The sequence below is a fragment of the Cryptomeria japonica genome, chromosome 8, assembly GCF_030272615.1.
Source record: "Cryptomeria japonica chromosome 8, Sugi_1.0, whole genome shotgun sequence".
Lineage (NCBI taxonomy): Eukaryota > Viridiplantae > Streptophyta > Pinopsida > Cupressales > Cupressaceae > Cryptomeria > Cryptomeria japonica.
In genome coordinates this window covers 540,450,254-540,738,611 of record NC_081412.1, presented here as the reverse complement: position 1 = coordinate 540,738,611, position 288,358 = coordinate 540,450,254, and the positions used below count along the sequence as shown (strand labels likewise).

The 288,358-nt window shown below is 37.1% G+C and overlaps 1 protein-coding gene across 3 annotated transcripts; it reads left to right on the top strand.

Moving 5' to 3' along the window:
* Positions 1–50,977: 50,977 nt before the first annotated feature.
* LOC131051920 (vacuolar protein-sorting-associated protein 33 homolog) lies at positions 50,978–259,600 on the top strand. Of its 3 annotated transcripts, none has more exons than XM_057986519.2 (22): positions 50,978–51,408; positions 51,499–51,538; positions 51,924–52,004; positions 66,973–67,170; positions 80,408–80,518; positions 80,650–80,715; positions 122,572–122,679; positions 122,808–122,852; positions 147,365–147,421; positions 160,569–160,663; positions 165,367–165,418; positions 165,548–165,604; positions 179,629–179,691; positions 179,808–179,914; positions 180,754–180,876; positions 185,630–185,711; positions 185,972–186,042; positions 213,302–213,382; positions 235,447–235,504; positions 235,684–235,715; positions 252,753–252,849; positions 259,153–259,600. In XM_057986519.2, the coding sequence occupies exons 1-22, from the start codon at positions 51,356–51,358 to the stop codon at positions 259,240–259,242; spliced, it is 1,767 nt and encodes a 588-aa protein (XP_057842502.1). In that variant the 5' UTR covers positions 50,978–51,355; the 3' UTR covers positions 259,243–259,600. The 3 variants fall into 3 exon arrangements, with proteins under 3 accessions (XP_057842502.1, XP_057842503.1, XP_057842501.1); XM_057986518.2 differs by having other exon boundaries at positions 50,980–51,408; positions 235,675–235,715; XM_057986520.2 differs by lacking the exons at positions 80,408–80,518; positions 80,650–80,715 and having other exon boundaries at positions 235,675–235,715.
* The last annotated feature ends 28,758 nt before the right edge of the window (positions 259,601–288,358 follow it).

Sequence of the window (288,358 nt, the reverse complement as noted above, 5' to 3'; positions counted from 1 at the left end):
ATTGGATCTCCTCAAGCTGTTAAACTTCTGCAAAAGAGGACTAGGCTTTGATACCAATTGTTAGGTCCCAAAGACAACTGAAAAGGGGGGGTGAATCAGTTGTCTAATAAATTCAAACCAAAAACAACTTAACCAACTTAATTCTTAATATCGGTAAACCAGTTAAGTATGTCGGTAGACAGTTTTAATAGTTAATTTCTATACCGGTAAAGATTAATGCATGAAACATAAACACAAAGTCATCCACAACACATAACACCAATATTTGTACGTGGAAACCCTGTAAGGGGAAAAACCACGGTGGGAAACATTACCCACAATAAGATGATACTACTGTAGATAGTAAGTGTACATAAATGGGGTCTGCACATGTAGAAAGGCCACCAGCCTACAGCTCATTGCTCAATCACAAAATAGGAGTCACACTGACTACAGTTGGATGGTTAAATCCAATAAGAATGTACTGCACAAAATAACATCTTCATATGCTAGATTCAGTACCGGTGTAATGCTGATATGCTTTCACAAAAACCTAACTTCACCTTCAAATGATGTTTGCATGTATTGCACTGCTTAATCTTGCATATACCGTCACACAATTCTTTTTCGCATTCCACACTTGATCTTACAAATAAGATCTTACATTTATACCATAACCTAAGACCAATTTAAGTAGGTCGGCTCTACAAGATATCACAATCAAAAACATTTTACAAACAATATAATATCCAATGCAATAACCAATTGAACACGTCAGCTTAATGCATTTACAACAATAATTAATCATCTCCATATTGTGCCATGCTGATCTGGAAAAGATAAACCTGCCGGTGTAACCCTAGATAACCCTGGACCTATTTGCCGGTAAAAGCAAATATGCAAATATGAATATACCAATGATTAATTCATTAAGATAAGATTTCCACATGATGTCTTCGATATTACCAAGTGTCTTCCATATCATTCCAAGTGCCAATGATCATTATATCCTGCCGGTGAACCATATACCAGTAACTGTGCAATAGTTACTTGCTTGTCGGTGAATGTTGTTGGATCTCCAAAGTGCTAGTGTTTTAGTAGGTGTTGACATCAATGACAAAACCATACCAAAATACCAACAATCTACTCTTACAAGATTTTGTGATTATTTATTTGTGTCTTTCATATCCCCCATAATCATCTTCTTCGATATTTTGATTTTCTTGCTAACACGATATAGCTCTTACACAAGATCCATCTTATCATCTTCATTTCTAGAATTAATGGTTTTTGCATTACTTTTTGAAGTCTCCAATGCCATTAATAGGGATCTTTTCTTTTCACACTCACTTTTGGAGGGGCACTGATCATGCCCATCCAATGAGTCATTGCCTTCTTCAAAATAAAAAATTTCCATGTTTTTTTTTTAATTCCTTTTTCCTTGGGAGTTTAATTCTTATAACTTTTTATATTCATTTTCTTCATTATTTCTTGCTCTATTTGAACACTTAGCCATAAATTGACAAACTTCCCACAATTAAAACACTTGAAGGGGAACTTACCTTTATACTTCACAGAATCTCTCTACAATTTTCTTTTGAAGTTAGATTCTTTAGGATATGATTCATCACTGCAATCAGAATTTTCAACCTTCTTAGATGCCTTGAACACTACCTCTTTCCTAAAATATTTATCATTTATAATCCTCATCTCATATGCAATTAGATTTTCATATAATTCATCCATAATCAAAGTATTCAAGTCTTTAGCTTCTTCAACTACATAAAATTTTCAATCAATCCTTGGGGAAAAGGATATGAGTACCTTTTTCACAATCATAACTTATTTTATCTCTTTACCAAGTCCTCTAATGGTGTTAATAATTCATCAACCTAGAGTAGGAATACAATAACATTTTCTTCTTCCTCCACTTTTAAACTCTCAAATTGATCTCGATAGGTTTGAAGCTTTTCATTCTTGACTTTGTCATCTCCTTCATAGATGTTGTGAAACTTATCTCATATCTCCTTTGCTATCTTGCAATGCATTATCTTCACAAGCTCAAAGTTTGATAAACCACACAAAATAAAATTTATTGCCCTAGCAATATTTTCACAAGCTTCCATGCCAACCTAGTCTCTTGGAAGATTCTTTGGAATCTCATAGCCATCTACAAGTTCTTGTCAAACATCAAAATCTTTTTTTTTTTTAAATAAGCTTCCATTGTTACACTCCAAAATGCATAAATTGTTTCATCAAATAGTGGCTCCATGTTTGAATAAAGTCCTTCCTAAGCAATTGTGTGTGTCATCCTAGATCAACCTCATGTTGTTAAACTTCTTCCAAGGATTTCTCTGCTTTGATACTAATTGTTAAGCACACAAATATATGGGAGGGGGGTTGGTGAATAAATATATACCAAATTTAACTTTAAATCAAATCCAACATTAAAATCATTATTAGATCTTATCTCAATTTTTGGTGTCCTCGACAAAAAATACTCAAAACTTTAACTACTCAAATTTTGATGAAATAACAGTCAATCTATAGGTTTTGGGATATTGCAAACATGATCTCACACACTCTATTTGAGCCTAAAGTGAAAAAAAAATGATCGCAAGGTTGGATCCCTCAATAATTTGGACAAAAATGAGCAAATATAGTGCTATGATACCATGTTGAAGTTGACGGTTCAACCCCACAAGCCCATGAACATCTGTAGGCACGACACCTATCACAAATGAATATCAAACAAGAATAATTTGATCAACAACTTAAGAATTATATATTGATGCACAAAATAATATCTTACAATGAATGAATGAATCATTATAAAAAGGACATGAATGAAACCCTATATGCAAACCCTAAAGAAAGATTAAATCGCCTAGTGCCAAGTGTCACAATCATAATGAATGAGTCAACTTAATCTATTATTATCCTAATATAATAAATGAAAAAGGCACCTAATTTTATCTTACATGAATAAAGTAATAAAGTACCTAATTTAGTAAATAATTAGATAATGTCCTAATTAATCCAACAGTTTATATCCATAAAATTTACTATTATATATATTATAGCATGAGTACATAATGATGTGATGAATATATGAATTTCCACTTACCTTAAGGATATTGCCTTTACCTTAATTATGCTTGGTCAACAACCTCTACACCAATAACTTTAAAAACATAAAAATGTCTATTTGATGACTATTATTTTTGAATGCACTTGATATATTAAATGTATTTTTTCAATTTACAAACCTCATCAAAACTAACCCCACTTCTAGCTTCCCAGTCTCTTACATCCATAATGTAATGGATCACCTCACTAGGATCTTGATATGGTTAGGATGACACAATAAGATTGATATCCTCTTTGTTAAATTGTCTCGGATTTAAAGGTAAATGGAAACATATTTAAACCACCTTAAATCAATTTCATGTTAGGTAAATTAAATATTTAACTAGTCTCCATAATCTCTTTAGTTTCAGCTACATAGAGAGCAAGATTTGACTATCAAGTGCTTACTTGAAAGCAATTTCTATTATACTCATAGATTATCCCATATCAACAATCTTTAGTAAATATTGATATGTTCCTCCTCGCTAATACTTTATGTAGTCACATAAATCTGTCCACTTAATTAAATAAATACTTAGTATTTATTTGATTATTTAACCATCAATTAATAATTAATTAAATTAATATTTAATTAATTCATCTTAAGCCTCTTCTCCTATTAATTAAATAAATTATTCAATTTATTTGATTTAATTCACTTAATCAAATTCATACCATTAATTAAATAAATAAATCATATTTGTTTAATTAAATTTTCTCTCACATTTAAATAAATTAATATTTATTTAAATCCCCCAAAATCCCACTTCTCACATTTAAATAAATTAATATTTATTTAAATCCCCAAAAATCCCACCTCTCACATTTAAATAAATAAATCATTTATTTAAATCACCCTTATCCTCCACCCACTTGTATTTTCCTACAAAAGCAAGTTGCACAATTATTTTAAATAAATAATTTATTTAAATCACCTTTATCCTCCACCCACTTGTATTTTCCTACAAAAGCAAGTTGCACAACTATTTTAAATAAATTATTTATTTAAAATCCTATTTATCCTCACCCACTTGAAACCTTTAATGGTTTCCCTTAAAGTATTCAAACTTGATGGCTTTAAAGTCTTCAAACTTGATGGCTTCTTTCTATAGTCTTCTTAAGACTTTAATGGTTTTCCTTAAAGTCTTCAAGCCTTTAATGGTTCCCCTCAAAGTCTTCAAGCATTTTAATGCTTTATCTTCCTTTTTTTCATTTAAATAAATTAATATTTATTTGAATATTTATCCAAATACAACTTGCACATATTTATTGAAATAAATGAATTTTTATTTTTAAAAAATCCTATTTTCCCTCACCCACCAAATCCACTTGCAAAATCTAATCCCCTTCTAGATTCTTCTAACCCCTTCCTAATTAACCTAATCCATCCCCTAATTATTGTCACATTCCTAAGCAAAATGGAGTCACTTCTCAAAGCCTAAAAGTCTTTGATAACCATTAAAAGCTTTCAACCTTCAACCACTAAATGTCTCAAAGTCTTGGATAACCTTTGAAAGCTTCCAACCTTCAACCACTTAATCCACAAAGTCTTCAAAAACCATTAATGGTTAACCCAAACCCTCCTACATGGTTAAAACATTTGTTTTGACTCAACCTCTACCCAACCCAAGGGTCTCATCAAGCCTTTAATGCTTTGACCATGATTATCTCTTAATCATTTGCACAAAGGTTTATCCTTGCATTAACTCCTAATCCAGTGGGTAATCCTAATTTAGGCTTCACCTTTACCTTCTAGATAACCATGAGGTCTTCTCAGGCCTTTAATGCCTCCAACCTCTTCTCTCAACCCAATCTTATGTTGACACTTGTCACCATTTCATTGGTGCAAATTGTGCACATGGATCCCCAACTTTCAAGCTTGACCCTTGATTAAACCTTTCAATCCTGGCCATCCATTGCTCCATTTTTCCTATAAATAGAGCCCATTCCTTCATAATCCAAATCCTGAAAACTTGTATGCATTTAGGCTATAGACATTTTTAGAGAGCATTTAGCATAGCATAACTAAAATCTTGTCTTTTTGGTAAAATCAATCATTTTAGCATCAATAGAATAGTATTTAGCTTTTCATTTCATATTTGAAGCTTAATATTAAATCTCCATCCTCCATAAGCATCCATAGTGCAAAAAGCTGCTGAGAGCTACACTCATTTGGGACTTGGAGAGGAGAGGAACAAGGGAGGAGCAACTATGAGCATCTTGATTAGCTATTTTATTCTATGTTTATATGCTTTCTATTTCATGCTTAATATCTCTCTTGATATGCCTGTTTAGGATAATCTTTTGTTGCTAACACTAACATTTGTTTCTTGTGCTCTTGTGTGTGTTGCCATCAAACAGATTTTCTAATCCTTTTTGCAGAGCATCATTTGGTGAACCCGACGTGAATCCAACACCAAAAAGATCAACTTTTTTCTTTTTAAACCAATAACATGTTTGAATGTTGAAAATGTCACACAGGTTGCGCTTTTGACACTGTTTTGGTGCATTTGACATTATTTTGGCGCTATTCACCCTGTTTCAGTGTTTTTTCCTTCTCTGTCTTTCCCTTTCTTTTAGTGTGTTTGTGTTAAATAGTGCCTCTGTTCAAACGCAGACTAGCGCTATTGTAACAAAACGTTGTACAAATCACCTTGTAACCAAAAAAAATAAAAATTAGGATTGTAGAAGCCCACCAAATAGGCCGATTTTACTAACTATTTTTCTCTTTTGTGCAGATTTAAATTAGATTAAAAAGTAGATTTATATTTTTTTACTAACTTGTTTTTTGAAGTTGGTTTTAAAAATGAATTCACTTTTTATTTTGGTTTAAAATTAACTTCACATTTCAACTTTGGGCTTTTAAAAAAGAATCACACATTTGTTTGGGGCTCTTAAAAAGAATTTCATTGTTCTAAGGTAAAAAAAACCACAAACTTATACAAAAACAACTTTATTTTTTTTGCAAGTTAGGAAACAAACTTCGTTTTGGTGCTTAAAATAAACAAGGCAAAATTTATTTCTTGCATCAAGATAAAACTCACAATCCACACTTCCATTTTTGGTGCAAATAAAATTCACAATCAACTTGTCTCATTTTTAAAGCAATTTTACTTCATGCAAACGTGTTCTTCATTAAGTTGACCAGGATTTTCAAATTCTAGTTTACTCAAACAATTGCCTTTGAAAATTAAAAAGAACACCATGATTGTTGGAGCAACATCTCCAAATAGTTAGATCACATTGCAATGATAGATTAAAAAGAACAAGTGTTTTTCATGCTTGGCACACTTGTGCAAAGAGTTGGTCGAGTGGTCCTACTTCTAACACACACTATCCTCTCCCTTGGCTTTCGTGGTCCTAGGTGCAAGAGAAAAGTGTTAGTAACACTCACATTTTATCTTTTTAAGAGAGGCCTGCTAAGGGATCGATACTCTTGGGAACGACCTCGAGCGGTAAATCCTTTGAGCCGCTATAGAAATCAGGTGAGAGCGAAAGTTGTAGCCTTGGGTATAGCTGTTCCTACAGTGTAACTGGCCGAAAGGACAAATGGGCCCCACCACCAGTTACAAGGCTCTTAAGTGAGTCACTGCAGAATGAACTTATGTCCAAAAACATCGAACATGACTAAACACTTTTAAGTAGTAGCCCACCCGTTCTATTGATTGAGGATATTTGAGATATAATTTAGTGCAAGAGCATAGATGGTTTTGCTCCCAAGATACTCACCATACATATTTCCTTGAGTAGAAACATAGCTTTTTGAAAAGTCACTTGTGGCTTGATAAAAGTGGTGACTCCCCCATCATAGGGATCATCTATTTGTTATGCTCGTGCAAGACTTAGTATATCACATCCTTACCTGCCAAGGTGGGATTCATAAGGTATGTAGTACCAAAGTCGAAGAAATATCAAGATGTGGGCTAAATTTATCACAATTGGCCATTTGACCTTAGGGATAAAAAGTGTTTGAAGTGTGTTCGTTTTAAAGACCAAGTGCAAATTGAGCCGACTTCAGGCTTTGGAAATACACCTTAAAATACATCTAAAGGAAGGGTCAAAAACAAGTCCAAGGATTGGGTTGATCTAGACCCATACTCATTTGTGCCTTTGAGGCAACATTCTTGTGTTTGTGTGCTTGCTTTGTTTTCTTGTCAAAGAAAAATCAGAAAAATCCCAAAAACATAGTATTCATCCAACATTTCTCAAAAACAAACAAAAATACCAAAAACAAAGTGCAAACAACAAAGAGACAAATTTTATGACCATTCTGCACATCTTGCGAAAGAAGAAGTGTCATCAGAATATCAACTTGAAAAGGAGACCATTAAGCTCAAAGGCTTTGATCAAAAGGAGGAACTTCTTCTATCTCGATAGACAAATGTTTGTCTCACATAGAGTCTTTCTACATCGCATGCGTCTATACCTTCAAGGTAAAACAAACGAGTTTGATTCAGAATCATTGAATCGTAGAGCTTTTATGCAATATAGAGCTCTGAGTTATCACAAAAATCAAGGAGGAAAGATTAATCCCAACTTCTTCCCAAACATCTGTATCACCTACAACACAGCTCGAGAAGTGCCACCAACGCCTGAAAGGGAAGAGGTAGAGTTTGTTCGATTTGTAACACAAAGTTTTTATTGAAAACAAAACATCCATCATCTCATTCATACATCATTATTCCATCATCAAAATTCGTCCCAACTCTCAAAACATTACGAGGTTCTTGTCCCAAGATTCTTTTTTTTTTAGATATTGCTTGAATCAAACACATCACATCACTCTTTAGATTGTTTCTACATCTAGGATAAGCTCATCCTAAGAGACACATCTATGCAGGTTAAAACTAGTTCATGAGTGAATCCTCTCATTACTAGGTAGTGACATCTGTAACACATCTCAGATTTCTCTACACCTTATCACATCCAAACTCCTCAAACAAACAAGCAATTCAAAGAAGGAATTTCGGTAACATCTACCTTAAAAGTGCTAGAGATCCACATACAACACAAATCACCAACCATCAATCTTTCATTTCATCGACAACTCATCATCATCTTCAATCAACTTCAAACAAAACTCATAAACAAAATGGCTCAAACCCGATCACGATCAAGGCAACGAGAAATAGAAATTGAGGAAGAAGAGGACAACCTCAATGAATTTCAAGAAGCACTTGGAGGAAATGTGAATGACGAAAACCCAAGTACTCCCACTCCTTCAACAATCAAAAGGGTTCAGTATAACCCTCATTTTAACAGATTAATTGATGAAATGCTAAGGAGCAATGCGGATGCTCACTTCTTAAAACTCGCTCAAGAAGGAGCCAAACTCCCCTCGGACTTTGATCTTACCCAATTAAGACAAGCATCAGAAAGACAAAGTCGCCATGAGGAGGAAAGGCATAGAGATCCCATCAGATATAACATCCCTCGAGGTAACCCACCACCTCCTCCTCCAAATGAAATGGAGATGTTGCGGCAACAAGTCGAGAATCTCACCCAACAACTTCATAGTGGTGTCAAGATTAACCAATTCTCACTCAATGACATCTGTCCCTATCCTTTTGATAGGAATCTTTACATGCCACCATTTCCACGAGGATTCGAAACACCCAAATTTGAAAAATATAGAGGAAAGGGGGATCCCCACGATCATGTCCGAGAATTTCATTCCGCTTGTCTCGAAGTAGCATATGAAGACACATACCTAATGAGCCTTTTTCCCCAAAGCTTGGGAGGAACAACCACATCATGGTTTTCCTGACTACCGGGTGGCATTAGAACATTTGAGGAACTCATCCAGAAGTTCCTATCTCATTACTCTCATAACATTGAACGCGACATCACCATGGCTGATCTGTGCAACACCAAACAAAAACCAGGTGAACTATTCTCAGTATTCCTGCAACGATGGCGCCAAATGTCTAGCAGACGTTCTCTTCAGTTACCTGAATGAGAACTAGTGGAAATTTTCATTTCCAACTTAAACGAAGAAATGGAATTTCACCTGGATGTCAAAGACACAGACTCTTTTAACGATATGATCACCAAGGGTTTAAAATGTGAAAGGGCACTCATCAAGAAAGGACTCATCAAAATCTTTAATGAACCAAAAGATGGTCCTCGCCCACGCTTCAATAGCGATAAACCAAACTTCTGGAATAAAAACAAGAATATCGTCAATGATGGGGTTGTGGATGCTCGAACTATCCAAAATGCACAACCTGTGGTTCGATTTGCAGGACAAAATCCTCCACCACAGAATAACACAAATGTTCCTTCCAATCAAGGTCGCATCACATCTCATGATGAACCAAGGCCTCGTCCACAAAAACAAAAACGCACATACACTCCCTTAGGGGAACCCATTGAAACAGTGTTGCGACAACTCATTTCTCAAAATTTGATCACTCTACCTAAGCTATCAAACTATGAGCCTCAGGTCAAACCGGCATGGTGGAGAGATACTGAACACTATGAGTTCCATCAAGGAAGAGGACACAAGACAAGTAATTGTCACCGATTGAAAGATCTCATTCAGGATCTTATTGATCGAGGAGAAATTGAAGTTGAAGGACATGACCCAAAAACAACCAATAATGATCATCAGATGTTCAAGAATCCACTTCCATCACAAGATCAAAGGGGTCCTTCCACTTCTAGGCGAGGCACTGATACCACTGATTATACGCAGGCTGCGTATAATTATACTGTAAATCACCTGTATGATGCCAGTGAACAAATTGCAACCATAACCTTCAAAAATCCCACCTCAAATTGCAATGTTGTTACACGTCGTGGCAAGGTCACCATCAAGGCAGCTCCACAAGGCACCACCTCCATCCCAAAGCAATACAATCTTGTGGAACAATTAGACATAACGCCTGTGCTTGTATCCATTTTAGAGCTATTGCGCCTATCGCCATCTCATAAAACAATCTTGGATCAAGCACTCCAAGAGGCGTCAGTCCCTGCAAACCTGAATACGGACCAGTTTCAAGCCATGGTTGGAAATCTAAAGTCATCACCTTGTCTCACTTTTTCTGAAAGTGACAACTCTTCTTTCCAACAACCTCATAATGCTTCGCTACACATTGAAGGCTTTATCAACCAACACAGGATCAAGCGAGTCTTGATAGATAATGGAGCAGGCCTAAACATTTGTACACTACAGTTGGTCACAGCATTGGGATATGCAATAGAATCAGTGGATCCTCGCAAGAAGATCACCGTCAAGGCCTATGATGATGCAGAGCGTTCATCCAAAGGAGCTGTGGTACTACCAATCCGAGTGGGCCCTGTGGTAAAGCACATCATCTGTCAGGTTCTGGACCTTCCTCTGCCATATAATCTATTATTAGGGAGACCTTGGATACATGCCATGCAAGCTGTTCCATCTACCTACCATCAATGTATCAAGTTCCCACATAACGGTGTAGAGATCACAATCCTGGGCGATGCAAATCCCTTTGCATTTTGCCATAATATCAGCCATCAACCAGAAATTACTGTTCCTAATAATAGGGAAGCCATTTCCTCCACATCATATGTAAGTCCCGCCTCTCTTGCCAGTTCGAACACCCCTATACCCAAGCAAGAAAAGCTTAAGATGAAAGTAGCAGAGGAAGGTCCTGGAGAATACAACTTGAGTCAGCTCTTTTGTGTGGGACAAATGCCCACTTCTCCTAGAACACATGGTAAGCCACAGCAGTTACTCCAGCAACCACTAATCATACCAGCATGTGCCTTGACGCCATTCGTCCTTGGAAAGAGTCAAGAGGAAGAGACACAAGATGAGGACCTAGCGGACTGGATCTATAAAGATCCCATCACCACTGATAAACCACGAGTTACACTTCCTACAGAACAGTATGGCAAAGGCCTCCTCATTATGCAAAGAATGGGATATGATGGTCAGAGTGCTTTGGGATACTGCAAACAAGGACGACATGAACCTCTGCTACCAGAATTCAAGCCCAAAGGTAATACAGGCCTAGGCTTTGAAAAAGAGATCCTTCCTAAACTCAAATTCAAAGGAAAACCCAGCAAACCATTTTGCCCACCTACTGCAAAGAGGACACCTTTCATAATCAAAGCACCATCAAGCACTATCCCCACTGCCCCATCAACGCTCACAACCCCACCGCAACCGTCATCAATATCATTCATCCCACCAAACGAACCAGTAATCCCATCAGCAACACCATTTGTAGCAACAACTGTATGGAAACCTACAACAACATCTATGGCACCAGCCATTCCAACAGAAGCCACTAAATCAACACTGCCGATACTTCCAGTAACAAATCCTTTAATCCCCATCACAGTTCCTGCAGCACCGATCACTACAAAGATACATAAACCAATCACACCTGCCGTGTTTAACTCCAAAGACATCCCAGTATGGTATAGCAATCGGATGCTGGAGAGTGATTCAGAGACCGACTCACATGAGTGGGAATTTGATTCTATACAACTTAACACTTCAGATGAGGAAGACACATCACCACCTCTGCCACGCAAAGACATCCCTGTTTACGGAGAAGCACAGATAAAGACCACTTGGGTACCTGAGCTGGAAACATCTTCCACAGACCCTATGTCTCATCCTACGCCTGATTCTGACAAGGAGAGTACCATTAACGACCTTCACCATAACGTCTTAACCCTCACTGATACATCTCCCGCACTTAACCTAATCGATGAAGTAATGCCCATTATCTACCCTGAACTCATCGAATGGAACCAATCAAATCCTCCATGTCTTGACCTCTTCCAAAACGATGAGGCTATCATTGACTTTTTAGAATTACGGGATAATCTACCAAGCGAGGAACACAAAGCTGGATTCGCCATTGAACTTAATAGCGCAGCATACTTCGGGGCGGATGCCAAACCTTTCAGCTGCAAAAATATAACAATGAAACATGGATCTTCCAGTGAAAACCACACTGTGGCACTGTTTGATCCCACAAAAGTAAAAAGAAAGAGCGTATCCAACGGTGAGAACCTCTTTGAAGCACCTGAGGATGAAGGGTTTGACATTCTCCCTGCTAATGCACAACAGGAACAATCAACGACTCTCATCGAGGAAACCAAAGAATACAATGTGGGGACTCCTGAAAATCCTCATATCATACATCTGGCATCTCTTCTCACTCCAGAGGAACAACCTAAATTTATAGAGTTCTTCCAGAAGCGTCAGATCCACTTTGCATGGTCATATGCAGACATGCCTAGGCTTGATCCTGATTTAGTCATGCATCACCTCACCGTAGCAGAAGGAGCCAAACCTGTCAAGCAGAAGCTTCGTAAGATGCATCCCCAGATTGCAGTGCTAGTCAAAACAGAACTCAAGAAACTCCTAGATGTTGGTTTCATTAGGCCAATTGATTATGCAAAATGGATCTCCAACATTGTGCCTGTCGGCAAACCAAAAGGGGGCATCCGCATTTGTACTGACTTCAGATATTTGAATAAGGCATGTCCTAAGGATGACTTTCCCCTACCAAATATCGACATCATAGTGGATCTAACAACAGGACATGCGATGCTTTCACTCACGGATGGCTTTTCAGGATACAATCAGATAAAGATCGCACCAGAAGATCAGCATAAGACAGCCTTCACTTGTCCATTGGGCACATATTGTTGGAATGTAATGCCTTTCGGTCTCAAAAATGCAGGAGCAACCTATCAGAGAGCAATGACCACCATCTTCCATGACATGATGCATACCATGATGGAAGATTATGTGGATGACTTACTAGCAAAATCACTTACTAGAGAAGGACATCTCCACATCTTAGATCAAATCTTTGATAGACTGGAACAATATCATGTTCGACTCAACCCAAAGAAATGTGTCTTTGGAGTGACCTCCGAGAAGCTTCTAGGATACATTGTCTCAAGCAAAGGCATTGAGGTCGATCCAGCAAAGGTTAAGGCAATAATGGACATGCCACCTCCAAAGAATATCAGTCAACTAAGGACATTACAAGGGCGACTTCAATCCATCCAAAGATTCATTGCACAATTGGCTGATAAGTGTCACCCATTCACACACTTGCTACACAAGAACATCCAGTTTCAGTGGGATGCCAGATGCCAACAAGCATTTCAGACGCTTAAAGACTATCTCATGAATCCACCATTATTGATGCCACCAGATCCAAGTAGACCGTTGTTACTTTATATCTCAGCGACAAGTACAACATTAGGTGTATTATTGGCACAACATAATGCAGAAGGCAAAGAATGTGTTGTTTACTACATCTCTCGCACACTGGTTGGCTATGAACTCAATTACACACCTATTAAGCGAGCTTGCCTAGCAGTAATCTTAGCAGCCACTAAACTGAGGCACTATCTGTTAACACACAAAGTACAACTCATTGCAAAGATTGATCCACTCAAGTATTTACTCAACAAAGCAGCATTGACAGGCAGCTTGGCCAAATGGGTGATGATTCTAAGTGAATTTGACATTGAGTATGTAGACCGTAAAGCTATCAAAGGTCAGGTTATTGCAGATCAGTTGGCCGATGCACCACTCACAGGCGATCATCCTCTTATTTCCAATTTTCCAGATGAGGAGATATTCATGATCACAACAACACAACCATGGAAACTCTACTTTGATGGCTCATACACTAGGCATGGCTCGAGGGCAGGCATTGTATTTATCACACCCCAAGGTGATAGCATCCCGAAGTCTTACAGGCTCACATTTCCATGCACAAACAACATAGCAGAGTATGAGGCCTTGATCACAGGACTCAGGTTAGCCGTACAATGGAAATTACAAGAACTGCAAGTATATGGCGATTCCCAACTAGTCATTCGACAAGCAACAGATGAATATCAGACCAAAGATGATAAACTCATGCCATATAAGCAAATGGTGGACACTCTAAAGACATCATTTACTACTATCACTTTTGAGCAGATACCAAGAGATCAGAATCGAGCTGCTGACGCCATGGCTACCATCGCATCTCTACTAGATCTTCCACAGAATTCAACACGCTACGAGTTCTTGGTAGAATAGCTTTGGATCCCCGCTTATGATATCCCCGAATCTGAAATGATGTTTCACCTTGTTGGTTCCGAATCCCCATGGTATGGTGAGTTCTACACCTATCTCCGCGATCATACCCTTCCTCCCAACCAATCAAATAACCAACGAAAAACCTTCATTCGCCAAACTGCTCCATATACCATTATTGCCGAAACCCTATACCGACGTAGTCTTGATGGTACTCTCCTTCGATGTCTGGAACAGGATGAGATAACAAAGGTTTTGGAAGAGGTACATGAAGGAATTTGCGGGACTCACTCAAGTGGTCCATCACTAGCCAAGAAGATCATGCGAGCTGGATACTATTGACCATCTATGGAAAAGGATTCCTACTACTTTGTCAGGAAATGCAAGAAATGTCAAGTTCACGGTGACCTGATACATGCACCAGCACAGGAACTGCAACCAATCACAACACCATGGCCTTTTTGTCAATGGGGCCTTGACCTTGTGGGTAAGATTCATCCATCTTCATCCAATGGCCATAAATTCATTATTACCGCCACTGAATATTTCATAAAGTGGATCGAAGCTATTCCACTTACTCAAGTCACCGGCAAGCAGATCGCCTCATTCATCCTCAAGTACATCATCTGCCGGTATGGTGTGCCCATGTCCATCATCACAGATAACGGTCTTCCTTTCAAAAATCAGGATGTCCGTGAGCTTTGTGAGAAATTTCATATCCAACATCGCTTTTCCACCCCCTATTACCCACAAGGCAATGGTCAGGCTGAAGCATCCAATAAAAACATATTGAGAATCCTAAAGAAGACAGTCAATGATGTCGGTCGTGATTGGCATGTTCAATTGAATCCAACATTATGGGCATATCGAACTAGCATTTTAACCCCTACAGGTGCAACTCCTTATTCATTGGTCTATGGTGCAGAAGCTATCTTACCTATTGAGGTTGAGATACCATCATTACGAGTTTCCTTGCATAATCTCATCGATGATGAAGCATACAGAGTCTCACGTCTTCAGGACTTAGAGTTACTTGATGAGAAGCGACAAGCTGCATACAATCACCTCAAAGCCTATCAGCAGCGCATGAGTAGAAGCTACAATCACCGAGTTAGATCTCGTACATTTGAGGTAGGTGATCTTGTTCTTTGGGAGAATCCTCGCAAACAACCAAACAGAGAACATCAAGGCAAGTTTGAATCAAATTGGCTCGGCCCATATGTTGTCACTGCTGTATTCGGGTCCGGGGCATATCAGTTGGCTACATCAGACGGAGAACCGCTCGCAGATCCAATCAATAGCATGCACCTCAAACGGTTTTATACCTAAGGTGTACAAGGCATCAGGCTCCCCTGCATATCAGAAAATACCAAAAACATTCAGAAAAATGTCCTAAAGAAAATACCAAAAACATTCAGAAAAATGTCCTAAAGAAAATACAAAAACATTCAAAAAAGTAAAGAAAAATCATGCATCCAAACGGTGAACAACCACTCCAGTGGCACCTTGGGTAAGTACGATGGCGAAAACCTGGCAAACAGGCGCCACTCGTAAAGGCAATGGCTCCAGTATCTTTCAGGCTCGTTGCGATCACATTCATACATAAACACATCCATCCATCTAACCATGGCTTGTTATTTGATCTGTAATCCAAGAAAGTACTTCATGCGTCTGGCATCCCGCTTTTTCATAAATCATGTCCAACTTCGGGGCAATGCCCTTACAATCTAGATGATGGAAGTGGATTCTACATGACTGGTGATTCATTGGCAAAAACATTCAAAAATGTCTCGCAAAATACAAAAACATTCAAAAATGTCTCGCAAAATACAAAAACATTCAAAAATGTCTTACAAAATCCAAAAACATTCAAAAATTACTCACAAAATCCAAAAACATTCAAAAACTATTACACAAAATCCAAAAACATCGAAAAACCCATCGAAAATCACACAAAAACATGGCAACACCTTGTACATATTCATTCAAGCAGATGCAAAACCAACATTAACACAGTACTCACACAATGACCACTTATCAATCGACCACAGAACCAACATCAACACTCAAAACTGTCTTCAACAAGGATGCATCCTTCCTTACCAAAACAAAGACAATATGACATTTTCTTTGACAAGAAAATTCTGTTTACGCTATCAAATACTTGGTTGATTTATGGTCTAGTAATTTATATCAGGTTCCTACGGCATTGTTTGTGTATCTTCGACACATTATTCCGATGAAGTTCTGGGGCATGTACTAATGGTGTCTACGTGGGAAGTTCACTAAGTTACGTGATCATAGGCAAAAATACAGTCATAGATCACTACTGCTTGCTGAGTACAGTGTATACCTCGACCATTTGAGCATGAACCATTACCAAGGATCCATATTCTTTATTCTTTATGTATATACTGTTTGTTTGCAGGTACAATGCTCTTTCTTTGGTTCCTCCTACCTCATCCAAACTGGATAAAGATTTTATCTCTTATTACGGTATGCACTTGTCTTAGGATATGATCAACCTAAGATCAAGGAGGATGATCCAAGTCATGCATGAAAGGAGATAATCCTTGTCTGTTCCGCAAGCAATACTCAGGTCAACTTGATCCATTATATCAAGTTGCTTGTATTAACTTGCTATATCAAATCCATGTAAGAAATACTCTAGTCATCTTGAATCATTATGTCAAGATGCTTGTATTCTCTTCCAACATTTTAAAGCTCAATGATGAAAATAGAGCACTATAGATCGTCATTCCATCTCATCTATATATACTGCATTTCGTTGCATTCCAACCATCCATACATTCATAATAGCTGCATATCATGCATACATAGTCATAATAATGCATACTCTATTTTCCTCTTCTTCCATAGGAATGAGTCATAAGTCCTCCATATCTTCTATCTAACATCAAATCCCCCCTCACCCTCCCTATCTTGATCATCAACATCATCCTAATCCCTTCATCGCTTCCCATCTTCACTCATCCACAAAATTAAGCCAGTTACTCTGTCTACACAGATACATCGACTCCCACACACCTAGACTATCAAAAGATACTCTGATCACGTATCTTCGTGTCTCAACAGGTAATCGATTATGGTAATCCTAGACTACATCAGACATTTATCATAATGACCTAGTCTCAACGGGGCTGCCATGATTCCCCACAACCATCCATCACACGCACATACTATCAATTGATCAACCAATCAAACACAATCCAACGGACAATTACATCAATTGTCTACGTCTCAACGAGTATTTTGCTTCATATACCTTGACTTCATCAGGCAATTACATCAATTGTCTAAGTCACATCAGGTCACTTTGATTCACTTACTCAGACTTTATCATGTCCAAGCGACCAACTGACATCAACTGTCACGCTTTGACTTGATCGGGGCAATTAAACCGATTGCACCAGATTGTCTAACCAATTTTGATCAATTGTATAGCATCAATCCAAACCCCACACTACATCTGCTATGTATCTCTTGCATGACCTCAGGGTACTCGTTGGCTTGTTGTTTCTTCATATTCACTCCATTTTCTCCCATTCTTTCATCATTAGTTCTAATTTCTTCTATTCTACCTCCCCCCCGCTTTTCATTCTTTTTCGAGAGATCGCCCGATTTTTCAAAAAAAATCGGCCCATCCCTCGAGGGGGCATACCACCCATTAAATTTACATTTTATGGGGCATTTTTTCACACCTATTTTTCTTTCTTTGAAACGACGCGATAAACTGCACCGTCTCAAAGAGGGGCAAATGTAGTCACATAAATCTGTCCACTTAATTAAATGAATACTTAGTATTTATTTGATTATTTAACCATCAATTAATAATTAATTAATTCATCTTAAGCCTCTTCTCCTATTAATTAAATAAATTATTCAATTTATTTGATTTAATTCACTTAACCAAATTCATACCATTAATTAAATAAATAAATCATATTTGTTTAATTAAATCTTCTCTCACATTTAAATAAATTAATATTTATTTAAATCCCCCAAAATCCCACTTCTCACATTTAAATAAATTAATATTTATTTAAATCCCCCAAAATCCCACCTCTCACATTTAAATAAATAAATTATTTATTTAAATCACCTTTATCCTCCACCCACTTGTATTTTCCTACAAAAGCAAGTTGCACAATTATTTTAAATAAATAATTTATTTAAATCACCTTTATCCTCCACCCACTTGTATTTTCCTACAAAAGCAAGTTGCACAACTATTTTAAATAAATTATTTATTTAAAATCCTATTTATCCTCACCCACTTGAAACCTTTAATGGTTTCCCTTAAAGTATTCAAACTTGATGGCTTTAAAGTCTTCAAACTTGATGGCTTCCTTCTATAGTCTTCTTAAGACTTTAATGGTTTTCCTTAAAGTCTTCAAGCCTTTAATGGTTCCCCTCAAAGTCTTCAAGCATTTTAATGCTTTATCTTCCTTTTTCTCATTTAAATTAATTAATATTTATTTGAATATTTATCCAAATACAACTTGCACACATTTATTGAAATAAATGAATTTTTATTTAAAAAAAATCCTATTTTCCTTCACCCACCAAATCCACTTGCAAAATCTAATCCCCTTCTAGATTCTTCTAACCCCTTCCTAATTAACCTAATCCATCCCCTAATTATTGTCACATTCCTAAGCAAAATGGAGTCTCTTCTCAAAGCCTAAAAGTCTTTGATAACCATTAAAGGTTTTCAACCTTCAACCACTAAATGTCTCAAAGTCTTGGATAACCTTTGAAAGCTTCCAACCTTCAACCACTTAATCCACAAAGTCTTCAAAAACCATTAATGGTTAACCCAAACCCTCCTACATGGTTAAAACATTTGTTTTGACTCAACCTCTACCCAACCCAAGGGTCTCATCAAGCCTTTAATGCTTTGACCATGATTATCTCTTAATCATTTGCACAAAGGTTTATCCTTGCATTAACTCCTAATCCAGTGGGTAATCCTAATTTAGGCTTGACCCTTACCTTCTAGATAACCATGAGGTCTTCTCAGACCTTTAATGCCTCCAACCTCTTCTCTCAACCCAATCTTATGTTGACACTTGTCACCATTTCATTGGTGCAAATTGTGCACATGGATCCCCAACTTTCAAGCTTGACCCTTGATTAAACCTTTCAATCCTGGCCATCCATTGCTCCATTTTTCCTATAAATAGAGCCCATTCCTTCATAATCCAGATCCTGAAAACTTGTATGCATTTAGGCTATAGAAATTTTTAGAGAGCATTTAGCATAGCATAACTAAAATCTTGTCTTTTTGGTAAAATCAATCATTTTAGCATCAATAGAATAGTATTTAACTTTTCATTTCATATTTGAAGCTTAATATTAAATCTCAATCCTCCATAAGCATCCATAGTGCAAAAAGCTGCTGAGAGCTACACTCATTTGGGACTTGGAGAGGAGAGGAACAAGGGAGGAGCAACTATGAGCATCTTGATTAGCTATTTTATTCTATGTTTATATGCTTTCTATTTCATGCTTAATATCTCTCTTGATATGCCTGTTTAGGATAATCTTTTGTTGCTAACACTAACATTTGTTTCTTGTGCTCTTGTGTGTGTTGCCATCAAACAGATTTTCTAATCCTTTTTGCAGAGCATCACTTTATGTTTGTCCTCATTTACAACATCTAACACCTCATTGCATTGCTTCCATGCAATTATGTACCCCCTTTTTTTATCTCATAACTATTTAGGTGTAATATGCTTCAACTAGAGTAATATATAAATCATCTAATTTCAAAGCCTCACTTACCTTTCTTGAGTTTATCTTATCTAAAGATCAAAATATTATTTTGTAAGCAACTACTTTAATATTATAAGAATTAAGAAAAGTCTTGAAGGCCTTGTCTATAGGAGTTGATAATTATTCCTAGCAATTTCAATATTAGAATGGCTTACCATCTTTTGTCCTTTTGTGATTGAAGGATATATATATATATATATATATATATATATATATATATATATATATATATATAGAGAGAGAGAGAGAGAGAGAGAGAGAGAGAGAGAGAGAGAGAGAGAGAGAGAGAGAGCTAATTTTTATGCCTTGTATTGGTGAGGAGGGTGAAAATATCAATACCAAAATCTCCTACTTCTTCAATTACCTTAAGGTACACAAGTTTTTCCTTGGTGGAGGAAAAGAGGAGAATGGAAATGAATCTGTTGTTATCTTATTTATTTGATTATAATGTATACTTGGCCTCTCTTCATGGTGGAGTTGTTTTCTTGCAATGGTTTCTCTGTGTAAATCCTAAAAGAGGGGAATGAAAGTGAATCTATTGCAATCTCATTTATTTGATGGTAATTCATACTCCGTGTCTCTTCATGGTGGAGTTTTTTTCTTGCAATGGTTTCTCCATGTAAATCCTATGTTATGTGCCACTCTTATGTTGTCAATTTGTGCCTCCTTAGTAATATCTCGTGGAGATGCTATGCTTTGTTTATTGCTAAATATTATAAGTTCACATAAGGTTGTGTAATTAAGCATGCTATGTATCCTAATTTTTAACATTATTTCCACATTAAGGCAACTTAATTTTTCAGATTCTCATATAACTTTAAAATTTTCATTTTGAAATAGTCCAAGACTAATATCTCATCATTTGATTGAATGTATGGGTAGAGATTGAATTTTAAAACTTTTGGTATTATAACTTGTATATTTCTCAGCATTTGGTATCAAAGCTAAAGGTCAATCTAGTTTTGGGCATTCCTCTTTTTTATTATCCTAGCAAGCTTTTGGGAATCTATTAATGAATACTAAGATGGGGGGGTGAATTAGTATGCCAAAAATTACTGAACTCAAACACTTTATCAGTCTAGCAGTAAACCGGTATAATAGTTTAACTAACAAACCGGTTAACACAAATGCAAACCAAACAACAAGTAAGGCATTCACCCACATAAGCATAATCACCATGACACAAGAGATTTTGATGTGGAAATTCAAATGGGAAAAACCACGGTGAGATGAAACTCACAAGTAACTATCTGCAGAATAGTAACTAGACCGGTTAAGGTCATACAATGTTCTTTACCAGAACAGATCCTGTTAGGAATCTCAATCTCTGTTAGGAGATAAGTCCGATTAAAGACTACCTTGTGAGAGGATTTTAGATCCACAGACATGAATCATCTTGTTAGAGTATTTACAAAGGCTTTTCTGGGCCTACCCGGTTAAGGGTTCCTAACTTATCAAAGATGTGAGTAATCAACAAGTGAATGATCTAGCAAATAGCACAGTCTGCTTGGTTAGATCCATGATAGCTTATTGCTAATGCATTTCAGCATTACTTCAGTCTTCAGTAAATCCACATTGTGTTACAGTACACAAAATTGATCTTTTTTGTTAAGATCGCACATTCAAGAACTCATCAACCACTCCAAACCCTAACAACTACACACACATTAAAACCCTAGACATGATGTCCTTAAAAGGAATCTAATTTCATGTCCGTCCAATAGGATTACATTGCAAGTTCCTAGGTTCATTGTATCTAGACACATTTGGTAACATGACACAAAATCACCATCAAAGTGTTGGTGGATGGTAACTCATCACAAAGATATACCGGTTGGTAACTCGTCACATAGTATTGCCAGTTTATACAACTTTATCGATTACCGGTTGGTAACTCAATAGTAATACTGGTTTAGCAGATTACCGGTTGACAGAAATGAAGACTGGGAAAATGATAACTGTCGCTTCTAGTTCCTTTGCTCCGTTCCGCTTGAGATCCTCAAACCGCTCGAGGTCCTCATGCCGCTTGAGATCGGTAAACACTTTCTGCAAGACACCGATAGTCTAAAGACTATAACATAATACCGGTTTGAAACAAATACCGGTTGAACATAACTCATACATACAAAAAGTGATCCCATAGCAAGTGTGTGTCCATCAATGACAATCACAACAAAATCATCAAAAATGCCAACAATCTCCCCCTTTGGCATTGATGGCAACACTTAGGAAAAATTTTGATGTCTAAGTGTTTTTACAAAAGAAATATGCCATAATAAAAAATACTCCCCCTAAGCATATACACTATCCGTTTGCAGAAAAGAAAATGTATACTACTTCCTTACAGAGATAAACATGAGTATACATAGCATGCATCAAAATTTTAAATACCAGAATACTTCTCCCCCTTTGCCAACAATGACAAAATACAGCTGAATAACCCCTATTTCTATTAGCTGAATAAATGTTTATGACAATAAAGAGTGAAACTTGTCAAAAACTTATTTAAAGTCCTGCATAAATTGCTTCATGGATAAGGACCATGACACAAGTAATCAGGTAGCAACCTCACTCTCCGTTTGCATCTGGGATACCTGTTCCTCCATGGCATCCAAAGTACTCATCTCTTGAGTAACTGTCAAGGCATCCATATTGAGATAGCACTTCTGAAGTATTTGCAGTCTTGGTAGTAGAACCAGTTGTAGTTCTTGCAAATCCTTGGTCCCGTTGCTGATCTCCAAATCTATTCTTGCAGCCTGAAGTTGAAACCGGTGAACGGTTTGCCCATAAGCGGTAAAGGAATCATATGGGGTCTTGAAGGTGCTTATGAATGTCTGCAAATCAGTTTGCCGTTTGTCTTTCTGGGCAAGCACATCATCACATAATAGATGGGGTAGACATATCTTACCGAGCAGCAATTTCCCCTCATCCATTGCATCTCTGATGTTCTTTTGTGCCTTCTGTAGATTAGATCGACGCTCATGTAACTTTTTCACCAAGGCAGTGTTCAAAGCCTTTTGATGCTCCTTCTTGGCATGCGCTTCGACAACCTCTTCCAGGCTTTGTACCTGGTCCTCCACAATTGTGCATAAGAGTTTCAGTTGGGCCAGAGAGTAATCGGTACTAGGGAGGTTGGTACCGGGTATCAAACCGATAAGAGTGTCCACTGTAGCTTGGATCACATCTTGCTCCTTCTTCCTTCTTATCACCTCTAGGTGTTCTTGAGCAAGCTTAATGCTTTGTAGCAACTCTGATTCGTTAGTAGATTGGAGGTCAATGGGACTGGTAAAGTCAGCCGATTTGACTTGACTACTGGTTGCCTTGTGCTCTGTGCCGCTTCCTCCTTCTCTTTGGCTCTTAAGCCTTCTTTTGCTCCTCTGCTTCTTGCTTTCTTTTGTCCTCTTCATTCTTCTTCTCTTCTTCTTTCCACTCCTTTTCTTCTTCATCCTTCTTCTTCTTCTCCTCTTCTTGCTTCTTCTTCTCCTCTTCCCGCTTCCTCTTCTCTTATGCCTTTCTCTTCTCCTCTTCCCGCTTCCTCTTCTCCTCTTCCTTTCTCTTTTCTTCTTCCCGTCGTTTGTCTTCTTCTTTCTTTTCTTCTTCCTTGTTCTTCTTCTTCTCTTCCTCTTATTTCTTCTTCTTCTCTTCTTTTCTTTTCTTTTCCTCTTCTAGTTTCCTCTTCTCCTCCTCTTTTTTCTTTTCTTCCTCTTTTCTCTTTTTCTCTTCTTCTGCCTGTTTCTTCTTTTCAACTTTCTGTTGCTTCTTCTCTTTTTCCGCTTGCTCCTTGGCAGCCTTTTCTTTGTCCTATTTTTCCTATCTTGTTGCTTCTGATGGTGTACCCAGAGTGACATTTTCACCATTCAAGGCATCAACATCAATAGGATCCATTTGATCAGTGACCTGTTCTCCTTCACTGTCATATACCTCATCCTGTTTATTGGTTGTCGGTTCTTGCTCAGCTTTCCTGTTGGCTTCAGCCACTTGATGCAACCTTAAAGTGGCTTGGGCATGAGAGTGGGTATCTTTTACCACTTTAGGAACTTTTCCTTCTAGCAACAAGAGTCTCCTTCTCATGAAGAAGAGGCCCTTATATCTTTCCACTACTTCATAAAGTTCAGTTTTAGGCACATTAGGAAAGTATTGTGCAAATACTTCCTCTCTTATTTCCTGTTCCTTCTCTATAGCAATGCGCCACTTGTTATCTAAAGAATTATACAAAGAATCAGGTGTCTCAGATTTAATTTTTGATGGCCACCGGTCAGTAATACATAAATAATTGATGACTTCCTGTTCAGCTTCCTTCTTTTCATCATCATTAAAATCAGCAAAGCACTCTTTCAAATCACCAAGTACTTTTCTTCTAATATTCTTAATAGTTCTTTGACAATGTGTCAAAGGTTTGTATGAGGAAATATCAATATTTATCGGTGCAGATGTTGACGGTTCATTCTTTATCTTTTTCCTCGCTTGCCTAGTCTTCTTAGGTTGTTCTTCAAACACAGTGTCCTCTGAGTCTGGTGTGGTGTCTTTTGTCTTCTTCTTTCTCTCAAAGACTTTGGTGGGTGCAGCTTCTAGTTTCTTCTTTGCTGGTGACCGCTTGGTCACTTTTGGACTTGTTGTGGTAACCAGTACTGATATTGAAGGCACTGCCTTTCCCTTCTTTACTGATGGTTCTTCAACCGATGTAACCCTTTCCAAATAGGTGCCGGTTCTCTTTGCTTTTGGATCAAGGGTGAGGCAAGTAGGGTAGAGGCATACCCATCTAGCATGTCATACATTACCTCATATCCCATCAGTTCCACTTCTTCCTGTCTAAGTTCAACCGCCTCCATTATGCACTCATCAACTCCGATGGTGAAGCAGATGTCATCTTCATATTTCTTGACAATATCACTTGATATTCTCACTCATTATCTCATTTTGCGTCTGAACTCATCAAAGTATTTGTTCAGAACTTCTGGATAACCGGTTCCAACCGCTTGAAGGATTTCCTTGATTTGCTTTGTAACCGGTTGGTTGGCAGACCACTGAATATCTCCGACTCTTGGGAAGTAACCTTGGAAGTAGAAGAACAACCTAACCAATAGTTGTCCAAACTTAAATCTCAAGGCATTGTCCTGTTTAATCGCCTTTAGGTTCACCAGAAGTTGCCTTTGCATACAGGTGCATAAGCCAAATGATGCATCTTCCATGATCATCCGGTAGGCAGTATTTACCGTTGCAGCAGAGACAGAGTTGATTCTGCTGGCGTGGAATGTCCGGTATCCTATCACCATACATGCATATTTAACCAGATTGTCCTTGATGGAATTGACAGTCATTCCCCATGAGTCGCTCACAAAACCGGTGAGCTTGGTCATTTCCATCTTGCTGATCTTTCTTAGGGTTGGCACTTCACCGACGTTACAGAAATCGGTGACAACATGAATTGCTTCCGGTGTGATGTCATGCATCAGTTCTAAGTAGATTTTATCACCATGCACTCTACTTAGAATGATGCGGATGTGATAATCTGAAAACTCATCAAGGAAATAGACTGCATTGTGAAGCTTCTTCTTTTTCAGGATGCTAAATTCCGGTTTAATCTTATTATCCTTCCCGCAGAACAAACTCAACTAGGAATGGATTGCAAGAGATCCTAAGTCTTCAATTTTACTGTCAATGTAAATCGGAAATGCCTTCCTCCACTATAACACCAATGGGTATTTGAGATAGGGCATTATATTTTGCCTTTCGTTGAATGAAGTCTACTGAATCAACGGGTGCACTAGGGCTAGAGTGTGATGCGGAAGCCATGATAAATAGAGAAATTTGAGAAATACCTTCATAATTCAAAATTTAGGGCTTGCAATTTGCACTTCATCACACACTCCTTCGGTTGCTAAAATACCACTTTGTGCTCTGCACTTGACCAATTGATATTCGCTTCTAATTCTTCTTCAAGATTTTGAGAATTCTTCGAATCGCAATCCAAATCTCTTTTCGTCACTCAGTGCTTGAAAAAAAAATTCTTCGTTCAAGAACTGATAAGTGAAAAATGACTTGAAAAATTCTTTTAAGCAAGTTCTCCACCTACCATAATAAATGCTCCACTATTAGGGTGTAAACCCTAATTTGCCTTTTACCTTTTCCGATCTTCTGCCAGTTGACAGGTATCACTTACCAGTTAAGGTCTTTTACCGGTTTGAACCGGGGTTCGAGATATTTCACCATTTGCTCCCCCTAAGCTTTTCTGATGCTTAGTTTGTCGGTTCAGTGACTTCCACACTAGGTGTAGAAACTGGTTCTTCTTGAATCACTTCTTCTAGCTTCTTCTTTTAGGTTTTCTTCATATCCATTTGAACGGTTTCAACATCTATCTTTCCTTCCAGAGTTACTAGTATATCATTCGATATATTCTTTCTCATTCTATAGAATCTTGTTGTATGGCTCGGTTTGTTACAATGATAGCAAATAATTCTAGGTGCTCTCCAAGGTCCATTGTTCATGTTTCCATTCTTCCTTCTGCATGTTGCAATAGTGTGACCATTACCATGATAGATCAAACAGGTTGCTCTCCATCCAGTTGCCGCTTGATAGCCACTGCTTCCCGACTGATAATTATAGGTATTAAACCGATTTGGGTTCTGGTTCCCAAAGGGTTCAAAAAAAGCTCCTTTACTCCTTTGAGGATACCTTCTGGTGTTGTGCATGACAGACCTGCATTCAAATGCTCTATGCCCAAACTTGTTGCATGCATAACAATTACCATTGAATCTATTGGGTCTAGGCTTATCGTTTAGAAAATAAGGAAAGTTATTGTAAGCCTCACTTCTACATACATTAGTAGTGTGTCCTTCCTTGAGACAATTAAAGCAAACAAGTTTGAACTTTTGCTTACTTTTATCCTTTGGTGCCGGTTGTTTCTTTGATGCTCCATCTTTTGTTCCAGAGGTCTCACCTTCCTCATATTCAGAGAAACCAAGTCCATTGGTATTCTTTACCAATTTAGCTGACTCAAGCTTTTGCTCTAGCTTGAAAGTGCTCTTATTGAATTTGGCAAGTATTTCCTTTGACTCAGTAAGTTCTTTGGTGATAGCAGCACTGGATTCCTTCATGGTTGCATTCTCAGAAACAACCATGTGTAGTTCACCTTGTATTTCTTCCTTTTCCATTTTATTTTCATGAAGATGAGCGGTAAGTGCACTGATCTCTTGCTTCAGCTTGGACATCTCATGATCTTTGTCTTTTACCAGATCTTCAGCTTTCCTCCGGTTCTCAAGCTCTTGACACATTCTGATAGTTAGTCCTTCAAGTTCCCTTCTTAGGTTGGCATTGGACTCATTCAGTTTTTCAACTTCTTGAACTAGGGCTTCCATGTTCGCTTCATCAGAAGAACTGTTTTTAGTTAGCTCCATCAGTTTTTTAGCATGCTCTCTTCTTTTTGCCTAAGAGGCCTTATATTTGACTTTAAGTTCATCATAGGCTTGCTTAGTCTGAGTGAGCCGATGAGTAAGTTCCCTCACAGTGTATTCCCCCATATCTCTTTCCAAGTGGTTAGACTTATAGAAAGGTTGGCTCTGACACTAATTGATGAATACTAAGAGGGGGGGTGAATTAGTATACCAAAAATTACTGAACTCAAATACTTTATCAGTCTAGCAGTAAACCTGTATAACAGTTTAACTAACAAACCAGTTAACACAAATGCAAACCAAACAACAAGTAAGGCATTCACCCACAGAAGCACAGTCACCATAACACAAGAGATTTTGACGTGGAAACCCAAATGGGAAAAACCACGATGAGATGAAACTCACAAGTAACTATTTGCATAATAGTAACTAGACCGGTTAAAGTTAGATTGGTTAAGGTCATACAGTGTTCTTTAACAAAACAGATCCTGTTAGGAATCTCAATCTCTATTAGGAGATAAGTCCGATTAAAGACTACCTTGTGAGAGGATTTTAGATCCACATATGTGAATCACCTTGTTAGAGGATTTACAAAGGCTTTTTTGGGCCTACCCGGTTAAGGGTTTCTAACTTGTCAAAGATGTGAGTAATCAACAAGTGAATGATCTAGAAAATAGCATAGTCTGCTTGGTTAGATCCATGATAGCTTATTTCTAATGCATTTTAGCATTACTTCAGTCTTGAATAAATCCACACTCTGTTACAGTACACAGACTTGATCTTTTTTTGTTAAGATCGCACATTCAAGAACTCATCAACCACTCCAAACCCTAATAGCTACACACACATTAAAACCCTAGAAATGATGTCCTTAAAAGGAATTTGATTTCATGTCGGTCTAATAGGATTACATTGCAAGTTCCTAGGTTCATTGTATCTAGACACATTTGGTAACATGACACAAAATCATCGTCAAAGTGTCGGTGGATGGTAACTCATCACAAAGATATACTAGTTGGTAACTCATCACAGAGTATTACCAATTTATATAACTTTACCGATTACTGGTTGGTAACTCAATAGTAATATCGGTTTAGCAGATTACCGGTTGACAGAAATGAAAACTGGGAAAATGACAACTACCGCTTCTAGTTCCTTTGCTCCGTTCTGCTTGAGATCCTCGAACTGCTTAAGGTCCTCATGCTGCTTGAGATTGGTAAACACTTTCTGCAAGACACCAATAGTCTAAAGACTATAACATAATACCGGTTTGAAATAAATACAAGCTGAGCATAACTCATACATAAAAAAAGTGATCCCATAGCAAGTGTGTGTCCATCAATGACAAACACAACATAATCATCAAAAATACCAACATCTATTAAAAGGAATCAAAGGTTGTTGAAGGCCTATGGGGATACAATGAATATTCAGTGAGTTAGCTTTTTTTGTAGATCTATGAGATTCGAAGCCATGGATATTATCAATGTGATTTATGTTGGTCATTGGAAGCTCGTGATTGTGGATCTTCATAGAGCTGGTTTCTTTTTGGTAACTTGGAGCTCTTGTTTGAAAAAATGTGTGTATCCTCTTATTTTGTGCTTTTGTTATTTTACCTTGTAGTCATTTACAGTGAGAAGGTGTTCATATTGGATGGGTATTTTTTTGCATCTTGATCACGTGGAGAAACACGAATCATTTGTTCTACAAGTTGGAGTCCTTACGTTGGTTTCATGGTTTTAGCCCTTGGTTACATGAAAACACTAAAAGATAAGCCATAGATGTCTTTGTGATTTGTGGAGATAATATATTTCATATGTTATAATCTCCTTGATAACTTGGTTTTCCTATTGGGTTGATATGTTCTCTTATTTTTAGTTGTGGGTTTTGTAGATCTATGTTGTTTCTATTATTTAGATGAAATGTTTGATGTGAATTTCTAGGTTCTTAAGCGGACTTGGATTTGTGGAGATGACTTTGGAGGTTTTACATGTTAACCAAAATTTGTGGTATGTAGATTTGTGATAAGATTGTATTCAAGGTATATTGGATGAAGACAATTATAGTTTTGCATGGCTACTTGAAGGTTTCTTATTGATCTATGGTTACTCTTATGTGAGTTTGTTTTATGGATTAGATCTACTGTTGATTCTAGTGTTTGAGTCTTGAAAATTCATGTTATACCTAATTATCTTTTTATTTCATGATACTAATGTGGGGTTGAATATTATTTTAGTTATTTGAGAGCACTGACTATGTATTTCTCCCTTGAGATTTTGCACATGTGCAAATCTTGTAGAATTGTTCACTTTGAATTTTCTTTAATATGCCTTTTTCTTGGTCATCATTATTACATTGGTATATCGATTGCAATGAGAAAGAATTAATTGCCTGTACCTACTATAGTTGTCCATTTGAATCTTAGTAGTAATTTATGGTGCATGATAAGCTTTATTCACTTTTAGTGGGTAGCTATCTATCTTCTTTGTTTCAGGATTTTGGTTCTAAGTTTTTGCTTTTGTACAGTGTAGTAAGCCATGGATAATATATGATTAGAAGATGTGTGGTATTCTATGATGTTTTTTGGTGTTATGGACGGGCTCTTGGATCATGGACAGCTCAGTGGGAGCTTTGGCAATGAAATGAATTCATCATTTGATGATGGATGATTATTTTCATCTGTTTGGAGATGTTGGTTTTTGGTTTAGAGTATGGAAATTATTGTGTTACAATCTACTCTTGATTCCAAATTAGAGTGTTGACATGATGTTGGTCTCTTAAGACCATGATATGTTCCTTGCAACATATTATCATCCTTTGAGGAGATAATAGATCATGATGCCATGATATGTTTCTGATTCTAATATTGAAACTATGTCATTGGTCTTGTGTGACCCCTTTGGTTTTGAGCAGTTATCATTTTGTTGGAGTTTCATGATTTTTTAGGATTGCATTTAAAGTTGGCATGGATTGATTGGTCGATGATTGTAGAGACTAGAGAGACTTGGATGAGGTTAAGAGATCTTTTATTTTTTTGGAGATCACATGTTGAGATGGTTACTTTTTGGTGAGGAAGTAGAAAGATTGAGGATCCTACACTTGGTTATGGATATGAATCCATTATGGACCTAAAGAGAAGTTTGTCATTCATTGTAAGCTTTAATTGCTTAGTGTTATGTGCATGTGACAATATTGTATCCCACTCTTGTGGTCTCCTTCACAAGTGAATGATCATAGAGGCACTGCTTGCCTAATTATTAGATGCATTATTTATTTTGTATATTATCTTCCGATACTCAAGTTAGTCTTCAATATAGAAATTTTGAGGACTTGTTAAGAAGAAGATGCATGATTTTATGGATTTTTGTTGTTTTTGTCCTTGAGCTATTAATATAGTTATGATGACTTATATAGAGAGGTATATGAAATAGTTTGTAAGTTTGGAAATACTCTCTTTGTTGTGGGAATGGTTGGCTTGTTTGATCTACCTTCAGTATGAGAGGTTTACATCTATTATTGTCACGTGTTCATTTGATTTGAATGTTAGATGTTGGTATCCTTTTAGTTTAGGAATGGTGAAGGAGATCTTATTTCAAACAACTTGGTACATGTTAGTGTGGAACAAGGATATAGTTTGATTTGCGTGTTTTGTCTTTGGTCATGTTCTTCTTCTTAGATGTTTGTATCACATAGTTGAGTGTGTAAAATTTGGGAGAGTTGTGGATACTAGTGGTGAGAGAGGCATTGTATTGTAGCATTTTTTTTATAGTATTTTCATATCGTTGTTTATTTCCTTGACAATATGTAATATAGGAGCTAGTCACGTCCTCTATGTGAAGTACTATATATAGTCCTAGTATACTTTGATCTATTTTTAGACTTAAAACCAATTAGGAGGAGTTTATTGATATATGTATGGCTATATTATTTGATATAAAGGTTTGTTGATTATTGATGTGATGATGAATTTTTATGTTTTATTGGATTGGGATCTATGGGTTGTATAGTTATGTGGGTTGGCCACCCATTTGGTTACAATGGGATAACTCAACTGTGGACTATTTATATCCATGAGATTATTTTAGTGTTAATGAAAACTTTGTTAGTTAGTATTGTTTGTGGTCATTTATGCCTTGGTATGTTGCATTGAGATAGGAGGATGGATATACAGAGACTTAATTGCAGTTTAGAGTTGATATGTTAAATTTGGCATGAAGTTCTATCTATGATGGTGTACACTAGTTTGAAGTATGGTTAGCTTGGATGAATTACAAATTGTTGTGGTTTCTATTACAACTCCTATGAACGAGAAAACTACTTAAATCCTTTATTATAATTTGAAATTGATGTCTGTGTTCATGTAAATATTTGTGCAATTTTTACAAGTAGTTAATATGGTTCACCTTGGCATGTTCATTTTTTCTTCTATGAGTGGCATGTTGGAGGAAAAGAGGAATTTTTTTTCTTGATGGTGATTATCATGGTTGATTTTATAGATATCTTGTTTGAGCATGAGATCATGGTGAAGATTTCAGTGGTATATGTGTGGCTAAAGCATATTTTTCCCTTGATTAAGATTCCTATGGTTGTATTTATAATGTATGATGTCAAGAGGGATAATGTTGGGATTAAGGTGCCAACTACCTTGTAAATCATATGTCAAGGTTCCAACATCCTTGCAATAAAATACTAGGGTACTTAGGGTGCATTGGGAAGATAATTTGTAATATTTACTCTCACTATTGCTTGTAATATATTCATAAGGGGTGATGGGTTCCATTATTAATGGTAAAAATGTGTTGTGAACACAATTATTTAATATTGTTTTCGCCATATTTGGATACCTAGAATGGGATCATTAATTATACAAGAAGAGGACAAATAAGTGACCTTTGGGATTCAACAAGTGGTCACTTGAAAGAGACTATATACGTCTCTTGGTATTTTGACATTTGTTATATTTATTATTATGTTTATATTCCAAGTTTGGGTGCCCAGGTTGGATGGAAAGTATTGCAGCCAAAATAGATGTCCTTTCAAATTTTGAGGAGGTGATCCAAGAGACTGGGATGGTTTTAATGTCAATTATTCTTTGGAGACCTTGTCTTTTATTTCAAATCTCTTGTCATGTCTAGTTGTACAAAGGTTGAGGAATAGTTGAACATAGAGTTATAATGTGGGAAAGGATAAGTTGAGGCATAATGAGGTTGTGCATAAATACAAAGGTGTTGCTTGTGGGATGTAAAGAGTGGAAGTGAATGCATTATAATCTCATTTATTTGATGATAATTCATAATTGGCCTCTCTTCTCCATGGAAATTTTGCATGCAAGGGTTTCTCTATGTAAACCTTATGTTATGTGATGCTCTTATGTTTTTGATTCACACCTCTTTCCTACTATCTTATGAAGATGTTATATTTTATTTATTGTTGTTATAAGTTCACATAAGGTGGCACAATCAAGCAAGGCATGTAGGTTAATTTTTAGCATCATGAAGCAAAAATATCTAAGATGGTATGTGTTACCTAATTTTGCTACTAGCTCAATTAGTTAGAGGTATCGTGATCTACAAACAAAGAAAAGAAAAGGTATATTTTTTCTCTATTATATTACACCCATGTGCATAAGAAATAACAAAAGACTATGCTACCATATTGCATTGTGCAAATGTATGTAACATGAAAAGATATTTTACAAGTCTTTCTGAAAAAGGTAGTCTTTATTGAATGTAAAAATGTACATTGTCTCACACAAGCCTCGAGACTAACTTTTCTTATTCAATACAAATGAAGAAAAAACATATACACGAATAAGTAAACAAATATAAATGTGCATATAATGAGGGAGACCAGTCATTGCCTGGGAATGACTTGTTCAGGTTGTGTTGTCTTGCATTGCTACTGTGTGAGTTGTTTGTGTCCCTCCTAGCTTCATTTTGCTCCTGGTTCCTGCATCTGGCAATAACAACGATGTTAGAGCAATTCTCTAAACAATGAAATATCTCAAACATTATATGAACATACACCTATGCATGTATAAAATGATCTCAATGTGCGTTAAATAAGCTATTGTCCCTAATTTTGTATTCAGAAAATTGGATAACCCCTTTAAAAAAATTATTCAAGAATGAAGATTTTACTCTAGGGCATACTTTTCGAGGCAAAATTCTTTCTCCTTTTTGAACTGGACTAATCTTAGGTTCATCCTTGATCCACGTTTCAAATTTCATCGCATTTTGAGTTCGTTTGCTTGATTTTTTCTCCAAAATTGGGTTTTGATCTCTGGATTGGGAGTGGGAAATTTTCCTCCTTTTGCAAGTGTAAGAGACTTTTTGTTTTTAAGTTATAGGATATTTTTCAAACAATTATAAGTGAAAGTTTATAAAAGATGTGTAACTTGTAACTTGTTATTTCTTTTCCATTTCCCCTTTTTGTCTTTTAAGTTCCTACTTTTCTTTTATTCTTCTTTATTTTAAAACTTGTAATTGGATTTTTAAAACCCGATTGCAAGTCTTTAGTATTTTTATATGTATTGTGTGCTTTTGTTTATGTGTTGCTAAAACCCGATTTAGAGGTTTGAAAGGAAAGAATGTTTTAATTAAAACATGAAGTCAGATTCTTAAAACCCAACTACATCTTTCCTTGTTTTAAGTTTTACACTTATACTCCTTGCTTGAAGTCGGATTCTAGAAACCCGACTACGTGTTTCTTCAAGGGCAGCAAATTACTTGTTGTGGCTTTCAACCAAGAATCCGGTTCACATGGGGATACCGCCTTGAATGCATATCAACGTTGTGGGTTTTTGATTCCCTTTTTGTTGTGTATTAGCTCTGCGTTTTTGGTGTTTTGCCCATGAATTTTGCCATATTGTGACACTTGTTGCATTCGATTTTGAATGCTTGGTGTTCAACACCTTATGGGAGTCTTCATCCTTGCAATTTTTTGTGCTTTTGGTTGATTGCCAAGCCATTTTTTCTGCAACAAGGAATGTGAACTGGTAGCTCCATTATCAATTTATAGAGCATTTCGGGTCATCTCTTGTTCATTTATCTTTGTTTAGGGCATTCGATCAAGCATGGTATGTAATTTTCAGTTTTACTTTATTTTCTTTTGGTTGTTTTTATTTGCCTTTAGTTTCTCCATGTTCTTGTTTGATCAAGCTTGTAAATAATCATTCTCTTGCTCAAATTTCATGTTTCTATAAGATATTCCCAAGTTGTTTTGTTCTTTGAATACAACTTGTGAATTTACATGTTTTTCCCTCTTGCAAATTTTTCACATTTACTTGTATTTGGTTTTTTATAACCCGATTACAAGTAATAGTGGTGACGTTGTCCTTCCCTTTTGATAAAAAGAGTAAATCATTCTTTTTACAAGATAACAAATGTCAAGTTTTCAGTTCATTCACTTGTTTTGGGGTTTTACAAATATGATTACAAGTAGAAGTTTTTCCCTCTATCCAAGTTGCCAAGCTAAAAATGTTCCTTTCAATACCTTTCCATAGTCATGTAATTTTGCCATCATTGGTTATAAATATTCTTTTCATCATTTCCTTCACATCAAAATTCCTATTCCCATCATTGCATTCATTCGTCACATCTTCATTCCTTTTTCTCATTCCATGTGTACTTGCAATCAAAATTTTAAAACTCAATCACAGTTATGTCTTCACAATTTTTTTTCCCATTTTTCATATTTGTAGTATATCTTTTAAGATCCGAAATTGGTCAAAAGCCATGCCTTTAAATCCTCTTGTTTATTCACCACTCCTTCTTCGAGAGCTTTAGGGATAGGGTTTGAGTTTTTCTCATTTGAAGAAGATAATATGACTTCTTCTACAGATCATGATGTTGCTTTAACACTTCTGGATTTTCATCACAACATTGCAGATGCCCGTTCAATGATCAATTGGCTGACATCATCTTCTCACAAGAAGATGAAGTACAAGTATGACAAATACCAGAATGAGATTTCTCCTTCACAAGTTTCTTCTTTATTAGAGGAAATTAAAGACATAAATCCAACATGTGGATATGTCAGATTTCCTTAAGAGGGTTAAAAAACCTAAGGATTACAACATGCAGTATTTATTGGACAGTTGCATTCATCTTGTTTCTTCTTTCCCAATGGTTGCCCTAGAGCCAAAATTTGTTCTTGCTTGTGCTACTCATTTTGTTCGGGAAACTAGGACTATCAGAGATGATGGTGGAGAAGTTGTTATCCACCTAGACTCTGAAACTATTGAGAAGATTTTCAAACTACCTACAACTCTTGTTTATATAGAAATATCAAAAGAAAGTGCAGCAGAGTACTTTATACAAAGGGAGAAGGAGTGCAGGCGTCATATTAATAAATGGATGAATTCGTGAACCCAAGACTTGTCTCACCCGGTGGGCTAATTTGTTTCTCTGTGACTTCAAGGAAGATTGGTGACTCAATTTCTCTCTTAAGCAAAATCATGGTTTTGGAGAATTCCAATATCTTCAAACCATGGATGTATCAATTCATTGTGCTCATCGAGCAATCTCAGCACATCGTTTGGGGTGAGATTGTTAGCGATGCTTTGTGTGAACAACTTGCTAAAGTTCCTACCACTTTGTCCTTCTACATGAACTCATACTTGGTATATATAATAGCATCACTCACACATTTGCTTGGTATTTCTACCAAGGGTGATCACTCGATTGTGCCTGTGTGGGAATATTATGATCAGTTGCCTTTGAGACTTAGTAGACTCCATTATAGAAGAGTCCAAGATGCTTTCTTTGGTCACTACATATATTTATTTGATAAAATACTGAAGAATAGAAGAGTGCTGGATGCTGCATGGGAGAGAGTGAATGAATACAGTTGTTTATTCCTTCAGTTCCCAACTTTTATCTATATGAGAGTTGGACGCTACAACAGGCATCCATGTATGCTTCCAAGATACCCAACCGACAAGATCATCCTTATGGAGTTGGTGAGACAAATTATGGCAGTTCATGCACAACAATCAATTTGACACAAGACTGGAATGAGAATATAATCAAGTAACTCATTGCAAATTGGTTGATATTCCCTCATGACATCTACAAAAGCTAAAGCCATGAAGACTGAGATGCAGTAAATTAAGATCAAAAGATTCAAAGAAAGTAAAGATTTTGATTATCGAGGCATGAAAGAAAGGATTAAAAGATCTTTCACACATGTGCATCGCATAAAGGACTTTTAGGTTGATCTTTGCACAAAAGAGGAAATTCATAGGATGGACTACTATAGGCTCACACTCAAGCAAATTGTTGATTTGAACCTGACAAACATTCCCGAAGGAATGATTGATGATGGGAACATACTTGATTCCGAGTATGTTGAAAAGAGAGTTCATGAAGCACCACTTTCATCAATTCAATGGTCACAAATAGAATGTACCTCCATTCTGGATAGATTCCAACCTGTTTTAGCTAACACCAATGCTTGGCTCAAAAGTAATGGTGTTAGATTTATTAAAATCAAGATTGGCAAAGATGATGATTCTACAGGGCCCATTGGACGCAAGTCTGAAATCAAAGTTGATAACAAGGAAGGTGCATCATATTTTATTACACAGATTAAGTTAACAATCAGTAGAGAAATGGTAATTCCTCCCAAATAAGTAACAGTGAAAGGAAAAGAGAAACCACAACCTTATATTTAGGTTATTGATTCTGAAGATCCCAAGGAAGAACAACAACAAGAGGATGCTCCTAAGTCCACAACTTCAGAGTCACCTCACAAATTTCCTTCTCAGATTCCTTTAGATGTGCCAATGTCTCCTCTTGACATTGACATGGATTCTTTTTCCACCATTCACATTGCTCCTGTCTCATTGAGTGTGTTTTCTCATAATATTATTCTAATTTCAGCATTAGAGCCATCTCTTGATCATTCACATGAGGAATTGTTGAACATTGTTTTATGAGAATCCTACATATGTTTATTTTCCTAGCTTGTCATTGGCAGAAATTGATACCACCACTATAAATTTTGAGAAGTCCATGATGGAATCCTCACATCCTTTGCTTGCTAAGCAAGCAATGATTGTTGTTCAGACAAAAACTTCTCCCAAGGTAACAACTGTAATTCAAATGGAGTTTGTTTCTTCACCACCTCAAGCTATTTCCAATACAAATTCAATGGCTTTACCTCCATGGACCAATTCCTTCACTCCTAAGAGAAAGAAGCAGTAAATTTCTCCTGATATCTTTATTTTTTAACAGCTTAAAAAGTCTAAACCCAAGGCTGCTAAAATGGCTAAAACAATTTCAAGAGTGATAGTAGACAATGACAAAATGAAAGTTGTAGAAATTGTTGAGCTAATTGCGAACACGCCACTTGAAGAGATGCAATCTTCAGATTACAGAATCACAAGAATGGAACTTGGTAAGCAAACACATGTAGTTGTTATGCACGATTCTCAACATTTAGTGACCTCATTAGTGCAATGATATGATGAACTCCTTGCAAAGAAAGACAAGCTAGAAGAGGAAAATTTGCAACTTATCTCAGTGATCCAAAAGATCACTAAATATTCCAAGGAAGGGATCAATCCTTCAACTTCTTTTTTCTCGAAAGAATCAACCAGAGAAATTGAATGAGCTACTCAAATGGCGTAAACAATTGATTCTTGGGTAGATCATCTTTCCGATCAATGTGCTCAACCGTTGAAGGAAATGTTCCAAGTGATGGTCAAACTGGAAATGACCAAGGTAAAATTGAAACAAACTTCTGAGGCTTTCAAACAAAATCTAGAAAAGGTTGAGAGCAACTTAAGAGTTTGGCATAGGTTGCCACAAGAAAAGATGGATGTTCTACAAGAAAATGACATTATTCCTACCTAAATCATGTATATAGAATTTGGAGAACTTCTGGAGAATAAATCTCTTGTTTTGAAAGAACTCATTCATGAAATTGATGATGCCTTAAAATTGTGCATGGAAATGGTGCAAGATGTTGTTTCTCGTTTTGATAAAATCTCTTGTAAGATTGTAAGTCAAGATAAGGAGTTGTTGTCTGAAGAAGAAGTTCTGTTTGATTTGAGAAGAAAGATCCATCAGGAATGGGAAGTTGAACAGTTTTCAATCACAACAATTCACGCTTTGGTGAAATACCAAACCTTTTTGGAATAAATTCAAACTATTATAGAGAAACATCGACTTACAGTTCTTAGTTGATGTGATGTTGTTATCAAAACAATTGCTATTGCTAAGAATACCCATGAGCCAAATCCTAATGAACTGCGAGGAATCATCCAAAAATTTGAAGAATACATGGCCAAACATGTTGCTGCATAAGTGTCTTTTGACACTTATTTTTTATTTCAGAATTGTAAAATTGTACTTTTCTTTTTGACAAGTTTACATGTAAAAACGATTTTGTAATTGCAAGTTGACTCGTCACTTGCACTTTTGTAATTACAAATAAACCAATTACAAGTCAATTTAGAATAGGACTTGTAATTTTGAATAAGTCTTGGTTAGTTTTTTAATAGGTCCAAGTTAGTTGGAATCCTCCCTTCCTTTTCTCAAGCCTCTTCTCCTATAAATACTTGAGGAGGTCTATTGTATTATCATCTTTTTGGCAAGCAAGTAAACTCTGCAGGATTTTATACTCATAAAGACTTTAAGATTTATAGTTGTAAGTTGTCATCTTTTGAGTAATATAAAGAAGTTTGGGATTTCAGACTTTGTGTTGAAATCTTACTTTGTTCCCATTGTGTTCTTGTGTCATTTTGGGATATATTTTTGTGCTTACTTGAGATTGTGGAAGGCTATTAAAAAGGGTTTCACTCCAAATAATTGCAGACTTTGTGTTGCACATATTGAGGGTGAAATTAGTTTTAAGTTTGCAATTTAAAGTTAAGAAGTGTTGCAAGACTTTGTGCTTGTAATAATTACCATTTAAATTAGTTTTAGAGTGCATTATATTTGTAGACTTTGCATTGTTATACATTGCACTTGTTCTTAAAGTCATCATTATAAAAGGGAAGATAGGATTGCATATATTCAAGACTTTGTGCTTGATATTGTTTTCATGTCCCAAAGGAGGTGACATAAGTATTTGTGCTTTCAGGAAACTCCATTTCCTCTCTCTCATTTTACTTTATAAGTTGTTATTTATTTTCAATTGCTATTATTTTCTATGAAGAGAAACTAATACAGTCTTTCTTGAAATAAGAAAAAAGACTATTGTCTCACCCATATTAGATTAGTTTAGTTTATAGATAGGGGGAGCCTTCCCTAAATTAGGAGAGTTTTATACTCACACACTGTGGCTGAAACCATAATTTTGCACATCCCTAGGTGTACAAAATTTTCACCCAACATAAGCAAGGCATACTTTAAGTGTCTAAGAAAACCATCAAACACATCTAAGATATGCACATATTTTTCTAACATGTTTGCTTCATGTGCATCTACAAATGAAAATCATGTTCTTTTGATTAATCAGATCTAGTATGTGGGGTGAAATGTGGCTCCCACAAGGGTTGAGCCCAACATGCATCAAGAAACAAGAACACTGATAGAGATGAGATTTCCACAATCCATACTAAATTTATGTATGCTTCTGTATTCAGCTACGTAGGATTTTTTTGCATCATCAATCAAGAAACATGATGCAAAAAACTCCTACACAACTGAATCCAGAAGCATACATCAATCAAGAACAATGATAGTTATGACATCATGTTAAGTGCAAGCTTCTTAGTGGCAATAATGCAACAATCCTTTACCCCTTTCCCATGGTAATCACAATAAACGAGTTCATGTCGCTCATGGCAGTAGGTTGATAGCAATGTGTGAATCCTAAGTATCATTACCAGCCTACTGTCAGGAGTAGGAAACACTCATTTACGAGGATCATCATACAAAATGGGCAAGAAAAAATACATAGTTGTCATCAAGAAGGTATGAGTGCCTTAGAGGACAGTAATAGAAGCATGTACAATGGGATAGTGAGCACAATGAGTTATATCAACATACTATCATGAGTAGGGTTTCCTTGAGATACAATGACACAAAAGAGACAATTCTTTGCAAATATTTATCAAGGGGATAAATACCATTATAAGTGGTCACAGTAGCTATTGATAGGTTTTGTTCATTACAGGAATGGATATCACAAACAATCAAAGGTCACAAAGATAGTTAAAGAGGGATTCACTAAAATGATAAAAGCAAAAGACAATGAACACAATATATGTGCAGACTTGGGTCTTGGGACAATATGATAATAGTTTGAAGAAGACTCACAATACCCGAAACTCAAAGACAATCCTCATTCAAAGATGATCAGTTAAGACAGAGGTCTGATACAACCAATGAATAGAATGAAGTCCAATATATGAAGAACAAATGAAATTGCATTATCGAGAATGTTCAAGAACCCCCAGCCACAATAAGCAGTTATCCTAGTAGTTGCTACAATAAAAGATTCTCATAGTAGTCACATGCCAAAAGAAGGGACAATGATATGATATAATAAAAATGTAGCCACCGTTGATAAATAATACAAGCCATGATTGTATTGTACAAAACAGTGATCATTGTGTAAGCAAGACAAACATTTGGGTGCAAACCTATTTCAAAAAGAAAAACAATGAATAGCCCTATCACTATTTTGACAGAACAATCATTACCATCAAGAGAATCAATTATAGAAGTATCACCAATCAATGCGTGAAGAAGGTCTAAAGGGGCAGTCATATACCCATGATAGATGGATGCCACTATATTACTTAGAATTTTCTATGATGCCATCGAAGCAGTATCTATAATGATTAGTTCAAGACAAAGTTGAGATCAACCATGAGATTCAAGTAAAGTCTAGAATGCATACATTGCAACCATAGACAAAAGGATTAGTTCTATCTTGCACCATGATAGTCAAAGCCATACAATTCAAGTAGTTGTGACATTTGGAAAGACTTCTTGGAGATGTAAGAACATTCACTAGGGATTTTATCATAGTGGGTCCAAACGGTAGATGGGGTAGAGCATCTTCAGAGATAGATTGAGGAGCAAAGGGCTAAAAAGAAGCAGTCATATGAGGAGATGACAGTCTTAGAAGAATCAATGACAAGCTATAAAGGTTTAGAAGATACATTGAGCCTAATCAAACACAAGGCACAACACTTTACTCACTGTCATCAAGTGTTTGCAATATGATAGTGAATAAGGGGGCTATAAAGATGTAGCTATAGAGAACACTGTTAAAAGATATTATAGCAGCAATAAAGGTCTTGAGGGTAGTATTCACAAGCACAGTGATGATTGCGACTTCAAATAAAGAGTGGCATGCAACCCTTTAAGAAGTGATTAATAATGTACCACTTATTAACATCGTAATGAATATTCATGAATTGGTAAAATATAAACCACTTAATGAATGTTATTTAATGAGAAAATGATGACAAGTGTTGAGTCAAAGGAGGATAAGACTAAAATTAATGATAAGTGCCAAGTCTATACAACATGTGCCAAAGATATAGGGGTGTTTGAAGAGGTTGAGAGACATTTGGAGGGTTTTCAGGCCTTTTTGGAGCAACTTGGAGTATTTTTGGGGCGCCTTAATGATAAACTTGATCAAAGTTGACCTTTTCAACTTTTTGGAGCACTTTTTGTGAGAATCTAGTTGCTAGATTTTGGGGTTTTTGGAGGCATCCGACCCAAGCTAGTTGGATGCCCTATTCTCATGGGTTTTTGGAGGCAGATATTCCATATAGTCATTCTTTGACTTCATTGTACTTAGTTCTTATTTTGCTTTTTTGTACTTAGTGACTTCTTGGAAAGTCCTTTGATAGTTTTGGAGCAATTTTTGTAACTCATTTTGGACATGAATATTCAGTGATAGACTTGGAGACTAGTATCTAAGTTATTTTGCCTTCTTTCTCATCTCTTTGATTGTGTGCACTTATGTGATTGATCAAATTGCTAGTGAATAACTTTGTTCCTTGTAATTTTGTCTCATATTCAACACCTTTTTTGCAAAGAAGTACATTGTTTGCAGGTTATAATTTGTGCCAAAAGTGCATGGTATTTTTAGCTATGAAGTTTTTCTTCCTCCTAAGAGTCCAACATTAAGACCTTGTTATGAACTATTTATGCAGGGATATACAGGAGTAGGTTGTGCAGTCTTAACTTAGTCATTGCAATCAAGAACTTGGTTTTATGACTTTCATGGTCCTTCGAATTTGGTGTATCACCTTTATTTTTTAATTTCCATTTTTTTCTATTCGAAGTCTGTTTTAGTTTATGTTCCTTTCTAACCCTTTCCCTTTGAAAGCAATAGAGTTAGCTTAGTTGAGGTGATAAACCAGTAGGAGCCGACCTTATCTGGAGATTCACTCCAAATTCAAGGATACCCACAACCTTAGGAGTGTTTCCATGTTTTACCAGAAGGATAAGTACTGCAACTTAGTTAGGGTGCATTTCTAGGTGATAACAGTATGTCCACAATAAGACAACTTAATTTTTAGATTTATATACAATTTTCAAATTTTCATGTTTTGCTAGCCAAAGCATTATATATCAACCCTTTGTTGATTAGATGGCTAGAGATTGAATTTCCAAACCATTGGTATCAAAACTTGTATATTTCTCTATACCTTGAGATTAAAGATTAGATCAAACACAAAAGTATGGGGTTGGAAGTGGAGGTGATTTTTTTTAGGCTAGGGTTTGTTGAAATCATTTTCTATTTAAAAATTGAGTGGGATAACATCCTTAAAGGTGGTCCCTAGTTCATAGGAAATGTGGACCTTTACATTTCCCTTGGTCTCTTGGGTTTGACCCCCATTCCAAACATATCTTGGATGTGCCTCTTTAGATTCAGTTATTCAAGTTTCCCTGAGAACTTTGGTTAGATGAGATGTTTATGATTATTAGGAACTATCTAGGGGAATATTTTTCTCTCTCCAAGGTATCTAGTGATAGGTTGTTGGCTTCTTATACTAGAATTTATGTTAAACTAGATCTTAATAACCCTATTTGACACATAAGAAAACTTTCTTCTACCATGAGTGTATGGATCAAAGAGCTCAAATATGAATGTTACTTGTTCATATGCTTTTGGTGTGGGAAGATTGGGATATTTTCAAAGAATTGTGGATTAGATGGAGCTAAATAGGGGTCTACGTAGAAGCATTTTTCTTCAGAATTCACTCAATTTGTGAAGGGATCCTCCCCTCTAATGGTGAATGGATTGAATCCATTTTGTTTGGATCAAAACCTTAATTTTTCAAGAAATGGTTCCCATTTTATGGTATTTGTTCCCTTTTTTCGGAGGCTAGGGTTTTAGATGGGAAAAAAATAGATATAGATGCTATAAGGGAGGTTGTCAAAATTCCCTCTAAAGTTATAGGATGTATTATTAATGTGTTTAGAGATTATGCTTTTAGCTACAAGATGAGCACAAGGGATAAATAGTTTTTGTTGGATATGGAGGAAAAAAAAAAGGAATAAGGCATATTTGTGCACAACCACAAAAAGGAGTAGAAGATATGTAGAAAAAACCTTATTTTGTTGGATGTTGGTGCAACCAATTCCAAGGGAAAACAAGGCTAATATTAAGACTTTGGAGGATTTGAAAAAAGAGACTTAGGGCTCTGTAAAATAATATGTCAAGTCTTGATTTTATCACATCCCAATGCTTAGGAAGTTATGAAAGTGCTAATTTGGAATGTTTGTGGCCCTGATGTCTCAAAGAAGCATCGATTGGTTAAATGACTAATTGAAATGGAGTATCCAAAAATTCTACTTTTACAATAAACTAAAGTCAAGGGTTCTTTCCTCAAGGACATGTCATCAAGAATTTGGAAGTAAAAAAGAAAGGTTTATGGTTTATGTGCAAGGTATGATTGAAGGTTTGGAAATTTTTAGGAACAAATTTTCTTTTCAAGTTCTTTGGTTGACAACTCTCAATATTTTACTTACTATTACAAAGAAGAGCCTAAAAGGTGATAACACTTTTCTCTCATCAAATGTTTGTGGATCAAATCTAGCTAGGGATAGGGTTAAGGCATGGGATCACATTATCAGTTTTAGACTCTTAAACTATAGTGACAATTAGATCTTATGTGGTGATGTTAACAATACATTATGTCTAAAAGAGAAGTTAGATGGGGGGAATGTTTTGTCTCTTGGTTCACTTGATCTTATGATATTTTGTGAGGATTTGTCCCTCAATGATCTCTCCTAAGAGGGGTTGTTTTACCTAGAATAATAGGTGGGAGGGAGAGGATAACATTCTATGCAAATTAGATAGATTTTTGGTAAGTTTTGATTATTTATCTTTGTCTTTGGTATCCCCCACAATTTTCTTCTTCAGTATTTTGATTTCCTTGCCAACATAATATAATTCTTACACAAGATTCACATCATCATCTTCATTTATAGGATTCTCATTTTTTACATTACCTTCTAAAGTCTCTAATGACATGAATATGGCTCTTTTCTTTTCACAGTCACTTCTAGAGGTGCATTGACCATCTTCATCCAATGAGTTGCTATCTTCTTCAAAATAGAAGCTTTATTTGATCTTTTGAACATTCTTCTTCTTAGGCTTTTACTTCTTATAATTATTCTAATATTTCTTTTCTTCATCATTGCTTTCTCTGTATGGACACTTAAGCCATAAATTGACCCACTTCCCACAATTAAAACACTTGAAGGGTAACTTACCTTTATACTTCATGGAACCTCTCTATAGCTTTCTTATTAAGTTAGCTTCATTTAGATATGAATCATCACTTGAATTAGACTTTTCAACCTTCTTAGGTGCCTTGAACACTGCCTCTTTCCTCAAAGATCTATCATTTATAATCCTTATCTCCTATGGAGTTAGACTTCCATGAAATTCATCCATAGTAAAAGTATTCACTTAGTTTTTTAGCTACTTCAACTACAATTTTTTTTTAATCAAACTTGGGGGAAGGGATCAAAGTACCTTTTTCACAATCACAACTTATTTTATTTGTTCACCAAGTCCTCTAATGGGGTTAACAATTTCATCAACCTGAAGCAGGAATGCGGCAATATTTTCTTCTCCCTTCATTTTTAAACTCTCAAATTGACCTCAATATGTTTGAGGACTAATACTAATGGTTCTTCCAGAGGAAATCCTAGGCATGCTGGGATTGGTGGAGTTGGCATAGATAGTATGAGGGTTGTGCATTTCTTCTTTTCTTTCTATAAAGGACAACATACTAACAAGTTTATGGAAGCTCTTACTAGTCTTTATTTTATAAGAGAATCTATGCCATTGGTTGGAGAAAGAACATTTGTGAATTTGATTCTTAGATAGTGGTTGACTTGTTGAATAAGTGGTAGGTGGATGGAATAAACTAACAGTTGGCCTTGGTGGTCAATTACATTTTTAGACATTTTAGATCTTTAAATTCTATTACATTTTGCCACATTCCTTAGGAATGGAATAGGGTAGCAGATTGTTTGGCTAAATGGGCTTTTCAACAAATGGGGACATGGACTGTTGTGGATTAGGTAAGAGAAAATGGTATAAAAACTTGACATGTTTATTCAATGCATATTGGGTGAGATTATATACTAGGAGAAAACAGTTGAAAGAGTTCGAAGGAAAATTTCAAGGAAACGGTTCTATAACCGAACCTGTGTGCAACGAAACAACTATAGCCATTCCTATATAATCAAACAATGTTTTTGCTTCTCAAGCAAAAACATGATCTCAAAGCGAGAAGCTAACTTGAGATGATGGAAATTCCTCCATCCTCCAATGCCACCAACCTCCAAGATTTTGAAATTTTATAGTACTAATGCACTATTAACACCGACAAATGCATAGTTGACACCAAGAGAAGAGTCATTAATAATACATTCATTATCTATTGAATCTTCGTTTATAATGCAAGAAACATTGGCTTCATCAGATTGTTCTTTCACTTTTCCCTTAAGCACATAACTAGCTCGAGTTCTACAATCCCAAGTTGTGTGACCCTTTTTATTACAATAAAAACACTTAATTCTCTTTGATCTTCTATAATGACTTCTTGAATAAAGTGCCTTTTCCTAAAAATCTGGTCTTTTGTAGTTGCTTCTTGAATATAGTGCTTTCTCTTGAGGAGCATATTTCGATTCTTCTTTTGTTCTCTTATCTTCTACTAGGAGAGCCGAAATCATACCTTCTAGAGTTTGTGAAGGTATTTGACTAAGTGTGAACAACATTGTTGTATTTTAAAGGCAAGCTATTTAACAATATGGTCTTTGCATCATCATCATCATCTATGGGAGCCTTAACCTCTGCAAGCCGTCTAATAAGAGACCTCAAATTACTTATATGGTTTGACATTGTGATCCCATCTTCCATATTAAACCTAAACAATTGAAGTTTTATTTCTTTGGCTCAAAACAATTTTATTCAAATTATCCTAGATTTCATTTACAGATTTATCTAAATCTATGTGATGCAATTTAGTGTCAGAAAGAGCCATCTACCAATAATAGCCTTTGTTTTATCATTTGTGTTATTCCAATCTAGTAGCTTTTGTAGGTGGTTTCTGCTTTCCACTTACTATATGGGCCATAAGTTCTTATTCATCAATTGCATTTGAATTTTCATTCTCCGAGTGTGAAAATTAAATCCGAAATACTTGTCTAATGGAACTTCCATTACATCAAATTAATATCAACCTTTTACTTCAATATTTTTCCACAAAACTTCATAAATAACAAAAAAAAAAGCTCCCTATACTAAGATGATACCATAAGTAGAATCACTTCTTGAGGTACTAAGAAAACATCATACTTACATGTTTCTTGGAACATGATTGCAAGATTCTAGTTTGGCGCTTGGACTTGAATCATATCTCTATTTTCACTTCCACCTTTCATTTATTGTTCTTCTCTCACCATTACAAGGATCAAGCACATAGAAATCATTTCATTACCATCTACAGGTGAATCATATCTACACCATGCCTTCAAATGTTTCACCCTCATGTCAAGAGAGAACAAAGAAATCTACATATCATACAAACAAATCAAAGATCGTTGCATCTTTCTCTCTCGAAGTCACGCCCAGTAGCCGCTCTATCTCCTCTGCAACACAATAAATGAAGAAGCCTTGAAGCTTTTCACGTGGGTGAGCATATTATTTGTCTTAGAAGCAGAATTAAATGCCTTCATTCAATGTACATGTATCTTCATTACTGCCTTTACATATCAATCCATCATTTCTTCTAGTTCCAAATCACGCAAAATTGAGAAACCTCCATCACAAAAGTTTCTTAGATCCTTAATATGATTTGCAGATATCACACCTAGCAATTAAAGGTGGATGTCTTTCTTAGTTTTCCTCCTTGGCACAATAACGTAGAGATCAAACAAATGCCAATGCTAGTGGCTTCCATAGAAAATAAATCTCAAATGTCAATCATCTTGTAGAAAGATAAGTTTACCCAATCCTATCCCTCCAATAGTCATAGATCACAGAAACAAGGTTTCGCTCTGATACCAAATTAGAGAAAATGGCGTAAAAACTTGACATGTGCATATTGGGTGAGATTATATACTTGGAGAAAATGGTTGAAATAGTTCCAAGGAAATAGTTCTATAACCGAACCTGTGTACAACCAAACAACTATAATCATTCCTATATAATCAAACAATGTATTACACCAACATTGGGGACATTTGTCCATAGAACATTCTCGAATGTTAGAAGAGTTAGTCATGGAGGACACGATAGATTATTAGGGGTTTCGAGAGTGCCTTAATTAGCTAGTTGTATTCTTTATGTGGTCTGGACTCTTTTTTGCTTTGTATTGATTATTATTGAGTTATAATTTTTTATTCTTTAAAAAAAAAAACAAAAAAAACTATGTCATATTAACAATGCATAAGAATGACATGGATAAAGATATCCTTTAAAAAATAGATTTCTCTTTAAAATATTAAATGATAAATTGTCATATAGAATGGATAAGGATATCCATCTTAAAAATGGATTGCATGTACCTCCACTTTCTAATGCTAGTGTAGAATGTAAAGTAAGTTTCTACATTTAAATTTTAAAAATACTTGTGATAATTTTTTTAAATATTTAAAAAATGAAAAAAAACGGACATTTATTTCTATCTTTAAACATATATTTATTTTTCTTTTTAATCTTCTTTCTTATGCATTTCACGAGGAACAAGTGGAGGAGCTCATAACATTGCTAGGGTTTCATGTCAAACAATTAATTTAATAGCATGTGGAATTCTCAAAATTCGAGTCTTGTGAAATAATTTATTTGACAATTAGAATGTAAGATGATGCAGCCTATGAAGAGACTCTTACATATGAAAAATTAATCTAGGTATCAATTTTTTTAGTACCTAATTTTTTCAATAAACCATATTTAAATAATACTTGACGAGTAATGTAGTAGACTTAATGACTAAAATATAGACCAAACTTAGTGAGAAAGATTAGGATGATAAAATTAATTAAGTAATTGAGAGTGATAGTCATTCTTTGTTCAAAATGTTTTGTTATAATCAACTTCTTTCAAATTTTCAGTGCTAAATAGTGGTGATATTTATTTGAATATGGGACGTTGAACAAGAGAAGGGAATGTGTGGCATCATGCATATGGACAAGTAGACTAGCGAACAAGTCTATAATGATAACTTTATTACATATCAAAGTTTCAAGTGTTTTTGCAATAACTTATTCATTGAAAAACAATGTGATATATTATATATGTTTAGAGAGAGTAAAAAAGAGTAGAAGCAACAAATTTAAAGCAAAATATGTATTTTATTTTTTATGAATCTTTACTAGCAGTATTTACTATTTTCATTGCTTTGTCTATTTTTTGAGTGTATAATTTTTTTTAGTATTTGATGGGGATGTTGATTAGTTGAACTCGTATTTTAGTTGTTTTGTATTATTTATCCCTTATTTTTCTTTCATTAAACTTTTTATTTTTATTTTTTTAATTTAAAAATAGAATTTTACTTAAATCAAGACATATTTTTATTTTTATTTATTTTTTTTTAATTTAAAAATAGATTTTTTTTTAGTATTTGATGGAGATGTTGATTAGTTGAACTCGTATTTTAGTTGTTTTGTATTATTTATCCCTTATTTTTCCTTCATTAAACTTTTTATTTTTATTTTTTTAATTTAAAAATAGAATTTTACTTAAATCAAGACATATTTTTTATTCACATGTAGTAATTTCCCAAAAAATATTTTCGAAATATTATAATACTGTAGACACCTAAAATTGTCATGTCTAATTAAATAAATATTTTTATTTATTTAATTATCTAAGCCTAATTCCTCTATTAATTAAATAAATCTTTATTTATTTAATTAATTCATTTATCCTCTTCTAGCCTTATTTTTCATTTAAATAAATAAATAATTTTTTTAAAATTATCCTTTTCTTAAATTAAATAAATATCTTATTTATTTAATTGATCCCACTTCCTCTATTAATTAAATAAATCTTTATTTATTTAATTAATTCATCAACCTTTTCTACCTATGACACATGTCATTCATCTCTTAATTCATACACTACCTACCCCTCTCATTATTTTATTATTTTCTCTACCTACCCTCTAATCATAGCCGATCTCTTTTACACCTCTCAATCTTGTCCCTCCATTTCATATAGTGTTTTCTATATAAGGAGATGCTTCCTTCATTATCAAACCCTAACTAACTACTGGATCAATTGACTATACTACGCTTTGCACCTTCATATGCGATCCTACTTACAACCACATTCCGTTATTTGTTGAGCTCTTGTGCACATAAAATCCGAGAGCAAATATATCAAGCAAGATCAATGGAGATAGGAGGAATGGAGATCCAAATCCTATTGGACATGTGATGGTATAATCTTTGTGATTTCATTTGATTTGCATTGTCTTAGGTAATCTTCATATGTTATGGTGGATCTTTGTTGTTGTTAGGCTAGGGTTTTGTGGTTGAATCTATTTAGTCTTTCAACATTGTTGATTATCCATTTTCACCATATACAAATACCAATAGACACAAACTTATTTGACAATTCACAATCATTTTTTGTTCAATGATTCTTCTTGCTTGATTTGACTGTTGTTTGGTTTGAAATGTTCTAGTGTCATATGTTTGCTCTTTTCATGTAAGTTCTTCTTGCTTGATTTGACTATTGTTTGGTTTGAAATGTTCTAGAGTCAATGTTTTTATTTTTGATTGTAGCTTGGTTTTGTTTTGTTTTTTTATTTTATAATATTAAAAAAACATAATTAAAAAATTATTGAATTTTGAGAATAGCTTTTTAAAATTTTGAATTAACTAATCAACATAAGTTCTATTATCATATCATTATCTTTCACAACAATTTTACATTAAAGAAACTTTACTCAAATATACATTTCATTCTTCCTATATTTTGAACATTTCATTTCCATACAACCAATTTGATTTAAATCAAATATATCTATTGACATAATTTAGATATATTAGTAATTAACATCCTCATTTCCTAAGTTTCCTTAGCAACATTAAAATTATATCTATGATGTTGGGTGCCTTTCTTACATTCCAATTAATTAACATAATTACCGTTAAATTTGCGTCCGTAGTGCTCGAAAATCATCGTGTAAGGGTGTGCAGATTTGTCCATTACAATTCCTGTATCTCTTTTTTTTTTCTCGAAATTTACCGTGGAGCTGTATATATATGACTGACTGACAACTAGTACCAAAGTGGCTTCAAAAGTTATGTGTAACGACTGTCTTGTTCTTTTTAATTTTTTCATCACGACAGAGCTAATTTCGGAGCTCGGAAAACACATTCCAAACCAAGGGGAAGAATGGATAATCATCCATCTCCGTGGAATTTATGGATATACATGTGAAATTGCACATATGCTTTCATCGAACATTTAGCTTGTATTGATTAAGCACTGTATTAATATTGGCTTCACACTAGCCAATATATAAACTGTTGGCGAGGGCTCTGAGACTGGAAAAATGGCACAGATTCCAAAATTGGACAATGCTCCTATTAACATATCGCCATTCAGGTAAGTACTGTATTTTAGATGGATTTTTCACGATTTTAAGGTTTCTCTTTTCGGTTTTCGCTTATCGAATCATGTGTTTTGGTTTGTTAGGGATCAATCTAGAAAGGAACTCGTAAACATTCTGAATACGGTGAGTAAATTTGTCTACAAAATAGTTATCTGCAGGCTAATGTTTTCTGACAAATGTCTACAGAGAACTATAAATGTTTAGCTATAAAATAACTGCCTCAATTAAATGTCATCTACACTAGGCATCGTACTCCATAATCAGTTTTCGTAGAATAAAAATAATTTGTTAATTTCCAAAAAAATGATTATGGAAGGAACATCACTGAGGATTGAGGATAAGTTGGAGCTTTTCTATATAATCTGATTTTGATTTACATTTTTTTCTATACTTTACCATTGAGAAGGATTTTTCGTTAGAATCTGCAACTCAAAGTAGATAAAGTATCATTCTCATTTGTTTTGCCTTTTTTTCTGTTACTAAGTTGTGGTAATGTTTACAAGTGCAGATACGGGGTAAGAAGACGCTTTATTTGGATCCCAAACTGAGCGGGTCACTTGCTTTGATTCTTCAAACTTCGCTTTTGAAGGTAAGATGGGGACGCCTAAATGTGATTTTATTTTGTTTGTCGCTATTCTATAAATCCACCCAAAATGAATCTCATCAATTTCACTTGCTGTCCTGAAGGATATTTATTGAAAGGTCAGCTGGACTGAGTTAAATTAGCAGACAAATTCCTTAACTCAAGGTTTCACATGGGGGTAGCATAAGAGTTTATGTAAGTGAGATTATTTCGGGCTACATTAAAATAGTGGTGTTTCCAATGGTTTAGTAGGTTCCACCGTGCTTTAATTTTTAGAGACAGAAATAAGCAAATCGAAGCCTCCTAAAATGTTACTATTGATGTAGATGCTGCCCTTTGGCAACACATCTCCTAAGCAGATGATACAAATTTTCTTTTCCTCCCCTTCTGCAGCCCTTGAAAATCTCCCTAACACCACTCGCTCCAAGATTTTGGAATGATTCCTTTTTGGTTGTTTTTGAATTTGAATTAGCCATGTTTCATAGGGCCACCTGGAGCAGAAAATCATAGCAATATTTCCCTTGTCAGGACTCTTCCCTAAGTTCTCCCTAAGTTCTCTTTACCGGCAGCAACTAAAAAGCACAATTAGTACATAAGCACTCCATGGTGAGATTGTCAGCAGATTAGGGCTAGTGCAAACAATTTTCCTTTTCCCTTATGTGGAGGGCTTGTATTGTGAACCATTTGGATTGGCAACACTGGTGCAAGCATAGAAAATCATAAATGCTGACAGGGACACTCAGTAGTAACTTTTGCTAACCGCATAGGATTTCAACAGGATTTAGAAGTGAATAGGACAAAAAAGCTAATAAAAGAGCCATAACTGATTACTGAGAATGACTTCATTGAAATAAATTCAGCAAATGCTTGAGTAATACAAACTCAAAAAGAAGGCAGTAGCTTATGTCATATCTCAATGATTGTAGACAAAACATAAGTTCAGAATGATAGATTGCGAATCCTGTCTACACCTGTGGAGAAAGGGCTGAAGCTTTCTGCCAAAACAAACTCAAAGGTGATCAATGTGTCAGTATCTATTTTACAGCCACTAGACCAAACTTTAGCTATGCTGTAAATCAGTATCTAAACTTCCATGAGGTGAAGTTTGATGCACCTTCAAGCCTATCCTCGACTTTAAGACCGTTCACCATTTTTGAGACTTGAAGTTTCTTGTTGAAGGTGAGAGATGGGAGAAAATTTCACAGTTGTAGGAAATCTGATCACGATCTTATTTCGCTGTGGCTTTGATACCATGTTAAATTTAGTGATCAGATTAGATGGAGATAATTCAAACACAAATTGTTGAGACATGGACCAGCTAGGACTCGAACTTAGGACCTTCCATACGCTGCTGGAGTGCTCTACCACTGTGCTACTGCCCCTCTTGGACCAGTCCATCGTCGGTCCAGGTGTGGCTTATTTCCAACACCAACACCCCCCCCTTTAGCCACACCTTTCGTGCGCTTGGGGCTCCTAGCCTGGACCTGGCTCCTGGCTCTCATACCATGTTGAGCCATGGACCAGCTAGGACTTGAACCTAGGACCTTCCATACGCTGCTAGAGTGCTCTACCACTGAGCTACTGGCCCCTCTTGGACCAGTCCATCGTCGGTCCAGGTGTGGTTTATTTCCAACACCAACAAAAATGCATAGAATTTACCCTGGGAAAACCTTCCTCTTGAAGGTGAAAAACCCAGCAATGAAGTATATCTTTTATTCTATCAACTATGTCAAGTGACTTTACAAAGAATTTGCTTCACACTTGAAGCTATATATGAATGGCAACAATCCACAATAGAGAATATATGATCTGCTATGAAAGTCGTTCTTCCTTGGTTGATTCACAAACTGCTGTAGATAATCTTCTATCTGCTGATAGTGCGAACTTCCGTGTGAGTTCGATAATCTGCTGAGTGTGAAGATACACGATCTGCTTGCTGTGAGGATGATTCGAACTGCTGGAGATGATAGTTGATTCAATGCCTTGGAGGAGAAGAAGAACCGAACTATATACCCATACATTGGAGATGCCAAAAAAAATGTCTCCTTCAAAGGTTGGCTTCTTATTAACAATAGTGTCTCCTCATTAGAGATTAGTTATATTTTGATTAACACGTCTTTTGTTAGGAATCGGTTGTATTATAATTAACATGTCTTATAGACCAAGGGTGGCGGGTTTAGATATAAATGCAAATACGAATTACAAAGTAGATAAGTATTGAATCGGACTTTGTAAATGTGTAAGGCCGATAGGCCATTCACACATTTTCCATTTGCTATGTTGGCCAGAAGGATCCGACCATAGCTATCACATTAACAATATAGACCCTCTACCCAAAAACTGCATAGTTACATACAAAGGTGGACTGGGTCCTATTGTGACGTTTTCACACATCGCCCCATTGCAAATGCGACCCCCCTCTTTTTGCTTGTTGGCATAGGTGTTTTCCCCTAGATTGTATAGCTTGGCAATAGTTAAGTTTAGGAGTGAGCAAGTTGAGTAAGGAATTCCAAGTTCAGGATGGGAACTGAATGTGCAATCCACCGTTTGGACTAGGAAAATTCCTTGTTTAAGTTTAGAAATGTGCAATTGTTCCAAGGAATGAAAGTGGAAGTTGTCCAAATTTGAGACCAAGGGGGTGATAATGTTAGGATTTCAAAGTTTCGAGTCTAGAATCCATGGGCAAATGTCAAGATTGAAAATGTAAAAGTTGTCAAAAATGCAGAAGTGCAAAAAATGTTGCAAAGTGTTGTCAGGAAAAGTGAAATGAGGAAAATGCTAAGTGTGAAAAAATTGGAGAAAATTTCCAAGGAAAGTGATACTTGGACAAGGAAAATTCCTTGTCCGACCTTGACGGGATGGGAAATATGTTAATATAGATAGCATCGGTCGGATAAACCAAATGTCTAATTGGCCTTACGGCCTTAGACATTTGTCTTGTATTTATCCGTATATCTATCCTTATTATTCTGATAACATATAGATTGATCGGTTAATATTATGATTAATATTATAATCAACATTATGAATAATTAGTAACAACCTTGTGTTACTAATTATTCATAATATTAATTATATTATTTAATTTTGCAATTACCGATTTATTGTAAGTAATCACATCGGTTTGGTTGACCAATTATTTGTTATGACAAACCCCATGACATTATCGTGGGTATTGCATTGTCGATAAGTGCCGACGTGACTCCACATAGGAGTCACGACTTCTTGAGGAACATGTCGGTTCCACAAGGAGTCGTGAGTCCTTTGTGGATCACTGTTGCATATAAGTAATATGTCGTCAATAGAAGTGGAGGCAGTTAAGACATAGCAGATTGACAATCAGAAAAAGGTGACAGCCGTGGAAGTGAAAGGCAAGATTAATGTGATAACAAGAGCAATCAAAATTGTTGAAATAACATACAGCAGATATATTGTTGCACGTACAGCAGTTGATGTCTTTGTGAATAAGTACTATATTATAATTTAAAATTACCTATATATATATCTGATCCACTTTAACAAAATAAGGGAAATAACTTGATAAGGTTGCAATTTTTCGTTTTATAAAGAGTCAATATTTGAAGTGTGGAATTCCTATATTGAAGTTTGACATGTTTGTGTTGAATATGGAATTTTTGTTGGAGATACGGAAATTCAATGCACAATCCTAAGTTGTAGTAGGAATTCCAAAATGGAAATAAGGTATTTCATGGTTCAATTCTAATTGTCCCTCTCTAACTTGGGAATTTGCTCAGGAATTTGCCTTCAGAACATTGCAAATTCTTTGTCAAAGATGAAAATGCGCCCAACACTTCCCAAATTTCCTCTCCTAGGTGATTTAGCGTCCCAAATACCTTGGCATACATGAATTAGTGCTCATAAATTCCTTGTCACACATGAAAATGCTCTCGCAATTCCTTCTCTAATGTGAAAGTGTGCCCAAATATTTCCTTAGGTGAAATCCTGCCCAAGCTGTGGTGAGTCGACCAAGGTTGGATTGAAGAAGGTCGCTATTCCTTCTAACAAGAGAAACCCCGCTCATTTCATTGCTTGATGGTCAATAAAATGCACTTTAATCAAATTTCTCCCTACCTCTAAATTGTGTCCAAGGAGATGCATTGCTGAGTCAGCGAAGGCTTGAAGAGAATCAGGGTTTGAGGTGTGCTATTCCTTCCAACTAGTGCAATCATGTCCTTTGTTTGTCCTTAGCTAGTATGAAATCCTGCCCAGAAGGATAGGTGTCCAGGTCGGTCCTCTTGAGAGGAAATTCAAAAATTTAAAAGGCAAAACAATTGATCATTAAACATGGCCAACCCAAAAAGTGATTTCAATTAATTAAAATACAAACAATTAAGGATCAGGTTGGCCCTATTGGGGTGTTTTGAATTTAAGCTTGATGGATGTTATATAACGAGATCAAATTTGTTCATTTTAAACATCAATAAAATGCAATTTAAGGCAAATTACAAATAGCAGAGCACAGTGATTTAAGTCAGACTTGACGCGAATTTCAAAACAATTGCCTTGCACATTGGAGCAAATTAATTGCAGACTTGAAGTGCGAATTGTACCAGACATTGGAGGACATTCATACCAGATTTTGAATCAGGACTTAGTGCAAATTCTATCAACAGACTCAGACTTGCATCACAATTTTCAAATGCAATTTCCAGAATTCTCAAGTCATTTCCATGATCATTAGAGTGAAAATCAGTTGATGTCAAGGTTCAATTTGGAAGGGTTTTAGGAAGGTTTATGAGGTAGAATTCGTGAAGCAATTGTTGAAAAAGGATTGCCATTTAAATATCTTTTGGAGTCCTTCAACATAAATTCAGGAATGCAAGATTCTAGTTTTCATTTTCCTATCAATTTCTTGCATTTTACTAACTTAGGATTTCATTTGCTATCATAATTTAAGGACTTTTCTTTCTTTTTCTGATTGATTGCATGTGATGATGAACACTTCCAAATCAAGGATTGCTGGAGGAAGGCAAGATTCACAAGACAACATCAAAGTGAGGAATTTCCAAGTTGTGGATACAAAGAAGACTGTAGTGCAATGAGAAGGAATTGAAATATGACAAGAGGGTCCAAGGAATGATGCATGGAAGCGTATAATGATGGTGTGCAACATGAGGATTCATTGACCTTGGATTACCTTTGGAAATCCAAGATCAAAGGAAGCAAATGACAACCATTTCAAGAGGAGAAGATGAAGACAATAAGGTTAAGAAGGACAATATTCACACTCGTAAGAAATCAGGACAAGGACAAAGAAACAACTACTACAAGGGGATCAAAGATATCAAAGACATGTTCCACATTTCAAGAAGATGTCAAGATGCACAAGATCAAGGAGAAGATGAGGATTAGTTCAAACATGAAGAAGACTCCATAATAATGGCGAACAAAATCGAGATGATAGCGACATTACAAGGTTCCCGAACATGAGAATGAAATGCAAAACATCGCAAGGAGGATTCTTGAATGTCAAGATGGAAAAGTGAAATGTGATCAAGGAAAGAAGATAGTTCCAGAAGAGTTAATCAAAGTTAGAAACTTTATCAAGATGATACAATTTGGGAATATGAACCATCAAAATCAATCAAGCAAGGTGATGATGTTGAGTATCAAGAGATATCCATGCTGAGGTGGTGCCCATCATAATCAACCAATTCATGGATGCCATGTCAACATTTCCAAATGCATTGAACCTAACTCATTAAAGGAGGAGCAAGTGACTGAGAAGCTATATCAAATATTATCAAATATACCTAACCTCATTTTTCATTGGTCCACATTCAAAGGACATGTGTCTAAAATGTTGTAATTTTCTCATTGGTCAAAGAGGTGTTAGTTGTAACTAGCCCTAATTAGGGTTTTATTGTTAATCTTGGCCATTGATTTCAAACCAATCCTGATCCTCGAATTGTAACTGGGATGTCTTTAAAAGGCTTGGCCTTCTGATTTGTAATCTCCCCTTTTCTAGGTGACATGAGATGAGTAGGGGTTGACCTACCATTCGAGTTCCTGTAGGTCAATGACATGGTTAGGGGACTCATTTTGAGGGTCATGGAGCTTTGCAGGGGCTCTGTGAGCCGTTTCGGACCTTCAGACGAGGTCTCCTATTTTTTAGGGAGAACTGGCAGTTGACTGAATGACCACCTGGGGGACCAAGGAGCAGAGCAGGATCCTTTTGAGCAGTTACAGGTGTTTGAAGAGAGGTTCCTACTTTTTAGGGAGATTCCCGACCTTTTAGGAGGTTGTGGCAGTTCCATATTTGAGGTTCCACGGGACCATACTATGGTTTCAGTTTCAGGAAGATTGGGTGTGTTTCCTAGTTTCTAGGAGCATCCCTAGATTTTAGGGATGGGACTGCCAGTTAGCTCAGCTTTTCCGGCATCGGTCACAGATAGGTGACAAAGTTATATTCATGATTGTTTGGTTATTTTGGGCTGTTACTGGATATTTGGAGATATTTTAATATATTTAAATATTTCCTAAGTTAGCGATTAAATAAATTAAAATAAGGCTATGTATTGAGTCATTTCGGAGTAATAAGGGGTTTCTGGCTTCATTTGGGTTGATATGCCTATGTGTTATAGCTCATTGGAAAGGTCTTGAACTTTGCTACATGATTCTCACCTTTCGGAGTCTTTTTGGATGCCTGACGCTATTTATTTGCAATTTAGTGTTATTTTCCTATAGTTGACGCCATAATTAGGAAATAACACTCTTTTCATAATGGGCCAACTTTACTCCCTTTTAGGGTTTGGCTTGGAAAGGAAAGGAGATATAAGGAGATGAAGACCTAATTGTTCATTATCTTTTTACACAATCAAACTTATTTTGTGAATTTGCTCTGAGTGAGTGATTCTTCATCTGGGACGCAAACCCCAAGATCTGGACTGGCTGGGACGTAGCCCTCAGCAGTTATTGGCATTGGATTCTTCAGGCAGAGTGCATAGTTGATAGAGATTGAGTACGCCATTCTTCATTGTGGATTCAGGTTGCAGAGTAAGGGTTTCAGCATGGCAGATTGATTCTTCAACTTGGGCGTGATCCTTGCAGCCTTAGGGCCGCCATTTGCAGCAGGTACATCCCATGTGGAATGTAAGGAATGCATGTATTCAGCCTTAGAAGTATTCTTGATTCATGATATATTATTTTGTGAAAAACTTGGAAGTTGCAGGTCTGCAATTTACAACAGCAAGCAGGTTTGAGACGAAAACCTCAGATTTGGTCTTCAGGAGGATGAAATCCCTTCTATAGGAGGCACGTGGAACACATCAGAAGCTTGTTTCAGGCATATTGAGGGTCATTTCAACAAGCAAACTCAGTAATCATTAGCAGCAAGGTCCTTACATCAGATCTGAGCAAGAATATATTCAATTTCAGTGCATTACTTATTTCTTTTGGCAGCTGTACTGTTTCCCAAGGGGGCCGTACCATTATAGATGGTTGTGGAGTGATAATAAATAAAATGGAGGGTTTTAACTCCATTTCTTGTTCTTAACTTCATTCTTAGGGTCAGCAAGGACCGTGTAGAAGAAATCATAGTCATCAGGCTTGAATTGAGATTAGGGTGAGCAAAACAGTGAGGATTTAAGGCTAAAATTGTATAATTTTGCCTGGCAAAATTTGGATTTCCAGCTGCTAATTGGGTTTTTGGCCCAATTTGTTATTGGTAATTTATTTGGAGGTAGTATAAGTGTATTGGTACATCTGGACTGCCCTTGTACCTTCAACTCATGCCTGTATCCATTTCTGGATAGCAAATAAACAACAAACCCCAGCGCTGGATCCGTGGTATGTTTCTAATTGTTTTGGTGAATGTATCTTCACTCCTAGTTGAACATAATCTGCTGTCATAAATAAAATCAGAAGCTGATATCTTATTTTGAGTTGAATTCTATGTTATTATTAGTTAATGGTTGCAATCCCCATCACCAAAAAATAAACAACACTTTCTGCATCTTCTGTCTAGTCTCTAAGAACACCAAAAGGCTCTGAAAGATAGTTTATTAATTAAAACTTATCCAGGGCAGCAAAGAATCCATTTAGGGATCTTTCATGGTTTATAAGGGTTAAGAAGAGTTAATAGTTAATAGTTAGCAAATAGAGTTAGAAGTAGCAGTAGGAGGAGGAAGCTAGAGATTGTTGCCAAGACTTGTTGAAATCAATACATAACTTTCATTGAAGCTATGGTGTGTCTTGTTTCTACATTTTGTATGGTTTCTTATTACTTCTCAAAGTTTATTGAAGTTCATTGATTTTGGTGGTGATGGAAATGTTGTCATTGATGTCAAAGGAATTTGGAGAATCATGGAAGTTGATGAACATAGTACGGAGATTGATGAACATTTTAGATTAATATGCTCTACATGGTTAATGCTTTACAGTTATTATAGTTTCAGTTTGATCATACATATGTATTATAGTTCCCAATTATTATCAGTGAATGGTACAGCAAAGTCCAATCAGATATTCAGTCTTATGATAGTAATCTTTATGTCTGTATGATCAGTAGTTGATCAGGAGTATGTAGCAATCAGATATAGCAGACTGATCTTTTTTATAGTCTGATTATACAGTCTACGATAGTGGTCGTCATGATGGTTTGACAGCGATTCTTCTTATTTCATGTTGAAGAATGGTCAAAGTCGATGACTGAGATTGAACAAGTGTGAATTATGTTGCCACGTCACAAGAAAGAATGACACATCAATTGAGAATAGAAAATGACTAGCATTATAACCATCGAGTTATATAATTAATGAAAAGGAGCAGCGATGTAATATGAACAGCATGGTGGCCAACTGAATAAGATTGCTAATGATTAAGGTGCGAATCATTACGACAATATAAAGGTGTGAATTGGCAACTGAAGAAGGAGCGATATTATTAGCGACAATAATATATCACAGGATGGATGATGTAATATGGACAGCAATTCAAGGACATCGACATTCATAAGAATAGCAATTTGGTTAATGAAACACAAGAAATTTTAAAGATGGCAAACCGATTACAAGGAGATACGATTCATAAAAATAAATATACGTCATGGCTGTGTGTAGTCAATACCAAGGAAACAAAATTCAAGGGCTGGTGTGAAGACTACAGGAGGATATCGGGATTCAATAAGTGACTAAAAGAGATGCAGATAATGAACAATTATGAGTTTCGCCTTTAACAAAGAATACTGACGTTATTACGAAAGGCATTGAACAAATTAATAAGTGAATTAATATGGAGCGGCTGGGATAATGTATGACAGCGATCTGTATAATTATCAGCACGTATTGTATGCAGCATATCAAGTGGCAGAAAGTTTATGACTTGGGTATAAGGTATGACGTGTTTGGATTGATTGTCCAATACAGGCAGTGATTTAATTGAAGCAGCGATTTCACAATGAATTAAGGAGACTAATCAGATCAGCGATTAAGGAGAAAGACAAACATTTGTTGGCCGACTACATTTGCATATGTTATATCTGTGGTCAACATCTTTGGAGAATTAAGAGAACGACGACTTACCATGGCCATGTTCTTACAATATTGTCGACTTCATCAATGGCAGGGACCAGCGTTCATAATTCTTAATACATTGACTGACTTCATAGTCGATCATCATCATTGAAGCAGCAAATTTATTAAAGACAATTGTTAGTGACAGCATCAAAATCAAGCTAGCTGATGATGCCGAAGTTAGTTATGCGGAAATTCCACCGCTTTTGTTTAAGATGACAAATTCATCTTAATGATTAATGTTGCCGACTCAATCAACAGCCTACTTCATCTTTGATTGAGTGATTAAGTAATCATTAATACGGCGATTAAGAAGACAGTGTAATGATTGATTCATTACAGCGACTAATTTCAGATAATCGTTCTATATGTTGTGCCATAGCAAACAGCGATTAAAATAAAACGGTGGCTAACAAATATTTAAATATTAACAAATTGTAGCGAATGTAAGGGTGCAATAATTATAAGAGGAGACATATCTAAAGTCAGAAAGTCGTGACTATATAGTAGGCAGTGACTACTTGTGCGAAGGAAAGCAACTCTTAAAGGAAGCTGAAAGGTATAAAATCATATTGTGAATGGGATGTAAAGGGGAATAGGTGTGGTATGTGTGCGGTGTGAAGAATAAAATAAAAAATATATATTATGGAGTGGAGATACGTGAAATACATTTAAAATGTGGAGAAAAAGAAAATATCAATCAGACTTACACAGATCTGAAAATGAAGTTATAGAAGAGAGATCACTGCAGATTTTATCAAAGAAAATCATTCCAGATTTGTAGTGTGTGGTGTGTAAGAGAATAATTCTGAGATTATAACTCAGAAAATAAAGAGTTCTCAGAAGTGTGCTGTGAATATGTGTGTAAGTATAATGCTGAAGATATAATTCTGAATGTAAAGTGTAAGGAAATAAAAGAATATATACACAGATAATCATGAAGTGTATCTCAGATTTGTATTGATAAATATATGCAGTTCATATATGAAAAATAAGTGCAGAATATGTGTAAAAATTCTATACAGACTTGTGAAGGAGAATATATATAGTTGTGAAAGAAATATATGCAGACTTGTGAAGAAGAGAATATGCAATTGAGAATGGAATATAGGCAGATTTGAGAAGACCAAATTGTCCATCATCCGTTGTTATAGCAAAATTCAGATTTAAATGAAGTGGGTTGGTGCTCATTAATTCTGGATTGGGGAGTTGGTGCTTCCAGTGGGTTGGTGCTCACAAATTCAGAAGTGGGAGTTGGTGCTTCTAGTGGGTTGGTGCTCACAAATTCAGATTTGGGAGTTGGTGCTTCCAGTTGGTTGGTGCTCACAAATTCAGAAGTGGGAGTTGGTGCTTCCAGTGGGTTGGTGCTCACGAATTTAGATTTGGGAGTTGGTGCTCACAAACAGAGTTAGGGGTTGGTGCCTCTAGTAGGTTGGTGCCTACGAAATATTGTAAAAGAAGAAATATATAAAAGCATTGATTTACCGTGGTTTTCTCCCGTTAGGGTTTCCATGTATACATCTTGTGTTCTACTTGTGTTCATATTAGTTAGATCACTTATGAATATTGGTATGGAATGAATATGTTTATGAGATAAGTTATATATTTATGATTGAAGCTGAAAAGGTTTAAATTGGTAAAAGATTGTTGTTATACTGATTCACCCCCCCCTCTCAGTATAACTGTGTGCTCTTCAGGTGGATACATGTGAATATATTTGATAGATTCCTTGGTTCATACCATTGGTGATTTTTTGATTGCAAGTTGCTTTGCATGGTTAGCCTGGACCTTATTTTGGGCAATAGTTTGATTGTGAATGTTTCATTTGGATTGCCTAGTGTTGGGTGTTTGAATGGATTGTTCACAATATGCAAATCTTTCACTATTTTAGGAGATTGCACTTTTTGTATGGCGTTGTGAGCTATCTCTGGTTAAGTAGAAAGTAGTTCCATGGGGAATTCATCTAATCTAGCGTAATACATTACCATCATTGTCCTTAGGTCTTAGATTAGTTTTCCTACCTCTTTGTCCCTTTTGATATTTCTTTGTTTGAGCAAGTTAGTTTCCAAGTTCCAGCTACGATTCATAAGTGTAAGTCCTTTTGTGATACTAGCATATCACATCATTTCAACTGAGACTATCTGATTGCATTGTCAAGACCTGACTAAAGAAACCTTGGGGTAACCTTAATTGATCACATTGTTCAGCATTTGAGGTTTCTTTGTTCAAGAGAGGATAAAATACTTATTATTTTATTCTGTGCTTGAGGTGTCATAAAAATACATTAACAGGCCCACTAGCTAAGAATTATTATATGTATAGAATAAACAAGGTTCATAGCACTTGACAATGTGAAAAGACGAAGCCAATGCTTCACTCTCCATGTTTGTCTTTAGATCAATGGAATTTTTTCTTGTATTATAGTTTGGATGTTGTGTCTCCAATTTTAGATAACACTTGCTTGCAGCAGTCAGGGCTGTCCAAGCAAATATCGAGACGGCTTAGATACCTGACTGTTATGGTTTCTGTGAGGTCTGGTGTAGTATACCCACTTGATATACTAATGGAAATATTTACACATTCGGATAGGAGGAATGAAATAATTGATGATTTGTCGATAGGCAAGGGAGTGCATATAAACAAGAGACAAGGGACGCATAACATGAGTGTATATACAAAGCAGCTCTTGAATAACTAAAAGTGTTAATCAAGTAAACAGCATGCTTTCCCTTTGTTGGAAATGCTTTAACCTTGAAGCAGACAGAGAAAATAGGTGACAAGATCTTGATAAACTTTCAGAGTAACATCACATTTTGAATCTGGATTGATAGATTCATTATCAATCATCATAAGCACCATGTATTGTTATTAGCCAATTGCTAAATTTTTCTGTTATGAATATTGCTGACTTGAAACTCCTGTGTGTCTTTGGTAAGTCTGATTATCAATATTTTTATAACACCACCATTTAAGTTGAATATGTTCATTGTAATGAGGATGCCGATAAGGTTCAATCTTAGGTATTTTGTTTGCAATTAGTAATATTAGTATTCCTTTCAACATAGTGACTGGACAATAGTGCATTGAAAATTTAGCACATATCTTTCTAAAAGGTTATAGCACAATCAACATTGATTGCATTTTAAAACTATTTACTTTTTTATTCTTGTGAATATGATTGTTTATGATATCAGTTTGAATTTCTTTTTCAAAGGAAATTTTGACAAAAGTTTGAAAAGCAAGTTTCGAGAGAAGTTGTGCCTGAATTTCCTTATCCAGCGAGATCCAAACAATTCGAGGAGAAGTTTTATCATCAACCATATTCAATTCTTGTTTCTTAAACTCTTATTTCTGATTTGAGATGCTTGATGTGATTAGGAAGAGGTTGATTGTGATTTTCTGAGGAAGAGATTTTCTTGTAGGTCAAGTTAGGGAAGGTGAAGAGATTTTTTTTGTTTTCTAGGGATTCTTTTGGGACAATAAATAAAGTGCTGGACTCAGCACACCTACTATGATTGTTATCTATCTTACTTGCAATTCTCATTTCAATATTGTCTTTTTCTGTAACTCCTTGGTAGAGTTCATCTTGACACCCTAGGTTGCAGGATTTGCGATTTTTATTCTCTTTCCTTTCAAGTTTGATTAGGAACATCCTTCTCTGCTAAATTTTTTTCTAGTACAAACCATCCTTTATCTCTCCCTCTTTTGTATTTCATTTGTCTGTACCCTCTGAATGGCCTTTCATGCTTCCATTACTTGCCTTTTTGGTGGCATTGTGGGATATGCCGCTTTCTTAGCTTGACTCCATGTTTGAACAATTTGCAAACTTCCATTCTTACCTGCATACATCACTGGCCTGTGATTGGGACACTCATTAATGTTGTTCTCTCCTCGACCACTCTACCAACACCATCCTTGCAATCCAAAGCCTCTCTTTTGTCTCTCCAAATGAAAAACTTTAAAGTTAAAGTTTGGAAAGAGCTAGGTTATTAAAAAACGAGAAAAACATTAAGAGTTCTAGAAAAAAGTACCCAAATATTCATATAGAAGTTTTCTTGACATTAAGATAACCTGTAAATAGCAGATTTGAAAAGTAAAATCTCCTCAAGGTAGGCATGGATACCAGCTTGGGTGTAAGAGTTTTCAAGAACAGCACGAGCCCTACAATTGGTCGAGGATTTAGTATTTTGTAAATTACCTACATAAACACATTCAAACAACTGTCTTACTCAAATGCTTAAAGGCCTTTCTAGAAGCATGTTACCTTCTATTCCTGAATTTTTTTTGCATGCTAGATAATTCTGAATGATAAACCATTTTTTATTAAATTTACTCTAATATTCCAAGTCCTAAACCTATGCTTCTTGTTTGTTCTTTTCATTTCTTCTCAGGTGGTATAAGTATATACTCTGCAGATGTTGTCTCATCCACTTTGCATTGTGGAGTTAGGCAATTCACTTATAAAGTTCACCTACATTGTTGTAAACAGAGTAAATTGGAGGCAAATTTTCTAATTGCACATCCTTAAAGGAGTTTTTGTCCATATTAATAGTGCACAATGCCATCAGTGACAAGTATATATCTTAATATAAATGATATTTAGGGAGGAAAATTCAATATTACATTGGAATGAGATAAAAATGTCGTGCCCATTTTTGATCTTGCATTTTTCTGCACAATCTTTTTAAATTATGCCATGATTCTCTTAAATTGAACTCATTTGAAACATAACAGCTTTCTTGTCTCTTTTAACCTTTTACATAAATGTTTTTTTAACCACTATGATGGCTTGAAGATTTGGTAAGAACTGGATTGGTATGAAAAAAAAAGATTATGATATGATTGATGTAGCATTAGTAGCTTCTTAATTTCCTTGAGATGTTGGGGCACAGATATGGAAATAGGGATGCCATTTCAAATGAGGTTATGCAAGTAATGAATAAGGGTATGGCTATATTATATAATATATACAAATATAATCACTAGGTATGGGAATGGGGTCCTTGCTGTTATACAGGAGTTTCCTGGTGGCAATGACATTTCTATTTTATGATATGTTGGCATGTTAAGAATCACTGGTTGCAGTTGCTGCTTATCAATATCATGATAGCAGTGGTGGTAAGTTCCGACATTAGCCACTTTTTCTGGAAATTGGGTTTTCTGAATCAGTTACTTGAAATATGAATTTCCTCTTTTGTTTTTCCAAACAATATCGTAAAGGATGCAATGAAACATGAGACATATAGAATAACATTTCGTCTTGCACGTTTCATATGTGACCACTAGTCTTAGCTATAGGTGATCTGACATGTATTATATCGGTGGTTTATGATGAAATTTATTTTCCTTTACTATGCTTCAGATCTCGAGTATTACTTCAGCAGTTAAGTGTATCTGTGCTGTTGGACATCCAACTAAGATTATATGTTTTCTGAATGCAGGAACATGGTGTTGAAAACCTGGGCCATCTCTCAACAAACCCTATTCAGAGTGATTGTAAAAATGTTTTATACCTCGTTCGTCCTCAGATTAATTTGATGAAATTGATATCTGCACAGATTCAGCAAGATGTTAGGCAAAATTATCAACGAGAATACACTGTGATTTTTGTTCCACGTCGCACTGTTGTTTGTGAGAAGGTGGGTTCTTTGAGTTTCCATTTTATTTTTTGAGAATGGTGTTATTGCTTAAAGTCAAATTTATTTTCTTTGCTGGTTAAATTTAGTTAAGATTGATTACAAGATTTCCTAGAATGTAAATTAAGGATAGTTCTTGGGTATCAGGGGCATTTATGTCAAAATGGCACAATGGACTTGGAAAGTGTGGTGCTTTGTAGTTTCTGCCTGTGATAACCCCCAGGTGTAATTTATGAAGTGATTATAATATAATATAAATTTTACTTACAAGAGATAATATAATATTTTATATAGATGATTCCTAATATAATAAACATTATTATTATTAAACTATCATACTTATATATATATTTATATTTTTTTAATAACATAATAATACTGTTATAAATTGTTAAACTTACATGTTCATATTATTTAAATCGTTTTATGTTAATCACCAAAGGGTAATCAACAAACGATAATCACCAAACACCAAACGATAACATTTATCGTATCACAAATTGACGATGGCAATAAATCGAATTAAGCATAACCATGATTGGCTGGGAACGATGATAAGGTTCACCGCCAGTTGCCGAGTGGGCACACCTCTTCGTGGGGTACAGGCACATCCCTTCAAACCAAACAGGCACACCGGTAAACATCGTGACTTTAGTGAGCACGGTGAAATATAAGTAATAGGAACCTGGGATAGGAGAAGGAAAAAAGGAGGGAGTCGGAAGAAATCACGCCACAGGTAATACGGATTCTGCTACCACGTTAGCCAAATGCTATACCTACTCCGCATACACTATCAGAGGTATGTATGTCTACCACAGGATACCGATAAACAATTAAGTTATCGTAGTACTGCATAATGTTAATGTACTCTTAATTTGGAGGGTAGAAGTCATCAATTTAAATTATAATCTGCGGACTCTGAAACAAATCATAACACGCCATCCTTACATAGAATTGTAGTGTAGGGAATGTATCTGCTTAAATATAAATTCACAGTAGATCTTAAATCAATTCTTTATCTGTCTCACTTATGTTAATAAGCAATATACTATTAATTTAAATGGGCAAACAAGCATCATAGGGCGAGAACAAATATTAATTTCTTACCAGTTAGTAAATTAGGAAAGGGTTGTGTGAATGAATAGGGAAGGGCCTGTGTAAAACCATCGGGCGTCTATCCCAAGATGGGTAGAGGTCAGTGACCCGTGTAAGTCCTTGAGGGTGTCGTCCCAAAACTAGGCATGAGTTTGGATCCAAAAACCCTGAGGGAAGTCGTCACACTGAGGTATCAAAGCGTCCTATTCAGAAGCGCAATCTTTTCTGAACTTACATTCGTAATAAGGTTTAAAATTGAATCCCACTTTGAGGTTAATTTCTGTTTTACCTTTCTATTGTTGAGAATCTAGAATTTATGATGTCTTAATTGGTTAAACTTACTTGGGGACATTACACTGCCTCATGAAATAACCATCAAAGTTGTTTTTGTGTGTAAATTAGTTTGTTGTATGAAATCACAATAAGATAACTTGTAAGAAAATAATTAAAAATCAATGGTACTTCAAACAAAAAATGAGGCTAATCATCACTCAATTATAGTGTATAATAAATAAAGTCTCGGAACATGTCAAAATTCATATTATTAAATTTCTCACATCAAACCTGTGGAGTTTCTAGTATTTGTATAAGCACAGTAAAGTAAGCAATAAGAAAGTATTTTAAGTGAATTAGCTTCACACCCTCAAGTAATTCCCTCTCCAAATCCTAACCCACTTGCTCTTTCCTTTAATGCCCCCTTCTTGGGATTACCTTAGAATTTGCCCTGGTATCACAAGTTCAATAAAAGCAAGAGATGAAATATGGTTAGAGATATTTCTTTACCAAGTTATACCCTGATTTAAGTCCTGCAACCACAACAAATAATATTGGGTGTGTGTACACACACACACACACACACACACATATATATATAGATAGATAGGTATGTACGCGTGTACGTGTGTGTACACACACACACATATATATATGTATGTATTATGAGTACATATAATGATTCCAATTTATTAAAATAGGTCACATTTACATTTACTATCTAGTAGACTAGTATTCAATCACAGTAGAGTTTGGATGAGAGATCATGACAGATTGGCCCAAAACCATCCCCACACTAAGTCCAAGAGTGGACACTCACCCTCTTGGCCCCACGTGGCAGGCACGCTGGACATCTAGCATGGGGTGGTTTTCCTAGTGGGGTGCTTGTATCTGCCCTTCCTATTCATGTCTTATCCTTTTATTACAATAGTCAATCATTGTAGAGGTTGGAAAGGAAATTGCAATAGGGGCCCCGGAAATCCACCTATCTAAGCCCAAGAGTGGACACTCACCCTCTTGCCCCCAAGTGACAGGCACATTGGACATCCATCATGGGGTGGCCTACTTAGATGGCGATCTCGTATCGGCTCCCCTTCCTTACATCTCCTTCCTTTCTCTACATAACTGATTGTTGTGTTACAAACAGATTTATGTTCTAGGATAGCTATTTTATCTATACCAACATATAAGAAATTATATGCTAAATGATATCTTTTACAGTGCATAATTAAACATAAATTTTAGACATACAACAAAGGTAATTAACAATGCTATTTTTTGTTCTGTATAATAAGTCTGGGTCTGATCTATTATGTGCCTGATTTTGGTTCATACTTATTACTCAATATGGTCTTTTCTGATCTGGATTGTTGTTTCCATCAGTTGATCATTGGGTATGTTTTCCAATCTGCATTGCTTGATGCATTGTCCCATTATGGCTTTCATCATTTTATATTTGAATGTCATCATGAAGAGGGACGACTCTTGGGAAGTTGCTGCTCTTTCAGGAACGGATACAACCTTTCTCATAAGTTGTTGACCTTTAATATTAATCTTTATTTAATTTCAAACTAATAACATTAGTCAATCCCATACATCAATTTTCTAGAATCCATGAATTTATGATTAATGTTTCTGGATTTGATTGTGTGTTATTTTTGATGCAAAAAATAACACAATCAAATCCAGAAACATTATTCATTATTAGTCAATCTCTCTATACCTGCGATTTATATGTTAATTCTTTTTCAAACTTGTTATTAGTGTGATCACTTCCTTTTGTTTTCTTCAATCGCTGCTGTATATATTACTGATAATTGCTGCCTTCTCCATTGGCTTAATATATTGTTTCCTAGAAAATCGTGAAGTCTTAAACTAAGACGATTTTCTTGATTATTGGCATCTCACTGATTGTATTGGGAGTGTTGTGAAAATAGCTATGCTGATCGCTGGATTTGTGAAAGATCCCCAGCCAAACTGAATTGGATTTTTTCTGATTTGAACGTAGCTGATTGAAGGTTTTAGGATAGTTTTTCTGAGGTTTTTGCTTCCATTGATTGTATAAGGGTTTATCATGAATGTTTGACAATGAAACAATACTATTGAACTCAAAATGCGGAAATATTAATGACTGATAAATAAATCCAGAATTCTTATTTTTGGAACAACAAGATAATAATAAATTTAGAATTAAGGAAATAATTCACCATAGCCACTATTTTCATACCATGAGTCTAGCGCTCAATCCAGGAAGGAATTTTATTGATGAAATTCAAGATAACACAATCTATGTGCTCCCAACGATCGACGATGACTCCAAATAGCTTTATTTACTTCTACAATAACTACCAAAAACAAATACTGGGGAACTGCTGAGTCCCACACTTGGCTCCCAGGCATGATTATTCAATTTACTAACAAAAACAACAATCTGAAACAAAATCAACTCTTGTAGCTTGTAGAAATCACCAAATCACTACTGGAAGATACTGTCTGTTGTCCTCATTTTTGGATTCTCAAAAATGTGACAACCCCTACAAATTTTGCCTAAAAAGTGTCATTTTTGTCTCCTAGGCATGTTTTACGAGGTACAAAACTCACATTTGATAGTGTCAAATCATTGGGGGGTGTCTTTGCCATCATTGTCTAAGTTTTGGTGAGTTTTGGTCTTCCTTTTCCTAGCTTTCTGTGCAATTTCGGGTTTCAGAACAGTCACAGCAAGTTGAAATTTTTACTCTATGGCACACTTCTTGAGGCAGAATTTCGCCTAATCCTTGGACTAGCTTAATCCTCAGTCCATCCTCGAACTACGTTTCGAATTTTGTCAAATTCTGGGTTTGTTTGCTATGACTTTCCTTCAATTTCGGATTTTAAAATCCTGACTGCAGGTGGAGAATTTTCTTCAAACTGCAAGTTTTAATAATATTCATTGTTTTGGTTGTTTTAGGGGAATTTTTAGCTTATTACATGTGCACTTTTATTAAAAGATGTTACTTGCAATTTGTTTTAAATTTCCCTTCCTTTTTTTTTGTTATTTTTAATTGTTTTTTAGTCTTGTTTAGTTAAAATAGGGATTTTTTGGCTAAATTACAAGTAAACTTGCAGTTTGGTCCAAAAACCCCTACTTTAATGGTTTTTACATGTAATAGGGATTTTAAATCCCCATTACATATGTGCAAGTAAGTTATAACTTCTTGTAGGGGTTTTATTTCCCCTTTACAAGTAAGTAAAACTTGCACTTTGGTCTAAAAAACCCGATTTTGCTTATAAAGTGCATTTTTGACATTTAAAACTTGCTATTTGGTCAAAAAATCCCGATTTTGCCTACCATGTTGAAAAAGTGAAATTTTAAACTTGTTATTTCCTCAAAAAAACCCGATTTTTATTGTTTCATGCATTTTAAACTTGCTATTTGTTCCAAAAAACCCGAACTGCAAGGAAAAACGTTTTTTTTGAGGATTTTAGGCAAATTTTTGTGGAGATTTTTTGGGAGATAGAAGGTGTTTGGATTCCTCCCTATTTTTATGCATTTTCAAACACCTTTCACGCCACATGGAGGTTAAGTTTGCTGGTTTTTAGGTTTATAACAACAAACACGTTTTTGCCAAAAAACCACGTTTTTCTTCATTAAAAATGCCACGAATCAGCAATCTTATGAATCGTTTTGGCTTGGTATGCTAAGGCATTGAGGTTAGAAAGAGTCTTGGCCATTTTCCATGCCATTTCTCATGCATTTGCTGCCACGTTTTTCAGTTTTGGGCAGTTTTTCAAAAGCGTGGCTAGGGTTTTGGAATGCGGTTAAATTCTTTTTAAGAGTTCTCCTTCCTTCTTTCAAAGATTGATCATCTTTTCGAAGAAGGCATTTTTAGATTGGAGCAAGGTAAGATTTCTTTTCTTCTTGTTTCATTTCTCTATGTTTTGTAAATATGTTGGTTCTTCCTCAAAAATCGGTTTTGTGAGAGAGATTTTCCCCTTTGTAAAGCAATTTTAGAATTGCATTGTTCTTCCCCGTTTTCCCTCTTTACTTGTATTCAGGATTTTAAATCCCGATTACAAGTTGGATGAAAATAATTGTTCTTCCCTTACGGATAAAAGATTTAACCATCTTTTGTTGAAATTCCAAGTTGCAAAGATGAAGAAATACCCATTCTTTCAAAATGGGGTTTTTAGAACTGGATTACATGTTGAAAGTTCTTCCCATTTTCTTGAAGACGATCTTCCCAAAATCTTTTCATTTTCACTCATATCAAGATCCCTATTTCCATCATCCGTACATACCATTTCATCCATTCATTTCACACCTCCATTCATTTTCCCCATTTAAAGTCTACCTGCGGTCAGCCATCCAGAACCCGAAATTGGTCCAAAATGCACTCAAAAAACACTTGAAAATGACCTCTTAAGGTCCAATTACAAGTGCAAACTTGTGTTTATCCATTACACATATGAAGTTGCATGTTTGTTCCCCACAATTGCAAGTTAATGCTCTTGTTTATCCCACACATGTAATGCAGCTTCCAAAACCCGAAATTCACTTGTGAGCCCATTTTTGCATCAATTTCTCTCTTCCCTTGTCAGTCCAGTTTGCACACACGATCTACCAAATCAATGGATTAAGGCATGGGCATTATTTTGCAAGCAAATTTCAAGAAATGGAGGACGATACAAAAAAGAGATACAACAACAATTCATGGTTGCGAGCATAGAATGCTTTCAAGACAAAGATGGTCATGACATAAAAAGAGGAAGGTCGCCCTTTCCCTCTTGAAAATCTAGTACTACCCCAAGCAAGAAGATACGGATGCAAGTTCCCGTTTCGGTTCAAGATGTCTTTGCCAATCCAGAATACTTCAAGTTCTAGCATCCTGAAGCGACATGAAGATCATCACAGACAAAGAATGATGCAGTTGGAGTCATGTCTTTAGACACATGGAATAGTTTTAGTTATGCATTTGTAATTTTGTTTTGACAAGTTACATGTAAAAGTATTTTTTGTAAAATACAAGTTACACATTACTTGCACTTTTGTAATTACATGTAAGGCAACTACAAGTTGTGTCCAATTAGGACTGTAGTTGGAATAAGTCTTAGTTAGTTAATGAAGTCTTAGTTAGTTATTTAAGTCTTAATTAGCTTTTGAATAAGTCTAGGTGGTTGAGAGATTTTCTCAAGTTAGTTGGGATCCTCCCACCTTTTTCTCAAGGCTCCTATTCTATAAATACTTGAGGGGTCTATTGTAATTTTTATCTTTTGGAAAGCAAGCAAAAACTCTGCCAAATTTACAGCAAGAAGTCTTTGAGCTTATGTATGTGAATTGAAAGTTTTTGAAGAAAAATAAAGAAGGATTACTCAAGTTTTGAGTCTTTGAGCTACATGTTTGAGTTTGAATCTTTTTATTTCTTCTGTGCAAAGTGTTTCTAAAGGAGCTTAGTCCAATCTGATTTGAAGTCTTTGAGTTGCAAGTAGAGAAGATTAATTAAAATAGGAAAATCTCTAGAAGGAGCAGCAAGTCTTTGAGCTTGCGTCTATTCTTGAAGAAAAATTATTGTTTGATAAGAAATAGCAGCAAGTCTTTGAGCTTGCATTAGTTCTTGTCTTTGTGTTGAAAGAATAGATTATTCCAGTCTTTGAGCTGTTATCTTTTATTCGTTGTAAAATTTAGTATAGCAAAGGGTAGATAGGACTTCCAATAGTCAAGTCTTTGAGCTTGATATTGTTGTGCCGTCCCGAAGGAAGTGACGGGAGTCTTTGAGCTTTCAGGAAACTTCATTTCCTTTCTCTCATTTTACTTGAAAGTGGTTATTGTTGTTCATATTCAATCTTTATCCTTTTCTGTGAAGAGAAAAGGATATTGTCTTTCTTGAAGAAAGAAGGAAGACTGTTGTCCCATCTTGTTTTTATTTCAGTTTTAGTTAGATAGGGGGAGCCTTCCCTTAATTAGGAGAGTTTTTACTCGTGTGCTGTGGTTGAAACCACAATTTTGTATATCTCCCCAAGTGTACAAAATTTTCAACCAACACTGTCAATTAAGTTTGCACGAAATTAAACCCCTTTCTTGGCTGGTACGATCATGAAGTGCAATTTGGTGTCAGCTGAATGGTACGGTTGGCTTAGGAAAGGTATGACCAGCTTAGAAGAATGTACGGCTGGCTTGAGGAACCACAAAATTCCTCCAAATCTGCCACATTTCACCTTATTTCCGCTGCAAACAATTTTATTATTATTCCTTCAAGCAATTTCACTAATTTCTGGTAAAATTATTCTCTTGGCAACAATTGCTTTTATTGAATTTTGCTGATCTGATTGCATCAAACCCTTGATGCTTAGTTGTTGGAAATTAACTTGTAAATCTGCTTGTAAAACGCTCCAACTAAGCACAAATGGAAACCCTGTGTAGATTTCCCACAACTGTGAACTAGGTTTTTGTCCAACTCACAAATCTCTAGGGAGTTTTCACTCCTAGAAGTCTAAAAGGTTGCTGAAATTCATCCTCAGAGCTCAATTCTTTAAATGTTGATGTAAAAATGAATCAATGAATGCACAAATGAGACCCCCTCACATTGCTTTATTGTTTCCCAACTCTAATTGAACTTTTAGGGATTTCTTCTTTATTTTAATAAAATTCTTTTGCAACATATATCTCCCTTAATTGGTTCGATCAGCCCAAGGGTCTAATTCATCATTAATAAAAAGCCCACCTTTTAAAACAACCTTATAACACCTAGGGAGGTGTGCCATGGGGTCTCTCATTAATATTTTATTTTAACTTTATAATATAAAATTATAAAGCTACTTTATTATGGCTTTTAATTATTTCTATAAATAGGCACCATAATATAAAATTACCCGTTTTAGCCATGGATGGTTTTCTATTTTTGGCAAAAAGATGACTTAACCATAAAAAACATTATTTGCTCAAGGATGTAGACAACCAATTGCCAAACTGTAGCATGTAAGTCCTTCCTTGCCTGGAGTAACATCTCCTATCCACTGGATTTGCTTACGGAGATGGGTAATAGGCAAATCTCTACACCGGAGTAATCATCTAGGAAAAAGGGGACACTACAATTTGCATATTTTATTTGTGATTTGGTGCTCAGGGTCAGGGGCATGACACTTCCTCTAATCAATCTTGTGTCTTTATGTGCCATGCGTACCAATCTTAGTCCCTTGTTATATGCCATCTTTGAAATGTCCCCTTTTTATCAGTCATAAATGAATAAATAAATGATTGATTTAATTATTCTTTTGCCTAAAATATTTTAAGGCAATTAATAGTTAATTAATTATTTATTATTAAGTGACTTTTCAAAGTACTTTGAAAAGTCACTTTATGAACTAAATATTAAATTATTTAAATTTAATATTTATCATCAAATCAGTTGCCAATAAGTTATTATATAAGGTGGTGGAAGAAAGGTTTGGCATCAAGGAGGAAATTATATATCGAGAGTAGTGAGAGCTTTGGCTTTCAGAAAGTTGGAGGATGGAAACCCTTGAACTTGTAGTGTTGGACGAATACCCAACCTTATGCTGCTGGTGGATTCGTGATGGAGTTCACATTCGAGCTTCAAAGGGAAATTTGTGAAGTCTCCTTTGGAGACAAATTGATGATTGTTTCAAGAATATTAACGGTGTGTTGTCATATCTGCTCATCTTTCAATATTGGTGAATAATATTATCAGACTGTGGCTGTCATGTCCCCTCTTTAGCTCTGTCTAGCAGAGACATGTGAGTCAGCTTATTTTGGGGTCTTGTAGGCTGACAGTGGTGGATAGAGACTCAGAGAGGATATTCAGTGTTTGGGATTTGGTATTCTGGCAGTAGTGGACCAGTTTGGAGCAGTTCCTTAATTTTAGGAGGCATTTCCTTCTTTTGTGGAGGCTATTCCTACTATTTAGGAGGATTTGACAGTACCTAGGGTTGGGTTACCATGAGACTATTCCTTGGGTTCAGTTTCAGGAGATTTGGGTATGTTTCCTAGCTTCTAGGAGCATCCCTAGATTTTAGGGACAAGATTGCTCGAGGATCCATGATTTCCGACAACAGTCATAGACAGGTGGCAGGCTCCGTTTCAGACTTGTGGAGTCAAATGAGCATTATATGGCTATTTGGGATATATTTTTAATATTTCCTAAGTTAGCGTCTTATTAATTAAATAAAGCTATTTATATAGCTAACTGGAGTAATAAGGGGATTTTGGCTTCTTCTGGTCAGGCAGGCATATGTGTTATAGCTCGTTGGAAAGGTCTTGAATTATTATAACTTATTTTCATCATCCGGAGACCTTTTGGCACCTTGAGTTTTGTTATTTGACGAAAGGGGTGTTTTTCCTATACATAAAGGCCTTTTAATTGAGAATATGCCATTATTTAATAAAGGTAAAAGCATATTCTCCCTTTAGGGTTCGAGTAGCTTTGAGAGGGAGATAAAAGGAGATGTTGGCTCATTATTTTATTATCTTTTTACATCTTCAAACTTGGCATTTGTGAATTTGCTCTGAGGAGCGATTTCTGGAGAACTGGGACGCAAACCCCAGGGCTTGGATACTTGGACGCAAACCCCAATAGAAGGTTTTAGCAGCTTCATTTGGTTTCAGACTTTGATTGGAGTGCAAGTTCAACATTGGAAGAGCTTTGGCTTTGGACGTTGGGTATATTGCTTGGCACGTGGGAGTTCCTTGGCTGCCTGGACGTGACTGCAGCAGCCGTACGGCCTCCTTCCAACTGGCATGTGGGTTGCTGATTGGTATTCATCAGCCATCTCTTTTCATTGTGCGTGGATGGTCTTTCTTGCAGCCGACAACATTGTTTTGGTTGGTAGATACTTTGCTGGCATATCATTTATGTATTTTGCTTGGTACGATTTGTAGCTATTCTGGATTGGCTGAATATTATATTATTGCACATTATTTTCCAGCCTATTTCATATTTGCTGCTGTTGTTATTCATTGTTTACCTATATCTGGAAAAATACAAACAAAAACAAAAGACACAACCTTTTTGCAACTTCTATCTCTCTCTGAAAGATCATTTAATAAACAGGAAGAATTTATTTTAAAACAAATAATTAAAAATTACAGCCTGTCAGCTTAAAAGATCCATCATGGATCTTTCAGTGGCTTATTGTATATTGCTGATATTATTGGATAGAGCCGATTCTAAAAGAATTGCTTAAATTTCGAATATCATATTGTATCGATATAGTATTTGTGGGACTTGTACTAAACTTCCATAGTTGGAAATAATAAGATCTCTACTGGGCAATTAGTATTATAATAATTGTGACTGGCTGCTATTGCGGGCCTGATAATATTTGCTGGATTTGATAATGTTAATGGGAGAAAGGGAATTAAATAATCGAGGCATCTAAGGTTACATTGGTATAAAGTTTTCATTCAAATATTTCACCGCAACCTATCAAAGGCGGTAGTAAAATTTGCCTAACTATTGTATTTGGTGCTGAATACGGGAGTTTATTGCAAATCATTACTTCTTCCTCCATATTGAGTGCTACTGTGGCATATAGTTTCCTGTTTGCACACATTGATAATGTGGTTCTTCTTGTGGTGGACGTGAATGTTTAGTGTGGGAATATTGGGCAAGTATTGAAGATAATATGAAGACGGTCAGTATATTGGTTGGGAAATTTATATTCTTTTTTCACTCTACTGGAATGACATTCTTGCCTGTACTTGGTATTTCAAGTATACAGTGATCTCTGTTTGCCGTGGAATTTGAAGGGGAAGCATTGGAGTCTATTCTTGTTTGGACTGCGAATAGTTATATGAAACCCATGTATGTCAAGGAATCCCAATCTGAACCTGTCCCTTGTATTCTGTGCTTCAATACATCACTGGTGTCATTTTATTTCTGGTGGCATAGAATGTATCTCAGAAATATAGAACTTATTATCTCTGCTATAAACCTTTCTCCAATCTGCAGTGGTTTCTCTTTATTTAAATGCCTTTGAAATGGTTTAGAGTCTGCTGAATTAGGGGTTTTCAGCCACTAACTCAGCAATAGAAATCGAGGGGTTTTCATCCTTTAATTTCAAACGTTGAGGGATACATCCTCAGGTTGCTGAACCATGGCTCACTACAAGGAGAAATAATATAAAATGTCTTCAATGATATATGCCTCCTTTTCCTTGATTGATCTTCCTTATATACACTCTTTCAAAAATAGACATAACTCTTCATTCACATACCTTTTGACTTTTCATTAAAACCAAACTTTATTAATTTTTTTTTTATTTTTTTATTTTTTTTATTTTTATAATATTAATCATTCTCCCTTAAGCATTCACTTTATTACCCTTCCTAAAGTGAATCATAGGAGAAAGAAAAGAACCGATGCAGCAAATATAATTGTATGTAAGGAGGGGGCGAATTACAGTTTAGAGGTTGACCCCCCCACGAGGTTGAGGGGTAGTGCCCCTCATGGGGGTCTGGGGATAGAACCCCTACCAAGGTTGAGGGGTAGTGCCTCTCATGGGGTTTGTGGGTAGAACCCCAAATAGGGTTGAGGGGCAGCGCTCCTAGTGCATTCTTTGTTGCATTACAAGGCGGAGTTGAGGGTCAAGACCCCTACTACCAAGCGCAAATCAAGGTCCTCAAAACAACACAAACCTTCATAACGTATACCATCTCCACTTTTTTTTGCAACGCCAAGTGCTTACAAATTCTGAAACTTTGGAGTGATTTGAAATGAGGCATAAATGCCCATTTATAAATGATATGTGAGTGCTTAGGGTTTGGGTGGGGCCCATAGACCATTAAGAGTTAGGGTTTATGGCATGCAGATCAAAAACACATTTTGGGTTTTAAAAAATATTGAATTTTTCATTTTCTTGCCATGGGGGACACTTGGAAGTGTTGGAGATGGTTAAGGAAGTGTTGGAGATGGTTAGGAGACAACTAAGAGTGCCTTGGACATCTTAGGGACATCTTGGAGTTCCCCAAAAGCCCCTAGAAAAAGGGTGACATTCCTAAAACATTCCCTCCTAAGGGGAACATCCTGGAAACATCCCTGGGTCTTTGTTGTTGGTGGTGGTGGGATAGTTGGGGGATGTCCCCTCCAAGTTCTAGCATCCTGGGGATGTCACCATTCTAAAAATGTGAGGGATTTTTGTTGGGGGGGAGACGTGTCCTAATGGAACAGTGTTAGTATGTGATGGACAATTACTAGTTAGCTGAATTGGATGTGGAAGGTTAATCTTCACACAATTTAATGCTAATTGATAACAATCAGAAGGTCATGACCACAAAAATGGAGTATTTTAAATTGTGAAGGTTTTTAATTTGATAGTCATAAAGTTATGTTTGACAGGTATGGTTAGCTTTTCTTGATCCATTAACTGTTGATATATTTTGGTTAGTTATGCATTTAGGAATTTTTTTAATGCCGTCTCAGAACTTCAACATGATAAAACTTTAAGTATTTATCTGGCAAAGCTGTTTAAGAATTATAATCTTTTCAAGGACAACTTTATTACAGTTACTTCAGTAAAGAAAGCAAGTATCAAAAAATATATTAATGCTTTAAATATAGAGAACTTATGCACATCATCACTTTTTAAATTAAATAAAGGTGGATATGTTTGCCGACAGATTTTACAAGATATATTTTGGTTAATTATGCATTTAGAAATTTTCTTAATCTTGTCTCAGAACTTCAACATGATAAAACTTTTTGTATTTATCTGGCAAAGCTGTTTAAGAATTATACACTTTTCGAGAACTGTGATACAGTTACTTAAGTAAAGAAAGCAAGTATCAAAAAATATATTTCATGATGCTTTAAATATAGAGAACCTATGCACATCATCATTTTTTAATTTAAATAAAGGGGGATATGTTTGCCATGGACAGATTTTACAAGAGGAGAAGGTACATTCGATGGTCAAAATTGTAGAGTATCCCTTATACTTAATACCGGTTGATGAAGATGTTCTGTCTTTTGAGCTTGAATTGGCATACAAAGTAAGTTTTCTAGATGGTCTCCTTGTACGGTGCACTACACCTGTCATTTTGTGTTTTCTTAATGACAGGATAGGGATCTGTCATTTTTAGATATAAATTATGCTATCAACGTAGTATTTTGTTGATGACAGGAGTGTCAAGTTGATGGTGATACAAGTTCACTTTGGCATGTTGCAAAAGCTATCCACAAGCTTCAGGTTTTTTTGCAGTATTAATTCCTAAATATCTTTTCCTTTCTTTTCCTCAATTTTTGATGAATTGCTTGGAAATAGCAGCAAAGAGCACAAAATATAAATTTACAAACGTGGTCTACAAAGCATTGTGAAGTTTAAAGATTAAGGTTCATTGAAAATTCATGATTTTTGCTGGTATATTTGTCTGATTCTTTTGATGAAACTGAAAGTAGTATGTTACTTATGGAAAAGGCATGTTAAGAGTCTGCATTATCTCCCAAATGAAGGTGTACTGACATGATACACACCTGCAGACATGTAATGCCAATCAATTACATAGTACCTTCACTCACTAATGCCCGGACATAATAAGCAAGTCTTTAATAAGTGGAACTGTGGAAGTATGCATAAAATTATTAACAAGTTAGCAATGAGGGAACATCGAAAGAATTCATTATATCTTGCCCTTCTTAAAATGTACATACTGTATTCTAGAGAAAGGAGTGAGGGTTCTGGTATTTATTTCTCCTTTTTTTCTAATAATGCTTGTCTTTGTTGTCTTCCAGAAATCAAAATATCAAATTTATGCTTTAAATCTAAGTTCCCGGTTTGGGTTCGAAGAGCCAGTACGGCAAAATTTTGAAAAGGGGTTTGGGTTCGCTAGTACAAAAACACACACACACACACACACACACATAGCCTATAAGCATGAATTAAGATTAGCATGTCACATAGCATCATATAAACAACAAAACCAACATAAACTTGTAATCATAGCATCATGATCATACCATAACGGCAACATTTACATCAAGTTTAATATCAAAATGACAAAATATTTAAGTATCATTGTTTCAACTTTCAACAATTTAAAGTTTAATCATCAAATGGATTCTCTAATTCATCATCGTCATTCTCCTCCTCATCATTGACATTGGCATTAGATGAACCAATGCCAATGCCACTTACACTTGCACTTGCACTATAAGTTTGCTCGCTATTTGAGTCATCAAATGCAACAAGGTAAGAAGTGAAAGCATCCAAATCAGTATGCTCTGGCTCTATATCCCAAATCTTCGTTTCCCCTTGCTTGTAGTCATGTTGCTTGTGTGAAATGAGCCAAGTTAATGTTTTAAAACTCACTTTAAGCGTTATATTTTAATTTTTTTATGTGGTGGATTTTATTTTATTTTTTTTTTTTTGCAAAAAAATCACCATTTTTGGGCCATCAGACCGTTGGGTTCGACTTGGGTCCTCTTGGGTTCGACCTGGGTCCTCATGGGTTCGACCTGGGTCCGAACTAGGCCTTTGAATCATAGACCCTGTCCGGACCACAGGTGGACCGAACCAGGACCTCGAACGAGGACTGGACCGGACCAATACTAGGGGTCTAGGGGGCCGAACTTGGTAACCTAGCTTTAAATGATCAAAATGTGATAAGCACATTGTATTCTATCAGAACTTCATTGAAAACTATCAGAACTTTGCTCTTTAATATCAGATGTAATATTAAATCTATAAGCACATGCACCATGTTGTCTTTATTCAATTTTTTTACAAAAATGTGAAGGAATCAAGCAGTTAGCTGCTATGATGGTTGGGTACGTACAAGTTACGTATATTGACCCATTTAACACATAATTACACCAATTATATTATTAATTCTATTACAGAAAGTTGAAGCTATATGTCATTCCTTCTTCAAGGGTAGATAGAATTGTCGGTCAATTTGTATATTTGAATTAGTTGTAAGGGCTTAATAATAAATGAACAATGCTAACAGCTTGATAATTGTATGTAATTGGAGCTACTTAAGTATTGGTTAGCATTTTTATTTTTGCGGGAATTTTCACTAGCAGAATTTTAATATTTTGGTTAGTGATGATGACTGTTTTGTGAGTTGTCATTTCTTCTATGACATTTTACTCTTGTATACTGGTTATAATCATGAGTTAGGTGGACCCAAAATGTGCACAAGCACCTCTACGTGATATTAGTTTTAGAAAGAGGAGTTGACACATCAATTTAGGGACTTGCACCCAAAAGTCATGCTTTTGTATTGGCAAAGCTTTTGGTGTGTATCTTGTAAGCAAAGATTGACTGATAATTGATGCCAATGTGGTATATAACATTACTAGTTCCATGCCCAATATATTGTTTTGTAAGTTAGTGGAGCTTTTGTAACATGGTATTATTTGCTGGTTTTTTGTGGGATTTTTCACTAAATGGAGTGTTATAATACTCAAGTCATCCGCTTAATGACTATTATCCATGCACAGTCCTTTCCTCTATGTTTTTTTGAAAGGAAACTAGGTAGAAATAACACATAAAACAATATGTACCTTAGGAATAATCTTTTGGGAAAAGAATCCAACATTAAATTAGCACTTAATATATTAATCACAACACTCAGATTACAATAAATTGTTAGAGTATTAGCTCTTTGATAGAGTTTTTCAACCTATATTTGGAGAAATTTTGATAAATAACCGCTACGAACTTGCAAATTTACAAGTGCCTAAACTCCATCACAAGAATCCAGTATATAGACTAAGGAAAAACTTGGAAACTAGAAGTGTTTTCCAAAATCATGGGCCAAACCAATGTACCCAGTTTGGGAGCCCAAATTTGTATTTTCAAGTTCTAATGTCCCACATGATGATTCCACCTTCCGAGAATAATATGTAACACCCAATGTCAATTTTCCACACACCAAACTTGGAGTGCTCCAATTTGGTCCATTCAAGCCTCTTACATGATGCTCTTATGCATCCCATCATTGCTAGTCAAGGGTGTCTTCCATGCCCTTCCAATTCTACTTTTGTAACTCTCTCTTGCATTCTCTTAAATTTCATAGATTCTCTTACACATCTTACAATGACATAGATGCCACTATTTGTATGTCATGATACAAACGCCATGTGGCATAGTGTATCATCTCAAAGAATATTGACAATACTCCCAAGTGGGGTGCCCTTTTCAGTGTGGCTCCATATTTACAACAGATTACAAATACTGAATAAATACAATGTTGCTGGATATACAAAATATACAACATTTTTTACTTGTGTAAATGGGTAATATTCACAAGGAAGGGGATTGAAGTAATACACAAGCCCTTCTAAGTGATGTTAGTTTTGGAAAGAAGGATGGTGCTAACCTAAGTCACCAGGTTCGGCCGAATTTCATCCTTGAAGTTTGAAATTCGTCGAACTTAAAAAAAAAAAAAATCGTTGAAATTCGCCGAACTTAAAAAAAAAAAAAAAAAAAAAAAAAAAAAAGAAAAGAAAATAAAAAATTTTGGCCTTCTTCTTCTGTTAATATTTTTTCAACACATCTTCTTTTCTTTAATTAAAACCCATTAACCCGTTCTTTCTTCAGGATATTTATATCTGTTAGAACCCTCAATTAGGATGAGAAAAAAATGCTGAAGATGATAATTGATTACCCAATCAGTGAGGTATTCCAGTATTTGGTGATTCTGTTATTCTCATAAGATGAGATAAAGAAGTTACTTACAATAAACCTTATTAGCAATTCATATGGAACCATCCCCCATATGAAAGATTGGTTGTTTTATAGAATATATCTGGCATATTTATACATATGGCGAACTTAATTCGAATTTTATACATTTCGAATTTTTCCCTCATCGAACTTCATTCGAATTTCAAAGTTGTCGAACTTCGAATTCGAATTCGAACCTGGTGACTTAGGTGCTAACACATACAGTTGGCGACTTGCACTTCAAAAGTTATTCTTTAGATTTGCAAATCTTTTGACACGTTATGCCTCACAAGCTAGCCTTGATTCACAATTATTAGCTTTGTGGTATATTTTATTCCCAATTGCTTAACCAACACATTTTTTGTGAGTAACTAGAACTTGAATTGTGTAGTCTTAGTTGGTATTTTTAATTTTATGGTACTTTAAGAGGTGGACAATTTTAATACTCCACTTCATCATTTTGATGATTATTTTCTGCAAGCAGTAATTTCTTGTATGACCTTTCTTTTACATATATTGATATTAATAATAAGGAAAGGGGATCCAACATACAAATGCCTACAAGCAATGTTAGTACCATGGAGAACAATGACGGTAACACATTAAACTAGGTACCTGCATGCTAAAATTCCTTCTTTTGGATTGGAAATTTTTTTGGTGCATGTAATGCCTTAATGACCCGCAAGTATGAATAGTGTGTATGCATCCTTGGGATTCATCCCCCAATTAGTATATGCTATTCTTTTATGTTGTATCAGTGATTGAACATATTGTGTAAATAAAGGATAGATGAATGGCTTGAGGGCTTGACCATTGGGAAAACAATAAACTGATAAAGGGCCTTTAGGCAATTGTCTAATAGGACAAGGAGATTTTTACTCTCCCTTTGTCCATAAACCTTAAGATCTTTTTGTACTTATTGAATGAAAGAAGGTTGATGTTTTCCCTTGTGTCAATGGAAGGAGGCTGAGTGCCTTTAGGCACTTGACTCACTGTTGTCCTCATTTCTGTTTTCAAAAATGATGGACTATTACATAAATTTTTTGTGAAAACATGAAAATTTTACTCTATGGAATGCTTCCCAAGGCATAATTTTGCCTTACCCGTGGACTGGACTAATCCTCAGGACATCCTCAAACCACCTTTCAAATTTCATCACATTTTGAGTTCATTTGCTATGTTTTTCCTTCAATTTCGGGTTTTTTCTCCCTGACTACAGGTGGGAAATTTTCCTTAAGTTGCAAGTTTTATATTTTTCCCTTTGTTTTAAGTGTTGTAGGGAAATTTTAAGTTAATTACAAGTGCACTTTAATGAAAATAGAACTTGTAACTTACTTTTTATTTCCCCCTTGTTGCTTTTTGGCTTTTTAGTCATTGTAAGAACTTTTTGGACATATTACAAGTGAACTTTAAACTATAAAGTTAAAATAAAACTTGTAATTCATTTAAAAAGTTCCACTTAAGTGATTTTAAGTTATGGTAGGGGTTTTTCTCCTCCAGTACAAGTTTTATAAAGTCACTTTAAGTTGTAATAGGGATTTTATCTCCCTATAACAAGTTTTATTTTTAAGTTATTTTGTGACTTGTAAAAGGAATTTTATTTTCCCTTTACTAGTCTTTTGTTGAGTTGTTTAAAAAACTTGTAAAGGGAGTTTTATTTTCCTTTTACAAGTATTTTAAACTTGTAGTTTGGTCTCACAAACCCGATTTTGCCTTATGCATGAAAAGTAACATTTTTAAACTTGCCAAATGGGTTTTAGAAACCCGATTTCCTTTGTTCTTTGCAAATTTAGACTTGTCATTCTTCCTCAAGAACCCGACCAGCTATAGAGGTGGATTTTGTTGAAAATTTCCAATGATTTTTGTGGAGAAATTCAAGGAGGAGGAAGGCGTTTGGATTCCATTGCTATTTTCATGCATCTTTCAACTCCTTTCATGCCATTTGGAAGACATTGCTGGTTTTATGGCATTTTAGCAGCAAACATGTGTTTTTGAAAACCCACGATTTACCTCATTTCAGTGCTATGAATCTTGTCTCTCCTAAATCGTTTTGGCTTGTCTTGCCTAGGCGTGGAGGTTGGATGATTTACTTGACCGACTCTTCATGCTTTGGATGGGCGTTTTGATCCATATGGCGTTTTTTCAAAAACATGGCTAGGGTTTGGAGTGTGGTTTGTTGTCTATTTAAGAGATTCTATCTTTTCTTTCAAGGATTGCTTCTTATTCTTGGGAGGTCGTTTTGATTGATCAAGGTCTGTTCTCGTCTCTTTTTCTTGTTTTCATTTCTTGTTTTAATTTGTTTTAGTTTCCTTGGTCAATTTGTATATATGTTAGTTTTGTTTTGCTGTTGTCTAAAATCGTTTTTGTGAGAGATTTTCCCCTTTGTTCCAAGTTTGCAAAGCAATTTGTGGATTGCATTTGTCTTTCCCCATTTTCCCTCTTTACTTGCATTTGAGATTTAAAAACCCGATTGCAAGTAAGATGAAAATAATTGATTTACCCCTTTGGTTGAAAAAACCTTAACCATCTTTTGGTGGAATTCCAAGTTTCTAAGTTGGAAAATATTCATCCTTTCAAAATCGGGTTTTTAAATCTTGATTACAAGTTGAAAGTTCTTCCAATTTTCATAAAGATGATCTTCCCAAAGTCTTTCCATTTTTATCCATACTCATTGCCATCACCCGTGCATACCATTCCCGCCATTTCCTACATGTCAAAATCTCATTTTTCACCCACTTCTTCATTTTTCTTATTACAAGTATACTTGCATTCGGGTTTCAAAAATCCGATTGCACATTTGTTCTTCCCCACTTGTATACTTGTAAAACTTTCTCCAAGACCCAAAATTGGTCAAAAGCCAAGTTTCAAGCATCCTTATTTATTTCCCATCTTCCTCTCACAAAGTTGTGAAGTTCAAGAGTTAGAAGAGAAGATGATAGTTGCAGCTGATCTTGATGTTGCTTTGACACTTTTAAGTTTTCATCGCAGCATGCCAGGTTGTTCTTCAATGTCAGATTTACCATCATCTTCCGTTCCAAAGAAGATGAAATACAAATTTGATAAGTACCAGAATGAGGTTTCTCCTTCACAAGTTTCCTCTCCTATGGATCATATCAAGGATACGGAAATAGGGCATGTTGACATGTCAAATTTCATCAAAAGGGTGGAGGATCCACAAGATAGTAATATGGAGCGATTGTTGGACAGCCACATTCACCATGCTTCTTCTTTTCCGATAGCTGCCCTAGAACCTGAGTTTGTTCTTGCTTGTGCTCACCATTTTGATAAAGAGACAAGAACTATCAGAAATGATGATGGGGAGGCAATAATCCGTCTTGATGTGGATACTATTGAAAAAGTTTTCAGAATACCATCAAAACCTGTGTATATGGAGATTTCCAAGGATAGTGCAGCTGATTATTATGTCAAGAGGGAAAAGGATTGTAAACGCCACATTAACAAGTGGATCCATGAGCCACGTGTCGCTTTCACAAGGTGGGCTAAGCTATATCGTTGTGACTTCAAGTGGGAAATTGGAGACATCATTACTCTCCTCAACAGGATGTTTTTGAACCTTGGATGTATCATTTTATCATGTTTATAAGGCAGTCCCATCACATCTCATGGGGAGAAATTATCAGTGGCGCTTTGTGTGAACAATTTGCAGCAGTCCCTACTACCATGACATTTTATATGAACTCATACTTGGTGTATTTAGCAACATCACTTAGACATTTCCCTGGTCTTTCTACCAAGGGTGATCGCTCGCTTATACTTGTGTGGGAGTACTATGATCAGCTGCCTTTGAGACCCAACATGTTACATTTCAGGAGGGTTCAGGATGCATTCTTTGGTTATTTTATGTGTCAATTTGACAAGACACTTAAAAATAGAAGAGTATCAAATGAGGCATGGGAAAGAGTGAATGAATATGGTTGCTTGTTCCTCCAATTCCCGACTTTCACTTACATGAGAGTTGGATGTTACAACGGGCAGCCATACATGCTCCCTAGATACTCAACTGATAAGAATATTCTTATGGAGTTGGGAAGATAGATCATGGTTGTTCATGCACATCAATCTGTCAAGCATAAGGTCAGGATGGGGATTTCTACAACTAACCCATTGAAGATTGGCCTACCCTCCCATTACATACACCAAAGCCAAAGCTATGGAAACCAAAATGCAGGAGATAAAACTCAAAAGGTTTAAGTGAAGAGCAGATTTTGACTACCGAGGTATGAAGGAGAGAATTAAAAAGTCCTTCATACATGTGCATCCCATAGAGGATATTTGGGTGGATCTTGGTACAGAAAATGAGGTTCATAAGATGGATTATTACAGGCTCACCCTCGAGTAGATTATTGATTTGAACCTAGTGGACATTCCACAAGGAATGACTGATGATGGGAATGTGCTTGATCCAGAATATGTTTCATGAAGAGTTGATTAAGCCCCACTTCCTTTAATTTAGTGGTCACACAAAGAATGCACTTCCATTCTTGAGAGATTTCAGCCTATCCTAGCTAACACCAACACTTGGCTCAAAGGTAATGGTGTTAGAATCATCAAGATCAAGGTTGGAAGAGAAGATGATTCTACAGGACCCCTCAGACTCAAGTCTGAAATCCAAATAGATAACAAGGAAGGTGTATCATCTTCGGGCACAAGAATCAAGTTGTAGGTTAGTTAGGCGATGGTGGTTCCTCCTGAGGAGGCAATAGTTCGTGGAAAGGAGAAATCCTAGCTTCACATTCATGTGATTGATCTTGAAGATCCAGAGGAAGAACAACAGTCAGATGATGCTCCTAAGTCACTAACTTCGGAGTCACCTCGTGAGGTTCCTTCCTCAATCCGCATGGAGGTGCCATTATCTCCTCCTGACACGGTAGCGGATGACTCCCCTCAGAATGCCGTTCCCATTTCAGCAGTTGAGCCACCTCTTGATCATCAACATGAGAGTTTGCTGGAAATCTTCGAGGATACTCCTGCATGTATTCATTTGTTAGAGATTGATACCTCTACTTCCGGCTTTGAAGAGTTTATGAGACAATCTTCATGCCCTTTGGTTATTGAGCAAGCCATGGTTGCCATCCAGACAGATATTTCCCCCAGGATGACCATGGTTGTTCAAACAAAAACTGCTTCTCCTTTACTTTCAATTGCCACTGAAGGAGAGCTAATGGCTTTACCTCCATTGCTCAGTTCTTTCACTCTCAAGAGAAAGAAGCAAGAAATTTCTCCTGATGTCTTTGATTATCAACAACTTAGGCAATCGAGACCCAAGGTTGGTAAAAGAGCCAAGACAATCTCAAGGGTAACAGTTGACAGTAACAAGATGAAAGTGGCAGAGATTGTTGAGCCCCTTGTAGACGAGCCACATGAGGAAATGCAAGCTGCTGATTACAAGGTCACAAGGGTAGAATTGGGTAAACAAACGTATGAAGTGGTCAAGCATGATGCCTAGCAGTCTGTAGCTTCACTAGTACAACGATATGACGAGCTTCTAGGAAAGGAAGACAAGCTAGAAGAGGAGAATATGCAACTAGTTGCAGCTGTTCAAAGGATTACAAAATCTACTAGTGAAGGGAGCAATCCTTCAAGTTCTACCGGTCCACAAGAATCAATTCAAGGAGTTGAGAGAGCTGCTCAAAAGGTACAAGCTTTGGAATCTTGGGTAGATCAACTTCATGATTTATGTGCACAGGTCTTGAAGGAGGTTTTTCAAATGATGGTCAAATTGAAGACCATTGAGGAACAATTGAACTAGGTTTCTGATACTTTCAAACAAAACTTGGAAAAGGTGGAAGATAGCTTGACAATATGGCTCAAGCTTCCTCAACAAAAGTTGAGTGTTCTTCTAGAACATCAGGTTATTCCTTCGATAGTTGTGTATCTAGAATACCAGAAGCTCTTGGAGAACAAAGCCCTTGTTCTCAAGTCACTTGTTGAAGACATTGATGATGCCATGAGACTGTGATTGGAAGTATTTCAGGATATTGTTTCTCGTTGTGAGAAAGCTTCTTGTAATATCACGGATCATAATGGGGACTTACTATCAGAAGAAAGGGCTCTCTCAGATCTACAGTTGAAGATTCATCACGAGTGGAAGAGTGAACCATTTTCAGCTGCATCTATTCAAGCTTTGGTTGCCTATCAAGTCTTTTTGTAGGAAATTCAATCTTCCTTTAAGAAGAATAATGCCACAATCCTTCGTTGCAGTGATGTTATTGTGAAAACCATGATCGTGGCAAAGAATACCCATGAACCAAATCCTGATGAGCTGCAAATGATCATCCAGAAGTTCAAAGGATTCATGTCTTCACATGCTGCAACCTAAGTGTTTTTCAACACTTAGTTGCATTTTTAGAATTGTAATCTCTTAGTTGTAGTTTCTCTTTTGACATGTTTACTTGTAAAAACATTTTGTAAATTGCAAGTTAAGTCATTACTTGCACTTTTGTAATTACATGTAGACGAGTTACAAGTCAATTTAGAATAGGACTTGTGACTTTGAATAAGTCATAGTTAGTTATTGAATAAGTCTTGGTGGTTGAGAGAATTTTTCAAGTTAGTTAGGATCCTCCCACCTTTTTCTCAAGACTCCTCCCCTATAAATACTTGAGGGGGTCTATTGTAATTTTGATTTTTGTGAAAGCAAGCAAAAACTCTGCCGAATTTGCAGCAAAGAAGTCTTTGAACTTTTTTGTGTAAATTGAAGAATTGAAAGGAATAGAAGAAGATTGCTCAAGTTTTGAGTCTTTGCGCTACATTCTTGATTTTGTGTTCCATATTATCTTTCTTGCAAGTGTTTCTTAGAGAGCTTAATCGAATTTGATTTGTAGTCTCTGTGCTGCAAGTATTAGATGCTAATATCAATTAGAGTAAACATTCTTTTAAGACGAGTTGTAAGACTTTGTGCTTACACTTGTTCTTCAAAGAGATTAGAGATAGATTTTGTGATAAGAAATAGTTGTGAGTCTTTGAGTTCATACCAGTTCTTATTGTTTTGTGTAAAAGAGAATAAGATATTTCAGACTTTGTGCTGCTATAATTTGTTCTTGATATTATTAGCATAGAAAAGGGTAGATAGGACTTCGTATATTCAAGTCTTTGAACTTGATATTGTTGTCCCGTCCCGAAGGAAGTGACAATAGTCTTTGAGCTTTTAGGAAACTTCATTTCATTTCTCTCATCTTATTTCAAAAAGTTGTCATTGCTGTTCTAAGTTTACTTGCTATCACTTTTCTGTGAAGAGAAAAGGATATTGGCTTTCTTGAAGAAGGAAGAAAGACTGCTGTCTCATCCTGTTTAGTTTTACTTGCAGACTGTGGTTGAAGCCACAATTTTGTATATTTCCCCAAGTGTATAAAATTTTCAACCAACACTCACTTTGGGACCTATGGCTTATAAGGCATTATGTCCACTAAAAGCTTTATCAAACTAAAAGAATGATCATAACAATGGTTTTGTTAGCAGCCCCACTTTTAACCTTTGAAATTAATTTTGGCATCTTCTTGTGTTGGCTAGCCACTTTTTTTCATGTTAAATCCAACCTTCAGCTGTAGACCAAACTATCAAAGGATACAGTGAAACTAGGGTACCATAGATTTGGATCAATAACATAAACTAGCTGCTGAGGAAAGCAAGTATTGGAGCCGGAAAAGAACAAAATAGGAAAGATTACATAGCTGGGAGAAATCCTCAAGGCAAGGGGAAGCGAAAAAACAAAAGAGGGAGGTTTCTTCAGCATCATACCAGCTAGAAAGACTCAAAACCTGTTGATGTAACCTTCTGGAATTTCCACTCTACTCACCTATCTTTGACTAACGAACTTACACATTTTTGTTTCCCCACACAGATTATATGTACTAAACACTTCCTATAATATTGTAATTTGGGCTCTTTTAGTTGTCATTATATGATCTTGTAATGCCTGAGGCTGACGTTTGTTAGTTCCAAATGTCTGTTGGCCATTCCTTTTGTTGATTTGATTTACTTATGTTTATGTGTTGCTGGTTGCTTGTGAAAAATCCTTATTCAATTGTTGTGGCATACTGTTCTTTCTGGTTGAATTCCTATCAACATTGGTTCCATTTATAAGGAGCATCATATAAGGGTGTAAGGGATATTGAAAGTCTCATATAATGTTTTACCCATAGTTCAAAACTTGGACTCAGCAATGATTTAGCAGAACCAATTTATTTCAAAAACTCAGCGAAAAAACGTGGCAAGTGCTACTAGTCTTTTGTTGCTGTGCAAGAGTTTATTTTTTTTGTGCAAGAGTTCATAGTTGTTGTGCAAGAGTTCATAGTTGCTGCATTAGAGCTTTTGTTAGTGCACAAGAGATTTGTGTTGCTATGCAAGAGTTCATAGTTACTACACAATTGATTCCTGTTGTTGCACAAGGTGGCCATGCAAGACCTTTTAGTGGCAGTGCATGGAATACAAATCACCGTGCAAGACATTACAATTGTTGTGCAAGACATATTTATTGTTTCTGTTGTTGAGCAAGAACTCTAGTTGCTGTGTAAGAAAGCCTAGTTTTGCAAATTTTTTTCATTGGTTGCTCATGAGAATGCAAGGATTTTTACTATCACATAAGAGTGATTTGACTTTACATCTAAAGAATTTAGGGCAGGACTATTTGAAGCTGCAGAAAGTGCAAATAAGTTACATCTCAAGCTTTTTTGTAATCTGAACCAAATGTTACATTTTTCCTAGCTTTTCATTATGATGGGAGAGGGACTCACTTTCCTTATCTATCAAGAAAATTGTAGAGTTAAAAAAAGAAAAAGAAAAATTTGAACAGAAACTTACCTTGATCTCCTCCATGTACTTGACAAATTTATCATAAAAAATAGTCTTTACAAACCCTCTCTGCTTTGGCCTTCTTGGAGTAAGAGCTCTGCAACTACCTTTTTCTTATAAAAATGAACTTGAAGTTGGGCCATGTAGTAGTGATACTTTGCAAGGTGATGAAATTGGTGGAAAATCACATAACACTCAACTGTCTGAATTCCTTGCCATCTATGTGCTCTCTCATGAGATACAGGATTCATGTGTGTTTGTAGTTATACCTTATGACATTCTTCACCTTTTCCACAACATTTTTCACCTAGGCAAGTTTCTCTATATCTGCAAGGAGAAGGTCAATGAAATGGGCAAAGCAAGAGCTCCAAAACAATGTAGTGTGCCTTGCTTTTAGAAGTCTATTAGCTGCCACATACGCTACTGCATTGTCCACCAGTATTTGGACAACATTTTCATTTCCATTGTTTAACTAATTGTAGAGTATTCGACGAGTCATTGAGTACTCACAAATTATTCAGCTAGGGAGTTTTTGGAAGGTTTACTCGTGAGTTTTGTATCGCTGTGTTTTTGCTAGTTTTAGCATGGGTTTTCAACCACAACTCATCACATATGGAGAAAACAATGCAACCCAAAAAAGAATGCTTGGACACATTAAAAAAAGTTGATATTTTTTGTAAAGTAGAATAAACACTAAAATGTGGGAAAAACAATGAAAAATGAAAAAAAATGTTGCATGAGAATGGTAGGGAAAAACTTCAAGGGTTCTAAAATTTGTTTGTCTCAATTGGGTATATGAGTGAACACTTTGATGGGCGATAGGAAGCTTGATCCACCTTCAATTGTGGTGGAATATCTTTTTGAAATCATGCCTCACCATCACTTTTTAGCATGTCAGTTCCCTTGCATTTAACCCATCTTCTCCAAAGACCGCCTTCCTAAATTCCATGGTTGCTTCAGATTCACAAGCAAATATGGAGAGAAGACAATGATTAGAGACAATCCCCTTTATGTGAGGGCCCTGTTGTGACCTATTTCACACATCGCCCCATCGCAGATGGGGGCCCCTTGTTTTTGCTTTTTAGGGTTTTTCCCTAGCTTTGTAGTTTCATAAATCCATTTTCTTTAAGAGTTTTGAGACAGAGTTTCTGAAGTCATCTCGAGCCAAGCAGTGAAATATTGCTCAGAATCATGTTTGAATATTGTCAAAGTGCTTAGAAGGTTTGAAGGACAAGGATCACAATTGCTTTGGGTCATTTCTGACAACTTTCTATTTTTAGGAATTTTTGTTTTTTTTGCTTTTTTCTAAATTTACAAAGTTTGATTTTTGGCACTTTGGGCACAATCCGGGAAGCAACTTTTTTGGCTTGCTTTTTGCTTTTTTGAAAGTGGAACCTGGGTTTTGTTCCTTAGGTCATTTGGTCAGCGCCCATGTCTTCAAATTTGAAAAGTTTTGCCTCTAAGCACAAAAAACAAGGTTATGTTTTTTCTTTTTTTTTATGAGATTAGGGTTTTGATCCTCAGACCATATCATAACTGTGCATGTTCTCAGAATTGAAAAATTACATCTCCAAGTGCAAAAAGCAAGGTGGAAACCCTAATTAGGGTTTTTGTTCCAGATAAATCCAACATCAATATGGCAGATCATGTATGAACATAACAGATGAAATGAATGTGTTTGGATTTGGAAAGAAAAAATGGCATCAAGGACAAATTCGCCCAAGGGAAGAATGGCAGACAAAGTTTGAAGTCCGCCTTGTCTAGAAGCTTGGAAGATGGCACATCAACTTGGATGTCCAAGCTCTCCTCATGTCCACCCATGGCAAAAGACACATAAGTCCGCCCATGGCAAGAAGCAAAGTTGGCTAGACACCTTCAAACTCCACCTAGGCATATAAGGAAAGATGTCTTATCAATGGCAAACTCCTACCTTTAGGTAAGAAACCCATGGCAAGAGTTAAGCAAACTCCTACCTATGGTTTAGAATGTCCAAGACAAAGCAAACAAAGGAGGTGGTAAGAAGGAGGTAAAGTCCAACTAGGAAAGGTTTTGACATGATGAAATTGGCTAAGGCATGAATGAATAAAGCAAAACCTGTGTCAAAGTTCGCCAAGCCAAGCAAGACATGGCTGATGCACTCCAAAGTCTGCCCTTATCCAAGGAGCCTCCAAGTCCGCCTTGCCAAAGAGAAGATGGCAAGAGATCTTCCAAGTCCACCCTGGCATAAAAAGAAATTAAGTTGAAGTTGGCGAGAGACCTCCAAAGTCCGCCTATGTATAAAGCAACATGCCAAAAAGGTGTCAAAGTCCGCCTTGGCTATTAGAGCATGAAGTTCGCCTTGGGAGAATTGTCCAAGCTAGTCTGAAGTCCGCCCATGATGGGAGAGGGTTGGCAAAGACAAGGAGGTAAAACATAAAGCAATGTCCAATGAAGCCAAGGAAAAGAGATTATTTAGGAGAAAGGAATAGGTGCCTCCTTGGGAAGAAGATTATTTCTTTCCTTAGGAGGAAGAACAATATTATCCCCAAGAAGGGGTATATGATCATCAAGAGGAATGCTAAGTGTTGGATTTCTAGGTTTACTCAAGGATAAAATCATTTCATTTTTCCAGTTTTGATATGATTTAAAGAGAGCATCACTTCTAGGTTCAAGCGGCTTGAATTGTTCGGACCAAAATAATCAAGACAAACATCTCCATGCCTCATTGTATGTTGAAATATGCTATGATTAACAGTTATGATTTCACCATTATGAGGACATTTCAAACACTTGTGGACAGTAGAAGCGATCGCTTTCATGGAAGAGAGCCAAGGATGTCCCAACTTCACACGAAATTGATCAGATGTAGGAATGATAACAAATTTAACATCTAAGCCTTTAGTGCTAATTTTGATAGGAAGTGTTATAGAACCAATAGTAGGACAAGAGAAGCCATCAAAAATATTAAGTATCACACCAGTATCATCATATATCACTTGATGCAATTGCAAAGTATAAAGAAATTCTTCAGTTATCATATTTACCATGCAAGAAGGATCAATAAGGACTCCTCTAGCGGGTATACCTTTGATTTTTGCACTTATGTATAATGGGCCATTAGGTGCCTTAATGGTCTCACTAGGATCAAATGTTATGCACAAATCCTTAGGAGGTTATTTTTGATCTACAAGGTTCACCACGTTATTAGATTCAATGGTCACGTCATTGGGAGAGAAAGCAAGATGTTCAGTCTCAATCACATTAGTGGAATGGGTTGGTAAAGGATCAGTGAAAATTTGAAGGTTCTGATTAGGAGGAGCTACGGATTTGTTTCCTTTATCATTCACACTTGCCACATATATAGTGTTGTTATCACTCAATTCTTGAATCTTACTTCTCAATGAAAAACACTTCTCAGTATCATGACCAGGCTAACGATGATATTGACAAAAATATTTAGCATCAAAGTAAGTGGAAGTTGTTTTAGAAGGATCAATTGGTTTGATTTGGGTAAGTTTCAACACATTCCTTTGTATTAACTGAGACATAATGCTATGTAAAGATTCATTCAAATGAGTAAACTCTTTTTCTCTTTTAAACAATTTAGACAAAGGAGGCACACCTATAGCACCTATGAATTGACTGTTGTTGTTGTTGTTGTCATTGAATTTGATGAATCCTTTTTTTGGTTTGAACTTCACAAATAGTTGTTGAGCACCATCACCCTTATCACTTAGATCCATGGAAGAAGATGATTATTCCAATTGACTCACAGTTAGTTGATAATTGTGAAGTAATGCGCACAACTACGGAAAGGAAGTAAACTCATTTAAAATAAGTTTGTCCCTAATGTCTTTTCGTAAATTAGCAATGAAAATCTTTTGAATGTCTTGATCAGGCACAGGAAAAGAAATCTGAGAATACAAATGCTTATATCTACCAATAAAATCAGTCAAAGTAACTTTAGGACCAATATTATTGTGAAATTGTTGAATAAAAGCATTAGCCAGTTGTTGAAAAGAAGTAATAGAATAAGGAGGCAAAGAATGATACCATTGCAAATCTCTATCCCTTATTGTTCTAGTTAACAATTTTCCTAACAACCTTTGATCATGAGCAAAGTCACTACACAAAGTTTGGAATGTTTTAATATGAGTTAAAGGATCTCCTTTTCCATTATAAAGTTCCAATTGAGAGACTTCTACATGTTTAGGAAGAATGGATCTAATAATGTCATTGGATGGGCTCGCTACATCAAATGTGGGCACATTATACTTGGATTGATTTATAGAAGCTATTTGTTGTTGTAAGGAAGATACTATTTGGGAAAGGCTATTGATTGTAGCTTCGGTAGAAGGATTGAAATTAGACGTGTTTGATTGAGAGGGAGGAGTAGCATTGTTGAATGAAGGGAGAGGTTGAGAATAAGGAGGTGGAACAATATGATAAGTGGGTAATGGAGAAGATTGGGTACCACATGGAAGACTCATGGGAGGAATAAAGGAATTATGATTAAAGGAGTTGCCCCCTTGAATAACTTTTATAGGTGGTGAATGTGATTGGGTAACAAGGGGAACACTCATGGTAGGAGGAATGAAAGAAGAGGTATTGCCCCCATGACTAACATTTGTAGGTATGACATTTTGTGTAGAAGTAGCCATGATGTTTGATGTGAAGGTAGGAACACTATTCATAGGAGTTGTTAAAGGAATAGAATGATTAACTTGATTAGGAGGTTGCGTATAACCTAGGTTTTCAGCAGAACTCTTCATAGGCATTATATTAGAATCAACAATATGAGAAATACCACGCAAGATATCAACACCATGTTTATCACTTTGAATCATTCTTTTGAATCCTTCAATCAATGGGCGAGCATTACTTTTCGGGTATTCTTGACTCATCCATTGTTGAAGATTGTCAAATTGGTTGTCCATATTCGACAATTGGTCAACGGATACTCTAGTTATTGATTCTTCGTCATTGTGAGAATTATCAAGAGGATAAACAGGAATATCTGAAGGATGAGAAGAGGCAACAATATCATCATTGAAAAAGCTAGCCACATTAGGCTCCATGTCCTCGGTAATTAAACCTTGGGCAGCCTTAATTATACAACTTCTCCTAACAGGGATACTATAGGTAGGACTAATAGTAGTAAAACTCATGCACTAGGGAAAATAAATTGGAAAGAATAATGTAATTTTCTCGGAATTTGAAATTTAAAACTAGGGCTTTGCTTAAATGACCTCTTAATTTTAAAAGTTTGAAAGAAGGGAAGATCAAAATTCAACGCTCAACCCAGGCATAAATGGAATATGTGAAGATGCCTAAGCCAAATGAAAATTCGCCCATGACCTGTGTAAGATACATAGACAATTAACTTGCCATGACGTAGAGAGAAAAGTGGCTAAAGGAAAAATAATTTTGACAAAAAATAAGCACATGGAATCAAGGGTCAATCAACGAATGGGTTGAAAAATAAACTTGACACATCAAATATTTTTAATTATTTTCCAACACTTGAAATTATTTTCAAAAGGAAAATAATTTCAACACTAAGAAATATTTTGAAAAATTCAAGAATTTTGGAATTTGTGAGAAAGTTCTAGAAGATTCCTTAGCCAAGGATGAAATTTTGAGAGAGAAATAGAACTTTCCATTTTGGAAAGATTTAAAGCATTAAAACACAAAAAGCTAATAAAAAATTAGAAAAAACAAAAAAAAACACAAAGATGAAGCTTCTAAGTTTTAAATCCTTAAACTCTATATATTTTCAACCTGTCACTTTCAAAATTCACTATTCAGGTTGAAAATTTGGAGAGCAATTAATAAGAAGTTTTCTCTTAGATTTTTGAAGAAGAATTTTGAAGGAGTAAAATTTTCTGAGTGTTGAAACACAAGAACAAAGTGCTTTTTTCTGATTTTAAGACAAAATTTTCAGAATTAAAGGTGAATTTCAGTCACAGAGCAATTTCAATGATCCAAAATCTGAATTTGACTGAATTCTTCTACCCGTTATGTCTTATTTCTCTGAAAATTCATCAATTTTTAGACCAAATTCTTCACTTTCAGTCTGCTTTTTCGCAGAAATTTAGTCTTTTTTGACAAGTTGAAAGTGAAATTTTCAAGAAAAAAAGGGTCTAAAATCAAAATTAAAATCAGCAAGTTGTCTTGAAAATAATATTGAATTTTCATGTGTTATGCAGGTTAATGACCACCAAAGGAACACCTTCCAGAAAAGCACCAATGAAGTTTGCCAGTAAAGGAGTACAGCCAGAATCGAAAATCAAATCTAAATGGAAGAATGTCACAGACATTGACATTAGACATGTTGATTTGGAAGAATTCAAAAAGAGAATGTATGGGCATGATGGATACCTGCCGACACCCATTGCTTGCCAGATGATGAGAAATGGCATCGTCTAGGCAGATGGATTTCCTTCGGCTAAAGAATGTGCTGAGCTGATAGTTGAATGTGCTATCCACTACAATGCACAATTAAGAGAGATCATTGCACCTTGTTGTGACGTTTTCACACATCGCCCCATTGCAAATGGGGACCCATGTTTTTTTTGCTTTTTAGGGTTTGTTTTCTAGGTTTTTTAGGGTTTTGTTAGTTGGCCTTTGCATTTTGAACGTCGCCCAGGGGATCAATAGGATAGCAAGTCCGGCTTGAGTAAAGGTCCTGATCCTGAAATTTGGCTAAGTCCGGAATGTCCTGATCCTGAAATTTGACTAAGTCTGAAACTGAAAAAACCTCCAAAAACTAGATTTTGCAATATAACTCCTGGAGGTCTGAAACCACTCTCAAACATCCTGAAAGTATATATGGAATATAACTTAAAGTATAAGAAAGAAGAAACATAGAAGGAAATGTCTGTTATATTCCATTAAAATTGTCCTGATTGAGAGTGCGAAAAGTCAAATTTCGCTCGTCTCCTTCTCCAAGGGTCCAGAGCGAAAAGCGCTCCTGTCCCTCTCCAAGGGACCAAGGCGAATCGCTCGTGTCCCTCACCAAGGGACCAGAGCGAAAATGCTTAGTTGAGCCATTCCTGACCTTGTTTGGACGAATCGAGACATCAAAGGCATGGATGAATGGGGTAGAGCATGACGAGTCCGTTGAATATAAATTTGGGACCTGACAAAGTGGAATGAAGGCCACAAGGGATGGATCGCTCCTGTCCCTCTCCAAGGGACCAGGGCGATACAGTGGTTCAAGGCCGTTCCTCCAAGTTCAAGACCTTCTAAGACAAGGAACGAGGGTGGCAAGGACATTTCAAGACATCTTCATCGAGCACAAGCACTTAAAGGTCATCACAATGAAGAGATTTACACTCTAAGACCCAGATCGCTCCTGTCCCTTAGGAAGGGACCAGAGCGAAAATTGCATAAAGGCATAGATTTCGAAAGTTAAACAAGCATCAAGCCACCAAGAGGAATCAAGGGACGTCATTTCACGCATTGAAGGTAATGGCAAGTTGAAGAACGCAAGAACAAGCTCAAAACCTTGAAGTTCGCTCCTGTCCCTCTCCAAGGGACCAGAGCGATGTTTATCATATTGGCCAAATCTCTCAAAAATCACGTGAAGTTAAGGTTTTACAAAGTGGTAAAAGGTCCGAGGCATGATTAGAAGATGATATACAAAGGCTTCAAACGTTAAACGATCACCAATTTGTATAAAGAGCCTATATCGCTCCTGTCCTTTGGACAAGGACCAAAGCGATTTTTACAAAAACACTCATGCTCCTTCAAAATCAAGACAATGCAAGGATTGGCGAAGTAAAGGACGTCCTTTGGAAGACAATGAACGAAGAACGAAGATCAAGTGTTTGCAAATTTGAGCCAGGACATGGAGATCGCTCCTGTCCCTCAGCAAGGGACCAGGGCGATATTTACTAAAACACATGATATCCTTTAAAGATCACGTTGAAATAAGGTTGCACAAGGTTTTAAATATCATTTGGAAGGCGATACAAAGGGAGATAGACGTTAAATATTACCAGTTTGAGCTTAAAATGGAGAAAAGACAAGGATCGCTCCTGTCCCTCTCCAAGGGACAAGGGCGATGATCCTTTAAACATCAAAATGCCTTGTGAAAATCAAGTGGAACAAGCATGGAATGAACAAGCAAGGTTATTATTCACCATACGAGGAAAAGTTGATATCCAAATGGAGAATTTCAAGTGAAAACATTAGGATCGCTCCTGTCCCTCTCCAAGGGACCAGGGCGATATTGCATCTTAAAGACATTCCTTCGCACAAACAAGTCAATCAAGCTCGAAGGACCTAATAAAAATGTCGATTTGAACGTGGAGATGAAGACTTTGGACGTCGAAATTGCAAGAATCAAGACCAAATTGATGGATCGCTCCTGTCCCTCAGTCAGGGACCAGGGCGATGAGGTACGTATTATTTCATTTTCAAAAATTTGGCGCTCGAACACATTTCTTTAAATTTATTTAAATGCTAAGAAAATCGATAATTTTTGAAAATTCAATTAAATGGCATTTAAATATTGCACTTAATATTAATTAATTGTTTTTGCCTTCTAAAAAATCGAAATTGTTAAATTAAAAAACGTTGGCATTTAATAATTAATAATTAATTTAAAAAAAAATAAAATCAAATGGGGCGCTTGATTTAAAATTTGTTTCATTTTACAAGGGTCGGCCTTTTAAGTTTATTTTAAATTTGTCTTATTTACCAAAGTCGGCCTAAGATCAATATGAAGGTAAGCGCCTATAAAGGGAAGGAGGTGTTTATTTCATTTTTAAATCATTGTTCAAGCATCCTCCTTCATATGCGATTTGGAGTATACAAAGGAGGTGCGAAATTGTCATTCAAGAGGAGGGCGCAGACATCATCAAAGGAGTGCGAGCTTAGTCTCAAGTTGGGCGAACTTGCCAAAGACCACGTCAAAGATATCCTCAAGGGTGATGAATTGATAAAGGGATTGTTCATTTAAAGAAGATCACGTCGAAGCCATCTAATTTTGATTTTGCCTAGGCGATTTCCTTGTTTTTGCATTCTAGAGTTAGCTCTCAAGAGAGGTATGGCGATATGGATTTATTGTTTTGATTTTGAACGTTGATCGTCATAGCTTAAATTTTGAATTCATAGCTCAATAGTCGTTTTTAGGAAATGATTAATAAAGGACTTATCATTAAGTTTCCTAAAATTTGCTCTATAATTTATGTTATGTATTGCAAAATCATGGTACTAATTTTGAAATGTTGTGTAGGCATCAAATGGAGATCTCTTCAAGGAAAATCAAGCCGGATCAAGGACGGTCTTCGCCAGGACGGTCTTCGCCAGGACGGTCTTCGCCGGGACGATCAAGCCAGGCCAAGGGCGACCTCTTTCAATCTAGCGTTCCAAGGCGAGGTACATCATCATCTTGCGCATCAAGGACAAAAGGAGTTAGAACAAGAGTTAATTAAAGATAGCCTCTCAACGACATCAAATTGAATATCTAGTAAGCTACAAGTGTCAGATGAGGTGGCATCCCAGTCATCACTCCTCCAGTTAGTGTGGTCCACCTCAGCATGTCCAGATTCAATGTACTTAACTCATGGAAGGTGGCACAAACTCCGATGTACCTACCCTGGCTATCCATTGGTCGATTTTTCTAGAAGGGACATGTGTCCAAGCAATACAATTATTTCATTGGTCAAGCATTAAATGTTATGTAATGGTTGTAACAAACCCTAATTAGGGTTTTCATTGTAAAATCTTGGCCATTGATCTTGAATTGATCTAAGCCATCAAATTGTATTGTGGGCACTATATAAGCCCAGGCATTTCATTTGTAAAGGCTAATGAGAAATAATTAGCAATAAGTTAGAGATAGCATGTAAATAGTTGGAAGAGTTAGAATGTAGTTGATAGAATAGCAATTAGAGTAGAATAGGAGGACAAGGCAAGAAATTGTTGCCATTGATTGTAAACAAATTCCATTTTCATTGAAGTAATGGTGAAATATGTCGTTTTCTTGCAATTTGCATGGTTTCTTGTTGAGTCTTCAATCCTAGATGGTAGATGATTAGATGAATGGAGGAAATGTGATTGATTAATGGTGGAATTCGTATATCCATACTACTAGTAGTTTGTTGATTGCAGACTTGTCTTGTGTAGTCAACTGGAATCGTTCAGCTTAAGCTCAATTTCAATTTGTGGCTTCTTCATTGATATGCATCAACTTGGATGGTATCTATGCCTGCGGTGATGATTTGAACATCATAAAGCTCCCTTAGAAGATCGCACTAGTCTTGTGTAGATGTTCCATTGATGTCAAAACAAGACCTAGTTAGAGTTTCATCAAAAATCAAGTCATTGCTCCTACATTCTTAGTATTAGGATTAGATCCTCTCTTCGCCCTTATCCTTTTTTCATTTTTTTCCAAATCTAAGTTAGTAAGAGCCTGTGTCCAGCAAAGCAGATCGGAAGTTCAATCATCACATGTAAGTCCCCTTGTGATCCCAGCAAATCACATCATACCACTGGAGCTTGTCCACACGTAGAGACCCTACATCAAAGAACCTTGGAGTCTACCTAACTGATCCTTTACGCGAATCTTCAGCAGTTAGAGACTATTTTCTCAAGAGAGGATAAGATGCCTTTAGGTATTTTATTCTGTGTATGATGGTGTACAAAATACACGTCAACACACCTGATGGAAGGGTTTTAGCTAATCTTTTAGAGTTAGCCATTCAAGAGACATTTGGAATTCCAAACTACAATAATACCTCCTACAAGACCAAAGAAGATACCAAGAGGATCTATGATAACCAGTCTAAACTTTGTGTAGCAAATATTAACAAGTCATGGTTGGAAAAGAAAAGACCCCAAGGGAAAGTGCCAAAGAATCTGTTGCGCCCATACTTCAAAGAAGAATATGGTGATATCATCCTACTGTTGAATAGGATAATGGGCAGCCCTCAGGGAGTGCCATTCAAGACATGGATGTACTATTTCATTGATGAAATTACCTCAGGAGTCAAGATGTTCAATTGATCCCGCATAATCAGCAACAATCTTCATGAACAATTGATAAATTTGGAGAAGACAAAGTCATTCTACATGGTCCTACATTTATCTACTCATTGGTCAGAAATTTTAGATATTTCGGACTAATCTGCAGAGGCGTAGTTGGCAATGGAGAATATGAATTCAAGTCTTATGACTGTTATCCTCATCTGTAGCTCAAGGAGAGAAGCCATTTCAAGTGAGTCAATGATGCATTCCTGATGTACATCACAAGGACACTACAAGGAGGAACTCACCAAAGGCTACCTCCTGAAGCCAAAAGTGTAATCATTAAGTATGGGTCCTAGTTTATCTAGTTTCCGAAATTTACATATATAAGGGTCCAAGGTTTTGACGGTTGTCCTTACCGACTTCCGATATATCCAACCAATAGGATGGTCCTACTTGAAGCTCTCTAACAACTAGAAACATATCAGAGCTTTAAAAGAATAAGACAGAAGGCAACTATATCCTTTCCATTCTTTATTGGAAATATGGAGGAATCTTGTCCCATAGTAGAAGCAACCTGAAAGTGCTAGGCTAGAAGTGCAGTGGTATCCCTTTACATTCTACCGACCTAGAGCTAATTATGATCCTCACAACAATATTGAATCAATGAATGGAGAAAGATTTAGACATAGTGGACATAGAGGATTTTTGAGCAAATGTTGTGGATGAGTTTGACATCAGGAAAAAACTATGGTCCAGACTGCCAGTAAGCTTGATTAGAATGACTGAACCTTTCTTTGTGCCGGTTCAGTTGGAAGATAATGCAGAATATACTCAGCCTAGCTTTGATGAGCATGCACCTCTTCCTCCTATCAAATGGTCAGAACTAGAGCATGTAGACTTGAACATCTTGATGAGACCAGTTGTGAAATATTCCAGGTTGTGGGTTGATCAGCAAAGTCATAGATTAAGATGGAGAAATATAACCTTGGCTTATGACTTGATGGGTGAAAAAGAGGAATGTTCTTCAAATGCAGAGGCATCTCAAAGTGCCAGACCAATCGAAAGTGCTAAAAAGAAAGGGAAAGCAGTTTTGAATGAAGGACCAAATCAGAAGAAACAAAGGCTAGAACCATCTCGTTCTGCCACATTAGCAAACATAAATGACATATTGGCCATTGATGAGTCATTGGCAGAGATGGAAATTCCTTCCCCCAGTTCATGAAGGAAACGTAGAGTCAATCCATCAAGAAAACGAGCAGCCTCCATCTCCTACTAGCACAAAAGTATTGGAGTCGGACAATGAAATGGATGTTGAGGAAGGTGAATTTCAAGAAGGAATGATTTCCGCCCTTCGGGGTATCACATGTTAAGAAGGCAATCAAGAAGTGGAAGGCATTGAGCAACCCACTGTTCCTGATTGGTTGAAGGAAAGATTGAAAGTAAAAAGACAAGAAATAGAAGTTCAAGAAGAAGATGATGGGGCAGATTTCTTGGCCAAATTAGAACATGTTGCCACAAAGAAGCAACCAGAAGGTTTTCCACCATCCAGAGAGATGAAGTTGGCTGCAAGACAGTGCAAATTGCTGTACCAAACGTAGACATGGCAAAGGGTGATATTGGTCCCCATGAATATGAAGTCACTACAATCAGTTTAGGACCAACTACCAAGAAGCAGGAAGCTAAAGACTTGGATAATTCAGTTGCTTCATGAAGGCAAGAGTGGACAAGGAAGTAGAAAAGAAGAAGGAATATAAGAAAGAAGTTGAGCGCCTGAGGGAATACATTCAACACTTGACTAAGCCACATAACCAAGCCAATCTAGAAGCTCCACTCTTGAATCCACAAGAAACAGTCAGAAGTTCTGAGGAAGAAGTAGTAACAACCAGAGAGACCAAGGCATGGATAGAAAGCACAATTAAAGAGGCAGCCACATTTGTGGAAAGGTTAGCACTAACATATGGACAAACCTCTTCTTTACTCTCCAGGATTGCAAGCATGGCAGAAGCATGGGCTGATCTCCAGGATATTCAAGACAAAATTGTCCCATGCCTTAGAGAATTGAAAGGAGTTTCGAAGCAAGAACTAATTGATGGAAATATAATTGAAGCAGGAGCTGCATATGACTTCAACAGTTGGCACTGAACATGGGTTGCACGCAAATAAAAGAAATTCAAGAAACCATCCGAGAGAAGGATATGGAGTTAGAAAATGTAAAGACCAAGATACAGGAAATCTTCTCCACTGGACCAGTCTTGAAGCAGAATCTGGCTAAGGCATTGAACCTCTTGTCCATCAGAGATGCTTCCCAAAAACAGGAATTAGATTGGGAAATTGCTTTTGCTATATGTGTAGATGATTTGGAAGGATTAGAATTCAAAGTCAGTGTGCTGCCACATGTCATGATGGAAGAGGTTGATCAGATTGTGTCCAAGTTCATTGAACATTCTGCCTCTCAACAGGAGAAGGGGGCGCAATCCTAAAAAATAGCACCTTGTGCCATTTGTCTTGCATGCACTGGATATTAGTTTTATTTTGGGAAACCCTAATTAGGGTTAAGTTGTCTTAATCTCGACTGTTGATCTTAGATTGATCTCGGCCATTCATTTGTTTTCTGAAACTGTATATAAAGTATAAATTCATTCTCTCATTTCATTTCAGTGTGGAGAAATTTATGAAATTGTTGCATAGAGCTACTTGGATAATTAAAGTTCATTATCAATATTGTTTTGAAGTCTTATTGTTATCAAGTGGTTGCATGGTTGCATATTTTCGTCAACATTTAGAATAGATTTGCCTTAAGTGATTTGCTTTGAAGTTGTTAGATGAATGAAGGATTGATAGCTTAGATTGGTGAAATTTGCTCATACTTTTTTTGGATGGATGATTTTCATTCAATATGTAAAGTTAGCCTCAGCTTTTGATGTGGATACTTAACTTCTACTTTGAGTAATATTGTTCAATTGTTGGTATTATTCATAAGTGTGAAAATCTTGAGCACAACCTTAGAAGATTGCACACGCTTTGCGTAGTTGTCCTAACTGTGGCGAAACAAAGTGTCGTTTATTGGTTTCACCCAGTCTACATCGTCTCTTGAGTTCTTAGCAGTAGTTAGAATTTCTAAACCCTTATCCTTTTTATCTTTTTTTTTGTGAAATTCCAAATCAGAAAATCCAAAATCAAAGAGCATTTATTGATAAATTCACCTAAGTCCAGCTTGTGAATGATACTAGTTGTCAAGTGTAAGTCCCCTTTGTATTTCAGCACACACTACCCAAGAAGCTATCTACATAAAGTCGCTTATTCGCACATATAGACCTTGGAGTCGCCTTGTGGTCTTTTTCGCAATCTTGGCACAAGCAGTGATTTTGTTCAGGAGAGGATAGAGTATCCTTGGATATTTTATTCTAATGTTTGGTATATGATAAAATGTACACCAACATAAATTGGCACTACAAGGAGGGCCTGATTATTGTCAACTTGAGATCATATCAAGAGTTATCCAGAACTTTTTCCACACGCAGTATAAATGGGTAGGTAAGAACAACAAATTGGGCACAAATTGAAATAGTAGGCTTGAAGTAGTATGGTGTTACCGCATTAGTTTCCTCTTGACATACCTTTTGAGCAACCAGAACCAGGACTATACGAGACGAACATTACTGATCAGTTACGTTCACTTGCTTGGAAGTCAAAGACAAACAACGCTCAATTCAGACAAGCAAGCCGTGTTATTGTTGAAGAAGATGAGAAAGGTTGGCAAATTGAAGCAGAAATCGAAAAAGATTTGAAGGAACAAATATTCTTGGCCCTACAACAACAGATTCATAGAGATATATGGCGATTTTCCTTGAAATCAGCCACTCAGTCAGAGAAATGTTGAAAAATGGGACTACTAATCACTCCTGAACTAGGTAGAGATTCTGAGCCAGTAGTGCAGCTAGATTTGAGCCTCAACGACGAGCAAGAAAACGTCATCGCAAAATTGTACACTCTAGTGTGGGAAGTAAAAAGAAACTCTCCTAATTGGTTTCGAATGTGCTTTATTCTTGAGGAAGAAGAAATTGCTGATCGTATTGACGCTGAAATACGAAGAGAACAATGTCTACTACCGCCGCAAATCGTTGAACCGTCTCCCCAACCTACCCCTGCACCACCTCGACTAGATTAAGCAAAGTCATGCTAGATCACACAAATTCCCCTTCACCAGGCAAGTTCCAAAGAGTCTTAAGATCAGCTCCGAGCTGATCCAAAAAGTTTGTAGAATTAGAATCTTCTATCAGAGTCAAGCAAAGGAAAAGAACAGTTGCGACAAGTTTAGAAGGTTCATCAAAAGAAGAGATACTCGTTGAAGAAGATATTTTCAGCTTATTTCATATTTCAAGTTTGTTTCAAACACTTATCCTAGATGTTTCAATTCCATGAGATACCCAAGAAATCCTAGTGCTAGAAACCTTGGTCCAAGAAGTTCACACATCTCCAGCTCAAGTGACACCAATTCAAGTAGTATCGCCTCCAACATCCCTGCCACTAGTTGCTTAGCGAATTCAAGCAGGAGTACATCAGGCAAATGTTCCAATGGTGTGGCGTCTAGTAAATGCATTGCCTATGTCCTTTACTGTTTACTCGAGAGGGCCTATTTCTCAAGCACCACCACCCCAGTCTGTATATCTTCAGAATGCAACGACATCAGTCTGAACTCAAGAAGAGAAAGATGAAATGAAAGAATTCATTGATCAATTCAGAAAATTGTCAACTGAGGTCACATATTTGAGAAATGAAAATAATCAAATACAAAGTATGCAAAGGAACTATTAGTCAACTCAAGGGAATTACCAAGGTCAAAGTTCTTCTGGATACCAAAGAGATAATCAAAATTACCAAAATTATCAAGGGAATAATCAAGGATTCCAGAATAACAATCAAGGATTCCAAAAGAAAACATGGAATATCGGACCTAACAATGGTATTATACCGTCTCCCTTAGATAATCAACCTGCCGCTGACAAGCGTCTTGCAAACAAGGTATTCCTAGTGGAAGCAACATTATCAGGATGGTGTAGACTGCACAACAGTGATCAACATTTCGAATTCAATTGTCATAAGTTTCAAGTAGCAACATATATTTTTAAAAATGAGAAAAGAAATACAGAGGATCCTCCAGTGATAGGATACGAGTTGGTCCCCGAACCAAGGTACGACCAAGCCCTTGTTCTTGAGAATATCAAAGAATATGCGCTGTACCATCCTAATCAAAGATTTCCACCAGCATTTGCAAACAATCTAGTGGAGATGCCAGAATATCAAGCTAGGCCAGAAACTCAAATTCCGCTGGACCAACCAGCTATAATTAATGGTTATAATTAATTAGTGGGGGCAGCAGGTGGTGCACAAGCTCGAAGCTACCAACATATGTAATGGGTCAGCTTGGTATCTCTAGATGTCCCTTACAAGGACTTATATGCATAATTGGCAACCTCTCAAAGGAATGGCCATGAAACTATGATCAAGTTTGCAGAAACAATTGGATAGAGAATCAGTTGAGTTTTTATGTAGATTATGTAGCTCCATGGGACACAATAAAAGTTTAAAAAATAAATTCTCCTGAATCTTTACTTTGTGATCATGGAGGTAACAAAGATGACATGTTATTGAAGAGCACACAAGCAATACTGAGAGGGGGGTGAATCAGTATTGCAGATTTGTTCTACTTTTAAAAACTTGAAACCATATAAAACATGAAAAGAGTAATCATAAGGATGCGTACACAGAGTTTCTCGTGGAAAACCCTTTTGGGTGAAAAACCACGGCACAAAAATTTTATTCAAGAAGAGGACACCAATCCATTTACATAAGTGAGGTACAACTCACACAAAGAGCACCAACTCAGATCAACTGAGGCACCAACCTCAAGTAGAGCACCAACTCAAATGAAATGCAGAGGCACCAACCTCTAATTGAACAAACAAACTGAAAACAAAATTTTAACTCACAACTCCTCTAAAAGTTTGGACTGACTTCACATCACAGTATTTGATTATATCTGTCACTGTAAAAATTTCTGCAAAGCCTGAAAGCAACACACTAAAAAATATTCACTTCAATTAATCTCCTTTCTCAATAACTTGTCACTGTAACAGCAACATTATCTAGAGCCATCATCAAAACAAAAAATGAACCGTCCCTGAAAAAACTTGTCCTCATTGTGTTCACACATCAATACATATCCTTAATACAAACAACCATGCACATCAGAAGGTAATACTTCAGAAAACGTTTCAAAAACCTTTTTCAAACATCTCCAACTTGTCTTCTACAGAAAACAGCATCCTTAACTTTTCCGTTTCTCCAAATAAAAAATGACTCTACACACACACTGCTACAGCGAATTTCTTCCAGATTTTACACGAAACTCCTCCAAAGGCAAAATGGGAGCTTCCAGAGCATATATTCTCACGCTGAAAGTCCTCATCAAAACCTTAAGATGTTATTCCAGATATATCTGCATCAAGAAATATCCCTTAGATGGCTTCATGCGTATCTCATAGCTCACACCCCCTTAAAAAAAACAAATCATGGGCAACAACAGTATATCTTCACACGACTAATAATAGCTCAAAACACCCTGCAAAAAGATTACAAGAATAATCTTTGATGTGCTGCTTTGTAACATTTTAATATTGTTTGATTCCTACGTTATATATTTCGCACACTGTAGATGATATATGTTTTTTAAAATCACTTCACTCAAGTATTGATTTCAATAATAGTATCCAATGAATGCTAACCATTCATAAATAACGCCCAACTTAAACGCACATGGTGGCTAAACTCCAACGTGTATCCTGTACATCTTTATAACCCACGACTTCAGACAACAAAAGTGCTTCTAAAAATATTCATTGTCCCAAAATAGAATAGAAGGATTATCGAATAAGTTGCTAAGCACCAAAAACTGAAGCCGTTCAAGGATTATAATTCTCAGCCAATAAGGGAGGGTAAGAGGGGGAGTACCTTTATCTCCTTAAAAGGGAAAACCTGAAAACAAGTTAGAAAATAACAATGTTCCATGGGTGTTGGGGACGGGGGACGCCGGGACGGGGGGACCAAGTGCCTAAGTTTGGGGATGGCAGGGGGACGACGGGGGGACGGCGGGGGGGGGGGGGTGGCAGGGTGGTGGTGCTGATATAGTTATACATATACATATAGTACTTGAAAAACTAGTTTTGAAAAGATTATGAAGAATTACATTTCAAATGAAACTATAGGAAATTTGAAATACTAAATCTAAATACCAAGATTTCTTCAATGCTAATTGCTAAATAAAATTGGACAAATGAAATTGTCAAATTGGAGATTTCTATTATATTGAAAAAGGAAAACCGAAAATATGAATATTTGATGCCATTGCAAAGTCTATAATAATAAAGATGATTACATGATTCAGCATTACAATGAGTAGCCAAATACAAATACGTGTAGCAATAGTATTACAAAAGAGACTAGAGTCAAAGACAAAATGACAAAACTCAAAATGTCGCTAATGGAGGCCTCTAATCATCTACGAACTCCTCATCACTGGAACTGTTGGACTCCCGAAGATCAAGATCCCTCAAGCTCACACCAACTAGCCCTGCATTTGAAGTGGTAGGATCATCCTCATCAATCCGTGAAGGCTCCTCTGGCTCTACATCCCATCGTGCCGCTGGACTCTCCTTGTACACAAGTGTCTTGCGGTCCATGAGACGCAAAGCACTGTGTACAGCCACAAGCTTCTCTGCTCTCTTAGAGGTAAGTCTGTTCCTCTTAAGAGATTGGATGAAGTTATATGTAGACCAGTTCCTCTCAGTAGCTGAAGAACTGGAAACCTGGGATAGCAGACGGAGGGCTAGAGTGGTGGTCAAAGATTTCGGGCCATGACAATTCCACCACAAAAGTGGATCCTCCTGTGCCATAGTGTCTATACCCATCTTTGCCACATCTGAATAACCTCTAAGAGTGGCAAATCTTCCCCACTTAGTGCGAATTGTGCCAGCATCTCTGGAATCAAACATCTTCTCTACGCACCTAAAGAAATCCGCCTTCACCTCATCATCCTGAATCGGTGTCACTCTACCTGGTCTAGCCTTGTACCACTTAGGATTCAAGGCAAAGGAAGCCATATGCAAATGAGTGTTCAACTTGTCCCATCTACGCTGAATGATAGGCCGAATTTGCTCATTGTAGAATTCTAGAGAGGGGTCCTTCACTCGCATAGTAGTCCTCATCTGGTCAAGCATAGAGTCAATGCGCTCATACACCTCTCCAAGGTTAGGTGCATTCCCATCCCCATATCTGATCACCTGGAATATTGGAGAAATGATGGAGACAATGTATTTCGCATCAGTCCAAAACACATCACTCTTCACTATCTCCTTCACCCTTCTCCCCTGCTCTGTCTTGGCCTCAGCCCACCTATTCCACTCATTAGTCATAACCATGAGTTGCAATGCCTCTTGCAACTCAATCATTCTCTCCAAGAGAATGAAATAGGATGCATATCTGGTCTCAACTGGTTTCAAGAATTCCTTCTTCGCGAAGGTCCTGAAGAGTGCATGTGAAGTGTGGTGGTTGCAGATAAACATCTGCACATCTCTCGCATTGGTGACCACTCCTCTAATCCAGTCAATCTTCCCCATCTCTTTGAGTGCATTGTTCATGGCATGCACACAACATGGGGTCCACCAAATGTGTCTATAGGCTGCCTCAATGAGTCTCCCTGCTGCTCTACACACATGGGCTGCATCTGTCACTACTTGGACCACATTTTGTGGACCAACCTCCTCAGTAGCCTCCCTGAGGACCTGAAATTGGAATTCAACATCTTTACGATGCCCTGTACAATCAACTGCTCTAAGGAAGTATGGGCCCTCTGCACATGTGACCATGATGTTGATGAGTGGACAAGGGCTAATGTCCGTCCACCCATCCATAACTATGCTGCACCCCGATGCCACCCAACATGCCTTCATCATCTCCATCAAAATATTGATCTTGGAATAGCATTTATCCAAGATCGAGGTCCTCATTTTCATCTCCCCTGGTGGCACATAAGATGGTCCTCCCTTCGCCACCATAGCCATCATCTCCCTATAATAAGGAGACCCTGTAACATGAAATGGAATGCCATTGACAAAGAAGAACTTGCCAATGGATTCATCAGCAATGGGGTTACTCTGTGGTGTTTGCAACCTACGTTTCCCTGCCTTGGCGACACTAGAAGTGGAAGTGGATGGAGATCCAAACATCATTCCTCCTGCCTGCGAAGCATGAGAAGTATGTGGTGGATTCTGACTGTGTTGAAGGGCTGCCCTAGCAGACAAAGTAGTAGGCATTGAAATATTTGTGTCATCTGGAACCCCCCAAAGCCTGTTAAACTCAATTCTGTACTGTATATTTTTAGCTTCCGCCAAAAACTTACAATGTCTCACACCTTTTCCTCTCCAAAAAAGAAAGTGTGCATTCACCCTACTAATGCTACCAGGCCATTCAGTGTCACAAATGTTGCACTTCCACTTCCTTGTTCCCCCACTTGAATGTGATGTGCCTTGTACTGATATTCTTGAAGCAAACTGTTTGAGAGGAGACTTAGGATCAAAATGACCCCTAGCATACGGTGGCAACAACTCTGAAGGGCAACCTGTACTAGCTGGTGCACTCGCCATAGAACTAGATTGGGCTCAAGGATCAGCCCCATGGTCACCCCCGTCATTTTCAGGTTCATATTCTGAATCATTCTCACTATGAGAATGGATTTCCATCTCATCTTCACTCATGCCTTGGCAGCTCATTGTGAAATTGATACTCCATTTCACAAAATAAAAATAAAAATAAAATCAGCGTAGTTTAACAATTTGTTTTTTTTTCCTATTCATCTCAAAATGAGATTTGATGTTGAATCTTGAGGGCAAAATGATGAATCAACTTTAATTATTTTTATTTTTATTTTTAAATAAAAAAAATCATAAATTTTAAATTTTGTTTTCAAAATTGAAATTTCAAATTTGCAAAATAAAAATAAAAATAATAAAATTTGATGTTGAATCAAATCATCATTTTGCCCTCAAGATTCAACATCAAATCTCATTTTGAGATGAATAGGAAAAAAAATCCAAAAATGACATTTAACAATGAAAATCAGAAAATAAAACCCAAAAAACAAGAAAAAGTTGAAAAACCCTACCGTGTGCTTGAAAAATCTCTTCAAAATACAATAGAATCTTCTTCCTCCTCTTCTTCTTGCTTCTTCTAGCTCCTATCACACTTGCAATCACTTTTCTCACCCCTTCAATCAGGCTTCTTCAAGTTTTTCCTCCTCTTCAGCTTGCTGGAAAAAAAATTAGTCTTTCAAAATGAGAGTGAAATCAACAAAAAACATGGTTTTGTGGGAAAGGGTGGGGCCCACGTCCAATTAGGGTTACCCCTTAACCCCCCCAAAAGTCACATTGTTTAAAACATTTGCTTTTATGCATTACATTTCCGTGTGGGTGACGGGAGACGTCTCCTCGTCTCTGGCGGCGTTTGGGTGGCGGTGGTGGGACGACGGGGGACGTCGCGTCCCCGTCCCCCCGTCCTGGAGACGTCCCTATCTCCGAGATGTGGTCAAAAAGGGGGGGGGACGCGTCCTCGTGGAACACTGGAAAATAACCTACAAATTATATTATATAAGTGAATAATAATTACAAACAACTAGCTATGATGATACATAAAGTAAGGAATGACTGATTATGGTACATAAAGAAAAGAATGATTGATTATGATGAAACATAAAGCAATTTATAATTACAAACAACTGTCTATGTAGAGATATAGATCATAACTTACTAATTGATTACAAGGTTACCTAACTAATTATTGAACCCCAATTGTAGCAGCTAGGATGGGTAACTTGAGAGGGTGTCTTTACAACTGTTCCCCCTCAATTGAGCCACAGATTGGTAACTTGATAGGGTGTCTTTCAACTGTTCGCCCTCAATCGAGGCATGGACATGTAACTTGATAGGGTGTCTTACAACCGTTCCCCCTCAATCAAGCCACTTTCTCCCTCTCATATGATTCCATCCATCAGCATGGTAGAGAGGATAAGGATTTACCCTAATAAGGTGCCCTAAGTCTAACCCTCCTAAGCCCAAAGGCAGAGCACCTTTGCCCCCCTTTGTCCTTATGTGAACCCTGCCATATATATGAGGTGGCATGCTTAGGGGTGACCCCAACACTGTCCCCCCTATTTAGGGACCCTTTCTTCTCTTACCATGATTGGGTAAATACACATATATAAATTGTAAAGAACTTATATCTGTTACAATTACTGGCAGCCATGTTCTTAATTTAGTAATAATTACAGAAGTATAATATTGATCTTTAATATCTATGTAATGCTTAATTTTATTCAGTAAGTTAATTGTTAAACAATGGTTGATTATTCTAAAGATCAGATGTTCTGTGTAACTAGAAAGGAAAAATCCCAGATCGTCTTGTGCCTATTAATGCGATCATGGAAAGTTCTTACAGTTGGCTTGCCCTTTTGTGTTTCGATTCTGCTGGAGTATTCTTCCCTTCTTCGATTATTATTCCTTCAGGTTTTAGTGCAGATTCATTCTCTGTTCCTTTCCTTCAAATGCTTGGAGGCTATTTTTTCCCTTTCATTTTTGGTGGAAGGCCACCGATCAATGGTCATGACTTTAGTGGCAGCGACTCCTTTGAAAGGTTGCTGCCTTTCCCTCTATCATTATTGCTTAGTCGTGTCAATCATTATTGGTCTTTTGCTTAAGGATCCTATCATTAACTTAACTAATCATTCTTTGATCTGATTGTTCTTCCTTTTGGCAGCGATACCCTCAATTGCAATCATTATAGGATGCTCATAATAAAATGTGAATGTTGATAATTTTTAAATTATTTAATGTGAATACGATAATCAGAATATAATACAATAATAAATAGCATTATTAAGGATACATTCAAGACTCCTCTAACTATAATATGAGAGGGATATGACAGCCAGTCAGAGGAAGCATGTGAAGGTTGTTTGGGACCATTTGAGTCTTTATTGGGTAACACATAGCATGTCCATACTCCTGGTGTAACTATGGCTTTAGGACTGAACCTACCAACTTGTGAATGTAATTATCATTGTAATGCATATATATTGTTGATCTAGGTTAATTCCTATTGTATTTGTTAAGGAAGTATAGTAGAAGAGTTGTGCAACCTGCTTATTTGATTAGCAAAGATGAATTAAGGTGTGCGAATCAAGTTGCAAATCCTATACACACTAAGAGAATGTTTTGTAGTAGATCATATTTGGTTGATGGTGCAGTTTGAGTTTGGAAGGTTTGCATAATCCATATCTTGTTGTATTTGAGGTTGGTGCCTCACAATTTGAGTTGATGCTCAATTTTTGTATTAGGGGATTGGTATCTTGTGTAGGTTGGTGCCTGCAAATTCATTGTTAGGGGATTGGCGTCTTTGGTGGGTTGGTGCCCATAAACATTTGTAAGTTTTATATTTCTTTGTGAGGTTGGATTTTGACAGTAGATCCAAGTAGCTATTCTCATCGTGGTTTTTCCTTTCTAGGTTTCCATGTTTATCTGGTATTCACTTGTGTGCATGTGTGTTTATGTTTATCATTTGGATAGTTGCTTTATTGTTAAAGTAAGGTCCGGAAATGCTGCTAATGATAGATTGCATTTGAAGTTAAGTTTTTGCATATAGTGATTCACCTCCCCCTCCCCCTCCCATTATAGTGTTCCAAACAAGACTAATCGAGTGCAGTTATTAAGAAGGAATTAATGTCAAAGTTGGCAATGTTAATCCACACCAGCATATATTTTAGATATTTAAATCCACAAATATCTGGAGCAGATATTGGTTACGATTGTGTTAAGTTTTATCTATCAAAATTGTGGAAAGATAGTACTTCAAAAACATAACATTTTCATTAGAAACTTGGTTACCTTGATATGTAAACATGATATAATAGGAGTCTTAGATGGAGGGATCCAAACGTAAAAGATATTATCACCTCCAATTAAAGAAAACAATGAGATTTCTAGGTGGAAGCATACAAATGTGGGGATTTGTTACTTTCTAACTTACAAAAATGCTATATGGATCACGTCTCTTAGAATATTACTGTTTAGATGGTACAAATATCCATGTGCTATTGGGATAGATATTATATTGATTTTTTAATACACTGTGTTATATTTGAATCTTTATCGATTTCACGTTAACTACCTTTCACTCTCTTATGATAGGAGCATGCTTATGTGCCTCAATGCAAAGAGATTAGAACTGTTTGTAGTCGGCATAAAATGCTTATTGTTACGTATGATAATATTTATTATTTACCAATGTATTAATTGTTTGTATTAAGTGGAATGTCACTCCCAGGTAGTTAATGTGTTGGTTGGTTGATGGCTGTGTACCTCTCGACAAACATTGGGTCTTTTAAATATGTTGTGTACTGCCAAGGAAGGTAGTATGGTATAGTTGGGTGAATTGTAATCCTTGGCTGACCATCTCTAGTCTTCCTCTTTGTAATAATTGCATGTGAAAATAAAGATATATTTTACTGCTATGTCTGGTATGCATTGTCATGTATATTCTTATGTCTTGTATTTTATTTATTAGATATAGTAGTATACATTTGGTGCTGTTGCCTTAAAAGAAATCGGGTCAGCCTTGAGTGATTCATGCCCTTAGACCCCAATAAAGGTGAGAAGAGGCCACAGGGTGGTCAAGACTAAGCAATTAGGTGATCTGTCGACCCTCGGCTAGAGGGAGCACAGGGATGAGTCAGAGCTTGGAAGTACGTGGAGTGTTGGGAAGCTAGATGTGGACGTGTAGAGGATGCACGCGTGGCCGATAGTGCAAGGAAAACACTGGAACACAGCGGTTAGAATAGTCCACCCAGGTCCAACACACTTGAAAGTACTCGGAGTGTTGGGGATGCTGGAAGTGGATGTGTAGAGGATGCTTGCGTGGCCGAGAGTGCAGGGAATGCACCAGAACGTAGTAGATTGAACTGTCCACCTAGGTCCAACACACAAGGGAGTAAGTAGGCGAGATACCAATTTACACCGCATTGGGAACTTGCCCCTCACCGAAGGTTACCAAGGTGTAGAAGATGCAAAAGGTGGATGCATAGAGAGCTCTCACGTGGCCGAGAGTGCAAGAGATCCATAGCAACAGAGGTGAGAGCGAGATGGTCTAATCTGGTCAAATACACGTAACGTTTCGAGTGAAAACAATGATGAACACCCAAGAGAAGCAGAAACTTCCTAAATTTACAGGGGACGGATCAGAGGATCTCGTATGCTATTGCAAGACCTAGATAACAATATGGGATGCGAATGGTCAAGATGACCAGGATTCACATGGTACCTTCCGAGTGAAAACAATGATGAACACCCAAGAGAAGCAAAAACTCCCTAAATTTACAGGGGACAGATCAGAGGATCCTGTACGCCATTGCAAGAATTGCATAACAATATGGGAGGCGAATGGTCAGGACGACTAGGATTACTGGTTGAAGGCGTTTCCTGCCACCCTACGGGGAATTGCCATCGATTGGTATACAAACCTTGACGCTAAGCACAAGACGAGATGGAGTGATTTGAGGAAAGCATTTCAAGATGAATTCAAACTACTCCGTGATGACAATGAGATTGTTGCAGAGATTTACAACACCTGACAACGAGAATGTACGAATATACAATCGTAGGCTCAAAGAACTGTTGAACAAGATGGAGAACCACCCAGCTGGCGGGTTGGACAAGAGGTGGTTCATTGAGGGATTGATCCCCTCACTGTGCAAGGAGATGAAAGTAGTGCCTTCGTCCTCGTACATCGATGCTTACAATTGGGCGATGGACATTGAGAGGGAAAACAAAACATCCTCTTGAGGGAAGAGGAAGACAGATGATGACGAGAGCATCGAAGGTAGCAGTGATGAGGAATCCAAACCGTACAGGCCGTTTGATGGGATATTTTGAGAATGATGAAAGAATCGAAGGCCGAGAAAGGTACCAATGAAGAATGTAATGAACTATGGTGTATTGAGTGCAATATTGAGGGGCACGCGAAAGGTAATTGTTCCAGAAATATGTTTTGTGAGATTTTCTAGGTGCTAGGTCACTCAATAAAGGAGTGTGCATATAATTTGAAGACTAGAAGTACGCAAGTACTCTTCACATAGAAAGGGTCTAGCCCATCGAAACCACAAAATGTATTGCCTGGCGGCGATGGAAATCAATGAGGACGAAATCAAATACAATACGACTCTAGAGGATGTCCTATCATACAGTGCCAAAATTGTAGTGAATGGGGACGCTTTGCAAGAGACTGCCAGAATAAGAAAGACAACATGCAATTGTTGTGCAAATGGTGCGGACCAGGGAATCACGAAGACATCGACTGCCCAAAGCAAATGGGTATTAATATGTTGGATGTGGCAGAACAAGACGAGCCAATTTTGTCAATTACGAGAGCATAGATGAAGAAGACGGTGTACTTGGACCCTTGTACGAAGAAGGAATGACTGCGAGAAGCCAAAGCAAAAAGTAGAACAAGTGTTGGGGAAGGAACGAATAACTTCCAATGGAATTGCAAGTACGCCATTGTGGGAGTCAGAGAAGAACAAAGTTCGGTAGGTGCTACAGACAACCATACCCATCAAGGTGGTAGACCACCTTCAAACTATGCCACAACTGAGAATTGCAGTTACCAACACAGTCATCCGAAAAAAATTTAAGCCACGAGAAATTTATGGGGAAACCACCACACGAAGGGAATGAGGCCAGTGATGCAATGTTGCTGACGGTGACAATTAGGAGGAAGTTGACTGTCGTCAAGATTGAAATAATGGGCCAAAAGTTGACAAACACCTTCATCGACGGGGGCTTGGGAGTTAATGTGGTGTCGAAGGACACTTGGAAATATTTGGGGAAGCCGACCCTATGGTTGCCGACCTTCCAGTTAGTAGGTGCCGACCAACATGGCATCAAGCCATTGGGAACATTGATGGCACAAAAATTAATGATTGGGACACAACAATTTTCTTGGACTTTGTAGTTATTTCGTTGCAGAAGAAGGCGTATGATGCACTCTTTGGAAGGGGATGGTTGATTACTGCCAAGGCAAATCATAATTGTAAGCAGAACACACCGTCGATCGAGTGATGGGAGGAAGCATGTCATCGATTTGAGGAACTAGGCGGTGAGTGAAGAACTGACATTGTCTGACTCGGAGTTCGAGGATGGAGAGTTAGGTATGGATGAAGGGAGGAAAGGCATGGAAGCTATTGATGAAGGGGTGCTTGAACTGGAAGATTGCTCTGAAGATTAGATGAGTTCCTTGAATGTCCTATTTCACTGGCAATTGGAGGACTACGAGGTATTTTCACCAACATGTAATTTTCTCGAAGCTACAACTCTAAGTGAAGAGCAACCAATGAAAGCATATAAAGTTATGAAGGATACATCTGACAATACGAAAAGCAAAATATGTGATGTGGAGTGTACAGATACTTGTCAAGGAAAAACAACAGTATAGGAAATTTACGGGGAAACCTATAAGATCAATCATACTCCCAACATCCTTGCACGACAGTTTTGCAACCATTTGCACCCGTATGACAGTGTCATTTTGCACCTGTACGACATTGTGTACGACAATTTCATCTTGCACCCGTATGGACTCCCTACTATTTTGTACAATGGCAATTTGTTTCATCCCACACCATACGGTGGTGGCATGCAAGCGTACGGTCATGTCCATTGAATTTTGTACGACTTCATTGGTATTGTTTCCCCATACGACAATGCGGTCATTTTCACACTAGGCAAGTTGTTCCTAAACCCGTATGATAGTTTGGCATCTTGGCACCTTCGCATCCCCTTGGCATCTATCATGTATGAATAACTATCGCGTATGACATGCATCGCATACGAAATCCCCATCTTTTGTACGCCCATCCAATCCTCCCATATATACCTTGTAGGGACTTTTTCCCATACTATCAATAGTGAACCCATGTGTACATCATTCGACTTGTAGAGTACGACATTCAAGTGTACACATTGTATGACATCTTATTTGTCATTCTGTACAGCATCATAGGACCATTCATCCCATACGGATTTCTTGGTATCCCGTACGACAGTCAGTAGTTCTCTTTGGGCAATGTTTTTGTCACTTTGTGTGGCTTTGGCGTTACCTCATATTGCCCTTTTGTTACCCCATATGACGACTATGTGCTTCAGTCTATATCGCACGACAATTTTCCACCATATGAAGATCTCATGCCTTGTTCGTACAGTTATCCTTGGTGGTTCCTATGGGGTCGGGTTTTGATTTTTCTGTACAACACTTTCTTGGCCGGATTAAAAACCCGGTACGACATCATTGCTACATTGTTTGGATGTCATTCATCTCCCACAGAGCCTCTTGCATCATATATGACACAATTAGCTATAGCAAGACCTTCCCATATGACAACACCAACACTTTTCCGTACGCGATGTGTATCAGGTCGTACAAGAAGGACAAAAAAAGCAGGTGGTAGGAGTGAAATCTCCATTTTCTGGCTTCATCAACAATGTTTTTGGTGTCTTAAAAAATCATGAAAATCATGTGCGCCATGGAGTTTCGTGTGGTTTTGAAGGTCTTAATTTGAGCACGAGGGGTGTTGCCCCTCGACCCCGCAAGGGGTGCTGCCCGAAAACCCCCATTTGATTTGGTAGGTACACTATGAGTTGGGGTCCTCTAGTCCAAGTCATTGTCTGTCATTAGTCTTTTTGGAATATTACTTGGTGTTTACTTGTCATCTGGAAGATGACTTTTTTTTTGGGGAGGATGATGTAGTTGGCATAAAATGCCTATTGTTATGTATGATAATATTTGTTATCTGCCAATGTATTAATTGTTTGTATTAAGTGGGTTGTCACTCTCAGGTAGTTAATGTGTTGGTTGGTTGATGGTTGTGTACCTCTTGGCAACTGTCAGGTTCTTTAAATATGTTGTGTACTGCCAAGGAAGGTAGTACGGTATAGTCGGGTGAATTGTAATCCTTGGCTGACCATTTTTTGTCTTCTTCTCTGTAATAATTGCATGTGCAAATAAATATATATTTTAGTGCTGTGTCTGGTATGCATTGTCATGTATATTATTATGTCTTGTATTAAATTTATCAGATATAGCAGTAAACATTGTTCCACATTGAACATCCTTTTAGAGTAGCTACAAATAACTAGCTACCCACTAATATTGATCTTTCAATTTCATTCTTGTAAAATGAAAATGTTCTAGTTAATGAAACTTTGCCTGATAAATCTGGGATAAGCATGAGTCATTATGGCAACAGAGTTGCTTTCACAATAGGATTCTTATTTGGAGTAGAAATTTCCAGAGTCAACCACTCTACAGTATTACAAGTCTATATGAAATAATTTTCTCGTATGCAAACACATATTGTGATGAAAGCATCATGTTGAATTTTGTAGTGTTATTGATTTTTCGGGGCTATGTTGCGTTCTGCTCTAATTACGTGTTTCTATGTCACAGTCTGCTTTTGGTGTCATACCAAATGTAAGAGTGAAGGGTAAAGCAGCCACAATTGTTGCAGATATACTAAGCCGTATGCAGCTTGAACAACCTGTTGTGTCATCCAATGTGAGGGAATGCTATGAATTAGCTTCAGTTCATACATGTTGTTTTGTATAGCAGAATAATTTGAAGTGAAAAGTACTACAATGCTTTTGTAGTATGATTTGATAATTATTTTTCATTGGCATGCTCAGGCAGGGATTCCGGAGATTGATACACTTATTTTACTAGATCGCCATGTAAGAATTTTACTTCTTTGATTCAATTCTTTTCATTTCAATTCTTGTGCATATGAATGCTTATATCCTTTGGGGTTTAGTTTTGAAACTTCATAACTAATATTATCTATATAGTAATAGTGACAGTAATACTAATAGTTACATATATATTGTCACTGGCAATGATTGACTGTAAATTTGATGTAATGTTGAATATGAATACAGGATATCAATGTTCTCAAGCTTTCTTTAAATAATGATATTCATTTTATAAATTAAAAGAGAAAATATCCAAAATGTTTGAAAAATCAACTGAAAATATATATTGTTTAAGTGCTTTTAAAATGGGATTATGTAATAATATTGAAGAACTACTTCTATCACCACCTACATATGATAGTGAAATGCCAAATTGATCATCTGCCACTTTGCTCTTTTAAGTTGGATTTCTCTGATTAGCAAATATTTATATCCTTAAGACTTTCAGAAATATAAATATTTTGTAGCTTTAATAAATTAGGAACATTTGTCTAAAATTTGTTTTCTTCAGGATTACACCCTAATTTTAATTTCATTTTAAGGTCTTATTCCATTAAGACTAATACAACTAGTAGCACCCCTTGCCAAATCTCCTAAAATATCCAAAACATCTTTATCACACTCAAATATATATAGTGAATTTATTAAGGGTGCAAAATATTCTTAAAAAGCATGCGAGTTATATAGAGAATATGCGATAATCATTCATGTTGACTAAGTGAGTAAGATCTCCTTGGTAAGTTCACAAAACAAGGAAGGATGATTAATGTCAGTGGCAAATTTTTTTCCCGTATCTTGTTGAATAAATCAAGCATACAAATTATCGAATGTTTTCCAGGTTCTGTTGCTAATCAAAATCAAGAGAAAGAGAAGGGCTGTGGCAATGGTTGCAGGTTGGTTTAAAAAGACTGGTTGATGTAGAACCAAGTCGAATTCAGAAACCAAGATGCTAATCATATCTTCTCTTGTGAGTTCCTAGCTCTTGGGGACCAAAAGCCTTCTAATTTGGAAGTTAAGATATGAGATTGGAGAAATTTGATTAGTCAATCAGTGTAATTTATTCACTGAGTTTTCTCATTGAAGCTAACCCCTTAATATGCAGCACAACTTTAAAGCTCTTTCTTGAAAAGTGACATGAGTTGTATAAGTTGTTTGTTGAAAAAACCAGAAAAAGAAGAAATTGACTGCATAAAGGAACTGGATTTGACAAAGGAAATAGCCGAAGTGATGGGTTTGACCAAATTTGAACAGCTTTGAGTAGTTTGAGTATGGTTGAAACCGCTCTTATACAAATTGGACATGTAGAGAGTGTTTGACTGCCACAGAACATGCCAAAAAACAGAGGCAAAGGTTGAAGGGTTGTGAGCTCCACAACATACCGAAATGATTTCTTTTGGATTCAATGATGCTTGTGCTTCCTTCTTCAACTCTTTTGTAACTCATGTAATCATAAAACCTCCAAGAGAGGTCATTGTAAAGGAGATTTTTTCCTTTAGTGTTCATAAGAAGTTGGTTGTAAAGGCTATGTAGCTAGCAGCTTATGAGTGTTTGAGAGCTGTAGTAGAGGTTTAGTGAGTGTGAGAATATTGGAGAGCTTGTGTGATGTGGAACATTGCTTTTGTGGGAAGTAGAAGTGCTTGCATACCTTATTTTAGAAGGAAAACATTGTAATAGCTGATGACATGGACCACCTTAATCTACTAATTTTCTTCCTCTTTTTGGTTTTCTTCAGGGAATATTGCTGGTATTTCTCATTATTAGTTCTTTTGATGCTCTTTGGTTGTAGATACGCTCAACCTATGAAATGAATCTACAAAAAAATCTTGCTATTTTTAATTACAAAATACTTAGCTGATGGAGGTCATGGCCACATGCGATGCATGATAGTTAATCCTCTAAAGGGCTTAGTAATATGCTTCATTTTGCTAGATGCATTCATGGAACTCCTAACATTTATTTACTCACCTTATCTGCCCATTTGTCTAAGGGTGGTTGGCAGTACTAGAAGAAAATTCTTGCTATCCTATAAATCTCCATCAAAAATTTCTTTTAATATGCACTCCTTGTCATATATGATGCCATGATGGAGCTCATGTAACCTATTGATATGCAATTAAAATAATTTAATGGCATTAAAGATAAACATAGTGACGGGGACTGAATGAGCAAATTAGTTGACCTATCTACTGCAATAGAGATTTCATTTTTATCCTTGATACCGACAAGTGTAAGATGAAGTAAATGGATTCTATTTCCATCTTCTGATTTGACATGACATTTGGTAAAGGAAGACCTTGAGATGGAACTCTTTCCATTTGTTTTTGTGACAACTGTCATGGTCCACAATAGACCTCTCAGTATTAGCTTTCATGTTTTTCTAGTATTTGTTGGATATTATGTTATTTTAGGCTTGGTGGAAGTCTACATTCCATCCAGAGGGGAATGCATACACGTACCCAAGAACCTTTGGAGTAAAATGAAAGTGGTTTCTTTAGTTATGACCCTTAAAAATTGTTGATATTCCTAACTTGCCAAGCCTTCCCTTTATTTCTATCTGTCACATCTTGTCAGAGATGGGGTAGAGCGTGCCCATTTGTGTAATCATGATTATTCTATTCTAGCCGTTCTTAGAAAAACTTACTTCATAGGAGGATCTAGCACTATTTGGACTCATTTCTTTTGAAGTTGATGAATAATGGTAATGGCTAATGAAGATTGCTTACCAAATAAGACATTCATCATTATGTGAAGGATTTCCCCTTCCTATAGATTATGTTGGAGTCAATCAAGTGTTGCTCCTCTATAAATGTTCATAATGTAATAGTTGTTTTGTATCTAGGTAGTTGGTCTTAAGAAATAACTTTCTTCATAGGAGAATCTAGAACTATCTGACTTTTACATGCAAGATGATTGAAATTTCTTTATTCTATGTTTGGACATGTCTTTCCCCATCCTTCATCTTCTTCAAAATCAATTGGTCAATAATCACATGAGAGCATTGTCTGAAATCCAAATCTAGATAACACATTCAAATGCATCACCTTCAAGGAAAAATGATTTGCAAAAATCAAGGATGATTTCAAGCTTGGTGTAGAAACAAGAGCCCCATTAATATTTTAAAAGGGTCTTTGTCCTTGGAGAGACTAACGCAATGCCTCCTTCTTGATTGTGAAGAGATTCTACACTAATATGTGGCAGGAGGTTAATAATCTTGAAAGTCCACAGTGTATCTTGAGGGTGTTGGGTAGAAGTCATTTATAGTTTTGCATTCTCTTTGTAGGGCATGTTGTGGCATAGGTGCTTTAGGGATGTCTTAGAAAATTAACATGGACTTATTTGAATACAACTTCTGATTAGCTAAAATATCAATTACAATGTCTACATTATCTATATTGTTCAGCTAATGGTTTTCTATGAACCAACTATTATCAAAGAGGACAAGGGCAAATTTGCAAAAAAGCTTACTGTAATCACCGTATAGCAATGCCTTAAATGTTTTTGGATCATTACATAAACCAACAGTTATCACCCAAAATTGCTAACAGCTCTGATGGGTTATGAAATTTTTCTTCAAATTTTGGTAGCCTGATTGGTATTTGTAGTATTATAATTTAGATTTCTTGTTGATTAGGAAAATCACTATTATGGTAGTGATTCTGAGTCAAATGGACACATTTTTTGTGACTTCAAATTTTTCTTACAACTAAGGCCTGTCCTTGAGGGTTTGAAGCATTTACAATGTTTGAGGTTGGGGATGAGGGTTTTACATTGGTTGACAATAAAGTTTTTAAGTTGCAATTGTTAGTTTTATGTTAAACTTAGCAATCAGATTCACAGTAAAGAACAAGAAAACACAAATGCACACATAACACAGTGATACCCTGGGGAAACCTCCCTCTTGGAGGAAAAAGCCAGCAACAATAATCTCTGATCTGATTTGATTAAGCAGATTACAAGTTTATCCTTCAGGGCACAAATCAACTATAGCAAAACTTATCTTAATCTGGAAGTCAGGGTGATGTGCAGATCGCTGTCAAAATTAGACAACCTTGACACGCTCCAACAGACCTAAGGCAAATTCGGCAGCCCAGAAGATCTTCGCCTAGCCTAGGAGACAAATCACTGACTGATAAGCATTCACTGCCCTAAAGTGCTGCTCCATATTTGCTGATCACGTATGCTGATCAATGAAGGAAATTGTAGATCACATACAATAGAAGTTTGCTAACCTTGCAGAGGTAATTCGCTAAGTGTGAATGTATTATATTGATGCTTGCATTGGCTTGAATATATATGAGCTTTTACATCTTATTTTACTTAGGTTGGCCTTTACAGTAAATTTATAAGGCATCTAAAGTTGGTGCCCAAAATAGGGTCTGACCCATAATAATTACAAGTTACATATTATAGGGTCAGCCCTATCACATCAACAAGTTACATTTTACATATTATAAATCATATCACCCATTTAGGGCCCAACATGAATCACAAGTTACAATGCCCATTTAGGGCCAGACCCAATTACAAGTTACACAAGTTGAGCGCCCAAATAGGGCCTGCCCTTTAACATTCACAAGCTACATAATATAATCACATAAGTAGGCCCATCAAACATTTGCTAAGCTAAGTTGGCTTAATCAAGGGATACTGTTGAAACTAAGTAGCTTCGGTAAGATAAATGATTGAATGAGAGACTTCATTTATCTCTCATTCAATCATCTACGTTATCGATGTAACTACAAGCTAATGGTAGACTTCATGATTGAATGAATAAACTTGTTTTAATCATCTTTATATGCATTCCACAATCCAAACATCGGATTGCACAATTCGATACTTGGACATCATTACCAAATGTAATTGATCGCGCTATGACCATATTTCATATGCTGTGATTGCAATAGAACAGATCAGATTTATGATAACTATCATAGTTATCATATGATAGCATCGATTGATGTTATCATATGATAACTATAAATAGTTATCGTATTAATCTCATCATACCGATTTGTTATCGGTTGTTAATAGCATTTGACGTGAACCGATTTGTTATTGGTTGTTAAACATTAAATGGCATTTGACTTGACCTGATGGTTATCGGTAAACACTTTAAATGAAACGATGCTTGTGCATTGATCAAGACATGTCTTGATCAGGCATGTCAAGAGACACGTCCGGTCAAGGCATGCCTTGATCGGTGGGCATCACATATAAGTAGATGCCGTGTGAAATGCTGTAGGTCATATAGAAATTAATTAATGTCATTTACATCAATCTGAAATATAAGAAGCAACAGTCAATAACTGTAAAAGAATATCAAACCTCCTACAACTTAGATTTGAACATAAGTTTGAATAACATTTACATGGTATCAGAGCCACGCTGATCGAACCTAAGGCATTCAAATTTGAGAAGTTCAAATCGAAGATATAAACATCACATTTTCCATGGCTAATGCTATCAGATTTGAGGACAGACTTGAAGGAGGCAATAATTTCTTAGCATGGAAATTCAGAATTAAGATGATTCTAACAGAGAATAAAGTTGAATCATTTTTAAGAGTTGAATCTAAAGAACCAGAGAATGAACCGGACAAATCGACATGGATTGAGGGAAATGAAAAAGACATGAAGATCATAGTCGATGGAGTGAGAAATCACATTATGCCAATAATAACAAAGCATGAGACTGCCTACCATATGTTCAAAGCATTCGAAAGTGCATTCGAGATAAACAATGCAAGTAGAACCCTGGCTCTAAAAAGGGAAATAAATCATATAAGTATGAACAAAGGAGACTCAATCAATGCATACTTTATGCGGATATCAGCCCTAAGGGATGAACTGACAACGCTTGGATATGAGATCCAAAGCAAAGAGCTAATGCTCATTGCTCTAGATGGGTTGCCTAGTACATGGGAAACATTCGTCCAAGGCATTAGTGCAAGGGCTAAATATTCGAAATTTGATAGGCTAAGAGCAGATTGTCTTCAAGAGGAGTCAAGGTTAAATAAGAAGGGGATCAAGCACAAGAACATAGATGAAGATCTCAATGTTCTAAATACCAACTCCAACAAGAAAAGCAAGAAGAAACATTTCAAGAAGAGAAAGAACCGACATGAGAAAAGGTCATCTAAGAAAGACAACTCTCACATTCAGTGCTTTAGGTGTGATCAATATGGACACTATGCAACAAAATGTCCAGATAGAATCAAACAACAAGATACATTTGCAAAAGCGAAAAGGGAAGAATATGACTCCGAGAAGCATGTATTCTACTCTGCCCTCTCTAGCCAAGTATCCAATAAATCTAACTCTTGGATCATTGACAGTGGGTCTTCAAGACACATCACTGGGTATAGGGAATTATTGGATTCCATGTTAGAAGAAATTGATGAAGAAGTAACCATTGGTGATGACTCTGCACATCCAATGAAAGGTGTCGATACCTGCACCATTAAGCTGAAGATAGGCATGTCTCTCCAACTCACCAGAGTTTTATTCGTTCCTGGCATCAAGAGGAACTTAATCTTCGTATCTACACTTGAAGATGATGGGTACAAAATAACCTTCATGAATTGTAAAGGTCTAGTATGGCCACAACACTCTTCCATCAAGAAGGCTATAACCCTAGGGCATAGAAAAGGCTATTTGTATGAGGTATGTACTGAATCTAACCTAGCCCTACTTCATGAGATTGCAGATTTTAATGAAATTCGGCATAAAGATTAGGTCATTTAAACATTCGTGCTTTATGTTCAATGGAAAAATTAGTAATTGGGGTGCCTAAGTTAAAACAATACCATTCTGGTACATGTAAGGGGTGTGCCCTAGGCAAAAATACTAAGAGTTCCTTTCAGAATAGTTCTAGGAAAACAAGCAATGTTTTAGAACTAGTTCACTCTGACCTATGTGGGCCAATGTCTGTACCATCATTAGGAGGGTTCCTTTATTATGTAATGTTCATTGATGACTTCTCCAGGAAGACCTCGGTCTACTTTCTTAAACGTAAAGAATCTGTAGAGATCCTCAAGAGATTTAAGGAATTCAAATCTCTCTCTGAAAACTCTTCCGGAAAGAAAATAAAAATCCTAAGGACTGATAATGGGAGGGAATATACCTTTGACATTTTTAGGGAATTTTGTAAAGAAGCTGGGATTAAGAGGCAGTTCATTGCCCCTTACAATCCCCAACAAAATGGGGTTGTGTTGACGTGTATTTTGTACACAATCATACACAGAATAAAATACCCAAGGGTACCTTATCCTCTCTTGAATAAAATCTCTAACTGCTGAAGATATCGCAAGAAGGATCAGTTAGGGTGACTTCAATGTTCTTTTAAGTAGGGTCTCTACGTGTGGATAAGCACCAGTGGTCGTTGTGATTGCTGTTTCATCAAGGGGTCTTACGCCAAATCCGAACTGCAGGAACAGGGTTTCCTAATACTAACAAGCTCTCAAAAAAAGATCAAAAGAGTAGGGCTTGCAAGGGATCTAGTCTAATCTAATCCTAAGAATGACTCAATGTGGACGAGACTTGGCAAGATTCTACCAACTTCAATATTGCCATAAAATAACAACTCAATTGAAATTGATGCGATCTTCTAAGGTAACAAATGATTTTTTCAATTCATTGAGGATCATAGACACTACCACGAAGGCACATATCCAAGATACAACAATGATTGAAAGTTTAAGTGATTCAAGTTGATCCAGTTGACCACGCAAGGCGTTCCTACAATCAGCAAGAAGCTAGTGGTTTGGAAAGTGAATCTCACCGACGATCAAGTCCAACACTTTGTCCTTCAAATTAAAACACTACTTTGATTGAGAATGATTCAAGACAACGAACAACCATGAAGATAACCACAAGAATTGCAATAAAACACCATAACTTCAATATTTTATTGATCTCAAAGCCATCACGAACAACAATTGTTTGAAATTCCTTCTTCAAAGCTCAATCTTGCTACAAAATACTTGCTTCTATCAAATTGCTAATCTCTAATCACTAATGCTGATATCTAATCTCTAGTTTCTAGTTCTAGTTTTTTAAATGAAAAGAAATGAGGGTATATATAGCATCCTCAATTACAATGAACGGTCTAGATCAAAATAAGATCAACGGCCAAGATTATGACACCCAAACCCTAATTAGGGTTTTATTACAAAAGTTCCCCTTTTATTGCACAACATTAAATGCATAGCCAAATATTAAATTTGGCACGAAAATCTAGGAGACATAGACCAATGACAATTAAGGTGCCACATCATCTATAACAACCCCTCATCTAGAATCTTGTTCCCTTTCCAATGCTCCTTTTTAGCATATGCAATGAATCTAGACACGATTCCTTCGATCTCAGCAATTGGAATCTCGGGAAGATTCTTCATTCGTTCTTCTAAGTGGATGACCCGATCAAATGCCTTGAGAAGAGCAGCGTCCCATTCAGGTTCAAGTTCCTTGGTCTTCTCAATCAGGAGCATGGTGGCAAACATCTGATCTCGTTGCTCATTTGTAATAACATTCTCACCTTTGCAAAAGATGACCTTGACTCTATCTTCCAATTCCTGCAAATCCACATCTGTCTCAACTTCGATCCTCCTGGCAAGAATAGTACGTAGTACCTCAAACACTCTGTCCTGGATCGGGTGGATAATCTCCTCAACATGATTGCATCTAGTACTGATGTCCTCGAAGAGAACTTCCTTCATCTGGAGTAAAGTCGACCACTGAAGTAAACTATGAGGTCCTCCATCCATTATCTTTTCTTGCACTAGAACCTTCCCTGATGTTTGTCTGATTACTTGCAGGACAGGAATGATAACATCCTTAGTATGAGCAAAAGCAGCTACAGTTATCATCAAGTTGTGGATGACCTCAAGAACCTGAATAGCTCGGTGAATGGTCTGCATCATCCTTGTTGCAAATTCAATAGCAACTGTATGGGATTTGTCAATCCATGAGCTCATAAGCTGAACCAAACTCCTGACTCTCTCTGCCTCGCCAACTGATTCAAGGGGAAGTGCCTGTGTAGGAGATACTGCTCGATCCTGACGTCTCAAAGGCTGATTGAGATGGCTAAAGTAGCCTCTCCAAGCACTGACCTCTCGCTCAAGCTTCCTATTCTTTTCTATTTCTTCCCTAAGCTTGTCCTTAAGTGCCTCAAATGAATCAGTGGCATCATCCAACGTCTGTTCGGCTGTGGGTGGACCAAGCTCAAATGTCTCTACATCATATTCCTCTGGGAGTATCTCACCTTCATACTTGTCCACTGCTGGTGTAGCTATTTGCAATTTCCTGGATCCTGTCTCATCTTTGATCATCTTGGACATCTTAGTAGCTTTCCTCTTCTCTGTCATCTTTTGAGAATCTCCAACAAGGCTCTCTAAATCAATCACACTGTCCTCGTCCTCGATCACAATCACCCTTGTAAGTCTTTCCTTTAACCAATCTGGGATGGCCGATCTTGTTTCTCTAACCTGTATCTCATTGGGCAATGTTTCTTCTTCTCTGAGAGGAGATGTTACTTCATTATCTTCCTTATATTCATGTAGCTCATTAGCTTGGAGAGACCCACTTGGTGACCTTCGAGGTGCCTGTCCTTCTTTATCGTTCTGTACCATTGATTCCATAGACTCCTCTATCTCAAGTGTCCTCTTCTCAGGTCGAGAAGATGTGTCGGATGAACGATCTCGGTTGGCCTCTTGCTTCTTCTTGGAAAATTCTCTTTTCTCAGGTCTCTCTTTCCTTTTCGAGCCTCTTGGATGGGGATTGCCCTCACTTACACTTCGAAGGTTGCCTTCGCTTGTATTTCTGGGATTAGGATTACCCTCACTTACACTTGCTCCTCCTTCAACTAGTTTCTCTTCCAAAGTGAAAGTCATAGATATACCTTGCTCTCTCAACTTCTGATGCTGCACATCAACCCATCTGCGAGTGCAAGACAAAACTGGAGCCATCAAAGCATCTAGATCCACAACCTCGGGTTCATTCCAATCTAGCCTCACTGACTTGCTTTCTCGATCATAAGATGATTGGAGATGTCTGCCACTGTCCTGAGCTTGGTCGGCCACTCTGTAAATTTTGCATTTCCTGATGAAATCTAAAGGCAAACTAGAATGCATCTTTCTTTTCACTTCAAGGTCATCCAAGAGATTCATCACAAAGTCCTCTACCTGAGGTTCATGTTTATATTTTCTTCCGACTGTCTCCTCTATATACCCATATGGATCAAAGCTCTCTCTCAAGGCAAAGAATGAAAATGAATATAAAGCTAACTCCTTCTCTGCATCATCCATGGCTAGAGCATTAGGACATACCTCAACTGAATTGCCCAATATGATAGGCACATGAACTCCATTTCCATGTCTGTGTCTGAATGCTTTCACATAAGCTGCCAACTGTCTTGTTACCTCAAGTAATACTATTCTGTCTGTCGGATATCTCGGCAACATGTAGGGGGGTGAAGGACATCCATGAACTCTAATATATGTAAATTTCTGGAATTGGATAAACCATGCACCGTACCTCTTCACCAGCTCTTGTGCGTCCTGAGATAATCGGTTGTGAATCCCGCCTTGCAATATCCTGGTGATGTTCATCGTGAATGTATCATTGACTAACTTGTAGTTACTCCCTGGCGGATGATGCAAGTGAACATAAGAATCCCAAACTTTGACCTCGCCGGGTCCTCTTCCAATCACTCCTCTGTGAGGTAGTCCTGCATACTCAAAGCTCCTGATCAAGGCATATATGATGTATGAACTCATGTGGAAAGACTTAGTAGCCTTCAATCTCCTTAACTGTACGTCCAAGCAATGGCTAATCATTCTAGCCCAATGGATTGTTCCTTTTCCCTGAACTATCACTTGGATGAAGTAGAACATCCACTTCTCAAAATAGAAGGCTTGAGGGGCTCCCGTGACTCGGTTGAGTAGTGTTATCAAATCTCTGTACTCCTGGAAGTCGATCCTATGTGGTGTGTTCGGAATCTTGCTCAGGCGAGGACGACTCTTGAGTAACCAATTCTTGTTGATGATGCTTAGGCAAGTGTCTGGATCATCTTCGTACATGGACCTGGCTCCTTCTATGCTTTTATAAATCATATCTTTATGTTCTGGCAAGTGAAGAGCTTCACTGATAGCTTCCTCTGAAAGATAAGCAAAAGTGTCTCCTTCCTTGGACACTATCGATCTGGACTGTGGATCATAATGGCGAGCACACTCGATCATCAACTCATGGCACTGGAGTGCTGGAGGGAAGCCGGCCGCCTTGATAATGCCACTTTCAATTATTCTCCTTGCGACAGGTGATGGCTTGCCAATGTAGGGGACCTCTCGAAACTTCTTCACACTGAAGTTGCCCAAGTTGGTATCTCCAATGTTGCTCCACTTCGACACGATCTTGGTCTCCAATTCTTCGTTCTTCTGATCTTCCTTCATGAGAGCTGGACGACTGGTGGATGCTCCCGCCTTTGGGGTCGCCATTGTTACACCTACACAACTTTTCATAATAAGTAATAGATTTTGCAATGTATAAACATAGATTAGATTAGAGATTAAATTTAGGAAACTTCATGATAAGTCTTTGAGTTATCATTTCCTAAATTCGATTGAGCTACAGGAAATTCAAAATTTCAAAATTCAAAATTTAAGATATGACGATCAAGATTCAAAATTCAAGACAAGGGAAGACTTCGCCATACCTCACTTGAGAGCTAACTCTAAAAAAGCAAAATAAGGAAATTCGCCAACTTTTGGGGTCTTCAACATCTTGATGGCAAATTCGCTCCACTTGAACACAAACCAAGTTCGCACTCCCCTTCGAATGGAAATTTCGCACCTCTCCTTGATGAAATTCGCACCTTGTAATTGTCTTCTCCAAATCGCATGCAAAGGATGATTGAATGATGTTTTAAAATGCCATATCACACCCCCTATATATAAGCGCTTACCTCCTTAATTACCTCAAGGCTGACTTTGGAAATAAGGCAAAATAAAAACAAATTTTAAATAAAAATCAAGGCCGACTTTTAAAATATGGAAAATAAAACCCAAGCGCCCCAATTTATTTATTTAAAATAATAATTAATTAATTTAATGCCTTCATATTTAATAGTTTCGATTTTTAAAGGCAAAATTAATTAATTAAATGTCTTGTGCGCACTTATTAAATGCTAATTTTAATTAAATATTTCAAGTTTTATCGAATTTTAGCATTTAATATAATTCAAAAATGATGTTAGCGCCAAAACATGGGAGATGTAAGGGGGTACAAACCTCATCGCTCTGGTCCCTGGGAGAGGGACAGGAGCGATCTAGCATTTTGCTTTTGAATTTCTTGCCTTTGACATTCAAAACCACTTCCTCTACGTTGAAACTGGCATTTTCATTGGAAATCTCGAGCTTGATCTATTCAATTTTGTAGATGAATGCCTCTTAAGATCATTATCGCCCTGGTCCTTGACTGGAGGACAGGAGCGATCTTGCATTTCCTCCTTGGTCTTTTCTTTTTTAATCACCAATTTGCATCACTAGGCAAGTAACAATTTTATCCTTTCATTCCACGCATACTTACTTGTCCTTTACAAAACAAATTTGATATTCAAGTGAATATCGCCCTGGTCCTTGACTGGAGGACAGGAGCGAACTTTGGATTCTAGCTCAATATCTTTTAACCTTAACTCTTTGTTCATCACCTTTCAAATGACATTTCGGTTCTTGTGTAACCTTGCTTTGATGTGATCTAGGAAGAAAAATGATTGATTTCATGAATATCGCCCTGGTCCTTGACTGAAGGACAGGAGCGATTTTGCTTCTCTGCTCAATTTAGTCGCTTTTTGACATTTGGTTCCTTGCTTATCATCTTCCAAAGACATTTTTGACCTTGTGCGATCTTGCCTTGACGTGGTTTCTTGAAAGAAATGACCAGTCTAGTGAATATCGCCCTGGTCCTTGACTGGAGGACAGGAGCGAACTTTGGTTTATGGTGCAAATCCTTCATCATATTGATATCAAATTGTCTTCAAGGCGTAAAATGATGTTCTTTATTCCTTCTTGAACATTTGAAACGAACGTGGCCTTCAAAGTTTAAGCATATTTGACTATTTCGCTCTGGTCCCTAGGAGAGGGACAGGAGCGATCTTTCACTTGTAGGCTCGTTCGTGCTTTGCCAACCTTCAAACTTGTTTTCAACGGACTCATTATGCTCCCCTTCATTCATCTTTGACATGGAATTTGCTTCAAATTGGTGAGAAATTTGTCTTAGGAAGAAATCGCTCTGGTCCCTGGGAGAGGGACAGGAGCGCCTAGGACAAAATAGGCTTCACTGGCGTCTTGCACTCTTCAAAATTATATTCAATAGATTCGTTACGCCTCCTTTTACTTGCCTCAAACTTAAAAAACTCATTTCACTTCGCCAAAACTTGTCTTATAAGAAAATCGCTCTAGTCCCTGGGAGAGGGACGGGAGCTATCACTAAACTTCGCCCTGGTCCCTAGCAGAGGGACAGGAGCGATTTTGCTTCTAGGGCCAATTTTCCTCATTATGGTACTTTCAAGTTATATTCAACTGATAAGATGTACTTCCTTTGTTTTTCTCAAATCGCGAAATCATTCAAATCTTTCAAGGACAAGGCAATTTTGGATTTCAAGCTCCGGTCCTTCAGTGAGGGACAGGAGCGATTTTTGTCCTTGAGGGCAAAAGTTCAACTTTTCATTGCAAACGACTCAATCCTGGCGCTCTATCATGTTGATTTCACCTTCCATTACGCCCTTGACGCTTCAATTTGATCCAAATGAGGTCAACATGGTCTAAGTGAGTCATTTCGCTTTGGTCCTTGACTGAAGGACAGGAGTGATTTGACCTTAAACTTTAAAAAACTTGCCAATTTTGAGATTAAAATCTTCAAAACCTCCAATTCGCGTTCAACTGCATCTCCTGGCGACCCTGCACAAGACAAATGAAATAAATTAATAACCAGGATGCATAGAATATCACTTTCGCCCTGGTCCCTGACTCAGGGACAGGAGCGATTTTGCTTCCACAGGCCAAAATATCAGGTTTTTAGGACCTCAGTCACTTCACAAGGTAAAATTAGGTTATTTCCAATGCCTGGGATCAATTATCAAAATTTCCAAAATTTGACCAAAATCACTCAAACAAAAATTCAAAATTCCATCATCAACACTTAGGCAAAAATTTGGACTTGCATTCAAAATTCTGACTAAACCTAGACAGACTTACTTGACCCCTTGCCAATTCACCTTACCTCAAAATTGCATCTTACGAGAGGAAGCTCAATAAACTTCAAAATTTGGACTGGATTCTGGCTGGAAAACATCAAAACGGAAACCCTAAGGCTTAACCATAATCCGGACGACTGACTCACTAACCCAAAACCCTAAAAGCAAAGAGAGAAACAGGCAAAACCGAGCAAAAAGAGGGGGTCCCCATTTTAATGGGGCGATGTGTGAAATGGTCACAACAGGTTGCTGAGAGGAAAAATAGAACCATTGTAGAAGCAGCCAAAGCCATGCTTCTTGATCAAAACTCAGAAACTCATGTTTGGGCAGAAGCCTCCAACATTGTTGTATACATACGAAATAGATGTCCTCACTCCCACATTGAAGATAAAACTCCTGAAGAAGTTTTCACAGGGATAAAACCCGATATCACTCACTTTAGGATATTTGGATGCCCTGTCTACTTTCATATACCTAAAGAGAAAAGAACAAAACTAGAACCCTCTAGAAGAAAATGAATCTTTGTTGGATATAGTGAAACCTCTAAAGCCTACAGAATATTTGTGCCTGGACATAGCAAAATACTGAACTTAGTAGAGATGTAATATTTGAAGAAGACATAGCCTTCAAAAGGGCTAAATACTCTATTGAGTCAGAAATCTATGCTCCATCTTCAGACCTAGAAGAGGATCCCACTCTTGAGATTCAGAGAGAGTGTTCAGAAGAAAATGAAGTAAAAATTCCTCCCCAAGAAGTCCCTAAGAAAAGACCTCTATGGGTTCACAAAACAATGGAAGATGCAAGGGACTTTGCAACTCCTTCAGGGACTTTTAGAGAAAGTAAGAGGCCCTGAAGATTCATTAGCTATGTAACCCTAATGAATGATCTCTCCAAATCAGAACCTTCTAGTGTACCAGAAGCTCTTAAACATCAAGTTTGGAAAGATGCCATGTTGGAAGAATATAAATCCATCCGCAACAATGATGTGTGGGAAATTGTTCCTAGGCTAAAAGGGAAATCCGTTGTCTCATCCAAGTGGCTATTTAAAATCAAACATGCTGCAGATGGTAGCATAGAGAAACATAAAGCCAGATTTGTTGCCCGAGGGTTCTCATAGAAAGAAGGAATAGACTATGATGAGACATTTGCTCCAGTTGCTAGATACACCTCTGTTAGAATAGTATTGGCCATTGCAGCAGCCAAAGGTTGGAAAGTACATTAGATGGATTTGAAAACTGCTGTCTTGAATGGTAAAATTGAGGAGGAAGTCTACTTAGAACAACCAGAAGGGTTTGAGATCCACAATGCAGAGACACATGTGTGCAGATTAAAGAAAGCCCTATATGGTCTAAAACAGGCTCCTAGGGCCTGGTGTGAAAGAATTGACAGCTATCTCTTGGGATTGGGATTCTCAAAGAATGATGCAGATCCGAATCTTTACGTCAAGAAAGTCAAAGGTGATATGTTGATATTGATCTTATATGTTAATGATCTTCTGATTACAGGAGAAGATCACCTTATTGGTCAATGTAAGAAAGACCTTGAAAAAAGTTTGATATGAAGGATTTAGGCCTTCTACATTACTTTCTTGGATTGGAAGTTTGGCAAAACTCTGATAGTATTATACTTAATCAAGGAAAATACACCTTAGACATATTGAAGAGATTTGGTATGATGAACTGCAAACCCATGACTTCTCCTATGGAAACTAATCTTCTCAAACTAAAGGAGGCAGCAACAGATTCCCCATTGGTAGATCCTATTCTCTACAGAAAAATGATTGGACCATTAATGTACTTGGTCAATACTAGACCTGATATCTGTTATCCAGTAAATGCCTTGAGTCAGTTCACGTGTGAACCTAAGGAGACTCATCTCATGGCTGTAAAACATATCATGAGATACCTTCAAGGCACTCTTAACTATGGACTCAAGTATGAGAATATTGGTTTGGATCTTCACGGATTCACTGATTCAGATTGGGCTGGAAGTGTGACTGACAGGAAAAGCACCTCGGGATGTTGCTTCAGCTTGGGTTCAGCCATGATATTTTGGATCAGCAGGAAACAATCTTTAGTAGCTCAGAGTTCTACAGAGGCCGAATATATCGCAGCTTCCATGGCTGCACGAGAAGCTGTATGGCTATGGAAACTACTTGTGGGATTATTCGGAGAACCATTGAAGCCTACTATAGTTCATTGTGATAATCAGAGTTGTATAAAACTCTCTGTGAACCCTGTATTTCATGATAGATCCAAACACATAGAGATTCCTTATCACTGTGTGAGAGATATGGTGGATAGGAATGTGATTCAGTAGCAATATATCAGTACAGGAGACCAGACAGTAGACATACTGACCAAACCTCTATCTAGAGTGAAAGTTGAACACTTAAGAAAAGGTCTTGGTATGATTGAGTTATAATTAGTTTTGTAATCTGTACTTATATATGAGATGTTTAATGTGTAAACTTCTTTTGTCGTGTTATGACTTTATGGGCTCCACCCCCTGTGTACATTTCTAAAAGGTGACGATCTTTTAGACAATGAACACTTGCATTAAACATTATAAGGTGACGATCTTGTAATGTTGATATCATGCTGACTTGATATCATTCTAACTCATGGGTGTGCCATGATATGTTATGGTAGACATTATGTGACGTAATGTCAATGCACATACCATAACCTGGATATAAGGGAATTCAATATTCTCAAGTATTTTATATCCAAGGTATCGCGTGTTATGCGATACTGATATCACGTGTTATGTGATATCCATATCACGAAATGATGTGATATATTCCTGTGTCACTTATTATGTGATACATCATGTCACAAGTATATGTGATATGATCCTTTGTATTACGAGGTCATGTAATACATTCTAATATGAGAAATGTGATGTTTATTTCAATGTTTACATAGGTCTCCAGTTATCTTCCCTAGCTAAGAGGGAGTGTTGAAACTAAGTAGCTTCGGTAAGATAAATGATTGAATGAGAGACTTCATTTATCTCTCATTCAATCATCTACCTTATCGATGTAACTACAAGCTAATGGTAGACTTCATGATTGAATGAATAAACTTGTTTTAATCATCTTTATATGCATTCCACAATCCAAACATCGGATTGCACAATTCGATACTTGGATTACCAAATGTAATTGATCATGCTATGACCATATTACATATGCTGTGATTGCAATAGAACAAAACGGATTTATGATAACTATCATAGTTATCATATGATAGCATCGATTGATGTTATCATATGATAACTATAAATAGTTATCGTATTAATCTCATCATACCGATTTGTTATCGGTTGTTAATATTAATAGCATTTGACGTGAACCGATTTGTTATCGGTTGTTAAACATTAAATGGCATTTGACGTGACCCGATGGTTATCGGTAAACACTTTAAATGAAACGATGCTTGTGCACCGATCAAGACATGCCTTGATCGGTGGGCATAACATATAAGTAGATGCCGTGTGAAATGCTGTAGGTCATATAGAAATTAATTAATGTCATCTACAACAATGTGAAATATAAGAAGCATCAGTCAATAGCTGTAAAAGAATATCAAAGCTAGCTATATTTCAATAAGTTTGAATAACATTTACAGATACGACCTAGCTATATTTCAACAACAATCTCTCAAAATTTTTCTTTCTTATTTCTCTTATCAAGGCATATCCCATTTGACAAGAACACAATAATTTTTTATAAATGTGTTCAACATGAACCTCAACTCCTCTATCTACAATAATGGTTTTTCTAGTTACTTTGGCTGCAACATTTTTTACCTTTGTTTGGATATTTCACTTTTGGTTTGAAATGTAGATCTTCTGAGTGCTTCAATTTGGAATTACTATTTCTAAAGATTTTCCTAAAAAAATATTCTCATAGAACGAACTTCATAGGTTTCATCCCGTTGTGACGATTTCACACATCGCCCATTGCAAATGGGGACCCCCTCCTTTTTAGGTCCTCTTGGTCTTTTGGTTGTGCTTCGCTTGGTCTTTTCGTGGCAGTCTTGTCAGTCCCCTCAGCCCAGAAGTGTTTGGCAGTCAGTTTGATCAAGTCTGCAGCTCGTTTAAGCAAAGTTGGCTAAGTCTAGAGCTCGTTTTGTCAGTTTTAGTGTTTTTCCTTCAGTTCTAGATTTCAGGGTTTTCTTTTGGGGTTTTTGAAAAATTGAGTTGCAATGGAGTCAGGACCCTCTAAGGATCCAACATGTGAAATTTGAACGAATTCTGAGCAACTCTCTATTTTTAGAAAGTTCCTATTTTTTAGGGATTTCACTGCTTCTCGAAATGTCTTCATTTCATCTAAAATAAAACTTACTATTTGTAGTAAGTTTCTATTTTTAGAAAGTCCCCCTGTGTCTTGTTTTGCCCTAACATAGACATTTTGAAACACTTTTTATTTTTGGAAAGTTCATATGTGGCACGTTCCTCGCAAACGAACATTGAAGTTTGAACATTTCTGAAGATTTGTTTGAATTCGGAAAATCAAACGCAGGCTAAATTGACCCAAAAATGGCTAAGTATGGATATTCATTCCAAGAATGAAAAGCTTGACAATCATCTAAGTTTGGAAAATCACTTCAAATCCATAATTGACATACTAATCTGGAAACAATCAAATGGCTAAGTCTAGAAAGGCACTGAAAATGCTAAAATTCCACCATCAATTGAAAATGGTGCCCATATCCAGGGTAGGGCGCCAAATCCAAGTCTCCATGGAAAAGGAGAAAAATGTGAAATTCCATGATACAATGGAAATAGTGCCCAAGGATGGAGTAGGGTGCTAAATCAAGCATTGCCATGGAAAATCTACAAGACCATCATATTCCCTGTCTAGTATGAAGTGGCGTCCAAGTGAAGGAGAAGGCGGTAGAAAGGCAATGTCATGGAAAACTCAAAAAATGCAAAATTCCATGAGGAAGTGAATTCAACACCCAGGGATGGTGAAGGGCGCCAAAATGCCTTAGTCATGGAAAATGTTCAAAAAGTCAAATTCCATGGCATAGTGACTTTAGTGCCCAAAGTGCTAGGAAGGGTGCCAAAAAAAGGTGGTTAGGGAAAATGCTTAAAAGATGAAATTCCACTACCTAGTCAAATCAACGCCCAAGGAGATGGTAGGGAGCCAAATAGGGCTCCTCATGGAAAATGATGACATTGCTAAATTCCATGCCTAAGTGAATTCAGTGCCTAGGTGGTGTAGTAGAGTGCTCAAACAAGGTGGTCAAGGAAAAAGTAAAAAATGATGAAATTCCTCCTTGACAGTGAAATGGTGCCCATGCATAGAGAAGGGCACCAAATCAAGGTGCTTGTGGAAAACTCACAAATTGCCAAATTCCTCCTCCAAGTGGATTCAGTGCCTAGGTAGGGAGAAGGGCGCCAAAGTTAGTTCATCATGGAAAACGGAGAAAATGCAAAATTCCTCCTTCAGGGTAGTTTATTGCCCAAGTATGAAGCTTGGCGACAAAATGCAAAGGTCAAGGAAAATTCAAAATTTACAAAATTCCTCCTTCACAGTCATTCAGTGCCCATGCTAAACCAAGGGTTCCAATATTACTAAGGCATGGAAGAATTTGAAATAAAGAATTCCATCACAAAGTGGAATAAGCTCCTAAGTCAAGGAAATTGAGGGTTAGGAATGGATTAAAAAGCAGGAAATCCCCTCTAGAGAAATTTTGAAAAATCCATTTTTAGGCATTAAATCTCATTAGAATTTCAAAATTTTTGCAGGTTTGGATTCGTGAGAGAACTTTCTCTCTTCTAGACCTTGGTACTCGAATTTCAAAAAATTCCTAGAAAATAGGAAATGTGGCAAATTGATGATAAAGCCTCCTCAGGACAAGATGAACTCAAAAGGCACAAAAAATTCCTTCCTCAAGGAACAAATTTCCAAAATTTCTTCTTCAGTTCCGAAATGTGCCTAAGTTTAGAAGTAGAACGTGAAAATCAAGGTTTAGAAAGGAAACTTCAAGAATTCGAAAAAATTCCTTCCTCGAGGAAGAAATGCGCCCAAGATGAAGAATTCTAGAAAAGGTGGAAAATGGACCAAGTGCTGGAAATTCCTTCCTTCAGGACACAATTATAGGAAAGTGGCAAAAATTGACTAAGTGTTGGAAATTCCTTCCTCCAGGACTGCATTCTAGAAAAGTGGAAAAAATTGACTGTGTGTTGGAAATTCCTTCCTTCAAGATGAAATTCCAAGCAAGGAAGAAATCACAGCCAAGGATGAATTGAAGATAAAATTTCTAAGGCAAGGAAGGAATAAAGGATGAATTGAACGAGATATTTCCCCCCGCATTTTTTTTTGAAAAATCCATTTTTCGGGCATAAAAAATTATCCCGATTTCAAAATGATGATATATTTGGATTCATGAGAGAATTTTCTCTCTCTAGGACCCAAGAACCCAAATTTGAAAACTTTCCTAAAAAATAGGAAATATGCAGAATTGATGAAAAATCTTCTCCAAGGCAAGGAAAATTCAAAATCTCAAGAAAATTCTTCCCAGATAAAGTTTCTCTCTCCAGGGATTTTCTCTCTCCAAGGGTTTTTTGCCAAGTTGTAGTAGGGTCAACGCATGAAGAATTAATGGAGCATCTTTAGCATACAGTCGTCACATTTAAGGGATTATGGCAGATTCCTTTTGCATGTGGAGATGATGGTGCATTTATGGCATGATGGGGTGATTTGTGCATGGAGGAATATTTAGTGCAGGTTGGGCAAATTTAGTGGGAAATGGTGCATTTATTGCATTCGGGTTACCAATTGTAATGGATTATAATTAATTGTATATGGGCATAATGGGCATTTATTGTTGATTCCCACCTTGTTGCATCATGTGTGGGGAATCTTTCAGGGAAAACCCTAATTAGGGTTTTGTAAGCAATCTTGCCCTGAGGCCTATATAAAGGGGTGACCCCCTCATTTGTAAAGGGAGGGAGATTTGTATGAAATTGTTGCGATAAGGTTTTTGAGATAAGAACAGTGAAACATTGTTCTTTGATGGTGTCCACTTAAGTTATTTTTTCAAAACTTGCATGCTTTCACCTTCCTCACTTAGAGTAGAAGTTGTATGGTGCTTTGATTTCAATAGAGAATGTAATGGCGTTTGATGAATTTCCATGGTTCACAATTTTTGCATCTTACTGATTGTAAGTTGCAGTGTAAAGTTAGCTCGAGCCACCAAATTTGTGCTAAGTTCGATTATGAATAGTCGTGTGGATTGCGTTGTGTTGGGTTTTTAAATGCACTTTCTCAATGTGAAAATCCTTCAACATCCTCAAAAGATTGCACCGGTTCTTGTGGAGTTGTAGTTAACATTGGCAAAGCAGAGCTTGGAATTTGTCCACTAGAGCACTATCTATTGATATCACTGCCCTTAGGAGTAGATTTAGATCCTTCTAAATCCTTTCCCCTTTATTTTCAGTTCATTTTAGTTCGTTCGAAGCAGTAGCATCGCAAAATTGCCATATCCGATGATGGAGTTCCAGCCACAACAAAGAAGTGAAAGAACGATCCAAACGTAAGGCCCCTTGGATTACCAGCAATCACAATTGCCAACCGAGTCATGTCCGTAGCATAAAGGAACCTTGGAGTCGATTGTTTGAACTTCGTGCAATCTTAGCATGCAATCACACTTTGATCAAGAGAGAGTAAGGTGACCGTTGGTAACTTTATTCTGTGTTAGACGATGTCATAAAAAACACGTCAACACATCCTAGTTTCAATCTTATCTTTGGGATAATGCATTTAATTTTTTTGGTAAAGGTTCTCTTATCTTGGCATGTATGGGCTGCCTCACAGTTTCACTGGATTTTATATGGAAATGTTTAACGCATTCTATTGGTTGAAACTATGTTGTACCTTGACGGCAAGCTAATCTTGCTCAGCCGTTTGTGTACTTGCTTTAACATCAAAGTCATACAATATAATCTATATTTGAAGAATGAAAGTTTGTGAGAGCTTTGTGTGGCAGATGAGTTTAAAGAGATATTATCTTTTGTTATCTATCCTTCCCCCTCGACTCCTTGAATATTTTTTCTAGGTTGTTAATTAAAGTGTTGAGATGCACTTCCATATTCTTGTTCAAATTTTGATTCGTGGTCCTTCTGACCAGGGTTTGCCTATTGAGGCCTGTTTTATTTGCATATGTTGCTCTCATGGTTAATCAATGCCTTGACACTTTGTTTGTCCTTGTAGTGCTCAGAAATGCTTGAATTCAGTCTAGGTGTTCTAAATGAGATGGGAAAAATATGTAGTAAAATATAAATAGTATGATAGAAATAGAAATTGACGGGCACGCACATACCCAAATTCAGATTGCAACTGCAAATGAAGAGCAAGAATGGGGGGATTCTCTTATCCAAAATGATGATTGTAATGTTGTGAGAATAGATTAATAATAATATTAGTAAAGTAGGAGAATGGTGCATGCTTAATGATGGGGAGTAAGCAAATACTAATCTTTGGCGAGATACATTAAACCTAGTTACCAAACATGACATTAACAAACCTCCAGACCAATGCCAAGAAATTAGGCTCAAGGACAGAACAGCTGATAAACCAAATACCAATAAGATGATGTGTACTAGGTACACAAGAATCGATCACTTGGAAGTGCTTTCCTTGGTGCAGTTCATATCATTGTATTCTATGGTGCTGCAATAATATGCGACCCATATGTGGTTTGTATCTTTCTCAATATTTTGGTATATAGTAATTCCTGATAAGGGTTTCTTTCATTGATGACATGCTCTTCAAAGTTAGTGACTTTTTTCAGTTGTTTTTTAAAATAATATTGCAAAATTGCTATGTTATTGGTTTCCTCCATTTCCAGTGATTATGCTTACTGAACTGAACTGGGTATGGGTCTTGGATCTGCTCCTTTCTGGTCACAACCAGGGTTTGTACCTGGTTTCTGAGACATACTCGGAATGAACTCACAGTCCTGGTGATGGAACTGGGCAAACCCTGGAATAAAAATACTTGTTTTTTGTAGAAAATTAGCTTTTTAGGACAGAATAATTGCAGTTGAGCTATCAGTTTTTTCTCATAAATGTTTTTTTTTTCCAATTGCAGTTAAGCTCTGTAAATTGTCCTCACACAAATTATGAATGCCAACAAGAGGGTTTTGTCTAGGCACAAACTTTTTTGAGCATATGAATTCTGACTCCTGAGCAATATATATGACACAGTTTTTCACCATACATACTGAATTTGGATCCTATCCTTGCTGCTTGAATCAATCTTTCATGGCTTGCATTTCAGACTCTAGATTCTACTATTCATTCAATGACCATGCCACTTTATATGCAGTCAGAGGACATAAAAATTTGACAATATACTTGGATGTCAGCTATATGTAGGCCTCTATATGGGAATACAACAGCATTTAGAATGGATATTGCTCAATATATGGTTCTTCTTTGGTTCTTTGGCTTTTTCTTGTTGCTATTTACTGTGGGCATATCATATATCTATCCGTAAATTTTGAACCCTTTGTAATATTTGTATATGTAGCAGTCTCTTTTCAACAAATGTTCAAATTTAGCCACTGATGGCTTATTGTAACCTCTGAAAGGCTGCAACTTTGTAACAGTATTTCCCTTAAATATATATTTCATTTTATGGTTGTATATTTATATTTCTAGATTTCATGTTTCTTATTTATACTTATATAAATTGATAGAAAACGTGTTTCTTGTTTTACTAATATATTTAAATATTAAATTTATTGTTAAAATATTTTATTATTTATATCTATATTATTTTTATATTGTTTAAAAGTTCTGTCACTCAATCTATCGATCTATCCATCTCTTTATCTGTCTGTCTATCTATATAGTGTATGGCTGAACTCTGCCATACCAATCTAAAGAAAATTAATGTTGCCCAACCATGGAACTTGAACCTGAATCCAAACCCAAACTGGCAACATACTGAAATTGAAGTTCTTTATTTAATCTCCTTATTTCTATTATCTCATGCTACCAATTTGTTATATGAATTTGGAGTGACTTTGATAATAATAGTTGATTCGTATCACATTTACAGAAAGTTGTCACTATTTCTGTTTAAGGCTTACCCGTTAAGTCATTTGTTTTGCTGATATTATTGTTACAGTGGTTCTCTTCAAACCAACAACTTTTAGTTGGTCAATAAAGGCATTATTTATGCAATGCATAGTGAGACAATTAAATTCTATGGTTTTCTTTGACAGGTGGACATGGTTACTCCCATGTGTTCTCAATTGACTTATGAAGGACTTCTAGATGAGGTATGATTATTTTTAGGTTTTTATCCTTCCAATTGAATTCTTTGGACCAATTTTTGGGTATTCTTTGAAAAACATAAAATGAAAAATCTAATTTCATTTTCATTTTTTAATTCCTTGGCAGTATTATATACATTGCATGCAAGTTATTTATTCATGTAGGGATTGATTGTAAGTTGTAACAACCACTTTACTAAAACTATTAACATTTAATGGTAGGTAACAAACATTAAACGAAACATAACAATTAACAGTATTTCTCATTGTAATGTCCCCTTTTGGGATTGCCCTGAATCTTGCCCTTGTATATATCAAAGTCTGCTAATTTTCACCCTTATTAATTCTGATATAAGATATTGACCCATTGACTTTCTTGTCTTCTTTGATCTTATGGATGGTTCCTCCAGTTCCCCCTTCTCAATTGAATTATATCTTCATTTGTGGGAAGTCACACCTCTTCATAAGAAATGAGTCATCACTCTTCATTGCTGCCCTTTGAGAATGATAAATTATTCTTCAAATTGATCTCCCTTGGATGTCCTCCTCAAATGATACTTTCTCATGTATGCCCCTTTGGCAAGAGACAAACCCTTTCCACCATTAGCACCCTTTGAAAGAGTGCAACTCTTCATTATTTCTGCCTTTTGAAAAGAACAGAACCTTTCACATTCAGATCTGCACTTCTTATTTATATCTGATCTGCACTTCTGATTCCCCTAATTATCCCCTCGAATGAGGTTTTCTTCTCCCTTTTATATCTCATGTTTGAGGGAGTCACAACTTTTCATTTCATGTCTTTGACCATTCATTAACTTAATTAAAATTTAATTATATTTAATTGTATTGTTTTATATTTTAATTTTAATTTTATCATTATTATTTATCATTAAATAGTATATCAAAGTGGGGACATTACACTCATGTTATTTCCTAGCACCCCACTCAACATAAAAAGTACATGATACCATTATTAATCCCCAAAAAGTAAATATATAAGTAAAAATTTGATCAATTTTGACTTTGCTTTTCTAGATCCAAATTTTGTATTAACTATTGAAGCTTCATCAAGCTTATCTCTTCAAGCTACTATCACCCTCTTCTTGTATAAAATCAGGCTCCCATTCATCTTCCTCACTGAATGTTACTTCATGAGGCTGCTGTTAGCCTTGTGGAGCTAGAATGATGTTCTTCTAGGAAACCATTAACACAAACTGGCTTAATGTCTTGACCTTTACATTGTAATTTCATCTTCATTTTTGTCACTTGCTTCACATTTGAATGTCGATAGCATTGAACATTTTGATGTCCTAGGGTCCATGGTTGCCCTTTGATTGATCTTAAATTTAGAATGCACCTCCTCAAAGATATCTAGGTCCTCATCATCAAAGAGTAGCTTGACATAATTTTGTAATGTCCCCTGCTGTTATGTAACTGAATTGTGTAGGGAATATTGTCAAACAAATGTCTGATTTTCTGCTGTTGTAGTTTCAGACTGTATAATCTGCGTGTTATGCTGTTTTGGACAGCTGTATAATCTTGCGTGTTATGCAATTTGACTTAGCATATGACTGATATGAACTTTAGACATACTTTAAAGGTATTAACTTCAATAGGCAATGATATTATGGCTCGCAAAAGCTACTAAATCAATGAGACAACCCCCGAGGATGAGTATGTAATTGTTTTTGTGTTATTCTGATACAAAATTCTAATGCAAGAAATGCACCCTACAGCAGACTGATATTTTAACAAATATTTGGCATGCAACTATATAACATGTGAATTAGATGCAACCTTATCTCTCCCTCTATTAGAAAGTAATGGACTGATTACAAATAACAAAATAATGGCCAAGACTCTTGGCTTCAACAAATAGTTTCAGAATGTCTTGAGTACAAATTATTGTTTGTAACTAGGCTCAGAAAAGGGGGTTCGGATTGCCTAAGGCAACATCCGAACCCCTAAAGGGCTGGGCCCCCCTTTCCCAAGGTTTAACGCGTAGGGCTGAACCCTTCACGTCAAAGAAGGTAGTGTGCCCCTAAAACAGGGCCAGCCCTATAATGACACGCCACACAAACAATATTGGTGCCAAACATATTTACCTAATTAAGGCCGACTTGAAGGACTTATGCTCATATAAATAAAGATCATTTGCCAAGGTTAATTCACTCATTCAATTAATGCAATTAGCGAAATCCTTCTGCTCCTTGGTGTGCGAAATTCGGAGGTGAACTGGGTGAACTTATTCAAGGAAGACAAAGTTATTTTGGTGTTCCTAATTACTGTTAGATGGTGCATTTGGTGAATTAGAAGTGCAGACCTGATATAATGAAAGGGCATATCTGAGTCATTCAGATAAGAAGTTGAAGATTCCAGATCTGAGTCACATGACTGGAGCTAAGTATTGTATTGTTACAATTCAAGATTGAATACATAATCTAACCTGTGGGTCTTTAGTGCTGGGTTTTTTCCTCCTTGGAGGTTTTCCCAGGGTATTGTGTTGGTCTCTTGTGCATTTGTTTTCTCTCTTTCGTTTACTTGCATATTAGTTACTTAATGTTAATCTGAAATTAAATACTGAAAGTCTGATCGCTGGTCTGAGACACAAAACTAACACAAATGGCAACCATGAATGCATACATACAAACTGAAAACTCAATGAAGCTCAATGCCAAAGAACCTGGAATGTAGCGCCTAGGTTGGTGAATGAAGAAGCAAGCAATATCATTCCTCTTTGTGCCCTCCTCTAGCCAAAATGAATATTTCTCCAAAATCGCCCCTGCTGCAGGTCTGCAAGTTGACAACTAATAATTACCAGCACCAAAGCCTCCTTTCAACCACCATATTTCATCATAGTCCTTCACCAAGGAGAGCGCTTCAATCACATGTAGATTTCGATGCCCAAGAAAGGAGATATGAGCAAAATTGTGGAAAATGGTGGACTGGTATGAACTTGATTCAGACTGAATTATAACCTGCAACCACCTCAAATCTCCTCCAAAATACTCCTAGGGAAATCGCCTTGCCTTCTTTAATATGCAGATGCAAGTGTGGGTCAAAATGAGCCAAATCGTGGCTCTCCTCCAATCTGATATAAGTCTGAAAATTACTGAGATTAAACTCAGAAGTGAAGTAGATGTACTCAGCTCCTTGTAGACTAACAATGAGGTCCTACTGCCTCCAAAGTCTTCAATGTCTCCTCAAGTTTGAACCTAGCAGGTTGGCCTTTGGCCACAATTAAGTACCATTGAGATGACTGAAGTATCACTTCTTCATATGCAACCCTTCAAGAGATCTTTCACTCCCTCAGTTATGCTATGAATGAGAGTTTTCGTTCCCAAAGACAAAAGATCTACAGAAACCCCTGGGCTCCACAAAACTCAATGAATACAAAATATCATTCCTGGCTGCCTTGAAGCTCAACTAGGTCTCCCTTTATACTTTTTTTCAGTCCATCTCTAGAAGCTTCCAGAAATAATATTAAAATTGTTGTTGTGTAGCTAGGTTGGATCCCTTCTTGGGCGGACTTAGTGCACAAAATGCCAAGTGGCCTGTTGGCCTTGGCATTTGGATATCTCAGTTGTATGAGTCCAATTTGGGGCAGGCCCTATTTGGGCGAACCACTTGTGTGTAACTTGTGATTAAGTTAAATGTAACTTGCAACTAAGGGAAACTCATATGTAACTTGTAATATATAGGTCTGATCCTATCCTTGGCGCCAAATGTATATGACCGACTTGAGGTCTATTAGGAGGTATTGATTCATATATATGCAAGGTCATGATTGCATCAATAGCAGTGAATTCAACAACATGAAGGCCATGTAGTGTGCTTGGGGGTGACGATAAGAGCTTATCGTCTATGGTTGGGAAGGCAACAGATCTAATGTTTGCTGTGGTTAACGAGCACCACCATAAAATCAACATGGTATCAGAGCCAAGGTTCAAAGAAATCTGATCAGATTTGTTTAAGCATTCCAGAGGAGTGTGTCATTCAATGTGATGAAAAGGAAGAAAGACAAAATATAATTCAAAATCGACAAAACCCTTGATTTGACTGCTCTGATGCAACCCTAGAGTCATCTTGGTCGAGTTCAAGCACTTATCTCTGCAATTAGTGGCGTTACACCTTGCAATAGAAGGCATCAAAGTCTATCAAAAGAGAATCGAGGGCACTTGAATTGGGTGAACTGCTTTTATCACCACATCGCTGCCTTCTTCCTCAGTTTGAACCAGTCATATACAGCGGCTGCTAGTTGTAGTCCGAGGGCAACACCTATGAATTAGGAGTCGGCATGTATAGGTATTCTCATGGCCGGTAAGGGGTCATTATCATAGCTTACGATTTGACTGTTCAGGCCAAACCCATTCCACAAACCTGCGATCCTGTCTATAGTGCTATTCCTTATGCCTGGCTGCGAATATTATTTCCTTTGTCCGGAAATAAGGGTATGGTTTGTTTCGGCTAAATATTGGGGAAGGCATTCTTTAGGCAACGTCTCTCCCTTGCTATCCGCAGGATATCATTCTTGGCACTCATTTTGGCATGGGCTGAGAATTAATACCAGCGACTCACATACAAATATCATTGAAGGGGTCTAATACAAAGGTTGTGCAATCCTTATTTACTGGAGCTTAAGTTGGCATGGTTTTCTAGGTGAAGCCAAGCATGAGAAATCTAAGTTCAGGACTGTTGGTTGTCTATAGTCGTTCGATTCTTTGTTGGAGATGTGATTTCTGTAGTGGTTGTTTTAGTTGGATATTTAGTTTTTGTGGGTGATGTGGCATTTGGAGCGTTGAAGGCTTCGTGTTTGGTGGAGATCATCGATTGCCGTGGATTTCGACTATGTTTCAGATTTGTGAAATCTGAAGAAGCATGGATGGTTTAGCGTACGCCCTTGTAAAATAATCGGGGTTGGGGTTACCCTTATTGTCTGTAATTATTTTCTTAGTAGCGTTGGGTTTTCATGGCGTTGCCTTCGTAGACTGACAACAAAGCCGACATGAGGATAATGCAATTGAGGCGAATCTTTGGTTGGATAAGCTGCGATTTTAAGGAAATATTATATCCTTGAATGACATATATCCATATTGAATGCATTAGAGATTCATGCTACTTTTCTAGCCTGCGGGACCTGATTGGAGAAGCTTCCAAGGAATATTGGCTGCTTCTGCAGAAACCTGCAGGACATAAGGAATATGGTAGTCTTGTTTTGGATGATATCAGCAAGCGTCTATGACGTGCTAAATATGGACGAGTCAAAGATTGCATTCAAGGAAGGAAGATTGCTTGCATTTCTTCATAGAGGAAGAATCAACATTTAGAGGGAGTCTGACATATCGTCATAAGTAACCATGGACGAAGAGGTCAGAAGATTGATTTTAGTTTTAGAGGGAGCTTCACGTTTCGGCTTTAGAGGGAGCTTGACATTTCAGCTTTAGAGGGAGCTTGTCATTTCAGCTTTAGAGGGAGCCACGTCATCATGAGGATTTGGTTAATGAGTTCTTCTCTGTGAGGGAGAAGTTCGAGGTGCAATCCCTTGTTAATGAGTTCTTCTTTGTGAGGGAGAAGTTCGAGGTGCAATCCCTTGTTAATGAGTTCTTCTCTGTGAGGGAGAAGTTCGAGGTGCAATCCCTTGTTAATGCATTCTTCTCTGGGAGAAGGTTGAGGTGAAAGCCCTCGTTCCACCCTCCACGAGTAGGCATGGTGGTAATGCATCGTTCTCTGGGAGAAGGTTGAGGTGAAAGCCCTCTTCCACCCTTTGCGAATAGGCATGGTGAGCCCACCCTCTGCGAGTAGGTATGGTGGGTATCATGGAAGAAATTCCATGATGTGCTTGTTCACCCTTTGGGAGTAGCTATGGTGAACGTATTATTCATGGGATTAGCCATGGTGGTAGTCACTATGTGATTTGGTTATTCAGAAGGAATCCTCCCTAGCTAAGAGGGAGTGTTGTTGTGTAGCTAGGTCAGATCCCTTCTAGAGCCGACCTAGTGCACAAAATGCCAAGTGTTCTGTCGGCCTTGGCATTTGGATATCTCAGTTGTATGAGTCCAATTTGGGGCAGGCCCTATTTTGTGAATCACTTGTGTGTAACTTGTGATTAAGTTAAATGTAACTTGCAACTAAGGGAAACTCATATGTAACTTTTAATATATAGGTCTGACCCTATCCTTGGCGCCAACAGTATATGGCCGAGTTGAAGTCTATTAGGAGGTATTGATTCATATATATGCAAGGTCATGATTGCATCAATAGAAGTGAATTCAACAACATGAAGGTCATGTAGTGTGCTCGGGGGGACAATAAGAGCTTATCGTCTATGGTTGGGAAGGCAGTAGATCTGATGTTTGCCCGTGGTTAACGAGCACCACCATAAAATCAACAAAAATAATATTATTTCACTTAAGTGACTTTATAATATAATATTAAATTTAGTCACTTTTAATTTTAAGTTATTTGATAACTTCATAAATAATTAACTTAATATTATTAATTAAAATAATTAATTAAGCTATCCTTAAGAAATATTAATAATTGGGACAACTTAAATTAATTAATTATTCTTCCTCAAAAATGGGGACATTACAAATTTGCAGTCCATTTCTGAATTTGAATTGACCTTGTAAAGGGCAATTACTACAAAAAACTTTTTATGATCTCAGATGTTAGAGCATGATACCTAAAAATTTCCTATCTCGCTAACTAATCTATCAATTTTAACAACTAAACTATTACATGTATTGAAGTTTTGAACAAGAATGTTAATTGATGATTGAAATAGAGATCATCAGTTAGACATGAACAATTGATTTTGACCGAATAAGTAAACATAACACTTATGGCAGCAATGATGAAAATGAGTAATTACTACAAAGCTGTAATGTCGCGTTTTTGTAATAGGATTTATTAATAAATACAATTATGAAAAATAAAAATAAAATATAGTATAACGGAAATTTAATTAAGTTTAATGAATGTTCAAAAGGCATGAAATGAAGAGTTGTGACTCCCTCAAACATGAGATATAAAAGGGAGATCACATCCATGGATGATCATCATTGAATCAATCATCAATTGGGAATGAAGGAAGGAATCAATCAATTTGGAAGTAAATTGTTGATTTTGTAACTAGGTTAGGAAAATAAATAGGATTTGGATTGCCTTAAGGCATCATCCGAATCCTTATAGGGCAGGGCCCTATCTATTGTATTTATATGTAATGTGTAAAACAAATAGGGCTGGGCCCTATTCCAATGTTGTCCGAATCCCAAAAAGGGGGCTGGGCCCTGCTTCATTAAGGAGGTGTGTAAATAGGGCTGGGCCCTATCTCAATGTGCACAAACTTGAATAGGGCTGGGCCCTTTATCTCCTACATGCCAAGCAACATGAAACATGTTCATCATATTATAGGGCCGACCCTATATCACTTCATGTAACGTGTGGCCCTAAATAGGTGTGCTCCCCTTGCAATATAACTTAATCATTATTAGTACGCCAAAATAGGGCAAGACATAAGGTAACGTGTAAGCCCTATAATTATAATTAAGTCTTGGCACAAAACTTAAGGTGAAGCTGACTTGAATTGGTCTCCACGCCAAATATAAATAGAGATTAATGTGTATGCATTCGTCACTCAGTTTTCATCATCAATGTGAAGTTAGCTCTGCAAGATTTGCCCACTCATTCTGGAGGTTAGCGAATCCTCATTGAAGGCAAGCGAACCACTTCTGATCAAGGAATCAGCGAATTACTTCTGCCATCAGCATTTGCCATACATGCGATCTTGGACAGTGATTACATTGAAGAGGATAGCGAGTTCCTCTTTAATGTCTACGAACATCATTAGGTCTGCAATCTTCAGTGACGAACTACGAAGAGCTGGAAGCTGTATGCTGATGATATTTAAGAAAGAGATAAGTCTGCTATCTTCTGCTGTTACATTGTGCCCTAGCTGGGTTATGACTGTAACTCTAATTCTGCCTTAGGTTGACAGTTATATCAGATAAGTAATCTGATCTTTATTGACATTGTATTCTACAATTAATAAAAGGATCTAGATCTGATTTGTTGCTGGGTTTTTCCTCCAAGAGGGAGGTTTTCCCAGGGTAGTCTTGTGTTGTGTGATTCTCTATTTGTATGCTTTACTGTGCAACTTTAGTTTTCTGTTTATTGTGGATAATCTGATCATGAAAACTAACAAAATGATTATTCTCAAAAGGTAGTGATGGAGGGTGGTGGTGACTAATTACTTGTGAAGGGTGGTGACTCCTGTTGGGTATAAAGGGCAAATAATTTCATTGAGAGAATCATGGAATAAATCATTAGTGAATAAAGGAAATAAACATTCAATTAATCAATTAGGAATAGAACACTATGTGACTTTGTAAGTAAATTAAGTTATCTTTTCAAGAGTAGCGATGGTGTGAGAAAGGCTGAGTCTTTCATGAGGAATATATGTATGTATGTATGCATGCATGCATGCATATATATCTCTGTGTGTGTGTTTGTGTATCTGTATATATCTATATATATATGTTCGTATGAAATCGATTTAGAAAAATGGTGCAGAGAAATGTGAAGAAAGCGAAAAATCACAGGATTGATTTGGGGCAGTTTTTCAGGCCAATATAGATGTCTCTACCATTGTAGACAAAGATGTGATTGCCTTCCACGATATGACTATAATTGGAAGGGTTCTAGGTGGTCACCAAAGTGGAGAAGAAATAAGATGGGTTAAAGGAAATTGGGGAAAAGTAATAGAAATCTACTTCCTGCTGAAACAATTTTTGTTAGTCGATTTTGATAAAGAGGTAGACATAGATGCAGTTATGAGCAAAAGGTCGTGGCATATTGGGGACCTTTTCATGTTTACCTAGATTTGGATGCCTAATTTCGACCTTAGGGCTCTGTATCCATCTGAAGACCCTTATTGGATTAGCTTATATAACTTACCCTTCAAATACTTGTTAGAAGATTGTTTGAAAGAAATCAGAAATCAACTAGGCTGTGCCCTAGAGTTTGATATGGGTGAAAATTCTATACTTTACACTCAAACTCAACTCATCTTTATCACCAAACTACCTATATCAATACAGCTGCGCACTTCAAGTGGGGTATGGACTCAAAATGTTGAGATCGAGGAGAATTATTTGTCTTAGATGTGGTAGTAGATCACTGAATGAAGCAGGGTGTAAACGATCTCCTATTAAAAGAGGGACCTTGGAAAAACAGCCAATGACAAATATAGTAACAAATATGGTGGTTGCCTCTTAGGAAGAGTGCATTCCTTTTGCATCTAATTGACCAAATTATGATATTTTTGCGAACCCTACTCCCCCATAAGAACAGGATTAGGGTGATGCGTCATCTCCTTTAGTCATAGAAATTGTGGACAAGGAGTTTGCTTCTCCTAAAGTTAACGATGTAAGGGCTAAATCGAAAGTGTCAGAGACAAAAGCAATTAAAGAGTCTAGATTGGAAGAGGATGTGAACTCACATCATGAAATTGAAGAGGATGCATTGGACATAACCTATCCAAGAAACATTAGCCACTTTGCAGAGAAATAATTGAAATCAGGCCTAGTAAAGAAAAAGATTGGACACAAATCCAACAAACAAAAAAGGGAAGAGGATGCCTTGCTACATGAACAAACCTCAATCAAATCCTACATGATGAGATCAAGGGGAGGAGAACCCCCCTTAGAGGACAATGAAGATTCTTACATGGAATGTTAGGGGCTTAAACGCCCCTAACAAGTGGCGCATGAGCAAGCACCAATTGAAAAATCAATTGATTGACTTAGTTGTCATCCAAGAATCCAAGCTTTCATTCATCAAGCATTGCAAAGGTTGGGCTCGCAAATTCAATGATTTTGCTAGTGACCTAGGAGGCGTCGGTATAATGTGGAAATTGAACAAACTCAAAGTAAATCTTTTGGAGCAAAACCAAAACTAAATTAAGGCTAGTGTCATAAGCATCTCCTCAAATCTGGTTTTCTCCATGTACAATGTATATGAATTGACAAAAACAGGGGACAAGAAAGCATTATGGGACATACTCCTTGAGACTTCCAATCCGTTGTGGATATATTCATAGTGGCAGGTGACTTGAATGCAGTTGTGGACCCAAGTGATAAGATCGGGTGTCTTGGCAGAGTGGCTCAAACTCAAATAGATTTTGCTTGGACAACAAAAGGTATGGCTTCGCCAATATCATTGAAAGATTGGGCTGATTCCTCATTTTTAATGACTCATTGAGAACTTCTCTTAAAGTGATCTTGTAAATTAAATTGATCCCCATTTCGGATCACTTTCCAGATGAACTCTAAATCTGCAAGGAATCCTCCCGAACAAAATGTCAATTCCTTTTTGAAAATATGTGGTTTAGAAAGAAAGATTTGATCAACCTCATGAGGGGATGGTAGGCAGAACCAAACATCTTTGTCGACACAAAGATGCCCATCTTCAACAAGTGACTACTTTTCCTCAAAGTGAAGTTGAAGCATTGAAATAAGACTTCTTTTCACAACATCTATGAAGAGAATCAAAGGATTGAAATAGAAATGGAAGATTTAAGTGAATTTATCATAAGCAATGGAATGATACAATATGCAAAAGAAAAGGAATTAATGGCAAAATATGGTGAAATATTGGCAACATAAGAGTGTTAGTGGAGATATAAATCACCGGAAGTGTGGCTTTAGGAAGGTGATATTAACACAAAATTTTTCTATAGGATATGTGTTGATGTGGGAAAAGTACACGCTAATCCTTTGTCAACACATAATAGAATGTTAAGTATCCTATCCTCTCTTGAATAAGGAAATCCGTAATGCTGTCTTGGATGATCAAAGGGGACAACCTCAAGCTTCCAATTGTCAGGTCTTGATTGCTTAGGATAACTCAGCAGTGATGTGTTTTGTTGGTAATCACAAGGGGACTTACGGATGCAACAAGCTGGTCTGCATCTGGTGATGCTTTGATTCTCAATCTGGGGAAATAAATAACAAAAGGGATAGGGTTTAGAAAACCTAAGGTCTATTGATTTTAAGGTAGTGCTCGTTAACCACAAGCAAACATCAGATTTGTTGCCTTCCCAACCATAGACGATAAGCTCTTATCGTCACCGCCGAGCACACTACATAAATTTCTCCCCATCAATTGATCTGCTTGTACATGAATTCGATCTGCTTAATTATGATCGAACTTACTGTCTGATCTCAGTTCCATAGAGGGACGACCATGACCATATATATTTGTCGAAAGGAGATATCCAAGAGTCGTCTCTCACCAAGTAGGCACGACCTTCATGAAGCATCGCATGCCTTCAAATGAGGGGTAGCGGACTTTAACCAAAAGTCGGCCCCTTTGAAACAAATCCGATAAGTCAAACTCAATAATGTATGTTTAATCATTAAACCTGATAATGCATATGTGACTTAATAAAGATATTAAAGGATTGATATAAGTTGATAGATTCATCAAATGTGTAAGGCCAATAGGCCATTCACACATTTGATCTTGCTGAGTCGGCCTGTAGGATTTCTACCGCCGCTATATCATCAACACCATACACTTGTTCTCAACGCCCATTTCATTTGGGCTTTCGTGTGGCATTTTTATCAGGTAAACCAGTTCTCCACTTCTTGTGTCTATTTGACTTGTCTGCTAAAGGAAGTTAAGACTTAAACAGGTCAGATCCATTATTAATGAAGATATCACAAGAAATTTGAGATTTGGAATCCTCAAGATGACCAAGGTAAATAACCTTAGAAGACACACTGACAATGAATAACTTGGAAATGCACATACCAATCCTAGAGTGAATCAAAAGCGAACTATCATAATTTTTGGGTGACATAGGATCGCTTGTGGACGTGGATGCTCCTGGATCACTACCTTTGCTATTTCCTTTGTCTGGTCAGCTGTGGGTTCCTCAAAGAATATTTGAAATGCTGAAAGAAATTCATTTGACTCATTAGTTCCTTCTTGATTTTGCTTGTGCTTTCTTGATTCAATACTTTGGATATCTTCTTCAATCAAGGCCATATGATATTCTACTGTGATTTAAAAATTAGTGTGCTGAATTTTGAGAATTATGAGTCACTTTACCTTGCCCTTAAAATAATTGACTATTTTTTCCAACACTTCAGGCTGATTTTGAAAAAATTCGAGTTGTGAATCCAGAATTTTGGTTTTTCCATGTAGTCCAGTATATTAAAGTAGGAGTTGCCTCAGCTGGTGGATGAATTGCCTTAGTTGCTTGAGAGGTAGACACTTTTGTATCTGCTCATATTTTCTCTTTCTTTCTAACCTATTCCAAATTTTCCTTCTCAAGCCTTCTTTACCATTTTTTAATTCTGAGCATGGGGTAAAATTGCTAATGATTGACTATAGATAGCGGTTTACCTTTCTTCAAAAGTAGATTAATTTTGGGTGAAAGTTTGAAAGTCACCATTTGGTTCAATTTGATTGTTTAGATTTCAATTTGATTGATCTCAATTAAAGCCATCAACTGCAACATCCTGTGTTTCTGGACACTCAGCGGCATCATGATTATCACTGTCATGAAAAGAACACTAATTAGTCACACTATTACTTGGAAGGGGTGCGTCTATGTTAAGCCTCTCTTGACAGGTAAATAAAATCAATAAAAAGATCCCATGATTGATGGTATTCCAGATATGCAATAAGCAACAACTAGAAAACGACAAATCCGTTTTCCTTAAAAGTATTGTGATTAACCTTGAATTTTTTTTTTGTCCCCTCTAATACAATCTTTGTTTCGTATCAACTTTATACATTTTATTTTGGAGATTAATTCTTTTTTTGATTATATTATGTGGATTGATTTAAAGAATAATGAAGAAAAGGTTGATGACGCATTGATATATCTTGAAGCTTTTGAGATGGTCTGCAAAACTAGATTTGCAAAAGGCATTGTGTTTGTCAAAGAGTAGTGCGATATATTTTTATGACAAAGACATACATCAAATGATATATATCTGTTTGCTTTATATTGAAACATTGTTTTCTGAATTGTCTACCTATTCATTTTCAGATGGCCATTTTTAATTATGAACATAATTTTTTACTGATCCAATTTATCTCTGAGATCTAATGTATGCTTTGAACTTTTACCTGGCAGTTCTTACATATAAATAATGGAGCAATAGAGCTGGATGCATCAATCATGGGTGCCCAAGAGGAGGGCAAAAAAGCCAAAGTACCCCTTAATTCAAGGTATGCGTGCCTTCTACGCTAGAGAGTCGGAAAGAATTTTGTGTATCTATGAAAGTGATTTGTTTTACCTATTGTTATTCTTGTTGGCAATGGCTCCTATGTGTGATGTTCCCTTTCTGAAATAGGATTTAATAATAAAATTAAAATTATAAAAAATAATAATATAATATAATATAACATAACATAACATAATATAACATAATATAACATAACATAATATAATATAGCATAGCAGAGCATAGCATAGCACAGCACATCACATCACAGCACAACACAACACAGCACAACACAGCACATCACAGCACAGCACAGCATAGCGTAGCATAGCATAGCACTGCACAACACCGCACAGTAAAGCACAGCACAGCAAAGCACAGCACAGCACAACACAACAAAGCACAACACAACAAAGCACAGCACAGCACAGCACAGCACAACACAACACATCATAGCATATAGCATAGCATAGCATAGCAGAGCAGAGAAGAGCAGAAAAAAAGAATGGAGCATAGGAATTAAGGAAGGATAAATGGAAGGAGCAAGGAATGGAAAGGAAATAAGGAAGTGATTCTCTCAAAAGGGCAGAAATGATGAAAGGTTGTGACTCTTTCAAAAGGTGATAATTACGAAAGGTTGTGACTCTCTTAAAGGGCATAAATGATTAAATGTTGGAACTCTTTTAAAGGGTGATAATTTTGAAAGGTTTTAACTCTCTCAAAGGACATAAATGATGAAGGGCTGTGATTCTTTCGAAGGGTGATAATTATGAAAGGTTGTGACTCTCTCAAAGGGCAGAAATGATGAAGGGTTGCGACTCTTTTGAAGGGTTGTAATTGTGAAAAGTTGTGACTATTGCAAAGGGCAGACATGATGAAGAGGTGTGATTCTCTCTCACATTGGAAGATATAAAGGAGAGTGGGTTTCATTTGAGAAGGACATCCAAGGGAGATCAACTTGGGGAATAATTTGTTATTCTCAAAGGCAACAATGAAAAGTAGTGATTCAATTCTTATGAAAGGTGGTGACCCTTTCACCAATTATAATTCATTCCAAGCATTGAAGGATCACTTATCAATCATCACTCATGAATTCATCAACACAAATCCTTCATTCATCCATCAATCATTAATCCCTCAAGAAATCAATCAATCAGCAAGTTCAAGCAAACAATCATCAAATCGCCATCAATCATCACTTCATCTTGAGATCAAGAAAACTAACAATTCAGCAATCAAGCATCACTCTATCAAATCAACATTCCTTCAACCATCATCCACCAGTATATCAAACTAGCATTCATTACATTGTCGCTTATCAATCATCTAATCAACAATCACTCAATCCTCACTCACCAATACCCCAAATCATCAAATCAAAGGAATGATTTCAATCAATCAATCAATCATCAAAGGAGTTCAGATTTGATATATCATATAAGTAATCTGCATTCAGAATACAAGCAGTCTTGTGATCGAGCAATTATTGTGGTATGCAATGTGATGATATTGATTAACATATAATAGCTTATGTATTTTTGATATAGTTAATAGTGACAATTACTAATCTATCTAGATTCTTTAATTTTCTCCTACAAACAATAATGTAGGGGTTAGTAAGAAAACATGATTGGGTGGGCAGAGACGAGCTCACCATTTAAGTAGGCCACCCCATGTTGGATATTGTGAGCCAAGGGGTGTTATATCATGTCCTTGGGCTTAGTTGCAGTGAATATTTTGGTCACCCTATCGTGCTTTCCTCTCCAATCTCTATAATGGTTGGTTGTTGGATGTGACACTAAAGAATAGAAGCAATCATGTGTGGGTTAGGAAGGAGACACGATTGGGAGGGCAGAGATGGGTTCTTGTGGGCCAAGGGGAGTTGTATCATACCCTTGGGCTTAGTTGAGGCGAATGTTCCTGGCGCCCTATTGTGGTTGCCTCTCCATTCCTACTATGGTTTATTATTGGAAATGTAGCTATAGATTGGATCCAAGGATGTGATGTTATTTAACTTAATTGCTCATTTACTTTAAAAGTTAAATAGCTATTATATGATTTATTACAAATTATGCTGTGGAATTGTGACTTTGGGTATACCCCAATTTGGGGACATTATGCTATGTCAATAGGTGCTGTAGGTACATACATTAGAGTCTACATAAAAATTGTAATGTCCCCAATTGGACAACTCTAGGAAAGGGATGTTTTAGCAAACATGTGCAAGCTGAAACAATAATCAAATGACCAATGTAGATGCCAAACTGTGCTGATTAATAATAATGCAATATTGCAAATTAAACCCTTATAATGCTGGTCTGCATCTTCAAATGCAACTTAAACAACAGATCAGAATTGTATGTGTTAAATATATCAAATGTGACTACTGTGATTTCTTATGGACAGTGATACTATCATTCGCTCATGTTATATGAAACACCCATTCATTGAAATTAACCAATAACAAAAGTGGAATTAAATAATGAATTGTTAGATAAATTATGACAGTAGCAATAAACATGGAAACACCAACATAGAAACCCCAGATCTGTTTTTTGTTTATGACAGCCAATGTAACCATCAATAATGCATGCAACAATAGTTAAAAACCCCTATAAATTACTCATACTATGTTTGCAAATTGCAAATGATTTGAAAATACCTTTCAATCAGCGAATAAATTACATATATCTGATTTGCTTGCAAGCATTACTTAATCCAAACTTCCACAAGCTGAAATATTCAATAAATCACTGCAGCAACACTGTAACAAGTTGAAAATGGCTTCAAGTCACCATAGCAACATTATTGCAAGTTGAAAATGACTTCAATCTGTAAGCCCAAGTGTGATCCTTGAATAGAATCGCCTCAAATGGAGATGAGAGTTTTCATCCCCAAATCCAACTATGGAAGGCCAAGAGGGTTTTCGTACCATGGATCTCCAACACCAAGAGTTTCCGTCCTTCAATGCTCCAATCTTCAAAATGGAAGGAATAATGAAATGACCAAATTAGATGATTTTCTTTGGAATCTATTGTTCTCAAGGGGGAGAGAGGAAAAATCACAAAGTCCAAGTTTCTATTGTTGGAGTTGGAGTAACATGGTCAAAATGGACTTGTCACTAGAGTTGAGTGGTGGTGAAGAAAGGTAGCTCAAATTGTAACCTCCACCGAACATTATGATTGTTGGATCAATTAACCAGAGTTGTGCCTTGGCCTGGAAAAAGGCTTAGAAAAAGGTCAAATTTTAGTATTGCTGCCAGACACTGAGTTTTTTTGAGGAATTAGTATTTGAGTGGATGAGTTGGGTAAGGCAACTCAGATAATTTCCAAAGGGCACAAACATGACTTATTTGATTTCACAAGACTGGAATTGAGTGTTTCAACATTTTGGGAGTTTAGGAAAAATAAGATTTGAGTAGTGAAAGTAAAAAGTGTTGGATTCATCTTAACTAGAAGCACTATTCTACTTTTTAGATGGCTTGACCAATTGGGCAACGGAAAATTCCCTAAACTCACTAAAGTTCCCAGGCTACACATTTGCATTCGTCCACATCAGTAACCACAAAGGAATTTAATAACAACATTTTCAAAGAAAAATCAATGTAGGGGCAAACAACGATGTTTCTATCTTGGTGGAGATGGTTTTGTTCCCAGGAAATGGACAATAGGATGTTCAAGTAAGGAAGAATTACATGGTTTGCACATAATTCTATAAATATATGCTCCATACCAGGAAATGGGTTTCAGTCATCTGGAGAAGGGGAATACTCTAGCATTGCATTTTGACAAGTAATTGCAATGTTGCTAAGACATTCTCTGTACTAGGAGTTTTGTGCCTTAGGTGGGCTTCTTCATGCAAGTTTTGTGTCAGTTGTGAGAATGACTGGATTTTAAATTTCTCTTACAATTTTTTTTTTGGAAAGATGTCTTAACTCTTAAGTTTCAAAGCAAGAATATAGTCCAGCAAAATTGTTATAATACGAGGAAAACTGGATTTGCATCAGTGTGAAGAATTGGACAATGGTGGATTAATGTTAATCACAATTCGAGACAATATTGCAATGCACTATTACCTGGCAAGTTTCCAGGAAGTCATATTCATAAAGAAGACCAAACACTTGACTAGTCATTTTTATTCACATATGTGCATTTACATGTATGCATGCATGCATATATGTACATAAATATCATACATACATACATACATACAATATTTTGGGACTCTGAGTTATTGTATTCTCTTTCTGAAAAATGGGACACCTGTTGTTGTTCCCATTTCCTGGAATCTCTGCTCTAATGTGGATTGGAGATTATCATAGTGAATTTGCCATTGATTTATTTAGGGAATTCATGCATTTCACAGCTTCATTTATAGCATTCTGTAATGAGTGAGCACAATGTGTTTCTTTTTGGGTGGTTTGTTGTAGACAAGGACACTGGTTTTCATACAAGCCATCAGTAAGACTCATTGTCAAGGACTAGGGGGTGCTAAGAAAGAATGCCATTTCTTTATCATTTTTTGAAATAGGAAATTTACCCCCTTCAACCCATTCATGGGAGAGTTGAAATGAGTTCCCTTTTCAAATTGGAATTGACAGACTGTAGGAGATATAAGGTTGAACGAGTAAGTTTTTCAATTTTATATTCTTTCATACTTCTTTATTGCAAGCTAACTGTAGATGTTGTTCTGGTTCCTGTGTTGCAGTGATAAATTATATAGAGAAATTCGTGATCTGAATTTTGGAGTTGTTGGGCAGGTTTGTTTCTTAGTCCTATTTATTATTTTCAAATATTTTCTCTTCTTATTTTTCATAGTACAATATCCGGGTATGCATCTTCCAGAGGTCTGATGTATGCTCTTTCCTTTGTATCGCTTGTACATTAAGGTTTTACGCCAAAAAGCAACAACTATGAGGCAGGATTACACAGAAGTGACAACTACTGTAAGTAGTGACTCTGCTCATTTTGGGATCAAATCACTATTCAAATTATATGTACAAATATTGTGATTATTATTTTATCTTGTATGGCCTTGAATTTTGTTAGTGCTTTAGTTAGAATGTTATATTTTTAATGTGCTGGGTTTGTGATAATTGCTTGCATAATGGGTCCTGTCCCATAAAGTTAAGCAGCCACATTTTATGGATGCATGTAAGTTGAATGATGTCAGACCTTATCTTCTTCCAACACCATTTCCCCCCTCAACTGATCTTTGCCTATCTATCCCCTATTGTTCTCTGCAGCCAACCCTTGGCTTATTCTGATGGCACTGTAAATTAAATCAATGCACAAAAATAAATTGAAAAATCAAGAAACTTTGATAGAATAAGTGAAAAATTCATCTTGATTAACTTGGATGCTTTTTTTAACTAATTTATACAACTAATCATTTGCCATTTCTACAGTATTAACAATTCTTTCCAAGGCCAACCATTAGTAATACTGATAAACATTAAATTCCAACAAGTTGCTTGCCTTAATTGTGTAACTACACAGTGCTTCGCTCAGTATAATACTGTAACTATGAAATGGCTATAAGAAAACAATAATTGGAACCACCCCTTGTTCCTTGTGTGCTATCGGAAATAAAAACTACACCTTACTCCCTAATCATTGAGTGGATTTTGTCAGTACAGGACTTATGTACCTGCCTACGGCTGTTCTAAAGTTTGTAAATTCATTCCTTATATGAAAATTATATATTAAACAGAAAATTAGATTGAGATAAGCTAGAATACACCTCATAATGATGACACACAGAAGACAATAGAAATTGTCATACTTTTATGTAAAAACATAGTGAGATAGTCTTGCTTAAAATTTCTTGAAACTTGCTCCAAACTTCTTGCTAATGTGTACATTAGTGAGAGAAATGATTGATATAAAAAATGAACTCCCAAGGATATGTATTTTAAATTTTTTATATGCATTCGTTTTTTCACTTATGGGACAATCTTCTCTTTCTCTTAGTTTGCCTGTGTTCTTAAAGCTTGTGGTTGCTTCAAGTTGAGGTCAGTTGCATGCCCATCATACACGCATATTCTCCAGTAATTTTTCTGTTTTCTTCATTAACTCTATGGGCCTCATGAATCCTGTTAAATCCACTTAATCTGTGGAAGCCAACTTAATCTTGCAGGGGTAGATGATCTGGTGGGCCTGATTGATCATGTGAGTCTGTGAATGGTTTCATTTCCTGTTTATTGTGTTTTTTCATGATACTTTCCTTAATGGTGAATTGAGACTATTTATTGCCTTCTTTTTTGGTTGTAATTTGCCTATCTTGGGTTGTAAAATTGTCAATGCTACGAATAGGCCTTCTGTTGGTTAACAGATTTGTCTCCTCAAATAATTTAATATTATGACTCTATTATGCCGATGGAGGCAACTAAGTAACAAACTGTTGGGTAAGTTATTGATTAGCTTCCCTTTGAATTTTATGAAGGTACAGCTCCCTTTTACGATCCATTTTTTTATTTTTAAATTTAAAGAATAGGGTATATTTTCAACCAGAAAATTGGAAAAGAAAACTAACATTTTTCCATAGCCATAAACAAATGCAATCAATAGATTCAATGCAAGAAGATTTTAAACTATATACCCAACACATGAGTTCTGAAATTGAAAGACTTATTAATGAAATGAAAATCACAAAGTATATCAACACAAAGATTGAAACACCAGTGAAAGATATATAAATTTGAATGTGAATTTCACTACACCATGAAAGGAAATGAATTTTATGCAATTGGATATCACATTTACATAGAAATGCAATATCCAGATGTTTACCCAAAGCTCACAGACTTATAAATAAAGATCAAAGCATCACATTCAACTTCATACACACACAGACAAAATGAATTCTTTCAGAAGTGAGCAAAATTTTTATTGTTCCTTCTTTGGTCGAGTCTCACTCTTGTAGTACAATGCAATGGGGATCAAAATTTCAGATCCCTAAAATGTCCTTCCATTACATATTTATAGTTTTTCAAAGTGTAACTGTCAAAGGAGCCTTTAAATTCATTCTTTAAACAGATTCATTGGTTTAACACAAATGAACTTTATAAACTAAAAAGCTCAAAAAGAGAGAAGCGATTATTGTTGAGGTGACTGATCCTGTGGGCCCATGTTTGCCCTGTCCACTGGGATCTATTGTGCTGCCGCTGCATGTGCCTTGCAATCTTTCAAAGCTTGTATCACTGCTAGAATCTCTGCATGCTGAGGAATACCTACATTCTTGGTCCTGAGCTTCCAGAGGCCTTTATTATCACAGATGCTATCCATTTTGGTAGTGAAGTTGGTTGGGTGATTGTCATACCAAGCTAATGTTGAATCAATCCTTGCCAACTTCTTCAGATTATCCTTGTTGAAAGCTTGTTTGTTTGAAAAAGCATCAATAACCACAAGAAATTCTTCTTTCAGCTCATTCGCAGTGGCATCACCAGCATTGTCTTTCTTCTTAATCTGACATCCTATATTTGTGAATTCTTTAATAATGTCATCCTGCATATGGTTACATTCGCTCAACAACTTACCTTGTTCTTTGATGTTCTACTTGAGAAAATAATCTTTCCGTTTTATACTTTCTCTCCACATCACACACCTGGTACCATTCACATTCTGAATGATTTGCTCTATCACAGCTTTGTCTAAGTCCATATCTACAATTTCTTTAAGCTCTTGATCTATTTGTAGCCATATAGCCTCGTCTAGTTTTGTACATCAGTCCTCAACAATATCAATTTATCATAGACATTTCTCAACTGATCAATAAATGGGGTCCCTTGGCCCTCAAATCCTTCACCCGCTTTTGTGCGGTTCTACCATGAAAACTATCCTTTTGTACTTTGCTGACCATTTCTTTGCCAGCTGCAGAGTTGGGTTCAAAAGAACTTGCCTGATCTATAGGTTGGGGTGAGGTATCAATCAATGACTTTAGGCAACTTGTAAGCACTTTGACAACATGCTTGAGTTCATCTGTATCTTGCGTATCTCTTTCAATTCTTTCCACTGGCTTGGAGGCAGTCACCTGGAAATTATGGACATCCCCATCTCTACTTGGGGGCCCGAAATCCACCTTCATCATATTGTTGTCAGCTGTTTTAGCTTGACTGGGTTCTTTTTGGACAAAAAATTGGGCAATTTCTACATATAAGTTCCCAGAACTACTATCCTCCATTAGCCTTGAGGTAGTCTTTAACCTTTTGGGCTTTGGGGACCTTTGCAACAATTGTCCCACAATGTCATCAATTCGTAAACTCACAGGTACAGTTTTCCTCTTCCTAGACAATGTATTCTCCAACCATGATGGACAGGAAGTAGTACCAACAACTTGAGATGAAGAATCAGGAGATGAAAAATGAAGAGCTCTCTTCAATGGAGGAGTCTTCGCTACATTTTGCAAATTGAAATGGAAGGAAGGAGGGGTCTTACTCTTTTGAGTAGCTCTATCATGCACATTTTGGGACGAGCTTGGCAATGGGCTGGTGAAATCAACATTTATTTCTTCTATTTGTTTCTCTTTCCCTTTGTCATCATCTTTCTTAGCTTCTTTATTGTTTTCTTTTTCCACTTGTTCTTCTACACTAGTATTCTTCAATGGGCCATCTCCACAAGTTTTCTCTGGACTTTTCCTTTTCTCTGGTGGCTCTTCTCCTTCTCCACTCCCTCCTGGTGCAACAATTTGTTGTGTAGGAGTTGGCGCTGTGGATGATGAAGCTCCCACTTGACTAGGATTGGCTTGTCCTCCTATCTTCTGCCCTCTTTTGAGCCTTGCCTTTGAAGCCTCAACTTTATTCTTTGCTAATCAAATCTGAGTTCTTTTCAAAACCACAACAGTCCTTGTTTTTATGTTCTCTCAGGCTCCAATTTATTGGGACTATAGGTTGCATTTGAATGTGGGTGGTGTAGATGGGATCTGTTGTGATGTTTTCACACATTGCCCCATTGCAAATGGGGACCCCCACTTTTTTGCTTAGATTAGGTGCTTTAGTTAGGCATTTTGGTAGTAGTTTCTTTAGTTGTTAACCTTTGCTAGCGAGTAAGAGATGTCAGGTTGAGGTCACGTTGCAAAATTGCTTGAGGTTGTAAGAAGTTCTCAATAATGTCAATATGTTGCAAGAATTGCCAAGGTTGTCAAGAAGTCAATCAACCACAAGCGGGTGCGAATTTACCTCCACAAACATAGAAGATTTCAAGTCTAAGTTCACATCAACCTCCAAAACAAGGAAGTGCAACCCTCCAAAATGTGGAAGTCTTCCTTAAAAAACATGGAACTTTCAAATTACCCAAATCAAACTTCCTCAAAAGTCAAGGAAGTGGAAATTAAGTGGAAATCACAAAGGCTAAAAAATAAGGAAGTTTTCAAACATGAGCGATCAAAAAACTTCCTCCAAAAACAAGGAACTTTAATTGCCTTATAAAAAATTAACCTCCAAAAAAGTGGAAGCGGGTGCGCGACAACCTTAGCAAACAAGGAAGGGGGTGCACGACAACTTAAGAAAACAAGGAAGAAGAAATTAACCCCAAAGAAATCGCCCTATGAAATCAAATTTAGATGAAGGGGGTGCGCAATAACTTAGGCTAATGAGGAAGAAAAAATCAATCTCCCAAGGGGGAAAATTACCTTGTGCAAATTTAACCTCCCAAAACATGGAAGTTGGGTGTAGATTAAGCTAGGTAAACAAGGAAGTGAAGTCATCCTTCTAAGGAATAAAATCCCCTTAGTAAAATTTTAACCCTCCAAAACGTGGAAGGGGTGCACATCAACTTAAGCAAACGTGGAAGGGGTGCGCATCAACTTAAGTAAACATGGAAGTAGGTGTGGATCAAGCTAGGTAAATGTGGAAGGCAAGAATGTCAACCCTCTAAAACGTGGAAGGTAGAGAAAGTCAACCCTCTAAAATGTGGAAGACAAAGGCAAAATTACCCCACTTAAAGAAATTCAAGCTAGCCGCTGGGAATCAAGGAATTCAAATTTGCCTTCCAAACAAATCGAAGAAGAGACATGATGCAAATTTACCCTCACAAATGAGGAAGGTGAATTTTAAAGGCAAAACAAATAAAATTTTTTGTAGAAAGGATGAAGTCGGCTGGAAAAGATCAAAATGAGGTGAATTTCATCACAAACAAATGTTTATTTGAATATGAAGAAGGTCGGCTTAATTGTTGAGTGGTAAACAAATTCAAATTTTAATAAAACATTCAAGTTGGCTGTGTTTAGCAATGAAGAGGTGCGATTATTGGGATTAAAGCATATAAGATGAAGGAGGAAGGTGATATCATTTCAAAACAAGTTCAAATTAAACTGAAAATTGCTCTTCCTAATTCGCATCAAAAGAAGAGCCTCAGCAAGTTTGCATCAAACAAACTCAGAAAATTCGCTTCAAAGGTTTGATGCATTGGGAGAACTTTACAAAGATACACAAAGAGGTAGATCAACATCATGAAAGACTCCATCAGGATCAGGTCTATAAATTCAGGATAAGGATGATAAGGACGTTAAGATGACATCAAGGAAAGGGGAGGAACACCTCAAAGGCGTGAGAAGAATTCACCAATACAAGGACATGATCCAGACATTCAAGGATGATGAGCTTAGGAGAAAATATTTCAGCAGCAAGCATGGAAGACCAATCATCGATACTATAATCAAGGTTAAGAGCAGTCAACCAAACACTTGTGATGATCAAAGCGGTCAACTTGTCCAAGTTCAATGAACTTGATTCATTCAAGAGTGGAGCACGTGACACATGACAATTTATCAAATATTGTTTTATGTACCTAACCTCAACCCTCATTGGTTAGAAATCAAGATGGACATGTGTCTAATTCATTTTAATTATTTTATTGGCCAAAAGGAAGTTTGTTGTAGCAAACCCTAATTATTGTTTTATTTTGTAAGATCTCAGCTATTGATTTGACAATCAATCTGAGCCATTCATTGTAAAGAGGCCTCTATATATGGCTAAAACCTCTCATTTGAAAGGTTAATAGTGAGTAGAGAATCGACATTAGATAACAATTAGCTAGAGTAGAGTAGGAGAAAAGGAGATTGTTGTTAAGACTTTGTTGCAAGAAGCATATTATTTTCATTGAAGATATGGTAAATTTCATGTGTTGATTCAACATTTTGCATGGTCTGTACTTCTAATTTGTTTAATGTTGATTAGATGGATGGAAGTTATTGTGGATGATTAATGGTGAAATTTGCATGTTCATACTACTTGTAATTTGTTGATTGCCAAATACTTTGTGTGGTCAACTAAACTCTTTATATAAGCTCAACTTTGATTGCTACTCACCCATTGATATGCATCACTTTGATGGTGTTGATGATAGTTAGGAGTGATTTGAACATCATTAGCTTTCCTTAGAAGATCGCACCACCTTTGCCTAGTTGTTCTTTGCATGGCGAAGCAAAGAATGGTTGAGTTTCACTAAGTCATTCATAGTCTCTTACATTCTAGAAATTAGATTAGACCCCTTAAACCCTATTCAAGTAAGTCTTCATGTTCCAACAACATTCATGTTCAACGTAAGTGCCCTTGTGATTCCAGAAATATGACATCATATATCACTGAGTCTATCTGCAATATAAAGTCAAGACCTGACTATCGGAACCTTGGAGTCGTCTTGTTTTTTTCACATACTTTAGCATCCGAGAGGTCTTTGTTCAAGAGAGGATAGAATACTTAGTATTTTATTCTGTGTTGCATAGTGACATAAAAAACACATCAACAAAATCCACCAAGTCAGACTCATCATTGTCAATAGCATCAATATCCCACCCCAATCTAAATGTAACAATCTGCCTTAGAGATATTCTCATCCAATTTCTTTTTCTAATTCCCTAACTATTTGAGCAATATGTTGAATAGTCTTCCATATGAGGAACATGATTAAACTTGGGACCAAGTTGCAAATTGTTCTTTATAAAGTCCTTACTATCAAATGGAAATCTCATGTCATAGTGGAGGCGGTGTATTTAGCAATGCCTCTCTCAATGTTGAGAGCATCTGATTGGGATTTGCATAAATTGTATCCAAGTCCTATGGTGAATTGGATTCTTTCTTTTTTTCTCTCTACACATCTCTTATTAACTTTTGCAATGTGTAAATATTCAATCAAAACAAATTTATCTTTTGCATAGTTGGGCAACTTATGGGGGAGCCCATCATAGCCTCCTACTCTGATGGAGCTGAACCTCTGAAACTGAATAAAATGACTTCCCTATTGGTTTTTAGTTGAATGGCCTCAGTTGAAATCCTTTGGCTATAATGCCCCATTTTGAAATATATTTTAATAATAAATAATAATAAAAAATTTAAAATACAAAAGAATAAAAATAGAAATAAAATTAAAATATAAAAGAATATAACTAAAATTAATGAAGGGTCAAAAGGCTTGAAATGATAAGTTGTGACTCCCTCAAATATGAGGTATAAAAAGGGAGAAGAGAACTCATTTGAAGGGGGGATAATTTGGGAATCAAAAGAGTAGATCTGATTGTGAAAGGTTGTGTCCCTTTCAAAGGGCAGAAATAATGAAGAGTTGCACTCTTTCAAAGGGTGCTAATGGTCAAAGGGTGTGTCTCTTGCCAAAGGGCATACTGTTGACGTATCTGAAATCGCATTGCTACGACTCCATCCGGCCAACGCAGAATAGAATGTACTCGCTGAGTGTCCTATCCTCTCTTGAGATAAGGAAATCCGTAATGCTGGTTTTGTTGATCAAAGGGGACGACCTCAAGGTTTTGATTGTCAGGTCTTGACTGTGGGATTACTCAGTGATCGATGTGATTTGCTGGGAGCACAAGAGGTCTTACCTTTTGCAACAAGGTGGTCTGTTGTGATTCTCAGACTACGAAATAAAATCAAAAGGGAAGGGATAGGAGATCTAAAACTAACAACACGGGTATGCGGGTAGACAGATTCAACATAACCAATTCTTGCTTGGCCAGAATAGCTCACAACCTTGCAGGAACGGTGCAATCTTCAAGGGGACTTGGAAGATTTTCAGACTGCAAACGCACGGCTAAGCACCCAATTCTGGCGCAGCTCAGATGGACACCTGCAATTGAACTAAGCACAATCAAAGGCTCAGGTTAACCATACAAAAGGATACACAATCAGTATATCTTCAATGGTATGAGCGTGAATCTATCAAATACCTGCACACCCAAAACAGAAAGATCTATCTAAAATGCTGAAAGAAACCATGCAAACAGGATGAAAACAAGACAATAAACACCAAATCAATGTCTATATATTCATTTCAGCTGCCTATTACAACAATTTCTGCAACATCCCTATGCTATTGCTAAGATCTAACCTATTCTAATTTCTAAAATCTAACTCTCTCACCGGAGTCTAACTATTTAACAAAAATCTCTAACCCTTTACAAAAGAAAGACCTCTGCCTTTTATAGTTTTTACAATATTGAATCAGAGGCTAGGATTGACTGCATCCAAGGGCTGCAACCTACCATCCAAAAGCTGGCAGCCTTAACGCATGCCCAATCAATTCTCAGTTATCCAATCAACCACAATTCCAACTACCTGCCACTATTTGGCTTTAATTCGGTCATTTTGGAAGTTGGACATAACTGTCCACAAAAATATCTTGCGCGGGACCCACAGGCAGTTTTATAATAAAACAGTTTCAATTTTTTAAAAACTGAACTTCTGGAGTTAAATCTAGTTGTGTACTTTTCTTGAGAATGCATGATTGTTGCATTCAGAGTGTTCTTCGGTCTTTGGTGGTGAACTTTAATTTTTTGCCCAGATGGCATGCTTCCCAATGCTTCATCGCTTTGATCCTGCACTGCATCTGTTCTCCTTTAGCTTCCAGTGCTTGGCCTTGGTTGCGATCCCTCTTCGATTTGCATTTTAGACCTTCGCCTGGTTCGCTGCGATGGCGTCCTGCAACCTGCAAACCATTAATCCCATTTTAATAAATTAATTTGAAAAATTAAAATTAATTTAACAAACATTAAATTTAACGCTTGGAGGGTGATTTGAATATTTCCCAAGTTTTAACGCTTTTACTCCTTCCGTGAATTTAGTTGTTCCTGGCAATTTCGGGCAAGAGGGGCGTTCGAAAAGTTTTAAAAAAAAGTTCATACTTAGACGTTTTCGAAATTCGGCCTAAATGGCACTTCGACAAACTTTAAGTTAACGCCTTACTATTTTATTTTCACATTTTCGGGGGGTTTGAGAGCAATTGCAAGGTTTTTAAAACTTTAACATTTTCGCCCCTTTATGGCGAATTTCGGGATTTTGGGCACTTTTGCAAACATTAAAAACTCTGACATTTTCACCCCTTTATTGTGAATTTCAGGATTTTGGGCACTTTTGGAAACTTTAAAAACTTTGACATTTTCACCCCTTTATGGTGAATTTCGGGATTTTGGGCACTTTTGCAAACTTTAAAAACTTTGACATTTTCACCCCTTTATGGTGAATTTTGTGATTTTGGGCACTTCTGCAATCTTCGGGATTTTGGAGTGTTTTGCAAACTTCGGGATTTTGGGCACTTTTGCAAACTTTGGGATTTTGGGCACTTTTGCAAACTTCGGGATTTTGGAGTGTTTTGCAAACTTTGGGATTTTGGAGTGTTTTGCAAACTTTCGGGATTTTGGGCACCCCTTTGTGGTGAATTTCGAGATTTTGGGCACTTTTGCAAACTTTGACATTTTCACCCCTTTATGGTGAATTTCGTGATTTTGGGCACTTTTGCAAACTTTGGGATTTTGGAGTGTTTTGCAAACTTCGGGATTTTGGAGTGTTTTGCAAACTTTGGGATTTTGGGCACTTTTGCAAACTTTGGGATTTTGGGCACTTTTGCAAACTTCGGGATTTTGGGCACTTTTGCAAACTTCGGGATTTTGGAGTGTTTTGCAAACTTTCGGGATTTTGGGCACTTTTGCAAACTTCGGGATTTTGGAGTGTTTTGCAAACTTCGGGATTTTGGGCACTTTTGCAAACTTTGGGATTTTGGGCACTTTTGCAAACTTCGGGATTTTGGAGTGTTTTGCAAACTTCGGGATTTTGGGCACTTTTGCAAACTTCGGGATTTTGGAGTGTTTTGCAAACTTCGGGATTTTGGGCACTTTTGCAAACTTCGGGATTTTGGGGGAGGATTGCCAACTTCGACATTTGGAGGAGGATTGCCAACTTCGGCGTTTGGAGGAGGATTGTCAAGTTTACACTTTTTAAAACTTATCCCTTATATTGTGATTTTCGGGGTTTTGACCCACTTTGCTAATTTCGGCACTTTAGAGTGCTTTGCAAACTTTGCACTTTTACCTTATAATGCCATTTTCGGGGTTTAGGGAGGATTACCCTCTCGCAATTACCCTTTGACTGGCGAAAATCGCTATTTTCATCCATTCTGTAAACTTTAAAACCTCATGTAATTTCCTCCTTAGTGCGAATTTCAGGATTTGGAGGAGTTTTGTCAGTTTTTGACACTTTGCATTCTTTTACCTCTCCTATATCCCCTGGTGAAAATCGACACTTCAACGTCATTGCAGGCTTTAACTCTTTCTTCACATTTAGGTGACTTTGCGAGAATTGGGGAGTTTTAAGTTCGCAATATGGCCCTAGAGGCCGAATTTGGTTTTAGCAGCACTTGACCCTTCATATCCTCTTCCTCTTCCGCAAGGACAGAAAGGCACAAACTGGGGGGTCCTTGTCCAAGACGGGGATGGGTGTGCGATTTGCACAACACATACATGATGAAAAGGTGTGACCTCTCCCTCAGATTGAGAGATACAAAGGAAAAGAATCAAAAGCCTCAAGTGACATCTCCATTGATCAGATCAAATCGGAACTGTTATCAAGTTACAGGCAGTAACATCCTTGTTCTTGGTGGTGTGCATGGGGATGTGCTTAATATGTATGCTTAATATATGAAACCTGATAATGTTCTTATTTACAATTTAATAGTAATATTAATATAGACTGCAATATGTATGACAATCATACTTAATTTCATATGCATTCATAATACATTAGAAGTTAGTGTACTCATAGCCCATTCCTTAATCATTCGCTATTGCCCCTCATGAGGATAGGTTGGTTTTGTTAGGGAGAGGTGGAGTAATACCTCACAAGATAGGTAAGCCCAAGATGGGATATGGATGGAGACTTGAAACCTTGAGGGAAGCTACTTGTAGACTGGTTTCCAAGCGCCCTATGACAAGTAATTCCCCATCCTTTGTTAGGGTTGAGGATTAGGAAAGAAGTAAGGATTGGGGCTTAAGTATAGTAACTGTTAAATGTATTATGAATTCTAATTGTTCCTTAATTATAATAATCTGGTTTAAGACATAATAATGCATAGTGATGTATGTTAATCATTGGGAATTGGCAGCCTCCCAGTAGGCGACATTACATTGGCCCAAATGCCCTTGCAATTCCCTAACCAGCCTCATGATGAATACATCATTCACTCTCCTGAACTTGTGGTAGCTTCTTTTTAATTGCAAGTCAAGGTAATAGTTGTATATCTGAATTTGATCATCAAAATCCTCAACAGACCGAAGTCTTGGCCATGGTCTAGTGCATGCCAAAGCATAAAAGAGGTAAGTGGACATATAGAAGAACTTATTGAAAGCAAAATGGGAAAACATGTAGTGCAGCTTATCACTGATTATGAAGGCCCAATCTAGATATTGGTGTCCAACACAAATGTTTTGGACAAAGAAAAGCATCCAATTCTCAAACTCATAGGCATCCATATTGCCTTTCATTGTATGCGATAATATAATAATATCTGAGATTTCATCTTTGAAGTGAGATTTATTTAAGTCTTTAGGCAATTGAGATTTGCCCCTATTGGGAATTGCAAACCATTCCCTACCAATTATGTTCTTGTAGTGGCCCTTCTTCTCATTGAATTGACCTTGTGATGTGGCGAAGTCAAAATCTGCATAGACTTCCCTCTCAGACAATGTGAAACATCCATTGATAGTTGGCCTATCTAAGGTGATGAGCAAGTTGTTACCGTTGATTCTTATCTCTCTGGTGTCTGGGTTACAATGGTTTATGTGCTCGAGGACAAGGTTTGTACATCACATAGCCACAGTAAAGGCAGCTACTTCCAACATGCCACTTTCAACAAGCCTTTGAGTAGGTGGGGCTCTATTTTCTCTGTTTATCCTTTCCTAGAAATCTGTCAAATTGATATGCTCTAGTCTAGTGTTGCCAATTTCTGGCAACATTCTGTCTCAACCAGACAGGTTTTCATATCCCAAATATTTATACTTCATATTTCCTGAATTTTAGTTCAAACTCCTATACTATGGTTTGGGGAATTTTTTTTGACAAATGGCTAGGCTACTTGACTTTTGCTTTGAGAATTGTTTGAAAATTACTCGAAATGAACAACAAGAGTAATTGCTGGAGTATCGGGTAAGTGCACTTACCAATTTTACCACTTTTGATAACAACTCCAAGAAGAAATTCTGCCTTCGCTGCTGTTAATCCTTTGCCACAATTTTGCTCTTCATGCTCTCAAAACCCTTAATTCTTGTTGCAAATGCCTTAGAATGATATAATTTGGTTGCTTTTCTCTTAATATACTTAGGCATTAATTCATCTACCTTGGATCTGACAACAATTAATGTTGGGTAGATAGCCTCCACTGGTGCCAACTTTTCAAAATTGTCTTTTGGAATAGAGAGTGGGGACTTTGGTTGGTTCTCAAAACCTTGTTGGAGTTTGACAAAGGTTTCAAAACCTTAGTTGGTCTCCACTTTATTTTTTTTCTTTCTCCTTTCTTTTCCTTTGTTGATTTCTTTTCTTTTTCCTTCACAATCTTTTAGAAATTTGAATTAAAGTTGAGGTTGCGAGTTATATGTCAGCCATTGACAAGGTTGTGAGAACCATGTTGGCTCCCGAAAGAGTTGTCACAACTCACAAAAAAGATTCTTTGGGCTTTGAATATTTTTCTTTTCATCTTTCCTTCAACTGGGATATTTGAAGTTCTTGGTTTGGTGTCGAAGGCTGACAAGGTTGTGAGAACCTTGTCGGCTCTTGAAGAGGTTGCGAAAACCAATCATTTGACTGAAGTTTGGAAGACTTGAAACTTTGAAAGCTCTTAATGAATACTATGAAGACAAAGGCAGGTTGTAAGAACCCTGTTAGGGCTTGACAGTAAGTAGTTTTGAAACTGCCTTAAAGGCCGATTTGGACAAAATGACCAAGTCTTGAAAGACTTAAAAGGCACTCAAGTGAAATAATAGCAATATGGGAAGACGTCAAAGATCTTTGGAACTTGGATTAGCCATTTAATGAATAAAATGAAGTTTTGAAAATGAGGGTGCCAAAAATAGGGCAACACCTTCGAAGGTTCCTATGGCCTTCATTTATTCCAAAAGCCTCATGCTATACCCATTATGAAAATCATGGTGGCCATTCTTATAAAACACCAAAATGAGGATAAAAAACTAAAATATGTTCGGATGACAAAAAATCAGGAAAGAAAATCCTTTTTTCTTTTCGAATTTGGAGGTTTTTCACTGCTATGATGAAGACCAAAGGTTCAAAGCTATAAGGCTATTAATGCAAACTTGGAGAAGCCTCTTGGGGGAACTTACATGATTCAGTAGAATTTTTGAAGCCAAGTTATGGACATTTTGGATTGAAGACTTTAGCAGGAAGATATCTTGTAAAAGCTTTTCTGGATAAAATTATGTGTAGCTGGTCTGAATTCCCTCTACTTGGTAGCATAATTTAGCGATGTTCTTTAAGGATTTCTGTAAAATCAACGGATATGTACTTTGTTTCTGTTCCTTTGTAGTCCTATCGCTTTTGATTTGATTGTTTTTATTGCCTATTTAGCTGAAAAAATGAAGGCTATGTCGAGTCAATATCTGGTTCCTTTTCCTTGTACTTCATTATTGCTATCATATTCAGTTATTATCTAAGGTAGAACAATAAGTGATTTTCTGGATGTGCAGAGTCAAACAGTATCAGAATTAAAGGATTTTGTGAAGAAACTGAGTTCTCTTCCAGAAATGACGGTATTTTCTTCTCTTGAATTCAACTTAATGTTTTTATTTCTGTATTTGGTCTTCTTCTAAGGCTTCTGACTTCTATAATTCCGTATGTCGTAATTGTAGTCACTTTTTCATTGCAGAGACACACACATCTTGCTCAGCATCTGTCCACATTCACTACAAAGCCAACTTTCCTAGGTCAGCTTAGCATTGAGCAGACACTTGTGGAGGGTCAGAGTTATGACATGTAAGATTAATTGATATTTTATGTTCTTTGAAATTTTTTATTTTAGTTTTAAGTCAAATGATGTGCCGGACACACTTTTCTTTCTTAACCATAAGTTTTTGATTTGAAATGCAATAAGTGAAGTTGACCTTATTTCTTTTGTACTGATGCCAAGTTCATCTTTCTTTTGGAAAGTGTTCTCTGTATGGCTTCTAGGATTCTAAACTCTTCTTCCTTTTAAATGGATAGCTAATTTATAGGATCCTGTAAGCAGGGAGGAGACTTAAAAAACAGAAACATGGAATGATAAAATAATATGATAATTTGAAGGTCCATCTGGGATGGGTATACTATCAGTAAAAGATCAAACATTTTCTAGTAAAACATGATATGTCTATATGCTTAAGTTAGATTGCATATTTGATATCTTGAAATGGACAAATGTGAAGTTGAAAGTTCGCAACTTTATGGGTGCTCAAAGAAGGAATATATTCATAATTCATTAGAACTTACTCTGTAACCCCTAGCAAATGACTAGCATTACTCCCGCAAGTGGGACAAAGGGGAAAGGGCAGAAAGGGTTAATGAAATTGAGAGTTTTTTCAATATCATTTACATGTTATCTTCAGAATTTATTTTCTTGTCTATGATACCCCAACCTTTCTGTTTTCCAATGTCATTTAGTATTTTTGATTCTTTTTAAATTTCAAATGTATTTTTTTGTCTAGTAGTAAATGATGGTCATACACTAAATTTTATCCATTTTTGTTTTGTTCTAGGAATTTCAAATCACATCAATTATTTAATAAATCAATTTTTGGATAATTAAAGGTCATAATAGTGTACTACGGTTGATGCAGATGTTTTGAGTACATTGAGGAGATGATTCATAAACAGGAGCCCTTTCTTAGTGTTTTGCGGTTGCTTGTTTTGTTTTCCATCACAAATGGTGGCCTACCAAAAAAACATTTTGATTATTTAAGGTAAGAGGACACTTCCAATATTAGGTTAGCTTTTCTAAAGTTTTTCTTTGTTGAACTGCAAAGTCAACATTCCTCAAATTATGTTTTTGTATATCAGTGGAAATAATTAATTAATAATGCTATCTCATAGTGGCTCCAAATTTCCAATTAATTTAGCTGGTGGGCAATGGCCATTATGTTCTCTCTGGATAATTCTAATTCATTCACTGGCTGCTTCTTTGTTAAAAAAGTACATCCACCAAGTTGAGCATCATCGTTGCTGGTCACCAAGCAGTTCTTTCAATAGCTTAACTAAAACTGGCTAGCTGAGAGTGAAAGTAGTGACAGAGGAGGTCATTAACCAGATTGTGCTTTGAGTTCCTTTTTTTTTTCCTAACAAGTGACAGTTTACATGGTGGCCAAGGCCATAGATATAATTATTGTTTCTCTTTCATTTTTTTGGTGCTATTGTGATTGGAGTCATTGGACAGAGGTTCTCAGCCATGTTCTCCACAACCTTTTAGCCAGCTTTTAACTGGAGCCCTGCTGCTGGATCTTTGTGTTAATTTGATTGATTTCAGATACAAGGAACCTTTTATGTTTGAAGACCTCTTTATTCTAAAATCTTAGCTTTGCTTTGACCTCATTCAGCTTTGCTGTGATCTCCTTCAGCTTTTTGCTGAGAATTACATTTTAGATTAATTCTGTGATCAGCAGAATTCCCAATTTCTTTCACCAGGTTTTAAAACTTCAGATAGTCTAATTACATTTTTTCAGATTTTGAAATGCATTCTTTTGGGACAAGCTTCCTCACACGAATGATCTGATCCTCTTATCTTTCATAACTTCTGAGTTAAGCATGTAGTTTGTGTTGAACCATCTATTTAATGCCAGGAACCTGTCCCGCCTTTATGTGGCTGAACTATGAATCATCCTGCCATAGATTTGATCCCAACATGCTTTCTCTGGTTAGACTTTGTGAACCATGAAGTTTGCAAGAAGAAAATCAAATAAGAGTTGGAGATGTTTACCTGACATGTAATCAAATTAGCCATGTATTTGATGCATCACTGTGATACCTCCCTAGGTTTCATACATAATGTCAATCCTCCTAATTAACTTGTGGTTTCTACAACAATTTCTTCTGCACACTGTTATATGGTGAGGCTTTTTGGTGCAGGAGCACTAGGACATGTGTCTACTTCATTTTTGCATGTGTCTACATCATTTTGATTCATGTTTATGCTTAGGAATAGAAGGTGCAATGTGTGTGTTGAAGGCCTATTGATTAGGCCTAGGCAATGTAATAAGCTCTAAGGCCCCAAAGTGTGTCAACTTGGTCAAAGGCCTTGTATGGGCATTCTATAGATTTTTTTTGTTGTTTAGGGGTCTACAATGTGTAGTATGTTCATTCTTGACCTTTGGTGTGAAGGCAAGATCAATTTGTAAAAAGTTGTCAAAAGTTGCAATTGTTGTCAAGCAACTTTTTTTGCAACATTTTCAAAATGTGGTTACTCCAACGGTTGGTTGGTTGCTTGTATGCGTTGAGGCAGTTGGAGGAGTTCCTTGGCGTGATATAAGCTTGGAGGAATGATGCCTTCCAGTTAGAGAAGTTGGAGAGATGATTTTGAATGAAATTCTTGTCTTCAAACAAAACAATTACTGAGATTTTCTGCATTTTCCTTGAGTTTCTTGTTCTTGCATGATTCCTTGTGAATGGTGGGCATGAGTTAAGCATCTGACAAGTTGTAGCGGAGATTCACCGATCATTTGGAGTTGGTCTGAGGTCTTGAAACATTCAGGTTTGGGAGAAAGAGTATTTTCCATCCCACTGGCCTGGTAAAACCCTCAAACCAAGGGTTTGGATGCAAACAGTGGCACAAATCAACATCTCTCAATGGGATTGCCCTGAAACCCGGGAGTATGTTGATTTGGCATGTATATTAACTGTTCCTGGTGGCTGTGAAGACAGGAAGTGTCATTTGACTTTCCTAAGATGATGCCCTAGGCTTGACATCGGTCATGTGGCAAGCCTGAGCAGTAGGAAAAGAAGGTAGAAACCCTGAACAACAGATTGGTGGATGGTCAGACTAGGCATGAGAAGGACCCTTGGATAGGTGCAGACCCTTGACAAGTGTCATTCTTTCATTCCTTTATGACTGGTGAAGCTTTTGAGAGCCTAAACCCCAATACCGGCTAGAAGAGGCAAAATAGGGTCAGTAGGGTTTGACCATCCGTACTCAAAACCCAGATGCAAAAGCTTGGAATCTTGTAGAAGGCCCAAAAGGGTATCTAAATATCAAATTTATTCAAGGGGTTGTTTAGGTAGGTTGTGAGACAAATCAAGAAAACTAAGAATGGGGGGCTAATTGCTTGTAGCCCTACTTCCTAGGTCTAAAAGGGGAAATGTTACAAAAGGCTAATAAACACCCATCTGAGAGGTCAAGATCTATGCAAATGCCATATAACACGTGTAAACATTCACATAGGCCAAATTCCACCTTGTGAGTAAAGATCCTGTTGGTTGGGGTGTGGGGTTGTTAGGTGTCTTTGGTTGAAGGGTTGGAACCTAAGGGGTAGGAGACTCCTTGTCAATTGTGAGTTGTCCTGAGTGGAGAGGTCCTTGGGAAGGATCTAGGGCAGGCTCTAATAACCGTGGGAAGGTTAAGGACATTGGTCCATTGGGTGACATCTAGTGGAGACCCTTATTGAGCAAAAACCAAAGAAAGTGATTGAACATCCCATACCCTCTACATCACTTTTCTACCACAATAAGTGTATAGCTTCACTTTTTTCGTGGAGAACAACCTAGAAGGATTTCCCTTTCCATTATCTGCTTGAACATCTCTTCATATGTGGGACTTTGTGGCCTAACATTCCATGATTCAAATTTCATTTGAATGGCCTTTCCTTTTTGCATCTTGGCAGTACAACATCCAACTGAGACTTTTCACTTGATAAGCATGAAATTATATTAATATAAAATATGATTACAGAAGATCCCAGAGATAACCATTGGGTAAAATTATGTGACATTTACACAGATCCATCCCTTATTCTAGTGAGAATAATCTGCACTCTCTCTTATCCCTTTTGCAGATGTTACACATTATAAATGCTAGTGAGAATAATCTACACTTTCTGTTTTTAATCTATGATTTTGGTCTTATGATGCTGTTCATGTTTATTATGTAATTTGTAAATAGGCTTTGTGATTAATATAGTATTCTGTTGATGTTTCCCTATAACATTTTGGATTCTTAAATTTAAATTTAAAGGCATTTTACGTATCTAAGTAGGTCTAAATTGTGTTTTTTTACCATAATCTGTCAATGTCATCCATGAATACTAACAGCTGCTCACATGCTTGTAAGATTTAATTTCGAAAATTCGAGTATCTTGTCCATTGTGCCCCTATGTTTTGAATAGGTTTATAGAGTTTTTGTATATCATTATGCTGTAATTTGAATCAGTGTAATGAAAAAAATTGGTAACAACATTGTTTCTTCACAACTTTCACGAAAGGTAATATATTAGTGACCTAGGCCCTTCTTGATATTGCATCTGTACCATCAAAGTCTTCTAGGTCAAATGTATTGTTTAGAAACCGTCCCATGAAATACAAACACACAAAAAATGTAAGATAACTAGTCTTTTATGTCTATGTCACTTGTATATAAATGCTCACGTCAAAAATTGAACCCATGGAAGATTATAATCAAACCACACTCAAAGACTGGCATCCTTGATGTTCATTGCCATAAGGGGTTGCTACAATTGATCTCAAATCAGCCATGTCTTCAGTTCCAGTTCAAAACAAAATATGTAAAGTTAATCTTAATCAATGTGGTAGTCAATAGGGCTTATTCATCACAGCAAAATATCTCTCAATGCTTGAGCTGGTCAATCTTGGGCAAGGAATATTCAACCAGCCTTGAGGTACAACTCAGGACAAGGATCGATCTTGGACAAGGGATGTGTAACCAGCCCAGGTCTATATCCAACAAGTTATATACAACTAGTCCTAGGCCACATCTTGGCACAAGGATTGTCTTGTACAAGGAAATTATAAGTTGATCCAGCTTCTCTCGAACCCTCTATTTTGACCTGCTATAAATTAAGAATAGAATCCATCTTGGGTCAAGGAATAATATGACCATTGGTTCCCCTCTATGGATGTGGAATTATGACTAGGATGGGAATAAGGAGATCAACCAGGTCCGAGTCGTCTTGATCGGAAACTTGTGTACTGGTTGCAGATGATCAGAACCTTCTCACTCCGTTTAATTGAATGACACGAACCATTGAAGGAACACGGAATCCTGTTATTTATTAAAAATTGTTGATGACTAACAACTATGCATTTGTGACCTGTTTGCCAAATGATCGAATATTGGATAACCTGAATGCTTGGGTGTTCATATATTATGAATTTTTTTTTGCTTAATGTGATTGCGAGTGTGGATTCCTTTGTGCAATTGGTTCTTAGGTTTCTATTTTTAAATTGATATTCCTTTCAAATGATGTGAATCATGATGCTAAACAGCAAACACATTTTGGAGGTGCAAAACATTGAGATAATGATATTTGTATGTATTTGTAAATATCATGGTATCGATTTGGGGAAGGGAATTTCAAAGTTATATACATGTTGATTGCCATTTTTCGAAATTCATGAATTATTGGTGTACATTTTTTTGTTTTCTTTTTGATTTATGTCTTTATGTATGAGAATTGCAAATTTTTAAAAAATCTTAATTGTTTACGATTGTAGGAGAGAGCTGCTGCATAGCTATGGTTTTGAGCACATGGCAACACTGATTAACTTGGAAAAGAGTGGTTTATTTAAGAAACAGGTTTGGTTTCTTATAGTTATGCAGGATTTCATAACGAATGCAGTTCATATATTTAACAGCTCTACAGTTTAGTTCTGATACTTGTGTAAAGAAACATGCAATTTTTGTTTCCATTTTTCTAATATTGTTATATTTCTTAGTACTAATGATTTACTTTTTGAATATAAAGAAATATTATGATTTTAATTTGTCACTTTTCCCGTTGAAACTATTGTGGTGGCTTTGCAAATTTTAATTTGTCTGATATTTATCTACAACAGGATTCGAAAAGCAACTGGGTCACAGTTAAGCGGGGACTAAATCTGGTTGTGGAAGACGTTGATGATGCCAAGTAAGAATATTTCTTTGCTGCGAGGAAGACTCATTTTCTTGCGTATGCTTTTCGTTATTTATGCTTCTTCAGGAGATAGTATTTTGTAGTATACCAATTTCAATTAATTTTTTCTGGTACTAGAAAGTGATTTTAACTTTAAGATAAAATAGTGACTACTGGACTATTCCAAAAGAGATGGGCAGACTGAATAACCTAGATTTATAATAATAAGCCAAATGGACAAACTCGTTGTCTATTAAAATGCTTGCAGGTTTAGTTATTAAGTTAAAAGTTTCCAGGATTCTCGCAGGTGAGAAGTGAGAGGGGTTGAGGCTCTCCAAAGTTTTAAAGGTCTTACAATTAGAAAACTTCAGGAAACTTTCTAAATTTTGTTCAAAATATGAGTATCAAGATGATTACAATTATAGACTTTTACTTTTAGCTTTTAACTGTAACAATAATGAAAAACTCATTTTCTGTAAGCCCCATATCCCATGTCCTCAAAGGGTCAAAATGTCTGATAGAAAATGTCTGATTTTGTACAAAATATTTGTATTGATATAATTCTTGCTAAATTTTCTTGATAAAAATTTCTAGATAATACAGCATAGAAATTTTAGTCTTGGAGTGACAGTATCCACATCTAAAGCTGAGGGGGTACTGCGGTAACAGGGGGTTTTGAATTTATCTTATAGCTGTTTCCGAAGGTTATATGATTCTCTGCAACGAATTTGTAGATAGCCAGTTAGTGTGTTTAACCAAATAGTTTTGTTCAGCAGTCACTTCTCAAAACTTAACATGCTATGCCTTCTAATAAAAAAGCAGATCTAGACAGTAAAGTTCATAACCAGTATAGCTTTAATATTCTATTTAGCAATTTAGCAAACATTACTAAGATTACTGGAATAACTTGCACTGTGTTTTTGAATGTAAGGTTGTAATTCTTAAGTTTTTCCATAACTGAAAGAGGGAGCCCCCAATACAATTCCTATTTAGAATCTTATTAAAGAAAGACAATGTGACTAACTTGTAATTCCCTTTTGGCTATAGGAGTCAAGGAGAGGATTTGTACATTTTTAATCTCAATTTAAAAGAAGTAAAAACATAAGTCCCAGATGTGAGCATACTGTGCTTGTAAAAAATAACATTGCTATAAAAATCTCAATACCAAAGGGCTAAATAAGTAAAGTTGTGATCTTTCCATCTTATAGTATCACATCAGGCAATCTGCAACAAAGTTTCCAGTCTAATCTTCTCAAGCAGTTTTGGATATATGATATATCCAATAAAAACAAACATCAAAGTTTCCATGGTCTAATTTCCAGAAGCCAGTTTTGGATATATCTCTTCAGCAAATTTCTACAAAGAACAAAAAAAAATCTACTAAGTGAGATTCATGTTAAAACCTTTCCATTTTATAGTATCACATCAGGCAATCTGCAACAAAGTTTCCAGTCTAATCTTCCAAGCCAGTTTTGGATATATGATATATCCATTAAAACCAAACATCACAGTTTCCATGGTCTAATTTCTAGAAGCCATTTTTGGATATATCTCCTCAGCAAATTTCTACAAAGAACAAAAATAAATCTACCAAGTGAGATTCATTTTAAAACTTTAACATGAGGCCACAGGAATTTCATTTCATAAACTTTAAATTCTCATCTATTTTTTCTTCTTGAATTTTTTTTTCATGGTTTATATTTCGTATAAACATTGCAGGTTCTGGGTTTAGTCCAGACTGTTTCAGGAAACACAAAATGTTTGGGGTTAGACCAAACTTGTGCCAGGTCTTGCTGCACATGGTAAAACACATATGATGTCTATTATCCTAAATCCTATGAATAGTTTGTATATCGGCACCATTACTTGTTAGTTTTAGTGATCAGATTTAAGTAAACTCAGAAATTAACTTAAATGCAAACACACAAGAGACACAAAACACAATATACCCTGGGAAAACCTCCCTCTTGGAGGAAAAACTCAGCATCAAAGATCCAGATCAGAACCTTTTATTATGAGCAGATTACAATTAAGAATAGATCAAATTACTTATCTGATTTAGTTCCTAAGCTAGGGAAGAACTTTGCCAATTCAAACCTCTGATGTGCAGGCCCTAATTCGCCTGATCATGTGCAGAACTTCGGCATCATAAAGGAAGATAATTACTGCTCAATCTCACCCAGCAAAGCTCTCAACAAGTTCGCTCAGGTCTGCCCTCAATAATGTCCAGGTTCAGATCTGAATGAAGACAGTTTACAGCTCGGATAGCATGCAAGTTCGCACAGCCTCCATGATCTGATTTGCACTATTTAGGAAGACAAATGTTCGCACACGTTGCACAGCAATAGAATCAGGTTCGGATCTGATGGAGTGACCAGTAAGTGCAAGATGAGTTTGCTGTTCAGATTGAACACAATTTCGCTCAGCCATGAAATGCAGATTCACTTCAATCAGACTGATTAATTCGCTAGGTATAATGCAGATCATAATATTCACTTGACCATGCTTGATCATATGTGCTTGATGTGTGTATCAAATGGTTGATAGGATTGAGTCTTGTTATATACAAGACTCAATCACCTTTTTCCTTCAGTCGGCTGGGTCTAAGTAGGCTGACTTGATTTATATTTCCCTTCTTACATATTGGCGCCCATCTTGGGATAATAAATTATTACAAATTACATAAGAATGGGGCGACACTTTACATTGCATTTGACTTTGGACCTATTTAACATTACAAGACATATTCACTCAATATCAATTAAATTTTAATTGCCAAAGGCAACATTTAATTATAGTAGAATCCGAAACTAGCTAGATAATTTCAACACTCCCTCTTAGATAGGGAGGGTTCTAGCCAAATAACAAATCATCATGGACCTTTCCATGATATCCATCTTGCATTGCCCACAAAAGATGGATCCAAAACTTTATTATGCACACCTGCAAGAAATGAATACACACAAATATATAAATACACATCATGAACTTCTTTCATGATATCCATCTTGCATTGCCCGCAGAGGGTGAGAAGAGGTCTTACACCTTGAAACTTCTCTACTGAGAAGAATAACCTGCCACCTTGCTTTCCGCAGAGGGTGGTTCCACCTTGCATTCCCCGCAGAGGGTGGAGGAGGTCTTGCAACTCAATCTTTTCCTAGAGAGGATCCAATGTCACCTTGCATTATCGACAGAGGGTGGAAGATGCAACTTAATGCATCACTAGGATTGAGACTCCCTCTCAACCAAAGCTGTGTTCTCCACAACTCCAAGTCTCTCTCTGAAGTACACAAACTTCACTCGAGCAAGAGGCTTGGTGAGAACAGCTGCAATAGTGCTGACATATTTCAACTGAATTGCACTTTTCTGTATCATATCACAAATGTAGTGATAATGAGATTCCACATGTTTTGACCTGTTATAAAACACAAGATTAACAAACATCTTAATACAATTCTGATTGTCACAATTAATGACTGTGGGTTCCCAAGGTTGCCCAAACAACCTAGGAAGAAGCTTTGTGAAGCCACATTGCTTCACACTTGATGCAATGTACTCAGCTTCCACTGTACTCAATGCAATTGTGGACTGATACTTGCTAGCACAAGAGATCACGGTTGAACCCAACCTGAAACAGATTCCTAAAGTGTCCTTCCTATCAGTAATACATTCTTCCCAATCAGAATCAAAGTAGCCTTCCAAGGAAATGACAGTGTTGATTGGATACTTCAGCCCATAGCCAATTGTTTCTCACAAATATCTCAGGATATCCTTGATTGCAACAAGACGAACATGCTTAGGTTTGTTCATGAACTGGTTGAGGGCACTCACTGCATAACAAATATTATGTCTAGTGTTAACTAGATGCATTGAGGATCCAATCAACTACCTGTACTCCGATGGATCTGCAAAATCAGAGTTAGCTGCAGATAAACTCAATTTCTATAGGAGTAGACATAGGTTTGCAATCCATCATATCAATGGCATATTTTTCTTGACTAAGGATAAGATCTTTGCCATGCTTCTAGTCCTAGACAGTAATGCATTAGGCCTAGATACTTCATTCCAAATTCAGTGGCTAATTCTTTGTAACATCTAATGATGAGACTATCTCCAACAGTTAGAAATAAATCATCCACATATATAAAAAAAACAAAATTAGCATTTCACTATTGAATGTTAAGTTCTTTCAAAATTCTATGATCAAAATAGAAGAGATGGAGATATGATCTGAAAGTTGTATTTTATCTGCTATAGCATGTTTTAAAGATGCACCACACTTATCAATTTCGGTGTGTACATCCTCCTCAATGTAAGCATGCTATATAAGTGGATGAGGGGTTACGTAGTGAAGAGATATGTCTTCCCACGTGGGAAGACACATCTCTTCCCTACATACCTCTCACCACAGTATATAAACTAGTCATCGTTTACTTACCCGATCGAAAGGAGTGCGACTTGTTTGAGAATCGCTTTAGCACCCGATACCATGAACGGTGTAACCGTTGGTCAAACGCGATAAGTTAACTTTGGTTTTATTTATCATTAGTTAATGTTAACATAGTAGTATATATGTAATCAAATTAATATATATATATCGGAAGCATGAAATAGTACGACTGACGTTACAAAATTAACAATCCCTCTTAACTAGGGAGGACACATTTCATGTTGGAGAAAACATCACAATTCATCCAATGATTGTGAAGAGAGAAGATATCGCACCATAGTGATATTCAGAGATATGGTTCAACAATGAATATCAAGTCTCATGATACTCACCATAACTCATAGTTATCAAGTAAGGTATGTGCACTGGCATCAAGTCACATGATGCCTACCATACTGATAATGATTTCATGGCATGTCCACGAATATTATGTTCATAATAGTCACCATGAAGATCTCTATCATAATCATGGTTTATTTAGTGATATCAACTAACAGATATCTACCATAATGTCTCAGAGATATATATACTATCATGACATGTCCACAAATATCAAGTCATATGATATCCATCAAGATAGTTAAATTGATAATTGTAAAATCGTCACCTTACAATATCAATTTGAAACAAGTGTTCATTATTGAAAAATCGTCACCCTTCAATAATGTTCACAGAAGGCCCATGCAGTCATGGAGTCACACACATGACAAATAAAAGAGTTTACACACTAAACATCTTTAAATATATTAGTATATCAGAATAAATGAGACTCTATCTCAAAATTAAATAACGTTTTCAACCATACCAAGTTTATCTCTAAAGTGTTCAATCTTGATCCTGGAGAGAGGCTTGGTAAGAATGTCTGCAATTTGATCACCTGTACTAATATAATTCAGTTGGATCACATTCCTTTCCACCATATCTCGAACATAGTGATAAGGAATCCTAATGTGTTTAGACCTGTCATGAAATACTGGATTCATTGAAAGCTTGATGCAACTTTGATCATCACAGTAGATGACAGTAGGATTTAAGGGCTGATCAAATAGTCCTACAAGCAATTTCCGGAGCCATACAGCTTCTCTTGCTCTTATGGAGGCTGCAATGTATTCAGCTTTTGTAGAACTCTGAGCAATTGAAGACTGTTTTTGACATATCCATGAGATCATTCCTGATCCTAAACTGAAGCAACATCCTGATGTGCTTTTCCTTTCAACTATGCTTCCAGCCTAATCAGAATCAATGAATCCATGTAGGTCAAGTTCTACATGTTTATATTTCAAACCAAAACCAATAGTTCCTCGAAGATATCTCAGAATATGCTTTGCAGCAACAAGATGTATTTCCCTGGGTTCACACATGAACTGACTTAGTGCATTTACATCATAACATATATCAGGTCTTGTGTTTACCAAATACATCAGAGATCCAATACTGTCTGTAGAATGTAGCATCTGAAAACTTTGATTCTGCAATTGTTTCCTTTAGCTTGTAGTAGAGATTTGGATCTGCTTCATTCTTGAAAAGCCCTAATTCCAAGAGATAGTGATCAATTCTTTGATACCATGCTCTGGGGGCCCGTTTTAGTCCATAAAGAGCTTTCTTTAATCTACAGACATGTGATTCAGCCTTATGAATCACAAAACCTTCAGGTTGCTCCAAATAAACTTCTTCTTCAATCTTACCATTCAGAAAAGCAGTCTTGACATCCATTTGATGGACTTTCCATCCTTTAGATGCTGCAATAGCCAAAACTGCTTGGACATAAGTGTATCTTGCAACAGGAGCAAATGTCTCTTCATAGTCAATACCTTCTTTCTGTGAGAAACCTCTGGCAACAAACCTTGCTTTGTGCTTCTCAATGCTGCCATCTGCTGCATGTTTGATTTTGAAGAGCCATTAAGAAGATACCACAAATTTGCCTTTAGGCCTACGCACAATATCCCAGACATCATTTTTTCAGAATTGATTGATACTCTTCTGACATAGCATCTTTCCAAACTTGATGCTTGAGTGCATCTCCAACACAGGAAGGTTCTGCATCAATGATCTCACTGATCAAGGCAGTATAACTGGAAAATAGGTTAGGTCTCTTACTTTCTCTGAAGGTCCCCTTTGGAGCAGCATAATTTTCAGCTTCTTGAAGCATCTTTTTAGCCCAAAGTGGTCTCTTCCTAGTTTCGGGATAATTTTCTTCTAAAGGTAAGCCTTGAACTTCATGCTCAGCATCTTAAGGGGTCTCCCTCTGAATCTCAGGGGTGGAATCCTCATCCAAGCCTGTAGGAGGATCTTGGTGTTCTAATTCACTAGAGCTTTTGGACCTCCTGAATGCTATGTCTTCCATAAAGATGACATCTCTACTTAGTTCAATTTGTCTTTGACCAGGTATGTATATTTTGTAGGCTTTAGAGGTTTCACTATACCCAACAAATACTCCTTTCTTTCCAAAAGGTTCTAACTTTGACCTCTTTTCTTTGGGGACATGAATATAGATTGGACACCCAAAGATCCGAAAATGACTTATGTCAGGTTTGTTGCCAGTAAAGGCTTCTTCATGTAATTGATGTTCAATTTACATTCAATATGCAAGTTATATTCTATTTAAAATGATCTTGTTATCTATATTACTGAATTAATATATGAATCTGACTATCTTCTTGTTTGTGGCACGTGAGAGGAGCATTTGTTATTTTCTATGTCTTATCCCACGAATGCCATTAAATATAAGTATATAACAAATGGGGTGCGATCAAGCAATGCCTTGATCGGTCATGACCGATCAAGACATTACTTGATCATGCCTCTTTGTTAATACCAAGCAAATGCATGTTCATTGTTAATATCAATCGGTGTGTAAATACTTTAACAACCGATGACTATCGGTGTTTGCACAATACTAACAGTTGATAGTTATCGGCATGTGGTTAGCCTTAACAGCCGATAACTATCGGTGTAGGCTTAACAACCGATAACTATCGGTGTAGGCTTAACAACCGATAACTATCGGTAACCTTTATCATTCCACCCGATATATTGAAACATATACAACCCGATATTAATCTGTGTTTTGATTAATCATTTATTTATTATCAATTATGTTAATCGATACAAATCAGAATGCAAGATTTAGTAAATCGATGAACATAAACAAAAGATATAGTATGATTATGAATGTTAAGGGTTTGATCGAACTGAATAGGTTATTTATATGCAAATGTAGAATGGCTATCAAAGAGGAATTAATTGCTTGAAGGTTTTATCATAGTTATCGATATGATAAACGATTGAATGAGAGACTTCGTTTATCTCTCATTCAATCATTTATCTTACCGAAGCTATCATGCATTAACACTCCCTCTTAGCTAGGTAAGATGAATGTAAACAATATATTCAAGCATCACAATTCAAATGATAGTTAGTATTTTAGACATTCTAGAAAATCATACCACCTAATCACATGATATGAAGTATCACCTAAACACGTGATACCGAAGTCCATCACGTCAATCTTGTGATTGACAGGATATCACTTAAGCATGTGATATCAGTATTGCCTACACACGTAATACTTAAGGATAATCATATGAGGAGGATTAACTTCTCATCTTATCCAAGTTGTGATATTTGCACTAACACTTTATACAAATATTTTATCACAATACAATCATGGCACATCCATGACACACCAGAGATCCAACATGATAATTGGTTTGGACATTATAAGATCGTCACCTTATAATGTCTCCATACAAGTGTTCATTATCTTGAGAGATCATCACCTCTTAGATATGAACCCAGGGGATAAAATCCAAAAATGTCCTATCATGACAAAGAGGTTTACACATTAAACATCTTATAAATATGCAAATACAGATTACAAAGCAAATTACCTTTCTATCATACCTAAACTTTTTCTGAAGTGATCAACCTTCACTCTGGAAGGAGGTTTGGTTAGAATATCTGCAGTTTGATCTCTTGTACAAACATATTCTAGTTGGATTGCATTCCTGTCTACCATATCTCGCACATAGTGGTATGGAATCTCAATATGCTTGGATCTGTCATGAAACACTGGATTTACTAAAAGTTTTATGCAGCTCTGGTTGTCACAGTGTATAACAGTGGGTTTCATAGGTTCTCCGAACAACCTCACAAGTAACTTCCTAAGCCATACTGCCTCTCGAGCAGCCATAGAAGCTGCAATGTATTCTGCCTCGGTGGACCTTTGAGCTACAAAAAACTGCTTTCTGCTGATCCAAGATATCATAGCTGAACCTAGACTGAAGCAACACCCTGAAGTGCTTTTCCTGTCTGTCACACTTCCAGCCCAATCTGAATTTGTAAATCCATGTAGGTCTATATCAACTTTCTCATATTTGAGACCATGATTTAGGGTACCTTGTAGGTATCTCATAATGTGTTTTACTGCAACCAGGTGTATCTCCTTCGGTTCACACATAAACTGACTTAGGGCATTAACTGCATAATAGATATCTGGTCTTGTATTTACCAGGTACATCAGGGACCCAATCATCTGTCTGTATTGAGTAGGATCAGTGGGTTGTGACTCTGCTTCTTCTTCTTTAAGTTTATGTAAATTGGTTTCCATAGGAGAGGTCATGGGTCTACAGTTTAGCATTCTGAATCTCTTCAAAATATCCAAGGTGTACTTTCCTTGGTTTAGCATAATGTTGTCAGAATTCTGCCATACTTCCAATCCTAGGAAGTAATGAAGGAGTAATGAAGGAGTCCTAAGTCCTTCATATCAAATTCTTTGGATATATCTTTCTTGCATTGATCTATGAGGTGATCATTTCCTGTGATTAATAAGTCATCAACATATAAAATCAATATTAGCATATTACCTTTATTTCTTTTGTAGTAGAGATTAGGATCTGCATCATTTTTGGAGAAGCCTAGTCCTGAGAGATAGGTGTCAATTCTTTCATACCAAGCCCTGGGAGCCTATTTGAGCCCATAGAGAGCTTTCTTGAGTCTACACACATGAGACTCTACATCATAAATTTCAAAACCTTCAGGTTGCTCTAGGTAGACTTCTTCTGAGATCTCACCATTTAGAAAAGTTGTCTTAACATCCATTTGGTGTACCTTCCACCCCTTTGCGGCTGCAATGGCTAATACAACTCTTACTAATGTATACTTGGCAACAGGTGCAAAAGTTTCTTCATAATCTATTCCTTCCCTTTGTGAGAATCCTCTAGCTACAAATCTGGCCTTGTGTTTTTCAATACTGCCGTCTGCAGCATGTTTGATCTTGAAAAGCCATTTAGATGAAACCACAAATTTCTTAGTTGGCCTAGGAACAATCTTCCAAACATCATTTTTCATAATGGACCGATACTCTTCAGACATGGCATCCTTCCATACATGATGTTCAAGTGCATCTGATACATTTTTTGGTTCGGCTTTAGAGAGATTATTCATAAGGGCAACATAGCTAGTGCTTTTATTAGGCCTTTTGCTTTCTCTGAAGGTTCCTAAAGGAGCAACAAACTTCTGAGCTTCTTCTACAGTTTTTGTGGCCCATAGTGGTCTTTTCTTGAGGTTTTCTCTAGGTGGACTTTGAGTTTCACTCATAGTTTCTTCAGGATTCTCCCTCTGAAGCTCAGGAGTAGGATCTCTATCTAAGCTGGGGGTGGGGATATAGACTTCAGGATCTAGAGAGCTTTGGGCTCTTTTGAAGGCTTAGTTTTCTTCAAAGATCACATCCCTACTTAGTTCAATATTCTTTTGACCAGGTATATATATCCTGTAGGCTTTGGAGGTTTCACTATATCCTACAAAGATTCCCCTTTTTCCAGAAGGCTCTAATTTTAATCTTTTCTCCTTAGGTACATGAATATAGACAGGGCATCCAAAAATCCTAAGGTGGCTTATATCTGGTTTTGATTTAGTAAAGACTTCCTCAGGGGTCTTATCTTCAAGATGAGAGTGAGGACATCTGTTTTGAATATATACAACAGTGCTAGTTGCTTCTGCCCAAAGATTGATATTTAGATTCTGATCAAGAATCATAGCTTTGGCAGCTTCAACCATTGTCCTATTTTTTCTTTCTGCTATCCCATTTTGTTGAGGGTTGTAAGGTATTGTTAACTCCCTCTTAATCCTTGAATTTTTATAAAACTCTTTAAATAATTCTGATGTGTATTCCCCCCCATTATCAGTTCTTAGGGTTTTAATTTTGTTTCCTGAGTAGTTCTCTGTTAGTGATTTGAATTCTTTAAACCTATTAAGGATCTCTTCTGATTCTTTACATTTCAAAAAGTAGATGCAGGTTTTCCTAGAGTAGTCATCAACAAATATGACATAATACAAAAATCCCCCCAATGAATTTACAGACATAGGTCCACATACATCAGAATGAACTAACTCTAAAATTTTACTTGTTTTCCTAGTACTACTCTGAAAAGAACCCTTAGTATTTTTACCTAGGGCACATCCTGTGCATGCCCCTGAATAATATTGCTTTAGCTTAGGTAGACCTGTGACAAGGTCTCCCATTGATGATAAAGCTCTAAAATTTAGGTGGCCTAGTCTTCTATGCCAGATTTCATTGGCATCTGTAGTTTCATGAATTAGGGCTAAGTTGGGCTCTGTGCATAGCTCATACAAGTAGCCTTGTCTTTGACCAATTGTTTTAGCTTTCTTGATGGATGAGTTCTTTGGCCAAGCCAATAGTTTGTTGTCCATGAAGGTCACTCTGTATCCATTGTCCTCCAGTGCTGATATTGAGACTAGATTCCTCTTAATGCCTGGAACATATAGCACTCCTCTAAGTTGTAATGATACACCTGACTTTAGTTTGATGGTGCAGTTTCCAACTTCTTTGACAGGGTGTGTAGAGTCATCTCCGATGGTTACCTCCTCATCATTCTCCTCTTTCATGGAGTCTAGTACTTCTTTGAATCCTGTGATGTGTCTGGATGGGCCACTGTCGATCACCCAGGAGTTCACTTTGTTTGATGCTTGATTTGTGAGTGCTGAATAGAGCACATACTTCTCGGAGTCCTCTTCCCTTTTGGATTTTCCTGTTTTGGCAAATGTGGCTTGTTTAGCTCTTTCTGGACATTTGGCAACATAGTGTCCAAATTTGTCATATCTGTAACACTGAATTTGAGAGGGGTCTTTCTTGAAGGAGTTCTTTCCGTGATGACCTTTTCTCTTCCTGAATTGCTTCTGCTTGCCTTTCTTGTTTGAGTTCGTATTTAGAACTTGAAGATCTTCATCCATATTCTTCTGTTTGATCCCTTTCTTATTTTGCCTTGATTCCTCTTGGAGACAGTTAGCCTTTAGCCTATCGAATTTTGGGAAGTTATCCCTTGCACTGATGCCTTGGACGAATGTTTCCCAGGTGCTAGGCAACCCATCTAAAGCAATGAGGGTTAATTCTTTGCTTTGGATCTCATATCCAAGGGTTGTCAGTTCATCCCTTAGGGTAGATATTCACATGAAGTAGGCATTGACTGATTCTCCTTTTATCATGGCTATGTGATTTATCTCTCTTTTTAGAGCCAAGGTTCTACTGGCATTTGATATTTCAAAAGCGTCTTCAAGTGCTTTGAACATGTTGAAGGCTGTTTCATATTTCTTTATAATGGGCATAATGTTGTTCCTTACCCCATCAACTATGATTTTGATAGCCTTATCATTTCCTTCTTTCCAAATTGCTTTGTCAGGTTCAGTCTCAGCTTCTTTAGTTTCAGTCTTTACAAATGATTCAACTTTGTTTTCTTTTAGAGTCATTTCAATTCTGAATTTCCATGCGGAGAAGTTGTCACCTCCTACGAGTCTGTCTTCAAATCTGATAGCGCTAGCCATTTATAGGATTGTGATGTTGAATATATGCTTGGTTTGAATTTTACGTAAAATTGAACAACCTCAGGTTCGATTTAACTATAGCTCTAATACCATGTAAATGATGTTCAATTTACATTCAATATGCAAGTTATATTCTATTTAAAATGATCTTGTTATATATATTACTGAATTAATATATGAATCTGACTATCTTCTTGTTTGTGGCAGGTGAGAGGAGCATTTGTTATTTTCTATGTCCTATCTCACGAATGCCATTCAATATAAGTATATAACAAATGGGGTATGATCAAGCAATGCCTTGATCGGTCATGACCGATCAAGACAATACTTGATCGTGCCTCTTTGTTAATACCAAGCAAATGCATGTTCATTGTTAATATCTATCGGTGTGTAAATACTTTAACAACCGATGACTATCGGTGTTTGCACAATACTAACAGCCGATAGTTATCAACATGTGGTTAGCCTTAACAACCGATAACTATCGGTGTAGGCTTAACAATCGATAACTATCGGTAACCTTTATCCTGCCACCCGATATATAGAAGCATATACAACCCGATATTAATTGGTGTTTTAATTAATCATTTATTTATTATCAATTATGTTAATCGATACAAATCGGAATGCAAGATTTAGTAAATCGATGAACATAAACAAAAGATATAGTATGATTGTCAATGTTAAGGGTTTGATTGAACTGAATAGGTTATTTATATGCAAATGTAGAATGGCTATCAAAGAGGAATTAATTGCTTTAAGGTTTTATCATAGTTATCGATATGATAAACGATTGAATGAGAGACTTCATTTATATCTCATATCTCATTCAATCATTTATGTTACCGAAGCTATCATGCAGTAAAACTTTAGGGGTTTTATTGTCAAGAAGAGAATGAGGACATCTATTTTGAATGGATGCAACTGTCTTAGATGCTTCAACCCAAAATGAGGTTTCTATATTTTGGTCAAACAACATAGCCCTAGCAGCTTCTACTATAGTCCTATTCTTTCTTTCAACTACCCCATTTTGTTGTGGGTTATAAGGTACAGTTAACTTCCTCTTAAACCCAACATTTATACAATAATCTTTAAACATATTAGAAGTGTATTCCCCCCCATTGTCTGTTCTTATGGTTATGATTTTCTTACCTCTCATATTTTTTGCAAGAGCTTTGAATTCCTTAAATTTAGAAAGGATTTCTTCAGACTCTTTGTACCTCAGAAAATATATCCAGGTCTTCCTAGAATAATCATCTACAAATATTACATAATATAAAAATCCCCCTAATGAGGGTACAGACACGGGTCCACAAAAATCAGAATGAACTAATTCTAATACATTTTTGGATTTATTGTTGCTAGAATTAAAAGACCCTTTAGTATTCTTTCCCAAGGCACACCCTTTGCAAGCTCCTTCAGATTTTTGACTTAGCTTGGGTAAGCCGATCACCATCTTCTCTATCTTAGGTAGGGCATGGAAATGAAGGTGCCCTAATCTTCTATGCCAAAGTTCATTCGAATCTAGAGTCTCATGAATCAAGGCTAGAGGTGGTGTGGTGCAAAGTTTGTAGAGGCTCCCTTGTCTTACTCCAATGGTGTGGGCTTTCTTGATGGTGGAGTTCTTTGGCCAAGCAAGTACCTTTCCTTCCATAAAGGTTAATCTGTAACCCTTATCTTCACGTGCAGAAACTGAGACAAGGTTTCTCTTTATACCAAGTACAAATAGAACTTCAGTTAGCTGTAGGGATATGCCCGACTTTAGGTTGATATTGCAGGTTCCTATTCCCATAACTGGATAATTTGAGTCATCACCAATTGTCACTTCTTCATTTGAACTTTCCACAAGTGTATCTAGGTGCTCATGAAATCCAGTGATGTGTCGAGATGCTCTGTGGTCAATCACCCATGTGCTGAAACTGGAGGTGACTTGACTAGAGAGGGCTGAGTAGAAGACTAGCTTCTTGGAATTACTCCCTTTCTTAATTTCTACCATTGAAGCTTGTTGTTTGATCTTGTCTGGACACTTCATTGCATAGTGCCCATATTGGTCACATCTGAAACATTGTACTTCAGAAATGTCTCTCTTCTTCTTTGAAGACCTCTTCCCATTTGAGCTGTTGTCCCTCTTTCTCTTAAAGTTCTTCTTCTTTCCTTTCTTGTGGGAATTAGAGTTTAGAACTTGAATGTCTTCATTATCATTGTTTTGTTTTATTCCTCTTGTGACAAGCCGAGATTCCTCTTGAATGCAATCAGTTTTCAATGTATCAAACTTGGGAAATTTAGAACGAGCACTGATTCCTTGAATGAATGATTCCCATGAGGTAGGAAGTCCATTTAGGGCCATCATAGCAAGTTCTTTGTTGTCTACTAGATGTTCAATAGTGGATAGTTGATCCCTAAGCTTAGTGATCCTCAAGAAATAGGATGTAACTGTTTCTCCTTTATTCATCATGGTGTAGTTGATTCTTTAGGGTGAGAGCCTGTTGTGACCATTTCACACATCGCCCCATCGCAAATGGGGACCCCCTCTTTTTTGCTTGTTTTTCGCTCGCTTTTTGCTTTCGTTTTTAGGGTTTTGTTAGTCAGTTAGTTGTCTGGATTTAGGGCCAAGCCTTAGGGTTTTAAATTTTGCCTTTTCAAGCCAAAATCCAGTCATTTTTGAGAGCTTTTGAGCTTCTTTTCTAGAATGCAAATTTTGAATGCAATGATTTCGCCAAAATGGTCTAATTTTCAATTGGAATGTTCATGCAGAGCTTAAACTTGTCTAAGTGTTGACCGTCAATATGAATTTTTGTCTGATTGAATATTTTGACCAAATTTTGACTTTTTTGAATTTTGATCCTGGGCATTGGAATTGATTTGTTTTTGCCTCGTGAAGTGTTAAAATGTGAAAAATCTTGTTATTTTGGCCTGTAGGAGCAAAATCGCTCCTGTCCCTCAGTGAAGGACGGGAGCTCAATTTCAAATATCTCATCATCCTTGCAGAGTCCAGACAAATTTTACGTTTGAAGTGATGGAGAACGACGAGATCTTTCCATTGAATATAAATTGAAGATTTTCGTGAGCACAGAAATGCCTCCAGGAGGAAAATCGCTCCTGTCCCTCAGTGAAGGACCGGAGCTACGATTCAAATTTCGCCTTGTCCTTGCAAGATATTGAAAACTTAACAATTTGAGGACGTCCAAAGGAAGATGCTTTGCCAAATGAATATAATTTGAGATGCAAAAACGAAGGAGAATGACCTATATTGACTAAATCGCTCCTGTCCCTCTCCAAGGGACCAGGGCGAGGTACCTTGTAGCTCCTGTCCCTCTCCCAGGGACCAGAGCGATTTCCTCCATTTTGCAAAATCCAGACAAGGGTCAAGGCAAGTTTACGTTCAAAAGCAAGGGAAAACATGAGATGAACGCATTGAATATAATTTGAAGATTTTTTGGACGTCCATACCAGTGCTAAATGCCTAGTTCGCTCCTGTCCCTCAGGAAGGGACCAGAGCGATTTTTGATATAATTGCTTTTCTTGCAAAGTTACAAATGATGTCAAGGCATGAACGAATAGAGGGAAGAAGGACGAGTCCGTTGAATATAAACTTGGAACCTGGCAAAGTGAGGTAGTGGCCACAAGGGAAGGATCGCTCCTGTCCCTCTCCAAGGGACCAGGGCGATGATAATGATAATACTCTCTACGCAAGTTCAAGGTCGTTCCTCCAAGGTTCAAGGCCGATCCAAGTCAAGATGAAGGGTGGCGAAGACATTTTAGAGCATTTCCATCAAGCGCAAGGTTGTAAAGGTCATCACATGGAAGGAATGTGCACTCTAAGACCCATATCGCTCCTGTCCCTCTCCAAGGGACCAGAGCGATATTTCCATTAAAGCATCGATTTCAAAAGACAAGCAAGTGTTAAGCTACCAAGAGGATCGAAAGGACGTTATTACACGCATTGAAGATAATTGTAAGTTGAAAAAAACAAGAACAAGCACATAATGATGAACTTCGCTCCTGTCCCTCAGGAAGGGACCAGAGCGATGTTAGATGTATTGATCATTTTGAGCAAGATTTACGTAAGGACAAGATTTCGCAAGGTCTTAGAGGGTCCACGGAAAGGTAGAAGGGTGATGCATGAAGATTTCAAACGTTAAATAATCACCAAAATTGACTTAGGGACCATATCGCTCCTGTCCCTCTCCAAGGGACCAGGGCGATTTGCTTTGGATTCCCCGTTTTGCTTCAAGTTTAAGCTAAGTTAAAGATTCACAAGGTTATGCAAGGTCCAAGGCATCGTTTGAAGATAATTCACAAAGGTTTGAACGTCCAAACATCGCCAAATAGTGTAAAAGCTCCATATCGCTCCTGTCCTTTGGACAAGGACCAAGGCGATACTATCAAAACACTCACGTTTCTTCAAAGATCAAGTCAAGGCGAGGATGGACGAGGTAAGGGACATCGTTGGGAAGACGTTGCAAAGGAGATCGAAGTTTAAAAGTCACCAAGATCAAGGAAAAATATGGATCGCTCCTGTCCCTCTCCAAGGGACAAGGGCGATGATCCTTATAACATCGAAGGTACCTTGCAAAAGCGAGTGGGACGTGCGTGGAATGGACCAGCGATGATATTATTCGCCTTACAATGAAGGTTTGAAGGTCAAAGGTACAAGATAAACGTGAAGACATGGAGATCGCTCCTGTCCCTCTCCAAGGGACAAGGGCGATGTTAGGCAAAACGCATGACATTCTTTGAAAATCACGTTAAGACAAGGACGCACAAGGTTTTAAATGGCATCTGGAAGATGATACAAGGAAAGGATCGTACCAAAATGGAGAATTTCAAGCAAAAAACTTAGGATCGCTCCTGTCCCTCTCCAAGGGACTAGGGCGATAATGGTCATGAGATGCACTTGCTCGCACAAGAATGAAATTCAAATTTGAAGGACCCAACAAACATCCCAAAATCAACATGGAGATGAAGGAGTTGAACGTTGAAAACGCAAGAATCATGCCAAAGATGGTGAATCGCTCCTGTCCCTCTCCAAGGGACCAGGGCGATGAGGTACGTCCCTTTTATTTTCATATTTTTTTGGCGCCAAATTAAAACAATTCGAATTTGCTTTAAATGCTAAATCAATTTAAAAAATTGAAAATTCATTTCTATTTGGCATTTAATATGGCGTTATCTCTTATTAATTATTTTTTGCCTTTATTTAAAATCGAAATTCTCAAATAAAAAACGCAAGGCATTAATAGTTAATTAATTACTTAAAAAAAATCGAATTGGAGTGCTCATATATGGAAGTCGGCCTTGTTATGTCATTGCAAATCATTTAAAAATCGTTTGAAATTGTTATATTTTATCAAGTCGGCCTAAGGGATAAATCGATGAGAGCGCTATATATATAGGGGGGTGAAAACTATTATTTTCACATCATTATTTTACCTCTCTACATGCGAATTAAGGAAGACGAAGGAAAGTGTTAAGTGTGTTCAAAGATAGTGCGAATATTATCCAAGGTGGCGCGAGTTTCATTCATCCAAAGGTGGCGCTAGTATCATCTTGTGTGGAGTGCGAAGTGTGTTTGAAGAGGTGCGAATTCCATCCAAGGTGGCGTAAGCAATCAAAAGGTGGTGCGAACTTGAAGACCACGCCAAAGTACGAATTTGAAGATCCATTTGAGACCACGTCCAAGGCGATAATTGAAGATCACATTCTTTCCAGAGGTGGCGAAGTCAATTTTGAGGAGATCATATTGAAGATTACTTTATACCTCAATTTTGCCTAGGCGAATTTTTATCTTTTGCATTCTAGAGTTAGCTCTCTATCGAGGTATGGCGATTTAATTATTATTGTTTTATTCATTTATCGTCATATTTCAAATTTTGAAATTTTGATCCTTGAATATCTCTTAGCTCAATCGTTGTATTTTAGGAAATGATAACTCTAGAGACTTATCATGAGGTTTCCAAAAATTTATCTCTCTTATTTACGTTATTTATTGCAAAATCTATTTCTTATAATGAAATGTTGTGTAGGTATGGCGACCCCAAAGGCGGGAGCATCCACCAGTCGCTCGGCTCTCATGAAAGAAGATCAGAAGACCGAAGAAGTGGAGACCAAGATCGTGTCCAAGTGGAGCAACATTGGAGATACCAACTTGGGGAACTTTAGCACGAAGAAGTTCCGAGAGGTCCCTTACATCGGCAAGCCATCACCTGTCGCCCGGAGAATAATAGAGAGTGGCATCATCAAGGCGGCCGGTTTTCCTCCAGCCATTCAGTGCCACGAGTTGATGATCGAGTGTGCCCGTCACTACAATCCACAGTCCAGGACAATTGTGTCCAATGAAGGAAACACTTTGGCGTACCTTTCAGAGGAAGCCATAAGTGAAGCCTTCCATCTTCCAGAGCACAGGGACATGATATACAAGAGCATTGAAGGAGCCAGATCAATGTACGATGATGATCCAGATGCTTGCCTAAGCATAATCAACAAGAACTGGCTACTTAAGAGTCGTCCCCGTCTGAGCAAAGTACCGAACACACCACACAGGATTGATTTCCAGGAGGAGTATAGAGATTTGATTACCATGCTCAACAGAGTTACAGGAGCACCTCATGCCTTCTATTTTGAGAAATGGATGTTTTACTTCATCCAGGTGATTGTTCAAGGAAAGGGTACAATACATTGGGCTAGGATAATTAGCCATTGCTTAGACGTACAGTTGAGAAGACTCAGGGCTACTAAGTCCTTCCACATGAGTTCATACGTCATCTATGCCTTAATCAGGAGCGTTGAGTACGCAGGACTACCTCACAGAGGAGTGATTGGAAGAGGACCCGGCGAGGTCAGAGTTTGTGAATCCTATACCTACTTGCATCATCCACCAGGGAAGAACTACAAGTTAATCAATGATACTTTCACGATGAACATCACAAGGACGTTGCAAGGAGGGATTCACAACAGATTATCTCAGGATGCCCAGGAGTTCATCAAGAGGTACGGTGCTTGGTTCATTCAGTTTCCCAAGTTCACTTACATTAGAGTGTATGGATGTCCTTTACCTCCATACATGTTGCCGAGATACCCGACAGATAGAATTGTGTTACTTGAAGTAACAAGGCAGTTGGCAGCATATGTGAAGGCATTCAGACACAGACATCAGAATGGAGTTCAGGTACCTATTATTTTGGGTAATTCAGTTGAGGTATGTCCTAATGTCTTAGCCATGGATGACGCAGAGAAGGAGTTAGCCTTGTATCCTTTTTCATCTTTTGCTTGGAGGAATAGTTTTGATCCACATGGACATTTAGAGGAGACGGTCGGTAGAAGATTTAGACATGAGTACCAGATTGAAGATTTTATGATGAATCTCCTAGATGATCTCGAAGTGAAACGAAAGATACATTCTAGATTGCCTTTGGATTTCATCAGGAAATGTAAGATTTACAGAGTGGCCGACCAAGCTCAGGACAACGGCAGGCACATCCAATCTTCATACGATAGAGAAAGCAAAACAATAAGTTTGAATTGGAATGAGCCCGAGGCCGTGGATTTAGATGATTTGATGGCACCAGTCTTGTCTTGTACTCGCAGATGGGTAGACGTTCAGCATCAGAAGTTGAGAGAACAAGGCATAGCCATGTCTTTTACTTTGGAAGAAAAGCCAGCCGAAGGTGGAGCCAGTGTTAGTGAAGGCAATCCTAATCCTAGGAATTCAGGTGAAGGTAACCTTCGATGTGCCAGTGAGGGCAATCTCCATTCGAGAGGTTCAAAGAGAAAGGAAAGATCAGAAAAGAAAGAGCCTTCCAAGAAAAAGCAAGGTGCTAACAAAGATCAAACACCAGGTACTTCTTCCAGGCCAGAGAATAGAACAGTTCGAGTGGAAGAATCCATGGAATCGATGGTACAGAATGACAGACAGGGAGAAGAACAGGCACAGCATGTTTCATCCGATGGATCTCTCCAAGACTATGATTTAGATAATGATAATGAAGTAACATCTCCTCCCAGACAAGAAGAAATGGTACATAAAGAGATTCAAGTTCAAGAGACAAGATCAAATATCCCAGATTGGTTGAAGGAAAGATTGACTAAGGTGATCGTAATTGAGGACGAGGACAGTGCAATTGATTTAGAGAGCCTTGTTCGACGTTCACATATGACAACAGAGAAGAAGAAGGCTACAAAGATGTCCAAGATGGTTCGAGATGAGACTGGATCTAGAAAACTGCAGATAGCTACACCGGCAGCAGACAAATATGAGGGTGAGATCCTAGCAGAAGACTATCATATACAGACTATTGAGTTAGGACCGTCCACAGCAGAGCAGACTTTAGATGATGCCACCGACACATTTGAGGCATTGAAGGACAAGTTTAGAGAAGAAGTAGAAAAGAATAGAAAGCTTGAGAAAGAGGTCGGTGCATGGAGGACATATTTCAGTCACATCAATGAACCTTTGGGACGTCAGGATCCAGTTAGATCACCATTGCAGGCATTGCCCCTTCAATCAATCAATGAAGCAGAAAGATTCAGGAATATGGTCCAGCGTACATGTAGTTGGATGGATAGATCTCACACGGTGGCCATTGAGTTTGTTACAAGGATGTCGAAGATCACCCATCAGGCTATCCAAGTTTTTGAGATTATTCACAGATTGATGGCAACAGTAGCTGCATTTGCCCATACCAAGGACGTTGTCATCCCTGTCTTGAAAGTTATAAGACACACATCCAGAAGAATTTTAGCACAAGAGAGGATCTTAGAAGGTGATTCTCACAGTTTGTTTCAGTGGTCAACCTTACTCCATATAAAGAGTGTTCTCTTTGAGGACATCAGTGTTAGATGTGGTCAAGTTGAGGAGGTGATCAATCCGATCCAGGACAGAGTATTTGAGGTACTTCGTACCATTCTTGGCAGAAGGATCGAGGTCGAGACAGATGTGGATTTACAAGAATTTGAAGATAGAATCAAGATCATCTTTCGCAAGGACGCAGATGTTACAGATGAGCAGTATGATCAGATGTATGCCACCATGCTCCTGATTGATAGAACAAAGGAACTTGAACCTACTTGGGACACAGCTCTTCTAGATGCATTTGATCAGGTTATCCACTTAGAAGAGAGTATCAAGAATCTTCCCGAGATTCCAAGCACAGAAATCGAAGGAATCGTGACAAAATTCATTGCATATGCTAAGAAAGAGAATTGGAAAGGGAATAAGATTCTAGATGAAAGGTTGTTACAGATGACATGACATCTTATTTCTCATTGGTTGATACCTCCTAGATTTTTGTGCCAAATTTAATATTTGGCTATGTATTTAATATTGTTCAGTAAAAAGGAGGTCATTTGTAACAAACCCTAATTAGGGTTTAGGTGTCATGATCTTATCCATTGATTTACTTTCAATCTGGACCTTTCATTGTAATTGGGGATGCTATTTATACCTCCATTTTTCATTTCATTGGAGTTAATAGAAAAATAGTGAAGAAGTGTGAGAGATAATAGTTAGAGTTAGAAGCAAATTTTATTTTGTAGCAAGATTGAGTCTTGAAGAGAGAGATTCAAGCAATTGTTGTATATGATGACTTGGAAATCAATAAAATATTGAAGTTATGGTGTTTTGTTGCAAATTTCTTAAGTTATCTTCATGGTTGTTGGATGTACTTGAATCACGCTCAATCAAAGTAGTTTGTTAATTTGAAAGGCTAAGTGTGAGATTTGATATTTGGTAGGACTCGCTATCCAAACCACTAGCTTCTTGCTGATTGTAGGAACGCCTTGCGTGGTCGACTGGAAAACATTTTGAGTCCTTAACCTTCAAGCATTTTCGCATCTAGGATATGTACCTTCGTAGTAGTGTCCTTGGTCTTTGATGCATTGAACACCATTATTACCTTAGAAGATCGCACTAATTTCAATTGAGTTGTTACCTTATGGCAAAATTGAAGTTGGTTGAGTCTTGCCAAATCTCATTCATGCTAAGTCGTTCATAGGGTTAGGCTAGATTAGACTTCCTTAAATCCTGTCCTTTTTCCATTTTTTTGAAAGTTCCTTTTAGTTTAGTAAAATCTTCGAACTTTTGAATCCGTAAGACGCCTTGGAGGAAACAGCAAATCACATCATACCACTAAAAAAGCTTGTCCACACGTGGAGACCCCACTAAAAGAACCTTGGAGTCTATCTAACTGATCCTTTTTGCAGATCTTCAGCAGTTAGAGACTATTTTCTCAAGAGAGGATAAGATGCCTGTCGGTATTTTATTCTGTGTATGATGGTGTACAAAATACACGTCAACAGAGCCCTGCTAGTGTTGTTGATTTCATAAATGTGAGCTAGTGCTTTGAACATTTGAAAGGCCGTCTCATATCTAGAAATAACTAGTACAATGTGGTCCTTACTGAATCCACAATTATCTTAAGGGCCTTCTCATTGTCCTTGCTCCACTGAATTTTCTCTGTATCATCAAAGGGTTTAGGAATTTCACTTTTGACATGGGAGTCAATTTTATTTTCTTTCAAAACAAGCATGATCCTGAATTTCCAAGATACAAAATTTGATGCTGCATCTAATCTATCTTCAAACCTAACTCCGGTTGCCATTAGGATTATGGGAATGTGATCTTAGTAAGAGCCTGGTGAAAGTTTATGAGATTGTTACAGAATTTTAATATGATCCTCCTTAACTTCGCTTTGATACCATGTTAAGTTCTTTCAAAATTCTGTGATCAAAATAGAAGAGATGGAGATATGATCTGAAAGTTGTATTTTATCTGCTATAGCGTGTTTTAAAGATGCACCACACTTATCAATTTCGGTGTGTATATCCTCCTCAATGTAAGCATGCTATATAAGTGGATGGGGGGTTACGTAGTGAAGAGATATGTCTTCCCACGTGGGAAGACACATCTCTTCCCTACGTACCTCTCACCACAGTATATAAACTAGTCACCGTTTACTTACCCGATTGGAAGGAGTGCAACTTGTTTGAGAATCGCTTTACCACCGGATACCATGAACGGTGTAACCGTTGGTCAAACGCGATAAGTTAACTTTGGTTTTATTTATCATTAGTTAATGTTAACATATTAGTATATGTAATCAAATTAATATATATATCGGAAGCATGAAATAGTACGACCGACGTTACAAAATTAACAGTGAATATTTTAAAGTAAAGATTAGAATCAACATCATTCTTGCAAGATCCTAAACTAATCAAATACTTATCAATCCTTTTTGTACCAAACTCGAAGAGCCTGCTTGAGGCCGTATAGAGCTTTCTTCAATCTGCACACATGAGATTCTCTATCTTGAATCTCATATTCTTCTGATTATTCAATTAAGAAAAGTAGTCTTTATATCCAACTTCCAACCTTTAGCTACAACATTAGCTATAATGATTTTAATATTAGCATATCTAGCAACAGGAGCAAGTGTTTCTTTATAACCAAGAGCTATACATCTAGCTTCATATTTCTCAATACTTCTATTAACACAATTACTGAGGATTGTAGGGAACATGGAACTCCCTCTTGATTCTTAATATAAGATTGTGATAAGAATCAACTAATGAAAGCAACCAACGAAGTTTCCATAAAAATGAGAAATGCCAATCTTTTCCTTACTTCACTTTTACGAAATGGACCCATAGCACAATCCTTATGATCATGGCATACCTTCAAGTGAAGGAATGAACTGAGAGTTTGTGTAGGCTCTTAATACCAAGCTCCCTCTGAAGCTTGAAGGCATGATAGTTCAAAACTATCTTGAAGAGAAGCATCAATGTTAGGATCAAACATTATTCAATATCCCAATAGAATGAATTAACAAGAAAATTCATGAACATGTAAGATAACTCATCTCTTTATTGACTAGACTTCCACCATTGACAACATATGCAAAGATTGCTCAAAACAGTTAGTATAACACAAGGATTTTGTACATTGCTAGTCCAAAGAATATGATGAACTTCACTCACTACACAACATTCTTTAATGTAAAAATTGTTTTCCATAACAGAGAGATAGTCGTGCCTGATCTGATTAGAAAATTAAGGCAAGTGGATGACTTCAGAAAACTTTGACAATCTAACATATTATAAAATCCATAAGCAAGGTATATAAGCCAAATTGCCTTTCCAGCCAGTGCGTAAAATTAAATATGAGTATCAACCACTCAAAAGATACATGATGTAGTTGAACACAAACATGTGATCAAAAGAACTAAGTTAGATACCTCATTGATCTTAGGTTTCATCATCAAGAGAATACTTATTTCAAAATGTAATAGGCAGTATTGAAGAGATAGATATCACAATGAATATTATGTAAGGAGGACAATGAAAGTCATGACAGATAAAAATACATTAGAGCTAAAAGCAGTCCTCTACACAAGAGCAACAGAGCAAGGCTACAATGAAAGTATAACAAAGATCATGAGAGCTTTATGAAGAGCTGATGAGAACCAAGAGTTGCACAATCACAACCCTACATGACAACCTTATCCAAACATAAAACACTCAGAACAGAAAATACAGTCCATACGATGTTAAACTATTTGATGCAAATCAAGAGACACACCATAAGAGTATATAATTCCAAAGCAGCAAGACTATTGAGCATTTGAAGACTTATATAGAATACGGTGCATTAGAATTGTGCAACAAGTATCATAAAGGATCAGATCATAATATGAAGATAGTAAGGCCATCATTAGACATAGCTACTGAATAGGATGACTAAGGCATCTTACTTTTACATGCCTATCACACCAATGATTAAAGGACACTATTCATTATAGGTTTTCAACTAATGTTCCATATTTCTAAATCTCCTATAAATTTTATTCATCTTTCAATCATATGCTTGCTGGTATATCCGTTAGGATACTCCTAGTTTTATATCTGCAACAGATGCTAATAATATTAAGTGTCAAGGATGATATATTTAGATCAATGCATCAATTTGGATCATTGCATATTCATAGCAAATCACATCAGGAAGGATGAGAGATAAACATACTCAAAATAGAGAGTAAGACAATCCGAATACCAACTTCAACAATTCGAAACTAAGGATTAGAACAAATTCTTAAAGCAAGAACAAAGCTCGAACTAGGATGATAGTTACAAACCTTAGGATGACAATTATACCACCCTTAATGGAATAAAAGAAATACTTAAGACCTAAAGCTAGAAGGAAAAAGGTGCACAAACCAACATATGAAGGCACTCTCTGATGAAATAGTTAACAAGCAAGAGAACCCTGTGCACTAGTTAAGATCCCAAACTAAGGCTGTATAAAAGAACTAATACCAATAACGACAAGGCAGGCAGATACAAGTCTCCAGATCTTTCTTAACAGAGGTAAGCAAATGAGGGTAGAGGAGTAAGAACAATTGTATACAAAGATTGAACCCTTCATATTCTTGTTATGGCCCCATCGATGCCCTCAATTTGAAAAGCAGGTATATTGTCCAGATTCGTTGCTGATTCATGCTAGCCCTAGTCCTGCAAAAGAAGTAATACAAGATCTACCTTCAAGCTGTTAGGCTTTATAGAAGGAACCTGCTCTGATACCATGTTAGTTTTAGGGATCAGATTTAAGCAAACTTAGAAATTAACTTAAATGTAAACACACAAGAGACACAAAACACAATATAACTTGGGAAAACCTCCCTCTTGGAGGAAAAACCTAGGATCAAAGATCCAGATCAGAACCTTTTATTATGAGCAGATTACAATTAAGAATAGATCAGATTACTTATCCGATTTAGTTCCTAAGCTAGGGCAGAGCTTTGCCCAATCAAACCTCTGATGTGCAGGCCCTAATTCGCCTGATCATGTGCAGAACTTCGGCATCATAAAGGAAGATAATTACTGCTCAATCTCACCCAGCAAAGCTCTCAACAAGTTCGCACAGGTCTGCCCTCAATAATGTCCAGGTTTGGATCTGAATGAAGACAGTTTACAGCTCGGATAGCATGCAAGTTCGCACAACCTCCATAATCAGATTTGCACTATTTAGGAAGACAAATGTTCGCACAGCAATAGAATCAGATTCGGATCTGATAGAGTGACCAGTAAGTGCAAGATGAGTTTGCTGTTCAGATTGAACACAATTTCGCTCAGCCATGAAATGCAAATTCACTTCAATCAGACTGATTAATTCGCTAGGTATAATGCAGATCATAATATTCACTTGACCATGCTTGATCACATGTGATTGATGTGTGTATCAAATGGTTGATAGGATTGAGTCTTGTTATATACAAGACTCAATCACCTTTTTCCTTAAGTCAGCTGGGTCTAAGTAGGCCGACTTGATTTATATTTCCCTTCTTACACATTGGTGCCCATCTTGGGATAATAAATTAATTACAAATTACATAAGAATGGGGCCACACTTTACATTGCATTTGACTTTGGACCTATTTAACATTGCAAGACATATTTACTCAATATCAATTAAATTTTAATTGCTAAAGGCAACATTTATTTATAGTAGAATCCAAAACTAGCTAGATAATTTCAACATTACTAACACATCCTTGACTGTACCTTTCCTAAGATGTATTATGTTTTGTAAGAATAAATGACCTTAGAATAGCGGCCAATGATGACCAATGATTTGATTTCTTTTTTTACAAATGTTTCTGTACAAAATGGAATGGATTTCCATCTTTCTTCAACCTTATTTTCGTGCGTCTCACTGTACTGACAGTGAAGAATATCAGAAATATGTAAATGTTTCTTGATCCTCTTTACTTATTACGACCTTAATAATAATAGTCTGAGAATTACTGAAAAGATATGATATTATTGTTTGGACAATTTGCTGCCTTTTCAATTAAATCCATTTTTACAGGGCAGAATCTCAAACATTGAAGCTAATTTTTTAGATATATTAAATAATGATTTTCTTTGGTTTGGAAGTGTATAAAAGTTTGACAAGCTGGATTGATTACTAATATGTGTTACTTTTTTCAGTCCCAATGACATTGCATATGTCTTCTCTGGATATGCACCTTTGAGCATCAGACTCGTCCAACATGCTCTCAGAGCTGGGTGGTGAGATTCTTGATACCTGACACAGAAACAGTTTGCATATGAATTGGTATTTTGTAAACTTTGGATTGTCATGTGTGGATTGTCGTTTTACTCCTCTAGCTCTCAATCATCCTGAAACTTACTAATTTCTACTCATCAATGTGATTTCCAGTTAAATATCTCAGGCTTGAACTCAAATTTGATGAATGAAATGGTTCCTTCAAGGTTTAAAGTTTTATATGAGATCTTTTGATGATATATATCATGCTTTCAGGAACTTAGATTTGATGTCTTTGATGAGATGGCTTATGATATAATTGATAATTTTTTTCAAATGCAATGCAAGGAAAAGCTTTATTATAAAAGATGCATATGCATTTGATTTGTTCAGGATAAAAATGTGCAGTAGTCTTTGAAAACAGCTACAGTAAAACTGCATAGCCTGAAATGGTCAAACATCAAATGTTTTATAGGAACACATTATGTAATTCATTCAAAATGTTTCTACGTAGTTTAAATTAAACCATTGCCAACATAGATGCAAAGTCATTATACCTGAGAAAAAGTTGGGAATCAAAACATATGTATGAGCAAACATGTGTTTCTTTAGCTAATATCAAGTTTGAATTTGGGTTCTGTAGTGAAGCAAATGAGCAGTTTCAGACCTAATGACTTTCATATTTCTTGGGCATGATTTTGAGAAGTGTATCTTTCAACATTAATGATATTGGACATGCAATGTGTCATAAGTTTCTTGTAGTTATATTCTTTTCCAATGATTCTTCAAATTGTCATGACCTTTGGTTGAAGCGAAGAAGCAAATTCTGCTTTAATCACAACCAATCATGCTACAGAGTGAAAGCTGCTCGGACTCAAATTCGTTGTTGGTTTTTTATAATTGAATGGGGACAATTATCGAGGCCATAGTGATGCAATTTATTGAGGAATAAACTGGTTTAGTTGGTTTTTGCTACAAATACTTAATTCTTTATTTTTGCCTATTTTATACACTACTGATTTGAATATTTTTCAGAGCATAGGTGCATTTTTGGACATAATCAAACAATTAATCAATTAGGGTGCATCCCAAGGCACCTGCTTATTTTCTGTTAAACATTTGTTTCTCATTCATTTAGGGCACACGAGAATGGTAACATACTAAGAGATTTAAATTTTCTTTTTTGTTTCAAAATCTTTTTTAGGTTTAGTCCATTTAGACATTTAAGGTTTAAAGTTGTAACTACAGCCCAATAAAAATACCAATCACTTTGGCCTCAAAGAATATTCTTAATTCTACGTTGGCAGATTTGTGGGATATGTAGCTGGATTTGGAATCTGTTTGAGCCAAATTCGTGGTACAGTTTGGTGCGAGTTTGGAATGGGGTAGGGAGTGTGCTAGGGGCTTGTCGGTTCGCAAATGGTAATACTTCCATAAAACGTTGAGAGAACCATGTTGTTCTAGCCCTTCCAAAACATTCACAATGATCCAATTCCATCTGAGCTCTCCTTTTCCATTTGAGCATTTAGATCTAGGGAGTTCATGATATAGTCCCTGTTCTAGGCCTCTGATTAAACATTGGGAGGCAACAAAATAACTAGAAATTTGTGATTCCAATTTATCAAAAATCCTATAATGAGACCAGTCGACTCTACTATCCATAGATAAATACTTATAATATATATTTTTTAAGGGTAAACATAACTATGAATTGGTGAGGTCACAAATGGGGGACTTCATCAGCAACATAACAATCAACAATAACATCACAATGGGGTTTGAAACTTTGAACCTTGGTGGCAAGAACAATACTACATTTAAACCATCCCACTATGCCAATATCGGTCAATTATATTTTATTTTTATTAATCTGAGGTTTTAGTTTTTTTTAATATATATGTGTAATTTTTTTATAATTTAATATTAATGAATTTAATAAATAAAAACATTTATAAATATAATATTAATTATTAGTTAATTTATTATTTATCAAACTATAAATTTTTTATTTTTTTAAAGTTTTTGATATATTTATATATTATGGATTATGATATATCTCATGCTGTGTGGTATTCTAAGCTTAATTACTACTATTAGATTATATATAGGATTTTTATATGTTTTTTGTATGGATGAATAAAAAACAAATCAGAGCCCAATTCTTCTTTCTTTTTGGATCCACGAATTGAATCTGCAAGCTTGAACTCAGATCCAACCTAGAACTAACAACTTAGGCATGACTCAATAAAAATTCAGGAACCCAATCTTTAATTGAATCACCTTTAATCCCATACTTTAAAGCTTACACCTTGACACCCTAGGTCTCTTGCCAAACCCTAACCCTATTTCAAATTTTTATATTTATAATCTAAGTGACAAGGTTCAAATTCGAATTCGAATTCGGCAATATTAAATTCGGATGAAGTTCGGCAAGCAAAAAATTCGACATAAAATTCGCCTATATAAATTTGATTTTTTATAAATATATAAATAATAAATTCATTAAATTGTCAAAATAATTTAACATTTTAAAATTGATTTGAAATAATATAATAAAATAAAGTAGAGATGAAATAAAATGATGAAATTTATTATTTATTAAAATAAAATAATATTATATCAAATTTAAAAACTTATTTAAATGTTTTACATATATTGTATTAAATCATTAAAAATAAAACTATATAATGATTTTTTTTAATACATTACAATAAATTTTAAAAATATTATAATTTAAATTGTTTAAATTTTTTATTTTTTAACTTATTAATATATAAATAATAAATACATTAAATATAATATGTTAAATAATAAATGCATTTTAAGATCGCAATGGAGTTTCCCATGAGCCTATAATATATTTATTATGGAAAATATCTTCGGCTATCCATTGCATCAGGGTTGCAAAAATCTCCGAGGCATTTTTTTGCTACTGTTTTCATCAGATTGACAGCGTCTCCTACAATCATACCATCATTTGTGGCGCCTCTTAGCAGGTCTGTGGGGGCAAAAACCATGGTTCCAACATCGTGCAAGGAGACTAACTTATTCGTTTCCACTCAAGATTCATGCTTATTCCTCCAGTCACGTGTCTGAATTAGAACGAATTTTTAATATTTTTATGGAATTCGACGAATTTCGAATTTTATACATGAAATTCGGCGAATTCTGTGACTTAGTTTATGATTATTAAATTTGAAGTTTTAAGCCCTACTGAACCATTTTTAGTTTAGAGTTCGGTTAGGTTTTAAATTTTATTCAAAGCCTAAACCCAAATCCCCAATCTTAAAGTTTTTTTTTTTTTTGGGGGGGAGGAGGGGGGGGGGGGGGGGGGGGAGTGCGCGTTTAAGATTAGGATAAGGACTTTAAGTTTTTTGTGCAAACCCTTACCCTATTCCTAAACTATTTTTTTAAAGGTTAGGAATAGATCTTGTTTTTTTAAAAACAATAATTCTAATGGATGTTATCTACTCTTTTTTTGTTTTCTGATTTCTCTGATCATGTTGTGTGAAAGGGATTGGCATGGACTTAGTGCAAACACAAGCTCAATCCCAATAAATTGAAATGCAATTTTGTGGTTCAATGTCATGGAGGCATTCATTGCTTCAAATGGCATTTGCCAAATGCTCTAAGGCATGACTTTAGGGCTTGAATAATGTCTTGTTGATGTCTCCCAACAAACTTTGTTGCCTATTGAGGTAGAAGTTGGACCTATCAATAGGGTTGAATTTATGCAGGTGCCATGTGTAGATACTTCTACAGCTTGCACATCAAAAAACCTAACATAGACGGTGGTATTATGGATGCCATTTTTTGTGCGTAATACATTTGGAGCTCAATCATACATGGCTTATATATATAGAGTCCCATAAAGCATAAATTGGCAAAATATTGGGGAAATTGTGATTAATCATAGATGGAAAAGTTCTCAATTTTTTGCCTATAAAAACACAATTCTTTATTAAATATCATTGTTCACTGATTTTGATTTGTTTTCACCGACTTTCATTGATTTTTTGGAATGTAGTCAATTTTTTGGAGGGTTTCTACCCACAATTTTCCATAGGGCTTCTATTGGCGATTTTTTATGGGGCTTTTATTGACAATTTTCAATAGGGTTTTTCCACCATTTTTGTGTTGATTTTTACCTGTGATGTCTAAGGAAACACACCAATGTCAAACTATACTCTCCCAAGTTACCTCAAATAGAAGAGAGATCAATTCGATTTCTCTATCTATACTTATTTCATAGTATAATATATGTTTTTTTTTAATTTGATTTTTTCTTATTTAAATCTTAGTTTTTTTCTAAAACGATTTTTGGTGCTATGATTTTAGATTCAACTCAGACTTCATAGATAAATTTTTTTACACAACAAAACTTTGAACTAAAAAAATATTTAATTTTCTTAAAAAAATATAATTTTTATGCAAAATATAATTACAAAATGTATTAAATGATTTTGGTGGGCATTTGAGTGTATTGCCCCTCAAGGTGTCAAGGTAGTGCCCTCAGTAGGGTCAAGGTGTAGTGCCCTTTTCATAATTTTGAAAGAGGCAAAAGTCTTTAAACTAAAAGAGGGGTAAAAATTTATTCAAACAACAAAGAGACACAAAGAAGCAAAGAGCCCAACAGAAAGAGCACTATAGGGCTCTGTCACTATCAACTAACTGATCAAGCACATGAGCCATATCAGGAGGCAATTGCTCCTTATCCAAAATATTCCAATCCTGCATATGAACTAATGCCCATTTGGCCAAACAATCAACAACACCATTCCACTCCCTAGGAATGTGTGTGAAGGTAACAAAATCCAAGGAAGTACACAACTGAAGAATCTGTTGGATAACCAAAGCCAAGTGCTAGCTAACAGCCCCAATCTCTTGCCCAGTCAACAAAGTCACTACTACTTGAGAATCAGACTCACAAATAATCCTACGCCAACCAAGAGCACAACAACGCTGAACAACATACGAGATAGCAAGAGCCTCCATCAAATTATTACTATGAAAGCCCTTGTAAATAGGAAAAATAAATTGGACATTACCAAAACTATCTTGGCCAACTCCCCCAATGCCAGCATGCCTAGGATTTCCCCGAGATGAGCCATCAATGTTAAGTTTTAAAACTCCAGGAAGAGGGGGTGACCAATGACCCTCACGATTGATCCGCTACACAAGCTGTCTAGACCTCATCCTGCTGTGCTGACCAACAATCACTGAAGCATCTCCTTGAAGACGTAGAGTCAGACGATTGCAAATAACAACCTCCCTTGGATCCACACCACTCGTCACATCACACTTGGCCAAAACAGTCTCCTGAAGAGTGGATAATTTTCCACCACAGGTGTATAGCATCCATTCTAACATCCTGAAAAATCCTCCGATTCCTTTCCACCCACACATGCCAAATGAGAAAAGAACGACCGAGAGCCCAAGCCACCTGAAGAAAAGAAGTTTTAGCAGGGGGTTTACCCTAGCGGGCCCAAAACTCAAACAAAGAGGAAACATGCCAACAAGACTGACCCCAAACAGTCCACCAAAAGTGCCAGATTTCCTCAGCAAAGGAGCATTGAAAGAAAAGATGAGACACAAACTCCTCATTGTTGCCACACATGATGCACATTGAGGGACCCTGAAAACCCCGCTTGCACAGATTATCCCAAGTAAGATAGTTGTTATGAACCACCAGCCACAGGAAAAAAATTGCACTTAGGCCAAGAAAATTTACTCCAAACCTGCTTCCACCAGGGTACCTCAATATCTCCAAACAACTGTCTATTAAGCTCCAAGTATCCAGCAAAAACAAAATATTTGCTAGACAAATCACCTCCCTAGTCTAGGACATCCGGTCCCACCAAGGAGCTGCACTCCCTAGAAGCTAGAATCTGAGTAAGTTCATGTCGATCCCTCTCTGAACCATCTGGCGGCCAATCAGAAGACTCCTTCCATCTATAACAAACAACCATACCTAAATCCTGAGTCGTCTTATAATGCATAACCTTATTAATTTTTGGAGGGAAAAATCTCATTTTTCTCAATGTGTATATGTATTGTGAATGGAACTCAATCTGCTCTCTCAGTGAGTCAAATTATACACCATTGACCCAATTTGGATGTCATAACTAGCAAACATATAAATTATAATATTGACAAGGAATCCAAGAAAACCATTGCTGTTGATATCGAAGATCATGGTTTGTATCGACTTGTTGATACTGGAGAGATTCAAGAGCATGCATTGGCAACCAAGAGTGCATTTGATATCAGTACACTATGGGCACTTCAGCTTAACCTACCTCTCTTAGTTGGCACAAGAGAATTTGGTAGAAGGTTTACCTGATATACAACAACAAAAAATAGGGTATTTGTGAAGCTTGCCAAGTACGTAAGCAAAACAAAACTCTTTTTTCAGATGGACAATCTAGGAGAGCCTAGAGATTTATATAGCTGGTTCATGCAGATATTTGTGGACTAATGAGTATGACATCAGTCACTAGTGTTATGTACTTTCGTTTGTTTGTTGATGATTTCAATAGGAAAATGTGGATGTTTTTCTTGAAGTGAAAATTAGATGTGTTTTAGGAATTTCTCAAAAGTTCAAATCATTAGTAGAGAAAGAGTTAGGATGTGACACCATAACTCTTAGATCTAATAATGGAGGTGAATTTGTTCAAATGATTTCAATAATTTTTGTGCTAAACATGGTATAAAATGTCAATACACCACACGCTATACTCTACAGTAGAATGGAGTAGTTGAGAGAATGAATTGTAGAACTATAGAGATGGACCGGTGTATGTTGGAGAATAGGAGTGCTCCCAAGAAGTTTTGGGCAAAGGAAATTATATTGCAGTTAATCTTCTCAATAGGTCTCCGCCATAGGCAATGAAGGAGAAGACCACAAAGGAAGCTTGGTCTAGGAGGAAATTGAAAGTGAGTCGCCTTAAGGTATCGGTTCTATAGCATATGTTTGGATTCTAGATGCAAAGAGAACCAAGATGGACTCAAAGAGTAAGAAGTGAATGCTTATAGGGTATAGTGAAAATCAATCAGCCTACAGGCTGATTGATGTTGACATTGATCACCCGACTCTCAGCAGGGATGTTGTGATTGACGAAGAAGTTGGGCCCTTCAAAGATCAAAATTACTAAGATCAGCCTATCAAGGCTAAGGATTTAGGTTTTGATCTTTAGTTGGATCCACTTGAAGAGGGGAAGGATTCATAGCACATGGAGTCTCTCAAACAAGTATTAGTACCAAAAGATATTTTTTAGGATAACTTGGATCAGGATCCAAATGACACAAAAAACAAGTAGACCAAGTCATGATAGAAACATTGATTTTGATGAAGATGCTTCTAAAAAGAGTATTCAAAGGCAAGAGCAAGAACATAGTTAACTTTGCTCCTATGGCTAACATTTGGGAAATTAACGAGCCGTGTGTGTTTGAGGAAGCAAAAGGCAAATTTGAATGTGAAAAGGCTATGGAAACCGAACATAAGAGTCTCATGAAAATCAAATCTTGGGTTTTTTCAAATCTTCCACCAACGAAGAAACGAATTGGTTGCGAAGATGTATAAAGTCAAGTACAAAGGTAATGGTACACTTGACAAGTACAAAGTATGATTGGTCTTAAAAGAGTTCTCACAATGAGAAGGTATTGACTATTAGGAGAACTTGTCTCCTACAACAAAGATGAGCATTATTCATTTAGTTCTAGCCATGACACCTCAATTTGGTTGGAAATTCCATCAAATGGACATAAGGAGTACCTGCCTCAATGGCAGCTTTGAGGAAGAAGTGCACGTCTTAGCTTTAGGCCTTTTGGGTTGCAAGAAAGGAGCATGAGGTATGTAGATTGAAGAAAGCATCTTTTGTAGCAATTAGATTGAGGGAAAGGTGAGTAGTTTGTGAGTGTCATGACTCAACCATAATTTCTTCAAAGCATGTAAAGTGCATGTTGCATTTTCAAAATTAGAAGGGTCCACACACTAGATTGCATCACTTTGTTGATGTATTAGAGAGGTAAATGAACGTAAATGTAAAGATTATCGTATAGAAATCAAGACATTCACATATATTGTTTTATGATATTTTGCGGTGTCAAAATGGTTTGATCTAGTTTTCTTCATGCTTTCTGTACCATTTTTCAATAATATGGTGAGTGAGCAACATTGCAAACCAACCCATTTGCATAAATCCAATTAGCAATGTTAAAGCTCATTTTGAAATGCCATTTTCAAAGGTCTCATTGGTCTCTTACTTGTAAGAGGTTTTCCCTCAAGGATGGTTAAAAATAGGTGGGTCTCTACCAAAGCACTAGGATTAGATGAGGGTATAGGGGCCTCCATTTGTTGAGATCTTCTCTTTGCTAAAGGATATTTATTGGCACTATAACTTCCTATTTTATTTGCTTGCTCCTACTTGTTGTGCCTTGCACACGCTCCCCGTCGCCGACAAGGACCCCCTTTTCGTTGTTTGCCTCGTCGCGGCTCTGAGTAGGAATTTGGTTTAGTTGGCAGAGTGAGATGCAAAAGAAAGAGAAAGTCTGGCTAAAGGATGCCATAGGACTTGAGAAGAGTTGTTTAGGCTGGAATTCCAAAATGTTGTCAAAGTGTAGGTTCTTAGAGGCAAGGTACCTGAGAGTGGCCCTGTAATGACAATGTGCAAGTTAGGCTTTAGACGAGAAAAAGGGGAGTTTGATGGAATTGTAGGTGCCAAGCATTAAGTGTTTATTCTTTTGCACTTTAGCCTTCAATTGCCTAACTTTTCCCTTTAAAGCAACGAGGTATTAAGTTGAGTTGAATGAGAATAAAGGACAAGGAAGGGAATTCGATGAATTTATAAGCTTCAAAATTTAAACGCCTTCTACAAAACCTTTCTAAATGGCTGAAGTTTTCCCTGCAAAACATTCAATGAAATCATAAAGGGAACCTCTTTGCACATTTGCCTAATTTTGTCGAACTTTTCCCTTTTAAAAAAAAAGGTGCAAAGTTAAGATTAAAAACGAATTAAAGGGAAAAAACACACAAAGATAAGTTGCAATCGAAGTAAAGACAAGAAACACTTATTTGCACTTCATAAATTCGTCTAACTTTTTCCTTAAGTTAGCGAAATGACAAGTCAAGCAAAAATAAAAGAAGAGGGTCGTTTTAAAACGTATTTCATTTTTACTTCAAAATCCCCAAGATTTTCCCTTTAAGTGGTGAAGTGCTAAGAAGGAAAATGAAGTAAAGAAGGGTTTCAATGATGCGTAAAGTATAAAGCAAAGTCTTTCTTTCATATTCCACATTAAATCGCCTTCATTTCATCCTCAAAAACCTGAAGTTTTCCTTGAAAAGAAAACATTAAATAAAATCGTTAAAGAAACTTTTTGGCACTTTCGTCCTAAGTCGCCTAAGTTTTTCCCTTGAAGTGCTGTGGTCTTAAGTGAAGTGAAGTAAATAGAGAGCCCTAAAAGCATGAATTGCAAAACATAAGGCGTATCATTTTGCATGCTTGCTTCTAAATGCCAAGTTTCTCCCTTTAAATGGCGTCAAGCTAAGTCAAGCGAAAAATAAATCAAAGGGGATGCGAAAAGTTATGCGCATTGAAATATAAGTGCCCTTTTTTTTCTCGCCTTCATGTTTCCATTTGCCAAACTCTTCCCATGAGCAGCGAAATGATAAGTGCGAAATAGGCTAGAGGGAGTCGATGGGCCGCGTGTCTCAAGGTTCGAAGCTTTTTTTGTGCATTTCACCTTCAAATTGCCGAATTGCTCCTTGGAGACGACTTGGCATTGGGTTAAGAGGATAGAGTTTGAAGTATCATAGGAGATAATCAGCCAAGGGCATTTTCTTTTTTTTTTCATTTGGCTATAAATTGCTTCCATAAAGGGGTGCTATTTCTCCAAAGGGAGGTCCACTGTTTAGCATCAAAGAGCTGAGGAAGACCCTAGGCTTCGCACAAAGAAGGTCTAAGTGCTAGTGAAGGAAGCATTTGACTGCGAGGATAAATCGCATCTAAAAGGGGCATTCACGGTAAGCAAGGCATTTCCAACCACTTCTAGGTATGCATCAATTCTTTGAAGGTTTGATAAATAAGTCCTTTCCCAGGATAGTGATGAATGCCATATATCAACCTAGGGTTACTTGCAATTTATATTGTACAAATTTTGGTATCATAAATTAAACCCTAGGCTACACACGCATAACCAAGGCCTATAATAAACTTTGAAAACCCAGCTTGGAAAAATTTCGAGATTTTCAGCCAAAGTAGAAAACTTCAAAACATCACTCAAAAAGACCTTCAAATTGAAAGATCCTTGATGGATCCCCTTGCTGATCTGCTGTAATTTTTAAAATAATAAACTATATTTTCTTGTGATTTTTGCTGATGGTCTTACAGAATAGAGAGAAGTTGCAGAATGTTTGTTTTCTTTTTGTATTTTTTGAATATATAACAAGTAATGAATAAAGAACAGCAAATAAGGAAGGAAACTGAAACAAGTAAGAACATTCAATTAAATCAGAATTGATACAAATCGTACTAGGCAGATTTTTGGTTTATAATAGCTAGATTATTCCCTACACACTGGGGATGTGCTTACATCCAATAATGGTGCCAACTGAAGGGTAGATGATGAACACAAACCAAGAACACCAGCTATGGCTGAATGAAAGTCTTCACCACTTCCAGCGTATAGTGTACCTGTTGTGATGGTGGCATCAAGCTGAAACAATCACGCCCTAGCTGGGAAATTCAACCACCCTAATGAAACCCTCACCAAGCAATCTGAATCTCCACAACGAATAGCGCATACACTCTGACCAATAATGCCAATGCCAAAAGAATCCACTGCCAATCAATAGCTGAGGGCTACGTCCCAGCCAGTACCAATCATGGGGTTTGCGTCCCAGATTGAAGAATTGCTCTACCAGAGCAATATCGCACCAAACAAGTTTTCAATATGTAAAAGATAATGAGAAATTAGGTTTTCAATATCTCTTTCCTTCCAAATCGAACCCTAAAGATATATGAAAAGTGCGCTTTAATATAAAGTCATATTTCCCAATATTGGGTGCCCAAGTATAGAGAAAACACCACTTTTTCAATATAAAATAACTCCAAGTGCGAAAAGGACCCTGGCAAGTGAAAATTATTTAGAAAAGTTCACGACCTTTCCAACGAGCTATAACACATGGGCATACGAATCCAGATGAAGCCAAAAACCCCTTATTACTCCGAAATGGCTATAGACATAGCCTTATTTAAAATATTAAAACGCTAACTTAGGAAATATTTAAATATATTAAAAATATAACCCAAATAGCTATAGAAAGCTCGAAACACACCAAAAACCTGAAACTGAACCTATCACCTGTCTGTGACTGATGTCGGAAATCATGGATCAACTGGCAGTCTCATCCCTAAAATCTAGGGATGCTCCTAGAAACTAGGAAACACACCCAAATCTCCTGAAACTGAAACCAAGGAATGGTCTCATGGAACCCCAACCTTGGACGCTATCACAACCTCCTAAAAGTAGGAACTGCCTCCTAAAATCAAGGAACTGCTCCAAATTGGTCTACTACTGCCAAAAACACCAAATCCAAACACTGAATATCCTGACTGAGTCTCTATCCACCATTGCCAGCCTACAAGACTCCATAATAGGCTAACTCACATGACTCTGCTAGACAGAGCTAAAGAGGGGACATGACACAAATGCTCAAAAAATCTCCGTACATTTGGTAAATAAGTATGAAACGCAGAGCGCATTAAGTTAACAAGTTTCAAACAAGCTCAAACTACATAACACTCCCAAGCCAATGGGATTGTAAACTTAATCCACGCCAAAACCAAGATTACTAGCCATGCAATGAATCTGAAAATTGGAACAACAAGTTACAACTTTTTAAAATAAAAATTGCCATTATGCTTTTTAATGATCATCAATCATTTTGATACTAATGCCGTTGTTGAGCACCGCTAACCTCATTTATGCTTTTGAAACCGCCTCGTAATTCACATCCTGGTGTGCAGGGTAGATGCCTCCCAAGGTGGTTGAATCCTCTAAGGCACTTGAAGCACTAGGGACCTCCCAAACGTCTAAGACTAACAACCCCCGCAAGTTGGAGAAGATGAAATGTGAGTATCAGGGGTTGATGCGAGAGTCAAGGGTCCAAAGTAATTGGGATAATGTGGTCGACGCTGATTTTGGGCATGTCAATATCCAACAGTTTAGAGACAGAGTATACGCTGCAAATGTCCACGAGAGCATGGAAAAGATGGTGGAGAGTGGAATTGCATAGGTTGCTGGATTCCCGTCGGCTATCCAAAATTATGAGCTTGTTGTGGAAAGCTCCAAACACTATTAGCCGGATAGCAGGGTGGTACTTGCAAACGGAACAGTGATGGCAGATTTCACCCTTGAGGCTATTGGAGAAGCTTTTGACATCCCAATCTCCAAGGAGGCAATTGTGGTGACAATAGAAGAGGCTTAGGCAATATATGACACCAATCCCAATAAGTGCAAAGGAAAAATGAATGAAATTTGGTTTAAGGAAAAGAGATCCCTTATTGCCAATATCCTCAAGAAAGTCTACTGGAGTGAGTTCAGTGAGGAATACAGAGACATGGTTACTCTACTCAGTCGAGTCATGGGGCTCCATCACTCCAATACGTTTGAGGAGTGGATTCCTTACTACGCAGAGGAGGTCTTTGTAGGGAAGGTCACGTCAAATCATCAATGACAACATCCATATGCAGGTAGTTCAACTTGCAGAGAAGAGGTACTTCACAATGTCCTCTTATATGGTGTATATGTTCGCAAGACATCCTAGACTATCGAGATTGATTCGCTTGGGTGACATTGGAAACAAGCCTAATTAGATAAAAGTATATGACTGTTACCCTCAACTGCATTTCTACAACATAAGTTAGAGGGAGAAGAACAACATAGCCTATGCAGTGGGCCAATATGACCATGTGAACATTGCCTTCACCATGCACATGGTTAGGACGATGCAAGAGGGGCTTCAATATAGGTTATCCAAGCAGGCCATCGCAATGATTGGAAGTATGGGACATGGTATATTAAGTTTCCCCGATTCTCTTACTTGAGAATCTTAGGCTTTAAAGGCACTCCCTACCAGCGCCCTAGATATCCCACTGATAAGATGGTGCTCCTGGAGGTTGCCAGACATGCGCTTGCAACCGAGTAGGTTCTTAGAGACAAGAAAATGTCTAGAGTCACATTACCAATGGCAATAGGGGATAACGACGTATACTTCAAAACTCATGCACAGGCTAAACCATCAATTGATGAGCTGGCGTCGTATTGCCTACAAGAGCATTCCTGTAGAAAGAACTTTGATCCTACATTACTAGGACGAAAACCTTATGGTCGCCACTATAAGCATAAAATGAACATAAAGGATTACTGGGCTAGTTGCACAGATAATTTCGAGGTTCGTAGGAGAGTACTCTAGGCTCAATCTACATCAATTCCAAACCTTTGAGTACTCCCGAGTTCCAGATCAACTAGTTGACTATGGGAACCGCACACAGCATTAGGCTTATGAAGCCATAAAAGATCACCCACCTTCGATCAACTGGTCTCAGGACCCGGTCATCGATTTGGGAATCATAATGGAAGGTCCCAAGGGACATTCTGATGCCTGGCTCCATCAGCGTATTCAAGAGGTAACCGTGATGGCATATAGTTCACCTATAACCTGATGGGAGGTCTTGAGTCTCACTCATTAGAATAGGAGGAGGCATCAATTGCTGCACAAGAGGAAGGAGAGGCCGAGAGGAATCCTAAGAAGAAGAGAAAGAAGGCGAAGGCTAGTAAACGGTCATGAGCATCCAAGAGATCCAAGAAAAATAAAAGCCAATCGCTTGAGGCCCATGCACAAGAAAAATTACCAGTAAGGAGCCATGAAGATACCCATGGAGCAAAAGACGTGACTGAGGTAGAGCGCCAATCCACCCCTCTCGCGCAACAAATCGTTTCAGCTATCGTTGAAACAACAGATCAGCAAGAGCCTAATGTACAAGAGATGGGGATGCAAATCATTGATCTAGATGGGCCCGAGGAGAGGGAGAAATCCAGCCCAATGAAGAGGATAAAAAAAAGGATCCCGAACAGAAAGAGCAAGAAGAGGAAGGTGATGGAAAAAATGAGGAAGCCACTAAAGGGAATGAGAATAAGGGTAAGGCTGAAGAGGAGGACAAGGACTAAGACCTCCCTAGAGTTGAAGGACAGTAGGAGTTTGAGGTCCCTCGACAATTGTTGAGTGGAGTTGGAGAGAAATCAATTGTAGACAAAGAACAAAATGCAGAGGGAAATCAACCCTTATCCTTGATCAATCAACCAAGCGTAGATAGTGAGTCAGCTGTAACTTCAATAGAACAAAACATGGAGTTAGTTGTCATTTTAGGACAATTCGTCCCTCCCACATGGTTGCAGGCCTGAGCCCAAAGGAAAGCCACCATAAGGCCACCTATAAGCCTAGATGGCCTCTTTTCCCCAAAATAGGAGAGCCCGAGGTAAGGAGAAAAAGAAACCGAGGACATATTCCAAGGTGACTAAGGACGCTCAAAGGAACCGAACAATGCACATTGCTGCTCCACCTAAGGGCGAATCAGCCGAGGAAGTTGCATTGGCTGATTACAATGTTATGTCAATCCCAATGGGAAAGGCAACTATAAGTCGGGAGGTGGAAGAGTTCAAAGACTCCATGGAGACAATACTGAGCCGGCTAGAGAGGATGACTATAGAAAGATAAATGTGTAAGGCCTGAGCACAACAGACTTAAAATTATATAGACCACTTGCTGAAGCCGTTGGCGCACACAAATGAGACCTATGTCCCTCTTCTAGCATCGGCACAGAAGACAACTGCTGACTTTGAGAGTGTGTGGGACACAACTAAGGCAACTGGAGAATGGATGGAGGATGTAGCAAGATGGGGCAGCCAGATACTTAGTGAAGTGGTTTACTACGAGTAGGATGCAAAGAGTGTAGTGTCCCTCCTAGACTTGCATTTTGATTTGCGTACTGATAGACTTATTTAGACTTATGATGGTTACTTGGATGGTGGTTTATGACTCTTCTGCTACTTTGGATGGTATCTCTGGTACTAGGACTTTATGTGGATTCATGTTATCGGTTATGACGCTTTATGATTGATGATGCGAGACTTATTATATGCCATTTGATTCTTGTGGATGTTGATATATAGTATCACCTTGATCGATGGATTTATATGACTCGTGGATTTACATATGATCATTGTTTACATAGATGATAGTAACCCTATTTCATGATGATGATTCTATGTGATGTTTTGTTATCATATTGTGTGAGTGTCTTCGTGAGTAGAGACAATGCCATATCACTCATTGCGAGCAGGATATGTCGTCGCGATTTTCTATCACTTGTCTGTTTATATATATGTATCGTATATGTTGCATTGGTTTTTGATGCAGGTTTGCAGGTACCAGACATCGACTCCACCTGGCTCCACAGGTCTGAATGTGTCATTATCCCAATGGCAAGTTGTCAGAGATGACAGTTTCCCTCACACACTAGGTTTAAGATGTGTACCTTGTTGATTGTGCCACGACGCAAGAGTCTTGTGTTATGTTGTTCCCTTGGCGTAAGTGGATTAGAGTCTATGTTTATGTGGTTATGTGTGATTGTTTAATTATTAGATTGTAAGTATTTATTTGATTGATTAATTAATTTAATCATGGTGTATTTCTAATCATCAATTATCTATTTATTGATGGATATTTATGATTGGTGAGATTTAATTATTTTAATGATTGGTTTATTTATTATTTGATGGTTTATCCATTATGGAATTATTTTTTATTTGTATTGTTTTATTGTTGAATATTTATTTATTTATTTATTTGAGGATTATCAATTATTTGATAATTTTATTGTTGAGCAATCTATTTATATTTATTTATTTATTGTTGTTGAGCCTTATTTAATTTTTAATTATTATTGATTTTTGGATTTGTTGACTTTATCAATTTATTTATGGTTATTTGAGATTTGATTTTATATTTTTAAGTGGGATCCTATTTCTAAGGCTTTATGCTTTTGATTTATTAATTGATTATATTAAGTGATGAATTATTATTATTTAATGTATTGTTATAAATTGTGTTTGTCGGTAATTGCAAAATGAATATATTTACCTACCCTTGCATATGATTGGTGGAATTTTAATTGGTAGGTAAATTATATTGAGAAATAATATTTGCCTTGAAACTATACAAGATAGGTAAATAATATAGTTTTTGGGAATATTTTCATTGGTCGGTTTCCAATATAGTTTTTGTATTTATTGGGCTTCCTATGCATTCACGGGGGTTGGAAAATTTTGGAAGCTTTGAAGATCTGGGTTTTGAAGGATTTGCTTGTGGTTTGGGATTGAGATTGTTGAAGATTTTTGCTGGAATTGGATTGCGCTTTCAGATTTCTCCTCGTTGCATCTTTTTCCAAGTTGGTTCCATTTGTCGGCACTTTGCATTTTTGGTTTTAGAAAGATTGTTTGCATTGTCTCGAAAAGATTGTCTGAGGGGAAAATGATTTCATGTTTTGCAATAGATTGATTGCTATTTGTTAGTGTATGGTTTTAGGGAAATCTGCATTTCTTTGATTCTCTTTTCTGGAATTTGCATTTGCTGGGAGCTCAAGTGTATTCTCTGTGTTTGATTGTGCTTTTGAGAAAGTGTTGAATCATGTTTGTAATTGCATTTGTTTATTCCCTTGAGCAGTTTGCAAAATCCACTTTGGATTGAGCTTGTTTTGGTGTCTTATCTCTATTGTATGCCTGGGTATTCTTTGTGATTGCACTGTGAATGTGCAGACACAATCAATCCTCTTGCATTGGCTGCAATTTGACCCTATCTAGCTTGCTTGAGCCTCTCTTGAGCGTTTGCAACATGTTCTTGTTCTTCCTTGACCAATTTGGCAACCTAAACCTCAGTTTTTGCTCTATGGGAGAAAGATTTCTTGATGCAACTTTTTGCAGTGACTGTGCATTTGTTATGTTTGATGATTCTGTCAGTAATTGGATGTCCCAGACCTTCTGTGTGCAGTATGAGGGCCGTTTTGGATCTCTGAGGTTTCCTGAGACCCCTCCTAAGCCTTATTCCTTAGTATTGGGTTGAGAGAATCTATGTGAAATGGAATAGTTTATATGTATTTGAGTTGCATTGCATTTATGAGATGGTTAGTATTATGTTATGATGGAGAATGAATGATAGTAGGAATTGATTAGATAGCATTGATCTTTACTTGAGTAACTAGGTGATCATTGATATCAATGGTTAAATGATTTGTATAATGTTCTATTAGAGTATACTATGTGAATGATCTATGCATAAATGGTAATAATGTTTAGATGCATAAAAGTAAATGGTTAGAGGATAATAAATATGACCACCTAGATAGATAAATGTTGTCATGAGATGATGTCAAGTAGTGACGTTAAGATACCCTAGGGAATGGTTATGTTGCAAGAATAATATTGAACATATGTTGAATTGAATTATTCTGCTTGTGTAATGTAGACTATGGTTTATACATGTACTTTTACGTGATCTTGGAATTTAATGATGCTATGCTGACATATGTTAATGTTATCATAGTGTTATGGATGGTTTTTAAAAAAAATAAAATTATTTCCATTTGTTAGTAGAATTTAGATTATTTCTCTAGGGTATTTTCGTGGGCATTACAAAGAGGACCTTTAAAATAGTCAAAGCACTCAGGAGCAACATTGAGGTGGTACATAAATCAATTAATTTGCTACTTCCCATCATGAAGGCACTATTCTGAACTCACTCCTTGATTCCAATAGAGAAGCAAATTTTTGAGCCTCATGATTTTGGCACCTTTGAGGGCTGGTTTCAGATTTTGGTATTAAAAAGTGACATCATGGATCTCATGGATGAGGGATGGGAAGATAGTGAAGCTATCCTACTCTGTGTCGGGAATAATGGCACAGATCTCCTGAAGAAGTTAGTTGGTGAATGGAGGTCAAACATGGGACATGACGAAATAAGAATGTGTTGGAAAAGCCAATTAAAAATGATGGAGCTCCATATACTAAAGATGACATAATGTGCGCTAGCAAGTTCCATGCGGTTATACAAGATTATGGGACCAACAAACTCGATTGGCTTCAACAAATAAGGGCCGTCTGCATGAAATTTCAAGAGCATGTTCGGGCATAGCGAACTGTAGGTCGGGACATTTGGAAAAAATACTTGAAAGGTGAAAAAAAGTTTTTAATGTAAAAAGGAAAATATCTACTTTGGGATGACAAAAAATGCAATCCCCAAAGTTAGATATTTCTCCCCAACTACCAAAGTACTCTTTTCTATTTTTGAACTCCATGCAATGCACTTTTGGGGGGCAGCTTTATGGCTGGTAGTTTTTAAATTGGTTGAAAGGTATGCTCCATATTAACTAGGCATGGGTAGACATGTTGTATGGATGAATCTGGGCCACTTGTTTAGTTTAATTTTGGCCATTCATCTAGGTTTTGGAACTCTATATAAAGGGGACTGGTTTTCCCTTATTTTTGTAAGAAATCAAGAATTGTTGCTGAAACTCTGTCAAAATACATACAGGATTAATGGAATATCAAGCTGTATCTATTTTCTTGTGAGTGCATGGTTCTGTTTCTTCCACATTTAAATTTCTCTTATGCATTTTATTTTACAAATAGCTTGTTGGGGTAGATATTTGATGGAAATTTTACGTTCATACCATTAAGGATTAATTGACTGTTGATCCCCCTTTATGGTTAGTCTGAACATTTCTATGAGTTTAGTTCAACTAGTAAATGCTTGTATGAATGTATGTTTTGGATTCATCTCGTGTATTTAATAGTTTGAAAATCTGATCATCCCTTGAAGATTGCACGGGTTTTGCCTAGTTGTGTCTAACTGCTAAAGTAGAACGTGGTAATTTAAAGTTTCTGTCTATTTGCCCAAATGTACTGTTTTAGTTAGAGTAGTTTAGTCTCTCCTCCCTACTTTTTTTTTTCCTTTTTTCATAAATCTGAAGTTGATATCTGTCAAATAGCATCATGCTAAACGTAAATCTGATGAGAATGAGACTTGTAGAGTCTTAGGGATGCCCTATAGAACCTTTGAGGCCTATCCTACCCATAAACGTAAGTCCCTTTGTGTTTACTAGCAAGACACATTAACCATTGAGTTATCCCAGAGTCAAGAGCTGACAGTCTAAACCTTGAGGTCGTCTTCTTGTGAGCGTCTCAGTAGCACTAGAAGCCTCCTTATGCAAGAGAGAATGGGATTGTCTCAAAATTCTATTATGTGTTGATCAAAAGAGTAGAAGTACGATTTCTGCCATCAACACTACTCAATAATATATGCTACCATTTGCTTTAATGGCATAATTGCACTAGGCTTTCCAAGGCAGGCTTTGATGCCTTGTATAGGAATGTCCTGCAAATGGGCTTTCACCCATTTATATGAACTTGAATACTTGATATTACACCCCTTACAAATCTAAATATGCCCTACACCACTTGGAACTGGTTGTATCATATCAATGCACTTCTAAAGAGAACGTAGGTTTGTTTTGAATTTAGGTAGGTCTGTGGAGCTAGAACTAGCTGATATTATAAATCATATGCCAACAAGTCTATAAACAACACATTATATATTATGTACTTAAATTTTTCAATATTTTAAGCATAGTGATACATTTGGAGAATGAAACGAAAACATAAAGTAGAAAATAAAAGACGTTCGTTTGTAGAACAAAATGTAGGAAAAACAAACAAAAATACTTAAACTTCCTTTAAAAAGTCTTCTTCTTTGCTCTTCCTAGCAGCTAATGGGCACTTGCACATGTGTAAGAATAGCAATTGAATTGCTTTGGAACCTTTCATGATCAATCTAAAGCTCTTTTTGTGCAATGACATGCAGTAATGATTGTTTAGAAAAAATGAATGGTATTTGTCTTTTGCAATCAAAATGAGCTAAAAATGGGTTTGTTTTACTCTTTTAAATGCTTTAGTATTGTTAGGGATTTGTTTTAGGATTTCATAATCAAATTCAAAGGTGAAAAAAGCAAAAACTTATTATAAAAGGTCAAAAAATAGGCAGGTTGTTTTTAGTTTTGTTGAATCATCTATGGTTTTGTCTAGGTTCATCCGAGACAAACCCACACTCTTCTACATACTCCTTGCCAACATCCATAGGCATACCAAACCGAACCATGGATCCAGTTCGAACTGGACTTGGATCTGTTGGTATATTGCACGAATCCAGTAACATAAGCTATTTACAATCATCTATCAACTTGTGTTGTCTCTTTTGGAAAGTTTTGAACACATCATAGATAGAATATTAATAACATTTGGATCTGGTTAAGGCAATGGTGGGATGTTTCTCAAGGAAATCAAATCACAATGATGGATGCCAATGCACATTTTGATTCAGGCTCACAATTTATTTGTTCATGAGTATACTTGGAGTGTGTTGAAACACATGTTCCCATAATACATTTGTGAGATGGAAAAATGGATGAATAGTTTGGTGTTTGTTCACAACATCCATATATGACACAAGAAAGTTAAGGGTGTTGAGACATGGACCAGCTAGGACTCGAACCTAGGACCTTCCATACGCTGCTGGAGTGCTCTACCACTGAGCTACTGGCCCCTCTTGGACCAGTCCATCATCGATCCGGGTGTGGCTTATTTCTAACACCAACAAAGGGCTATAAATTATTTGCTAAGTGAAATTCTTAATTTCTAATTAATATTGCAACTTGAAATATTTCTAATCAATTTGAGTTTATTGCATAGTGTGCATCATCATTTGTCACAAATTTTTGCATCAAGCAAATGTTGAAGATTTCAACCTATAGACATGGAAAAATTGATCTAGAATCACAATGGATTGCCAACAATTGGGGAGACATTATTTGACAAGGGCTTGGGCGTCTTATAGGAGGTGCTTGATGATCATGACTGCAATCAAGTGCTAGTAAGCCAAGATATTGGAGCATCAACAATAGATTTTGAAGCTTTATAAGTTTTGTTTTGTTACTTAGTAATATTATGTTCTTATTTGCAAGTTATTAATTTGCAATTGATAGTCTAGGTTTGAACTTCAAGAAATGCTTATTTCCCTATTTTAATGAATATTTCAGTGTTTTTTAGTATCATGGCTTTTTCCCAAGTTTTTCCTAATTAATTCTTGAGTAAATGAATTCCATTTATACTTTGCACTCTGAATAAAGCCAAATTCTGAGTAATGCTACTATGGCTGTTGAAGAATGGAAATAATCATTTCTTTTAGTGTCTTTTGGGCGGTTTATTTGATCATTGGAACTCATCTGAATCAGGTAACCTTTGTTTTGTCTTCTTTAGCCTCCCAATATACTGTATTTTTTTTCCCAAAATCTTTTTGGACTTCGAAATTTTAACCCTTCTCTTTTCTTACCCTCTGATCTGTACTCTGAAGGATGCAATACATCAAGCAATTATTTAGTATGGAAGATTTCCCGATACCAAATAGAGTTTTAGGTTTGATTACTCTCCAAGTAGGTTACTCTCAAGAATGCAATATGGCAAGCAATTATGTAGTATGGAAGATTTCCCAATACCAAATAGAGTTTTAGGTTTGATTACTCTCCAAATAGGTAAGTAGAACTGATTTCATGGAAATGAGCCTTAAGCAACTAATTATCTATCTGCAATGCTGTCTTTGTTTGATGAATATTTTATGTTTTCCCAATTATTTAACATGAAAATTCATTTCTGTACACAACTTTTGCTCTCAAACAAATTTTCTCTTGCAATAAAAAATATGTAAAAATTTGCATTGACCTTATTTATCATGTTCTAGTATTAATTTTTATTTTCTAAACTGAAAAAATTATCTGCCACACACTCATCTCAGTAGCAAAAAATTTCAAAGTGCTTAATGCTATATTACTCAAGTGTTTATTACTAAAGTTGACCAAAATTTGAATGGGAAATTTATTAATATTTCTTTTGATGTAAATTTGCTTGTGTATACAATCACCAGGCGTTCCATTGAAGAGATTGTAAGATTATTACCAGGACCCCATTCTGAACGAAAGCAGGTAGGTGAACTGCCATAAATTTCCTTATTCATGTATAGTTTTTTCTGATATTGAAATTAATCAATTTTTGTAGACATGCTAGAGTGTAGAGCCATTCATATTTTATTTCTCTTTGACTGCTTCCTATTGTGGGCATGCAACTTTTGACATGGGATGGTGTTATGAAAAAGTCCCTGCAGTCTCAAGAAGAAGCTCCCGCAAGCAATGATATGTAAGTATAGTACTAAAAATTCGGAGACTTAGTTCATTTTCTCAGTAATGCCGTCATTATCTTACCCTAAAGATGGAGATAGGAAAAATTTACAGTGCAATTTGGGAGGCAGGTTTTATTCTTTTAAAATGTTATGATTGGCAAAATTTGATATCACAATATTTCATTTTCTGCCCCATGTAAGTCATATCCTTGTTATTAAAGTGAACATTATATAAGATAATGCATGAGCATGGATATAACTCTTTAATGAGTTGCAGGGAATCAATCTGTAGATGCTTTGCGCTTATCATGCACATGTAATTAATCGATCAATTTTTTTCAAGTACACTTCTATTATTTATTGAAATTCTGATGTTGTCTCAGTAAAGATTTTGTGATATGCATTCTTTTCCTATGAAAAATGTTCTAAGTGTATTGTACGCACTTGGACATCTCTATTTTGAATGTATCACTATAGAGATAATGTTATATTCTGTCTTATTTTACTTACTCAAATGTCTCTATTAAAGCACAATGTTCAATGAAACTTTTAAGTTATAATATGGTAGGGAGGTCTCTTCAAATCTTTAATCGTGTTTTAGTCACATACGTGGCTTACTGGTGATCATATGCAACCTTTGTGACTGACTTATCACGTATGTTTTTACATTGAATAGTATTGAGAGTCTTTGTTGATGTGAAAGCTAATTTTTTATGTGTAGACAACATGTACTGCATATCGATGTGCCATGAATGTGAATCAATCCATGTTGTAATAATATGCATAGATTTTCACCATTTCAATTAATTTTCCAGAGTCCATATGGAATCATGGATAGACAGCTTGCATTCATAAGAGAGAGCTGGGACAAGAATATATTGTAGAGGGTTTGAAGCTGGAACAACCTAACCTTAAATACTTTAAGCAACAAGAAAATGTTTGCATGTCATTCATTATACATGACATAAAAATTTATATTGATTTCTTTTCTGTGGAGATTTTTGATGATGATAAATTTTCTATATCAGTGATTGCATCTACAAGTACTAGCAACCATTTACCAAGGGTTAACTGCTTTCCATCAATTTTGTAGATTGAGAATAACAATTAGTATTGCTTGATGAAAAAGTGTAATGTCCCCATTTTAACAGACATGGATTTTTGGATGATTAGCCTATTATTCTGACCCTCGTAGGCTAATGAGGATGGCTAGAGGGTCTTTTGAGGCTTGTATCATCTCCAGTATTCAGTGGTTAGCAGTTTTGGCTTTCGTTTGAGGTCTCCAAGACTCTGTATGCATTACTTACTATTTATAGTAAGTCAGAGTTACATAGAGGGGGACTCTTTCTATTTGTAGTAAGGCAGTTGCACATACAAAGGATAAAATGGTTTACTTCTGGGTGTAGACAAAATTGAGAAATAATGATTATTTGGGGAGTTATGATTATTTAATTATTAATAAAGTGAACACTTTATTAATAATTAAATAATCATTATGCATTTAATGTTATATTATAAAGTTATTAATATTTCATAAAGAAGGGGTCTTTGCATCATTATAAAGGGGCCAATTGATTATTTAAGTGATGTGCCTAGGCCAAGGGGGTGAAATTAAGTTATTATGCCAACATTAAAAATGTTTAATGAGTTAAAATTGTGCTTTTTAGGAGAAATTCGACCCCTTTCATGGAGAATATATAAAAGCCTTTGGAAATCGAACCAAGGCATCATTATTGTATTTTGTCTTCATGAATTTCTCTATGCAAGCGAAAGCCAGGGTTCTCAGCATGCAAGCAGCCATTGGAGAATGGATAATCTTCAGTGTGCAACCATTTGAGGGAGTGAAATATCTTCTGAATTTGGTCTACAGGAGGGCTTCACACAAGAGCTCTAATTGTGCTTCAAATCTGCAAGTAATTCATCAGTTTTTAGTGGACTAGAAGATGGGAAGGTTCTTAATAGATAACAACATCAAGACGCCTAAGATCGTGGACATTGGCAGCTGCATTTTGGCCGTACAATCTTCTTTTGCGCAGCCATACTACTTGGGGTTGGTGCGAATTTGCAATGGGAGTTGTGATTTTTCATTTAAGAGGATCTCAAAATTGTTGAACGGTGCTGATCAGGTCTGCCATTCATCTGCTATTCACACAGGCTCTTTATACCATGGTTTTATGCATATTTCTTAGTGCATTGATCATATGCCATCATGAGGGAATTGCTGCTGTAGATGTCTTTTTATTATCAGACCTATCATTATAGTTGATTCATGAATGTAAGCCACTAGTTTTGGCAACTACATGTGCTATTATATTTGGCGATTGCATATAATAAAGGAGGAATTAGTCGTAGGCCAATTATTTGATAATATGTCCATATTCAAGGTGATAGTAGTCTGCATGCCAATTGTTCGACAAAATGTCCATTGGCTGTAGGAGTGCATTTTGCTTGTAAAATTCATTTACATGCTTTTGAAAGGTTAAAGGAAAGTTGCTTTTGCATCCAGCTCATTGCTTAGACATTGCAGTGTTAATTGTAAGCATTCAAATTGAATTCAATGTCCATTTAAGCAAATAAATCAGACTGAAATTACAGACCAGCGCACATAGAGGTTGCATAAGAAGTGTTTTACAATATTCCTTCAAGGATTAGACAGCAAATTCACACTTGAACAGCCAAGGGTCTTTCACAAAAAGGGTTTAAATTTTAAGGACTCTAGACTCACAAAAGCTTAAGAATGAAATATGCATCACTGACGGTAAAAATCATTGGGACAAAACCAAAAAAGTATATTCTTATCAGATCACAACTGCAAGTTGCCAACTTCAATTCTCTACATAGACTTCACAATTCCATGATTTAGGATAAGCTGTAAAAAGTATAATAGCTTTACATTTGCATGGCATTGATTTGGTAAACTGAAAGAAGTCATGAGGCACAAGACTTGCTGAAGGTTTTGCAAATGGGGCAGCAAGCTAAGTGGGCTTGACCTTGGGGGAAAAACTCCTTGGTTAAGCATGTTTGAGTAGGAGCAGCATTGAAATGAGTTTCGATGCTTCACCCTTATGAGCATCACCTAGATGCAATGAGTACTAAGTGGACCATTCAGTCTCATGAGAGATAGTTTTGTGTTAACCATCAACTCATGACCAAAAAAAATGCAGTTGAATCCTGATATAATGTAATAAGTTGACAAACTGGGGAAGACACCTCCCACTTATCAATGGATGAGATAAAGGGGCTCTAGAATGAATAGTTTATGAGAGAAAACACTGGTTGAAGGTTTGCAAATGGGATAGCAAGCTAAGTGGGCTTGATCTTGGGGGAAAACTCCATTGTTAAGTGCATAGATTTGAGACTCAGACTCGGTTCATACTCGACGAGGGTGATTCAACTCAGGACTTGAGAAAAAAACTTGGCGTAAACTCGACAGAGAGTTGGCAAAGTGAAAAACCCAAGAAATTTAGAGATTTGTAAGGATTCAAAACTTGTTTCATGCACCCTTTATTTAATTAACCTTAAAGACACAATATCATCATCAATTAGAAGCTAATTTGATCAGATAGACAAGTATACATCAATAACATAAGTATAAACACAAATTGTAGCTGAAGGAAATAGCACACGTAGATATATAAATATTGTCAAATGTATACAAAACTCAAGGAATATGAAATCTATGACATCAAATGTTCCAAACAAATACAAAAACAATGATTAGAAGTCTATGGCTTAGGGGACTCTACATCCTTACTACGAAGGCATTTAAGGTAGGTCCTAGATGCTGTAGCAGCCATAATATTTTTTTTAAACTATGAATAATGTAGAGATTTGCAACAAGGGATATGTATTATGTAGGTTTTTATGATCATGATTCATCATTGGCCTATTACTTGCTTAGACTTATTGTTTGATGGGTGTTTGTGGGCAACACCAAAACAAGGTTGAGGGTAACACCAAAATGAGGTTGAGGGTAGCACCCCTTGCAAGGGTGTGAGAGAGAGAGAGAGAGAGAGAGAGAGAGAGAGAGAGAGAGTAGGTCGAGATCTTGGGGGAGAGAGGAGAGAGTGAGAGAGAGAGAGAGAGAGGTAGAGAGAGGGAATAGAGGAAGAGTAATAGGGAGAGAGATAGGTCTAGAGTTTAGAACAGATAAAGTGAGTGAGATAGAGAGAGCGAGAGAATGCTGATAGGAGTCTGCTGAAGTCTGAAAATTTATAAGATCTTCGAAAACCTAGAATTTGCATTATAACTCCTAGAGATCTGAAACCACTCTCAAACATCCTGCCAATATATGCATGAAATATAACTTAAAGTATTTCGTGTCAATGTTTTGATGAAGAGAATGAGACTGACTTGAAGGCAAAGATTGGTAGTCAAATGTTATATTTAATGTATATTCTAGGGGCAATATCATAACTAAAAAAGCATTGAAATTTTGCGACAATTTTTTTTTCCGAGTCTAGCCAAGTCCAGGTGACGAGACTTGCCTAGACTCGGTGAATCTCACCTAGACTTGGTCAAGACCAAGTTTGGTTCCTTGGGACTAGTCGAGGGTGACCTGACACATGACTCACCGAGCTTGTGCAAGTCTCGGCGAGTCTGAGAACTCTGGTTAAGCATACTTGAGTTGGAGTAGTATTGGAATGGGTGACCTCCTAGGAAGTCCTGATGCTTCACGCTCGTGAACACTACTTAGATGCAATGAATGCTAAGTGGACCATCCATTCTCATGAGAGGGGTTTGTGTGAACCACTAATGAGATTTGGGTCAATGAGTTTGACTCAAAAAATATGTAGTTGAATCTTGATATAAATATCATAATTTGAATACTGCAAAATACTTCCTACTTATCAATGGATGAGCTAAAGGGGCTGTGTAATGTCCCCTTATTTAATCTCTTAAGATTTTGGGACAATTTACTTATAATCTTAATTGCAAGAGATTTCTTTCTATTAAACTTTTGCAAATACAAAGTTAAATACCTTAAATTATGCAAGAGTCATAGTGATAACTGACTTGTATAATGATGATAGTTTCTTTTTTCAATTAATGTGATATAATCTGATGTATAAGATTAATTCCGATTAAGACTTAAATTTTCTATATGAATCTTAGACCATGCAAGATTGAGAGATTATATTGATAGCAATATATTGATCCAATATAGACTCAATATATGTATATGAATGGTATCTTTGAAATATACTAATCCTTATCTGATTTATGAGGTTGTAGTATAAGGGTACTGCTGCTCCTGATAACACTACATAAATATGCAAATGGTCTCCTTTGATCAACCCGATCGCTTATCTGATATTCTTCTTGTGAAATGGCAATATACTATTAATTAGTCGATCACTATAAACTGCTGTGTCTGATATGGCTTTATCAATATGCAAGGATGAATTTGTTTAGGTCTGGTAAGACCTCCCAATTTGTATGAATGCTTGTCTGGTATGCCTGATTATAATAGTGATTCTATAAGACCTTCCAGTCTGAATGCTTGCTTGATATATCTGAAGGTAATAGCAATTTTATATGGTGCCGTTTCTGATGTATATAACTTTTGTTTATGCATCCAAGCCAATGAGGCTGCTGCTCAACTTGAGCGATTTACAAATGGATATGAAATGTTTGATGATGATCTTGCCATGACTTTCGATGTTAATTAATATCAAATGGAGGAGTGGCGACTCTTCATCACAACCTTAGTGTGAGACTCTTCATTGCACCCTTTGATTGATTGAATAACTGTTTCCCTTTAGACTTAACTAATGAATTAACCATTCTTTACATACTGTCCGCCAAATATTTCATTTGCTCAATGATATTGATATTATGTTTTGCTGATCACTTTCATACTTCCTTGGAGGCTATTTCGTCTATATCATACTTGTCTTGAGAATATCAATGGAAGGAACTTTATGATTGATGTGTGGAATGCCATCTTATGGACATGTTGGAATATGAAGTTACTGTTTATCAGTTTGACCATACTGGTTCGATGTAATCTATGGTTATATCATGATCTTCATGTTGGTAAGGTTGGCGACCAACAAGATTAACTCATTTGATATCATTTTATTTCAAGATCCTGATCATGAAATCAAATGTTCATTGATACATGGAATAAACTTATTGTTTACTATCTGCTGCTTGGTGATTTGAAATCTTCAGACTCTGATCCTGTGGGTGTATGAGTAGCAATTGATCACTTGGTCTTATTATGGCAACACTCCATCTTATTGTCTATGTTTTTACTTGAAGATGCTGCATGGAAAAATTGGGAAGTCTTATAAATAAGACGATTTTCCTTGATAAGATCTTTATATCGATTCTAATGCCACTGGCTGTGTTGATGCAAAACTAACTATTTGAACTTCCAATTTTTATGTACAAAATGTCTATATCTATTCACTAACTACTTGGGAGTGTTCAAGGTCTGCCACCCCTTGATCACACATGTTTTATTGCTAATTTGCTTATCATTTAAAGGATGGGGACATCACAGTCTGTATGATGAATCGTTCATGAGGCACAACACTTGTTGAAGGTTTTTCACACAAGGTAGCAAGCTAAGTGCACTTGATCTTGGGGGAGAAACTCCATGGCAAAGCATGTTTGAGTTAGCGTAGTACTGAAATGGATGGACTCTCATGAAGTCTAGATGCTTCACCTCTTTGAGCATCATCTAGATGCAATGAGTGTTGTTTGCCCCCAAGGGGTGTGTGTGCATTTAGTGCATAATAGTACAAAGATATAGGAAATGTAACAGTACACAAAGATGCAAGTGAGAAGAACTCATATGTCTGTGTTCATTGGTTCCAAAATGCTAGTACATTAAACACATAGTTTTCCTTCAACAATATCCATATCTTGAAATAGAAACCTAAGTACATATATATAGGTGTCGGTACAGGTTGTCTGGTGCCAACTGGTGGCAACTGTTAGGTAACCACCGACCCTTAACACACTTAACATTCTAATTATGATATGATATAATTACCCCACAACATCATCCCCCCCAAAAAAGGTCGTCACCTGACGACTTACAAACAAAATGGGAAATGACACCAAGACAAAACAAGAAAAATCAAAGCTGAGGGGGTACAAAGGGTGTCCCTAATGAAGAAGGGGTTGACGGTGCTGCTGCTGCTAGTTGCTCCCTCAGCTGGTGAACCTGCTATGTCCTATGCCTTAAATATCGCTCAGCTACCAATTGCTACTCCCTGGATTTTTTCACCATAAAAACTGCTTCCAGGAGCTCCTTCTGCTTTCCATCCAACTCCTCTAGGGTAGATGTGAGACGGGTCTCAAGGGCTGTCCGGTCTGCCACCTTATGTGCTCGCCCCGTTGTCTCTTGGGCCAATATTGCCTTGGCGCGAGCCAACTCCTCCTCCAAACTGGTCGCTCGGGCCCTCTGCTGTGCCAACTCCATCTCCATCGTGTGCAGGCGAGTGACGGTCGCCAGCCGTCTCCCTAGCTGTGATGGTCGCCACCCACTCTGTCTCTACTGCAGATGCACTATGCTGGGTATGCCTGAGCTGGTAGTACCCATCCCGGAAGGCTTGCTCTACCCGTTGTAGCAGCAAGTGTACTCCACTAGACCCAACTGTCTCCTCACACCTCCAATCCGCCAACATCTCCGGAGTCTCCACAGCAGGCCAACCCCTGGCCTCAAAACATCTCCCAAACTCCTCAGCACACCCTCTTGTGGCAAAGGCGAGGAGACCCTCAACCGCCGGTTGCCCGAGAGCCTGCTCCTGAATAGAGGTTGCCAATCTACATGCACTAGCCTCGACCTCCGTTGCCATCCTTTGCGTACTGGCTCCCATCTCTGCTAGAAACATCTCCATTATCCCTGGCTGGCTCTCTACAGTGGCCCTCATCTGTTGCTGCATCTCTCTCGTCTCCTCCCCAAACCCAACGGTGTCCTGCAAGAAGTCCATCATCAACTCTTGCTGCTCCTCCTGATGAGAACTACCCTCATCTAGGTCCACAATCTCGAGAAAAGGACGTGGATGTGGTGAGGCAAGCGGGGGTCCCAGTGGTGGCATAGGAGGCATCTCATTGTGACCCAGCCACTCATCCATGGTGGCATCATCATCTGTGGCCATTGCGGTCACCGTGCCCTCCACTATCGTCACCTCTGTGTGTACAAGCTCTCGGTACGACCTACTCAGTGCAAGGAGGTTCGCTGTGAACCAATGATATTGCTGGAGCTTCCTCTGCCACATTCTATGCTTGAACCACTAGTATATCCCCTGTTTGAACTGCTGTGGCAACACTAGAGGGTGTCGGCAATGGAGGTCGGGGTCTCAAGTGTCCAAATCCTGGAATGGGCATGACTGGTATTGCTCCCACCGTCACCCTCGAAGCCGGAAGGGGTGTCAATCCTCCATCAGGAGTCAATACTGCTGGTGCATACACTAGTCGGCCCACTCTCGCAGGTTGCACTCCACCCGTCGGTAATCCACAGATACCTCTCGTCATGTGCCCAAAAGACACCGCGCAACCACTACTCTCCTCTGCACCAGGGGTTTTCTCTACTTCTTTTCGGGTAGCAAGGCGAAAAGCGTCATGACATCTAGCAAACAATGTATGATTATTTCAATCCGTTGCCCTTAGCTGCCTTAATCATTGCCCATTCCTGTTCAGAGAGATCACTTTGACATATCAGTTGTAGCAGTTGCTCCTTCCTGTCTGGCGACATCTTAGTGGCATTCTTGTCTACTTTCTTCCCCTCAGCTGGTATGCTAAAGACCCTGGCAAAATCCTTAGGTGCAAAGGATACGGTCACAGTGCTCTGCTGATAAGAGAATGTCGATGCCCTCGTTGCGTTGTCGTATGTGGCCACCATCATTCGCAGACATGGCTCGAAGTCCCTAATCGCAAAGATGGGCATTTGAATTGCCTAGTGCACCCATGCTTTCTTCAGAGACTGCTTAATCAAATTATTATCTAGTGTCAGATGCGATTTTTACCAGCATTGTCTTCTTTTTGCCCTTTGCTATGTTTGTTGGCCCTGCAACTTTTACTCCAAACTGCAACACTTGCTTGCCCTTGTCCATGCCTGCTGCGCTTGCTTCCGCCATCTTTCCTGCCTTAGATGGTTTCTCTAACTGCTGCAACCGTTTTCGCCAGTCCAGCTTCCCCAGTCTTGGTTTTCCTAATTCCATTTAAATGATTCTTTGAATTGCCGGCCACACATAATAATTTTCAAATGTCGTTATGTTTCTCTATCGTACAGCTTGTGCGACTTTAGTTTGCTCCTGGCTTTGTCATGTACGGACTCCCTGACCTATGGCGCCACCTTGTACGGTCTCCCACGTTGTGTATTGCCCTGTACGGATTTGGTTGTTTTAAGTATGAATTTTCACTATGCACGATTCCTTTTGTGATGTATGGATTAAAAACTCCTGCCTCTTGTACGAACTCCTTGTCCATACGGAAATCCTGATTGCCTCCAGTGTACGGGTTTCACCCTATACGGTGTACAAAATTGTTGCTCAACCATACAAAATTCTCTTTCCAGCGGTCGTACAACCCTTTGCCTATGCCGACGACCGTACGAATTTTTAGCCGATGTCACCATACGACCCTCTGTCTCTCCTTCGGCCGTAGGTTGTCCTCCTTATCCAGCGGTCGTATAGCCTCCTCGTCACATGTGCCCATACGACGTTCCTCTCCTGTAGCCGTACGGATTTCAATGTGCTTACTTTTGTCAATGTATGGATTTAATGTTTTAATTTGTCCGTACGGTTTTAATGACTTGATCGTAAGAATGTTTTTCTCTTTCATTTGTATGGTTTTTTTTAATATCTCTCGATCGTATGGTGAGTTCTCTAATTTTTTATTTATTTTATTTTATCTAAAAAACACTAAAATAATTACCTTTTCAAATTGTCCAGCTAGGCCCCGCCTTCGGACAAACAGGGTTATTCCGTTGCTCCCTGCGGTGGTAGATTTTTAATTTTGACCCATTTATCGTCTCCTTTATTGGTTGGTCGTCCAATGTGGACAACTTAATCGCCCCATTCTTAGCTACTTCGCGGATTTTATATGGCCCCAGCCATCTGACTTTGAATTTTCCAGGTTTGATCTCATTCCGCCCGTTATACTTCAGCACCCATTGTCCTAGATGGAACTCCATGCGCTAAATATGCTTATCATGCCAAAATTTTCATCGTTGTTGGGCGGCTTTGGTGGCCCATTGGGCCATCATCCTTCGTTTGTCCAACTTGTCCAACGTGTATAGTCGCTCTCGCAGGGTTTCCATATCTCCTCGCCGGTTCTCAATTGATATCCTTAGACTTGGAACCATGAACTCTGTTGGCACAATGACCTATTGGTCGTACATTAACTGGAAGGGTGTCTGACCTGTTGTGACTTTGTAGGTGGTCTGGTATGCCCACAGTACGGATTGCAACTTCTCTTCCCAATCTTCCTGTTCAACTCCATAGGACTTATAGATCACAGACACCAATATTTTATTAGTTGCCTTTGCCTGCCCATTGGCCCTTGGGTAGTAAGGGCTTGACAAGGGATGAAAAATTTTGAATTTCGTCGTGAGCAGCTTGACTGCATGGTTCACAAAGTGCCCACTGCGATCACTCGTCAGTTGAATTGGAATGCCCTACCTTGTGATTATCTGTTCATAGATGAACTTAGCCGTACTCGAAGCTGAGTTATCCGACAATGCTCGTGCCTCAGCCCACTTAGTGAAGTATTTTGTCGCCATCACAATGTAACGACATCTTCAGGTTTTGCTGGCCTTCAAGGGTCCAATGAAATCCAGACCCCAACGTTCGAACAACTCCTGGGCATGGGGTGGATTGAGGGGCATAAAGTCTCGCTTCAATGGTTTTCCTGCCCTCTGGCAAGTGTCACAACCCACCACCCATTCCCGTGCATCATTATACAGGGTGGGCCACCATTATCTGACAAGCTGTACTTTGCGTGCATTGGTGTCTCGACCCATATGGCCTCCTACGGACCCTTCGTGTGCTTCCCATAACACTCCCGAAATCTCTTCTTCCATCACACCTTCTGAGGATTTGGTTGGGTCCCATTTTGTACAACAACCCATTAATTAGTTGGAATGTCCTGCTTCTCAGGACCAACTTCCATCTCTCGCTTGGTAACATATCGGCTGGAAACCGAGAAGTGGACAAGTATTCCCCTATGTTTGCATACCATGAAGGTAGTGTGGCAATTTGGAACAGATGTGTCAGGAAAGTCATCATTGACTCCCTCCAATGGCTCTCTCAACTTAATCCGGGACAATCCGCAATCATATGGCTCTTGCCTGGCCGTACAATTATTGTGAATGTGAACTCTTGAAGGAGTAGTAGCCACCTACGTATTCTGCCTTGAATAATGGGTTTATTTACCATATACATCAATGTCTGGTGATCCACATAAAAAGTGAAAGGTGTTACCAACAAGTAGTGCCAAAAAAATTGTACAGTATAGACCATTCCGAGGGCTTCCCTCACGGTGGTACTATAACTCTTCCCGGCTTTCAACAGCAAGCGACTAGCAAAATAGATGGGGTGGTCCAACCCATGTCCTCCTTCCTATGCTAGCGTAGCCCCAACGGCATAGTTCGAGGCATCCACATGTACGTGGAATTCTCGGTCCCAGTTTGGATAGGCCAGAATGGGTGCGGCCACCAGTCTCCTCTTGAGTTCATCAAATGTTTCCCCCTGTGTCGGTCCCCACACGTACGGTTCGCCCTTCCTTGTCAGCTTGTCCAATGGAAATGAAAGTTGAGCAAAGTTCTTAATGAACTTTTGATAATATCCTATATGTCCTAGGAAGGACTTTACTCCTATCACATCAATGGGCGACTCCATCTCCACAATCACCCGTACCTTATCCGAGTCAATTTTTAATCCAGCCTTACAAACAATGTGGCCCAACAACTTCCCTCGCAGCACCATAAATTTGCATTTCTTCGGATTCAAGGCAAGCCTGGTCCTCCAACATCTCTCCATGCATGCCCGCAGTGCCACCAAGTGAGTGTCTTCACTACTAAAAATAGACTAGTCATCCAAAAAGGCCTTAAAGTTTCCCATAGACATTTTGTCGAAGATGTGAAGAACTATCCTCTGAAATGTTGTTGGAGCATTGCACAAACCAAACGACATTCAGTTGTACGCATAGACTTGATCCTCCACCACAAAGGTGATCTTTAACTTGTCCTCAGCTATCGAAATTTGATTTTATCTCGAGAAGCCGTCCATAAATGAGTACATTTCATGGCTAGACACCTCCTCTAGGATGCTGTCTGTGAAAGGTATAGGGAACGGATCCTTGATGGTGACTGTATTGAGGCACCAAAAATCCACGCAGATGCGGATCTGGTTGGCCTCCTTCAGCGAGATCACGATCAGCGAGACCCACTCATTTGTCTCCACCCGAAATATGATGTCGGCCTCCAACATCCGTTCAATTTATTGGTTCACCTTGGCCGCTTAGTTTTTATTCATGCAGTACAACCTCTTCCATACCAGCTGGGCACCAGGGACCAATGGTATCCAATGGACACACAGTTTGGGCGGGACTCCTTTCAGATCTTTGTAGGACCAAGCGAACACGTCCTTGTATTCCATGAAGATTTTGAAGGTTGTCGCCTTCAGCATCGGGTTCCAATTGTCTCCCACCTAGATATTTCAAGGGGTGGCAGCATCTCCTAGGTTCGTCTCCTTTAGGGTGGGGTCTTCGTACCGCATTGGTTTGTCCTTTGCAAACTCGTACGTCGGAACATCATTCACTCTGGCGTCTCCCTCCTTATACTCCCTGTATTCTGGCGGGAACTCATCTTTCTCGGCTGGCTCCTCTTCAATTTGCAGCATGTGGCACGCAGGATGGAAGACTTCATACTCCTCTATTTGCCAGTGGAATAACCCATTCAACGAGCCCACCTCATCCTCAGAGCAGTCTTCTAATTCCAGAACACCTTCATCGTTCGGCTCCTTTTTGTTCTCATCCACCTCGGAATCCCCATCGGAGTCCGAATCTGAAGAGGCCATTTCTTCACTCACCATCTGTGTCCGGAGGTCAATGATGAATTTCCGATCCCCCTTCTCCATGGACAGTGTGTTTCGCTTCCAGTTGTCATTTACTTTGGCTTTAATCAGCCAACCTCTTCCAAGGATTGCGTCATAGCCCCTTTCTTCAAGGGAATCGCCACAAAGTTGAGAACGAAGGGTTGAGTGCCGATCGTCACCTGTTGAGCCATGAGTGTCCCGATGGGTTTGATACCGTGTTGGTCGACACCCACTAGGTTGAAGGTCGGCGGCCATAGTGTTGGCTTGCCCAATTTCCGCCAAGTCTCTTCGGGAAGTACATTCACCCTGGATCCTCCGTCTATGATGGTGTCCCTGAGGATCGTACCCAATATCCCCATTTCCACAATTGCTGGGTGTCTCCTGTTGTTCGCTGCCAACAACATGGGGTCAATTGAGGGGCTGACCGACACCTCTGTGTGAAGTGTTGTTGTACGGATCGACACTTCTATGGCATTAGTGATGGCTTCTCTTAATCTGGGCATGGTGTTGAGGAGGTCCTAGAGTTTGATGGGTACCTCGGTCTGCAACACTTGTTGGAGGATGTTTTGTTTGGATTCAGTAGATGTACTTGTCGGGGTTTCTCGGAGCTCCTTCCTCATTTCTTGCTCAATATTGGCCTTGGCTGCCCGTACTCATTCCTTCTCCGTACGGAGGTCAAGATAGGTAGCCTTCTTTGTTTGTGAACTAGTGATGGCGAGCGTCTCCCTTTCATTGGACTTTTCAATTGTTAACAATTTTTTTCTAGACTTCGGGCAACTCCCGTCGTCGTGATCTCCTGGCCCGCACCACTGGCACATGTGCTGAGGGGTGTCTCCCTTGGGACAATCACGGGCATAGTGTCCCCATTCATTATAGGCTCAACATTGGATCATCGGGTGGCCTTTTGCATCACACTGCACTCAGCGGATTCTATTGTTGTTATTTTTCCTCATCTATTGTTTTTGTACCCGTCGGAAGATGCTGTGGTATTGGCCGATTGTTGTGGGTTAGCAGCTGCCGCAGCTGTGGAAGGTTGCTCTTGAGTCAGAAGCACTTGGGCGCTTCTTGTTTTCATATTGTATGGGCACTCCTTGGTGGAGTGTCCCAGTACTTGACAAATGTGACAGAAAGCTTTCTTCGGGCACATACCCTTAGTGTGGCCTTCCTCCTTGCAATATGTGCACCACAAGTCCCCTTCGTTCTTGCTGCTGCTCCCCTTCATTGCTTTGAATTCTCTCATCATCCTGTGCATGTCCTTCTGTAGAGCGTGTAGTTTCTTGCTTGAGTCCTCGTCACTGCTTCTCCCAGAGGAACCATCGTCTCCCGATGATTTATCCTTCTTCTTCTTCGAGGTCTTGCCTTCGCTCTCGAGGTCCATGGCTTGGTTGTATGCGTCCTCGTACGAGGTAGGAGGGACAATCTTCATCTTCTCCTTGAGGGAGGATCTCTGTCCTTTCATGAACCACCACTTTTTCAATCCATCAGTGGGTTGATTATCCATCTTCCCAAGCAATTCTTTGAGTTGCCGGTTGTATGCTCGTACTGTCTCGTTCTTCCCCTGCTTTGTGCACAAGATTTCGGCGGCGATTTCATTATCGTCTTGAAGGAGTCGAAACTTCGTCTCGAAGGCTTTTTGTAACTCGTCCCAAGTACCTACCTTTGTCTTGTTTGTATCGGAGTACCAGTCGATGGCTACCCCGCATAGGATGGCGGGGAACTGCACCGGCCATTTAGCTTTGTCGGTCACTCCATTGGCTGACCAGATTGTCTCACATGCACGACAATACCGTACAGGATCTTCCTTCCCGTCTCTAGTGAATTTAGGCAACTTCTACCTGTTCGCCATTATGCTCCTTGGCTGTGGCCCAATTTGCCCTCCAGAACTCGACCCCAGAAACTGGCCCTCTAGAAATTGGTCCTCCACGACTTGGTACGTTGGGTCCCACCAGGTTACTTTGACTTCTCGAGTTTGATGAGCCTGAACCAAATAGATTGCTTCTGCTACCGTGCCCTTGTGTCCTCTCGACACCTTCGGCCGCACCGATATCTCCCACTTCTTTGTTCTCGATCTCGGTCTTCGTTTCTCTCCTAGTCTCGTCACCTCTAAATGGCATGTACGACTCTAGTGTACTCTCGTCGCCAATCTCCTCCAACGTGAGGGAAAGGTCCCCCAACCGCTTCCTAGTGGTTTCTATCAATACAGAAACTTGGCCCTCGCCAGTGGAGCCATCATTACCATTCCCTCCACTTCCTTCCTCGGCAATTTTCCTCAGCCATCTCCTTCATTCGACTTGTTGCTTCAACCTTACTGCCCTCTTTGTCGCCTCGTGCCCGTCTTCCTCTTGTCTCTTCGGTACACGATTTCTGTTTTTGTTTAGCGTCACGGGCATCAATTCCTATGTCTGGTCGAGTGGAAGGTTCTTCGGTGGCTATCGTCACGTTCCTCCTCCTCCCGTTGACTCCTCTCTTCGAATTGTTGTAAAATTTGTTGCCGACGGCTCTCACAGTAGGTTTCCTCTCGGCGAATTTGTAGGGCAAGAAATGCTTGTGCCAACAGGCTAGGCGAGTTATTCATCAACCGGTTCACCGCCGGACTTATGCCAAGGGCACTCCACACGGCGCTCTCAGGGATGTCCTCCGCCATGGCTTCCCTTCATACGTAAGTTTCGATTGATGCTTGTAAGATGCAGGTGAAGTCCCTTGTTAGTGCCCTCTCTCCTTCGAACAACTCCTCTTTCTCTTCCTCGGGATTGCTACTTGTCCCCTCGCTCAATGGTTGTCCCATTATTGTCGTGCCATGTAGTATGCTCCCATCATTCCCAGGTTTAACTTGGCAACGATGCCAGATGTTTTTCCCTCGAGGGGTGTGTGTGCATTCAGTGCATAACAATACAGAGATATAGGAAATGTAATAGTACACAAAGATGCAAGTGAGAAGAACTCATATGTCTGTATTCATTGATTCCAAAATGCCTGTACATTCAACACATAGTTTTCCTTCAGCAATATCCATATCCTGAAATAGAAACCCAAGTACATATATATAGGTGTCAGTACAGGTTGTCTTGTGCCAACTGCCGGCAACTGTCAGGTAACCACTGACCCTTAACACACTTAACATTCTAATTACGATATGACATAATTACTCGACAACAAGTGCTAAGTGGAGTTTGGACCATTCATCCCCATGAGATATGGGTTCGTGTGAACCTCAAATCATGACATATGGGTCAATGAGTTTGACTCAAAAACTATGTTGTTGAATCCTAATATAAACATCATAGTGTAAGTGGAATTCATTTACTTGGGTTTTAAATAGGAAAAAAATGGCAAACTAATGCTGAAATATTCATGAAAAATGGGGAAATTTGACTACGGAGTTAGAAACTGTTGAACTGAAGGACCAAGGAAAATACTCGTATTTATGGTCACTTTGTTTCAAATGCAGAGAAGTTCTCAAGAGCTTTTTAATTTTGAATTGGTTCCTGTTTATAATATAAGTAGATATATATAAATGTTTACATTTGTAAAATTTGAGCTTCTTTTAGTTTGTATAAGTTATTTTAATTTATCGTATTTCAAAGATTCAAATATGATTTTTTATAAATTATTTTAATATCTGTCCCTGCCACCCTCAAAATCAGGAATTTTTATTATCTCGAAAGTTCCGTTTTTTAAACTTGAAGAAACACTGATAGTTTGGTAGAATAATATTTTTATATGGAGACATTTCTGATAATTTTTATATTCAGTCTCTTGTTTGTAAAGAGTTTGAATCCCATTTCAAAAATAGTTTTGCTTTCAAATATGAAATATCTGTTCCCAGTTTGTATAATTAGCTTTATATGCTACCATAAGTCTTCTTGGTTTTCTCTATCATATTGATTGTTCAATCTACCTTGGCCATCGATAGCACATATTTGACATAAAGATTTAATGATTAGAGGCTATTGGTATTTCTTCTATCATCTATGTGACAAAACATCTCTTTTTCAACAGTGGAGTTGTAGATGGGCGGCGCTTACTTGTCTTGGTTGTTTTTATTGGTGGGGTTACATTTGCAGAAATATCTGCTCTTCGCTTTCTCAGTGCTCAAGTAAGTGTTAAAAAATTGTTTGTATGGATTAAAATGTTTGTTCTATTCTAGTTTGTTTGTAGTAGTTATAAATTATGCATGCAAGTATGACAAGTAACATACAAATACCGTGGTGTTAGAACAAAGGCAAGTTGTATTCATTATGTTACTTTCATGCTGTGAATTTTTCATTTGACTTCACTTGGTTGGTCCTTCTGAGATGTATTTATAAAAAAAATGATTTATCTTCTTTAAACGAATTACAATTAGTTGGACACCTTTTCAGATAAAATCTTTGAGATAGAATTCTGTCTATCAACTTATTGCTCGTGTTATCTTCTTATGATTTGGTTTCTAGCACAATATTGCAGTGCTCAACCATTTATCATATTTTCTTGTTCTTCATAGTATTAACAGAAGCTCCGTAAGTTCCTTCTTTCCAGAATGTGCTAAAAGAGTATAATTGTATGATAAGATGCTTTTAGATTGAGAAGTTAGATTTAAAACTTTTTAGACCTTCATTCCTGATGGCATATGATCCCTGTGCATTTAATTAGTAACTAAAAATATTGTTTAGTCAAATGTTTTTTAATGCATTATATACACTTTGGGTCATTTTAGCTTCTATTTTCCCTCTAAAAGAGATTTTAAATATAATAATATAAAAATGGAGATCTACAATAACAGCATCCCCTGAAGAGTAAATAAAGAGAATCTGACAGAAACTTAGTTTATGGGTTTTGCATTGGGAGGAAAGATTACCCAAAGAATAACAACATTATGAAGAGCTCACATACAGCTATATGCATTTCTTCATGGTGTCTTAAGTATAGCCAATCAACGTTATGAACATCCCTAGCAAACTGCATTTTAAGAAAAATAGAGACCACAAAGATTTGGTATTTCAACAGTCAGACCTTTTTGAGTTTTCTTTAGTTCCCAAAGTGTTGATAAACATTGCATTATCCCTGTTTTTGTAACTACACTGGTCGAGCTGGTTACAGATTCCATGAGCTCCAGCAGGCATTTGTTCAGTGGACACCCAGGTAACAGCACTAGTGGAAATAGGCTCTGGTCAGTATACAGGAAATTCCTAGTGAGTAGCTTGGCACTTAGTCGTGTTTTTGCCTGCTGATTGAGCTGCCTTTTGCTTTCAGTCACATCTATAAATCTAATTATGCCAAAATAACCTTTTGGGTATTTTTCCCTAAACAAATGATCTTAGCACATTGAGCAAGGTCTCTCAAATTCGCACAATCTCTTGTGCATTTATCCAAAATGTCTCCTTGAACACAAGATGTGAAAATTTGCTCGTCCATTTGATTAAAAAATACCTTTCCAACCAATTTGATGAAACCAACATGTGTTTGGGCTTCCTTTTTTGAGCTATTCTATATTAACCAAGAAATTAGTGGTGAACCTTTTTGTACCTTCTTTTTAGATCTCCTTTTCTTTAGTGAATATTCTCATCATGCCCAACACTCGAGTGTGGTCATAAATGAATTTGGTGATGGATTTACTTCTCTACTATAGGTTTAACCCAATCAAGTTTTCCAATGCCCTCAAGTGTTAAATAAATGCAACGTGCCACAAATTGGCTTCAAAACAATGTGGGATACATCTCCATTAGAAGTTTCTGTTGTGACAGAATTTTCTGCATTGTTAGTGATGATTTGGATTACATATTGTGGCCCAACCTCCACCACAACCTTACCAAATAGTGAAAACAAGTGGGTTGAAATCACTGTCCAATGAATCTATTGATCTCAGAAGATCATGTTATTGTTGGACGAAGCTGATAAATGTATGATTCCTTCTATCAGTCCACCCATCTGACATAATGCTACAATTTGTAACCTCCCAATGCTTTCAATGCTTAGTGACTACCTTGCTAATTGCACCGGCTCTCTTAGCATGCCAACTTTGTTGAGGCTCTCATATGATAGGGCTTTGAAACTAGGATTATGGCATCAACCATGACCTATCAATAAGGAGGTTAAGCAACATTGAATGGAATGCTTGAGTAATACCAAAAATTGCTATTACCTTCTTTGCTTGTGCACGAGCATTTTCTTCCATCTTGTGCTCTCCAATGATGGTTGGGGGGTCTAGGTGTGGGCTTTAAAACAATGTGGGAAACATCTCCATGAGAAGTTTGTTTGTTGCTACATAATTTGTTGTATTGTTAGAAATGATTTTGGATTACATATTGTTGTCCAACCTGTAGCACGACCTTATTAAATGGTGAAAACAATTGAGTTGATTTCACTCAATTCACTACATCTATTGATCTCAAGAAGATCACGCCACTATTGGATGGGCAAGAAAGTTGATAAATGTATAATCCCTTCTATAAATACACCCATCCATCATAATGCTACAACTTGTAATTTCCCAATGCTTAGTGACTACGTTGCAATTGCACAACATCTCTAAGCATGTCAACTTTGAGTCTCTCATACAGGGGGCCTTGAAATTAGGACTCGCAATATTAATGACATCAACCATGGTCTATCAATAAATGTTGGGAAATAAACAGGTTCAATACCAAAGATTGTGAAGATCAATATCTATCCAACAAACTAATCAAAGGATGAGATTCAAGGCTTGGATAGCTACAACATGAAACTATGATAATCATGCAAATCTGAAAATTAAGTTGCCTTAATTGTGGAAAACCAAAGATTAGATCCTTCTTCTTTATGATACCAAAAACAGCCTGTTTATCATGCTTAATCAACTTATCTTATGTGAACTTATAACAACAATAAATAATGATTAACATCAGCATAACATAGTAGCAATAAGGGCAAACTTGCATTTTCAACAATAAATGTGTTTACAATACAATCACTAACATTCTCCTCTTTGCCTCCACCATAGAAGCACCTATGCACGTGTGAACAACCTCCTTATGCCTCCCACCTATCCTTCATTCCTGCAAAGAAATCTACATTCAACTGTTACATCTTAAATCGACACTCAAAGGTTGAATTTATGGAATGGTAAGAGCTCCAAAACCACCAATAAAGATTCCCAAAGGAGCCTCTTCATTTCTCACAACCACAACCCTTGGAATGCCTCCATAGAACTCGAAAAGACACCAGTTTAGCTTCCAATGCTTTCTCTCCAACTTAGGCGCCCATACTTGCAAGATAAACATTACATTAAATGTAATAAATGATCAGATCCCAAGAGACACATGTTACCTCTTCCATGCTCTCCCACCTGGAGAAGCCCATAGGTCACTCTTTTTCCACTTCCTTAAGCCATTAAATATCATATTGTAGATGTCCATAAGTGGGGAAAACAATATTAAATAATTGTATTCACAACCCACTTTAATCACAGTTAGTGGAACCCATCACCTCTTATGAATGTATTACAAATAATGGTGAGAATTAAATATTACAAATTATTTTCCCAATACATCCTTAGTGCCTTAGGACACTTTCCAAGGATGTTGGAGCCATGCCATAGGATTTACAAGGTAGATGGCACCTTAATCCTAACAATGAGTAGATTAAGCAACGTGGAATGGAATTTTCAGATGATACTAAATTTTTTCTATTACCTTCTTTGCTTGTGCATTAACGTTTTCTTTCATCAGTCATTAAGGTGCTATTCCAGTCATCGGGGGGTTATATCAGTCATATAAGGTGTTGTTCCAGCATTTTGGAAGGTAACATCAGTCATACGGTGCTGCACTAGTCATCGAGAGGTTATACCGTTATAGCCTAAGTCACCGGGTTCACCGAATTTCAAGGTTGGAGTTCGAAATTCAGCAAACATTTAAGAAATGTATAAAGTTCGTTAAAATTCGTTGCCAAATTCATATGGAACACTTTGAATTAGGTTTTTTTGAGAAAATAATTCCTCCTCCTTGCGGCTAGGGCACAATATATTTCTGCAAGGCGTGAGGACATAACGGTGGGTGAGAGGAGTGTTTTGCGCGAGGAGCTACACCACCATGGGATCACAAGCGTTAAGCATGCCGTCGAATAGAAACCTGCGAATTTGAGCTAAGTCGACCACCACGGCCACAAACCTTGCAACTCTCTCCATACATCATTGCGCTCTTTTGCTGTCTCCTTATCCCTAGCGAACAACACTTATGTTGTTGTCTTCTTGAAGTCGTGATGGTCCTCTACAGGGCATCGTGATGTCATCTGCAGTTTTTAAGTTTTCTTATATATATAGTTATTTTAAAGCTTTTCTATAGTTTAAATTTTTTGAAAACCTATATTTTATATTTTAATAATTTACATTCATTAAAAAATTAATATTATTTTATTTATATTAACATTTATTATATTTAAATTTAATATTATTTTACTTATTGTTTTAATATTAACATCTAATAATTAAACATTTTTAAATATCTAAATTAAATATTTAAATTTATCAACTTAATATAATATTATTTTAAACTTTAGTATTTACTAATTATAAATTAAAATTTTGTAAATATATTACTTATATTTAAAAAATAAAATTACATAAGACAAATTTAATGTCGAATTTTTTTTCCGAATTTTTACCCTTGTCGAACTTCATTCGAATTTTATGGTTGCCGAATTCGAATTCGAATTCGAACCTGGTGACTTAGGTTTAGCATTCAATGCTGGCAAATGCTTATGGTTACCCGGTTGGTTGAGTGCTTTTAACGATAATAAAAATTCACTGTTCTTAACAATTGGTCCCAGAGACTTTTTGGTTCATTATGCTATTGCTCTAGGTTTGCATACAACTACATTGATTTTAGTAAAAGGTGCTTTAGATGCACACAGTTCTAAGCTAATGCCTGCTAAGAAAGACTTTGGTTATAGTTTTTCTTGCAGTGGTCTGGGACGGGGCTATTACTTGTCATATAAGGCAAAGTTTGAAGATTCAGACTTGGTAGGCCAAAATTTTGACTCGGACTTGGGACTTAGCAGAGACTCCAAAAAATGAAAACCTTATAGCTACACAAAAAAAAAAAGAAATTTAGTGCATTTAGAGAACAATAAAGTTTAATTTTACTATCAGTTTGTCATAATTCAAATATTACACATCATATGATCCTCAAACTATCAAATTTTGAAATTTGATAGTTTCAAATGTCTAACAACATCATAACTTTATGATTGTTTACATATGATAATCGCAAAACGAATAAAACAACAAAATACTTTCAATACTTAAAAATTCTCTTTTCAAACAATCTTTGTGCTATGTTGATGTTTTGCTGGGTGAAATGGGTGAATGAGCAAAAAATGATGAATTTCCACTTAGAAATTGTGGCTGGGTGTTTTCACATGGTTCAAGAGTCGGAGCTTGAGACTCAGAATCCTGGCCCTAGACTCGACCGAGTATTTGATTGGACTCTTCTAGACTTAGCTTGCGAACCTAGTTGACTCGGTCCGGCTAGGAAAAAGACTTGTGAAATTGCATGTCGTGCCTGGTCTTTAAACTAATTTATCATATAAAATGCTGTTTCAGCACTCTAGATGGTTAAATCAGTCATATAAGGTGCTGTACCGGTCATCAGAAGGCTATACCAGTCATATAAGGTGCTATTCCAACATTCTGGAAGGTTACATTAATCATATAAGGTGTTGTCCTAGTTAACAAAAGATTATATCAGACATTAGAGTACTAGTAAATTATTTGGAATGTCTTACTAGTGACCATATGGCACAACATCTGTCATTGTTCATTTGTGAGTTAATTTGGGAAAGTAATCAATCTAACAGTTCATTTTCCAGCTTGCATATCAACGTTGTCATCATTTTTCCCATCTTGCAATTAGAAAAGATCAATTTTGTTGCTGCTGTCATATTTATTTTTAATCAGATCTAAGTGTAATTTAAAGTTTTCTAAATTTTTTTGTTAAGATTCTGATTTAATATTTGCAATCAGCATCTGTATTACAAGTTTTAGTTGCTGTTCCAGTGATGCGTGTTCTAAAAAAATCAGAAAATAACAAAAATTATAGAAAAGGGAACATATTTTAAGTAATATTAATTTGAAGTTTGAACAGATCAAGGCCCATAATTATGCAAAAGCAAAATTTGAAGAACAATTTGTAAGGGATCGAGGCAACCAAATTTTTTTTTATCTGTCAATCATACTTGTACTGAATAATTTATTTTGGATTTTTTCATAAATTAGAAAGATCAGTTCTACAAATGGTTTTCTAGTAAAATAAAGTAGGTCTCTACTGTTGTCAAGCATGAATTTTTACTTGTGAAAACATCAAAAACAAAATTTATACTTTTGTACTCATCTGAAGTTACTGTTTGAATAAATACTAAAATTAAAATACTTCACATTGTTTTGCAGGAAGGAATGACATATGATTTAATTATTGGCACAACAAAGATAATCAATGGATCCTCTTTACTTGAGACATTGATTGATGTTCTACCATGAGTAAATTTTCTTTGCCATTCCATTGTCTCTAATTTTCTTTGCCATTCCATCGTTTCTAATGTATAGAGGTTTTTTAGTGATTTTTTTGTGGTGCAATAAATTGCAAGATTATAGAACTTATTTTTGGGAATCCTAATGTTATGATGGATTCAATCTTATTGATGCAATATCATGAAGAGAATATTTCTTAAGAGGAAATGGTCGGTGTCGTAAAGCTTCGTCATTTTTGGCAATGTATAATGAAAATTTTGGGTTAGCATACCATTGTGAAATTTGTGGAAAACTGCAGTTTTACTAATTATTACATATTGTGTTACTTTCAACATATAATTTATATTCAATTTATTTAAAGCTTTTAAAATATAATTTTCTTAATCTCCCTTATTAGTCATAAATGGTTGACGTCGCAATTCAAATGAAGGTGATTTTATTAATCATAAGCTTATTTTATAGAAAATAAGCGTAAATTTGTCTTTTACAAGAAGCTCGTCATATGATGTATACTTATAAAATTGTATATAATAAAATTTTTTATGAGAAAATCATTTCTTGTAAATCGAACTATTAATAAAAGATAACAGTCAAAAACAAAATTCAAAATAAAATAATTTAAATGCCAATTTCTTTATATTATGCTATTAATATGAAGACATGCAAATCCCATGTATTGTGTAATAATTCTTTTCAAATATCATAATTCAAGAATGTTTAAACTAGTATAGATATCATAAATACATTTACTTAAAAAATGTTTAGAAATATTAGTCTCAAGTTATTTTATTTATTTAAAGAGTTATTTTGTTTATCTACATTTATTTTTATACATTATTTATGATTGTATTTTCATTATACTTATATCATTTATACAGTACTTTTATTTATTTATCTATTTTATTTTTTATACATAAAATTTTGTTTGTGCGGGATGAGGTGCATCTATGTATTTAACATTTGGTCATCTTAGGTAGAGAAAAAATTACTATTTACTCTTTTTCTTTGAAAATTCTTGCATGACTTTCCTTCCAATCTATCATATAATCATTGTTGGGACCACCACCCACAGACTAGCCCATAAGGATCCTTTGTGCAATATCAGTTGACTAAAGAAAATCTCTCGAATGTTATCGGAGAGAGGACCCTACCACCCCAACATACCACAAAACTTAGCGTAATAGGCTTGAGCAATGTTGCAATACGAAGATGTCATCTAATTCTTCATGGAATTTGCACATTTGAAGCTTAAAGGCCCCAAAAATCCCATTTTCATAAGTCTATCCCTATCAAAATGCGATTATGAAGGGAGGTCCATGCAAATGCCCTCGCTTTGGGATGACATTTGAGCTCCACCACAACTTGTAAAGCCACAAGCATGCACTCTATTCTCTTGACACCACTTTGTAGCCTATTCTTGTTGAGTATTCTCTTGATTTAGTTGCCCGCCATATGATTTTTTTGTTACCAGTTGAGAGTATTTTTTGTTGATTATTTAGCTTCTGTTAATATTTCTCCCCATTCATGATTTCATATATCAATGCTTTTCTATTTGAAAGAACCTATGTGCCCTTCCCATTGAACATCCATGTGATCATGTGATCCTATAGCATGTAGTCGTAAAACAACTTAAGTGATTTGGTGGATGTTGTCTATAACTGATATTGTAGACAAGGGCCAATATTCATTCCAAGAGTCAAGCAAAAAAGATGTATCAGATCTGCTCATAATTTTCCAAGTTAGATGGTCTTATCAAAATCAAAATATTTCAAAACTTTTTTTTATCTTCTTAATCCTAGGTGTCATCAAAGTCAATCTTTCCACATCATCTCCAAGTTAAACCTTCTATCTATAAACCTCATTCTAATCATACATCTCATCATAATCACCCAACTTAATTCTCTCATCCTAATTATCCCTAATCATACCTCACATTCTAATTATCTTTTATCTTCATCATTGTATCCTATAATCCCCAATAATCCTAATCATCATTTTCCTTTTTCATTTTAATCAGTTCATTCTCAATCATCCTAATCATCCCTCTTATCTCAATAATCTCTAATCCATCCATGATACATCATTTAGAAGCCTAATCCTCATCGATTTTCTTAATCTAATCAATGTACACAATTCTTATCCTAATCATCCTCCATAATCCACATCAAAATCGACTTCTCTTAATCCAATCTTATCATTCATCATTTTCCCCATTCTTCATCATCATCCTAATCTAATCCCCTTGCCAACCTAATACCATTCTAGCCAAATCCTAATCCAATTCATCTACCTCTTCATCCAAAATCAATCATCCATTAGCCATTCACATATCTCAACCAAGCCTCCAATCCTTAATAAAAAATCATTATTTGAAAATCAAAAGTTTAAGGCTATGACTTTTGATATCCAAACATCCATCATCCTTATCTTTCAAATCTCATCCATCCTCCAAATCAAAATCCAATTCTCAACCAATGTTTCTTTCGCATTCTTGTAATCTTCACCCTCACCTAAAATCAATTTGAAAATGTGAGAATTTGCCAAGATCTAGAGGCCAATGAGAAACACATAAACAAGAGAGAAATAGTATGTGATAAAAATAAATTATATTCCTATCAAGATGCAAAATACCCAACTAAGTTGATTGAATTGATTGCATACAATGTAAATGAGTTTGCTTATAAAGGCAAGGCTATGAGAGCATACAAGGATGACATGTGGCCCAATGAGATACAAGGGTAGGTAGGGGTAAGTAGGAGAAATGATAAAGTATTACACTAGAGGTGGATCACCCATTTAAGGTGGAATGTAGCAATGAGATAAAACCACAAAAGGTATTTCTCCTACAACCAACTTCCCTAGATGTGCAATTCCCTAAGTGTCTCATATGGAAACCATAATGGATGCATTACCTTAAGTCTACTTAAGTAAAATGTAATTATGAGACATAATTTACGCCAACACCCCCCCTTGAGCACAACTTAGGGGAATATAGACTCAAGCTAACAATGCAAGATAGGTCTCGACTACGAGGCCATGTTAGGTACCTATGTACAAATGCAATGTGATCTCTCACAAAAGGAGAAAGAGAGAAAAGCCCAATGAGAAAACACTCCCTCTCAAAAGAGAGATGAAAGCACACAATGCTCTCAATGATGAATGAGAAGAACAAAACCTCATGTGAGGAAAAAGTCTTGCCACCCCCCTCATCTCGCAAATCCCCATGAAGCCCCCCCTCAATGAAGAATCTCCTCCAAAGATGGTCTAATGATGTTGACCAAAATACCTCCCCATTAGGAAGAAATAGAGCCAATGTTGCACAAAGAATGTCAAAGTGTGACAAAACCAAGTACCAATGTCGATGAAGATGAATCACTCACTGCAACAAAATCAAGATCAGACATGGAGACATCTTGTTTGAGCATCAACTGGATACTCATCAATGACAGATTGGTACAATCGAAGTCTTATTGGAGCCATGCACAATCTTGTACGATCTAAGTCTTAACCAAAGTCATGCAACAAGTCTCACAAGATATTTTTTAATCTACAGTGTACAAGAGGATTACATCAAATATGTCATTAATGACAAAGAGGTGTTACACTTTATTTTAATGCATTACAACATAGCTCATGCAAGAGAATGCAACATGACAGTGCAAATCTGGAAGCATAAAGATGATGCCACCAAAAAGATGCCATGTAGAAGACTACATATAAAGATGCCTCTGATTGGGATGATGCCAAGAGATATGAAGGAACAAACTGACACCCCATCTTGACTGTCGGTTGTATGGTAGGTGGACAAAAAAATGCCCTTCCGCAAATTTGCTTATTACATGAAAATTGTTTTTGAAAACTTAATTAAAAAAAACATTTATTAAAAAACCATGATTAAAAAACTTTATTAAAAGCTAATATAGAAAATTTTGATTTTTTTTAAATTTTTGAAATAATTAAAAAAATATTAAAAATAAAGTAAAACCACATTTTTTTATTTTTTATTTTAAAAAAAAGAACTTTTATTAAAAAGTAAGAAAAACACCATTTTTTATACTTTAAAAAATAATTAAAAACTCCTATTTAAAAAATTGTTTTTAATAAAAAATATTAATGAAAAATATTAAAGAAAAACCTTTATTAAAAAAATAAAGACTTTATTAAAATAACTTTAGAGTTTTTATTTATTTAAAAAAAAAAAACATTTAAAAAATATATTTTTAAAAATTTGGCACCACAGCCAAGTTGTGACAGGGGGTCCCGCTGCCATCCTGCTAGCCGTAGGATCTAATAGACCTTCATCATTGCAGCGCGTACAGGTGTGTGTCAGTACAGTATGGCACCACATAGGTTACAAAATTTAAAATAAATAAAAAACAAATGCTTTTTATAAAAACGACTTTCATTTTAAAAAATAACAACCCTCCACCCTCACCCCCCTACAATTTAATTTTTAACAAAAGAAATTTAAATGATAAAAAAAACTACAAAAATGCAGAAAATAAAAATTTGCTTTTTAAATTTTTATTTTTATTTTTAAATCGTACCTACAAGTTCGTACGACAACCAAGAAGTTGAATTTTTTTAGCTTGAAGGGATAGAGGCCAATATGGATGAATGAACATGTGATCTTAGGGTTTTGGGGCATTTTGAACACAATGGTGATGTCGGATTTGACTCACAATGCTCCAAAATTGCATATCGCTCGTGAGACAAGTAACCACCCTCCACCTTCAAATGATTTTAGATTTGGCCTTCGGTGTCGGACTTGGACAAAACAAAAGACGATACTGACTTTTTCCAACCTCCTCAATCCAATGTCGACCTTATATTTGATCCAACAAGCTCCAATAATGATCTACAATAGAAAGCTCCAATATACAAAACCTCAAATTACATCCAATTTTCTCAAATGGAAAACCAATGACACTCTAATGGCTCTGATACCATGTGAGAATTTGCCAAGATTTAGAGGCCAATGAAAAGCACATAAACAAGAGAGAAATAATGTGACAAAAATAAACTGTATTCCTATCAAGATGCAAAATACCCAACTATCTGAGTTGATTGAATTGATTGAAATGATTACATACAATGTAAATGAGCCTACTTATAAAGACAATGCTATGAGAACACACAAGGATGACATGTGACTCAATGAGATATAAGGGTAGTTAGGAGAAATAATAAAGTATTCCACAAAAGGTGGATCATCAAAGGTGGAATGTAGCAACAAGATAAGACCGCAAAAGGTGGAATTTCTCTTACAACCAACTTCGCTAGATGTGCAATTTCGTAAGTGTCTCATATGCAAACCACAATGAATGCATTACCTTAAGTTAACTTAAGTAAAGTGTAATTATGAGACATAATTTACACCAACACCCCCCCTTAAGTACAACTTAGGGGAATGTAGACTCAAGCTAATAATGCAAGATAGGTCTCGGCTATAAGGCCATGTTAGGTACCCATGTACAAATGCAATGCAATCTCACACAAAAGGAGAAAGAGAGAAAAACCCAATGGGAAAAAACTCCCTCTCAAAAGAGAGATGAAAACACACAATGCTCTCAATGATGAATGAGAAGAACAAAACCTCATATGAGGAAAAGTCACCCCCCTGCCCCTAAGAGAGAAGAGGAAAGACCAAGAAGCCCCCCCTCAATGAAGAATCTCCTCCAAAGATGGACCAAAGATGTTGACCAATATACTTCCCCATTAGTAAGAAACATAGCCAATGTTGCACAAAGAATGTCAAAGTGTGACAAAACCAAGTACCGATGTCGATGAAGATGAATCACTCATTGCAACAAAATGAAGATCAGACATGGAGACATCTTCTTTGAGCATCAGCTAGATACTCATCAATGACAAATTGGTATAATTGAAGTGTCACTAGAGCCATCCACAATCTTGTACAATCTAAGTCTCAACTAGAGCCATGTAACAAGTCTCACAAGATATTTCCTAATCTACGGTGTACAAGAGAATTACATCAAATATCATTAATGACAAAGTACAAAGAGGTGTGACACTTTATTTTAATGTGTTACAACATAGTTCATGTAAGAGAATGCAACATGACATAGTGCAAATCTGGAAACATAAAAATGATGCCATAAAAAAGATGCCCTATAGAAAACTACGGATAAGGATGCCTCTGATTGGGATGATGCCAAGAGATATGAAGGAACAAACTGACACCCCCCCTTGATTGTCGGTTGGAGAACGCTACAAATAGGTATGGTAGGTGGACAAAAAAATACCCTTCCCCAAATTTGCGTATTACATGAAAATTGTTTTTAAGAACTTAATTAAAAGTTTAAAAAAACATTTATTAAAAAGCCATGATTAAAAAACTTTATTAAAAGCTAATAAGAAAAAAATGAATTTTTATTTATTTTTGAAATTATTAAAAAAATTATATATATATATATACCCTTCCCCAAATTTGCGTATTACATGAAAATTGTTTTTAAGAACTTAATTAAAAGTTTAAAAAAACATTTATTAAAAAGCCATGATTAAAAAACTTTATTAAAAGCTAATAAGAAAAATTTGAATTTTTATTTATTTTTTAAATTATTAAAAAAATTATATATATATATATATATATATATATTAAAAAGTAAGAAAAACACTTTTTTATATTTTAAAATTTATAATAAAAAATTCATATTAAGAAAAACTATTTTTAAATATTAAAGAAAACCCTTTATTAAAAAAATAAAGATTTTATTAAAAGAACTTTAGAGTTTTTCTATTTAAAAAAACAATTAAAAATATATTTAAAAAAATAATTAAAAATATATTTTTTAAATTTGGCACAAGAGCCACGCTATTGCAAGCGGTCTTGTTGCCATCATGTCAGTCATAGGGTCTAACAGACCTATAGTACCTGCAGGTTGTGTCAGTACCCTGTGGTACCACACAGGGTACAAATTATAAAATAAAAAATAAATATTTTTTTAAAAAATGACTTTCATTTTAAAAAATAACGACCCCCCTCCCCTACAATTTAATTTTTAACAAAAGCAATTTAAATGAAAAAAACCTGCAAAAATGTAGAAAAAATATATATATATATATATATATTTTTTTTTTTAAATTATATTTATTTTTAAATCATACCTGCAAGTTCGTACGACAACCAAGGAGGGGAATTTTTTTAGCTTAAAGTGATGGAGGTCAATTTGGATGAATGAACAAGTGATCTTGGGGTTTTTGTATGTTTTGAACACAACGGTGATGTCGAATTTCACCTACAGTGCTCCAAAATTGCAAATCACTCTTGGGACAACTAACCACCCTCCACCTTCAAATGGCTCTAGATTTAGCCTTCGGTGTCAGATTTGGACAAAAAAAAGGCGATTCTAACTTTCTCAAACCTCCTCAATCCAATGGTGACCTTATATTTGACCCAGCAAGCTCCAATAATGATCTACAATAGAAAGCTCCAATATACAAAACCCCAAATTAAATCCAATTTCTCTCAAAAGGCAAACCAATGACACTTTAATGGCTCTGATACCATGCAAGAATTTGCCAAGATCTAGAGGCCAATGAAAAGCACATAAACAAGAGAGAAATAATATGTGACAAGAATAAATTGTATTCCTATCAAGATGCAAAATACCCAGCTATATGAGTTGATTGAATTGATTACATAAAATGTAAATGAGTCTGCTTATAAAAACAAGGCTATGAGAGCACATAAGGATGACATGTGTCCCAATGAGATATAAGGGTAGGTAGGGGTAGGTAGGAGAAATAATAAAATATTCCACAAGAGGTAGATCACCCACTAAAGGTGGAATGTAACAACAAGATAAGACTACAAAAGTTGGAATTTCTCCTACAACCAACTTCCCTAGATGTGCGATTCCCTAAGTGTCTCATATGCAAACTACAATGAATGCATTACTCTAAGTCAACTTAAATAAAGTGTAATTATGAGACATAATTTACACCAACAGAAAACCTCACCTTCCAAATTATCATCCATTTTCAATTCCAATCCCCATCCAAATCATCATCTAATCCTAATCAAAACCCCACATCCAAACATCATGAATTTGTTTCATAAAATGTTTATGGAAGTGCAAGCATCTATGTCAAACCACACCTCCAATGCAACCAACATATCATTCATACCAATCCATCTAATCCATGCCTCAAAGTTATCCAACCTCCACCTATTCATGTATCTCACCCCAACCCACTTACCAAGTCAATCCCATAACATCATATCCATCTACTATATCTTTATCCATTCCACCTCAGCAAATTATATCCACTCCCTATCCATCTCCTATCTCTGATCCTTCCTCTACCTTTAAGAAGGGAAATACATTTTATTCCTCATATATGTCTCCATATTATTTCTTACCCACGTATTCCTCTCATCCAACATCTATACATCCATCTTCTCCCCCATCCACATCTCATTCCCCATCTTTGTATAACCTCTCAATCACCTACACCCACAATCTAAGTTTCTTATAGTACAACTCTTCAATCCACAATCCTACTCCTCCAATCCATAATCCTTGCCCTCCTAACCATAATACTAATCTTTCATATAATCAGAGTCCTCCATTTAATCCTAATCCCCCACATAATCCTATATGTTCACTTAATCCCCCAACCCCCAATACTAATCTTTTGTATAATCCTAAACCTCCATAACCCACGTCATCCCCATCCCCCTAGTCCTATGTTCATAGTCTTATCCAAGGACTATTCGAAAACGAGACTAAATCCCCACCTCCAAACAATGTTGTGTGAGATTTCATGCATTCACCTCCATCCACTCCAAATCAAGACAAACCTCAATTCCCATGTTTCATGAATCTCCTATCCCTCCATCCACCGATGTTGAAGATTTTATCTTCTCCTGCATTATACCATCCACACAACTCCAAGCATTCCAAGAGATAGTTCCAAAACATTTTAGTATATACTCCTCTCCACCTGAAGATCAAAGCATCCCTTTGCCTCATGATAACTCTCCATCTCAAAATTCAAGTATCCCCGCTACTTCATCTCATGATCACCTTTCATATCAAGATCCAACCTTCCCTCCTAATCCATCTTGCAACCCCACTACTAATCAAGATCAAGAAATCCATTCTATTCAATTCTAATGATCCCCTTCCATCTCAAGATCCAATTATCTCGCCTAATCCCTGCATGATTCCATTTCTAATCAAGATCAAGACATCCCCTGATAATTCTCTCCCAAGTCAAGATCAAAGTATTCCTTCATCTTAATGTCATGATCCAATCGATCTCAAGATTCAAATATTCCTCCTAATCCCACTCATGATCCTAATCCTTGACAAGATCTCATCACCCCTATCCAAGCTATCAATGAATCACATACCTATAAACTTGGATCTTCCACCTTCATCCATTATGGTTTCCTTCAATAACTCACAATTCCTTTCACCTCCCACCCCCCTTAAAACAAACTTGCATCTTTCTTTCAAGATAACAAGTATCCCATTGGTAAAAGTATTAGCCAAAATATGAACAAGGCAAAGGTTTAGGTCTTCGTGAACAAGGCATATTAGAACCCCTTTAAATCAAAGTACATCCAATAGCAAATGGCCTTGGATACCAAGCTCATGCTCAAGATGTCGGTATACCTTGCATCCCTTCTAAATCCAAAATCCCTACATCTAAATCTAAATCCCTCCATACCCGATCCCTCAAATCAATTTTGGACCCTTATATCCAAAATTCCATTTCTTCATCATCCACGTCTATCTTGGGTCTTTATATACCAAAACTAAATCCTTCATCCCTTCCATCCATATCGAGTCCTTACATACCTCTGTCCACCATATCCATCATTTTTTCTCAAAGTACAGTACTCCATCATCTCAAATTCCTAAGCAAGATCAACAAAGGCATACATCTGTGAATTCATTCCAATATTCTACCTTCATCACCCCATCCATAAGAACTCAAAATCATGCATCATCTTGTACCCATACCACTGCTTTTGGAAACAATTTGGATGTCTAATCTAAAATGCATAAAGCCAAAAATCGACAAAAATCCAAGGATCAATTCATCCTATGGAAAAGACACGTTTAAGAACAAAGAAATATGATCTCGTCCCTTTCATCCACTTTTGCATAAATCCTTATGCCCCTACATCTTTCATCCATTTCATCCCCTCTACAACCATCCTATTAATGTTTGAGTGTAACTATATATATTCTTGGTCAATTGTAGCACATCTTCAAGGGATACTATCCATGAACCTAGATGCTTGAAGTCCTTCCACCATATCCCTATCACGCATTCACTATCCTCCAAATCTAGCTATATACATCCACTTATCCTCATCTTATCCATCCATACTATTCCAAAATTAAAAAAAAAAAAAAACATGAAAAACGAAAGAAAAAAAAAAGTAAAGAGAAAAATCCATCCAATTGTGAAAACTACTTCTTGTGGCACCTTGGGTAAGTACCATGATAAACACTTGTAAACAAGAGTCATATGTAATCTTCATCCTCTTGCACTTTGCACTTGGGGGCAAGTTGCATCCGCACTATCTTACCATGTAGATACTCCTTTATCCTCCATCACCTACGCATCATCCTATATAATTTCATCCTCCTTTCTCATCTTTGATATTGACTATCCCATTCATATCCTCCATCTCATATTCCCTCATCTCATACATATCTATCATTCCTTTTTACCTTTCATCTTGATCAAAACTAGAGGTGAAAAATATATATGCATGCATGCTTTGGACAATATAAGTCTTACATCCTTTACCATTCTTTCATCCTTAATTGCATTACCTCTAGTGTGGGACATTTCACTCATTTCCAACACAATCCTTGGATCTCCATCCTCATGTCCTATATATCCTATCATCCATCAACTCAATCCCTCTATCCTTCATAACCTCCATCCACTCAATCCATCTATACCCTATCCAAGCAACCTCTCCATCCTTCCATCATTTTCCCAAACCTTGGCTCTCCTTTGTCATTGGTCCCAATTCATTTATTCTTTATCCATTATCCAATAATATCCTAACCCCTCCGTTTAACCATCATATCCTCCATGCAATCCTATCTTGTCTAATCCATTTATCCCCCTCCCATACTATCCAATCCATTTATTCTCCTTTCATCCCTCCAATCAAAAAACTCCATATTAGTCCATTTAGATGAAATCAATCCTAATCCATGTAATCCAATCTTGTAATCAATCACACCATCCTTAATCAATCCATCATCTTGATCCAATTCAACTGATAATCCATTGATAATCTTTAATCTAATTATAATCATATGGATGTATCCTTCCCAATCATTTGGATATGCATTGTTCTTATCATTATTATTACTATACTCCTCATCAATCAATCAGTAAATCAATCAGACGACTTTCATCTTGACTTATTTTGGGTTGTTGTGCATGCTTGCTTTTTGCTTGTGTGTGTTAACATAGTTTGCATTCATCACGGTCTATGCATCCTATTTCCACAAAAGCATTATGGTGTTCTATATAGTGGTGTCATAAGGCATATGTTTGCACTTGACCTTTTTGATCATACACTTGGTACATTATCATCTTAGTTCCTTACAACTTGGTGCATAACGTCAAGTACAATATCAAATATAGATTGCTTATACTACTCCAACATTATTTTCTTCAATTCTCCCTCTCATCAACCCCTCCATTTTCTCTATCCTTTTCCGTCCGTTTTTCATCCTATAGTCCTATCCATTTCGAGGGCACACTTGTGTTCTTAGAACCCGCATGTTGCCTTGAGGGGGCATACCACTACCTCCTTGTCATCCTTCCTCATCCTATCAGTGATTGAGACTTTATGCTACTAGTCCTTATCCCTTTATATCCAATACGTTTTTTTATTTTTTTATATAACATCACTTCATGATGCTATATCAAATAGGGGCAAAATGTAGACACCTGAATTCATCCAGACCTGACCACATTTGACTTTTGGAGCATCATAGCCAATTAAATAAATATTTATTATTTATCTAGTTTAACTTTCAGCTTTATCCCTCACCTTTAATTAAATATTTTTTTGTTTATTTAATTATATATAACCTTATCCCATATACCTTCTAACTAAATCAATTGATTTATTTATTTAGGCTTGTATGCGGGAAAAGTGGTTTGATAGAATTCAATATGTGAAAATATTTCAAAATACTAGTCCACACACACACACAAGACTTCTTGGTGCAAGCTATGGAGTAATAACGTATTACTCAGCTTCCCAAGGTGGGTCCCATGGTTCTCTATCTCACAATGTCCCTCAAACCAATGTTTTTGCTCTCAGATCACTGAGCAAAATGGTTCAGGGATGGCAAATGCAAGAACGAGGGATGCTCTGATAGATTTCTAAAATGAAATGTGTTATAAGCTATGTATGATTTTAAAATGCAATAAACTAGATGATAAGATGACAAGATTAGTATAAATACTATCCTAACATGATATATTAGTCTATGATTGAGCTAAATGATAAAGAAATTATTCTAAACATGCATATTTAGACTAATTTCTGACTTAAAAGAGAGGCTAAATGATGAGCATAAAAATGATATGAGAGCTTGAATGTATTTGAGCATAAGTGTGATGCTACAAATTTGGAGGATGATTCTTGAAAATGGAGGAATGAGAGCTCTATTTATAGCACAAACAGGGCAATGGATGGTCAAGATTGAAAGGTTTAATCAAGGGTTGAGTTTGAAAGTTGGAGATCCATGTGCACAATTCCCACCAATGAAATGGTGACAAGTGTCAACATAGGGTTGGGTTGAGAGAAGGGGTTGGAGGCATTAAATGCCTGAGAAGACCTCATGGTTATCTAGAGGGTAAGGGTCAAGCTTAAGTTAGGATTACCCACTGGATTAAGAGTTAATCCAAGGATAAACCTTTGTGCAAATGATTAAGAGATAATCATGGTCAAAGCATTAGTGGCCTGATGAGACCCTTGGGTTGGATGAAGGTTGAGTCAAAACAAATGTTTTAACCATGTAGGAGGGTTTGAGTTAACCATTAATGGTTATTGGAGACTTTGGGGATTAAGTGGTTGAAGGTTGAAAGCCTTCAATGGTTATCAAAGACTTTGAGCCATTTAGTGGTTGAAGGTTGAAAGCCTTTAATGGTTATCAAAGACTTTGAGGTTTTTGAGAAGTGACTTCCCTTTGCTTAGGAATGTGACAAAGTTTAGAGGAGGGGTTAAGTTAATTAGAAGCGATTAGAAGATTCTAGAAGGGATTAGGAAGGGGTTTGGGATTTTGCAAGTGGATGGAGGGATAATAGGATTTAATTGAAATAATTTAATTCAATTTGGTTGCCATTTGAGGAAATTAAATAAATTAGATTTATTCAATTTTAGGATAACTATTTAATTGAATTTGAATTTAATTAAAAGTGGATAGGGGGATTTAATTGAATAAAATGATTTATTCATTAAATGGTATAGTGAATTTAATTTAAATAAATTGAGTAATTTACTTAATTAAATAGAAGAAGGTGGATAATTTAATTAAATTGGATTTAATCAAATAGAGAAATGAACATAAAATATTCATTTAGGAATATGGTCATTTTTATACGTCTACATTTTGCCCCTCTTTGAAGTGACGTGTGTGCACATGTTATTTCAAAGAAAATGATGATTTATCATGATTTATGATCAAATGCAATTTTTTTGTGTCGCTCTTTTGATTTGCCAGTCGTGCTCCTATTTTAATTTGATGCGTGATGCCCCCTCGGGAGATGAATCAATTTTATTTTATTTTTTTAATTTTTGATTTGATTGGATGAGTTGCGTATGATGTGTAGGATTTCGTGCATGTAAAATATGTGTAAATTGGTTCATCTCCCGATAAGTTACAAATGGTATGGTATAGGGGAGACCGCGACCATATTACAGGTCCTGTCGGCTAATCCTAATTTCATTTTCTTCCTATAAAAGGAGAAAATGGCTTGATTTAGATTCATTTGTGCTTTGTTGACTTTGGAGAAAGAGAATTTGCTCTGGAGAGAAAATACCTATTCCTTATCACAGACACCGTTTTGAGCGCATCCGGAGGTACTGGAGACCTGTAGCGCATGGACCACCAATAAGTCAACATTTTTGACCCTTTTTTGACTTTTTATTTTGTCATTTTTAGTCATTTTTTGAATTTCAAAGTTCGGGTTTTACGTTTTAGCGCGTCTAGGGTTTAGTTTAGAGCATACGAAGTTTAGAGTAGCGCATCGAGGTCATTTTTAGGGGTTGCATCCGAAAAAAATAGGCTAGCGCATAGCAAAAATATGTTAGCGCATATAGGTAGAAGAGCGCATAAAAAGTGTCGGGTAGCGCGTCCAGGCAATAGGTTAGCATGTAGGCATGACCTAGCGCATAGGGGTCGCAGAAGTTCGCATAGGTAAGGGGGTTTAGCATGTAGGACTAACCTAGCGCATAGGGCCAAACGGGTAGCGCCTAGGAGGATTAGATTAGCGCGTAGACAGAGTCTAGCGCATGGGGTGGGTTAGGTAGCGCATGGGGGGAGAAAATTAGCACGTAGAGTCAGTCTAGTGCATAGGTTAGATAGAATAGCGCGTAGGAAAAACAGCCTAGCGCGTGGGAGGGTTTTAGCGCATTGAATAACTATTTTAGCGCATCTGAAATTTTTTTGCAGAATTGGCCGATTTGAAAATTTGTTTTATTTGCCTGTCGTGTTGTGATGAATTTATCCAATATGAGTGTTTGTATAACGTGTTTTGATTTGCGATTTTCCAAGTTATGTATAGATATCAACGTGTTGTGTTAATCAGAATATGATGTATTTGCGTGTTCTATTTCAAGTTCAATGTGTGTGAAGCCTGAGTTATATTACAAGCCGATATGGGTTGGAAACTTGAGTTGTATTACAAGCTGATATGGGTGGGAAACTTGAGTTGTTTTACAAGTTTATGTGATTGTGGAGACTTGAGTTGTGTTACAAGTTTTGATATGGTTTTTGAGAACTTGAGTTGTTTTACAAGTTGATATGAAATGATAGGATTTTGAACTTTGATGTAGATGAGCAAATTGTTTCATTTTGTTGATGTAAGTTTGATTTTGATATCTTTGTTTTGATGTGGAAACTGATATTGGATTTATTTTGTTTGTTGACAGAAGCTATTGGGCGTGGTACAGTCGAGGGAGAGATTCCCCAGACCGTGGACATTGATACCGCGGTTGTCGCAGGCAGATTTGGACATTATTGAGAGATGTGGATTGACCTCTCTCTTGGACATGCCTCGGTTCACTGTGAACCGGGGGCTTTTGACAACTTTGGTAGAGAGGTGGCATAGCGACATGAACACCTTTCATTTTGCCACTTGAGAGATGACAGTGACATCGGAGGATTGCTATAGGATTCTGCGCATCCCTGTAGTATGGGCACTACTACCATACGAGTAGTCTGAGGAGGGTGGCACAGAGGCACTGCGCCGGATATTCCAGGATGATACTGTCTGTGGTTATGAGATCCCCTGGCAGGAGTTTTTGGACTTGGATTATGCACCTCTGCCATCCGTACTGGCAGGATTCATTGGGGGATTCCTTTGTCCTGATAGCAGATCAAAGGGATTCTCGGTGGGATGGGGGTTAGTGTTGGAGGAGATGGTCACATAGGGCAGGAGGTTTGCATGGGGCTCAGCGATGCTGGCGCATCTTTACAGGAGTCTGCATGAGGTAGTATACCTCGGTTACGATAGTTTGTCAGCTGGCGTGACCCTTTTACAGGTATGGTGCTGGGAGCACATTCCAGCAACGAGGCCACTGGCAGACAGGGACAGGCCCGTAGGTGCAGCATATGCCTACGGATACAGAGGTCTAGTTGTCCAGCGTAAGCTGGGCAAACTAGAGCAATGGAGGAGGGTTTTTGACGACATAGATACGGTCACCTAGAGACCGTACACAGGATGTGAGGTATGGGCAGAGGATGGGCTGGAGATGCCCTTTGTATTTATGACGAGGTATCTGATTGGGAGGACCCCGTTCATCATTGAGTGGTTTGTTGTGACCCGAGTTTTGAGGCAGTTCGGGCGCCAGCAGGGTATTCCTTAGGGAGCGTGTTTATATGCACGACGGCAGCAGGATGTGGCGGATTGGGGGCCTACTATTGATAGTGTCGTGGCAGTGGAGGAGTTTGTGGGGTTGGCTGGGCAGATCTGGGATTATGCCCCAGAGATCCAAGATGCGGGGATGACAGATGAGTTCGCCCGTTTGTTTGCTGCGCGGGCAGTGGGTAGGATATCAGATCCTGAGGAGATGAGACTAGCCTTTGATTCAGATGAGGAGGAGGGAGACGGGGGAGATGATGGCGATGATGGAGAGGATGGAGGAGGAGGAGGAGGAGGAGGAGGGAGAGGAGCCAGAGGGAGGCAGGGAGATAGAGGTGTGGAGTGAGCAGTGCGGCAGGGGAGGATAGAGAGGGGGAGAGGTGGATTGGCTATCAGAGCCGGTAGAGAGGGGAGAGTGGGGGAGGTGCTAGCTGCAGTGGGTGGTGAGGAGGAGCCGAGTCGATCGACACAGAGGAGGAGGATGGATGTACTTCCACCTCCAGCACCGAGGACAGGTCGAGTGGGAGGGGTGCCGCCAGCACAGGTACCGCTGCGAGTGCGAGTTCCGGGTCATATGGAGGATGCGCAGATACGGACCTTGCAGATTACTGTGCAGCAGCTGCAGGCACAGATTTTGACTTATCAGCGGCAGATCTCTCAGTTGACTATTGGGTCACAATCTGAGAGCCGAGGTGTGACGGGTCCACCGAGACAGGACCCTCCTGGAGATCCAGGGGCAGGTGCATCTGGAGCGAGACCATCTCCGTTAGGGGATAGTCATACTTGAGAGACATGGTCTCTGTTGTATTTTTGAGCATTGGTTATTCTTTGTACTGGACACAGTGTTTGGACACATATTGTAGATTTTGATCATTTTTGAGATATATATATATATATATAGATGGCGCCATTTTTGATCATGTGATGTGTTTATATGGATGCATGTTATGTGGGTTATTTTATGTGATGATGCAATATATGATGTAATGTATGATGCAGGATGTATGCTTTTATATGCTATGAGATGTATCTTGAAAATGAGATGTATGTTTTAATATGCTGCTAAATGTATCGTGATATGTAAATGATGTTAAAAGATATGCAAACTACTTGTAAAATGATATGCCATGAGGTTAAATGATATGCAAACAGGCTTTAAATGATATGTAATAATGATATGTAACTAATTGTAAAATGATGTGCAACTAATTGGAAAATGAGATGTAACTAATTATTTTTGGAGCATCCCTCATTCTATATTTGCCATCCGATAGAACCATATTTTTGCTTTCTTTGTAGGTTTCATCATTGAGCATTGATTTGTTTAAGATATGTTGAAAATTTATACAAGCATAATGGTATAATTGAACCATAATGACCTGAGAAAAATTTACATGATGTTTGATTTTGCAAGATAGCACAAGCGTCAAGGTATAATTGAACCAGGATGACCTGAGTGTGTATTGCGTAAACAAACAAGATTAGATCATTTATATGCATGAAGTGGAATCAGGCCTTCAGTGATATTCGATGTATCACGTCTCAAGGCAAGTATTCACACAGTACAAGTGATCGCCTCCCAGACAGAAGACTAAGAAAATATTGGAAGTTCCCCTTGACCTCTAGCTGTGACGCATTTAGTGAGACAAGGAAGAGAATCCAATAATGCAAAAAAATTCAAAATGCAAAACTAGCTAAGATTTTATGCTATAGTGCAACATTCCATACTTCAGAAAATCATCCATCCTTGGTATTCTTGTGATTTGTTTTGTTTTTGTTTTTGTGATGAAGCGTTGTTTTGGTTTGTTGGATGTGATCTTCTGCATTTTTCATTAGTTGTGATGTTTTGAATGTTTGCAAGGTTGTGAACAAGTTAATGCCCCTAGCTGAGTGTGCCTCTTGATGTGAATATATACAGTGATTCCAAGCCATGGTGGATTAGTGGTAAGAGGATATATATAGATAAATCAGGATAGTGACTACGCTAAGTATGTCTTGAACGGATATTTTGCTAAGTGTCGGGCGATGGCCGATAGTGTTTGTATGGATAAAATGGTATGGAAATAGATAGAGGAGCCATTCTTTCACAAGAGCGCCTGTTTACCAGGTTTTCACCATTTGTTTTTATTGTACTTTGTTTTTGCTTTTTTCTGGATTTTTTTATGTTTTTGCTTATTTTGGCTTTTTCCGTACACTAGGCTACTTAAGTATAGTACCTTTTCAGATGAATGCTATTAGTTGGTTCGTCAAGCACATCTCCTTCAGAATTTGTTAGCTGATAAGCACCTGATCCATAGACTGATATGATAACATAGGGACCCAACCAGTTAGGTTCAAATTTCCCTTTCTTTTCTCGATCCCGCTGATTTCTTGGATTTTCTTTAAAGACTAGGTCACCAACCTTGAAGTTATGGGGGATGACTTTGTGATTGTAGCTCCTGCACATGCGTTGTTGATATGCTTTGAGATGAGTGTAAGCATGCTGACGTCTTTCATCTAAGAGTTAAAGTTCTTGTAGTCGGTTAACTCGATACTCTTCATCTGGGATTAAGCCTTTTAAAGAGACTCTAAGAGATGGGATTTCTACCTCCAGGGGTAAAATAGCTTTTGATCCATATACCAATGAGTATGGTGTTGCTCCTGTAGGTGTGCGGATGCTGGTCCTGTATGCCCAAAGTGCTAGATTGAGTTGCACATGCCAATCTTTGCCTACATCATTCACTGTTTTCTTGAGGATTTTCAGTATTGTTTTGTTAGATGCCTCTGCTTGACCATTTCCCTGTGGGTAGTATAGTGTAGAAAACCGGTGTTGGATTTTGAATTTTTCACATAGTTCTTGGACATCTTGATTCTTGAAGGGCTGTCCATTATCTGTAATGATTGAACTTGGAATACCATATCTGCAAATCAGATAATTGAGGATAAAAGAGGCAATTTGTTTCCCAGTCACTGTGGTCATGGGAACTGCTTCTATCCATTTGGTAAAGTACTCTATTGCTGTTATAATGAACTTGTGTCCATTTGAAGATGAAGGATGAATTTTGCCAACAAGGTCCAGTCCCCACTGACAAAAGGGCCAGGATGTTGTAAATGGCTATAGTTCTTGTGCTGGTGCATGTATCAGGTTGCCATGGATTTGACATTTAGGACATTTCTTGGCAAAGTGATACGAGTCTTTCTCCATTGTAGGCTAGTAGTATCCCATAGAGTAGTGCCGCTTGAATGTGTGCCACAAATACCTTCGTGAAGCTCATGTAAAGCAGAATCAGAATCATTACGATCAAGACAACGAAGAAGAGTACCATCGAGACCTCGACGATACAAAGTATCAGCGGTAAGGGTGTAACAGGTAGCTTGTCGGATAAAGTTATGTTTTTGGTTACGGGATTGGTCAATGGGTAAGATATTGTGTTTGAGGTAGTCGTATATTGGTCCATATAACGGAGAATCTAAACCAGTCAAGGCATAGATAACATGGGATTTAGAGTGGTCATATGCGGGGGAGAACAGTTGCTCTACCAGGAACTCATAACGACTCTGTTGCTCTGGAATTTGTAGTAACGAAGCGATTGTAGCCATTGCATCGGCTGCTTTGTTGTTCAACCTTGGTATTTGCTCGAAGGTGATGTGCACAAAATACTATTTGAAGTCATCCACCATTCGTTTGTAGGGTAGGAGCTTGTCATCCTTTGTCTAATAGTCATTGTTGATTTGATGGACGACTAGTTGCGAGTCTCCATAGACTTTTAACTCTATGATTTTCCATTCTACGGCCATTTTGATGCCTATGACCAGTGCCTCATATTCAGCCACATTATTGGTGCATGGAAACATAAGCCTGTATGATCTTGGTATAGTGTATCCTTCAGGAGTGATGAACAGAATGCTAGCACCGGAACCATGTTGTGTATAGGATCTGTCAAAGTATAGGGTCCAGTGTTTGGTAGAAAGAGCAAGAACGTCCCTGTCTGGAAATTCAATCTCCATGGTGTGTTTTCCTGGTAGGGGTGCTTCGGCCAACTGATCTGCAATTGCTTGTCCTTTGATGGCTCGTCTTTCTGTGTATTGGATGTCAAATTCACTGAGAATCATGACCCATTTAGCTAATCGGCCTGTAAGAGCTGCCTTGCTGAGTAGATATTTGAGAGGATCAATTTTTGCAACTAGCTTGATGGTGTGTGCTAGCATATAATGTCAGAACTTCTGAGATGCAAAGACCACTGTTAAGCAAGCCTTCTCAATGAATGTATAGTTGAGTTCATAGCCATTCAAGGTCCTACTGATGTAATATATGGCTCGTTCCTTTCCTTGTTGATCTTCTTGTGCCAATAATGCCCCCAGCGATATATCTGTTGTTGAGATATATAAAATAAGAGGCTTTCCTGCAACTGGTGGTACCAGAACTGGTGGATTCATCAGGTACTGTTTGATTTGGTAAAAAGATTCTGCACACTTGTCCTCCCATTTAAATGGTACATTTTTGTGTAGTAAATGGTTAAATGGGAGACTTTTATCTGCTAGTTGAGCGATGAATCGCCTGATTGATTGAAGTCGTCCTTGTAGAGATCTAAGTTGACTGATATTCTTTGGTGGTGGCATGTCCATGATGGCTTGTACCTTTGCTGGATCTACTTCAATACCTTTAACTGAGACTATGTAGCCTAGTAACTTGCCTGATGTAACCCCGAAGACACACTTCTTAGGGTTAAGCTTGACTTGGAATTTCTCCAATCGATCAAATTTTTTTGTTAGGATGCCCAGATGTTCTGCTCTGGTGAAGGATTTAGCTAGTAAGTCATCCACATAGTCTTCCATAAATGTGTGCATCATGTCATGAAATATTGTGGTCATTGCTCTTTGATAAGTGGCCCCTGCATTCTTTAAGCCAAAAGGCATAACATTCCAACAGTACGTTCCCCAAGGACAGGTGAATGCGGTTTTATCTTGATCTTCTGGGGCTATTTTGATTTGGTTATAGCCTGAGAAACCATCCATTAGTGAGAGCACAGCATGGCCTGCTGTGAGATCTACAATGATGTCGATACTAGGCAGAGGAAAGTCGTCTTTTGGACAAGCTTTGTTGACGTCTCTGAAGTCAGTGCATATTCTGATACTACCATCTGGTTTTGATACTGGAACGATGTTGGAAATCCATTCCGCATAGTCAATGGGTCGAATGAATCCGACATCTAATAGTTTCTTTAGTTCAGTTTTGACCATGAGTGCCACCTGTGGATTCATCTTTCGTAGTTTTTGCTTTACTGGCTTAACTCCTGTAGAAATGGATAGATGATGCATGATTAAGTGTGGATCTATTCCAGGCATATCAGCATATGACCAAGCAAAGTTAATTTGTTGTTCTTTAAAGAAAATGATAAATGCTGATCTTTCTGCCTCTGTCAGAGATTCTGCAAGGTGTAGGTTCCTAACTGCTTCTATGGTACCAATGTTGATTGATTGAGTGGGCTCAATCAATATGGGCGATCACTCATGAAAGTGCTCAGGAAGAGTGTCAAGTCTCCCATCGTTAGGTGCCTTAAAAAGGTTTTCACCCTTAGATGCGTCCTTTATTTTTACTTTTTGATGATCTAGAGCTGCCATTGATTGGTTTTCAGCATCAGATCCTTTATTTAGTTCATTTTTGCGACTGAGAGACTTGAAACTCCCTGGTTTGTAGACATCGTTATTTTGTTCACTGGTAGAGCCTATTGCTGGATTTACGGTACATAAGTAATGGATAATAGATTCATCATTTGGGAAAATTGGTATATCATGGATTTCAGGTTCATCCCAGTCGATGAGGTCAGGAAAGACATGTGGTAAGGAATCGTTAGGTGGATCAAGTTCGACTACTATGAGTGTTAGGACAGAGTGTTCATCGTGATGGTTCTTGGTTTTAAAGAAGTTCAGGATTTTGTCAAGGTCTTCGATGGTATTATCCTCTACATATACTTGCTCATAATGTTCCTGTTCGCTTTCCTCAGCATCATAGATATTCTGCGGTCCAAATTCAAGAGCTCTATCTTCTGCGTTATGTTCTTCTTGGGAGATAGATATAGAATCAGTATCACTAGAGATATCTGTAGTAGCATTGGAGCAGGTACCCCATTCATATTCATTGGAATCAGTCTCATAGGCATCATCCCAGATTCTATCTATGTTGTAAACAGGTATGTTGTATGGTGAAAACAAATCTTTGACGATGGATATCATTTTGATGGTTTTTGTTGATTCTGTGTCAAATCCGTCCTCTACTTTCTGGATTTGTTCATAGACTGTACTTTCTCGAGGAGGAATAACGGTATCTGGAGATGACATGATTTTTTCTTGAGATATTGGTGTCTGAATATGAGCTACTGCTGCAGATAGGGCCTTCTTATGACTTAGAAGCTTTTCCTGATGTAACTTCTGATCTTGATATTCCCGTGCCTTGCAGATTGTTTCTGTTGATTCAAAGAGTGCTTTCTGCCAGGATTCTTCTTTGTACTTTGTTTTTACTTTCCATTGAGGTTTGATAGGTAGGTGTGGCGGCCGTTTCAATAGGAATGTGAGTTTAGAACCTAATCCTGCTTTGTTTCGGCTAGGTTGTGAAGGAAGATCTATCGGTTTAGTGACTCCTTCCTTGCGTTTCCCAATAGGTCCTTTATCGCCATATCCCATTTGCTTCATGATTAAGTAGCCTTTTCCATACAGGTGTGTTGGTAGAACAATGTCCAGAGCAGCTACTCTATGATCTTCTTCTTCATCTTTGTATAACCAGCTAAGAACATCTTTATCTTTTGATTCATGTGCTAGAGTGCCCAGTTGGATAAAAGTACCATCAAATTTGGTGATGGGCTGAGTAACCAGATGTGTTGATGTAGTAGGCAATCCATGAGATCTAGGTGATGTTGGCAATTTGGCCAAACATAAAGGCTCCAAAGAGTATTCTCCCATACCTTGGTTTTTAATCTGTATTTTCTGTTTGAAGTCTCCCCATAAGGAGTTGGATTTTGCTGTGTGTGGATCTGATGTTGAAGATTGCTGCTTTTCTCTATTATGAGGAACCAAACTGTCCTGGGCTACCCCCATTGCATTGCAATATTGAAATGGATTGTGATTAGCAGATATGGATATTTCTTGTCCGTCATAAGGAAACTTGACACATTGGTGATACGTAGAAGGTATTGCTTGCATTTCATGTATCCAGGGTTGTTCTAACAAAATATTGTAGGTTAGATCAATATCTAAGACCTGACATATAGTATCCTTTTGTACTGGGCCTACTTGAATAGGTAATATCACTGTTCCTTTAGAGGACCTTTCCTCATCATCATATGCCTTTATGGTAATTTTCTTGCAAGGATCAATAGATTCTTCGAAGAAGCCTAATGCACGGATAAGCTTTAAAGTACATATATTAAGTCCGGCTCCTCCATCTATTAGGATTCTTTTGACTCGGTGTTTGCAAACAATGACTTCAATATGGAGAGGAGTATTATATGGATGACTCAAGAAAGTATTGTCATGCTCTGAAAAGGTGAGGTTATGAGGTCCTGTCATATGGGCGATCATGGCTTGAAATCTGTCTATATCCAGGTTTTGAGGTACATTGGTTTCCAATAGCGCTTGTTCTAATATGTCTTTGTGCCTTGGTGATAGTTTCAGCAATTCTAGTTGTGTAGGGGAAAAAGCGAGACTAGGCTAACATGTCCTAATCCTACCTTTTGACACACATTGTGGAATACGAAAGAGCCTAGAGGTATCACACAATTGGCTACTCCTTTTTGTGGAAGAGAGAGCCATGGGCTACCTATTAGGATTTCTATTCCTTTGTTGCAAATGATAGATAAAATGATGCAAGTTCAACTACTAGCCCTAGAGTGCAAGTATGAACTAGTAACAAGATTGCAAGATTGAGATTAAGTGATGAAAAGCTATAAACACAAGGACAAGACAAGAATGCAAATGCGTACCCGGAGTTAAAATCTGAGTGAAAATGTTCGGGACAGGGGTGCAGGTGCCACTGTCTTGATACTGCCCTTGAAACTACTCCTGAAACTGTTGTTCTGCCACCTGAAAAGCTGTCTAAAACTTGTTGTCTGACAGAAGGACCAGGGCGCCCCACGCCCCTGTCCTGGTCTTTTGCTCTGAAATTTGGTGTGTTGTTCTATCTCGGTCCGCTTCCGTCGGATCTGCAACTTGCGGCGTCGTCCGAATCCCGAAACCTGCACTTATATCTAAAAAGGTATGGTGGGCAGCTATATAGGGTTTTGCCTTAGTCAAACCCCCGCGTTGGTGATTTCCACCTCCACGAATAGCCAAGTTGTATTGTAAAAGTAGTGTGTGCAGACCTTGTGTGCGTGCAAGATCCTAAAATGCAAGTAAGCAAACTAGAGCAACCTAGAAAGTAAACCCTAATTGCTTGTACATGATAATGTAAATGCTCCAAATCAAGATGCAAAGTGATCTAAAGCATGAATACAAATGATATAATGAAGCTTATGCAAAGACATGAAAACAACATGAAATCATACCCAACCCCAAGGGAGGGGTACAAGCCAATCTTCAGTCGGTGATCCCTTATTGCTCTTCAATGCCTTCAAAGCCCTAAATGGATGAATGAAATTGATGAATGCTTGATGGATGGATGTTGAATGTTGTTGAAGTCTTCAAAGATCTGCTCTTTCGCTGCATAGAAGGTCTCTGAAAACCAAAATTCCCATCCTTTCAAATGAAGAAAGAGAGCTCTTATATATGAAACCCTAGGTTTTAATTTCAACTTTTGGCCGACCTAGAGATTGAATCTCCCGCCAATTTCTTGGGGTTAAGATTTATTTTATGATTGGATTGCGCTCCTAAAATTTTGGGAAAAATGTCCGGGACCGTGTGCACTCTGGGCGCCATGGTCCCGACAAATTTTCACCAAATTTTCAGGGCCGTCAGATATGATGATTTTAGAGCGAATCCCGAAGTTACAGGTGATTTCGAGATGTTTTGACCCCCGAAATCAAGCCCCCAAGTGTCAAAATAGGACCTAATTAGGGTTTTAGATTAAATGATGTATTGGAAGAATAAAATGAAAGGGGCACACTTTAATGAAAAGGGCCCAACTTTATGATATGGGAGATGATAAAATAAAACCCTAGACCTAATTAATTTAATTAATTAAGTGCTAAATGGGAAATGCAATGCAAAATGCAAAATGCGCCAAGGCGGGTGCTAAACTAGGTGTGAAATTGTACCACCCTAGCAAGTGCGTACAATTTACGACGCTACATTGAGCCCCCACTTTAGCGGTCATATGAACACTACGTGCATATGCAAGCTAAAGTACAGAAAAGTAAACATTATTTGAAAAAGGATATATCCATAAGTCTGTCGAACGAAGCCCCCAGCGGTATCTGCAGTACACAGTTAGGAACCACACCCTACAAAACACACGTTAGATCACAAAATCACCTAATGCTTACTAAGGAAGGTGATGAAAATTCGAGGGTAGCTATATGCCCCCCCCTGTTTCGGCTTGCTAATTTTAGTGAGTTGAAACAGGGTATCATGTTTACCACTTCGAATTGTTAAAGAATATTGATAACAAATGCTCACAAGAAGATTTGATATGAGATCAAAAACTAATGGAGAATCATTTGGTAAGAAAGAGGAAAAAAATCTCAATTCCAACACAACAAAGAGTGTGAGGATTTGAGAGTTCTTTAACACAAGATGAAGGATGTAAATAGAAACAAAATGCAAAGAGAAGAAAAGAAAGGAAAAAAGCATGAATACACACATTGGTGATCCATGAAAAGAATAGTGAGAGAGAAAACATGGACTTCTCGCCCCTAGATCTTGTCTAGGTGATCCATGGGAAAAAGGGCATGGAAAACTAGCCCCTAGAGTCTGTCTAGGTGATCCATGTAAGGTAGGAGAGTGAGAAAGTCTAGCCTTATGCCGCTAGTTCCACTCAACCTCGTGCATGTGTGTGTAAGGGAGGTTAGAAGCACCTCATAGGAGTCTATGCCCGAGTATGCTACAACCTGTATATGTATAGTACAAAAGCGTGACATCTCGCTCTAAGAGTCTGTGCTCTGGTTCCAAGAATAATCACCTTGCATAAAAGAAAAATGGAGACATCTCGCTCTAAGAGTTTGTGCTTTGGTTCCGAGAATGACCCATTGCTCAAAAAAAAAAGTGTAATGTTTATGTCATAAGCAAAGTAGAACAAGGATACCTACCTTCATCACAAAAGAAGATACCCCAAAAATGCAACAATGTCATAGATCCAAGCAAGAGAGTTTTGCACTCTTTAAGCAAGGATAAGATAGTTGAGAAGGGATATCTTGTAATATGTGTAAAGGAGATCCTTAGAGGAGAAGAGATCTTTGTACAAAAGACACCTATCCTCGAGAGGAATTGTCTTAGACAAATATAATATCTTCTAGAATAAGACAAAGAAGAGAATAAGAATGCAATACTTCCTTCTTTTGTGAGGTGAAACTGATTCTTAATGAAGGATGACGCTCTTTTTAACCCAATTGGGAGAGTGAATTCATTATGGATGTAGTTTACCGAGTGCAAAAAGAGGTTGTAGTCAAGGACTTACACCTCTCGTAAGAGATAATCCTTGAACAAACCACAACAAATGTATACAAGGAATAACATCAAGTAATAAAGTTCACACCATCCACGAAATAGGAAAAAGTAGATCCTTAGAAAAAAATAAGGAAAGATCATTGCCTCCCAAGGATAAGGATAATGAGAAGGACTTACACAATCTTCTAGGGAGAGATTTAGACATAAGCAAAATGTACTACATACTCACATGAGTTCATGCAAGAAAGACATTAGTGTATGTAAAATGCTCCTCACAAGAAGTGGGTAGGATAAGAAAGAGAATACACTTCTTCTCCCATATCTAGGAAAAGAGAATTCTAAAGAAAAGATGATCAATATTTCCACACTATTACCCCAAAGGGAAATTTTAACCATAAAAACAAGAGATGTATGAAATCACTCTTGTCCCCATAGGAACAAGAGATAACATAGAAAATTAGGCTATTATGTTGCTTCAAAAAATATGATTGCACTTGAAATTGTACCATCATGAATGACAATGAGCCCCCAGTAAATGAGCTACCAATGTCACATAATGATGAGCAACATAATAGCCATTAATGTTATTTAAAGACATGATAGATTGAATGAGGTATTTGAATATGACATGCTGAATGCTCAACTATAAGTGAGATCAAAAACATGTATAAAATGATAAAAATTGAAGAAGAAAAGTCACAAGACATCTTAGAAGAGGGATGAGTGTAATTTATTAGAGCCTTATCCCTGGAAGAAAGGACTTTATGATGAATAGGAGATAAAGATTCATAAGCGGATTTAGAAACTTGAGGGGATTCATAAAGAGATATGTTCATCGCCAAGATTTCCTTATGAGGGGAATGAGAGTTGATAGAAGTAGAAGATGATTTAGTTGAAGTGAGATCATCATCACTACCAAATATAGCATTCACATTGAGAGATGGTCTTTTAGATGCTTTGGTGGGCTTAGAAAGGTTATATCCAAGTCCAAATGAATATTCATGCATGTTATGTTCTAAAGGAACTTTAATTCCTTGTTCATTTGCGCCACAACCATTTCCACTATAGCCACTCTTAGCCAAAATGTGAAAACCACGACCATAACGATTAGCCATTTCAGAAAGAAAAGGTGGTTTTTCATAACACCAAGAATCAAATTTTTCAGAATTAGAGGTGTGAGGAGAAGAAGTTTGAGAAGCGGCCACAAAATTATTGCTCATAGGTTCAGGTAAGACTGATTGATCTCTAGTTTCTTCCTTCTTTTTAACTTTAAGCTCTCTAGGAGGAACCCTATACTCACCTACAAAGGTGGGATTAAAATCAAGAGATCCCCAACCGTCTTCTGCGAGAACCTTCTCAGGATCAAAAGCCTTTTCATGTGTAGATTCAAGTTGAGAAGAATCTTCTTCAGGAACTTCAGACTCATCCAAAGAATTTTGATTATCAGAGGGTAATAATTCATCCATAGGTATTTTGTTTAACAAGTCATCACCAGAAGAGGAAGGCTTAGAAGAACTCCCTTTGGAAGTAGATGTTTGCAAACAAGCTTGAAAATTAGTATCACCTATCAAGGTATATGTCTTATTATTATAAATAAATTTAACTTGTCTATGCAATGTAGAGGGGACAGCTTGCATATTGTGAATCCAAGGTCTCCCTAATAACAAGTTGTATGTTAGATTTCCTGACATAACATGAATAGGAGTAGGCAAAGTAACAAGTCCCACTGTGATGGGTAAGGTGATAATACCTAATGAAGACTTAGCCACATTATCAAAGCCTCGAATGGGACGAGGGTCGGGCTCAATAAGGGATGTATCCACATTCATCTTATGCAATAGATTAATGCTACACACATTAAGGCCAGAACCATTATCTACCAGTGTTCGTCTTATAGCAGTGTCATTTATGATAACCACAATCATCAAGGGATCATATTGATGTTGAATTTAACTAGTAGGCAACTCATCTTGAGTAAACACAATTTGAGCTTTAGGATTCATCACAGAGTTAACCAAAGACACTATATTACTAGATGTATTAGGTGGAGGAACATTCAAATCTTTCAAGGCATCTTGTAACATTCCATGATGAGCGGAAGAAGTTTGGATCAAATCCCAAAGGGATATCTTAGCAGGGGTAGCTTTAAGTTGTTCTATGAGATCATATTCCTTACCAAGAACTTGTGAAATACGTTGAGCTTGTGGAAGAATTGGTTGAGGATTAGGAAGAGACACTAGAGTAACAGGAGGAAGATTAGGCTGCCTATTATTTCTAGTATTATAAGTATGGGCAACCGCATGATAACTCTCTCTAGTCAGTTGCTTAGCATACTCATAAGGGCTCTTAGTAGAATAACCTCCTTGCACAGTAATAATAGGTTTCTTAGGAGTGCAAAAAGAATCATTAGCATAACCACCTTGGACCACTAAGATAGGCT

Coding starts and splice junctions, on each gene's coding strand:
- LOC131051920 (XM_057986518.2), top strand. CDS start 51,356: ATGGCACAGATTCCAAAATTGGACAATGCTCCTATTAACATATCGCCA. Junction 67,171..80,407: donor GCACTGTTGTTTGTGAGAAG/GTGGGTTCTTTG, acceptor TGCCATGGACAG/ATTTTACAAGAGGAGAAGGT. Junction 179,692..179,807: donor GTTCTCTTCCAGAAATGACG/GTATTTTCTTCT, acceptor TTTTCATTGCAG/AGACACACACATCTTGCTCA.